Source organism: Chelonia mydas, chromosome 4 (assembly GCF_015237465.2).
Source record: "Chelonia mydas isolate rCheMyd1 chromosome 4, rCheMyd1.pri.v2, whole genome shotgun sequence".
Taxonomy (NCBI): domain Eukaryota; kingdom Metazoa; phylum Chordata; order Testudines; family Cheloniidae; genus Chelonia; species Chelonia mydas.
The window spans coordinates 107,569,604-107,857,961 of record NC_057852.1 but is presented as its reverse complement, the minus strand read 5'-3'; the positions used below and the strand labels follow the sequence as shown (position 1 = coordinate 107,857,961).

Below are 288,358 nucleotides of genomic sequence, written 5' to 3'. Positions count from 1 at the left end.
AGATAAGGGTAGCATAAAATCCCTCCTTTACATGTAAGGGGTCAAGAAGCTCAGATAACCTGGTTGGCACCTGACCAAAAGGATCAATAAGGGAAGAAGATCCTTTCAAATCTGTGGGGGGAGGTTTTGTTGTGCTTTTTTTTTGGTGTTCTCTCGGGACAAAGAGAGGGACCAGGCAGGAAAAAAAAACCTCTCCTAAAACCCTACCTGAAATAAGTATCTAGATTACAAAAATTGTAAGTAAAGCAAGGAAATGTGTTAGATTATCTTCGTTTTAGCTTGTGAATTTTCCTTGTGCTAAGAGGGAGGCTTATTTCTATTTTTTGTAATTTTGAAGTTTTGCCTAGAGGGGAATCTTCTGTGTTTTAAATCTTATTACCCTGCAAAATTACCTTCCATCCTGATTTTACAGAGGTGCTTCTTTCACTTTTTTTTTTATAATAAAGTTCTGCTTTTAAGAACCTGATTTCTAGTAGCCTAAAAACCCAAGGGTCTGGTCTGTGCTCACCTTGTTTACCTATTTGGTTGGTATATTATTCTCAAGCCTCCCCAGGAAAGGGGGGTGAAGAGCCTTGGGGGGATATTTTGGGGAAACAGAAACTCCATGTGGTCCTTTTCCTGAATCTTTGTCTAACTCACTTGTCCTTGGATGGGATTGCTGCCACCACCAAGGAAGGCTTTGTGCCCTGGGGAAGTTTTTAACCTAAGCTGGTAGAAATAAGCTTCGGGGGTCTTTCATGTGGGTCCCCACATCTGTATCCCAGAGTTCAGAGTGGGGAGGGAACACTGACAAAGGCGCATCTGAAAATCAGGCTGTATATGTTTTTTGCAGTCTTCCCCACTGTTAGCCACGGGGAGAGGGGAGGGGCTAGCCATGCGGTGCGGGGAGGCAAAATGCGACCTTGGAACGAAAGCACATGTGCTACGTATGTAATGTTAACAGCGAGGTTTACCATGAAAGAGTGTACCCGTTGTTCTATAAAATGTGTCTTTTTAAATACCACTGTCCCTTTTTTTTCTCCACTAGCTGCATGTGTTTCAAGGATCACAGGATCTTCTCCTTCCCAGAGGCTAGTGAAGATTAGAAGGCGAAAAAAATGCACTCGTGATGAAATGTTCTCTGAGCTCATGCTGTCCTCCCACACTGACAGAGCACAGACGAATGCATGGAGGCAGACAATGTCAGAGTGCAGGAAAGCACAAAATGACCAGGAGGAGAGGTGGCGGGCTGAAGAGAGTAAGTGGTGGGCTGAAGAGAGGGCTGAAGCTGAAAGGTAGTGGCAGCATGATGAGAGGAGGCAGGATTCAATGCTGAGGCTGCTGGAGAATCAAAGTAATATGCTCCAGCATATGGGTGAGCTGCAGGAAAGGCAGCAGGAGCACAGACCGCCGCTGAAGCCCCTGTGTAACCAACCGCCCTCCTCCCCAAGTTCCATAGCCTCCTCACCCCAGACGCCCAAGAACGCGGTTGGGGGGGCCTCCGGCCACCCAGCCACTCCACCCCAGAGGATTGCCCAAGCAACAGAAGACTGGCATTCAATAAGTTTTAAACTTTTAAAGTGCTGTGTGGCCTTGTCCTTCCCTCCTCCACCCTCCCTCCAGGTGCTTCTCTCCTCCACCACCCCTCCCGGGCTACCTTGACAGATATCCCCCTATTTGTGTGATGAAATAATAAAGAATGCATGAATGTGAAGCAACAATGACTTTATTGCCTCTGCAAGTGGTGATCTAAGGGAGGAGGGGAGGGTGGTTAGCTTACAGGGAAGTAGAGTGAACCAAGGAGCAGGGGGTTTCATCATAGAGAAACAAACAGAACTTTCACACCGTAGCTTGGCCAGTCATGAAACTGGTTTTCAAAGCTTCTCTGATGCGCACCGCACTCTCCTGTGCTCTTCTAACCACCCTGGTGTCTGGCTGCGCGTAACCAGAGGCCAGGCGATTTGCCTCAACATCTCCCCCTTACTCTCACAGATATTGTGGAGTGCGCAGCAAGGAGTAATAACAGTGGGAATATTGGTTTCGCTGAGGTCGAATCATAGAATATCAGGGTTGGAAGGGACCTCAGGAGGTCATCTAGTCCAACCCCCTGCTCAAAGCAGGAACAATCCTCAATTAAATCATCCCATCCAGGGCTTTGTCAAGCCTGACCTTAAAAACTTCTAACCAAGTCAGTAAACTGCACCAGCATGCTTTTAAATGTCCAAATGCACATTCTGCACTTGCTCAGTCTGTAGTTGAACAGCTCCTGACTACTGTCCAGGCTGCCTGTGTACGGCTTCATGAGCCATGGCAGTAAGGGGTAGGCTGGGTCCCCAAGGATAACTATAGGCATTTCAACATCCCCAACAGTTATTTTCTGGTCTGGGAATAAAGTCCCTTCCTGCAGCTTTTGAAACAGACCAGAGTTCCTGAAGATGCGAGCGTCATGTACCTTTCCCGGCCATCCCACATTGATGTTGGTGAAACATCCCTTGTGATCCACCAGAGCTTGCAGCACTATTGAAAAGTACCCCTTGCGATTTATGTACTCGCCGGCTTGGTGCTCCGGTGCCAAGATAGGGATATGGGTTCTGTCTATGGCCCCACCACAGTTAGGGAATCCCATTGCAGCAAAGCCATCCACTATGACCTGCACATTTCCCAGGGTCACTACCCTTGATATCAGTAGATCTTTGATTGCGTGGGCTACTTGCATCACAGCAGCCCCCACAGTAGATTTGCCCACTCCAAATTGATTCCCGACTGACCGGTAGCTGTCTGGCATTGCACGCATCCACAGGGCTATTGCTACTCGCTTGTGAACTGTGAAGGCTGCTCTCATCTTGGTATTCATGTGCTTCAGGGCAGGGGAAAGCAAGTCACAAAGTTCCATGAAAGTGCCCTGACGCATGCGAAAGTTTCACAGCCACTGGGAATCATCCCAGACCTGCAACACTATGCGGTCCCACCAGTCTGTGCTTGTTTCCCAAGCCCAGAATCGGTGTTCCACCGCATGAACCTGCCCCATTAGCACCATGATGCATGCATTGGCAGGGCCCATGCTTTCAGAGAAATCTGTGTCCATGTCCTGATCACTTACGTGACCACGCTGACGTCGCCTCCTCGCCTGGTTTCGCTTTGCCAGGTTCTGGTGCTGCATATACTGCTGGATAATGCAAGTGGTGTTTAATGTGCTCCTAATTGCCAAAGTGATCTGAGCAGGCTCCATGCTTGCCGTGATATGGCATCTGCACAAAAAAAAGGTGTGGAACGATTGTTTGCCGTTGCTCTGATGGAGGGAGGGGCGACTGACGACATGGCTTACAGGGAATTAAAATCAACAAAGGGGGTGGCTTTACATCAAGGAGAAACAAAAACAACTGTCACACAGAATGACCCCCTCAAGGATTGAACTGAAAATCCTGGGTATAGCAGGCCAATGCTCAACCCACTAAGCTATCCCTCCCTCTGGTATTTCAGGCAGGACTGAATTTCCATTAAAGTTTTCAAGGTGCCCCTGACAGACCTCACCAAAACGATTGTCGGTCATTGATTCCACGGAGGGAGGGAGGGGGGAGCAAATGAAAAGAAAACAAATCTAGTCTATTTCTTGTTTTGATCCACTCCATCGATCTTTTACATCTTTGGCTGGCAGCAGATGGTGCAATAGGACTGCTAGCCATCCTCATCGTCTGCCTGCTCGCCAGAAGAAGGTGCAATAGGACTGCCTGCAGGACTAAAGAGAATGACCTGGTCGAGTCACTCCAAATGTAGTCCCTGCGCCCATGTCTGCCCAGGCGCTCCTGACTGACCTTACCGAGGCAGCCAGGAGCACCTCAGACAGGAGGACGTTGGTTTTCAGGCCTATTGCACCATCTGCTGCCACAAGGCAATGGGTTGCTGCTGGTTTGTAGCAATGCAGTACTGCATCTGCCAGCACCCAGGAGACATACGGTGACAATCAGCTGAGCAGGCTCCATGCTTGCCGTGGTATGGCGTCTGCACAGGTAACTCAGGAAAAAAGGCGCAAAATAATTGTCTGCCATTGCTTTCACGGAGGGAGGGAACGGGGGCCTGATGACATGTACCCAGAACCACCCACGACAATGTTTTTTGCCCCATCAGGCATTGGGATCTCAACCCAGAATTCCAATGGGCGGAGGAGACTGCGGGAACTGTGGGATAGCTACCCACAGTACAACACTCCAGGAGTCGACGCTAGCCTCGGTACTGTGGAAGCACTCCGCCGAGTTAATGCACTTAATGCACTTAGAGCATTTTGTGTGGGGACACATACTATCCACTACATAAAAACAATTTCTAAAAAAAGACATCTATAAATTCAACCTAATTTCGTAGGGTAGACATACCCTAAGAAACCATTCAAAGTGAAGTAGACTGTTAACACTGTTGCAGTCATAAGATAAAAAAGAGGTTAGTGGGTTACAGATTATTAAGCCATAAAACCAGTTTCTTTATTAAGACCATGATTTTTAATGTCTAATAAAGTTATGAATTTAAGCTCCCAGACTTATCTTTTGAAGGTGTTGTGTAGGTTTCCTTTGAGGATGAGAACTGAGAGGTCAGATATGGAGTGATCATTTTGTGAAAATGTTCACCCATGCTGTTTTTGTCTTTGATCATTTTTCTGTACGGAGAGCCCAGTGATTATCTGGTTTCACCAACATAGTTATGGGGCATTTAAAGCACTGGATGAGGTTCTGATAGGCATGTGTAGGACCCAGGGATCTTGACAGGTGTATTGTCAGGGGTATTGATCATCATAGCAATGGAGATGTGTCTGGAGGTTTTGTATTTGTTATTCTGGCAGGGTCTGGTTCCAGTTTGAGTTGGTGGCTCCTGGTCTGTGGATTGCTTCTGATGATGAGCTTGATGAGATTGGAGGGTTGTTTGAAGGCCAGAAGAGGGGTTTGGGAAAGATTTATTTCAGGTATGTTCCCCACTGAGCGTAGGTTGTAATTGATTGATGAGATTCCATATGGGTTCCAGTGTGGGGTGATACGTAACAGCTAGGTGTATGCATTTGGAGTGGGGGGTAGTTTCCATATTGAAGCAGGTTCTCTTGGGGTATTTGAGTGGCCCTGCTTCTATAGAAGGAAAAAAACCCTCCCACAGCAGACCCCTAGTTGTCACGTAACATCCCTCACTTTTCAACAATGATTACTCCATATCTGAACTGGTCTTAATCAAGGCATTATATTTTTGGCTTATTACAACAATGGGTAACCCACTAACCCCACTTTTTTTGTCCGATGACTACACTTCACTTTGAATGTTCTCTTATAATATATCTTAACTCCTTATGCTTAACAATCTGTTCCACCTTGAATTTAGCTGTGACACTCTGAGTATCTTTCCCAGACCTGAAGAAGAACTCTGTGTAGCTCAGAAGCTTGTTTCTTTCACCCACAGAAGTTGGTTCTATAAAAGATATTCCCTCACCCATGTTGTTGCTGTATATGTTTGGAATTCAAACAACATAACAAAGTATTCTTTCCTACTGGGTAACAATTAATGGGGTACTGGAATTACAGAGGTGTCTAATACAAATTTAATACTCTTCTCAAGAAAACGTTAATATTTATAGGTCATTGTTTTAGCTCTCAGTTTCCCACATTTAGGCTGCATTCAATTCAAGATGTTCAGTTTATACCAATTGTTACATGTAATTGTCTTGTATATTCTTAACACTTTGCTTAGTCAATTGGTGTAATCATCCCTGTTTCAGAAGCAATAATAATGGATTTAATTTTAAATATGCTGTATTGAATATTCAGTATTTACCTCTGCAGCTTGGTAAAATAAAGTACTGTATTGGATATATTTGATTTGAGAATCTGAAAAACTGAGACTTACCTTGAATTTGACACTTAATGTGATTTTCAATAAGGTAAAAATAAAAAAAAGTATAACTTGTGATGATAAAAAGATACCTAAGGGACAAAAATATATTTTTTAAAACTATATAAATAAACCGTATCTTTAGAAGTAAATATATTCATCCACCAAATATCCCACACTAACATAAGTCTTCATTTCTTTTATATTCTTATACCAACTGAAAAGGGCTTTGAGGCTTCTTTCCTCATAAGCCTAATGGAAATATACCATCACATGACGCTTTTATGAAAGGATATTAGCATAGGACCTCAATATTATGCCATGTGTTTAAGTGCCTACTTGAAGACTGTAGGTATCTATCTTCAGGCAACATTGATTTGAAATCTCTGCCTCTCTGTTTCTCTAGCTGTAAAAATGGAATAATCTCAAGGGGTATTTTGACCATTAGCCAAATATTTTTCCAACACTGTGCAAATATTAGGTATTTTCGGAGTACAGCCTATGTATCATACTGAACTATCTAAGTAGACTATAAAAGTAGAACTAGTGTTGTTTTATATATTTGACTCAGTCATGCTCACCACAACAGCATCAGCCATTAACACAATTAGCTGGGACTCCCTCGTGATTTATATAGCAAGAACTTTTATGCTAGATGCCAAGACATTATTTATATCACAGTTGTAATAATCAAACTTCGTTTTGTAATTACACACATCAAAACCATTTACAATATTTAGGTGAGGTTTTTCAAAGACGCTTTAACTCTATTGCCACTGAGGTCAGAGGTAAAATTCCCAATAGCTTCAGTGAGAGCAAAGTTAGGCCACAGCTGAGTGCTTTTAAAATCCCCACCCTCTATATACAAATATTAAGTTAATGGCATGCTGGGGCAGCATTGTATTTTCATCAAATAATAAAAGAGTTTTAAGCCAATTAACTCTGGAAACATTAATGTGATCTGAAACTCTCACTCACATTAGTAGTCCCAACAATGAAAAGTTTCAGAGTAACAGCCGTGTTAGTCTGTATTCGCAAAAAGAAAAGGAGTACTTGTGGCACCTGAGAGACTAACCAATTTATTTGAGCATAAGCTTTCGTGAGCTACAGCTCACTTCATCGGATGCATACTGTGGAAACTGCAGAAGACATTATATACACAGAGATCATGAAACAATACCTCCTCCCACCCCACTCTCCTGCTGGTAATAGCTTATCTAAAGTGATCACTCTCCCTACAATGTGTATGATAATCAAGGTGGGCCATTTCCAGCATAAATCCAAGTTTAACCAGAACGTCTGGGGGGGGGGTGTAGGAAAAAACAAGGGGAAATAGGCTACCTTGCATAATGACTTAGCCACTCCCAGTCTCTATTTAAGCCTAAATTAATAGTATCCAATTTGCAAATGAATTCCAATTCAGCAGTTTCTCCCTGGAGTCTGGATTTGAAGTTTTTTTGTTGTAAGATAGCGACCTTCATGTCTGTGATTGCGTGACCAGAGAGATTGAAGTGTTCTCCGACTGGTTTATGAATGTTATAATTCTTGACATCTGATTTGTGTCCATTTATTCTTTTACATAGAGACTGTCCAGTTTGACCAATGTACATGGCAGAGGGGCATTGCTGGCACATGATGGCATATATCACATTGGTGGATATGCAGGTGAACGAGGCTCTGATAGTGTGGCTGATGTTATTAGGACCTGTGATGGTGTCCCCTGAATAGATATGTGGGCACAGTTGGCAACGGGCTTTGTTGCAAGGATAGGTTCCTGGGTTAGTGATTCTGTTGTGTGGTATGTGGTTGTTGGTGAGTATTTGCTTCAGGTTGGGGGGCTGTCTGTAGGCAAGGACAAATCTTGGGAGACAGGCCAGTCCTTGCCTACAGACAGCCCCTTCATTATCATACACATTGTAAAGAGAGTGGTCACTTTGGATGGGCTATTACCAGCAGGAGAGTGAGTTTTGGGGGGGGGGAGGGGTCAGAGGGTGAGAAAACCTGGATTTGTGCTGGAAATGGCCCAACTTGATTATCATACACATTGTAAGGAGAGTGATCACTTTAGATAAGCTATTACCAGCAGGAGAGTGGGGTGGGAGGAGGTATTGTTTCATGGTCTCTGTGTATATAATGTCTTCTGCAGTTTCCACAGTATGCATCCGATGAAGTGAGCTGTAGCTCACGAAAGCTTATGCTCAAATAAATTGGTTAGTCTCTAAGGTGCAACAATGAAAAGGGAATTGTTTGTGCGAGTAAGGACTACATGTGCATAAAGGTTCGTAGGATGAGGCCTCCATGACAGCAATGTATGACATTTCACATCCTTTCTGATAGCTGCTCAGCAAAAGCTGCAATTTGAATCTGTTTTTTCCCCAATTGAAATCATGATGGATTGGGAGCTGCTCTGTAATAATTTATGACTACTGTAGATTGGCCTAGTTAGTGGGATGTTTGCTGCATTAATATATTGTGTTAACTCAATAGCAGTCTTTGGAAAAGCAGGCAGGAAGGAAAAGAATGGCTCCAGATAAGCCACAAACAAACAATTAAGGATTGTTAAGAGACAATGGCAGCACTATTAGCTGTGATGATTTTGCCTCCTCTCCAGGCAAACTACCAAAAAGGGGCCACGAAGAGAGAAGAGCAAAATAATGCTGGGAGGACTAAGACAGATTCTTTCCCCAGAGAAGGGCAGTAGTTGTTCAGCGGAACCAGACACAGACACAGGCACCCAACTGGAGTGGCTGAAGAAGCTGGGCCTGTCTAGATCACCATCAGGGAATGGTAAGATAGAGATGTGTAGATTGTTTGTTGTTTTAAAGTCATTTTTCTCTAAAGGCTTTGTTCCTGCTGTTAAATAATCAACACTTTTATGTTTCAAGCGGGCTGTTTTGTCACAGAATCCCACTGGTCACAGATTCCCCAAAAGAACACAGGTGCCTGGATTCAGTCCGACCTGCAGGTTAAGAACAGCTGATACACAGGATACAGTAGCCCAGGGCTGGGTCCAAGGGTGTGAGAATAGCAGAATTCTACTCCAGGATCAGTAAAGGCACAGGGCTCTCAGAGAGAACAGAATGGGGGGAAAGGTACAGCTAGCCCAGTAGCCAATGACAGAAATTAAATATCTTATTTATTTTTCTATTTACACAGAGGTATTATCAGGGGGTCAATACAGAGGAAGGTCATTGCACAACTAATCATTAGAGATTTATTGTCTGTATTTGAACACAAATGGTCTGACTGTGTGTACAAAATCTTTGTTCTGATCCCTGAAATCCCTAAATATAAAAGCATGAAACATTTCTATACAGATATAAAATTGAATGACTCTGGTATTAAGTTATCCAAACTTATAAGCTCATGTTTTACAATTCCTCACCTCAATTACAGACAGTTTAGTTGGGTCCATAGAGTTGTACCCATGTAATAACCACCACATAGCAGGCATATTATTTTCATTTTTGAATATTTCATTCAAAAATATTACACGGTCAACTCAATGTCGTCTCTGTCCAAGCCAAGGGCCCAATCCTCTGAGGTGTCCAGTGCCTCCTGGGAGTTATTGAGCACCACCAACTCAGAGTCTCTCTTCAATCCTACTCATAAGTCTTCATGTTTCATTTTGTTTGACTCCATTCAAGCAGCCATTCTATATTCTGGACTCTCTCATGAGACTGATTGTATTCTATACACACTCTACTTTCAGTGTTGGATGGACCATTCTCTACTATGGTGCCTTCAGTAAGCTGCTAGTCAGGGACACTGCTCCCTATGAAAAAAGAAAAGGAGGACTTGTGGCACCTTAGAGGCTAACAAATTTATTTGAGCATAAGCTTGAAGTGAGGTGAAGTGAGCTGTAGCTCATGAAAGCTTATACTCAAATAAATTTGTTACTCTAAGGTGCCACAAGTCCTCCTTTTCTTTTTGCAGACACAGACTAACATGGCTGCTACTGTGAAACCTGCTCCCTATGATTGTCTGGTCGTTGGGGCTGGCAATAGCCCTATGTAAATAACTCCAACAGTATTCTGGAGTATTCTCCCAAAGTGGTGCCATAGGGTTATTCTAAGATGTAATGTTTTAGACCATTGCTATAGAATACTGCAATACTTGTTACATGGGGAATTAGCATTTTCTAGAATAGAGTCATCCACAAGAGCTGCAACCGCCAGAGTAGAGACTGGTCACATTGTTAAAATTCTCATGAGGTCAGGAGTCTGCCAGTTGTTCTTTTGTTTGGCAGTAGCCTGAGCGAGGAATTTTCTCTTTCCGCAACCCTTTTTCATGGCAAGTGGCGCTTTATGCAAATAGCCCCATGTATTTTCATGGAATCGCTGACATGAGTTAATACCACTCATTGTGATCATGGGTTGCAGAATCTGGTGCTAAAAAAGACTTCTGATTTGGTCTAGATAAAATGAGGTAAAACAGCAGCCACCAGAGTCAGTAGATATTGAACCCTGCTGTATGAAAGGCTCGTTATCTTTTGGAACTGTAACTGGGTGGCCCTCACCTCTCACAAGTGCCCCCTTCGCATCTGCATGTGCCTGCATTTTCTCTCTGCCTTTTCATGAGTCTTCAGCAATGTAGCCCTCTGGCCAAGTCACACACAGTCTGTATGTGAAACAACAAATAGATAAACCCCTTCCGGGGTACAAGTCCAAAAGGGGACCTATCCCCTCAGTTGGTCAGTGTCTTCCTGCAGCCCTCCCTGGTCTCAGTCTCAAATGTTCCTGCAGCCCCTTTTGGGCTAGCCTTCAAATAGTCCCTCAATCTTCAAACAGTCCCAGCCATTGTGGTCAGGGTCCGTGCACCCAGAGCTCCCTCCCCAGAGACTCTTCACCCCCTGGGCCTTTCTGGTCCCAGTTCTCCAGCTGGGCCACTAAACAGTTCAGTTCCCATTGTGGGGGTGTATCACAGTTTAATATTCAGGCTACTTCCCACATGGCTAAGGGGGAGTCGGGGGGGGAGAGAATCTGGGCCCACCCACGTCCCAGTCCAGAGACCCTATAGATAACAGTCATCTGCCACATCCCTTTAACTAAACTGCATCACTGCAACAATTCCCTGGACCACTTCCCCATGGCCCTAGCACATTCTTCACCCTTACCTCAGGGCCTTGTCCTGGTTGATTTCCAGCAGCCAGCCAGGAGCACCTTCTTGTCCCCCAGTCCCTGCCAGAAACTTCTTTGTCCGAGGTCCTGGAAGTCCTTCTTCCAGGCAGGAGCACCAGATTCACTCCTCTGACTCCAGGCAGCAACTGCTCTCTGATCTGCACTACAGCTCCTTTTACATGGGCCTGGTGGACCTGGATCGGCTGCTCCCTGCAGCCCTTCTCTGATTGGCTGCATCCCACACAGCCTCTCTAGGCCACTTGGAGGACTCATTTCTGGTGTTCTTTTCTGGAGTGGGGTGTGATAGGACCCTGAGGCCTCCAGCAGTGGGCCTCAAAGGGCCTGGTACACCCTGTCACAGGAACTCTAATATAGGTCATATGAATGGGGTCAGGAAATAAAGTTTCTGTTTCTTGTTAGTATTCTTATGATTCATACCCTTATTAGATAGAGAGCGCTTCTGTGGTAAAATCCTGGACATTAACTTCTACTCTTTCTATCATACAATTATAGAAATGTAAGACAGCTCTGAAAGGCTATTGACTGACATATGCTAAAGATGACTACTTCACATAAAGAATTTCACTGCGTAGGAGTCTTGTGAAAAACTAATGAACAGAACAAGTACTCATTACCAACCTTTTTCAATATTTTCTGCATTTTCCCTGAAATTATCAAACAGATGGAGACTGCAGATTTATCCACTACTTAGTGGTACATCATAATGACAGGTCTTTGAGATCAACTAAGTTGACTTCAGGAGAGGTGCGCAATAGAAAGCGATTTAGAAAGACACCAGATGGACAGGCTTCTAAATGATAAGAAACACATTCTAATACTGAGGTGCTCAGAGTCAAGGACATGAGGAAGTGACATCAGAAGACTTCCAAAATAATTGCCTCCATTTTCACATCAGTGGGCATTGGGAGAGAGTGGGGGAGATGCCCACCTTAGATACTTCTCTGGCACCTGTTACTGTAGTATCTGAGTGCCTCACAAGTTTTAATGTATTTATCCTCACAACACTCCGCAAGTAAAGAAGTTACAAATGGGGGGCTGAGGCACAGATTAAATGGCTCTCCCTTGTACGTCTGAGATAGGGCAGGGAACTGAAACCTGGTCTCTCAAGTTCCAGGCTAGTGCCCTCACCACTTGACCATCCTTCTCTAGCCCTTCAGCTATATTAGAGCTAGGCAAAACTGTTGGGGTTTGGTTTCTTGGGGTTTGAGCAGACATTTTTCTAGTTTTCATTAGCATGTCCCATCCCCAGGGGTTTTTATTGAAAGCAGAACTCACTGGAAAGTTCAATTTCACTTGATCTTGCATCAAGACCTTGAAAAAACAAATTGGCCAGATCCTGAGCTGGATTGAATAGCATATTGTCAATGACTTCCATAAGGATGCAGAAACTGTTGAAATCAGTGGAGATGTGCCATTTTATACCAACCAAAGCTTAAACCCAACCTGTTTTGCAGGATTTCAACAAAAAAAGTCATTTGTTCCAAATCCATGCCAGGCTTACTTGAAAAGGGTTGCAAACCTTTTCAACAAGCCTGGACTGAGTATTAACTGTGCAATGAAATAAAACCTCAAGAGTTTCTGGTGGGTTTGAATTTCATTCTGAACATTTTGCACAGCTCTAATGTATCTCCCTTGATAATACATGTGGTTATTCTGGAATATGCTTTTAGCGTGGTCCGTAACGATTAGGCAACAAATACCATAAGTCTGTACTTGCTGAAAAGCAGTATATTGCCCTTATAAATAAATAAATAAAGGTAAAAGCACTTCTCTGTGGACTTTTAAGGTGATTCAGAAGACTTACTGAAACTGACATCAACCACTATGTCCCTGTGGGACAATTCAAAGTCCTCTTGCATCTCCCTGGATTTTGTCTTGAGTGTTTTTCCAGTTTGTCCATTGAGAAAACTGACGACACTGTGCAATGCCAAGAGAATGCTGTCAAGCACATGTCTTGCTAAACACCAGCACAGAGCTCTTATTAGCTCTTAAACCCCTTAGGTTTGAATGATTACTTCAGAATCCCAGTGCTCACAGCAGGCTGCAGGAGAAGTAGATTGAATTCAAGCAGCAAGTGCCAACATATATGGACAATGCCATCTTTAGTGTTAAAACAAAATAAAACCAATTAGTCCATGTAGCCTAGACACATTTAGGCCAGATGAGTAGAGCTGAATGTGTACGTACTAACTAACTGAACGTCAGTTCATAGAGAAGACAAAGAAACCACAGACCACAGAAGAATGTTTTTTCTTCCATCCCTTTCCCTGTGATAGGATTAGCCACAATGGATCAGACAATTTATCTACAGAGGACAGAATCTTGCCTACACATTTCAGAGGAAGGTAAAGATCTTGGATGAGGTGGCCCGGCCCGCACCACTTCCTGCAGCCTCCATTGGCCTGGAACGGTGAACCACGGCCAGTGGGAGCTGTGATCGGCCGAACCTGCAGTTGCTGCAAGTAAACAAATGGTCCCGGCCCACCAGCGGCTTTCGCTGGTGGGCTGCATGCCAAAGGTTGCCAATCTCTGATCTACTAGATTATAAATCTCCTTTGACTAAATTCTTCGGGGAACATCTTTTTTTAATCTATGTTTGTACAGCACCTAGCACATGTCCCCTGGTTCATGAGTGGGGCTTCTCGGTGCTATCAAAATTCAAATAAATAACTCTAATGCTAAGTGAACACACTGAAATGAAGCCATCTTAAGAGTGCAGCAAATCACGCATTTGAGGTTATAGGGGGAAGTGGCCACTCCTCTCATTCTGCGCTCTTACAGAGCCAGTGAGAGTCATCCAGACAGGTCTCAACATTGCAAGTAAGGTTAGGCAACCTCATCCAAGACCATCCTGGGTGAGTACCAAGATCATATTAAACATTATGATCCAGAATCACTATCTGTCCATGACCCAACCTTTAGCATCAAGACTCCTGCATAGTCTCCCAGCTTTCCAACGACAACAGGTGTTGGAAAAAATAACAGAAACCCTGATCCCAGAATTGGTTCTCTACTGGACACCCAAATTCCCAAGTGGCAGTGATGCCCCATATCTTTAATCCTCAAGTTGACAAGCAACTAGCGAAAAGCAACTATGCTGCTTAAGTCCATGGAAAGGGAGTTCATAACTACAAAATTTGTGATAATGTGAGGTCCACTTTAACCAGTTTCATAAGGACCTACTGAAACAAATAAAGTGGAGGTCTCATTCATTTCAGTTGTCTGATCAATCTACATAACATTTACATTGAATAAAAAAACGTCCAAGTAAATGGCCAGGAGGCATAAACTCGTATTCCTAGGACTTAATATTGCCACAGACCTTGTAACAAACCCTATCACTGCCTGCTTTCTATTAAAATGGGAAAACCGCAGCAGTGGTTTTAATGAGAGTATCCATCATAAAATTTCTTTAAAAAATTCTTCTGACGGCAATAAATCCTAGACTTGCCATTAAAAAGGAAAATAAATTTAAAATCCAAAACATGAATAACTAATAAATCTGAGGCAAACTATTGAGAATATTGAGTTAATATTGAGTGCCTTAATTCATCACTGTCTCCTGGTGTTGTGGTGGTTCAACTCGTTCAGCATCTCTCAGAGATGGAGGTTGGGAAATCACAGAAGCGGAGAATATTTTTCTCCTTCTTGTCCTTGTGCATAGTTTGGCGGTAAGCAAAATACAGCCCTATCAAAGAAAACTAGTTAAGTTCTCACCCCTTATTATTGGTACTACTCTCACTCCTGCCTAACAAAAGGATTTACATTTTGTGAACTGTATGTGGAGCAAGACAGAGGCCTAGGAAGATTTTAATTTAACAAAGAATCTAATTTCAGATGGATTTTATTCCTTCTCTCACCAAGGCAGGGATTTGGGGATTTACAGTGGTTTGTTCAACAGATCCTGGTAGAGATTATAAATAAGGATGCTATAAAGAGCATTCATCTGGTGCAGACCAGTTGACTGGCAGGAGAACCAATTAACTAACACTGGAGAGAGTAGAGCTCAGCACTTCGCTGGACCTTCCACAAAGGTTACTCACATGTTATGCAAAGCATCAAAAATGTTATTTATGCAACAGTGCCACAAAGGACAAAAGAAACAAACTGTACTCTGGGAATTATTTGTACATTGGTCTTAAAGCTCACAGCTGAATTGCTTGCAATGCATCACACATGAAAGAATTTTGCATTGCAGAAAGGGAAGTGTGTACTTTGCAATATTGCCTTGGAAGCTAACTTTTCAAAGTGGACATTTGCTAAAAAAATTAAAATTGATCAAGAGGAAAGAAAGCAAATAAAAGAATGATGGCTAAAATAAAAATAAGAATGCAGGGTGGGACTTTCAAATGTGCCTACGTGAGTTAGGAACACAAGTTCCTTAGAAATCAATAGGACTCGTGCTCCTAATTCACTTGGGCACTTATGAAAATCTCATCAGAAGAATTCCACTTTTCTTTACCAACTGCAGAGAAATGTACAAATCCACAAATGTAAATGCATTAAAAAAATCATTTGATTTTACTTAGTACGAATGCTAAAAGAAAAGCAAAAACCCAACATGTTCAGGATGATGTCAAAAGCAAAAATGTGCCTAGTTATCTGGAATCAATTCAGCTTTCCACTGATGTATACAAAGAACAGAAATTTGAAACCCATTTCGGCTAATCACCATTGATGAAAAACAGTGTTTGTTTTTAACAATGATATAGTAGCATTTGTGTGGCGGACACAGCTATGTATTTGTTTTTTGCATATCAGCTGAAGCATCAGAACTGTGTATGCAGTGAACGTTCGAGCTCATTTGTTCACATGCATTAGGCAAGTCTTACTTTGTCTCACATTTTCACTGCAGTGAGATCACTCATGAAAGATATGTGTGGTTTGTGTTTCCCAGATTAACAGGATTTAGGTGGGAAGGATATGACAGATACAGAGGTGGCAGTGGGAGTGACCCATGTAGCAGATGACACAATGAAGATGACTGGATGTGGAAGCTGTGGTATGTACATGATCCTGGAGGGGGCACCTGGTAAGAGTTCTGTCTGCATGAAGTGCCGTCTGATAGAGCTGATGGAGGAAAAGATCCGAGGTTTGGAGATGCAGGTGGAAAGTCTGGTAGAGTTTAGGAAGGGGTTTGAGCAGATTATGGAGCAAAGACATGAGGTATCTGAAGGGAAAAGCTCAGACTTGCAGATGGAAGCAGGACTAGGGAATTCTGAGGGGAGACTGGGTGAGGAAAGTGGTCAGTGGAAGCATGTGACTAAAAGAACTAGGCAGAGGAAAAGACGGGCTAGTGAAGGAGAAATAGAGCTTAAGAATAGGTTTGCAGAGTTGGAAAATGAAGAAGGGGCTCAGCAGGTAGTCACTGAAGGTGACAGGGCAAGGAAGAAGAGAAGAGAGGTTAGTCCTATAGGAAAAGGGGAAGAGTTAATGGAGATTACACCAAATATGAGCCCCAGGAGGATACAGGATGGGTTAAAAAGGATTACAAGGGAGAATGGGAATGGAAAGAACTTGCAGCCAGAGGGAACAGGGGATAGACTGGAGAATAGCACCGTCACTAGGAAAAGGCAGGTCTATGTGATTGGGGACTCTTTACTGAGAAGAATAGATAGGCCTGTAACCAGAGCTGACCCAGAAAATAGGAGGGTGTGCTGTCTTCCGGGTGCTAAGATACGGGATGTAGACCTGAGGTTGAAAAGGATTCTAAAGGGAGCGGGAAAGAATCCCCTAATTATCCTTCATGTGGGAACAAATGATACGGCTAGATTCTCGCTGGAAAGTATTAAGGGAGACTATGCTAGGCTGGGGAGGACGCTTAAGGAAATTGAGGCTCAGGTGATCTTTAGTGGGATTCTGCCTGTTCCTAGAGAAGGGCAACAAAGGTGTGACAAGATTATGACTATCAATAGATGGCTTAGGCAGTGGTGCTATAAGGAGGGCTTTGGGATGTATGGCCATTGGGAGGCATTCATGGATAGAGGACAGTTCTCTCGGGATGGACTTCATCTGAGTAGGGAAGGAAATAGACTTCTAGGATGGAGGCTGGCACAACTGATTAAGAGAGCTTTAAACTAGGAATTTGGGGGAGATGGTTGGGAGATGTCCAGGTAATCTCCACGCCAGAATTCAGCATAGAGTGGAAAGAAAATGAAGTAAGAGTGGATACAGCTGTAGGTAGGAGGAAGGGCAGTGTAGATACAAGTCTAATAGGTTATACTGGTAGTAAAATAACCGTGCCTAATAGGGTACAGAATGTGAGTGAGGCTAAACAGCAAAAATTAAGATGTTTGTACACTAATGCAAGGAGCCTAGGTAACAAAATGGAGGAACTAGAGTTACTGGTGCAGGAAGTGAAACCAGATATTATAGGTATAACAGAGACCTGGTGGAATAGTAGTCATGACTGGGCTACAGGTATTGAAGGGTATGTGCTGTTTCGGAAAGACCGAAATAAAGGTAAAGGTGGTGGAGTAGCACTGTATATCAATGATGAGATAGAATGTAAAGAAATAAGAAGCGATGAAATGGATATGACTGAGTCTGTCTGGGCAAAAATTAAATTGGGGAAGAAAACTATTAGAGCCTCCCCTGGGATAGTGCTTGGGGTGTGCTATAGACCGCCGGGATCTAATTTGGATATGGATAGAGCCCTTTTTAATGTTTTTAATAAAGTAAATACTAATGGAAACTGTGTGATCATGGGAGACTTTAACTTCCCAGATATAGACTGGAGGACGAGTGCTAGTAATAATAATAGGGCTCAGATTTTCCTAGATGCGATAGCTGATGGATTCCTTCAGCAAGTAGTTGCTGAACCGACTAGAGGGGATGCCATTTTAGATTTGGTCTTGGTGAGTAATGAGGACCTCATAGAGGAAATGGTTGTAGGGGATAATCTTGGCTCAAGTGATCATGAGCTAATTCAGTTCAAACTGAATGGAAGGATTAACAAAAATAAATCTGCAACTAGGGTTTTTGATTTCAAAAGGGCTGACTTTCAAAAATTAAGGAAATTAGTTAGGGAAGTGGATTGGACTGAAGAATTTATGGGTTTAAAGGTAGAGGAGGCCTGGGATTATTTTAAATTAAAGCTGCAGAAGCTATCGGAAGCCTGCATCCCAAGAAAGGGGAAAAAATTCATAGGCAGGAGTTGTAGACCAAGCTGGATGAGCAAGCATCTTAGAGAGGTAATTAAGAAAAAGCAGAAAGCATATAGGGAGTGGAAGAAGGGAGGGATCAGTAAGGCAAGCTACCTTATTGAGGTCAGAATATGTAGGGATAAAGTGAGACAGGCTAAAAGTCAAGTAGAGTTGGACCTTGCAAAGGGAATTAAAACCAATAGTAAAAGGTTCTATAGTCATATAAATAGGAAGAAAACAAAGAAAGAAGAAGTGGGACCGCTAAAAACTGAGGATGGAGTGGAGGTCAAGGATAATCTAGGCATGGCCCAATATCTAAACAAATACTTTGCCTCAGTCTTTAATAAGACTAAAGAGGATCTTAGGGATAATGGTAGCATGATAAATGGGAATGAGGATATGGAGGTAGACATCACCATTTCTGAGGTAGAAGCGAAACTCAAACAGCTTAATGGGACTAAATCGGGGGGCCCAGATAATCTTCATCCAAGAATATTAAAGGAATTGGCACAAGAAATTGCAAGCCCATTAGCAAGAATTTTTAATGAATCTGTAAACTCAGGGGTTGTACCGTATGATTGGAGAATTGCTAACATAGTTCCTATTTTTAAGAAAGGGAAAAAACGTGATCCGGGTAACTATAGGCCTGTTAGTTTGACATCTGTAGTATGCAAGGTCTTGGAAAAAATTTTGAAGGAGAAGGTAGTTAAGGACATTGAAGTCAATGGTAAATGGGACAAAATACAACATGGTTTTACAAAAGGTAGATCGTGCCAAACCAACCTGATCTCCTTCTTTGAGAAAGTAACAGATTTTTTAGATAAAGGAAACGCAGTGGATCTAATTTACTTAGATTTTAGTAAGGCGTTTGATACGGTGCCACATGGGGAATTATTAGTTAAATTGGATAAGATGGGCATCAATAGGAAAATTGAAAGGTGGATAGGGAGTTGGTTAAAGGGGAGACTACAACGGGTCCTACTGAAAGGTGAACTGTCAAGTTGGAGGGAGGTTACCAGTGGAGTTCCTCAGGGATCGGTTTTGGGACCAATCTTATTTAATCTTTTTATTACTGACCTGGGCACAAAAAGTGGGAGTGTGCTAATAAAGTTTGCAGATGATACAAAGCTGGGAGGTATTGCTAATTTAGAGAAGGACAGGGATACCCTACAGGAGGATCTGGATGACCTTGTAAACTGGAGTAATAGGAATAGGATGAAATTTAATAGTGAGAAGTGTAAGGTCATGCATTTAGGGATTAATAACAAGAATTTTAGTTATAAGCTAGGGACGCATCAACTAGAAGTAACGGAGGAGGAAAAGGACCTTGGAGTATTGGTTGATCATAGGATGACTATGAGCCGCCAATGTGATATGGCCGTGAAAAAAGCTAATGTCGTCTTGGGATGCATCAGGAGAGGTATTTCCAGTAGGGATAAGGAGGTTTTAGTACCGTTATATAAGGCACTGGTGAGACCTCACCTGGAGTACTGTGTGCAGTTCTGGTCTCCCATGTTTAAGAAGGATGAATTCAAACTGGAACAGGTACAGAGAAGGGCTACTAGGATGATCCGAGGAATGGAAAACTTGTCTTATGAAAGGAGACTCAGGGAGCTTGGCTTGTTTAGCCTAACTAAAAGAAGGTTGAGGGGAGATATGATTGCTCTCTATAAATATATCAGAGGGATAAATATCAGAGAGGGAGAGGAATTATTTAACCTCAGTACCAATGTGGACACAAGGACAAATGGATATAAACTGGCCACTAGGAAATTTAGATTAGAAATTAGACGAAGGTTTCTAACCATCAGAGGAGTGAAGTTTTGGAATAGCCTTCCGAGGGAAGTAGTGGGGGCAAAAGATCTATCTTGCTTTAAGATTAAACTCGATAAGTTTATGGAGGAGATGGTATGATGGGATAACATGGTTTTGGTAATTAAATATTCATGGTAAATAGGCCCAATGGCCTGTGATGGGTTTTAGATGGGGTAAGATCCAAGTTACCCGGGAAAGAATTTTCTGTAGTATCTGGCTGATGAATCTTGCCCGTATGCTCAGGGTTTAGCTGATCGCCATATTTGGGGTCGGGAAGGAATTTTCCTCCAGGGCAGATTGGAAGGCCCTGGAGGTTTTTCGCCTTCCTCTGTAGCATGGGGCACGGGTCACTTGCTGGAGGATTCTCTGCTCCTTGAGGTCTTTAAACTACAATTTGAGGACTTCAATAGCACAGATATAGGTGTGAGGTTTTTTTGTAGGAGTGGTGGGTGAAATTCTGTGGCCTGCGTTGTGCAGGAGGTCAGACTAGATGATCATAATGGTCCCTTCTGACCTAAATATCTATGAATCTATGAATATGTACATTGCAAACATTGGCTGTTATGGTGCCATATTTACAGATGGCCTTACTCAAAAATAGTTCCATCAAACTCAGTGGAATCACTAGACAGAATAAAACACCAGAATCTGGTCCATTGTACAGGAAGTATATGGCAGTGTAACCGTGCCTCAGTGGGTGACAACTGAGAATGCCAAATTCAGGACAAACTGCTGAGAAATAGGGCAGGTACACCCCAAAATTGGTGGTTAATCCCCCCATAAGATATACCCAAACCAGCAACAAAAGCAAACTTCTGTTTTACCACACTGGCTAACAAGAAGTCAGAAAGGCAGTTTCCTTAGGTATTCCAGTCCTTGTATCACCATCAAAACACTAGACTTACAGATAAATGGCTCCTTAAAACCAGTTTAATCAAACAAAGGATTCTTCTGATCCAAAAGGATCAGCCACACACCCAGATCAATATATAACTCATTGTAACTGCAGTTTAACCACCAAAACTCTAAATATCAAAATTCAAATTTTGAATACCATGGGATCTGATCCAAAGCTTAATTGACCTGGTTCTGTGGATCCTGCTGACTATGCCACTGTGACCAGGATCCCAGGAAGCCGCACTGAGGCTACTCATTTAGGGTAAACTGCAAAGAATGGGGCAGGCAATTCTCAAAGCTGGTGGATATTCCAATACTTAGATTTACCAAGCCAACACAAAACAGCTTCTATAATACCTTACTGGTTACCCAGAAACCTAACAACACAGTTCCCTTAAAGCAACCCCACCTTAGGCCTCTACCCAGACACCCAAGTCAAATATGATGAGGATTACTGAAAATCTTAATCATCATATAAGAAAGTTCTATAAATCCCAAAGGATTGGACACATTACTTAAGTTAATGAATATTTCATATCTTACCCAAATACACGCTTACAGCCTATCCTCATTAACTAAACTAAAATGTATTAAAAAAGAAAAGAGAGCATATTGGTTAAAAGATCAATATACATACAGACATGAGTACAGTTCTGACATCAGATTCATAGTGAATCATGGTGAACTTTATAGTTGCAAAGAGTTGCAAAGAATTCTTTCAGAATTAGTCCATAGGTTATAGTCCAACATCCATATTCAGGGTGATCTAGATGGAAGTGGAGATCTCAGTCCTATGACTTAAGCTTCCCCTGCATGAAGCATCAAGCAGATCTGAGATGAAAGGATCAGGTCCCAAGAGTCTTTTATACAGTTTTCTAGCAGCCTCTTGACCATACAGTCCTTGGTGAACAATAGGCTTTTGATGTAACCTTCTGTTTCCCAAACATCACCAGTAATTAACTACATGGATTAACATAAGGCAGTGGTTCCCAAACTTTAACAGCCTGTGAACCCCTTTCACTAAATTGTGAAATCTTGTGAACCCCCTCCTAAAAATGAATATTTCCAGGGATTTAAGTTTACATTTCCTCCGCACTCCGCACGGCTCCTGCTGCTGGACTCCGTTGACTGCCCTGGTCTCCTGAGCTCCACTGAGCTCAGGCTGCAGGTCCCAGTGATCGCTGAGGCTCCGGCTGCCAGTCCCAACTGCCTGGCCCCACTCTTTCTGGGGTTCAGGCTGCGAGCCCCGCCCGAAGCGCTGGGGTTTGGGATGCCGGCTCCCCCGCTGATGGGGCAGGGCTCGGGCTGCCAGCCCCAACTGCCTGGCCCTGCTCTCCCTGGGGCTCAGGCTGTCTGCCCTGCAACCGGGTCCCACCTCTGCCTCCAATGCCCGGGGTCCTCTGGCCACCATTAGTGAAATTTTTCTGGAGAACCCCCTGTAACATTCTGCGAACCCCAGTTTGGGAACCACTGACATAAGGTAATTTATCCATTAAACAGTTTATCACAAACTTTAGAGAGACATATAGACAATGACATTATGGCATCCGAGATTCATCTAAATGTTTATATTACAGGAACTGTCTGTTTGCATGGCTAACATCTAACAAGATATAAGTAAACACATACAATTAGTATCACCTCTAATTTTCTAACAATACAGGTTTGCATTTCAAAGTTCTAGCCTATCTAGCATGGAATGGCCCTAATTACCATTCAGATACTTTTCTAACAGGTCTCTAAAGGTTGACTCTGGGTCATTTAGCCTGCAAGCCACTTAACCCTTTCTATTGACACCTTACCTGACACACGTTGTATAAGATTCATTGCCATTATATAACAATGGTAGCATGGTCATAGTTTAATCAGATAATGTCACAAGAAGTTACAGAATCAGGAAGTCAGTAGAACCCAACTTGCTGTTGCTGCTCAGTGGGACCAGCACGTTTAATTTCTGTACAGTCCACAAAAGAAATCATATTTATTTTTACATGGGCGACCAGAGGAAGAAGTTTGTCAAGGAATGCACTGTGGTAGCTTTGTTGTTCAGGCATGTATATTTTCCAGCATTTGGATCTTTTGCAAGAGTAGCTGGAAAGTTAGAATAAATATTTAAGTGACATATTTCCTTTTCAATATGCTGGATTCTGTGGTTGCACTGAGATAAGCATACACCTGTCCCTCACTTTGAAAACATGCTTTCAGAATGATTCATTAATATTACATTATTAATAAGGAGAGGTTACTTACTTTGTACAGTAACTGGAGTTATTTGAGATGTTTGTCTCTGCGGATGTGCCACTGCAGGTGTGTGTGTGCGCGCGCCCCATGAGCCTTTGATCACAGGTTTTCAGTCATAGAGCCCATTCGGCTCACGTGTGCACTCCAGACTTCCTAGTGCCCCCACACTGAGGAGATATAGAGCTACACAGGCAAACCATACTCAGTTCCTTCTCCATTGCAAACTTCTGCGAGATGAGACTCTGAAGCAGAGGGGAAGGAGGGCAGGTAGTGGAGCACCCATAGGGACAAACATCTTAAAGTACCCCAGTTACTGTATCAGGTAATTAACCTCTTCTTCGAGTAATGTCTCTATGGGTGCTCCACTTCAGGTGATTCCTGAGCAGCACGCCTTGAAGGAGATGGGAGCTTTGGAGCCAGATCTAAGGCTGATGAAAGAATTGTGGTGCCAACAGCAGCATCTGACATGGAAACCAGAGCATAGTGTTTGAAAAAAAGTAGGAATTGAAGTCCAAGCTGAAGCGCTGCAAAATTCTGTGGTTGGTACATTTTTAAAACAGTACCAAGGAAATACACTGAGCTCTTATAGAAATCTACTTTGAGTGTCTTTGGGTGGAAATTGTGGATCCTTTGGGTGTGTCTGCAAACAAAACAGTCTGGGAAATTTCTAAGGGGTTTGGTTCTGTCCAGATAGAAGGATAACATCCTTTTAACATCCAAAGTATGGATTGCAGCTTCCTCCCTGGTCTGGTGTGCTTTTGAGAAAAAGACTGGAAGGTGGATGATCTGGTTGATGTGGGAATTGGAGAATACTTTAGGTAGAAACCTGGAATGTGGCTGCAAAGATACTTTTTCCTAAAAGGAAAATGTAAAATAGGGGGGAGGGGAGAGATCTGTCATTAACACCTCTAGCTCTCTGATTCTTTGGGCAGAGATGATGTCCTCTAAACAGACAATTTTCATAGACAAGTGTAGAAAAGAATACTTGGCTAATGGCTCAACAGGAAGCTTCATTAAAAAATGGAGGATCAAGCTCAAATCCCACACAGAGATGGGCTCTCATCTGTGATAAAAGGTTAATCAACCCCTTACTGAATCTGGAAGTTGTGGAGTGGGCAAACACTCAGAATCCCTTCATCCAAGGGACTGATAACCGAGCCCTCCTCTCTCAAGCAGAATTTTTTGCACTTTCTGTTGATGATGGTGGCAAAAAGTTTCACTTCTGAAAAACCCCAGGCTAGTAAAATATGTTTGAGAACCAGACTGTCCAGTTCTCATACAATCTTGGGAGAAGTTCCTGTTCAAATTGTCAGCTGTGGTGTTTTGAGCGCTTGGAAGGTAGGAAGCGGAGATGAGTATGTGTCTGTTCCGTAACATTATTGCTTTGGCATAAAGAGAAGGGCATCTTGCCTCCCTTGGTGATTTATATAAAACATGCAGGCTATGTTGTCTGTCATGACTGACGGATTGACCTCTGATTAAGGAAAGGAAGGGGATACAGGCATTCCCGACTGCTCTTAGTTCCAGGAGGTTAATGTGGAGAAGAAACACCTGAAAGGACGATTTGCTTTGTCCCGAGGTGTGCTTCCCATCCCATGAAGGATGCATCTGAAGTTACTGCGATGGTAGGGAAAGGCTGAGTAAAGGAAAGCCTGCACAAACTTTGGATGGGCCCTTCCACCAACTGAGGGAACCCCAGCACCCGATGAGGAACAGACACCAGTTTGTTGAAACTGTTCAGACTGTAGATTATTCTGAGCCATCCATAAAAGCAATGAAGATGCAACCCAGTGTTGTGGCACAAAATTGCAAGATGCCATATGACCTAGCAGTTGGAAACAATTTCTTGCTGTCATTTGGGGACTTATTTGAATCTTGGAAATGAGGTTTGCCAGTGCCATAAACCTGTCTGCTGGAAGGTAAGCTCTGGACGTTACTGCATCTAGAAAAGCCCCTGTAAAGTCTATCTGCTAAATTGGAGTCAAAGTGGATTTTCAGGGTTGAGTTAGAGTCCTAACCTGTGGGACAGGGACATAGCTGTCTTTACTGCAGAGAGACCCTCTTACAGTGTGTATGGTAACACCCATTGTTTCATGTTCTCTGTGTATATAAATCTCCACACTGTATTTTCCACTGAATGCTTCTGATAAAGTGAGCTGTAGCTCACGAAAGCTTATGCTCAAATAAATTTGTTAGTCTCTAAGGTGCCACAAGTCCTCCTTTTCTTTTTGCGGATACAGACTAACACGGCTGCTACTCTGAAACCTCTTATGAAGAGCTCTTGAGGAGTTAGTTGTTGAGGTAAGGGAAGACGATTACTCCCAATTGCCATAGGAGAGTAACCAACACCACCAGGAGTTAGGAAAATACCCTGGGTACAGAGGATAGAGCAAAGGGGAGCACTTGATAAGAGACATGATCCTGGCTGACTGAGAAATAAAGGAACCTATTGGGAGAGGGGTGTGTTGTGACATGTAGGTATGCTCAAAACATGATGATAGCAATGGAAATAGAATGGGCTGCAGTGTGGACTGCATCTAGGGAGGCCTGCAATGAGCTCCTTGCTAGGAACTGACTCATCACTATGATTGCCTGAAATTGTGACGTTCCAGAGGGAGATGTTTGATAAAATAATTAAATTGTATGTAATTGGTGTGATGATGCTTTGCCACCAGGACTCGATAATTTGCAATCCTAAATTGCAGCATCACGAAGGAGTAGCTCTTATGGCTAAAGAGTTTTTGGCCCCTATCTTAAAGGTGTAGCTTTTGAATGGTGTTGTCTGCCACACTTACTGATGGCCTACCCAGACAAAGAATTAGGTGCAGGGTTATAAATAAAAACTAATTTTTTTTGCTGGCGACTCCTTCACATGCATTACAGAGGCCAGAATCTGCTAAATTTAGTTGGTGTTGGTCATGCTTTGAGCAGGGGGTTGGACTAAATGACCTCCTGAGGTCTCTTCCAACCCTAATCTTCTATGATTCTATGAAATGGTCTTGGTGGGTTCATGAGAGCCTCGTACATTGGTAAGGTCACTTGACTGGATGTTGTGGGGAGAATGTCTAAAAGTTTACTCTGAGACTCTTCAACCTCCTCCCAGGGGATATGGAGTGAGTGTGCAATTAGTTTCATAAGCTCATGAAACTTTAAAATCAGTATAAGAAAGTAGGGGAGACATCACAGCCTAATTTGGAGAGGATGAGGAGATATTAGTGGTGTCGCCTCCTTACCAGCATTAGCCTCTTGCTCCTCAAAAGATTTCTCTTGGACTTAAAGTTATTAAGGAGGGAAAGATGGGGCAGAAGACTGTTTTCCACAATGTCCCCAAGTGAACACCTGGTAGTGCTAGAAAATTGTTGGTCGTAGGCAGCCCATGACTCCCAGTACGACCACTGAGGGGGACCATAAGAGGAAGTGGAGGGGGCATCCCAATACCATTCATACTAGGTCAGGTGAGAGGGAACTTGATATTGCTTCACCTTCAGAGCCTCTTTCTTGGTGTAGGTATCAGAAGAGGTGTCTCTATGATAAGCTATCCCTGCACAGAAATCTGAGAGTCTGAAGAGGTGTCTTCAGCATAGTCCGAGGGAGGAGCAGACAGTTGAGGTGATGACAGTTGTCTGCCTCATCCTGAATGTACCAGAGAACTAGGGGCTGCCAGGAAAGGATAAGGTCTCTGTGACTGAGTGGATCCTGGTACCAAGAGTCTTTTGGTTCCAATTAATAAAGATGACTCTGGCTTGTCTGAGGCAAACTAGTCTCTAGAGAATCTAAATTCCTGGAGTACAGGGTGAATTTGTGCTGAAACTCTATGAGACTATACAATGTTTGGCAGATGTACCAGGGATGCTGCTTGCTTTGGTAGTACCAGTCTAATAGTCTGTGACACCAGCTTAGGTACCAATGGTAGCTGTGACTAAAGCTCTGTAGATGATGCCAACTTCTTAGTGGCAGAGTCTCTAGAATCTCTGCTAATGCAATCATGCTTTGATGGTACTGAGGACAACATTGGTATTGATGCATGCTTAATATCATGGGTCTTCAAAGAACTTGAAGGCTTTGAGAATGAACTCCTGGTATTGGGAAGCATGGAGTCTCAGCAGTATCCTTTCTGCTGTTTCCGAAACAGTTGGTTTCTGAGGTGACAGACTTTTTGGAATCAGGCTCTCTCTGAGGAGATCTGGTATGCCTCCCTTCTCTTAGAAGCCCTGTTGGTACCTTCTGTGTTTTTATCCCACAAAGATCTTGTGGACGAGCAGGGTACGGAGGTCGACAGGGCATTATGCTCACTCAGAGGCCAATGTACCAGGGGGTGGATTATCTTGTGATTTTCATCTCCAAAGCTGCCAAACTATTTACAATTTACAGTGAGCTGGTGTACAAACTATACAAGGGACCAGTTTGTACATTAACATCTACCATGATTTCAGAATTATGCTTACCAAGGACTAAAGCGTCAGAAAAAGTTGCTGAGTGTACATCAGAGTTTGCCACCACCCATCTCCCTGATTAGCTTGTCGCATACTATGGTCAACTTCAGACTTGCTCCCCAATGTGTGGCGATGCAAACTGATTCTTGAAAGTGTTCTCTGGAAATATCACAAAATATTCACAGACCATGAGTATGAGCAAACACACCATGTTTTTCAATATCATGCAATGAGATCATCAGGGTGGGAGCATAAGGGGTAAGACTGAGAAGCCTGATGGCTTTGGGAGCACAGTAAAAACACTGGAACAGCACTTCCGTTTAAAGATTAACTATGACTGGCATCAAGAGTACCCGACTATTGAGTCCATTCAGTCACTTTTCATATGCTTCTCGAGAATGCCGATAGTGGGTCTGAGTTACCCTAACTCATTTACCTTTCTGTTCAATGATCAGGACACAGAATACAAACTCAGGACCAAACACTCCTCACCTTAATCAAGAAATGTGACTTTAATGAATCTAGCCATTCGAGAGTAAGACAAGCAAGATTAGGCCTTCTGTGTCAGTATATTTTCACATAGTCTTTTGTCATTTACTTAGTTAGCATTCTATAACTCAGCTCTTCAACCATTCCCCAAATTCCTCATTCACTCTTGTAATGCTCCTAATTTAATAGCTTATAATGAACTAATACAAATCTCCCTTTTAGAAGGGTTGACCAGGGAACACAAACATATTTCAGAGGGTCTATTCAGATTTCTAAAACACCTGAAATCTTTCCAATATCTTCTGCTTTCTGATTCAGAGAGATGTTTAGCTTTCTCCAGTTGCAGGCTTATGAGTTGTACAGCTGGGAACACTAGTCAGATGGAAAAATGGGAGGGGCAAAATTCCAGAGTGATTAAAAATGTAAAGACTGGCTTACATTGTATTCTTGTTGACTCATGTATTTTCATGTGTTTGGCTGAAGCATCATAGAGAAGGAGGCTCAAAACTTAGATGCATTAAAAACGAGAGTATCTATTATTCAGCTGTTACCTCAGTGCAGCTTTGCAAGAGACCCAGTGTGAAATCCTGGCCCCATTGAAGTCAGTGAGAGTTTTATCATTGGCTATAGGCTTGAGCTGGAGGCTGGTGGGAAAAAAAATCAAAGTAACTAAACAAAGTAAAAAACTTGGGAACAAGAGTATCCAATTATTTTACTAGAACAGGATTTATTTTTATCTATTGTTTCCTCCTTATACTCTACACAGGCTGCAATAATTAGAAAAACAGTTGTTACTCACTCCAGTGTCCTTAACACAAAATGGAAAAGAACACATTTATAAACAGCCATCAATGCGGTATCATCTCTCTCAAAATTGGCCTTTTGTTTTATTGTCTCCCAGCACCGTGTGACATAGCTTTACTGCAAATTGCAGCAGGGGAGATTGAAGTTAGACAGTAGGAAAAACTTCCTGTCAGGGTAGTTAAGCAATGGAACAAATTATCTAAGAAGGCTGTGCAATTGCTATCATTGGAGATTTTTAAGATCAGGTTAGGCAAACAGCTGTCAGGGTTGGTGTAAATAATATTTAGACCTACCTCAGTGCAGGAGACTGGTCTAGATGGCCTATTAAGGTCCTTTTTTCAGTCCTTCATTGCTTTGATTCTAAGTCTGCTGATCCACCAGTACAAAGATCACACATAGGAGCTCAGGAGAGGTGGACAGATGACCACACTGGCATGGAGGGAACCATAGGTTCTGGAGAACCCACAGGGGAAAGTGGTGGGTGCTGAGCACCCACTGGCAGTTCCCCTAATGTCTCCCCTCCACCCACCACTGGGAGAGAGGGGGAAGAAGCGAGGACAAAGCACTCTCAGGGGAGGGGGCGGAACTGGGCAGGACAAGGGTGGGGCCTTGGGGCAAGGGGTGAAGTGGGGGCAGGGTCTGGGCCAGAACTGGGGGTCGAGCACCCCGCAGCACATTGAAAAGTCGACACCTGTGGAGGGAACTCTCTAATATTGAGGGACAACTGGAATATATTGACCCACTCTTGTAATTTGTCTTAGTAGTTATTTTGTTATAAAAAAAGCACTGAATTTAATGGAGAGTTCTGTTTAAAAACTAGTGACATAATATGGCTCATGGAGAGTGGAAAGCCTGATTCTATTATCCTCAGCATTCTCCAGTAACTTACTTTATTCTTCCAGGGTAGTATATGTAGAACCTTGTTGCCCCTGACTACTCTTTAGTTTCTCAAACCACTTTCCCTTTTTGGAGATCACAGATATTCTGCATAGGTCCATTTTTTTGTGCGCTTAGTTGGTATGGCAGCCAAACCCAATAGATGCCTGTGCATAAAATTGCTATATTTCTCTGCACACATGCCATTGGTGCATATGGCCCGAAAGGAAAAACAGAAGACCTAAGGTCGCATGGATCCTGGATTATGCTATGGCTCAAATCCACAAAAGTATTTAGGCTCCACCACAAAAATCAGTGTACTCTAGGAGCCTACATGCCTTTGTTGATGTGGACCCATTTCTATATATATGCCATTATTATAAAAGCCATATCAGTGATTTGGTTTTCATTCTTCTTGTTCACATTTCCTCAGATAATAAATTACACAGGCAGAATTGCGTTCTGATTCTTTTCCCCACCTTTACTGACTGAAGTCTCAAGAACTCTACACAAGCATCTCTCTTTAATTCCTCTATGTTTGGAGCTGACAGGTGTTTTAACGGAGAAGCCTCTCTTGAACACCAACATCTAAAAAGACTTTTAGAACATGTGTTGTGGCTTGCCATAGCAGTGCCTGATGTATAACTATTTAACCTGAAAATTTTAATTGTGTATGGTATTGGAAAGAAACAGAGGGAACTAGGAGGCAGGATTATTTTTATATTTCTTTCTTTTGGGTTTTATGTACAGTCTTTCGCTACAATGTTATTATGTGTGGGTAAAAATAACTTACAATACAAAATTATTAGGTCTGTCAAGCGATTTAAAAAATTAATCACAATTAATTGCATTTTAAACAATAACAAAATACCATTTATTTAAATATTTTTGGATGTTTTTCTACATTTTAAATATTGATTTCAATTACAACACAATACAAAGTGTACAGTGCTCACTTTATATTATTATTTATAATTATATTATTTTTATTACAAATATTTGCACTGTAAGAAACAGAAATATTTTTCGATTCACCTCAAACAAATACTGTGGTGCAATCTCTTTATTGTGAAAGTGCAACTTACAAATGTAGATTTGTAAGCAAAAGATTCATATGTTCCATCATGCTTCAACCACCATTCCAGAGGACATGCGGCCATGCCAATGATGGGTTCTGCTCAAAAATGATCCAAAACAGTGCGGACCAATATTCATTTTCATCAGCTGAGTCAGATGCCACCAGCAGAAGGTTGATTTTCTTTTTCGGTGGTTCAGGTTCTGTAGTCTCCGCACCGGAGTGTTGCTCTTTTAGGACTTCTGAAAGCATGTGCCACACCTCGTCCCTCTCAGATTTTGGAAGGCACTTCAGATTCTTAAACCTGGGGTCGAGTGCTGTAGATATCTTTAGAAATCTCACATTGGTACCTTCTTTGCATTTTGTCAAATCTGCAGTGAAAGTGTTCTTAAAACGAACAACATGTGCTGGGTCATCATCCAAGACTGCTATAACATGAAACATATGGCAGAATGCGGGTAAAACAGAGCAGGAGACATACAGTTCTCCCCCAAGAAGTTCAGTCACAAATTTAATTAATGCATTTTTTTAACAAGCAACATCAGCATGGGAGCATGTCCTCTGGAATGGTGGCTGAAGCATGAAGGGGCATACAAATGTTTAGCATATCTGGCACGTAAATACCTTGCAATGCCAGCTACAAAAGTACCATGCAACTGCCTGTTCTCACTTTCAGGTGACACTGTAAATAAGAAGAGGGCAGCATTATCTCCTGTAAATGTAAACAAACTTGTTTGTCTTACGATTGATTGAATAAAAAGTAGGACTGAATGGACTTGTAGGCTGTTAAGTTTTACATTGTTTTTGTTTTTGAATGTAGTTATGAAATGAAAAAAATCTACATTTGTAAGTTGCACTTTCCACAATGGAGAGATTGCACTACAGTACTAGTATTTTTCAATTCACCTCATACAATTTCTTTTATTTATCATTTTTACAGTGCAAATATTTGTAATAAAAAATAATATAAAGTGAGCACTGTACACTTTGTATTCTCTGTTGTAATTGAAATCAATATATTTTAAAATGTAGAAAAACATCCCAAAATATTTAATAAATTTCAGTTGGTATTCTACTGTTTAACAGTGCAATTAAAACTGTGATTAATCATGATTAATTTTTTTAGTTAATCACATGAGTTAACTGCGATTAATCGACAGCCCTAAAAATTATTTACTACCCATTCTGGGGAACAAATCATTCTTTCCATCAAATCATGAGATGAGGTCTTTTTATTATTTCTACTGTGTTAGCACCCAAGGACCCCAGTAAGGGATCCGAGCCCTACTGTACTATCAATTTCGCCCAAAGAGAGCTTCTGATATAGGAAGCTGACAGTATAAGGTTTTGATGATACACAACAGATGATAAACTGGGAGGTGGGAAAACAAAGGAACAAAATCTCAACAGCTGTGTTTGCATCAATAAGTATTACCTATGTACCAAGAACATGGCCTGATGGCAGTCTGTACACTTCACAGCAAGTGAAATCCACAGCTGTTTTGACCACTACAGGAAATCTCTAATAGCAGTGCATTCCCACAGCCCCATGCCTAAGGGCAGTCCTGGAATCTGAAATGATCCCTCAATGGGTTTTGTCATTTTTTGCATAAAGGTTCCAATTAGCCTTTTAAAATTAAACTGGACAGCGCATGTGAGTATACATTCAGATTGTAAATCCTTTGGGGGTAGGACTGTGAACTATTCTGTTTGTACAGTGCCTAGCGCAGTGGGGCCCTTGGTTGGTCCTTAGGCACTACCATAATAAACTGGACCCCCTGATTTAAAAATATCTCATTTACTGTTTAACATCCTCCAGAGATACTAGTAGGATGGAAAGAGATGTAGTCATATTATACGATAACATCTGCTTTTTCCCCAAATACAAACCAGAAATATTTACTGAACATTCTGCCTTTTCTGAATCATCATTGATAACTCTACCATTTCCATCTAGTAATGGACCAATATCATTGTCTGGATTTCTTTTGTGCCTAATATATTTTAAAAAACACCTTGGTGTCCTTAACGCCACTGGCCATAGATTCCGCTTTGTATTCCTTTGCTTTCCCTATCAATTTTCTACAGTTCCTAACTTCTGATTTACATTTATTACTATCAACTTCTCATTTTTTCCATGTTATGTATTATTTTTATTTTTCATAGCTGCCTTTACTTCCCTCTAAACCAGTCATTTTTAAAACCATTTCCCCCCTCAGTTATGGAATTGTGGCTTTGGGGGCATCTAATAATGCGTGCTGAAACAACGCACAAGCTATTCACATTTTTCTGATTAAATTCTTCCTCCCAACTGATTTGGCCCATAATTGGTTTCAGCATTCTGAAATTGGCCCTATTAAAACACCAAGTATATGTTACTGGTCTGGACTTTATTCTGCTTGCACTTTATAAATGTGATCAAGTCATGATTGCTTGTACCTAAACTACCATTAATTTTTAGTTCTTGAGAAGGGTGGACAACATGATCTAATAGTAAGACGAAATTGAAAAAATCCTGTCAGTGAAGTTACCCTACCATTCCCTCGACACTGGAGTAGGCAGGCAAGGCTCAAGTTGACAGTTGTGAGAAAGAAATGAAAAACAGTGGAAATACATGGGACTTTTAGGGAGGCCTCTTAGACAACCCTTCAAATTTCTGATAAACTGATTATGATATCGCTCACCACTGTTTAGTAGGATTCCATTATCCTCACTCTAGGGAACAGCTGCTTCTATATCCATGCAATCTCTTGGCCTTTCAGAACAGTTTAAAATTGAGATACATTCATTTTGGTAATGTCTAACTACGAAAGTTATTTGACTTGTTCTGTCTTGATGAAGTGAAACATGCTGCACTAGTTGTTTCTTTCTTTCTTTGGCTTAATGAGTGCAGCTGAAGGAACAGATTCATATGTTAGAAAAGCCTGAAAAGCACCATCTTGGGAAGCAATCAACTTGGATTTATGCTCTTAAGACAGGAAAGATACTTGACATATGTATTGACAAACTGAGCTACCAACTTGCTGAGTTAACAGCTGCTCTCTGTAAACTTTATGGGAAAAACAAAACAGAGGCCTCTCCAAGTTGAAGATAAGCCTGTATGATGACACGGAGAAAAAAAAACCCCATCAGCATTAGGATCATGTTAATTATGGTGTTCTAAGACTAGATTTTTGGGAACATTGATATGCCTTTGGATAGCTTCAGTTATTAATTGCTCTGATATTTCCAATGTGCATCTTTCTTCTTATTTCTCAGTGACAGCACTGAGGCTGCACTCTTCAGCTTCCAGACAAGAACTTCAAAACCAGGCCACTAAGGACTGAATTATCCCCAGCAAACTTTAACAATTAAAAACCAAGCATTGTCAAAATTTCTTTACAAGTCTGGATGTTCTGAGGGTACCAGAGGTCAAAGCAGCTGTATCTTTGTCATGTTAGCATCTTTCCTATCACTGAAGGACATTAGAATTTCTCCCTCTCCAGAATACAGCTAGGTTGTCCACGGCAGGATCTCACCAGGTTTCCCCTATATTTTTGATTGGGTTCAAACTCCTGCTGCCTGTTTGATGGAAACATAGTTCTTTACATCCATTCAATGATCATATAATTTACTGCTGGTGTTTCTTTTGCTTTCGTTATAGGAGAATTCTTTATGCAACAATATTACACCAAAGGTAGATATTTTGTAATAAATACTAATCTAATGATCAAGAACTTCACATAGACCTTTATTGGCAACCACAAAAAAGGCCACTGAAGCAGCATGAGTTCAATAGCTGTGATGGAGGGGACATTACAAAGGCAATAAAAGGCCGATGTGGGGGATGGAAAATAGCCTCTCCATCAAAGTTGTGGAAGCTTAGGCAGCTAATTCTGTGCAATTCCCCCACACCTCTTCAGCATGGTATGTTTCATTCATTAAAGTTCATGGCAATACAAGGAAGTGGTACACAATGCTGAAAGTCACTTGATGAAAACGATTTGCATAAAAGATCAGAAAATCTTAAGAACGACAAAACACTTTTCAAAATATGCCAAGTTCACTTTATTCTTTTTCTAGTTAAATTAGATGAATGACTGAAAACTACTGAACCACACAGTGTCAGAAATTCATTAGAAAACATATTCCAGCCACAGAGTTACCTGATTTACCCTGGTTTAGACTGCCAGATTTCTTTATCCAATCTGAAAGTAAGCATTTCCCTTCAAATTTCAAACAGAGGATAGCTCAATTTAATGGATCTTTAGGTTAAAAAGAGCCAATTAGTCAAAGGTTGGACATATTTCTTCCCAAATGCAATGTGTATCCAGCATTGTTCCCTGGTTAGCCAAAAGTCTATTTTCTGAAGGTTTTGGGTGTCTCAAACCATTCAGTTTAAAGAGAGCTCTACTGTATTATACATAGAGTCAGAACAAACACTTATGTGGAGATTTTCAGAGACAGTTAAGTATATAAAGATACAGATAGGTGCCTTGTGGGATGTTCAAAAGGTTAGGTACTATTTTTATCTTTAGATGCCTAAATACCTTTGAAAAATCTGTCTCTTAGTGACAAGACTTAGTAGTGTCTACAATGCCAAAATGTATAATATTCATATTTAAAGACTTATAAACTGATCAGTATTTTAAAATAAGTGTTAGCTAAAAATGATCATTTGATCTATATAAATGATTTAAATCCACAGAAAATGATAAGGTAGCTGTTTACTGTTTTCTATTTATTTACGTTTACCGTTTTCTATTTATTTCACATTATGTTGAACGTTAGCGATCACTCAAGGCAAGAATAGATAATAAGCTTTTGGGAATAATGTAGGAAACTGAAAAGAGTCCTGCTGTGGACTCTTGAGTCTTAGGACCAGATTCCCAGTTACACTAAGGCCCCTTTATGCTGCTCTGGTAGCGTAAGGAGATCAGGTGTAAGGTACATTTACATCCACTTTCAGGCCCCCTTGTACCACCAAAGCAGTGTAAAGAAGCCTTAGTGTGAATGAGAATCAGGCCCTTACTGTAGAGGCGACAATGATTCAAGAAGTCTTTTTGAGTTCTAAGTGTTCATGTATATTACTTACACAAAAAGAAAAGGAGGACTTGTGGCACCTTAGAGACTAACCAATTTATCTGAGCATAAGCTTTCGTGAGCTACAGTGAGCTGTAGCTCACGAAAGCTTATGCTCAAATAAATTGGTTAGTCTCTAAGGCTGTAGCTCACGAAAGCTTATGCTCAGATAAATTGGTTAGTCTCTAAGGCTGTAGCTCACGAAAGCTTATGCTCAAATAAATTGGTTAGTCTCTAAGGTGCCACAAGTCCTCCTGTTCTTTTTGCGGATACAGACTAACACGGCTGCTACTCTGAAACCTGTCATTACTTACACATACAGTCAACTTTATTTGCATTTAGTAACCTACTACACATAAAGTCCCATTGTCTTATAGTGTGAATAAGGCTATCAAAATCTGGCCCAAAATTATGGGTTTAAGTCTTGATTTTCTTTGCTGAATTTGTTAGTGATTTTGTCCATTTTCTGCTGTCATCAAATATAGTGACTATAACACTCTCCCTTTCTCCAGTCAGACCTGGTCTCTTTGAAACTAGATAGATTTTTGCTTCCATATTGGGCAGAGATGATCTTTTAACTATTCAGTTGTGTGAGCAGTAATTTCAATGCTGTTCTAGCCCATCAGTTACACATAAAATATGATTCTACTCTAAAACTTAGAAAAGTAGCACCTTCTTACCTGCGTGGATTAAAGCATATATATATCATAATGGCTTGATCCTAATAATCATTATACATGCTCACAACATGCACTTGTGGTTTGAATTTCAGAGGAACCTGAGCATTCACCTTTCCTATTTCAGTCAATAGAAACTGCGTATGTGCCTAGCATTTCTAAATGTTGTCATTAGTGACTAAAATAACAGTAGCTATGGTGTGCTGTATGCCCGACTTGGACACTGTGCTTGCCCAATACTCCTAAATGTTGCCAGGGCCCCCAAGTCCCTACACACAGAGGCCTCTGCCCCATCAACCATGTGGTCATCAAGGAGGAGCAAAGGCGGAGCAGAGGCAAGTCTCTGGATACTGCACCCCTCAGAGCCTTGGACTCTGATCTGAATGATGAACTGCTCATTTGTGACTGTTAGAAGGAAAGACACTGGAAAGGATGCCAGAGATAGCTATACAGACCCAGAATGATTGGGGAGGATGGTAGAAGGGGGATGTAGTTATGTAATACACACACAAATAATAGTATTACAGAGACAAGCTGTAAAGCAATGGAGATAAGGCAAGAGCACTAAAGGTGCAACTGGTCTTGGGGGAGAAGAAAAAGAAAATTAACTAAGGGTTTTGAGAATACGATGATTCTTATAAACAAACATTAGATAATGCTCTCGGGGGAAACAGGACAGGGTAAGTGTGGACAAGGAAAAAAAAATGTGTATGCATACACATGCATGATATATTGAGAAATGGGCAGAACACAGCTAGGTAACTATTATATATGTTTAGTGTATCCTTGGTCTTCCCTCCCTTATTTTGACTTTTGGATTGGAAACTCTTGGAGATCGGTCCTTTTTCCTTTTATGTAAAGAGCCTGGCACATTTTGAGATGCTGAAAAATAAAGAATGATTTGTGGACTAAGGACGTTTTACAGTAGGAACAAACTGGAGTGACATTTTGCAGTTCTCTGTCTGCTTCCTTCACGTTAGAGAGCTGATACAAATAGCTACCACATGAGCACTCACCTGGCAGGATGTATTGAAGTCATGGAACACATTTGTTCACTGACACATCCACCTGTAGCCATTTAAAACAATCAAATAAAACAACACAAGTCTAGTAACATCTGCCACAAAATGTTTTCTTCAGTTAAGCCAAGTTATATCAAGCTGGCCTAGAGGCCTTTGTACACAAGGTTTTAGGAAGACTTTCAGACTGTTCATTTTCACAGCTGTCTTTTTCCTGTATCTGCCTAATCAGTACAATATAACACTTCAAAGATATTCATCTACTATCTGCAAATTTCTCAGCAATGTGTCCTTACTTTAATGTCTTCATGGCTTGAGGCAAGTTCACCTTACAGTTCACCTTGTAAAGATGTTTACAACTTTATCAGGAAGGGTTAGTCTTCAGCTGTATTATTACTCTGAATAAACACTGCACTCAGATGAGCAATTCTCTGTCTTGTTCTTGCAGTTGTTGGGCCACCACCCCCTGTGTGCCTCTTTGGGAAGGACTTGGTGCTCCAGCCTCTCTGCCTCAGTTTCTCCAGTGGGGTTCCAGCCTGCTCTGGTAGCTTATGACTCAACCCTCTGGCCAAGGCATAACAGAAGTTCAACCCCTGACCTTCTGTGGAAGAAGAATCCAAAGTCGCAACCCGAAGGCAAACACAAAATAAAGGTGTTTTTATTTCTGGGATTACTTCTCAGCTCCTCTGAGGTTATTTCAGTTTTTCATTCAAAAGGTAGACATTTTCCATGGGTGTGCACGCATGAGGGGGAATTTTCCAGATAATAGGATATTCAAATATTCAAATGATCCCCACATTTTAATTTGTTTACTTCTCTCCACATTCACCTCTGTTTTCTGCAACCTCCACGTTCAAACATAAACCAAAGGCACATCTACGGCTCAGCAAATTAAAAAACCAGTATCATTAAAGAGCAACCTACAATGTTATTTGGGCTCAAATCATGTGATGCCTGTAAAAAATGACAGACTGCTTTTTTATTTAACGGACTCATTCCTGCATTGGGACTCACCCACATGGACCCCTGCAAATGTGAGGAACCCTATCAGCTTCAACTAGATTCTATAGGAGCACGGGGGTCAGTGCTAGTGGATCCCGACACGGGATATGGGCCAAGTGGATTGCCCACTCTGCCCACTGATGCCCGTGTGAAAAGATGCTTCAAGGCAGAAGTGGCTTCAGGAAGTGACAGGGTCCTAAAACGAGAGCTGCTTACAAAATAAGTAAATAAATAAAAATTGAAAACTTCAGTAAAAACAGTAACTTCTACATCTAGACACTTTTTTTTTCTCCTGGTCTGTACCTCTGATTGTTAATTGTGGCTGCTTTCTCATTGTCCCATTTTAGCAAGCAAAGTTAATCAACTCTTGAATAAAGTTTGACCAAACATTATCTACGGTTCCATCCTAATGGGATTCTGTCTCTCTCCATATGTCCCAAACAGCAGTTGAATAATTTTCTGTTTATTTTTCTGTGGTGACTCGATCCTGCCAACTCTCAACATTCTGGTAGAATTTCACACTCAACTTTTTTGTTTCTTCAGATAAAATAAATGTCTTTTTCAAAGCCTCATATTCTACTTTATAAAAGCCTTCCAGCTGCAAAAATGTTTTTGGTTTTATTCCCACACAGCATAAACTAGTGCATTCCTCAATTTCAGTATGATTTCTCACATGGACTTGGTGCCAGCCCGACTTTGTCAAATCATCAGAGCAATCTGGCCAAGGTTTAGATAATCATCAACATCATCATCTTCCTTTTGTCTTTTTGTAAGTGTATGAAGCCAGTTGAAGGAGCCCGACGGATTTAGAGTACTTTTCTGACACCAGGCTGTGATTCCATGCTGTGATTTTTTTTAATCCCAAATAAAAAATGGGCTATTGTCTTTAGTGTGGTAGCATGCATTAGCTCACTTTCAGTGATTTCTTTTCCTTCCATCACACATAGTCGTGGAAACCCAGATGCCTGGGTCATTCAAAACATGACAAAAGCTCTAAAAATACATTAGAAACAATCTTGCATTAAGAAAAAGATAGAAACAATCTGAGACACCGGGTCTTTCTCTAATTTTTTATTTTATATTTCCTTACTAGTAAGCAAGAGCATGGATAGTGTTCTCCATGACTCCAGATAGTAGTTTAGTAATAAATGTACCACTACAACAGGTGGGATGAGACTCTCTCAGAAATGTTTTAGGGCCAGATTTTATGAATAATAAATATTTTTTCTGGGATCTTATTTATTCATAGAAAATACAAATGAAGAACCTACTACATCCTTGCCAATACACGTCTTCCACAGGATGCGGGAGAGAGGAGTTATAGATGAAACATTAGTAATCTGTATATTTCTGTCATACATAGATGTTGACATGACTGCCTTCTGGTTAAAAATATCTTGATCCTGAAAGGTGCTGGGTACCTGCCACTTCCACTAAAGTGCCAACTACGAAATAAAAAGAAATAACTAACTGATAAATTTTAGCAATTATAAAGCAATTTTCATCCATACATCTCAAAACAAAGAGCAAAGGCAGAGATCATATAACAAGACAATGGCAGAGCCAGGAAGAGGAACTAGGAAGTTTTGTCTCCTAGTTTGATCTCTGTCCTATTCACTTCCTCCCATGTGGCAAGTGAGCTTCTCAGGATCAGTCCTGAGATAGGACTAACTGGAAAACTGAAATTTTCTCTGTTCAGCTGATTTTTAATGATCCATGTGCAAATGGATTAGCATCTAGATACCATGGTAACTGGCACTATAAATATGGATGTACATTTTAAAGTATCTTAAAGCACAAGCAATTTTGCTTCTTAGTGTGCCTGCTATTATTTTAATGTGGCCACACACTGTATGGAGATACCAAGAACTACTCACCATTCATTTACAGCACTACCAAGTGCACTACCTCTGAGCTCATGAGAGCATTTTATAAAGGGAAAGAAAGAACTCCTTGTGGAGACCCAGCAAATACATCAATTATAGCATGTGTGTTACATTAGTCCTCAGAAAGGATTAAAATAGCTATCACATGACAAGAATTCACAGGCATATTAAGCAAAGCTATTGAGTTACTTCTCTAAAAAAAATAAACATTGAATCTGTTTTTTAAGTATTATTGTTTATATTAAGGTAGCACACAGAGGCCTCAAAAAAAGTCAGGGCTCCATCTTACTAGACACTGTATAAACACACAGTCCCTGCTCCAAAGAACTTACAATCTAAATAGGCAAGACGGCATGAGAGAAAGGAATATTAGCATGCCCATTTTATACATGGGGAACTGAACAAGAGAGATTAAGTGATTTGTCCAAAGCCACATAGAAGACACAGTTACCTTTGCTTACCTTTGTTAATGTTACTTGTTTTAGCAATGAAATGTTAGCACTCTGTCAATCATCCTCAAGGTATCACCTCTCTTTGTATACAAAAAGCTCATATCAATATGTAACAAGGGTGTGGTTTTTTTATTACATGGTATTCTATAAATCATGCACTTGAAGTCCAGCCTCTGGAGTATGGCTAGTCATTATGACTTTCCAGACATATTACTTCAGAGTCACAGATTAAAAGCCAAACAAACATTAAATCAGGCTATGTGTCCCAGTACTATCTCAAGAGGATTTTTTGAGGGAGAGCTATTCCTGCAGTCTTCAGTACAATGGGACTATGCATTTCACTTTAAATATATTTTGAAGACCTTTACGTATATTGGGTATGGTATTCTGAAGCAGTTCATTCAAAATGTCTTTGCTTTTGACCAACAGATATGTTAAAGTAAATATACTATAAAGTAGAAATATATTAGAGTATAAATAAAAACACTTATTTATCTGGGAATGAAGATAAAGATAATACAGATCAGCCAGGTTTGTTTCCTAAACTAAACATGGTTTTATTGGGTAGTGTGTTTTATAGTAACAAACAAAAAATATATATTGGACCTAGTTTGCAACTCTGGATTTGTTTTAGCAAAAGAGATGTACATATAAAAAATAAAAGAACAAGTTAGTGCTTAATAAGATCTATTAATATGTACCTCAATACTAATCTATATATAACATTTTACAAATAAAGGGTCACCTTACTCAGTTTGAGTAGTACTTTATTCCACAAGTAGTTCCACTGAAATTTATGGGGCTATTTATGGAGTAAGGAATACCCAAAGTAAATACAGGTGCCCCAAAATAAAGATAATGCAGGTCCAGGGCCAAGTTGGTAACACCAATGAAAACAGAAGTGTCCTTAAAATACCGCTTAAGAAGAGTAAACACAAATGTGTATCGTTTTTCATTTGGTTTGTGTGTGTATAATCTGAGAACAACATGTAGTCAGAGCAAAGGATTAGGTAGGCCTGGAGGGTCTTTAGGTTCTAGTCCTAAGTGAAGCACTGAATCACTATGACACATTGTGCAATTCACTTGGCACATAATTCCTTGGGTTCAGTAATACATGGAACTTCAAAAATTTCCATTACACATCCAGAAGTTCATCCACTGCAAAGCTTAGGCCTGGAAACTGGGTCAGAAATACTTCAGGGTTTCTGATACATCCTGGTTTGGGGCCATATGGAAAATACTGTCAAAGGTGCCTCTTGAGGCAATTCCTCTTATGGTTGGAACTACAAAGCACTGAGTAGGTCTGCTGGAAAAACAACAACTTTGTTTTGGGAAAACACTGAGATTATGACATTTGTTTTTATTCCAATGCAGAATGAAAATGAAACATTTTAACTTTTTTGTTTTACAAAAAGACACGAGAGCAAGACCTACACCACAACAGCCAGGTGGTTAGCACTTACTTGGCATAGTGGAGACCCAGGTTCAAGTTCTGCTCTACCTGATTCGGAGCACAGAGTAGAACCTGGGTCTCTCATGTCCCAGGTGTGTGTCCTATTCAATGGATCATAGAATCAGTCTCTCTTGCTGGCACAGTTAATATTCAATTATTTATACAGAGTGAAACAGCACCAACAAAAGAAACAGTGCAAGACTGACTCTACAGCCCAGTGGTTAAAGGTACATAATGTAAGAATGGCCATACTGGGTCAGACCAAAGGTTCATCTAGCCCAGTATCCTGTCTTCTAACAGTGGCCAGGCCAGGTCCTGCAGAGGGAATGAACAGAACAGGTAATCATCAAGTGATCCATGCCTTGTTGCCCATTCCCAGCTTCTGGCAAAAAGAGGCTAGGGATACCATCCCTGCCCATCCTGTCTAACAGCCATTGATGGACCTATCCTCCATGAATATACCTAGTTCTTTTTAGAACCCTGTTATAGTCAAGTACATGCCTGGGACTGTGGAAGTCTCAGGTTCAAGTCCCTACTGCAAATCAGGCAGAGAGAGGACCTGAGTCTAGGTCTTCCACATCCTACGTGGAAGATGTAAAATATTCTATGCACCTGGGAGCATGTATTTTGGGCTACAATCTATGTACATGTAACCACATAGTATTTATTGCTGCCACCCAGGGTTGTAGGATCATTAGATAGAAGCTAATATGTACTGCAGCACAGTTTCGTGAGAGGATAAATACTGCTTTTCAAGTTTTAACTCAGAACATCCTTCCTTGTGTGGCTGCCTGAAACTGAAATCTTACTTGAATTCATTTAGTAATAATCCCATGGCAGTGGGAGCAAAACAGTAGGCAGGCACCACTTGCAACTCCACCATCAAATCTGAGTTCTCTCTCTCAAGAAGGAATTCAATCTGTTATGTATGCAAAATACATTATCCTCCCCACAGTTACAGCACTTTGAGTAAATGGATGAATTTTCTGATAATTTACAACTAAATGCATTAGGTTAGAAGTTAACATTTTTAGCAGCCCATGTTAGGATTTTGGGGGCGGAGGGGTCTGAAATGACCTTACTAACAGAATAACTCAGACCATTCAAATTTACCATATAGTTTTCAGACATCCAGATAAAGGAGTCCATTAGTGGGGAAGGAGGGTGAGCTACAGGATTTATGTGGACAAAGCATTTTGAAGAACTCCAGTTAGTTAATGTAAGGTAAGTAACCTTTCTTTTTTTGAGCATGCGTCCACACGGATGGCAGTGTAGGTGGCTGGCTAGCAGCTACCTCTCAAGAAGGTAAGTGATAGGAGTCCTCTCTAAATAATTGTAGGACAGTCCAGTCAATCTGGGCATCTAATATAGATGCAGCTACAATGGAGTAGTGATTGGTCAATATCTGAACAGAACTCCAAATAGCTGCTCCACAAATCTAAGAAACAAGAACTCCATTACAACAAGCTACAGCTGTCACCTGAGCCCTAACAGAATGTGCCCTAACACAAGAGGGGAGGGATAGTTTATTCAATGCATAAGATGCTTTAATATGTTAGAAACTCACTTTGAGAGCCTCTGGAACAAACAGCCCTTCCATTGGATACATTACTAAATGCTAAAAAACCAAAACCCTGGGGGGGACGGGACACAAAACCCACCATCACAGGTGATTTTCCAAACAGCTTTGTTCCAGAAAGGTAAAAGGACATAGCTCTAAGAACATTTTAGTCTCTGCAGGAGAGTCACAAAGCTTGGGAATAGACACTGGTAAGTGTATAAACTGATTTAAATGAAACAACGTGAAACGATTTTCAGTAAAAATTTCAGGTGTGGCCTAGGGTAACTGTTCTTATGGAATACTGCATATGGAAAGCCCACTCTCAAAGCCTGCGTTTCACTCATTCTGCAAGCTGAAGTCATAGCCAACTGAAAGTGCTGTCTTTGGAGAGATATAATGAACATGACAACATAGGTTCAAAGGGATGGCCCACGAATAACAGCAGCACCAGGTAGGAAAAGGCTCTTATACTAGTAGAAATATGAGCCGCTTTTATAGAAATCTGGATAGTGTGTTTGTGTGGGGTGGTGGTAGGGAACAGAATGGCCCCCACCTTGCAGATGGTATGCAGAAAGTGGCCAAATAAGCTCTAATAGAGACTCCCGAGTGTTTCAGAATTCAAGATAGATGAGATAAAAGTCTCCAAAGACTGAATGTGCCTTTGAATAGCCTAGAGTGAAAAGTGCTTCCATTTAGCTTTATATATCAGTCTTGCAAGAAGACTTTCAGCTCTGCGTCTAAACCTCTTCAACCACCACCAAACAGCTTCTGTGAACCAATCTCCATGACATCAAACCATATAAACATTAGGTTCAGATATAACACTAGGCCTTGATTCTGTTAAATGATATGCAGAACGTAAGTGGAACAGGTGACTGGACTGACACATGAGTCAGGTTAGAGAGCTGGAGTTATCACCTGGGCCTTGTCTCCTCATATCTTCCCAAGGACTTTGGGGTGGACAGGGACGCATATAGCAGCTCCTTGTCACATTGAATCAGATGCACATCTGTCAAAGGTGGCAAACAGATCTATTGCAGTGACTCCTTCTCCCCCTCCCCACATCTCCTGAACACTTGATCTAGAAGGGAACAGAAGTCAGTCACTTGTGGGTCACAGAACTCTATCTGCTAAGCTGATCTGCAAAATTGTCCCTGGGAGGACTATTAGGTTGATTTGATGAAGAATGTATCAGTCTCACAAAAGAACGGCTTCCTAACAAAGGGGGAAGATTTTGCATGTGCACACACATACACTCGTCTCTTTCCATAGTGGATTGTTACTGTTAGAATCTAGGCAATGATGCCTCAAAGGAGGGGTAGGAAAGCCTTCCAGGATAAACACACCGATCTGAGTTCTATGTTTATGTGCAACTGAGACTCTGAGACCACAGGCCCTGAAATCTGGAGGAAGTCTAACAGCACCCCAGCCCTTCTTGGATGTGTCTGATACAAAAGACTTTGATGGGGGGTGAATGAAATAAGACATCCTCACAGGTTTGAAGGTGGTCCATCCGCCAATGTAGAGATGTCAGCACCCTTAGAGAAACTTCTAGTAGTAAGTTTATGCTGTCTGGTTGGATGCTAAACAGGTCTCAGCCACCCCTGACTGATACCAGAGAAACTCTCATTTTGAAGTCCCTAGATTCCTGGCTTCCATTTTGAATAAGCAAGAGCCACTCTGCCATTGGCCGACAGCTGCAGGTCATGTAGCACTAGGAATTAGTGGGAAAAACAAATGGGGGGCAAAAAGAAGGTGGTAAACAACGATTGACTGATCCTAACACTGAGGTAAATAACAGAAACAACAGTAACATTGTCAATCGACATGTGACCGTTAAAGCAGGGTATAAAAGTCAGCAGCAGCTGACAGTTAAGAGATTGAGAAGGCAGCTGAGTAGAGAACTAATAAGGCAGAGGGAGGCGCATAAGAGGCAAGGGTGAGACGAAGGAGAAGCAGCAAGCAAGCAGAGGAAGAAGAGAAGGATGCAGCAGAGGAGTGAGAAAGAAAGGGAGAGAAAACAGAAAAAGATATTGAGCAGTCAGTTGAGTAAATTTGTCAGACAGAGTAAGTTAATTAAGTCATAGGCATAGTTTGACTTCTATATTTGCGGGGTGCGTGGCTCCAGTCAGGCCAACAGGGCCGTGGTGCATGGGGGGTAAGGGGAATGCTGTGCCTGCCCCCAAGGGTGCCATTTCAGATTTTTTGGGGGGACAACTTTAACTGTGATGCCAATGGGTACCTAGGCAACTGATTTTTGGGGGGGCAGATAACTTAGAAATTATCTGACAGGGGCATTGTATCTAATTCCTTGATCAAGAAAGAAAATTTAATATTAGACCCACTCAGCTCTAATACTACCATGTTCTGACATCTCGTGGCAAGTTACTTAAGGGGCACAGGTTAGGTTTAAAATTGTAATGTATAGTCTTACTGAGATACGCTTACTGAAGTCAGAAGTGATCATCATGATCATCTAGTCTGACCTCCTGCACTTTGAAGGCCACAGAACCTCACCCACTCACTCTTGTAATAGACCCCTAAGCTCAGGCTGAATTACTGAAGTCCTCAAATCATGGTTTAAAGACTGCAAGTTACAGAGAATTCATCATTTACACTAGTTTAAACCTGCAAGTTACCCATGTTCAATGCTGCAGAGGAACGCAACTCCCCCAACCCCCAAGGTCTCTGTCAATCTGACCTGGGAAAAAATTCCTTCCCGACCCCAAATATGGCGATCAGTTAGACCCTGAGCAAGTGGGCACAATCCACCAGGAAGATACCTGGGAAATAATTCTCTGTAGTAACTCAGAGCCCTCTCCATCTATGTCCTGTCTCCAGCCCCTGCGGATTTTTGCTATAGGCAGTAAATGATGGACCACACTACTTTGTAGGCAGTCCTGTCATACCATCCCCTCTATAAATTTATCAAGCTCAGTTTTGAAGCCAGTTAGGTTTTTTGCCCCCGCTGCTCTTCTGGGGAAGCTGCTCCAGTTCTTCACTCCTCTGATGGTTAGAAACTGTCGCCTAATTTCAAGCCTAAACTTGTTGATGGCCAGTTTATAGCCATTTGTTCTGGGGTCCACTCTGACGTGTAACTTAAATAACTCCTCTCCCTCTCTCCCTGATATTTATCTCTCTGATGTATGTATAGGAGGTAATCATATCTCCCCTCAGCCTTCTTTTGGTTAGGCTAAACAAGCCAAGCTCTTTGAGTCTCCTCTCATAAGGTAGGTTTTCCGTTCCTCAGATCATCCTAGTAGTCCTTCTCTGTACCTGTTCCAGTTTGAATTAATCTTTCTTAAATATGGGAGACCAAAATTGCACAAAATATTCCAAATATGGGAGGTATCACTAGTGCCTTGTAAAATGGTACTAACACTTCCCTACGTCTACTGGAAATACCTTGCCTGATGCACCCCAGGACCATGTTAGCCTTTTTCACGGTCACATCACATTGATAGTTCATAGACATTCCCGTGATCAACCGATACACCCAGGTTTTTCTCCTGCTCTGTCACTTCCAACTGATACGTCCCAAGCTTATAGTAAAAATTCTTGTTAGTCCCTAAATGCATGACCTTGCACTTTGCACTATTAAATGTCATTCAGTTTCTATTATTCCAGTTTACAAGGTCATCAAGATCTTCTTGTATGATATTGCAGTTGTCCTCCATATTGGTAATACCTCCCAACTTTGTGTCATCTGCAAATTTTATTAGCACACTCCCACTTTTTGTGCCAAGGTCAGTAATAAAAATGTTAAATAAGATTGGTCCCAAGACTGATGCCTGAGGAACTCCACTAGTAACTGTAGTAGAAAGAGAGCCTGAGACATAAGCCCTTGTATCAGAGGCCTGGTCTGAGGCAGGACCTGCTCACATAACCTGGCAAGAACAGGGCTGATATTGCAGAAATACACATTCCTAAGAAGTGCTAGTTACAGAGTGCTCATGCAAACACATCCCGATATCAAGTGGTACCAGAACATCCAGATATCAAGAATGGTACAAAAATATTCCCCAAGGATAACAGTAACATACTGATCCCTCCTGAAAGATAAAGTCAGGATGACAGTACGTAATAGAGATGTTTTGATCGAACCAACACGTACAAGGAGATGGGTGATAACTAGCCATGTCAGGGGGGCAGTAATGACAGTAACTATGTCAGGGGGCAGTACTAACTTGTTTGTATTGGGGTATAAAGATGTATCTCAGAGGGAGTCTGTCAGGCCTAGGGAGGAACTGAAAGTCCTGCCAGTCACTGAGCTGGTCCATTGTTATGGGCATACATGTATTAGTGGTCTGATAGAATCTGTGGGATACTAGTACTGTGCTTCGTTGACAAGAAACCTGGCTGGGTGTCTTCATCCCTTAATGGATCTTGGGTCATTGGGTAGCGTGCTCGAGGTCTGCCATGCCAGCTATCCGCGCTAGGCTGTGGCAGCACACAGAAGTAACACACACACGCAGCCAAACATCTATCAAAATCTAACCACAGTAACCTCCCTCCAGCCTGACAGATCATCTTTCAGTATGACCTGTTACGGTCTCCACTTTAATCAGTTCCTTCTCCACCTTTCATTACTCATATTATTCCCCATCTTCTCCAGTTTAACTAGTAATTTCTCATGCGGAACTGTATCAAATGCCTTAATGACATCCAGGTAGATTAGATCTACTGCATTTCTTTTGTCTAAAAAATATCAGTTATCTTCTCAAAGAAAGATGTTAGTAACTTAGTTAGTACCTCTTGAATACAACAATTGAAATATTTATAGAAAAATGTATAATTACTTTCTATCATTTAGGCTGCTTACTTTTTGCAGTTCACCAAGCTCAGAACAGATCATTTAATTTTAGGAAACATCCTAACAGCCTTTTCTTATCTTAATCACCTGTTAATCACTCTGTTTATAAACAAAATTCTGACTCCCTGTCTCAGGGGCACAAGCTGGGAGAAATCTCCTGTCTCCGCTGCAGAACTCCTTATATTGCACACTAAGGCTGCCAAAATCCACCCAGGATTATAGTTATAGATACCATTGTATAGTGTTAGTATATATGTGCATGTGTGGGTTAATAAAAATTGTGAAAGGGATTTACATATGTAAAACCTAATGAACATCTACAAATTGCTGTCACCTACCTGTGACAGACTGGCCATCTGAAGCAGGAAGCATCCCTTAGTATAATTTCAAACTATAGGGCAATGTGGCTTGAGGTGCTCTTTAACTTGTTATAAGGGATTTGTGTTCAGATTGTTGTGTCAAGAAATTGTTCAATAAAAGGTACCTTGTTTTGAAACACTGCTTGTGTCAAACATTTATCAGAAGGCTGTATCTGTCCCCTACAAGTATTTCCTTAGCCACCCTGGACACCCACACTTAATGAGAATGGACTGGTTATAACAAGTAAACAGATTAGATATTCTGGGGGTACCCAAATTATGTTTTTGGGGTAACATGAGGATGAGGACGCAGTCTTGCACGTGGATTCTCATATGTATAACTACCATGTGACCTAGAAAGCTGAGTCAGACTCTCACCTATCTAAATAATGACTGTAGGACAGTCCTGTCAAACTGAATATCGGCCCTCAAGCCTGCCACAATGGAGTAGTGACTGATAAACATATGAACTGAACTCTAAGTAGCTGTCCTACAAATTACAAAAACAAGGAGTCCCTCTAAGTCAAGCTACAGATGTTTCCTGAGCAGTTGTAGAATGCACCCTTATCTGAGACAGAAGGGGTAGTTTGATGCATGAGACCCTAATACAGTCTGAAACCCACTTTTAGAATCTTTTTGAAGCCTGTCCCTAAGATTTATCACCAAAAGCCACAAAACCCCCAGAACAATAACATAACCGCAAAACCAAACCAAACCCCTAAACCAACAAAACCTTGGGTGATTTATGAAATGGCTTCATACTAGAAAGGTAAAAGGACATAGCTCTAAGAACAAGTGAGTGAAGCTTAGCCTCCCTTGGAGAGTCATGAGGCTTGGGAAAAAATATAAAATTGATTTATGTCAAAATCCAAAACCACTTTCATTAAAAATTTTACGTGTGGTCCAAGAGTAACTGTCCTTGTGGACTAGTGCATGAGGGCTGCGCTATCAAGGTCTGAATATCACTTGCTCTACAATCCAAGGAAATGCTTTTTTAACAGAGAGGTGATTGAATAAGTATAACTTCATAGATTTAAAAGGAGGATTCACCAAAGAGAGAACTACCACATTCAAGTCCCAGGTAGGAAAGGGCTCCTTAGCCAATGGAAATGCATGAGCCAGTTTTCAGAAATCTAGATACAGTGGGATGGGTGAGGGCATGGTCTTCAATTGACAATATGCAGATACTATCTAGAACTGATTGAAAGTCCTGAGTGTTCAAAGGCAATAAATAGTCCAAGATAATTGGAACAGAAGATTCCAATGCCTGAAGGTGCCTTTGAATGGGTCACAAAAAAATTGCTTCCGCTTGACTTTATGTGTCAGTCTTGTACAAGCTGTTGTAATTTGAATGAAAACCTCTTGTCAACATAACTAACTAGCCACCTCATCTGTAGATGTAAATACACCAGGCCTGGATGCAATACTAGGCCTTGGTTCTGAGAAATGTCTGGAAGTGGAAGAGATGGTCAGGCTGATGTGTGCATGAGGCTGGAATACAAAAATTGACATGTCCAGGCTGGTACCATCATCATCATCTGGTCCTCGTTCTGACATCTAAGAACTCGGGGAATTAGTGGAATGGGCAGGAGGGAAGCATATAGCAGATCCTTTCCCCACCAGATGAGAAAAACATCCGTAAGACAGTGTGACCTCACTTCTCCTCTGAAGCAAACCACGGGACACAGTGTTCACATTGGCAGCGAACAGGTCCATGGCAGGGACCTCTTATTTTAGAAATATCTTATCTAGCCTGAGTTCTTCATGAGTGAAGCCCTTTCTGATAAGCTGATCTTTCAAGATATTCTAGGAACCCAGCAAGTGAAAGACTAGGAAGTTGATTTGATAAACGAAGCACCTGTCCTATAGATATATTGCTTCCTGACATAAAGGGAAAGATCTCTCTCCCTCGTCTGTGTATAGAGTGCATTGTTGTAGTATTGGGAGGAAATGCCCAGGAGAGGGAGTAGAAACAACCTGGAGGTGTGACATGCAGCAGACTCTGCCTAGGACCACAGGCCCTGAATGTGAAGATTGTCTAAATGGACATCCTAGCTTGGTTTGGATTCATCAGCCACAAAACTTTTTAAATCATAGAATCACAGAATATTAGGATTGGAAGAGACCTTAGGAGGTCATCTAGTCCAATCCCCTGCTCAAAGCAGGACCAACACCCACTAAACCATCCCAGCCAAGGCTCTGCGAAGCCGGGCCTTAAAAACCTCTAAGGATGGAGATTCCACCACCTCCCTATGTAAGCCATTCCAGTGCTTCAACACCCTCCTAGTGAATAGGGTGGCAAGTGAAACAATACCTTGGCAGATGTTTCAAGGGTGTGTACACCAAACCAGGGAAGTCAGTACTTTGAAAGGAACTTCTACAGGTAGGTCCATGCTGTGTAAACTGATCTCAACCATTCCTGAATAGGACAAAAACATGTAAGTACAACCTGTCATGTGACCCAGCAAGCTGAGGCAGATTTTCCACAGAGGTTCTTCATTCTGAAAGATCTCAAATGTGATGATTCACCATACAAAGCCTTCCTTGAGGAAGATACGCTCTTGTTGACCGAGAGTCCAACATCACTCCTATAAGCTCTATCAGTAATGTAGAGGTGAGAGTGTATTTGTTGCAACTGATTCTGAGGCTTAGCCAGGAAAACTGCTGGAGAATTATGTGAACGTCTTTGAAGACCTGCTGTGATAAGTGACCTTGAATCAACCAATCATGAATTTAAAGTTAAGTATATATGTGTAGTCCTTGTATCCTCAGGTTAGCTGTTACCACAAATAAGCATTTAGTAAATACTTGTGACGCCATGGACGCACCAAATGGTAGGACTGAGTTGGTAATGAAGGCATTGACAATAAAACATAGGTGCTTCCTGTAACCTGGATGGATTGACACATGGTAGTAAGCATTCTGCAAGTAGAGAGCTATGAAACAATCCATGGTATCTAAAGGGACTTTTGCATAAACAACTAATTTCAGTTTCAATGCTCTTTATCTCATTTTGATTCTTTTCCTTTTGTGTGTTTCAATCAATACATTTCTAACCTTTGGCATTAATTTTATAGTGTGTTTGCCATGCTACTACATAGGTTAAGGTCTCTCTATACCAGCCCCAGACCTTGCTTAACACTGCTCAATATTGGACAATGACTAAGTTATGTTAATACTGTGAACCAATACATTCCATCTAAATCCATACAACAGTGGTGTTGACAAAGACAATCCAGTGCATGATGATAATGATCCAGATTTCTCAGCAGAAAAAAGCTTCCTATCAAGATGCGGTCTGTGACGCAGACAGTATCAAGGTCACTGGTAGTGATGTAATCACCAATGGCCAAGGAGTAACCATGCGGTACTGTACCAGGGGAATGTGACTCTGCAGCCTCTGAAGACTCTTCATGCTGGTCAGGTTTCAGAGGAACAGGCTTGGACAAGTCAGAAGAGTAGACTTCTTGTCTGGTACTGAGGACGGTGACCAATTCTGAGCCCCATCTGAAGGTCTCTGCTGCTTCCAACCTTGCACAATAAGTGTCAATTACTAACCCAAAGAGATCTGAAGTGAAGGCTTGCAACATTTCTCAGATGCATGTCTTGGTGTCAGAAGACCACAGAGCTCCCAGAGTAGCATCTCCTGTAGCTAGAGTACTGAAAGGAGATAGGCTTTGAGGCGGCAGCAGTAGATTGTTTTGAAGGAGTCAGAGATGCTTTTTCATTGATCTTGCCATTAAAAAAAACATTTTTCCAATGGATGTCACAAAGTTTTTACATGTACATAGAAAAGAATACACACATTGAATATTTGACTGGGATGAGATTCCCCTAGACAAGAGCTATTTAGTATGCCCCCTATTTACATGCAGAGCTGTCTCAAAGGCATGGCAGGTTTTAAAGTCCATCAGACTTGCACCTCAGAACCAAGCCAACCTTTTTTTGTTACTAAGTCTATATTCCTATTTCTATTTTTTCCCCAGTGGGCTTAAAGAGAAACCTAACTAAGAAATAATAAGAAAACTAACTCGAAAAACCCAAACCTCATCTAAGCATCTATGGGGATGCAGAAGTACATTGTGTAACTCCATCTCGTTGCCACAGACAGTAAGAAGGAACTGCTTGGCAACTGGGGCTGCTCTGCATTTTATATCCTTGTGGGAGGGAAGGAATGCAAGGTCATTCAGGGCGCATGTGCGGGTCCAACAGATACAGAAGGGAGGAAGTTGGGTGTGCACAAGGGAATTACTCCTGGGGGAATTCTGTGCCCTCATGGGGGCGCAGAATTCATACCTTCTGCAGACTTCTTGGCACCCTCACAGAAAAATGGGGGAGCAAAGAAATCTGTGGGGAACACATGCCCCTTCCCCAGCAGCTCAGGCATGTCTGCTGGGAGCAGCGGGCAGCAGAGAGCAGATCACCGAGGGGGGCAGGAAGGACGTTGGGCATACGTGGAGAGATGTTAAGGGGGTGGGGCTGAATGCCTGCCTGTGTGCGAACAAGTGAGAAAGACTCACTTTGTCCCTCTCCCAGCATTGCTGTTGCTGCATCCCAGGCTTGGAAGCATAGGGGTGTGTGAAGCAGGCTCTGTCCCTGAGGCAGAGCAGAAATGTAACAACTGAGGCAGGCTGCTAATGCTCTCATTGTTACTTAATTGTTCCCATTCTTAGTCAATTAAGGCTCCTTTACCTTGCCAGAGAGGTGTAAAGGAGCCTTCTTGTAAATGACAGTAATGGAATCCTCAGCCAGGAAGGTCTATGTGCTTTCTCGCTTTTTTTCCTATGCCAGAGAGGCATAATGGAGTTAGATTATAGCTCAGGATCTATTTTACTTACCCATTAAAAAAATGCAGGACAATGATTAGCAAAACTGTATGACTTTCATGTGTGAAAGTCTGAGCCATTTAAAACATTCTACTTTACAGAACACCAAAATAAAAGTACTGTAATTTAAATGAAAATCCAGGATTATAACTGGAATGCAGGGTATTGGTTACCAAGTATTTGTAACTTAACTTTCACGTGTTTAGGAAATGCTGAACAGTTATTGTGATATTTTTTTCAGTATGGTAGTTTAAATAAATTACCAAAATAAGTGAAACTGGTATGATTATATTGCATTATTTTGACAAATAAAACATGCAGAATTTTGGATTTTTTGGTGCAGAATTCCCCCAGGAGTAGGGAATGTTGTATGCAAAGGAATGTAGGGGGTGCAAAAAGCAGGAGAAAGCTGGAGTTTACACTCTTGCTGCCTTGCATTGCTCTGGTGAAACAAAGCAGCTGTAAATCCCGCTGAATTGACCATTATGCTTTGGATGGTGTGTGCTGCTCAGGAGTCGGGTGGCCATCACAGTATACCAGTGAATCTGGCTATAAAAAGTTAAAATAAAAATAAAACAAGGTTTATATTTCTAATAACTCAAAAATATTAAATATCACATAGTAACATTTTCTTTCCATTTCTTATTTAGTGTTCATGTATCCATTTTGCAATTTAAAAAAACCCCCAAAACCTATAGGAATTCTAAGACAAAAACTACATTAAGAATGAGTTACGGCTGAAGTACACGTCATAAAATACATTACAAAGATGTTATAATTATTATGGCCAAGTCAATTGTTATAACCCACACAATTCAGAGTTTAAGTTACTTAAAAGAAATCCTAACACACTGAAGTTTGAGAATGCACAGTTAGGGAGCCCACATAATTTTAATGCTGCCTTGTAGTGATAGTGTAGTGGGGTAAAAAACAAAACAGACCAACCTAATCTGGGACCACAATCACTAAAATCATGGTTCAGAATTATAATAATGGGTTATCATCTGGGGTCACTACAGTGCAAACTTAATATTGTTTGGAGGCACTAGCCATGCACTTCTATATGTAACAGGTTTAGAGTTCTTTTAAGATTAACTCCAACTCTGAATTTCCTGGGTTGAAAATTCTTGCTTTTGGGATAATTTTAATATTTCCAAAATATATTTTACACTAAATTACTAACATATACTCTCAACTATAATTCCATCTTAATATTGCTATTGTCTCAGGATATTAATGGAGATGCATACAGGATATTAATGGAGAAACGTGTATAATACCTTAGAAATTTCAGACCAATTAATTTGTCACTCCTCCAGATACAACTTTGAAATGTTAAAAATAAATAAATAAATCAAGGGATTCTGACAAGTTATGAATTGCAGTTCACCACTCAGGGAGCATATTTACATTGCAACTTGAAAGGAGTAGTTATGACACTATATGACTGAGGGCTTGTCTACACTACCAAGTTTTGTTGACAAAACTTATGTCGACACTCAAAAGTCGACAAAACAAAAGTTGCCAAAGGGTGTTCACACTTGCTCCCTCTGTCAACAGATCATGTCCATATTGGGGACACCATCATCGACAGGGTGAGCAATGTACCGTGGGTATGTATCCCACAGTGCAATGTTGTGGGAAGGAAGAGCTGATCGCTGTGCATCTTGGGATTCTCTCTGAGTTCTCCCACAGCCCCTTCAGCTGCCGAGATCAGCATCATGAGGAGCTTTGGGAGCTCTTGGGGTTGAGGAATGGCAAAACAGCACAGCAGTCTGTTCCCCTCCCCATGCAGCAGCCGTCTGCCTGCTGCTGTGTTCCTAATGCAGGGCAGAACAGGAGCATTCCAATGATTTGCTCTTTGTTCCCCGAACGGTGCAGCACAGCTACTTCATGGAGCTTTGAAAGGGGAGGAGTGCATGCCTGCAGGGCAGCAGAGATCAAACCACTGAACAGAGCAATCAGGGCAGGCATTGTGGGATACTGGCGGAAACCAGTTCTGTCGACAAAACAATCAGCAGTGTCTACACTGGTGCTTTGTCAACAGTAAAGTGAGGGGAAAAGACGGGGTGGAAGTTTCTTTTCGCCAAAACTGGGCGTTTTTCGCGACAAAAGTCCCATTGTAGTATATACGTTCATGCTGTTTTGTCACCAAAAGGCAGTTTTTGGCGACAAAACTTGCCAGTGTAGAAAAGCCCTAAGTGTACCAGGCCCTTTGTGTTTCCCTGCTGGAGGCCCCACGGTCCTACTACACCCTGCCCCCGGAAAGGAGCTGTGAAGGTGGGTCCTCCAGGCCTGCCGAGAAAGGCTGCACTGAAGCAACAAAGCAGGCTTAGATAAAAGTAGATGCAAGGCTTTAGCAGGTCAGTTCCTGGATTGGACCAGAGGAGCACGGAAGGGTGCTCCTCTCTGGCCAAAGGAGCTCAAGGGACAACCAGAGTTTAGTTGGGAGAGCAAGAACACGAGATCTTTAACCTTAAGTTAAGGGATTAAGATAAAGGGGGCAGGTGGGAAGAGGCCCAGTAACAAATGAATTCAAGTGAGTGGCTGCTATTTACAGGGTCCTGGGGTTGGAATGCATAGTAGCAAGCGAGCCCGGGCTCCCCCACTGGTCAAAGGTGAAGTAGTGTAAATCCCGAGAGCGGACAGGCTTGTTTGGAAGCCTGAGTGAAGGGTTGAATTTAAATGGCCCACAGCAGGACCAAAGACCCTAGTGAGGGCAGAGAGACTTCATTTATTGGCTTCTTTACTACCTCAGAAGGGGTTCTTTTGGACTTTGTGACTTGGCCGGAGTGCTGAAGACCCGCCAAGAGAGGCTGACAACAGTCAGGTGGCACCAGAAGCAGGAAGAGGCCTGCAGTACCGCATGCAGCAGCAGAAGGTGCTCAAGAGGTGAGTGCTTTCCCCAATTATATGCTAGTACTGTACAACATCCAAAAAAAATCTGCTAACGTACGAATACAAAAAGCTTTAGATACTGGATCAACAACCAACAAGTAATAAATCACAAATGACACTTTGCATATACAGCTACAAAATCTTCAAAGCAGCAAAGGAATAAGCTTCACAGACTGAAACATTATACTGTCTTCCAGTCCCCACAAACTACCAAAATATACAATGATTGCTGAGATATAATCAATATAAACAGAGTGAAATACAGGAAACTAAATATATACCTATTAGTTCTAAAACTAACACTAATTAACACTATCTGGCCTCTCTTTCATATTCCACTTTGCACCATATTCTGAAAAATATGCAGTTTAACTTTTTAAAATTAACTGTGCATCATTGTGGTGATTCAAATATTTTTGAAATTGCTGCCCAGATGAGTATAATTGAATTAAAAATGGCATTTTCATCCAGCTGTCATTTCTCCCCACTTTGTTCTTAGTTCCTGTCAATCTGATGACACTATAAAGGCCACTTCATGGTTTACTAACTTTCATGTAAGTTAGTAATGTCAAATAAAGAAGAAGCAACTATTTTGTTACACAGCTGCTTCTTAATATTAAATTAAAATGCTCTGAAAGGAAACTAGTGACTGGAGATTTCAGTGACATCAACTAAATTGCAGGGGACTACCAGTCAACATTTGAGGGACAGGTGAACTCAAAGGCCCTGATTCTGCTCTCCCACTGGTGTAAAAATCAAAATTGGAGCATCTAAGTGGTAACTGTTTACTGAGATATTGCTATCACTCTTTCACAAGATGGCAATAGAATGTGTTTTCAACAGGAGATGCTGAGCTCTTTTGAAATCTAGCCCTAGTCGTGGGTGATGAGCACTCCTGGTTCAGATTATAGAAATGATAACATCTAGAATTACTACAATTTACAAATGAACATAATAGCTTGAGGAGATGGAAGGCCAATGAATTAGGGACTGTGCTATGTACAGATATCAGCTGGCCAATATCAGCTAGAAACATTAAGGAAACATATAATTATACATTTACTACATAATTCACTTTTACTACATGAAAACATGACTAATTTATATATCACTTACAAAAGTGAGCTTGGAATTTCAACAGAATTGTCTTTAAGTCACAAATCTTTTATTTTTAAAAATTTCGTTTCTCTCTTTCATTCAAACTTCAGGATTAATGCAACCAGCTGCATTACATGTGAAATATCGGCACTTTTAGAAACCATTTTTTTTGTTTTGGTTTTTTTTAAGCAACTAAAAGCTGTGGTAAAATTCCCAGACATTGAAATTAAGTAGTAAATCCAAAAAGACACACTATATCTAGTAATCTTGACAAAACAAATTTGCACATTACATAATGCTTGCTGGGAAAATAGTCTTTAATACACATTTTAATACACACTTGAAATGTGCTGTGGACACAACTGGGGGGCTATCTGTAAGAATTTCTTAAAAAGTTCTGGTCTGCTTCTCAACACTGGACCTGATGCTTAAAAAAAAAAAATATTCACAAAAGAGAAAAAGTTTCTCTGTAAAAAACACCAAAGATACTCCCAAAATGTATAAAACACTTTGCACGGCAGATTCTCTTTTCTCCTCCTTGCATGAAGTACCAATTGTTTGTAAACAGTTTTTAAAAGCGTTAATAGCTTTAGGGAATGTGTGAATCACAGTTCACATGAATTTCTCTCATGAAGTAGTACAATATTGCTACACAGTAGTTTCATGTTTCCATAACCCAGTCCTAATATTGCCAGTGCTATCTGCAGTGAGCAAGGGTCCATCCTGTCCACTGCCTTTAAGTTGTCCATTCTGAATGGCTAAATTTAAGCCATATGATTTTTGCTGGCTTTCAAGTTCAACTACTATTGGTTTCCTCAGAACATCCTTTTTGTTGTTTGTAGCAATGGGTTTTTCACTATTTTTATTGCTTTTTGGAAGCGTACTGCAAGCATCGCTGCTATCTTGTTGCGACTGGTTATACTGGCGTTCTCTGTATGCTAAATAGGCTCTTCGACTCCTTGAATGTCCTTCACTGTTGCTTTGTCGATTTTTAGATAAGCCATTTTGTACACTTCCTTCCACACTGGTGGGGACATCGTATGCATACTCCCTCAATACTGTAAGCCTACTTGCGCGATGTCCCTTACTTCTGTTTTTATGATGCCGGCTTTGGTGTCCATTTGTTCGAAACTGAATCTCTAATGGAGCCACATGCATTTTGATGTCATTGTCTACTGAATGCTCAGTCAGACTGTTATCAAGCTGAGGACCTGTGTTCAGTGGTAAAGAATTAGGATGGCATTGAGCTGCTGCAGCCTGTATGTTGGTTAGTTTACAACCTTGAGAAGAATTTTTTAGGCTTGATGCACTCTTATTAGTGCACGAAGATTCCGCACTGCTGTTGGTACACTTAGGAGTCTCTCCATTAGTCCCACTGGAATTGGAGGGCTGAACATTAACTTGCACTGAGTATGTGCTCCTTCCAGGACAGCAGGCTGTTATCCAAGCATGCCTGACATCTTCCCTATTAACACAATGATGCATCATAAGAAAGGCACTAAGGCTTAAACATGTGATCCCAAAAAAGCAACTAACAATCAAGTCCATGGGATAATACAGAGAAACTGCCAAGGCCCCGAAAATCCACAAAGCAACATACAAAAACAAAGCGAGGCTTGCTCCCAGAAGCTGAGCTTGAAAACTGTGCTCATTCTCCAAAGCTGATGTGGAAACCAGTGAGACTGACACTGAATCCTGATGATTCAGGTCCCCATGTTCACTGGTTGCTAAACGCTGCTGTTCCTCAGCTGGCTCTTTAAGTTCAAATTTGCGTTCAGGGTGTCGTTTCAATTGTATAAAGATGCTGAGAAAATACATGCAGTTTATGAAAATTATGAAGCTAGCTGGTCCATAAAAGGCTCCTAAGCTAGGTTCCCATGTCATCCAGCAACTGGAAAAAAACACAAAAAAAGATAGCACATCAAGACAGATGACCTCTCAGAAGTCACAATATTTAAGTATCATTTTGAACTGTTGAAATAAGTCTTGGCTATGTGGCATATCTTCCAAAAAATGACAACCAAAAATCATAACAATTTATTATAAAGCTGTCAAATATCCAATACTCACTATGGTGCATTAGGCCTGCTGCCGTAGTTCCTGATGTTAGCTGCTGCTGTTATCCCACAAACTATGATAGGGATTCCTCCGCCAATAAGGTAGAATCTAAAAATAGGGCAAAGTTATTAATGGTTCTTCCAACAGTTTAAAGAGACTTTATTTAGCCACCATGAGCTAAAAAGGCCCTTAAGAAAAGGCTAATCATAGAATCATAGATTTTAAGGTCAGAAGGGACCATTATGACTGTCTAGTCTGACCTCCTGCACAATGCAGGCCACAGAATCTCACCCACCCACTCCTGTAACAAACCTCTAACCTATGTCTGAGCTATTGAAGTCCTCAAATTGTGGTTTAAAGACTTCAAGATCCACAGAATCTTCCAGCAAGTGACCCATGCCCCACGCTGCAGAGAAAGGCAAAAAACCCACAGGGCCTCTGCCAATCTGCCTTGGAGGAAAATTCCTTCCTGACCCCAAATATGGCTATCAGCTAAACCCTGAGCATGTGGGCAAGACTCACCAGCCAGACACCCAGGAAAGAATTCTCTGTAGTAACTCAGATCCCACCCCATCTGACATCCCATCACAGGCCATTGGGCTTATCTACCGCTAACAGTCAAAGATCAATTAATTGCCAAAATTAGGCTATTCCATCATACCATCCCCTCCATAAACTTATCAAGCTTAGTCTTGAAGCTAGATATGTCTTTTATCCCACTGCTCCGCTTGGAAGTCTGTTCCAGAACATCACTCCTCTCATGGTTAGAAACCTTCACCTAATTTCAAGGCTAAACTTCCTGATGGCCAGTTTATATCCATTTGTTCTTGTGTCCACATAGGTACCGAGCTTAAATAATTTCTTCTCCCTCCGTGGTATTTATCCATCTGATATTTATAGAGAGCAATCATATCTCCTCTCAGCCTTCTTTTGGTTAGGCTAAACAAGCCAAGCTCCTTGAGTCTCCTTTCATAAGACAGGTTTTCCATTCCTTGGATCATCCTAGTAGCCCTTCTCTGTACCTGTTCCAGTTTGAATTCATCTTTCTTAAACATGGGAGACCAGAACTACGCACAATATTCCAGATGAGGTCTCCCCAGTGCCTTGTATAACGGTACTAAACACCTCCTTATCTCTACTGGAAATACCTCGCCTGATACATCCCAAGACTGCATTAGATTTTTTCACAGCCCTATCACATTGGTGGCTCCTGGTCATCCTGTGATCAACCAATATTCCGAGGTCCTTCGCCTCCTCTGTTACTTCCAAGTGATGCGTCCCCAATTTATAACAAAAATTTTTGTTATTAATCCCTAAATACATGACCTTGCACTTTTCACTATTAAATTTTATCTTATTGCTATTACTCCATTTTACAAGGTTATCCAGATCTTCCTGTATGATATCCCAGTCCTTCTCTGTATTGGCAATACCTCCCAGCTTTGTGTCATCCGCAAACTTTATTAGCATATTCCCGCTTTTTGTGCCAAGGTCAGTAATAAAAAGATTAAGTAAGATTGGTCCCAAAACCGATCCCTGAGGAACTCCACTAGTAACCTCCTTCCAGCCTGACAGTTCACCTTTCAGTGTGACCCATTGTAATCTCCCCTTTAACCAGTTTCTTATTCACCTTTCAATTTTCATATTGATCCCCATCTTTTCCAATTTAGCTAATAATTTCCCATGTGGAACTGTATCAAATGCCTTACTGAAATAGAGGTAAATTAGATTCATTGCATTTCCTTTGTCTAAAAAATCTGTTACTTTCTCAAAGAAGGAGACCAGGTTGGTTTGACACGATCTACCTTTTGTAAAACCATGTTGTATTTTGTCCCAATTACCATTGGCCTCAATGTCCTTAGCTACTTTCTCCTTCAAGATTTTTTCCAAGACCTTGCATGCTACAGATGTCAAACTAGCAGGCCTGTTGTTACTCGGATCACTTCCCCTCCTCCCGCCTTTCTTAAAAATAGGAACTATGTTAGCAATCCTCCAGGCATATGGTACAACCCCTGAGGTTACAGATTCATTAAAAATTTTTGCTAATGGACTTGCAATTTCATGTGCCAGTTCCTTTAATATTCTTGGATGAAGATTATCTGGGCCCCCCCGATTTAGTCCCATTAAACTGTTCAAGTTTGGCTTCTACCTCGGATGTGGTAATATCTACCTCCACATCCTCATTCCCATTTGTCGTCCTACCATTATCCCTAAACTCCTCATTAAAGACTGAGGCAAAGTATTTCTTTAGATATTGACCATGCCTAGATTATCCTTAACCTCCACTCCATTCTCAGTGTTTAGCGGTCCCACTTCTTCTTTCTTTGTTTTCTTCTTATTTATATGGCTATAGAACCTTTTACTATTGGTTTTAATTCCCTTCGCAAGGTCCAACTCTACATGGCTTTTGGCCTTTCTCACTTTATCCCTACATGTTCTGACCTCAATAAGGTAGCTTTCCTTGCTAATCCCTCCCATCTTCCACTCCTTGTAGGCTTTCTGCTTTTTCTTAATCACCTCTCTAATATCCAGGTATCATCCACCTGAAAACCAGATACATTCCCAGGGTTTTGGAAACTTTAGATGGTGCTTTACTGAGAAAAGTAAGGTCAGTCACAGGTAGCTAGCTGGCAGATTGGGGCTTTGGTGAAATCATTACCCTCAATCTCAAGGTTTCCCTCGTGATATAACCTGCCTTCACCTGCTAACAATTGATGGCTTCTCCCTCAGACTGGGAAGAGAAAGGGTAAGTCATGTCAGTGAGTCAGGCCCAGGAGGAGTTGTCAAAGAAGTCAGCAGCAGAGTGCAGAGAGCCAAGGCAGTAAGCTATCAACCTGGGGAAGGTTGTTAATCTTTCATCCTTTTGCTTAGGTGCTGTGTTAAGTTTGTTACTGGCAGATCACCCATATCGGACAAGGAAAGAGATATTATTGTATATGAATTCTCAAGCATTTGCAGTTTTGGAGAAGTCCTGTTCTTCAGAAAAGGAGGAGGATCTCAGACACAGCAGCAGCTTGTTTCACAAAACAAAATTTTGGTGAAAGTGTTCAGGGAGCTCTGGGGACAGCACGCATGTATGTGTGCGCAGGGGGGACTTGGAGGAGCTCTCTGGGAAGGAGGAAGGAGTTGGAGGGGCTCAAAGAAGCAGGATGGAACAGAGGATGGGGGGGGGAACTAGGGCAGCTGACAAGAGAACAGGCATAGACAAAAAGAAAAGGAGGACTTGTGGCACCTTAGAGACTAACCAATTTATTTGAGCATGAGCTTTCGTGAGCTACAGCTCACTTCATCGGAGTAGCTCACGAAAGCTCATGCTCAAATAAATTGGTTAGTCTCTAAGGTGCCACAAGTCCTCCTTTTCTTTTTGCGAATATAGACTAACACGGCTGTTACTCTGAAACCAGGCATAGACAAGGGGCTCATAGCCTATATTAACACCAACTCTTAAGCAACAAAGGGCAACTCTGTTGCTAAGTGTAATCCACTGGCTCCCTGTTTGAATTTGGCCCAAAGCAAAGTCCTGTTTCTACATTACATGACCGTAAATGGATTGGTGTTCCTTGTTATTTCAGTGACTGCCTCATCACCTGTAGCCCTCTAAGGCAGATGCATGACAAAATGGGTCTTACTGACTGACTTCCTGGGGATAGAGCGTCCATAACAGTGGGTCATCGACTAGCTTGCCAGAGGACATCAGAACGAACCCAACTCTGAGTATATTCAGCTCAAAAAGTGAACTGAGTATATTCACCTCTTCCAACACACCCTAAAACACCACCATAGTAAGAATCTCACAGGGACACAGAGTAAAAGGAAGGAGGAGTCATCAGAGGATAATAAAAAAAAAGATAGAAAGGAGGGGAGGAGGTGATAAAAGGGAAAAAGCGTGAAAATTCCTGAGCCAGGAGACCAATTAGATCAAATGAGGATATTCTGAGTGCTAAGTAAGTTGATAAGCACAGCTTTTAGATATTATGGTGCCAATCTTTAAAAAAGGGAAGAAGGAGGATCCTGGGAACTACAGGCCAGTCAGCCTCACCTCAGTCCCTGGAAAAATCATGGAGCAGGTCCTCAAAGAATCAATCCTGAAGCACTTGCATGAGAGGAAAGTGATCAGGAACAGCCAGCATGGATTCACCAAGGGAAGGTCATGCCTGACTAATCTAATCGCCTTTTATGATGAGATTACTGGTTCTGTGGATGAAGGGAAAGCAGTGGATGTATTGTTTCTTGACTTTAGCAAAGCTTTTGACACGGTCTCCCACAGTATTCTTGTCAGTAAGTTAAGGAAGTATAGGCTGGATGAATGCACTATAAGGTGGGTAGAAAGTTGGCTAGATTGTCGGGCTCAACGGGTAGTGATCAATGGCTCCATGTCTAGTTGGCAGCCGGTGTCAAGTGGAGTGCCCCAGGGGTCGGTCCTGGGGCCGGTTTTGTTCAATATCTTCATAAATGATCTGGAGGATGGTGTGGATTGCACTCTCAGCAAATTTGCGGATGATACTAAACTGGGAGGAGTGGTAGATATGCTGGAGGGGAGGGATAGGATACAGAAGGACCTAGACAAATTGGAGGATTGGGCCAAAAGAAATCTGATGAGGTTCAATAAGGATAAGTGCAGGGTCCTGCACTTAGGACGGAAGAATCCAATGCACAGCTACAGACTAGGGACCGAATGGCTAGGCAGCAGTTCTGCGGAAAAGGACCTAGGGGTGACAGTGGACGACAAGCTGGATATGAGTCAGCAGTGTGCCCTTGTTGCCAAAAAGGCCAATGGCATTTTGGGATGTATAAGTAGGGGCATAGCGAGCAGATCGAGGGATGTGATCGTTCCCCTCTATTCGACATTGGTGAGGCCTCATCTGGAGTACTGTGTCCAGTTTTGGGCCCCACACTACAAGAAGGATGTGGATAAATTGGAGAGAGTCCAGCGAAGGGCAACAAAAATGATTAGGGGTCTAGAACACATGACTTATGAGGAGAGGCTGAGGGAGCTGGGATTGTTTAGTCTACAGAAGAGAAGAATGAGGGGGGATTTGATAGCTGCTTTCAACTACCTGAAAGGGGGTTCCAAAGAGGATGGCTCTAGACTGTTCTCAATGGTAGCAGATGACAGAACGAGGAGTAATGGTCTCAAGTTGCAGTGGGGGAGGTTTAGATTGGATATTAGGAAAAACTTTTTCACTAAGAGGGTGGTGAAACACTGGAATGCGTTACCTAGGGAGGTGGTAGAATCTCCTTCCTTAGAGGTTTTTAAGGTCAGGCTTGACAAAGCCCTGGCTGGGATGATTTAACTGGGACTTGGTCCTGCTTCGAGCAGGGGGTTGGACTAGATGACCTTCTGAGGTCCCTTCCAACCCTGATAGTCTATGATTCTATGATTCTATTCTAGAGGCTTCACAAACATTAGCTAATTGCTCCTCACAACGTTCCTGGTAGTTCGGTATTATTCCCAATTTATAGACAGGGAAACTGAAAAGACATTATGGCTAAAATTATCAAAATTAGCTCCTTAAGTTTGTTTTTCAGGATGTAAATTAGCAACCTGATTTTCAAAGGTGCTGAATGCCTCCTCTGACTGAAGTCAACAGAAGTTTAGGGTGCTCAGCATTTCTAAAAATCAGGCCACTTATTTAGTTGCCTAAGTATGGATTTAAGTACCTAACTTCAGATATCCAAACACTAGTCTTTAAGTGATGAGGACTCTTGGTGGTATGGACAGAGAGGTTAAGTCACCTCCTGTCATACTAAGCCAGCAGCAGCAGAGGAAGGATTATATTTGAGACTGACTCCCAATCCCATGCCACACTAGTTGCACCTTAAATATGTTTAAAAAAAAAATTGGAAAAGGCAGCATAGTTCCTAACCTGAAGAGCCTGCAATCTAAAATAGAAAGATGGTGTGATATGGAAAAGGAACAAACAAGAAGTAAGGTGGACAGATGGTTATTGGTACATACAGTATCACATAAATGTAGGGCTGAAAGGAAACTCAAGAGGTCATCTAGTCCAGCCCCCCTGATCTGAGGCAGGACCAAGTAAATCTAGACCATCCCTGACAGGTGTTTGTCTTACCTGTTCTTAAAAACCTCCAATGATGGGGATTCCACAACCTCCTTTGGAAGCTTATTCCAGTGCTCAGCTATCCTTATAGTTAGAAAGTTTTCCCTAACAGCTAACCTAGAGCTCTCTTGCTGAAGATCAAACCGATTTACTTCTTGTCCTACCTTTGTGGACATGAAGAACAACTGAGCACCGTCCTCTTTATAACAGCTTTTAACATGACCCACCACCCCCTCTTTTCTCAAGACGTAACATGCCCCATTTTTAACCTTTCAACATATATCATATTTTCTAAACCTTTAATCATTTGTGTAGCTTTCCTCTGGACTCTCTCCAATTCGTCCTCATCTTCTTAAAGTGTGGTACCCAGAACTTAACACAGTACTCCAGATGAGGCCTCATTAGGCAATTAGTTCCTGTGTCTTGTATACTGCTCTCGTGTTAATATACCTCAGAATATAAGCTTTTCTTCACAACTTCACCAATTGCTGACTCACATTCAAGCTGTGATCCACTACAACCCCGAGATCCTTTTCAGCAGTACTAATGCCTAGCCAGTTATTCTGCATTTTGTAATGTGTATTTGATTTTATCTTGTGCTATTCTTTTGCACTCATCTTTAGCAATTTGTTCATGTTTCCACTTTTTATAGCTTTGATTTTCAGGTAATTAAAGAATTCCTGATGCAGCCATATTGGCCTCTTACTATTCTTCCTATCTTTCCCTCACATCAGGATAGTTTGCTGTTGTACCTTTAATAACGTCTCTAAGAAACTACCAGCTCTCCTTTTTCTCTTATATTTTCTTCTCATGGGATTTGACCTACCAGTTCTCTGAATCCATTTAAGTTGGCTTTTTTTCAATACCATTGTCATTTTGCTACTCTCACTCATTTCCTTCCTTTCCTAAGAATCATGAAGTCTATCATGATCAGTCTATCTATTCATGATCACTTTTTTCGAGTCACTACCAATTCCTCCGTTAGTCTTGATAATGCAATTTTAACCATGAGACCTTCTTTGCTTTCCATTGTGATAACCATAAAATATAAGCTCCACTTTCTGTTGGAGGAATAAATTTATTTTTAAACTCTTTTGCCATTCTTGTACTAAAGACTGACAATCTCCATAACAACTGTAATTGCACTTTTTCCGAAAAAAATTAGTAATATAATAATCTGTATGAAATTATTTGGTATTAGGGTGCATAACAGATAGAAATAAATGAAAGGTAAAGTAGTTTTTGAGGTCCTGCAACAGATGAAGAGAGGGATGGAAACAAGCACAAACGGGAGAAAAAATGGAAGACAGATACAGACAAGATGAAACAACAAATTCCTCCAAGCCTATGCTAGAGCTGTATCATACAGGCCAAGAGAACCTACCTTTCTATCAGCCTCCACAGAAGCTTTCAAATCGCACCCCAAGGAGTAAACTGAATGAATCCTGAAGGTATGTCTAAACTGGAGCTAGGTGAGAATTCCAGTTCAGGTAGACAGACATACCCACACTAGCTCTAATCAAGCTAGCATGCACGTATAGCAGTGGTTGCATGAGCAGTAGGATGGACTGGCCATGCAGCATACAATTCTACGTGAAACCCTAGGTACAACCTTGGACAGCTAGTCCCTCCTATCACTTGTGCCACCAATGTTACACTTTCCATTTTTAACTATAACAGGACCGCTTGGAAATAGTGACCATAATATAACAACATTTAACATTCCTGTGGTGGGAAGAACACCTCAACAGCCCAACACTGTGGCATTTAATTTCAGAAAGGGGAACTATGCAAAAATGAGGAGATTAGTTAAACAGAAATTAAAAGGTTCAGTGACTAGAGTGAAATCCCTGCAAGTTGCATGAACACTTTTCAAAGACACCATAATAGAGGCTCAACTTAAATGTATACCCCAAATTAAAAAAACAGTGAAAGAACTAAAAAAGAGCCACCGTGACTTAACAACCATGTAAAAGAAGCAGTGAGAGATAAAAAAGCATCTTTTAAAAAGTGGAAGTCAAATCCTAGTGAGGTAAATAGAAAGGAGCATAAACACTGCCAAATTAAATGTAATAAGAAAAGCCAAAAAGGAGTTTGAAGAACAACTAGCCAAAAACTCAAAAGGTAATAACAAAATGTTTTTTAGTACATCAGAAGCAGGAAGTCTGCTAAACAACCAGTGGGGCCCCTGGATGATCGAGATACAAAAGGAGCACTTAAAGACGAGAAATTAAATGAATTCTTTGCTTCAGTCTTCACAGCTAAGGATGTTAGGGAGATTCCCAAACTTGAGCCGTCTTTTGTAGGTGACAAATCTAAGGAATTGTCACAGATTGAAGTGTCACAAGAGGTGGTTTTGGAATTAATTGAGAAACTTAACAGTAACAAGTCACCGGGACCAGATGGCATTCACCCAAGAGTTCTGAAAGAACTCAAATGTGAAATTGCGGAACTATTAACTATGGTTTGTAACCTGTCCTTTAAATCAGCTACTGTATCCAATGACTGGAAGATAGCTAATGTAACACCAATATTTAAGAAGGGCTCTAGAGGTGATCCTCGCAATTACAGACCGGTAAGTCTAACGTCAGTACCGGGCAAATTAGATGAAACAATAGTAAAGAATAAAATTGTCAGACACATAGAAGAACATAAATTGTTGCGCAAAAGTCAACATGGTTTCTGTAAAGGGAGATCACGTCTTACTAATCTATTAGAGTTCTTTGAGGGGGTCAAACAAACATGTGGACAAGGGGGATCCAGTGGACATAGTGTACTTAGATTTCCAGAAAGCCTTTGACAAGGTCCCTCACCAAAAGCTCTTACGTAAATTAAGTTGTCATGGGATAAGAGGGAAGATCCTTTCATGGATTGAGAACTGGTTAAAAGACACAGAACAAAGGGTAGGAATAAATGGCAAATTTTCAGAATGGAGAGGGGTAACTAGTGGTTTTCCCCAAGGGTCAGTTCAAGCATCAATTCTATTCAACTTATTCATAAATGATCTGGAGAAAGGGATAAACAGTGAGGTGGCAAAGTTTGCAGATGATACTAAACTGCTCAAGATAGTTAAGACCAAAGCAAACTGTGAAGAACTTCAAAAAGATCTCACAAAATTAAGTGACTGGGCAACAAAATGGCAAATGAAATTTAATGTAGATAAATGTAAAGTGATGCACACTGGAAAAAAATAACCCCTACTATACATACAATATGATGGGGGCTAATTTAGCTACAACTAATCAGGAGAAAGATCTTGGAGTCATCGTGGATAGTTCTCTGAAGACGTCCACGCAATGTGTAGAGACAGTCCAAAAAGCAAACGGGATGTTAGGAATCATTAAAAAAGGGACAGAAAATAAGATGGAGAATATCTTATTGCCCTTATGTAAATCCATGGTATGCCCACATCTCGAATACTGCATACAGATGTGGTCCCCTCATCTCAAAAAAGATATACTGGCATTGGAAAAGGTTCAGAAAAGGGCAACTAAAATGATTAAGGGTTTGGAACAGGTCCATATGAGGAGAGATTAAAGAGGCTAGGACTTTTCAGCTTGGAAAAGAGGAGACTAAGGGAGAATATGATAGAGGTATATAAAATCATGAGTGGTGTCGAGAAAGTGTATAAGGAAAAGTTATTTACTTGTTCCCATAATATAAGAACTAGGGGCCACCAAATTAAATTAATGGGCAGCAGGTTTAAAACAAACAAAAGGAAGTTCTTCTTCACTCAGCGCACAGTCAACCTGTGGAACTCCTTGCCTGAGGAGGTTGTGAAGGCTAGAACTACAACAGGGTTTAAAAGAGAACTAGATAAATTCATGGAGGGAAGTCCATTAATGGCTATTAGCCAGGACGGGTAAGGAATGCTGTCCCTAGCTTCTGTTTGTCAGAGGGTGGAGACGGATGGCAGGAGAGAGATCACTTGATCATTATCTGTTAGGTTCACTCCCTCTGGGGCACCTGGCATTGGCCACTGTCGGTAGACAGGATACTGGGCTGGACAGAACTTTGGTCTGACTCAGTTTGGCCATTCTTATGTTAACAAGCTGGTTCAATCAGAGCTAGTACAGGTATGTCTATCTGAGCTGGAAATTACACTTTTCAGCTCCTGCATAGACATACGCTGACTCTCTACAGATTGCTTCAGAACCAACGGCTGCGAAAAACTCTCTCTGTACTCTGCTGATGGGAACACACATTTGGAAAGTCTTCCCAAGCAACCTATATCCAACCTGCCTGCACCCACCAACCAATAGACTGTCTCCCAAAGTTCAGTATATTCACGCATCAAGATGTTCTGGACATCCTAAAGAAATCGTGACCCAAGCCCTGTGAATCCAACTCTTGCTTTTCCTGGCTTCTGAAAGAGACATGAACTGGTATCACTCCTGACCAAAGTAGCTAACAACTCATTCAGGGAAGGAATCTTTCCTTCCTCCTTCAAACACACAACAGTCTGACCAACACTGGAAAAAATCTACCCACCCTGGATACATTGACTCTAGCCAACTAGCACCCTGTGTCAAATGACCTATTCCTGAATAGTCTCAGAGAAGCTAGCCCAAGGCCAACCACAAGCTCATCTAACTGAAGTGAATATCCTAGATCTGATGCTATCTGGATTCAGGCCAGCGCATGGGATGGAAACAACTTTAGTGGCATTGATGGATGATCTCCTGTCAGTCCATTGTTTAGACTTGATCCTGAATTCTTCACTAACACTATGCTCTCACCTAGCAGCACCCAAGATTAATGCTTTCTACCAAATCTGGTTGGTGACTGTCTCATCCTCATGGACGGTGACCTGGACTCAGTTATGCATACCTTTATCACCTCTTGGCTAGATCACAGTAATGCAGTAAACATGGGCATGAGCCTTCAGGCCTTAGGAAACACCAACTGATACAGAACTCTGAAGCACATCTCCCCAGCAAGATAGGCTACCACGACTATACCAAACCTGCCCTCCACTTTCTACACTGGCTTTCCACAGAACGTCAAATCAAGTTCAGGATCTCAGTCCTTGTCTTCAAAGTGTTCAATGGTCTGGGCCAGGATATCTGAAACATCACCTAAAGCTCCAGAATGGAGACCATGATTGACAATTTTGCTCCTCAGGTACAATCTAACTCTCCACAATAAGAGTAAAAGTTCGCCTGTGTGGGACACAAAACTTTCTCAGAGGCCAACCCGAGACCGTGGAATGAAATCCCCCAGGAATTAAGGACCACCACAAACCTCCACTTTCTGGTCTACATTCAACATGCATTTCTTTGGTCTTGCCTTCTCAAATACAGAATCATAGAAGATTAGGGTTGGAAGAGACCTCAGGAGGTCATCTAGTACACCCCCTGCTCAAAGCAGGACCAACCCCAACTAAATCATCCCAGCCAGGGCTTTGTCAAGCCAGGCCTTAAAAACCTCTAAGGGTGGAGATTCCACCACCTCCCTAGGTAACCCATTCCTGTGCTTCACCACACTCCTAGTGAAATAGTTTTTCCTAATATCCAACCTAGACCTCACCCACTGCAACTTGAGACCCTTGTTCCTTGTTCTGTCATCTGCCACCACTGAGAACAGCCTAGCTTCATCCTCTTTGGAACCCCTCTTCATGTAGTTGATAGCTGCTATCAAATCCACCCTCAGTCTTCCCTTCTGCAGACTAAATAAGCCCAGTTCCCTCAGCCTCTCCTCATAAATCACCTGTCCCAGCCTCCTAATCATTTTCATTGCCCTCCGCTGGACTCTCTCCAATTGGTCCACATCCTTTCTGTATGGGGGGCCCAAAACTGGATGCAATACTCCAGATGTGGCCTCACCAGTGCCGAATAGAGGGGGATAATCACTTCCCTCAATCTGCTGGCAATGCTCATACTAATGCAACCCAATATGCTGTTAACCTTCTTGGCAACAAGGGCACACTGCTGACTCATATCCAGCTTCTCCTCCACTGTAATCCCCAGGTCCTTTTCTGCAAGAACTGCTGCTTAGCCAGTTAGTCCCCAGCCTGTGGCAGTACATGGGATTCTTCTGTCCTGTGTGCAGGACTCTGTACTTGTCCTTGTTGAACCTCATCAGATTTATTTTGGCCTAATCCTCCAATTTGTCTAGGTCACTCTGGACCCTATCACTACCCTCCAGCATATTTACCTCTCCCCCCAGCTTAGTGTCATTCACAAACTTGCTGAGGGTGCAATCCATCCCATCATCCAGATCATTAATGAAGAAGATGTTGAACTAAACCCGCCCGAGGACTGACCCCTGGGGCACTCTGCTTGATACCCGCTGCCAACCAGACACTGAGCCATTGATCACTACCTGTTGAACCGGACTATCTAGCCAGCTTTCTATCCATCTTATGGTCCATTCATCCAATCCACACTACTTTAACTTGCTGGCAAGAATACTGTGGGAGACCGTATCAAAAGGTTTGCTAAAGTCAAGGTATATCACATCCACCACTTTCCCCATATCCACAGAGCCAATTATCTCATCATAGAAGGCAATCAGGTTGGTCAGGCATGACTTGCCCTTGGTGAATCCATGTTGACAGTTCCTGATCACCTTCGTCTCCTCCAAGTGCTTCAAAATGGATTCCTTGAGGTCCTGCTCCATGATTTTTTCAGGGACTGAGGTGATGCTGACCAGTCTGTCATTCCTCGGATTCTCCTCTTTCCCTTTTTTAAAGATGGGCACTATTATTTGCCTTTTTCCAATCGTCCGGGACATCCCCTGATCGCCACGAGTTTTCAAAGATAATGGCCAATGGCTCTGCAATCACATCAGCCAACTCCCTCAGCACAGTCGGGTGCATTGCATCCAGCCCCATAGACTTGTGCATATCCAGCTTTTCTAAATAGTCCTTAACTTGTTCTTTCACCACTGAGGGCTGCTCACCTCCTCCCCATTCTGTGCTGCTCAGTGCCTCATTCTGGGAGCTGATCTTGTCTGTGAAGACCGAGGCAAAAAAAGCATTGAGTACTTCAGCTTTTTCCACATCATCTGTCACTAGGTTTCCTCCTCCATTCAGTAAGGGTCCCACACTTTCCCTGACCACCTTCTTGTTGCTAATATACCTGTAGAAACCCTTCTTGTTACCCTTCACATTCCTTGCTAGCTGCAACTCCAATTGTGCTTTGGCCTTCCTGATTACACCCCTGCATGCTCAAGCAATATTTTTATACTCCTCCCTAGTTATCTGTCCAAGTTTCCACTTCTTGTAAGCTTCTTTTTTGTGTTTAAGCTCACCGAAGAATTCTCTGTTAAGCCAAGCTGGGCACCTGCCATATTTACTATTCTTTCTGCACATCAAGATGGCTTGTTTGTGCTCGCTCAATAAGGTTTCTTTAAAATACAGCCAGCTCTTCTGGACTCCTTTCCCCCTCATATCAGCCTCCCAGGGGATCCTGCCCATCAATTCCCTGAGGGAGTCAAAGTGTGATTTTTTGAAGTCCAGGGACCATATTCTGCTGCTCTCCTTTCTTCCTTTTGTCAGGATCCTGACCAGAACCATCTCATGGTCACTGCTGCCCAGGTTGCCACCCACTTCTACTTCCCCCACCAATTCCTCCCTGTTTGTGAGCAGAAGTGTGTGTGTGTATATTTAAAAAGCTTCCAAAAAGAGATACTCTACTGTACACACATCTTCCCTTGGTGAGAGGATGAGTGAAGAAACATGACAGATGTTAGTCACATTGCTTAATGATGTACTGGAAGGTGCTCACATACTATAATGATGAGCATGGTATAAAAACCTATTTAGAATAGTTTTATTTATTTATTTAAGGAAAATTTGCTTAAAAGTTACTCAAGGAAAGCAAAACAAACACTTGCTAACTCTTGCATTAGTTATTTAGTAATTACCTCCTACTTTCTCTGATTAAATGGATAAACTAGGTATTTCTGCCCTCAACTGTTAAACATAATATAATTCAATTTTATCCAATGTTCTCAGTAAGAAAAGCACTTTCATATTAGCTGCTGATTTATTAAATTTCTGAAATAAGTGTTCCATTTGGCTTTAAATGGAAACAAAGCCAATCAACTTCTGCCACCTTGTGGAGAATTCTGGGTTAGCAAGGTTTAATTAATATTGATATGAGTTCAGCACAGCTCTGGAATAAAACTTTTTAATGCTAGACTAAAATCATAATTTTCAAGTAAAGAAAACACTACAATTTACTTGAAGAAAAAATAATTATATTTCAGTAATTTTAGAAGACATGAAGAAAATCCTAACTGAAATGCATTTTTGTAATTTTCTTATTTACCAAGTACTAGTAGCATGTCTAACACATTTTTCTTCTCTAATCACAGAGAATTTGCTGAACAGTTTCGTCTTGAATTGAAGCAATTTTTTTTTTTGAAGTTCCAGTGTTTAAAACACAGGACTAGGAGTCAGGAGATGTATGGTGAGATTTTCAAATTAAATGGGAACAGTGTGAGACCAAAGCTGAGCACTTTTGATAATTCCACCCCAAAATCCCAATCCAAAAATTCTGCTACTGCTATCACGTAGGATCTTGGGTAAAAAATTTCATGACTCTGTGCCTCAGTTTCTTAATCTGAGAAACAGGAATACCACCCTCCTCTAATAAGAATGATCCTCTTCCTCAATTTCATGATTGTTTTGGGGCCTATGTTAATAATCTGGAAACAGCTTTGAAAGCCTTGCAACAAAGGTATTGTAAGAGTGCCAAATATTATAGCACTGTGTTACTGGATGTTTCCCATGATAGTATTTCCCACTTCATTCAAAGCACCCAAAATTATGTTTAGTTCAGAAATTCAAACTGAAAGACATACAATAAAGCAGACATTAAACAAAACGGTGCTCTCACCTGAGCATTGGTCTAGGTGGAGGAGGTGGCTCATCAGGATCTTGACACCTCTTCGCTTTTTTAGTAACTTGTTTGTAGATGTTACGAGATGTCACTCCCAGCCACAGTAGTGTGGCAAGAGTAGAATAATGCAGAATTATCCCAACCTTGAAAATAAAGGTTAAAAACACAAGCTTTACTAGTTCAGACAAAAGAATCTTTTTATAATTATTTATACAACACCTAATGCACCTGAATTTTTTTTAAAAGTTCAGCTCTTCTACAGAATATTTTTGTTTTATTTTGGCTTAGTTTTAAATGACAAACCACCTAAAATGATGGTTTCTTACAAGAATAGATTAGGCATTTAAAAATAAACTGAAAAACAGGTACAACATTCACAAATGTAATAACATTTATTATAAATCAAATATATTTATAACTTATGTAACACATACGTTTTAAAAAATGTCAATATAATGTTACGGCTAGACATTTAAATACAAAAAAGTGATGGAACAGCAAAAGTAAGGTTCTTATGGTAACTATCTTGTACACGCTGCATGTGGTGGGCCAGAAAGTGGTTGGCTAACAAGATAACCCACTGACTTTAATGTAAGGCAACCAGGAGCCACAGTACATATATTTGGATACAAATTTAACAGTCTTAGTCATTCAAATTAATAGATTCATGGAATTAGTATGGATTATTATTAGGAAAACAGTAGCTTAATTCAGACTTTTTGTGATTACATATGTAACGTTAAAGGTGCATTGACTGTTTACTTTTCTAAAATTAAATTTTCTTGGGTGGTGTTTAAGAAAAAACTGCCTGTGCCCACTGAAACTTTGAATTTCACACTTTTATTGAAATGAATGGAGTGAAGGGGAGCAGAGTTCACACATCACTTTAGTGACAGCAACAAAAAAGGTAGAAATGACATGTATTGTTTCCTGGAAGACGAGTGCGAGTGTGTGCATGCACCTACACTGCACCTTTTTTTGTGTACATGTAGTTCTCCTAGCACAGGTATAAATAGCAGTGCAGACAGTGAGGCATGGCTTAGCTGAGTAAAGACACACATAGGATGTGGGTGTGAACCTGAGTATATACCCTACATGGCTCTCTACTTGTCTAGGATGTGCCTCCTCCTCCTACAGTGCTCTTTTTAAAAAAAAAACAAAAACAAAAAAACAGGAGTAGCGTCACACTGCCTCCCTACCGCTGGAGCCTTTACCTATCACAGGAAAAGACTCTGGAAGTAGGGAGGCAGTGGGAAAAGGCTTCAGCAGTTCCCTGCTGCTAGAGGCCTTCCCCTTCCAGAGAGAGAGAGAGAAATTCTAGCAGCAGGGCAAAGCTCCGGCAGTGGAACAGCAGCAGGAAAAGGCTGAGGATTTTTGTTATTGAACGTATGCTGCCCTTTTGAATGGTCAGCCTTATATATAGGAAATTAAAAGGAAAATGAATGTGTTGTGAAAAGTAAGTATTTTCTTTAGCCACTCCAGGAGTCACCCTAATATTCAGAGTGAGTTTTAAACTGGATGTAAGAAACAGAAATGATAAAAATTCAAGAAACATTTCACTGACATTGATACAAGATGGCACCTGCTATTACAGCTGAAACCCTGAAACTGGCTTAGACATGACTTTCTGAGCTCAAACATCAGCCTCAGTAGAGCTACAAACACTGAAACCCTATATAAAACGAACACTCTGAAATTACAGAAGATCACGGAACAGATGAAACTGGTGGCTTTTATTTATAAAAACCACTGGTCTTTGAAGTGGAAACAAATCCTAAAAAGGGAAGGAATGAGAAGTCACTTTCTCATTCTGAGTAGAATAATAGAACTGTAGGGCTGGAAGGAACCTGAAGAGATCATGTAGTAGGAAAAAGTAAATAGTCTATTACTTTTTTCCCCCATATGGCATACAAAACCATGCACAGTTCTTGAAACAACCGAATTTAGAATTGATAGCCTTTAGAAATAAAACCACTACATAAAGGAACTTGAGATACTACCTCCAAAACTCTAAAAAAACAAACATGTATTCTCTTTCCCAACACCCAGTCCTATTAATCTTCCAGTTTTCAGATTAGCTCCAATTCCTTCCCTCATGAGTGGATGAAGATATATGAAACCTCTATCTGAAGCCAAGATTTACTGCTGTTTTGCAAATCATACAGAGGAGTGATGAAGCTGGTAACTTGTTTCCTCAAATGGAATCAGGTACGATTGTTAAAAAATCCATGCTCTGTTTACATAGCAAATTTAAATAATTTCCATATAGTGTTGCTAAGCAAATTTTGGCTTTGCCTTATCTTTCTCTGAAGAAATTAGGGTAAAATAATTGAGAGAATATTTGCTAAAATATGACCATAATTCAATATTTTAAAAATAGCCATGGGTCATGTATGTATATTTGATTACGATTTCTTACATTTCTAATCTTACTTCTGTGTTTACTTACTGCTTGGCAGATGCTGGTGCTTTTGGTCTGAGTTATACCTCCAATAAACATCACGCATGTCAGGAAAATATGGAAGCTCAGGTTAACTAACATATGCCAGCTTTTAACGCTGATCCTGATCACACTGTTAAATAAAAATATGTTAGTCTATATAACATATAATTACATGCTTCTCTTTCAGAAACACAGTTTTGGCTCCTGAGTACCTAATCCTTTTTGAACATGAGACTTAGGCATTGCTGTGCTCAGCGCTGCAACGCTTAAATACCTTTAAAAACTGGTCCTTAATTCTAAAGAGGGGTTTCTTACTTCATGTACAAGGAGGAAAGAAATGTAGGCATACATAGTATTAAGGCTTAGTTGTCAAATCCAATTCCATTTAATCATGGATATTTGCACCAACAATTTGTTTGCAGAAGCAAAATATTCTGATACAATTCTGTGATACAAAATGTACCAGTCAAAAAGGAGGTCTGACTGAACATTTGGGCTTTACTATATAAAACACTATTTGTGATAAGGTATGTATGAGAGGCATGTATGAGACTTTTCTGTAGGATTTCTAAACCTAAAGGATAATACGTGACAACATTCTGAAGTGTGTACGAGTCTGAAGCTGGCCTTTTAAAACTTAGATTTTGACAGGGCTCTGTACCATATATGCCTAAGATAATAATTCATTTATGTACATTTATGTACATTTATGCTTCACAGAATTCAATTGTTTTTTATACTGATGTTTATTTTTAAGCATTTTTTCAATCTTCTTCGATTTTCACATTCACATTGGGGAAATTATGGTGGTTGTCAGACTATTATTCAGTGACAAGAGACGTTGAGATTCAATTAGTTAAAGCTTTATAACCATTAAAACAAATTGTCAACAGCACATGTCAAAAAATACAGAGTAAATATTTAAAGACAGCCTTAAATCAAATTCTGAACTTCTCAAGCAGTATTTTTCTTACTTTGCCTATATGTAAATTTGATCATCATTAATGGAAATATTTTTTGTTCATTTGAATGTGTACGATAAAACTGACATTTACTGGGGAAAAAAAACTGAATCCTTCCAAGCCTCTTTATATTAATGTTTGCTTGATTTCATCCAGTAAGTCTAAGTGTAAGTGTAACTTGGGATCTGCATTAGATAAATCTCCATTCTTTTTATTTCTTACCTATGGTGGTATATATAGCTGACTATGATCATCAAGAGGCACATTAGCAGAACTATAGAAGTAGCATAAATAACTGGATGCAAGAGAGCAGCTGGCTGGGTATACAATTCACCTCCTGCCAAATCCTGACAGAAAAAAAAAAGAAGAAGTGGCATTAGTCAGCTTTTTTCTCCCACTTTGGTGATGGGCAAAATAAGTAACTGGGACTTTCATTTAAAAATCTAAAAGAACATACAGGGAATATATTTCAAGTCATACAGTAAACACATAGTCAAGTTTGCAAGTCACAGTAGTTCAGTGTGAATGAAATCATAAAAGCTTTAACACAACATTTTAACTTCATGTATTCAAGTTTAATTAAGTAAGCAATTTACAATGGAGCTATTAGGAATTTACCTACTTTATTGTTAAAATACATTCAACCAGGGCTGCCTCTAGGATTTTTGCCGCCCCAAGCAAAAAATTTTTTGGCTGCCCCAGCTTTTTTTTCATGGCTCGCCCCACTCTGCACCAACTCCACCCCTTTCCCAAATCCCCAGCCCTGCCTCCTCCCCTGGGCATGCCACATTTCCCCCCGGCATTGCTTCCTGCAGCTTCCCCCCTGCAACTCCCCGCCCTAGCTCACTTCCGCTCCGCCTGCTCCCCTGAACACACTGTCGCTCCACTTCTCCCCCTCCCTCTCAGGCAAGGGAGAGGCAGCGCGTTCAGGGGAGCAGGCGGAGCAGAGGTGAGTGGGGGGGAGCGCAGGAAGTAACGGGGGGGGAGGGAGATAGAGGAACTGCTCCCCGCCCCAGCTCGCCTCCGCTCCACCACCGCTGCCTCCCCGAGCGCGCTGCTGCTCGGCTTCTCCTCCCTCCCAGGCTTGCCTCCCAGCGCCGGAATGCCGCCCCTAGAAATGTGCCACCCCAAGCACCTGCTTGTTTTGCTGGTGCCTAGAGCTGGCCCTGCATTCAACACACATAGTACTTATATCTGTTTGGTTAGCACAAGCAGTAAAAAAGTCATTTGAATTACTATTACATTTCTGTAACTGATATTAATACTATACATATATTTTTTGTAAAATGGCTAAGATTACTAAAAACAACTCTTCAAGGTACAGATATGGAGACCTGAAATTTAAGTATGATAATATTCCAAAAACCCACTAAATTGTTGTATATATGTCCTTTTTTTTAGTACTGATAGTGACAAAATGGCTAGATGAGTTTGTATATGTATAATAATAAATAATAAAAGTTACATTAAAAGGATGTTGAGATTGCACAGATAAGCATTCAAAACTTTTCAGGAACCGTTAGAATTAAAGTTGCTTATTGTGAGAAATAATGTATATGAGAATACAGATCTAGTATAAACTTAAAGGTAAACTACACTAAAGGGTAGTTGTGCACTTTTACCCAGTTAAGGCTCAATGGTCAGTTCCCCAATTCTCTTGTTGCTGTCAACAGCTGTCCAGACATATCTAAATTTATAATAAAGAAATGCTGAGGAATGCGTGATGAAATGGTTGTTTCCATTAGACAATTTTTTAATGGACCTTTTTGAGGCCTTCTTTGGGATGCTGTTACCACGTGTCACTGAACTAGGGCAACTCCCTCAAAGCTGGCTTCATGTTTTTCATTTTTGATATTTCGGGATTCACACAGAATATGGTTGCAAAATGGCTATTTTAAGGAAACTGCTGTCTTATGTGTGACGTTCCCAAACTCACATTTGACCAAAACTTGCCACTTCGATGTGAAGGGACCATGTTTTAGGGCTTCAAGCGTATTTCACACCTGAGGCCCAGAGACCTCGTGGAAGGTACTGTATGGGGAAGCAAGCTAGAACCACAATGATATACAGCAGGGGTCTGCAACCTTTCAGAAGTGGTGTGAAGAGTCTTCATTTATTCACTCTAATTTAAGGTTTTGCGTGCCAGTAATACAGTTTAACGTTTTTAGAAGGTCTCTTTCTATAAGTCTATAATATATAACTAAACTACTGTTGTATGTAAAGTAAATAATGTTTTAAAAAGCTTCATTTAAAATTAAATTAAAATCCAGAGCTCCCCGGACCAGTGGCCAGGACCCGGGCAGTGAGAGTGCCACTGAAAATCAGCTCGCGTGCTGCCTTTGGCACGCATGCCATAGGTTGCCTACCCCTGATATACAGCAAGGTAAATGCAAAAGGACTCGTAGTCTTTCAGACCAGTAAGACACCTGATCAGAGACTGACATTCTTAGCTCCCTGGAAGTCAAAACCATGGCTACACCAGCCTGACCAGTCTCCCAGTACCCAAAGACCCTGGAAACATGAAGTACCATGACAGCTACTTCATTGCCTGATCCCCTTGACTGCATTTACAACTTCTATGTCATATGACAGGTTTCAGAGTAGCAGCTGTGTTAGTCTATATCCACAAAAAGAACAGGAGTACTTGTGGCACCTTAGAGGCTAACAAATTTATTTGAGCATAAGCTTTCGTGGACTACAGCCCACTTCATCAGATGCACAGAATGGAACATATAGTACAAAGATATACATACATACACAGAACACGAAAAGGTGGAAGTTGCCACACCAACTCTAAGAGGCTAATTAATTAAGATGAGCTATTATCAGCAGGAGAAAAAAAAAACTTTTGTAGTGATAATCAAGATGGCCCATTTCAGACAGTCGACAAGAACGTGTGAGGATACTTAACATGGGGAAATGGATTCAATTTGTATAATGACCCAGCCACTCCCAGTCTCTGTTCAAGCCCAAGATAATGGTATCTAGTTTGCAAATTAACTCCAGTTCAGCAGTTTCTCATTGGAGTCTGATGTTGATGCTTTTCTGTTGCAAAACTGCTACCTTTAAGTCTGTTACGGAGTGACCAGAGAAGTTGAAGTGTTCTCCGACTGGTTTTTGAATGTTATGATTCCTGATGTCAAATTTGTGTCCATTTATTCTTTTGTGTAGAGACTGTCCAGTCTGGCAATGTACATGGCAGAGGGGCACTGCTGGCAAATGATGGCATGTATCACATTGGTAGATGTGCAGGTGAATGAGCCCCTGATGGCATGGCTGATGTGAGTAGGTGTTATAATGGTGTCACTTGAATAGATATGTGGACAAAGTTGGCATTGGACTTTGTTGCAAGGATAGGTTCCTGGGTTAGTGTTTTTGGTGTGTGGTTGCTGGTGAGTATTTGCTTCAGGTTGGGGGGCTGTCTGTATGTGAGGACTGGTCTGTCTCCCAAGATCTGTGAGAGTGACGGATCGTCTTTCAGGATAGGTTGTAGATCTTTGATGATGCACTGGAGAGGTTTTAGTTGGGGTTTTAGGTGATGGCTAGTGGTGTTCTGTTATTTTCTTTGTTGGGCCTGTCCTGTAGTAGGTGACTTCTGGGTACTCTTCTGGCTCTGTCAATCTGTTTTTTCACTTCAGCAGGTGGGTACTGTAGTTTTAAGAATGCTTGACAGAGATCTTGATGTCATATGAGTTTCACAGCCATGAGAGCGGAAGGGTTCTAACTCCTTTTTTCTCTTTTTTTCCCTCTTTTTATTTTGTCGTTTTGTATTTATTAGTTGGGAGATGGCCCAGCCTTTTTATTATTTTAGGGTGCGAATGTGTGGCTGAGTGCATACATGTATTATTGCATGCAAAGATCTCATGAGGAAGCACCAGAAAGAACAGTCCCCAAATTTAAATAGCCCTAAAACGCTGTGTTGTAAAATCTTTGAATATAGTGTTGCGTGAAAATGTCCAGAGAAGGCAAGCTGTTCGCTATAATTTGAGTGAGAGCTGCTAAACATCCACTTTTCAGAGTATTTTGTTAAAGTCTGTATTTGTGGGTTTGTTTTTGTTTTTTGGGGTGGGGAGAATAGATTAGCCATTATAAATGAGAGAAAGATACTTACCTTATGTAACTGGAGGTTCGAGATGTGTGGTCCCCTATCTGTATTCCAGTGTTGGTATGCAAGCATGCCATTTGCCCAGAGCTGGAGAGTTCTGAGAGCAGTATCCGTTGGTCCACACATGGGCCCTGGCTCACCTCATGCCACTGACTGAGGAGATAGAAGGCTGGGTGGACCAACCTCCTCTCCAGTTCCTTCTTTATCTCAAATCAGAGAAGATCAAAAGCAGAGGGGAAGGAAAGTGGGTAGGGGAATACAGATAAGGACTCCACATCTCAAAGAGCCTCCAGTTACTATAAGGTAAGTAACTTTCTCTTCTTCTTTGAGTGCTGGTTCCTATGTCTACTATACTGGGGGTGACTGACAAGCAGTACTCAAAAAGGAGGAGGGTGAGAGATTGTAGATGGCAGAGCCGAATGAAGGACTGACATTCCAAAATATGCATTAGCCAAGGAGTCCTGTACCAAGGCATAGTGTCTCGCAAATGTGTAGATGGAAATCTCAAGCAGAGGCACCTGTGACTCTGGCAGACCAGGTGTCAGCTCATGTCAAGCCTCTTAGGCCTCAAATTAGCACTGACAAACTCATAGCTGGAAAACAGTCTATCTCAGCTCTGTGTTAGCACTGTTAAAATAGGTGTTAGGTTTATAAGAATATGTTTAAACTTTATGAAATGCTTTAAGTTGCCATGTGCATTAGTCTCACTTATGGTAGCTGCACCCATGTTATAAGGTAATATTTCAGTGTTTGCTCTGTAACTAAAAGTATTTGCTCTGAAACTGTAAATCAGGGGTTCTCAAACTGGGTGTCGGGACCCTTCATGGGGTCACGAGGTGATTACATGGGGGGTCGCGAGCTGTCAACCCCCACCCCAAACCCCGCTCTGCCTCCAGCATTTATAATAGTGTTAAATATATTAAAAAGTGTTTTTAATTTATAAGGGGGGGTCGCCTCAGAGGCTTTCTATGTGAAAGGGATCACCAGTAAAAAAGTTTCAGAGCCACTGCTATAAACCATTTGTCAGGAGACAAGCACTACCAAATATGAAATACCAGTTTTACCACAGGAGGTGTTATCTCTTGCCCAACAAAGAAGACCCACAGAGAAACAAACCATTGTGGAATATCAGAGAACAAAAGACAGACTTTCTTGAATACTTCCTGCCACACCCATGAGGAGATGTGCATATTGACTCACCCATCAGCTTGAACTCTGGTGGAAGGGAATAAAAATCCCTGACAAGAAGAAACTATATCTTTATACTGTTTGGACTCTGAAGGGCAAGGATTACTAAGCCTAAACAAGAGATACCCCGTGTTTGGCCTGGGTTAGCCCCGAAGGACATATACAGCTTGCTTATTATAGAAGTTGCTATTACCTTTTGAAATTTAAGACTGTCACTCATTTGTGGGTTTATGTTTATCTGATTTAAACTTGTAAACAACCCATTTCTTCTTCATAGTTAAGAAATCTTTAGTTAATGATAGGATTGTCTACAAGTGTTATCTTTGGTGTAAAATCTACAATGCAATTGACCTGGGGTAAGTGACTGGTCTTTTGGGACTGGGATTGGGATTAATCTGAATATTATTGTGATTATTGGTGTAAAGGACCATCTATCACAAAGGCAAGCTTGCCTAGGTGACAAACAGACTCGAGTACCCAAGGGGACTGCCTGTGACTCCATGGTTAGCCTGTTATAGTGCCTGAGGAGTTTACACTTGATACTTGGTTGGTGAAATCTAAGTATAGAATTCACAACCCGTTTGGGGTTTGTGCTCTGCTTCTGAACAATCTGGCCCAAGTTGGTACTCATGCTTGAGTCACTCCAGACAGCTTGACAGCACCTCTTGAAGCAATGCCATAGATGTTGCTGGCATTTTTGAGGAATGAGCTCTTACCTCAGGAGGAGGGAGGAAAGATTAGACAGCTGATAGCAAAACAAAAAACAGTCCAAGATCTATTTTGAGATTCTTTGAGAGGATATAGCCGGACCCCAGACCCTTTCCATTAAGGCAACAAATAGTCTAGAAGGCTTCATAGCTAGTTTTGTTCTCTGCAGGTAAATGGTTCAGGCTCGCTGAACGTTGAGGGAATGGAATGTCCTTTCTTCTGACCACGAGCGTGGTTTTAGTAAGTGGATAGACTGGTTCAGGTGAAATTCAAGACAACTTTGGGGTGAATTTAGGATGTAAACATAATGAAACTTTGTCCTTATGGAATGTAGTGTAAGGAGGATCTGTCATCAGCTCTCCAAGCTGACCAACCCTCTCGGCTGAGATGATGGCTACGAGGAATGCAACCTTCATGGATAGGAGAGACATGGAGTGAGAAGTTAATGGTTCAAAAGGAGGCATACTGAGTACTTAGATAATAAAGTTCAAGTCCCATTGAGGAGTAGGCTTTAAAAACAAACATGGAAAAGGTTCTGATTAGGCTTTTTCAGAATCTGCTAATCACTGTGTGCATGAAGATCAAGTAGCCCTGTGAAGGGGGATGGCATGCAGTGACTGCTGCCAAATGGACCCGTAAGGAGCTGATGGATGAATCTGCTGTCTTTAAGGAAAGAATACAGTATGAGAGAAATATCTGCAACTTCTGAAGGTATATGTCTATGATGCGCTTAGATGGCTAGGAATCATTTTCTAGTAGAATTCTTCCTACTATTAGAAAGGATGTTCTATATAGCTTCAGAACACGGTTGTTCTAAGGAGAATGCCAATCCTAAACCAAGGCTCTGAGATGAAGTGGATGTGGGACGTAGGAATGCTTGACCTTGCTGGTCTCCTGAGTGAAGAGATTGGGAAATGTTTGAATAATGATCAGTGCCTGAGATGACAAGTGTAGGAGGTTCGGGAACCAAAACTGTATGGGTCAGTAAGGGGTAATGAGAATGACTTGTGCCCTGTCCTTCTGAATCTTGCACAGGAGTGATCATGGAGGGAAGGCACAGTTTAGATGATCTGACCTTGGAGGGAGTAAAGCATCACCCTGTGAGTGGTGACTTAGGGTTCCTCTGGAAAAGTATATGTTGCATTTCCTGTTTGTTTGGAAGGCAGACAGATCCCTGGTAGGAGTCCCACATAGAGCAAAAATATTGTTCACCAGAGTCATGTAGCTCCCACTTGTAATCGACAGCAAAGTGTCTCCTGAGAGTCCACTATCACATTCTGGTTTCCTGGGAGGTAGACTGCCAACAGCATAATGGGATTACTAATGCACTAGTTCCACAATCTGCTTCTGCACACAGGGGGATGGATCTCGCTCCTGTTTGTTGATGTAAAAGACGGTTGTGATGTTATCTAATGTTATGAGGGCATGGTGACTTTGAATGATCAGGAGACAGGCTTTGCAAGCCCTTCAAACTGCTCGCAGCTCTAGAACACTGATGTACTTCCTGGACTCTCGAGAAGTCCAGGTGCATTGTGCTATATGGCTGTCCATGTGGGCTCCCCAACCTAAAATGGATATGTCAGTAATGGTCGGCCTGTCCAGTGCAGAGGCAAGGAAGGGAACACTGACACATACCTGGCAGGGATTTTTCCAACATAACAGGGACAATATTGCTTTTGTGCAAACAGTCACTATGGTGCTCATGAACTGTCAGTCTGCTGAGTACACAGTTTGGTGCCACGCTTGTGGACAATGAAGGTGGAGTCTTACAAATGGCATGACAAGTGCATGAAGCCATATGGCCTAGGAAAGAGAGATAGATACTGACAGACACTCAGGAGTTGCTTATGATGTGGTCTATGATATCGCTCATAGCTTGAAACCTCTCCCTTGGCAGGTAAGCCCTTGGTGTGATTGAATTTAATGATGCCCCAATGAAGTCTAAAGTCTGCGGCGAGGAAAGATTTTTCAGCGTTTACACTGACCCCCAAAAAAGAGAGGAGTTGCAGCAGTGTTGAAGTCAATGCATGGGCCTCCTGGAGTGACCTGGTGACAAGCAGCCAAATAGTCAAGGTAGAGGAAGACCATGAAACCACAGCATCTGATATCGGCTGCTACTACAGAGAAAACCTTGGTAAAGACTGTGGGGGCAGTAGCAATGCTGAAAGGGAGTACACTGTATTGAAAGTGGAGCCCACCATGAACATGAGAAAGCATCTATGAGAGGGGTGGATGTCCATGTGAAAGTAGGCGTCCTTCATGGAGTGAGCTGTAAACCACATGTCCTTTTCCAGGGGATGGAATTATAGATGACAACATGGCCACACAAAACTTGAGTTTGCAAATAAAGCAATTGAGATGGCAGAGATCAAAAATGGCTCTCCAAATGCCCTTCTTTTTGGGTACTAGGAAGTATGTTGAGTAAAAAACACTCCCTTGATATTGAAGAGGAACCCACTCTATCACTACTCACTGTAAGAGAGATTCCACTTCTTGTTTGAGAATGTTCTCATGAGAATGGTCCCCAAGAGGAGGTGGGGAAGAGGGTTTTGGAGGGACGCAGGGATGTAAACTATTGTATAGCTAGAATGAATGATGTTCATCACCCATTTTTGTCCATTGTAATTGCACTCCAGATACTGAGAAAGTGTGCTAGACTAGTGATTCTCAATCGGTGGTACGTGTACCCTTGGAGGTACATGGAGATCTTCTAGGGAGTATATCAATTCATCTAGATATTTGCTTAGTTTTAGAACAGGTTACATTACAAAAAAAGCACTAGCGAAGTCAGTAAAAACTAAGATTTCACAGACAAAATGAGAAAGCAAGCAATTTTTCAGTAATAGTGTGCTGTGACACACTTGTATTTTTATATCTGATTCTGTAAGCAAGTAGTTTTTAAGTGAGGTGAAACTTGGGGGGGGTACGTAAGACAAATCTGACTTCTGAAAGGGGTACAGTAGTCTGGAAAGGTTGAGAACCCATTGATTCAATCCATTATCACTGTTAACTCATTGACCTGACCTTAATATAATTATATTAATTAACAGTTTAGTGGCATTTGTAGTAGATTTGTGTTAGCAATATGCTGTCTTGATTTGATCTTTATTAACTTAAATACATTTATAAAACAGATACTGGATCATATAGTTTTCAATAAATAACTTGGGACATGCCCACCAGAGATTCCCAGTGGTTATCAGCTGACCCACCTAGGAACCTGATCCACTCCCTCTAAATGAACCCTCTGGTTCATGCATTATGCAATCTTAATTTGGTCCTTCTGTGCATATGCACTATGACAGTCTTTCCAACCATTAAATAGAAAGTTTGGGGCAGAGCCATGAATAGGATTCAACTTTCCTGGGACTGAATCCAACACCCTATTCACAGGAGATATTCTCTCCCCTCTTGTAATCCTCTGCCTCTTCCACTGTCCACCCGTCCAGTAATTGAGGCAGGGATCCTATAGTATAAATAGTTTATGATCATGTAATTAAAGACTATCATACACTCAAAGGGACATAATTAAGGTTGTTTGAGCTATGTTAATTCTGGCATTTTCTAATTTTGAATTGCTTGAATTTGCAACCAAAATGTTATTTTAATATGGCATTACATATAAAGTACTTTTTAAATAAAAAAAAAATAGTAGAAATTCCATCAGATGGAATGAGACCACTTGGAAAAACTCAAGATAATATAGCTGAAGAAAATATGAGCGAAATGGGAGGTACAAATCTGGGAAGCAACAACACTAAGAGTCTTGCCAGAAAAAAATAAGACAGGAATTTTCAGTGCAATAAGGCACCAAAAAAACAAACAAAATCAACCAACCAAACAACAAAAAACATCCATTTTTTAATTTAGCATCTGGAATGAACACATTATTAGAAAGACAGTGACATGTTAGGGGAACTCAGAGGAGGAGAACAACATTTATCAGAGGCAGCAAGAATGGTCTTCTGAGGAAATATTCTAAGTATGCATATTGCAACAGGATACAAGCATGATCCAGAACCCACTGAAGTCAATGTAAAGATTCCCATTGACTTCAATGGGGTGTGGATCAGACCTTAAGAAAGAATCTTTGCTGGAATTCCATAGCATCTCAGGATCTTCCAGATGGCTTCTCTGGAAGCTGCTATCAAATGCTTTTGTAAAATCAAGGACGTAAAAACCATCTTCTGCTAGTATTTAAAACCTTTTTCTGTAAGTCTTCTCAAGGTGTAAATCTGGTCTGAACACTACCTACAAGATCAAAATCTAGTCTGTTTTTTCCGGAGTACTTCACTAATAGCTGTTTTCATCCTACTCAAAATAATAATGCAAAACACTTTTCCAGCTACAAATAGAAGCGTCACCCCAATGTACACAAATTAGCACAAATTAGCTGGTCATCCTTTTTAGGGATTTCTACAGATGACACGTTCTCCAGTCTTTAGGACAGCTCTCTTTTTCCCAAACATTCTGTACAACTTGCACATAATAATTTACCATCACTGCCTCTCCAGCTTTTAACATTTCAGCATCTATCTTATCATACCCTGGTGTCTTATCCCTTACCACTCTTCAGTTACTTCCTCAAACGCAATTACTTCTAGTGATATAGGTAAGTCTGCTATTTCTTCAGATCCCTCAATGTGTTAAAGATTACCAGGCTGTACTCAAGCAGCTAGAATGTCCCATCCAATGGGCTTTCTGTCCTTCCTCTCTGGTTAAAATTGTAACATTTTGGGCCTTCACAATGCCACAACAGTTTAGGAGTTGTGATGACAGTTGTCTGGAGACTAGAAAAAGCTTTTAAGAATCTCTTCTCTTGTATCAGAGTAGCAGCCGTGTTAGTCTGTATTCGCAGAAAGAAAAGGAGTACTAGTGGCACCTTAGAGACTAACCAATTTATTTGAGCATAAGCTTTTGTGAGCTACAGCTCACTTCATCGGATGCATTCAGTGGAAAATACAGTGAGGAGATTTATATACACACAGAACGTGAAAAAATGGGTGTTATCATACACACTGTAAGGAGAGTGATCACTTAAGATGAGCTATTACCAGCAGGAGACCGGGGGGGAGAAAACCTTTTGTAGTGATAATCAAGGTGGGCCATTTCCAGCAGTTAACAGGAATGTCCGAGGAGCAGTGGGGGGTGGGGGAAATAAACATGGGGAACTACAATACCCATCTGCTGAAGTGAAGAAACAAACTGACAGAGCCAGAAGAGTACCCAGAAGTCACCTACTACAGGACAGGCCCAATAAAGATAATAACAGAACGCCACTAGCCAACACCTTCAGCCCCCAACTAAAACCTCTCCAAAGCATCATCAAGGATCTACAACCTGTCCTGAAGGACGACCCATCACTCCCACAAATCTTGGGAGACAGGCCAGTCCTTGCCTACAGACAGCCCCCCAAACTGAAGCAAATACTCACCAGCAACCACACACCACACAACAGAACAACTAACCCAGGAACCTATCCTTGCAACGAAGCCCATTGCGAACTGTGCCCACATATCTATTCAGGGGACACCATCACAGGGCCTAATCACATCAGCCACACGATCAGAGGCTCGTTCACCTGCACATCTACCAATGTGATACATGCCATCATGTGCCAGCAATGCCCCTCTGCCATGTACATTGGTCAAACTGGACAGTCTCTACGTAAAAGAATAAATGGACACAAATCAGATGTCAAGAATTATAACATTCATAAACCAGTCGGAGAACACTTCAATCTCTCTGGTCACTCGATTTCAGACCTAAAGGTTGCAATATTAGAACAAAAAGATTTCAAAAACAGACTCCAACAAGAGACTGCTGAATTGGAATTAATTTGCAAACTGGATATAATTAACTTAGGCTTGAACAGAGACTGGGAGTGGATGTGTCATTACACAAAGTAAAACTATTTCCCCATGTTTATTTCCCCCACCCCTCACTGCTCCTCAGACGTTCCTGTTAACTGCTGGAAATGGCCCGCCTTGATTATCACTACAAAAGGTTTTCTCTCCCCCGCTCTCCTGCTGGTAATAGCTCATCTTAAGTGATCACTCTCCTTACAGTGTGTATGATAACACCCATTTTTTCATGTTCTGCATGTATATAAATCTCCTCATTTTCCACAGAATGCATCCGATGAAGTGAGCTGTAGCTCACAAAAGCTTATGCTCAAATAAATTGGTTAGTCTCTAAGGTGTCACTAGTACTCCTTTTCTTTCTTCTCTTGTATGGCTCTTTGGCTTCTATTGCTTTATTTTCCATCCATTCTCTCACTTCTTCTGGCTGATTTTTTAGCTTCCGTCTTTGTCCGCATATACTTGTTGCAGAATAGCTCTTTTGCTGCTGTCTCATTCTTACTGAATTCTCTTAATTATTTCCTCTCTTCAACAAGCCTCCGTGTATTTGGTTGGAGCCATTCTTTTCTTAGATCTTCTTACCTCTACTGTGATCCTGGTAGCATTCACAATTACTTCTTTGAAAAATTGTCACTGTTCTTCTATGACCATCCATGTTTTTAGCTATTCAGATCTATTGCTAAGCTGCAGCTTGAAATGTGTCTTCACTTCTGGATCCACTAACTTTCTCGTATCGTACATATCCTCTACCTCACACGGTGTTAAATTCTTTAGTTTTGATTGTTCCAATAAAAAGAACTCAGCACTCGTGTACACCCTGGCACCCAACATTTATCTCCAGTGCATATTAATGGCAATATGATCAAGCTGTTTCTGGGTGAAGCCATAATTTGATCTCCATGTCAGTTTGTCTCTTTCCTCACATGGAAACAGTGTATCCCCAATACAAAGACCGTTTAGGCTGCAGAGCAGAACAAAACATTCTCCATTGTCAATCTGCCCTGGGATGCCATGTCTGCCCATAATGCGCTCATATCCAATATTATTGCCATCAACCTGTGCATTTAGCTCTCCCATGAGGTTAACAACGTCATAAGTATGCATCCGATGAAGTGAGCTGTAGCTCACGAAAGCTCATGCTCAAATAAATTGGTTAGTCTCTAAGGTGCCACAAGTACTCCTTTTCTTTTTACGAATACAGACTAACACGGTTGTTACTCTGAAACCTCATAAGTGTTGATCTTGCCAAGGATGCTCTGCAAGCTTACATAGAAACAGCCTGATCCGTTCATCGGTATAATTTGTTGGTGCATAACATAACCTCTGACTTTTTGCATGGTTCATCAAAGCATGCAGTCAATATTCTAGAGTTACAGATTCCCATTCTTCAGTACTTTAGCAGCTTCCTTGATTTGTAATAAGGCTGTGCCTTCCTGGTGTGTCATCTTCTCTTCCAGATTATAAAACCATCATACCTTCCTCTGATAATTTGCCTCATCTAGTCCATCTCATCTCACTCTGTCCAAGTACACTTAGGCCAAAGATTTACATTTCTGTTATAATCTTTATCAGCCTCCCTGTGCTCCAAAGTATTCTAATATTCCAGAATCCAACTCTTGTCTTAAACTTAGCTGTAAAAATACCTCATTTCAGACTAAGAACTTCATTGCAACTTTGATTCTCCATCATTACAGCATAGGCAGGATTTACTGCTTGGCCAGTACTATCTTGTCTTAAGTCCAACAGACCGTGATTCTCGGCAGTTTTGTTTCTATTGGCAAATCTGTGACAGACTCTTCTTGTTTCTGGACATGTACAACTAGAATTAACTAGATGAAACTGAAGGGTACTTGTAACCGGCCAGTGGTTATGGGCTCCTCCCACTGCAAGCACTTCATAGCCCACAGAACTCACCAAGCCACATGAAGCTTCCTGTACTATTAGTTCAGATTAATGAATTGATTGAACATTTGTTCGACACATTACTTCTATAAAAATCATACTTATGCTCCAGCTCATTAAACAGCTAGAACTGGGTATGCACTATGTCTCTCCTCATAATTAGTGTAGATGTAGAGAAGATATAGTGTAATGTTCTGAAATACATACAGAGAGGTAGATTACAGGAGAAAATAGAAATAATATTTCCCTATACATCTCTAGCACAGTGGTCTCACCACATCCCATAATCTTGCACGTAGAAATGCAAAGTACTGGGATTCAGATAACGGCACAAATATTACTTGCGTGCCTTACAGTCTTCACAACTAAAAAGTAGTTAAACAAAAAACATTAATTGAAAAACAGAAAGTAAACTGTCTACAATTTCTAAAGGTTGTAAAATGGAGCAATTGTATCAAAAGGTTAAGCGAGATTCATGTCTGCTTGGGGAAGGTAACTGCTCAAATGGTGTGGCAGTTCTGAAAAACTATCATAAGTTCTCATGCTTATCTAAATCAAATCTTTTGATATTTGTCCAATGTTAAAGCCTTAAATAACGGCACTGTAATAAACAATTAATTTAAGAGAAAAAAACTACACAATCACCCTTCCTATAAGGGAAAGTTAGAGCTGAAGGAGAAGTCTCTGAATAAGCAAGTTCATTAATGAGAAACACCACTTTCTTCCAGCTCTGCTGTCAAAATACAAAATTACAACAAAGCTCACTGTAATTTTTCTTCATTAAGTTGTGTTCAGGCACTGAGGCTCAAATCCTTAAGTGTCATTTTCTAGCTTTGTCACCTTAAACCAAAATATTTTTTTTCCTGTGGAAACTTAAATTTGTGTATGCAACTCATAGCAACAATGTTCCATGTAATCTTTACGTGCAAATACAGAAATCTAGTAAGATTAATGGTCTATGCAAACATATAGATTGTGCATCTCCTTAATTTTCTTTCCTCCAGGTGGCAGAATTATATTTAACTTCAAGTAAAATCCCTCCTTGAACGTAAGTTGAACAAGCATAGATAACATATTTCAGGTTTTAAAAAGTCTATTACATTTTAGATGATTAAATGTAAAAAAGATAAAAGAATAGAGTATCCAATTCTAGGATTGTAATGATGAAAGTACCTTCAACTGTTCAAAAATAGCAACTTTTCATTTAAGAGATCTTCCATTTAAAAGGCTTCATACACTATGGCATCATGCCAAATCTTACAAAGTCTCCCCCTTTAAAAAACTGCTTTTTGGTATTCTACCATTTAATCTTCTCTTTTATTAATCTTTTTTTTTTTTAAGTTTAACAGTTTGTTCTGCTAAATAATAATAAAAAGCCACCACATTTTTCATGCATTACTTATCCTAAATTATTCTTTTTCCTTCAAAACATGATTTGGAGAGAATGTTTGACTTATTTTTAAGACCATATGTAGCTTCTCAAATGTAATAAATACTGATAATATTACTTCTATGAAATTTAATTTTGCAAGTATAACTTCTAAATGTTATTTATTATTAGCATTTCACCTGATTTCCTCTTATACTGATGTTCTCAATATTATATCCCAATCTATACTTTCGTTTGTTAGAGGTCTGCTCTTATAACTCTGTGACAGGAACCATCAGAGCAGCACAAGAAAGCAGACAAGCAGAGTCCTTGTCACTTTACCTGTCAGAAACAAAATGTTTCTTTGCCTTTTCCCCAAACACCGATATCTTGGGAGACGTTCATTTAGGAAGAATACCAACTGTTTGCTAAGTTAGGGAGAAGGGGTCTTCTGGGAACAAGCAGTGACAAAAAGTTAACCTACGATGAGGAAAGAACTTCCCTCAATTCACTATTTCATTCCTGCCACTGTATTTCAGAACTGGTGTAATTTTACTGAGCTCAATACGTGGGAGACATTCAAATCAAAATACTTGTAGGAATGTCTTTAACAAATACTGTACGTTGACTTGTGTAGTAACTAAACACCATAATCTTTTTTCTTATATTCATATATTCATCCACTTTTCTAGGAAGTATGATCATGAATAGGCATTTTATACCAATATTCATTCAGTGGCTCTAAGCCAGGGTGTGGAAATGGACAAAAACCTCATATCCATAGACACTAAAACTAACCTGACACGTTCTATTGTTGCCTAGAAGTTATTCCTATTATTTTCTCTGCTGCCTACTATTCTTCATTTGAGGCGGTCATTGTTAGACTTGGAATCTAAAGTTCACAAAAGCAGACTGACAATTATTAGATCATTAGAATAGATTTATATATCATAGTACCATACTGAAAGGTTTCATAAGAAAAACCTATTGTGTCTTTAAAATATTCTGCAGTAAAATTTACAGTGTTGCCAGTCTACCATTTTCAACCATACTTTATGCCAACATCTAAACCAATACAAACAAGTGAAAATTGTTCTGAAGTTGGTTTGTGTGAGGATACCCCCCACTCCCACAATATTTTATTATACTAAACACAAAACATTTACCCTCTATATTTTTCCTGAACATTTTTTATTTCTGATTAAATTAAAAAACCTTAATAAATACCATACCATCAAGACTGCATAGTTACTGAGGGAGTAGCACTGAATGGTGGTAATGTTTTCATCTGAAGAGATAATGTGACATCCATCAGACTTCCATCCTCCCTGTCCATTGAGCAGATCGAAGTCCCATTGTGCCGCAACAGCATCTGCTCCATGAGCAATACGTCGCAGTGTCACGTTAATAGCAATGTGGTGATTGGCTAGGCTTAAACCATCTATTTGGAAAAAAAATATGGAATTGATTTTATATAAAAATGTTTAAATGTTTAATTTTCAACACACACTGTAAATATTAATGCCGGATAATATCTGATTCTTAGAGGTGTGCTAATTGAAACATTAGTACACCTCTTGAATATAATGTCAAGGATCAGGTTTCTAAAGCTTTGGCATTCTTCTAAGGTCATACAAATGTAATAATAACCAAAAACAAACCTATCTTGGTGAGAATAACTGGTGTTACTACTGTACGTCGTTTCCCATCATCTGCCAGATTTGTTGAATTTCCTGTTGCTGGGAAAAGTTTTCCGTTGCGAAATGCAATAAGTTGAAGCTTGTAGATGGACTCATTTGTTGGCCTAATTTCTCTTTTCTGCTTTTGTGTAAAAAGGGAGGGTGGCAGCTGAATAGAAGCCTCTACAATTGTGTTCTATAAACAAACAGATTTTAAGAAGTATTAATCTCTGACCAAAAAAGGGATTTTTTGGTCTTATTTAGAAGCTCCTCCAGTTCATCAGTGTTGGGCTTTCTTCCTTTCAACAGGTTTCAGAGTAGCAGCCATGTTAGTCTGTATCCGTAAAAAGAAAAGGAGTACTTGTGGCACCTTAGAGACTAACTGTTAGTCTCTAAGGTGCCACAAGTACTCCTTTTCCTTTCAACAGTGTCTGAAGGAAACAAAGTTTATACAGAGCTCAGGACTGTAGTGCTTCCAATAATCCACCAAAACATGCTTTAACTAAAAACCTTAAAACACCCTTTAACATAGAATTATTTGTTAATCATTGCCAGAAGCTGGGAATGAGCGACAGGGAATGGATCACTTGAGGATTACCTGTTCTGTTCATTCCCTCTGGGGCACCTGGCTTTGGCCACTGTCGGAAGACAGGATACTGGGCTAGATGGACCTTTCGTCTGACCCAGTATGGCCGTTCTTACGTTCTTAAGATGGTGGGAGATTTAGTACATAGTTACCTTTCTGGTAGCCAGTAAAGCTCAAATTGTTAATAACAAGTTCCTACAGTCATAGTCTCTCTACATGGTGGGGTAGGTCTGTTCGACCCAGGCCCCCGCCCCCACTCCACCCCTTCCCTCAAACCCCTGCCCCTTCCCCACCCAGTTCTGTCCCCTCCCCCAAGTATACCTTGTCCCTTCTCCTCTGCCCCCCCTCCTCCCCCCCGTGCCTCCTGCAAAGCTGAACCACGGCTGGTGGGAGGAACCGGGAGGGAGGTGGAGGAGTTGATCAGCAGGGCCACTGGTGGGCGAGGCACTGAGGGGAGGGGTCGGGAGCTTGGCTGCCGGTGGGTGCTAAGCACTCACAAATTTTTTTTCTTTGGGTGCTCTGCCCTGGAGCACCCACAGAGTCAGTGCCTATGCCTAATGTTTTGGGAGATCTCTTGGGAGCTAGACATGACAGGCAAGGCCAAATGCCAGACATGCACACAGGCAGATGTAAAGGTAAATGCTGTAATTGTTTCACTTGGAGTGGTATTATCAGTGCTTGAATTACAGGAGGGACTTAAGGGGGCCAGGCCCCCCTTACTACTTTTAGGAGCTACCCCACTTCTGACTTATTCAAAGGCACCAGAGGGGCATGTTTTGGCCCCCTTACTTCTTCTCTGTATGGCCAGCAGCAGGGCCAGGAGCTTCAGAGAGAGCAGCATCAACAAGTGCCAAAAACCTATGGTGGGGAGACACAGAGAGGGAAGGGTCTGCAAAGGGAGTAGAAAGCTGCTGGACCAATCAGCAGCCCTGGCACCACCACTGCAGGGGCAAGGGGTTCCATGACCAGAGGAAGCAGGTCCCACTGAGCATGCTTGGCATTTATTGGTGGATACCAGGCTCCAATGCCTCCGTTGGAGAAGCCCCTTCATCCCATCAGCAAGAGAGAGGTGCTGTCCAGTGCCCTAGCCAGCTGCTCAGCAGAGATTGGTTCATGCCTGCCATGCCTGGTCCCGACCACTCCACTTCCAGAGATGGGCGGGGTAGGGGGGAGGACCTGGGGACCTACAAGAGGGGAATGAGGACAGAGAACAGAACTGTCATGGAAGGAGGACCTGAGGGGATGAGGGGAGCAAAAATCCAGCCCTTACCCCTTCCAGGAATTCCACACCGGGGAGAGGGCTCTGTGGGGTGAGGGAGAGTCAGAGTGGATGTAGGGCAAGATGGTGTGCAAGTGCAGGACTAGGGGAGGCAGGATGGTGTCAGGTGCAGCTGGAGGCAGGACTAGAGCAGGGAAGATGGAGTTGTTTGTTGAGTGCAGAAGACTGGGGGGAGGCAGGGGCAAAAGGCAGACAGGTGTAAGTGATAGTGGGGTAGAAGAAGTGCTGTGATGGGTGCAACAGGGGGAGCCTGGGAGGGGGAAAAGGCAGATGCAGAAGATGGTGGGGTAACAGGTAAGGGAAATCAGGGAGTTTGGGGCAGGGCAGGAGGGATAGGTAGGGAGAGTTAGGGGTCGGAGCAGAAGGCAGGATTTAATTGGTAAGGGAGGAGGAGGCAGTTGGGGTAGGGAAAGAGGCAGGGCAGAAGTGGCGGTGGGAGGCTAGGGCAGAGGGGAGAAGACTCAGCTTGGCAGAGCAGAGAATAGAACAGAATAGACGCACAAGGGCCAGCCAGAGGACTACCTGGCACCGTGCTCCATATTGCCTGCAGGACTGCTCATATTCATTAAGGGGTCCTCCTACTTTTTTCCCCCATAATTCAAGCACTGGGCATTATCTACAATTTTGTACACAAGTTATTGGTACAGTACATATCTGCAGTGAAGCTCCAATATATGAAGCAATAATGGCAAATTGATAAGCTACACTGGCAGTTAATCACAAATGGATTTTCCATGGAGTCAGAGTTAAGTACTTCCCCCTATATACAGGCAAATGAATCTGTCAGACTTGTTTTCTAGTTTGTACTCCTTCACACTGTCAGTATTTATCTAGATATGTATATGTCCTCAATCACCATGAGACACACTTGTTTAGACGTGTGTCAAAGTAAAAAATTTGAGTTAAGTCAACGTATCTTACTTTTTTTAACTTGAAAGTTAAGTGTAACATGCAGACAGCATACCAAAATAAATGTACTGAACATTAAAAAGAGGTCAGGAGGTAATTCACTTTCCATGCTGCTGAAATACTGTGTGTGTCTAATGCCTTGTCTACACTTCACAGTTCTGTCGGCAAAAGAGACATGAGGCGTTGCAAACCCTTCTCAAAGCACCCTGCAGCCAGCTGCATAATGGGATAGTTACCCACAGTGCACTGCTCTCTGTGTTGATACAAGAGCTTTCAGTGTGGATGCACTCTGCCGACACAAAGAACATAGTGTGGACATGCAACAGCGTAACTTTTGTCAACAAAACTCTGTAGTGTAGATATAGCCTAAGAGTATGGTGTTGGTGGTGTTTTTTTTAATGTAGACACCGGTCCATTAAGAATTGTTTTGAGTAATTTAGCCAAAAGCAACACAAAACCAACTTCTTTATTCCTCTCATAGCTTCTCTACTCTTGTTCTTAAATAACTGTTCTGTATTACAATGCAGTAAGAATATTTTAACATTGGAAACTTAATTTAAGCCACTTTCCAACTAATTAATCTCTAAGTCTTATAAGCCAATACAGAAACAATGAGCATCAGACCTTTAGTGCCAAACTTGACAGTGTATTTGAAACATTGCACTTAAAGCTTAATTGCTTATCTAGGTTTCCATCTGGATCTCTTCTCCCATAGTCAGAAAGTCCTGTACGGTCTGATGCAGCCACTTTCTGAAATACAGTGCATGTCATCCCAGTGAAGCCAGTTGCCTTTATTACATAAGCCTCCAGAGCAATATTTGGAGAGTACTGTGACAAGAAAAATCATATAGACAATAAATAACTTTATACCACATAAAAACAATCTTCAAAGGATTCTTCACATTAATTTTATACAAAGACCAGAAAAGCATTCTGTATAACTGTCAGATTAATTTGGTCGGAATATTTTTTTTTCCTTTTAGGAATCTCAAATATTCTAGACCTCGAAGCACAAATCAGACAATGTCAAAATCTATTAACTATGAAAAAAAATTCACTTTTCAAAATAAACCAGAAATGTTTATTTTAAATTAATGGAACTTTATGCTTACTGTTGAGTAAACTTGAGCCCCATTTGCTAGTCGATACATAGCAATTCTCTGTAAACATTGTACAATTCTAGTGCAAGCTTTGGCCTCTCTCTGTGACATCCACAAAACACGTTCATCAGCTAGCATAATGTTACTTGCAATGTCCACCATCACATCACCAAGCTAGTATGGGACAGAAATAAGAAAACACCATGTCAGCTTCGGTCATTCATCTTTTGGCACATCAATAAGAAACATAAGATTATTTTCAAGCCAGAATTATTGGAAACCTAATACCACTGTCAGCATCTTAAAAAAAACCCAAAAAACCAGTTGTTCCCACATCAACCATTATTTGTCAGGTATGTTACGGGAGTGGCTTTTAAGAGTCAGATATTTACCTCACTGTAGTATTACTGTTAAGACAATATATTTTGTTTTCCCCTTCTGTCAGTTAAATTTACTATACTCCAAAAGCAAAAGAGCACGAGACATTTAAGAGGGCTACCATCAACTTCAACGTTAATCTATTCAATATTTAAAAGTAATTTTTGGTGGTATTTCTGATAACCAGACACTGTCAATTCTGGAAATTTAAGTTTTTCTTTTTTTCCCTCTTTTGCCACAACCTTCCTCTCTCCTCTACCCCCGGCCCTGGAAATTTCCTAAGTTAGACCCCAAGCCTGCAAACATTTATGCACATTCTTAACTGTGAGCACTGCCAAGTGCTCTATGAAGTGAAGGACATCTGTAAGATTTTACAGGATCAGTGCCTCATACAGAGGAAACAGTGACACAGACTATATATGAATGCTGTCAGATGAACAAAACAAAAAAACCTGACCTCATTCAGTTACTGTAATCTGGGGTGTTACTTTTTAACAATAGCAGGTAAGAAGACAGCAGTGAGATTTTTAAGCTTTTCAAACAAGAAAGTCCATACCTGGAAGTGAAGATTTGCCACATCTTTTCCACTGCTCTGCTAGGGACTGATCCTGCAAGGTGCTGAGCACCCTCAACTGTCAGTGAAGTCAACAGAGAGAGGGCGGCACTCAATACTTTGCAGGATCAGGCCCTTATTTAATAAATATTTCTGAAATAAATCAAAACTAAGGCAAATGGATAAAACGCTTATTAATTTAATTACAAAACATACAACTTCTTATAAGTTGGTTAAACTGATAATTTATTGTAAAAGTCAACAAGAAATTCCTAAAATTATAGGAATCAAACTTAATTGATTCTCTCTGCATAAATCATGAACTTATTATCAAGTCACACTCGCCCACTCTTTCGTCAATGTCATCAAGAATTTTCTTAAAATGTTTCTAAGCCGTGATGATATCTTATAGTTTTTTTCATTTTCTAATGTGGAATAGTCTGACACAGACCCCCCCAACCCCTGAATGTTTGTTTTTTTCTAGTGGACACCTGACACTGAGGAAGCTATTAAGGTTACAATTCATGTATTCTACATCTTTCAGACTATTCAAACTGCACAATGAAAAGCCACTTGAAAACATATTTCATATATTTACCAGCTCTAAATTTTAATTAATTCCAGGAAAGCAATGTGTAGTGATTAATTTAAAACTTTATTTTTATTTAGACTAAAGGAAGATTATTAAATGTATTGGCTATTCATGCTAGAGAATGGGCTAACACTTGCAACTTTCCAACATACCAACAAATCAAACAGGTTTCACTAAATATGGTTAAAAAAACAAAAAGAACAATACATCATCTACAGAGAAACTGAGGAACTTCAGCTACTATTAAAAACACTATGTATGAATTTAACATTGGACAGTTTTATCACTTTTATTACCTTCAAGTAGTGGCAGAGTGACAACAGATTGACAAATCATTGCTGAGAAAACAATACCCTTATAATATATTAAATCATGCAGCAATCCATATTTTAGATTAGGTACTAAAAACAATCATTTAATAAATTATTTTTTTAATTATTTCACAAACATATAGAAACATTAAATTTAGGACAAATTAACTGAGCTATGTATTTAAAAGGGAACTGTAATGTGAAAATCCTCCAAAGAGTTTTATTGTGAATTTTTATACTACATTATTTCTTTGTGTTTGCATGGGGTGGGCATGTTTTTTTGGCCAAGTTCCAAATTATTGCACTATGATCTCCAACTTTCCAATATGCACTGAATAGTGAGATCAAAACCACTGTTCAGCAGTGAAAAGGAGTTTCTATCCACTCCCCCTCAACAATAAACACTCTCTAAGATATTATTTTAATGTCTGATATCCCATAAGATATAAGATGACTGAAAAACCTTAGAGATACACCTCAATATTGAATAAAGCCAGGCTATCATGGGGGGAAAAAGATAAGTCTTGTTTTATTCATTACTGAGAGGATCTCTGAGGTTTTCATTATTCAACTTTTTATATAAAATCATTCTAATGAAAACCTGGGTGACCCACTCTATACTAAATAAAACCAGACGTACTGTACCTATCTCCCTGCTCCTTTGCTGACCAGAGACATTACAGGTCCAGTGAATGCTGGAGGATCTCAGCATGAATACAAAGTCTTTGACCATGGGTCAGCAACTTCAGGAACCTACTAAACAAAGAAAAAAATGGAATAGAACCTGAAATTTGAGCTCCTCAACCTAAGGTTTAGAAGGCTTTATTATTTAAAACAGGTATTTTTAATAAGGCAAATATTTCATCCAGTTATCTTGAAAATGGTATCAAATATTAGAGGTACCTCTTTGTACTTTTCAGCAAATCTTCCAAATTTTTCTATCATTTCAGCCACAAAAATAACATCCATCTTATCAGAAAAATTTGCTGCTTCAACAGTGTAAGCCAAAAGCTGTCTTGCTGTTGCAACTGCATTAGTAAGGTTGAGTGGCATCTATATAAAGAACAAATATGAGCACCAAAAAAAGGAACATTTAAATCCAAATACAATTTAGGAGAATGCCTAAGTGTTTCAAATTTGAGACTATTGTAAAACAAAAACAAAACCTTAATTTTTTAAATAAAGTACAATTAATAAATTTCTCTTCCTTTGCACATCTATTTCCTGTGTATATAGACAAAATTGTTTTCCAAAATTCCTAGAGCATGAAAAGTATGTTTCATAGCTAGACAAGCTAAGAGAAAGCTACACACACCACAGCCACAATATCTATTGACATATTTAAAGTAGAAAATGTACTTGAAATTAATGAGAGGCTCTCCCTAAAATATAAGAAAAGTTCAGTGTCCCACTCCTGCAACAAAAACCAGGCAGGCAGACTCCTGCATCCTCCCAGAGTCCTATGGACTTCCTGTGGCACTGCACAGGGTCTCACCTGCATGGTTCTCTTTGCAGCATTGGTGCCTGCACCAGTAGATTTGGAAGCATGGTTTTAGAAAACAATGATTGATATCCCTAGCGTATATTAGTTCAGCAGCCATAATGCATCATTAACAAAAATCAAGTTTCAGAGTTCAAATATTGCATATAATCTCTCTGCACTTTTCTTTTTTTAAACCAGTGAATTCATTTTTACATTAAAAGGTCACATTCATGATATGCAAGTCACAATACAATGTATATCCATCTGTCTGGATTAAGCAATATTTCCGTAATTTTTTCTTAAGGTAATGAAGAATTCCCTTTAACACAAAATTAACCATAGCAGTCACATCTGAACGTTCCATTTTATTCAGGGTTTCCTTCCATTTCGGATACAGACCAATATTTGATTTAAACTACCAGGTATTAAAAAGATAATATATCTAGTCTCTAAATAAAGACAAAAACAGTCTAGCAAAACAAATCTTTGGGCCTGGATTTACCATGTCAGGGGGCCCCCCAACCAACTGATTTCTGTGGGTGGTGTTGGGAAAGGCCAAACCTGAGTTCCTGCAATGCCACTCAGATTTGGTTTGGCTGTCCATCCATCATGATGGCAGGGGGTAAAGGAGGAATGATGACGGGGCCAAATTTGAGTGGTTTTGCAACCTGGCATTTTGGATGGCCAAAATCAGAAGGAGCTGCCCTACCACGGGGTGGGAGTGGAGTGAAGATGCTGGTGAGTGGCCAGGATGTTGGGAGGCACTCGGGGCTGTAGTGAGTGGGATATATGTCAGGTCTCCTGGGATGTGTCTGGGGAACCTCAGTGTAAGTGGGAGCAGGTGGAGGATTGCTGGGATACATGTGGGATGAGAGGCATTTGTTTCTGAATAGTGAATGTCTGGAGAGAGGGTGCTTTGCTAAGTGGCCCCTCTTAATGCTGTGCAGGGTGGACAGCAGTTGCAGAAGAATTAGACTGGTGTCACAGTGATGCACAGGTGTGCCCCATTCTCCCCTCTGTCATGGTGGGGGCAGCCGGGCCAAATTTGAGTGAAGGTGTGGGGGAGGCCCAATTTCCATAGTGCACAGGGCCCCAGAACTATTTAATCTAGCACTGAAAATTTTTGGGAGATCCAAATGTTTTCTGTGCAAAAAATTACTAAAGTTTTGCTGACCTACCTAAAATTTTGTTACACAGAAAAAGATGATAATTTTCAGATTACTTCTTCTAAAGGAATAATTAAATCACAGAGCTCAATATTAAGGTAACATTTTTGAACATTCCTTACAATTTTGACAGAGCAGAGAAATAATTATACATTTAAATATGGAAAAATTAGACCAGTAATCCTGCTTCTCTTAAAATATTCCTGACTGGATTTTCACCTTGGGTTTCAGTTTTCTAACATGAGACTCACAGAACTCTCCCTAACTATGAAAAAAATATTGCCCCCCAAAGAGCAGTAGCAGTAGGATGGAATATAAGTGAAGCTCCCTAATCACAGACATGTTCCACCCACTTAATTTAGTTGCTGTCCTGGGAACTTCTAGTCAATTCCTTCTTGACCTATGTTTGCCAAAAAATAAAAGGGTCAACTTGTTAGGTCCATTATTTTATTATTTGTTTCTATAATGGCAGCTCCCTAAAGACCCATCTACCAGAACTGGTGCCCCAGTATTCTAGGCATTGTAAAAACACAGTCTGAGACAGTCTAAACCCTTACAGCTTACAATCTAAACAGGTAACACAAAGAGTGAGAGAAAGGAGCGTTATCATCCCATGTTACAGATGGGGAATGAAGGCATACAGCTATTAAGTCATTTTTTCCAAAGTTATACACCGAAAGTCTGAGGTAGAACAAGGACTTGAACCCAGATGTCCTGAATTCCAGGTGGTGTTTTGGTGCTAGTTTTCTAATACCATGTCGTATTGGCAACACCATTGAATTATGGTTACTGATTCTGCACGTGTATCACATAGTAATATTTGTAGAAGATTACGGTTAAGGCTCTCTCTCCTTGCTGTTTGCTTTTAATGGTTAATGGAAATTTATTCAGAATTTTCAGGAAAATGTTTCATTTATAAACACCCACATAAGAGACCCATGGCTGACTGCAACTCCCAGGTAAATTCAGTAATTTATTTGGATGAGGTTTCAATTATGAGTGATTCTGGGTTTGAGAAACATGCAAAGAAATGAACCTTGTAGGTTTATTTACTTGTTAAAAGTAAATGCACATTTAGACTTGAGAGGATCCAGTGCTATGTGCGTGTAATTCTTTCATCCAGCATTAATTTGCAAGTTGTTTCAAAATTAAAGTTTCCTTCTATATTTTTAGGAAGGCTTTTTCTTCTTTTCTTTTTCACTTTTTGTTCATTTTCTTTAATGGAATATTTCTGGGACAAAGAATAAACAGGATTAAGTGAAATAAGATTTAAGGCTGACCACATCCTGGATCATTTTCATATTACTTAACGTTCAATTTCCACTGGACTACTGAAACTTAAGTCTATACTTATGTCAGATTTCCAGCTTTTCCATCTGTAAATGTTCATAATTCACCAAAAGGAGTATTAGTCCATTTCAATATTCTATGCAGTGATGTTTTGAAATTCTTTTCAAGTATTAGGCATAATCTGTTACAACATTCTTACAAAACATTGGTGAGTGAGAGTGGGCATAAAGAGAACCATATTAGGCCCTGATTAGAGGTTGCAAATTCCTGATTGCTGTAGCTACTCACCACTGTTTTTCAAACCCAGAGCCCCAGTTTTTGGGTGAATGATTGTCATTTAACTAATGTGAGTGACACTTCACAAACATTTATGGTTCATCATGCAGAGCACCTACAATTACATTTACAATGGTGTTAGTTAACTCAAAGTAATTGTCAAATCAACTCAAATAGCAAAGAACAAAGCACTACAATCTAGACAGGGCCTGAAAGGGTCTCAAAACACAAAAACTTTAGGGTAAAAAAAAGTATGGTATATTTTTAAGTATGATTAATATCTCTATTTTTAAAGTGTGTATCTGCATTTGTAAATAAATATTAATGATTTACAGAATCAATAAACTGTGTCTATAACAAAGTGATGTTCCAAGAGTCTGTGTGATTAAATTGGAGACAAGAACAGCTCAGAATTCAGTAAGTCTGACCCAGTGCTATACTAGACAGCTAGAGTAACCTTTTACATTTTGGGGAGAGTGTTTGAGGTTGAGACGGGGTGGACTAGGCCCAGAGGCCTCAGGTTCCTTCAACACCCATCCCAGGAAAGGAGCAGTAGAGAGGTCCTCCAAGTGGGCTAGAGTGGCTGCAGGGGAGGCAGCCAATAAGAGAGGCTGCAGGGAGCAGCCAATCAGGACTCAGCAGGCCCCTATAAAAGGAGGTGCAGGGCCAGCATGAGTTCAGTCTGCTGGTAGGTACTGGGGGAGCAAGAGATAGGTACTGGGGGAGCAAGAGATGCTCCTTGGCTGGCTGCAGGGGCTGAAAGGGATGGACAGATCAGTTGCTGGAAGGGACTGGGGAAGCCCAAGAATAGCTCCTGGCTGGCTGTCTGGACTAGTTATTGGCAGGGACCGGGGGAGCGAGGAAGGAGCTTCTGGCTTGTTGCTGGGACTCAACTAAAATGGGCTATGGGAAGTGGGCCAGGGAAATGTAGAGTAGCCGTTAGTAAAGGGACATAGTGCAAGGCTGCTATACTTAAAGGGTCCCTAGGTTGGGATGCGGCGCAGTGTGTGGGACCAGTTCCCCCCCCACCAGCCACTGGGAGGAAGTGGCTATGCCCCTAAGAAAGAGAATTAGAACTTTGGCACCCCAGAGAAGGGGGCTGCACTGAGACTGACTCAGTGGGGAGCTGTGGTCAGCGAACTGCGGGCTCAGCAAGAAGGCTGGTGTCACTGAGGACTCTAGGAGAGGTAATGAATCCTTAGGTAAGATGCCCTCAGGCTGCTGCTCAAGTCTCGAGTAGGAGCCTTGCAACCTACCCAGACCAAGCCAGGGTACCGTGACAGGCACTGTTGGACTAGTTAAAAACTGAACCCAGGGAGGGCTGCAGAGGAGGACACACCAACCAAGGGTACCAGGATAGGCCCTTTCGAACTGGGTAAAGACTGAGCCCAGGGAGGGCTGCAGGACATTGGGGACATTTTGGATTATGTACCCCGGAAGAAGTTTGTTTAATTTGACATATGGATTGTCCATAACTCAGATGGAGGACTGAGTCACCGAAGGCCCGCCTGAGGAGTGCAGCAGCCGACAGGGGGCAATTAGTGCAGGAATTTGAGGAAAAAACTGCAGCATGCACACACTTGATGACCAGGGGCGCCCGTGAGAGGTGAGTGCACCCCATTACAGAGGTTGTCAGAATTCTCCAATTCACTAAAATATCTGATGGCCTCTGAAAGGAAAGCTAAACCAAATTCTTGTGTAATCCCGCAGGTTCCAGTGTTAGGTTCTGAGCTGTGAAATGCTAATAAAGAGACATGATCAGATAACAAATGGTGTATACATTGATCCAGTGAACACTAGATACTTTGTAACGAAGGCTAAGACTTTGTCATGCATATTTTTAATAAAAGTCATGGACAGGTCATGAGCTTCCGTGAATTTTTTCTTTATTGCCCATGACCTGTCCATCAGTGACTTTTACTAAAAATACGCATGACAAAATGGGGAGCTGCAGGCTCCCCACGCCACCCGGGGTGGCAGGCTCTGAGTTGGAGGGTCCCCCCACCACCGCTGCGGCTGGGACTGCGGGGCGGCCCCGCTGCGGCTGGGCACTCAGGCTCCTGCAGTTCCCAGACACCAAGGGTGGTGGGGCCCTACAACTCCCAGGCGCCGGAGGCTCAAGTCACGGATTCTGTGACTTCCGTGACAAAGTCGTAGCTCTATTGCAGTGGAGAGGCAAATTTTCGAAATCTTATTTTCATTGAAGATCTTGATTTAAGTTATTTTAAAATAGTTTCACAAAAGATAGAGAAGTACAAATTACCTGATTAAACATATACAGGACTCGAGTAACATCATTTGCATATTGGCACCGAGAATAGTCCTCTTCTGCCCAGAATCCTCCTCTGTCACATCTGCGCCAAGCTCTTCTCTCATCCTGAGAGTTGCCAGGATATATCCCACTGCCAGCAGAGTAACGAGTACACAGTAGGTATGCAGTAATGCCTGCCAATGTTCTAGGCCACCTACAGAGTTGAAGGCAAAAGATTAAACAAATTTACATGACAAGTGTAAAAAACTGAGTAAATAAAAAGAATTAAACACTATGGCACCAAATAAAAGACACTTCAGAACAAAATATCTGCCAACTATTTAAAAGGCCACATTGGCGAGCCTTCAGTATTTTCAGGCAATTTGTATCTGGATTTATTAACAAAAATGAGTTCTAATGTCAGTATTCTATTGTTTCTATTCTTTCATCAGTCTGCACACTGGAGAGAAAGAAAAGTTATATAAAAACTCATTAGAAAAGATTGCAATTTTGTTCCAAATGGGAATTTACTCAATTTTTGTGGCAAGATTTCCAGATTAAGTGTTCTATAATTGGATGTTACATTCACTATGAGATGCTCTGCAGCTTTTCTACTTGCTCTGCTCACATGTGTCAGTGTAACTTTCAGATTTACTCCATCTGTCTGCAGATTCTCAGCTGCAGATATCAACAGAAGACAGTTCAAAGTGAGCAGAAAGCAACTGGACCAGCATCATATCTACAACACAATTTTGATATTCTCTTATCACACCAATTTCTGCTGTCATAGTGAATAGAAATTAATTTTCATGTGAGGACAACCTCTCATCTACATTGACAAGGAAAAGGAAGAAAAAAGGTTTCCTTGGAAGGAAACTGATGTTCTACACCCATATTTGGTTTGTGACCATGCACCCCCCAAACAAAATTCTGTATCTCTAACCTTTACTTTCTTTTTTAAAGCATAAAACCAATCAGATAATACAGAAAAAATGAAATGGCAACATTTTATTGAGCTGATTATTCACTCAGCATGTCAAAAAAGGAGTCCAAATGATGTATTAAAACACACAGTTAAGCTGTCAGGCTAATTAACATATTTCCATCAATACTAACAATGGAAGATTTAAAAACCATGAAAAATATCTGGCATGTCAAATACTTCAAGGCCATCAACCCAACTCATAAACTTAATTAAAATGTGGTCCCCTTCTTGAGAATGAGCAATTTAAGTTTCTCTTGCCACCTACACTTTTCTACCTACTAAGGCCTGGTCTACACTATGAGTTTGTCGGATTTAGCAGCATTAAATCCGAATTAACCCTGCACCCATCCACACAACGAAGCCATTTTTTTGACATAAAGGGCTCTTAAAACCGATTTCTGTACTCCTCCCCAATGAGGGGATTAGCGCTGAAATCGACATCGCCGTTTCGAATTAGGGTTAGTGTGGATGCAATTCGAAGGTATTGGCCTCCGGGAGCTATCCCACAGTGCACTATTGTGACCGCTCTGAACAGCACTCTGAACTCAGATGCACTGGCCAGGTGTACAGGAAAAGCCCCGGGAACTTTTGAATCTCATTTCCTGTTTGGCCAGGCGAGCTCATCAGCACAGGTGACCATGCAGTCCCAGAATCGAAAAAGAGCTCCAGCATGGACCGAACGGGAGGTACTGGATCTGATAGCACGGATTCCTCTCCCCATACAGCGATCAGAACTACGTTCCAAAAGACGAAATGCCAAAACATTTCAAAAAATCTCAGAGGCCATGAGGGACAGAGGCTACATCAGGGACGCAACACAGTGCCGTGTGAAACTTAAGGAGCTCAGACAAGCGTACCAGAAAACCAAAGAATGAAACGGACGCTCTGGGACAGAGCCCCAGACATGGCGCTTCTGCGCTGAGCTGCATGCAATTCTAGGGGGGGGGCCACCACCACTACCCCACCCCTGTCCGTGGACTCAGAGGATGGGATACTCTCCGCCATGGCTGAAGATTTTGCACATGGGGAAGTTGAGGAGGACGACGAGCTTGGGGAGAGCACACAGCACACCGTTTTCCCCAACAGTCAGGATCTTTTTATCACCCTTACTGAAATACCCTCCCAACCCAATTAAGCCGGAGAAGGGACCTCTGGTGAGTGTACCCTTTTATATATAATACATGTTATAAAAGCAAGCGTTTTTTAATGATTAAGTAGCCCTGAGGACTTGGGATGCATTCGTGGCCAGTACTGCTATTGGAAAAGTCTGTTAACGTGTCTGGGGATGGAGCGGAAATCTTCCAGGGACATCTCCATGAAGCTCTCTTGGAGGTACTCTAAAAGCCTTTACAGAAGGTTTCTGGGGAGAGCAGCCTTATTCCGTCCTCCATGGTAGGACACTTTACCACGCCATGCTAATAGCAAGTAATCTGGTATCATTGCATGACAAAGACTGGCAGCAGATGGTCCCGGTGTTTGTTGGCATTCAAGCAACATCTGTTCTTTATCTCTCCGTGTTATCCTTAGGAGAGTGATATTGTTCATGGTAACCTGGTTGAAATAGGGGAATTTCATTAAGGGGACATTCAGAGGTGCCCGTTCCTACTGGGCTGTTTGCCTGTGGCTGAAAAGAAATCCTCCCCACAGTTAGCCACGCGGTGGGGGAGGGAGGGCCACTGGCGCTGAGCTGCTCGCGTTTGGCTAGCAGGGATCTTCCCTGATACCAGCCACGCGGTGGGGGGAGGGCAAAAGTGATCATCCCAGAGAACTGGATGGGGGGAGGGGGTTAGTTTGGTTTCTGCTGCTGCACGTTAACAGGAAAACTGCAGCAGTAAATGGGCTTTGCTTGGTATGGGAAAGGAGGGGGCTGCTGTTATGAAGGTTGCAGAAGCTGAAAGACTATGGCTTACCATGGCCCCCTGCAAGCCGAATTCTGTTGCCCTGCCCTGCGTGTGTGATCTCTAACACCAAAGCCACAGGCACTCAATATAAGATGCAAAATGCGACCTTGTACCAAAATCTCATGTGCTATGTAATGTGAATAGTGTTGTTCACCGTGAAAGAGTACAGCCATTGTTCTGTAAAATGTATCTTTTTAAATACTTCATTCCCTTTTTTTCCTCCAGCAGCTGCAAATGTTTCAAGCCTCCTTCCTCCATCCCAGAGGCTATCTCAGATAAGGCGGCGAAAAAAAACACACGTGCAATGACATGTTCTCTGACCTCATGCAGTCGTCCAGCACTGACAGAGCTGTGTGGAGGGACACAATAGCAGAGTACAGGACGGTGGCCGATGAACGTGAGGAGAGGTGGCAGCAGGAAGATCAGAGGAGGCATGAGGAAATGCTGGGGATATTGCGGGATCAAATGGACATGCTCCGGCATCTGGAGGAGGTTCATGAACGGCAGCAGGATCACAGACTGCCGCTGCAGCCCCTGCTTAACCGCCCTCCCTCCTCTCCAAGTTCCACAGCCTCCCCACCCAGACGCCCAAGAATATGGGGTGGGAGACTCTGGGCACCCAACCACTCCACCCCAGTGGACAGCCCAAGCAACAGAAGGCTGTCATTCAACAAGTTTTAAAGTGGCCTTTTGCTTCCCTCCTACCCTCCTCCCGCACCCCACCTGGGCTACCTTGTGAGCTATCTCCCTATTTTTATAATCAATTAATAAAGAATACGTTTTTTAAACGATAGTGACTTTATTTCCTTTGCAAGCAAGCTGTGATTGAAGGTGGGAGGGTGGGTGGCTTACAGGGAATTAGAGTCAACCAACGGGGCGGGTTTTCATCAAGGAGAAACAAAACAGAAGTGTCACACAGTACCCTGGCCAGTCATGAAACTGGTTTTCAAAGCTTCTCTGATGCGCACCGCTTCCTGCTGTGCTCTTCTAACCGCCCTAGTGTCTGGCTGTGCGTATTCAGTGGCCAGGCAATTGCATCAACCTCCCACCCCGCCATAAACATCTCCTCCTTACTCTCACAAAGATTGTGGAGCACACAACAAGCAGCAATAACAATGGGAATGTTGGTTTCGCTGAGGTCTGACATCACAAACCTTTCCCGGCCATCCCATGTTGATGTTGGCGAAACGTCCCTTGTGATCCACCAGTGCTTGCAGAACCATTGAAAAGTACCCCTTGCGGTTTATGTACTGGCTGTCCTGGTGCTCCGGTCCCAAGATAGGGATATGCGTTCCGTCTATAGCCTCACCACAGCTAGGGAATCCCATTGCAGCAAAGCCATCTAGTATGACCTGCACATTTCCCAGAGTCACTACCTTTGATAGCAGCAGCTCAGGGATTGTGCTAGCTACTTGCATCACAGCAACCCCCACAGTAGATTTGCCCACTCCAAATTGATTCCCGACTGACCGGTAGCTGTCTGGCGTTGCAAGCTTCCACAGGGCTATTGTCGCTTGCTTGTGAACTGTGAGGGCTGCTCTCACCTTTGTATTCTTGCACTTCAGGGCAGGGGAAAGCAAGTCACAAAGTTCCATGAAAGTGCCCTTACGCATACAAAAGTTTTGGAGCCACTGGGAATTCATCCCAGACCTGCAACACTATGCAGTCCCACCAGTCTGTGCTTGTTTCCCGGGCCCAGAATCAGCGTTCAATGGCATGAGCCTGCCCCATTAACACCATGATCTCCAAATTGCGGGGGAAAGCGGTTTTAGAGAAAAGTGTGTTCAGGGCCTCATCACCGCGCTGCCGTTGCCTCCTCGCCTGGTTTTTCAGGTGCTGGTTCTGCATACACTGCACGATAATGCGCAAGGTGTTTACAATGGTCATAACTGCTGGGCTGAGCTGAACGGGCTCCATGCTTGCTGTGCTATGGCATCTGCTCCTGCTCGGGCAATCCAGGGAAAAGGGGGAGAAACGATTGTTTGCCATTGCTCTGGCGGAGGGAGGGGTGACTGACAACATGGCTTACGGGGTTGGCTTACAGGGAATTAAAATCAACAAAAGGGGTGGCTTTGCAAGAAACAAAATGGCCCCCTCAAGGATAGAACTCAAAACTGGGTTTAGCAGGCTGTTGATTTCACGGAGGGAGGGAGGAGAAAATGAATACAAAACAAATCTGGTCTATTTCTTGTTTTGATCCACTTCCTCTATCTTTATACGTCTTGCTGGCAGCAGACTGTGCAGTACGACCGCTAGCCATCGTCATCACCTGAGCGCTCGGCAGAAGACGGTGCAGTATGACTGCTGGCCATCGTCTTCTGCTGGCTGCAGATTAAAAGACAGTGCACTGCCGGTAGGACTGAATCGCCATGAGACGAAACTTAAAAGGGAAATGACCTGGCTGAGTCACTCCCATGTTTGCCCAGGCGCCCCTGACCTCATCGAGGTCGGTTAAAAGAGCACCCTGGACTACGCTGATGACGGCTACCAATCATACTGCACTGTCTGCTGCCAAAAGGCAATAAACTGTTGCTGTGCAGCAATGCAGTACTGCGTCTGCCAGCACCCAGGAGACGTACAGTGACAGTGAGCTGAGCGGGCTCCATGCTTGCCGTGGTATGGCGTCTGCACAGGTAAGAAAAGAGGTGCAAAACGATTGTCTGCCCTTGCTTTCACAGAGGGAGGGAGGGAAGGCGGGCCTGATAATATGTACCCAGAACCACCCGTGACAATGTTTTAGCCCCATCAGGCACTGGGATTTCTGCCCAGAATTCAAATGGGTGGCGGAGACTGCAGGAACTCCGGAAGTCGACCGTTGCCTCGGTACTGTGGACACACTCCACCGACTACATACACTTAGAACATTTGTGTGGACACACACACAATCGACTGTATAAAAACGCTTTCTACAAAACCAACTTCTATAAATTCGACCTAATTTCGTAGCGTAGACAAGGCCTAAGCAATTAGGAATTAGCAGATTGATAAACAGGGAACATTTTCGTTTTCAAACAGTTTGAAAGCCAGCCATTTTCCCCTAAAGCAGGTAAAAAAAATTTAGACCTGAACTTAATAGTTCAGTAAATGATTACATATTTAATTACAACTATGTCTAGTTTAAAATCATCTCAAAATATGTCTAAATTTCAAAGGTACATTTCTGTGTCTGAAGAAGGGATAGAATGAACACACTAGAGGAGGTTCCACAAAAAGAAGAGGAGGTGGAATTTGAGGATCATTACAGCTGTAGTTTTCATTTTCACTGATAACACAGAGTAACATTAGCTTCTGTTGCACATTGAAGGTCTTCTGTATCATCAAATTCCTACTTCTCTTCAAAGGTCACCTTCCAGGCTCTTCAGTGGTGGGTAAGAAGATTTAAGAGCTGAAAAAAAAGTGTCTACCCTCACACATTTTGAAGAAGATATAGCAGGTTTAGGTGGAAACCTCTGACTGGAGCAATCCATAAATGGATGGGGATTTGATAGTTGGTATCTCAGGGCCACATTGGCTATAGTATCATAAAAGAATCCCAAAGCGAGCAAGTCGTCCAAAGGGGAAGACTGTATCAATTGTCAGAGTACATCAAAATAGGAGAGGGAGCTCTTCAATTTCAGTGGCAGTCAGAGGTCTCAACATTATGTGGTAATGAAGTGTTGTGTCATTTTATGGTGACATGATGCAGTGTGGGAAAGAGAACAAGACGATATTTGTATATTGGGGTCATTGCTACAGTAGCCGAGAGCCAACAGGGAGAAGAAAAGAAATTTATCTTAAAGAAATTCATGCCCCTAACAGCAGGCCTGTAACCAGCCACATAAATGTGTGCATCCATCAACATTCACGCAGTGTGTGGAGCTGTTTAGAGTTGTTTATCATTCCCACCTCCATTTCTATAAATGCCACCATTTAGACTTAATCAGGATGGAAAACATGTATTGATGTCAAAACAAATCACTTTAATGGTTCTCCAAGCGCAGGGTGAACTTCCCTACGGGGCAAGGAGGAACATTCAAGGGGGCGGGGAGGAAGTACCAAACTTCCAGTCCCGCTTGCCCCCCACCTAGCTCCGTCTCCAACCCCACTTTAGCCTCATTCCTTCTTTGTCTCCAGCCCAGCTCCACTCTGTCCCCTGCTCCAGCCCCAGCCCAGCTCTGCCCTCATTCCCTCTCCACTCACAGACCAGCTCTACCTCTAGCCCGAGCTCTGACCCCATCCCCAGGTTCCGCCCCCAGCTCTGCCTTCAGCCCAAGCTCTGCTGCTAAGGAAGCCTTAGCTATGCAGTAATGGAGTGGGGATGGGGGTATGGACAGATTCTGCTACTGGTTAGACTGCAAAAAGTTGGAGCAACACTGCTTTAAAGAGATTGAGTAATGGGTAAATGATCTTTCCCAGCACAGTTTTAAAATCCTGGATGTACTTGCCCACATTCGGGAAAATGTTATGACATTCCAAAAAAGATATTTTATGCAAGAAGTGCATATTATTTCTCCTTTCCTTCTGTAGATGAGTGGAAGCCAACAAGGAGACAAACATCTTTCTTTAGACAGGGCAGATTCCTATCTGGGACATCTGTACTTCTTCCATCAGGTGGACCTAATGGGCAAGGAGGCTAGGAACTCCAGGAGTTCCTTAGCCAAGCACTAAGATCCTCCTTATGCTCTCTATTTCAGAATCTACTGTCTAGTAAATCTGTATCAAACTAGGTAAGGAGAAGGGGGAACTCCTCTAAAACCTTTTAGCAGAGCAAACCTTTACTTGGAGTGTAACCCCAGAATTTGACAGTATTGCAGTCCAGCCATTTGTGTGCGTCCAGCCATTGCTATCTGAAAATCAAATACCACATAACTAGGAATAATCTTAGGTCCTGAAAGGCAAGGTTAAACAGCTGCATGTTTTCAGTTCTGCTAAACAGAATGGGAGGATGGGACATAGTTAAAGGACCATAAGAATGGAAGGAATGTTTGGATAGTCAACCTTCGTTAAGTGCCCCTAACATATACGTTTTATTGTTATGAATAGAAATGCTTGAATGATAAGAGATAATGAGTAGAGTGCTGAAATTAGGAGAATTGGTGACCCACCAGAGGTTACTATGGTGACCCATTAGAAGTCACTATGAGTTGTGTGTTCTGTTAGCTATAAAAGATTAGGCAAAAGGATACGCTTTGGAGCTGTCTGAGGAAGCTTTTCTTTGGGCAAGGATCTGGCACCTAAACTCCCCAGCAGCTGAACGGAAGGAGGGCTCACGGAAGGGTGGTTGCTGATTCCTCGAAGCCATCTCAGACTTTGGGTAAATATAAATGTCTGGAATGCTCTGAACCTACTGTGAAAGCATATATGTATGTGTGTGCTTGAGACTTAATAAAAAAGTAGTTTTAAATAAAAGCACTGGTTTGTACTTCCATTTATCAGATGGAAGAGCTGTGTCCCCATTAATTTATTCCTGACATCGGCTTGAGAGAAACAGTTAAATTACCACTGCTTTGGGTTCTGAGAACCTTGGGTAACAGAAAAGTGGTCCAGTTGTGTGTGTGTGAACTGGAAGCCTCACAAGAGGGAGAATAGGATCTCCCAGCCGTCTTAGATCTACACTTGCAGTTTGAGTTATATGAGAGCCAACAGACTGAGCTTGATTCTCTCGCTGATGAAACCAAGGCAGAACATGCAGGACCTCTGATCTGAACCTCTTTTGTGGAAAATGTGCTACTAGTCATGGAGGACTCGCCTGCAGCAAAGCCAGCAAGGCCATTAAGTGGAAACGACGGTTTTAGTGCACCTTTAATTTTCTAGTGACCCTTAAGGCGTATCTTTCTCTACTTATCCAATAGCTAATAAGCATATTTGAACAACCACACTGTTTGTTTTTAAAAAGATTCCAAAAAAATCATTTATTGCTAAAAAGAGATGACCGTGTAAAGGTCAAAATTATGATTTTAAAAAAAATGAACTGTCACGAAATAGAATTTAAAATAGGAAAAGCAGATTCTGTTTTATGAGCTTGTGTCTTCTTTCCCCCAAAATGAAATTAAAATATTTACAAATGTAAACTACAATCCTCACACAGAACCCAATGTAAACAACTCAAAATTTGTTTAATAATAATAAATTCTGATTTAATGATCTAACATTTAGGTACTTTTTAAAAAAGTTATATTTAGGTTACCATCTTATAAATCCAGTGGGTCAGTCATTCTTCAGATTTATTATCTTTGGCAGGTAATAATTTTCAAACCAAGTTATCTTTTATATTCAAGATATATGAATGCTGTCAGCTTAAAACTATTTTAAACATAAACAGCTGAAGGATTTATTGAAACAAAAAAGCTAGTATATATTTTGATATACATATGATTTACATTTAATAGTCATGAGTAATAACTTAATTCAAGGTTTCAGAGTAGCAGCTGTGTTAGTCTGTATCCGCAAAAAAACTTCAAAAACAGACTCCAACGAGAGACTGCTGAATTGGAATTAATTTGAAAACTGGATACAATTAACTTAGGCTTGAATAAAGACTGGGAGTGGATGGGTCATTACACAAAGTAAAACTATTTCCCCATGTTTATTACCCCCCCACACACACTGCTCCTCAGATGTTCTTGTCAACTGCTGGAAATGGCCTACCTTGATTATCACTACAAAAGGTTTCCCCTGCTCTCCTGTTCGTAATAGCTCACCTTACCTGATCACTCTCGTTACAGTGTGTACGGTAACACCCATTGTTTCATGTTCTCTATGTATATAACTCTCCCCACCGTATTTTCCACCGAATGCATCCGATGAAGTGAGCTGCAGCTCACGAAAGTTTATGCTCAAATAAATTTGTTAGTCTCTAAGGTGCCACAAGTACTCCTTAATTTAATTCAAGGTTATTTGAATAAGACATATTAAACAACACCTACTCATGTAAAAGTTGTATTTATGAAAACAATGTTGAACTGGTCTTTATAAATTCACACATCAACCAAACTACCACTAAATGAACCAAATATAAATATTTCTCTACCCTATCCCGCATATGCTATTTTTTGACTGGGCAAGAGCTGCATTTCAGGTCTACTACTTCAGTGTTGAAACAAATTCTAAGCAGAAACAACCAGCCACTTCCAACAGTACCCTATCCATCTAAACTAAAAACTATAAAAGTAAATTCACCTAGGAACATTTACAGCCATCTGCTCACAATAATTTCCTCTTTGAGTCAAAGCCTGATTTCCATATAGTCTCAAAGGTAAAAAATTCCTCTTTATTATTACTGTTTCAGTACTACAAATGGAAGTCTGCTATAGTAAGCCCAGCTATAGTGAACCCCCTGAGAGAAAGAGAATTTTCTGAAACCTTATTTCCTTCCAGTGAATTCCAGAGGGGCAAAATCCTATTACAGTGAACAATCACCAAGCAGCACAGGTTAATTTAATGGAGTACACTTTAAAATAAGCCTTTACCATCTGTTTCTACCTCTAATGGCAAATCAGAAAAGAAAAATTCACAATTGTATCATAAAAAAAACATAAGTGATTTAAATGACTGTGTATGTTTTTTAATGAACACAGCTTGCATCTGTTCAATTTTCTTCACCTTTCAGACTCAAGACAGGAAGTAAACTCCTATTCCCCAATACAATACATTTCCCCTAACAAATAGCAATCACTCTAAGAGGAAGATTTTTACTGTGTTCCTTTATTTTCACATTACACCATTATAATTGAATTAATCAGTAATTCCATTATGGAGCTTGACCCTACAAAGTATCCTTTAGACCAATACTTATGTCTCAAACCGAATTTTAGCTCAGTGAAAGTACTTTTAGACATTAAAAAAATGCATTAGAAGTTTTGGTTTGAGAAATACAAATAATTCCCTTTCCCCTAGTCAAAACATAAGCTAGTTTAAAAAAAAAAATCTTAAAATTGTCTGGTATGTAGTCTTTTATATGTATCTCTACTTTCTCATTTTTTTTAATTGACAAATACAACAAAAGAGTTTCCTATATGCTTGCATGACTGTAGCTATTTTGGGAGTCAGTGTAAACCCTTAACTAGCAAACATTAACAATGAAATAAACAGGCTTATTGACTGAGTCTTGCAGGACTTCAGCACAGAACAGGGAGGCAAAGTAAGATTGAGTGACTCAACTGAAGGGAGTAGTGTGGAAGAAGAGGGGCCAAGGAATATTAAAGTAAAGTAACAGTCCCCTCCCTCAAATATAAAAGTTAAAAAAGCTCCCAGATCTTAAATTTCATTATGTATTTCATCAAGAAGGATGAAGACAAGGGAAAGAGGATGTCAGGCGAAAGTGAGCTAATGGCAGAGCAACATGCAACAAAAAGGGTGTGATGCACCCAAACAATCCTGCAAAAAATGTGAGAAAGGGGAAGTTACTTACTTGTAACTTTGAGATGTGTGATCCCTATCTGTATTCCAAAGAGAGTTATGAGCATGCACCTGGAGCTTTTCAAAGTAGTAGCGTCCCTCAGTCTGTGCATGCGCTCTTGCATTGCCTCATGGTTTCATCCCAGGCGATAAAGGATGGGGCAGATTGACATCATCTTCAGTTCCTTCTCCACCACAGATCTATCAGCAGAGGGGAAGGAGAGTGGGATTGGAATACAGATAGGGACCACACATCTTGAAGAACCTCCAGTTACAGGTAACCTCCCCTTTTCCTTTGAGTGATGGTCCCTCTTGTATTACACCAAGTGTGATTAACAAGCAGTATCCTAGTGGAGTGCAGCAGTAGTTGATGCTCACGCTCGCGTGGAATGGGACGATCTCAATAACTGATAGAGCGTAATGCACCCTAAAACCCGCTTTGAGATTCTCTGTGTGGAGATGGCCTGCCCTTTAATTCTCTCTGTTATGGCAAGAAATATTCTAGGAGACTTCCAGAAAGGCTTTGTCCTTTGTAGGTAAAAGCCCAGAGTCCTACGGACATCAAGGGTATGAAGCCACCATTCCTCATTTGAGGCATGTGGTTTGGGAAAGAAGGTTGGCAAATGTATGGGTTGGTTGAAGTGGAAGTGGGAAACCACTTTTGGCAGAAGTTTGGGTTGCAAGTGCAGCGAAACTTTGTCCTTATGAAACATGGTGAAAAGGGGGTTTGCTATCATGGTTCCTAGTTTGCCAATCCTTCTTGCAGAGGTGAAAGCAACCAGGAAAGCAACCTTCATGGGAAAAAAAGAGAGGGGGGCAGGAGGCCAGGGGTTCAAAGGGAGAGTTCATTAATGATGTAAGCACTAGGATGAGGTCCCACTGAGAAATGACAGGCTGAATGGGTCGGTATTTACGTACAAGGCCCTTTCAGAATCGGGTAGTCAAAAGGTGGGTAAAAACTGAATGTCCCTCCACCAGAGGATGGAAAATGCTAAAAGCCACTGCATGAACCCTGATGGAGCTGACAGCGAGTCCCAAGGCCTTCAGATACAGGAAATAGTTTAAGAGCATCAGGATGCCAACAGCTTTGAGGGCAAGATTGTTCCGTGAAATGCACCCATTTAGCTTGGTAGGATCATCTCGTGGAGTCCTTCCTGCTACTGAAGAGGACATCTTGTACTACCGATGAACATTCTCGTGCTAGCACAAGTGTCCATCCAAAAACCAAGCTGTCAGATAAAGTGTCCATGGAGCTGTGTGTCTGAGTCTACCATTGTGTTGTGTGAGCAGTTCCGGAAATGTCGGGAGTGGAAGTGGAGGATGTTTCGACATGCAGAGGAAACCAGAACTGGTGAGGCCAGAATGGAGTGGAGTGATCAGGATAACCACTACCCTCTCCTAGAGTTTGTGAAGGACGCCTGGTAAAAGTGGTAGGGGAGGGAAGGCATAGTTGATCTGGTCCAACCAATCAACAAGGGTGTCGCTCTGCAAGTGGGCATCGAGTCCTCCCCTTGAGCAGTACTGAATGCACTTGGTGTTGGTGTGAGATGCAAAGAGATCCCTGACAGGAGCTTCCCACTGACCAAAAATGTCCACCATTACCATGCCGTACAATTCACATTCATGGTCAATTGCAAAGTTCCTGCGGAGATCAGCAGCAATCATGTTCTGGGTCCCTGGTAGGTAGGCCAGCCACCAACAAGAAGCTACTGTGGGCAATGCACCATTTCCAGAGGCACACTGCTTCCAAGCACAGCACAGGAACCTTGTGCCTTCTTGCTCAGTTACATAGTAAATCGTAGTTGTCAGACATGACGAGAACATGATGAGAATGGATGGATGGTAAAATATATGGCATGCCTTGCATACCGCCCAAAGTTCCAGGATCTTGATATGCATCCTGCCTTCTCCAGTGATCCAAGTTCTTTGTAGCATGTGTGATACAGCATGGCCAGAGGGCAGCAGGAGAGTGTTAGAAGGGACCCTTATTCCCTGTAGAGGGAAGAAAGTTTGCTATAGATTAATTAAAGCACCTGAAGCCAATTAGAGCACCTGATAAAACCCCCCTGCTTCAGTCAGACAGGAGAAGGAGCTGAAGAAGAGAGCAGTTTGGAGGGAAGCAGAGGAGAGTTTGGAGAAGTGCTGCGGTGGGCTAAGACCAAGACCCTAGGTAAAGGGACACCTGGTTTGTGCAGAGGGAGGGCAGGAAGCCCCACAAGCTGAAGGGCAGGAGAGAGAAGTAGCCCAGGGGAAGGAACCGCGAGTTCAAGCGGTTTACCACTATCCTTAGGGCCTCTGGGCTGGGACCCGGAGCAGAGGGCGGGCCTGAGTCCCTCCCTCCTCCATTCCCCTCCTCTAGGACACTAGTGGGGCAGTTAATACCGTAGTTCATGGGCGAGAAACGGTGCCCTGAACCCTCCCCAAGAAGAGAAAGCGCGAGACCCCTCAAAGTAGTGCCGGCAATTTGTCACACATGCAACCTCCCATGTGGGCTCCCCAGCTGTCGAGCAATGCATCTGTTATGATTGTCACACTCAGTGAGGACTGGAGGAAGGGCTGACTGCATCAAACTTGGAGAGGGACTGTCCACCATCAGAAGAAGGAGAGGACTTCTGGTGGGATGGTGAGAACGGTGTCCATGGGTTGGTGCATGGAGGAGTAGACTGTCCTGTACCTCCTCCAATGGGATCTGAAGAGCATTAGTTATTCTCCTGAGCAGCTCCTGAAATTGACGGTAGTCATCTGGGGGAGAGGAGGGCATCGATGACACAGCTGCATCTGGGGACAACAAGGGGACTCTCTCCAGATCCACTGGTACTGTAGGAGCTGGGCTGACTGGTGTATTGTCCAGCCCTGGTTCTGGACGTCTGCTCGATGAAGGACGGGGCAGTGAGACAGTGGATTCCTTCCAGGTTGAGTGAGATGGTTCTGAAGGCGAATATTAGGGCCACAACTCCAATCTGGCCAACGTGGTTGATCCTGCAGTTGTTGCGGCAACACTCCCATCCCGAGACACGGGGGGGAAGGAGAGTTGGCGGGAAACTGCTGAAACGGCATCACAAAGTCCTTAATCCTATAAAAATGACTATGAACACTAAAATTACTACAAAATCAGTAAAATCCTAACTAACTATGTATAAGAATAAAAATAGTTTTCCTAGAAAGTTTCGAAAGTGCGTCACCAACAATGAGAGAAAAGCAGAAACTCCGGCTCTGATCTTGCGGTGGTGAGAAGGAACTCAAGACGTGGTCAGTGTAACCCGCCCTTTAGCACCTTGGGCGAAACCATGAGGCAATGCAAGGGTGCATGCATGGAACATCAGACACTACTACTTTGAAAAGCTCCAGCTCTGGGTGCACGTGCATAAGCCTCAATGGAATATAATAGGGACCATCACTTGAAGGAGAACCTGAGAAGACCCTTTTTACAAGCTTACACAGGGGTAGTTGCAGCATCACCAGAGGGCAAGTGTATTAGAGTAAGCCTTTCAACTACAAAATAATTTAATTTTAAAAAGGGAAGGTTGAGATTTAAAATCAATCCAAAAGATAGAAAGTCACAGATACATTAGACATCATGGGTGAAATCTGGTTCCACTGAAGTCATGGCAAAACTCCCACTGTCTTCAACAGAATCCAAGATTTCATCCCAAAATGGATTAATGAGGCTAACTAAAAGTATTTCCTCATGCCTATGTATTGGCGGTTTGATTTCTATTAGCATTCACATCACACTCTCCATCAGTAGCCAGTCCCAAGCCGGGGAAGCTAATGATCCAACCAGCGGATCAAATTTGGTGATGAATCCTGGTGAAAAATGTAAGGTCTTTTAGATCAGAGGTTCTCTAACTGGGAGGTGTGCCCTCAGGGATGCTGAATATATTTGGGGGGGGGGGGGAACAAAAAAACCTTACTGTGCACATTTTACTCACAGCAACGAATAACCAGCAAAGCAGATTCCTCCAGGCATATCAGGTCCTCAGATGGTGCATTTGACTCTAGATGGCGCCAAGCATTTTGATGGATTTCTGTTAAGCTTGCATAGCATTATACAAAATCATTGCCATCTATACGTTAATCAGTTTGCTACAATGTGGTGTGCACATTTAATACAAGATAGAAGGGGATTGATAGCTGTCTCAAGCATCCAACCCAGGATGGAATTGCTCTCCTCCAAAAAGCACTATTACACTAGTAACAACAGAGTGATGCACGTAAGCAGTATCTCACTTAAAATTTACAGAACTGTATAACTGAATGGCACTGTTTGAGTCAATGCTTTACTGTTTTTAATATTTAAGGATTGCACTGGCAGAGTGCAATATTTATTTTCCTTTCATCTGTATACATACTTGTGTGGTGGGAGCATAAACTAACACAGACACAAAGAAGGGGGACATGATCAAATAAGTTTGAGAACCACAGTTTTTGATTGCCTATAAAGAAGTTAGATACCAGCTACAAAGAGCTCCAACTTAGGGATGGGGGGTGGAATGATAGGAGAGGGGTTTACAAAAGAAAAATACCAGGAAGTACCTTTTAAGCCAGCACAAGTAAATGAATCATAAGAAAAATGGCTATAAATGTAAGAAAACTAGCACCAATAGAAGACACACATGCTAACAACATTTTGTTTCTCACTGGGAACTACTGCAGTAAGGTGCAAAAGAGAAGTTAGAAAAAGAATTACCTTACATATAGGGAATCTAATTGTGATAGCTGGCACCTCCAGAAGTAATGGGTTAGAGTGACCAGCAGCAAAAAGATCATAAAAGGGAAAACAGGTGAAAAGATAAATAAAGAATAAAAACAAGATAGACTGCGATAACCAACACAATGGAAAACTAGAGCAGCCACGGGCAGTACAAACTATTATAAAAAGGAGATGGCACTCATTACAATTATTGTACTATTTAAAAGGACGAGATATTTCATAGTACTGTTGTAGTGATTTCATATATGGGAGACAATGAAAAACTGGGAAGTAGAATACTAATATTGAAGAAAAACCCTGTATTAGCCTGTGTTCCAACTTTAAGTTACAAGCCACTTCAAAAACTCTGTTCATTAGAACAGCTATATTTACATATTTAGAATATCATACTTTACTGTCAATTTCTTTTCTAAAGGATTCGTGCAATATGGGTTAAAAGGCATTTCTTTCAGCCATATTCTAATTTACTATAATTAGAAATGTGAGAACTCATTACATCTTATGCAAGAGTACACACCACTAAGGTGCCTTTCAGCATAACCTCCTAATTGAAAAGCAGAATCAAACAGACAACACTTCTTCATGAAACAAATTTGCTGTCACCAACCTGAAATCTCCTTTATTGTTGACAACCCTCTCTGGAAGGCAATACTGTGCAGAGCTCTCTAACACCACAATGTCTACAGTTCTTGTATTATTCCCACGTCTGGTTTGCACATGACAACCCCAGTTGCCGGTGGATCCAGCTTGAATATTTGAGATAGTCAAGATGCTATTAAGACAAAAAAAATTATTGAACTTCAGCAAAATGTATGAAAAGCATTTATTAAAGGATGAATAGTGCTCAGAAAGACCATAAAAGCAGCTCAGTAACATGTCTGTGAATGGCCTTACAAAAACTGGGAACCAACTATCCATGAGCCCAAGAACTAGTAATTAACTGTGGCAGAGATCTAGTAGGTCATGTAATCCATCACCCTACAAAAGCAGATCTGTTTGCTATAGTTACAGACAGGCAAAACTGATTTTTAAGTTAGTTGGAAGCCATAAAAAAATTCAAAATGAAAATTTTGGCTTGAGTCAATCTGCATAGAAAAATTGCAAAAACATTTTAGTGAGTTGAAAATATCTGTTTTGGGTCTAACAAATTGACTGAGGAGGTGGGGAGGTGGTAGTCTCACAAAAGACTGTTACTTACCTGTATAACTGTTGTTCCTCAAGATGGGGGTGCAGATGTGTTTTCCACTCAGATATGTGTTCACTCAGTGCACCAAAGCCAGAGAACTTTGCCTAATGTTACTTATGGGGTAGTGCTCACTATTTAAGAGCAGAGCTACCCTGCCCCCACACCCCCACCAGTTCCTTTGTACCGAATGTCAAGAATAGAGACTCTGATGCAGAAGATAGAAGGTGGGTCATGGAATACACATCTGCACTCACATCTTGAAGAAGAACAGTTACAATACAGTACGTAAGCATCTTTTCTTCAAGGGTTTGCAGAAGTATATTCCACACAGGTGACTCACAAGCAGCACTCCTAAGAGCTGGGAATCAAAGTCTACTTAAAAATGACTGCAGGACCGCCTTCTCAAACTTTGCATCTGACCTAGACACAGCAGAAATTGCATAGTGACTGGTAAAAAGTACGTAGAGAGACCAGGTAGCAGCCCTGCAAATGTCCAAAACTGAAATATCACTGAGGAATGCTATCAACGTTGCTCAGGCCCTAATCGAATGTGCCCACAATCTCTGTGGAGGCATGATCTGAGCTACTCCATATGCTGATGTAACACAGGAAGTTTACTAGGAGTCCCTCTGAGACCTTTTCCACTCTGCTTATCCAGAACACTTCATCCAGTTCTCTGGGATCCAAAAAATACAATTCAACTCCAGATTTTGTCACCCGGGTTCCTTTATTTGGCATACAGCAAAGCTATGCTTAGTTGATCAGACTCAAGTATATGGGGTGGGTTGTGGGCATACTAAACACCAAAAGTTACACAAAAAACCTCTTCCTTTATATACATCTACACATTATATTGCATCAGACATTTTGGGATTGGTTTGGTTACTCTGAAGGAACCAATTCCTGTGTAGCATGCCCTGTTCATACATTGTTCACGGTCAACCTACAATTTACCTCATCTCTACATTCCTAACTTATCTTGCCCATTGTTAATAAATGGTTCCATGGGTGTTCTCTCAGCCCTTAAATAGCCAGGGGAAGGGCTGGAGGCACAGAGCATGAGCACTGCTCTGAGGGATACTCCTAGGCAGAGTTCTCTGGCTTTGATGCCCTAGGTATGCGCATATCTGAGTGGAATATACATCAGCAACTCAAAGAAAAAAAATTAAGCCCAGTGGTTAGGGCACTCACCTGAGTTGTTGGAGACCCAGGTTCAATTCCCCCCATCCCATGAGCGTAGAAGGGATTTCAACTTGCATTTCCCTTACTACAGAAGAGAGTGCCATAGGCACTAGTATATGGGATATTCTGGTGTGGGTCTCAATCTCTCCTATTGAAGCTGTTCCAATTTGTATAATTAAATAGTCATTGGAGCAGAGACTTGAACTTCAGTGCCCTACTTCTTACAAGAGTGCCCTAACCACCAGGTTATATAGGATCATTCACATTCTCTCTGGCCCAATGATTATTCACTGTCATAATGACTATGAATTGCCATTATGTAATACTGTCTGACAGGGGTCATTTCTTCCAAACCCTCACTGTTGCAGTTTATATATTCACATCAATAAGAACTGAGAAGAGGCTATTTGCCACCAACCACTTCACTAAGCAATATGAACCGGGGAGAGGGGGTTTCGACTACCACTCTACGCAGATGTTTTTCACAAGGAATTTACCTTGCAATCAACGAGCAATTATGAATTATGTTCTTTTCAACAAAAATACCCTGAGATTCATCAGTTTCAACAATCTTCCCATCCTGATACCACAACACTTGCATGTCTTGATCAATATATGAAGCCATGCATTGGAAGGGCAGACTGTCTCCTTCAAAGACAACCTGACGATGAGATGGAGTCATGTAGAAAGATGGTAATTCAAGAGGAGGTTCTAGAATCCAAGAGACCAAAAAAAAAAAAAATATCAACAAAACTTCAAATTTAAAAATATAGTTAGATACTATGCTTTATAGATCCACTCTGAAAAAAAACCCTTAATTTTAATATTCATCAAAATAAGAAATTTTTTTTCTTTGGAATATAGTTTGATATAATCAGATCTCTGTCTTAGCTGGCTTTTTTAAAAAAAAGAGCTGGGAAGGATTTAAATAAACAGTATTTCATAACGACTCACATCTTCAATTGACCTCCAATGGGCTAATTGTATCTTTCAAAAACTGTATTCAGTCAGTTTAATGAATTACAGAAGCTGTTTGCCAACCTAGTTCCAGAAAAAAAAAGAAGCAATACAAATAAAACAAATCTGTGCATTTATATATTTCTTTTACAAATATTAAGCAACCTTCAAAATTTCAAGTGATATATGTTAATATGTTTAAGATTTACAGATAGGTAAATTTAGGCAATTTTCTCATGATCTCAGAGTGAACTACTCTTACAGCTACAAACAGAAACCCACACTCCCAGTCCCATGCTGCATGAACTTTACAATCACCTATTGATATGAAAGTAGTATACTTTGTTTATACTGAGAGCTTAATATTCTTGATAACTCCCAGTTTTGACAACAGAATGAGAAGTAATCCTCATAATAGGACATTTGTACACAGTTCTCAACGTATCATTCAGAGAAGTTAGTCCTGAATTAGGATAGTGAACTGTACAAAAGCAGGTGGGATTTACCACAATTTTAATACTTAAAGAGAGCATAAAGAACATGATTTATGTAGCCCTCTAAAGACTCACAGAACCACTGGACCTATCTAGGTTAGGAAAATAGGTAGTGTTGGAAAACATGCCACCTAAATGTGTCTTTTAAACTTGACTTTACAACTAGCGTAGACACAATCCAAAACCTTTAAAGTGTCTTAGCTGGTCAGCTTTGAGTGGGCCTACATAGCTATGTTAGGAGAATGCAAGGGTCTTTTCTGAGCCTGATGGGCAATACTTCTAGGGGTTTCAGTGACCCATCCACTTGATTCTTCTTGTTCTTCCTCTTTAAGGATCATCTTGGGGAAGACCTAGGAATGCTAACAAACTCCTCAGTATTCTTTGAAAAAAACTGCTAAAGAAAGTTTCTCCTGAGTTTCACTCTCTGTGCATCTAGCTTTGAACCAGACAACTGGCCCAGCAAAGCAACAGGTTCCTTCTGATTCTCTTCTCTTGGATTTTACCGTTTCATTTCAGGACACCTCAAATTTCTTATTTGGCTCTTTTATGGATTGACTGGTCTCCAAGAAAGATAAGGAGGGAGGGAGGTGAATAGGACAATCTCTTTCTCCTTTTAACTATTAGGGCTTTAGACTTGGAGGGTTTTACATAACTCAGATCTAAGCAGTCTGACAGAAAAACGTGAGAAATGGAGGACAAACCCACCAGTTCTCTATTTTTCATGTAAGAAGTCAAGTTTAACTGCTGTTTTTGAGAGGACTGCTGCTCCAAGGGTAAGATCAGGGGCCTAGACAACAACTCTCCCTCTGATACCAGAAGCAGCAAGGCAGTCTGAAGACTACTGTCAATCTGTGGACGAGCTTAGTAGAAGGAATCACTATAAACACTACATAGAAGTACCAAATTGAAGGAAAGCAGAAAAAATAAAGGATTAGCTACTCACACTAAATAAACCCAGTATGCATTAATTATTAAGTGTCATTTATCTAGAATTCTTACCACATGTTAGAAGCTCCTGCTTAACTGATGTTACTAGTTGTGCTTGCAATGACTTGGGGTAAGCACATTTAGTTTCACGTACTGTTATATTTCTTTCCTTTAACCACTGATGCAGCCACAAAATGTTACAGTCACATAGAAGATAATCAGTCTGAAATTCTCTGTAACATGCAAAAGACAGATAATCACAATAATAAATGTAATATTCAGTTTTTTATGTTTACCCTCCTGTTAGTTTTAGAATGCCTATCACAATTTACTACAAATTTCCTACAGAATCACAGAAATGTAGAACTGGAAGGGACCTCACGTAGTCATCTAATCCCCTCCCCTTCATGCTGAGGCAGGATTAAGTATGCCTAGACTACGAAAGTGAAAAAGTGTCAATAATAGCAAAAGTTAAGAATATTGCACTATACTGTACTGTGTGTTTAAAAAACAGTTTCTAGATTATTATTCAGCAGCGATTTAAATTAAAGTCATTTATTTGTGCTGTAGTTCATCAAATGTGAGGATTTCATGCCATGAACTGGATCCATGCCAATACTGCCTGCGCACAAACTCTTAACTAGAAGAGTTTTCCTGCTTTTCTTCCTCCTGTGGTTCCTGTTCTGAAACTAAGGAGGACACTGAGCAGGATCTGGGTTTGTACTTCCTTCTCTTAAATCTGCTCCTCCCTAAAGAATTGGCATCAGGAGACTCTGAAGAGACAAGAGGAAGGACTCCTGTGCCTGCACACAAGTTTAGCCTTCTGGCATACCACAGGCTTTTTTAGGGATGCACTTTTTCTTTTTCCCCCTCCTGTGAGGACCTGGGAAAAGGAAGGTGTCCCATTACCATGGAGACTAGTCCCTGTATGTCCTTCCCATTTTCCTTTTCTTGTTTGTCTGAATGAATGCCCATCAGATTCTGAGAGTGAATGGGACAATTCTGCTGGGAGAGCTCTGGGGATCTGCTAACTGATGGACAGCAATCTTTCTTATGCCCAGAATTGAATGCTTTTCCTGCATCTCCTGAGAGGGAAGCTTTACTGAATCTATAGAGAGGTGGCCAACCCTGGAGAAAAATTACTATTGCAGATCTGGGTCAGCCAAATCCTGAGATTTACCAGATCTCTTCTGACCTCAGCGCTCTATTGAGGCTGGCAGTAACTCAAAACCTGCTGGAGGAATCACACTCCTGCCCTAGAAGGGCAAGGAATACCCTGGAGCTATCCTGGGGTCCTGTGCTTCTACTGGTCTGGGTCTAGATATGCCACTCCTGGCTTGAGAGAGGGACTCCATGAAGGACCCTGCCCGAGCTGGCTTCGCTGAGATATGCATGGCTCCTAACCGACAGAAGACACAGTAATCCCCACACAGGCATTCCACAAGTGCGGTAGAGAAAACAACACGTCTGTGCTTTCCCCTTCTTCTTGCCCTTCTCCGTGCTGCACTCTGTGATGGTGGGGGGGGGAGGGGTGAAGATCAGGAGGGGTGCCTCAGCAGTAGAAAAGAACTACACACTTACATCCCCAGGACCAGAAACAGCTACAGAATGCAAATTTATGCCCAAAATACTTTTTATTTATATATAGATATAAAAATTATATATATATATATATATATATATATATATAAAAAATAAATGAATTATTTTGGCCATATATTTACATTCTGTAGCTGTGTTTCTGGTCATGGGGATATAAGTGTGTAACACACACACTCAAAAACAAAAGATCTCACAGAAGGTCTGAAGCTATGAAAGCAATGAACAACTGTCAGATATAGCTGACCATGCCCTCCCCTGTCAGGGACTGATGGGTTTGGTTCTGCCTAAGTAGTTGCACACTGCTTGAGCCGAAGCCAGAGCCAGGTTTAACGGATCTATGGACCTTGAAGACAAAAAAAATTTGTAATAACTTCTTTGGCAGAGGGAGTACAGTAACTTTGGTGCTTACATGAGCAAATTCATGGGCACAATAACAGTTTATTTGAATAATACTCTCCACTTGACTGAGGTTTATTTATTTATTTATTTAGTAGAGAAGCAAGAGTAAAAAAAAAAAAAAATCTATAATGGTATAAGGTTAAGATACAGATTAAAAACAAGTTCTATGCAGTGGTCACTCAAATGTGTTGCCTGTTTCTCTCATTACAGGTTATACTACACTCACTAATACCGTGTGTGTTTTTTTCCCATTAAATGAAACCCCAGTAACTTCGCTATGATTAAAATAGGCCTTTTCCACATCATTTCTGATTTTCATTGATTCATAAAATCCTCTCATTGTATGTATAATATAACACGTCCTGGTACAAAGACATCCAAATCCCCATTAAAAAGTCTGCTATAGTCAGGAAACAATAATTTATATATCTAAATATTGTCTAAAAAAAAAAGGGCCCCTCAGTCTGAACTGATTTGTTTTTCATCTTTGTTAAAAATCTCTACTTCATGTGTATTTTATTATTTCACAGCAACAGCGAACAGTGCCCAAAAGATTTATGCAAGCCAAAGCACAAACACTTAACACTGAAACAATATACATTCTTAACTGGGGAGTTCTGATACAAGCCTTTTGGTCTTTATTAACAGGAATTCCTAAAGACACATTTTAAATACTAACATTGATATCCAGGATGTTGTAGCACGCTCATTAAGTTCTTAAACAGACTCATGTTCTTCAGGACAGGGACCATTTTTATTAGTACAGTGCTGAGAGTATTAGAGCTCAAGAAATAAACCACGAATAACAATCAGACTTGAGAGGAGGCATTATCTGCCTTGGAATAAGGAGAGAGTTCACTTTATGACCAGTGCCAGCAGCTAGAGAATCTGTAAGACTCCTGATATGGCAGCCCAACCTACATAGCTGTCATAGAATATACAAACTTTTAACAGTCAGGTTGTCATGAAGTAATTCATCCACTTTCTACATACACAGTATCACAATAAAGGAACTAAGGGCTGCAGAGGAGCAAAGAGAAAAACAGAATGAGATTGAGACACGAATTTTTATATCCAACAGTCACACTTTTTGTTCTTGGAGAACTGTAAACTTTTGGAGAGTACCTTTCTTCATTTGCAAAAAGAACAGGAGTACCTGTGGCACCTTAAGGACTAACAAATTTAAATAATAAATAATAAATTTGTTAGTCTCTAAGGTGCCACAGGTACTCCTGTTCTTTTTGGGGATACAGACTAACACGGCTGCTACTCTGAAACCTTTCTTCATTTGTAAAATAAGACAAAAAGGCCAAAACTTTATTTAATACAAAATAATAATTGGCATCTGTAGGGTGGGATTTTCAAAAGTACTCAGTGATGGCCTAACTCTGATCCTACTGACTTCAAAACAGAGATGAGTTAGACAAAGATTGAGTACTTTTGAAAATTACATCCAGAGTACTTTTCATCTTCAAACTATGACTAACCCTTGTACCATTTTCTCGTGCAAAATTCTGCACCCATGTCAATCCAAGCCTACTCAGAAATATACTGTTATAATATGTTTAAAAAACAAAACAAAATCTAAATTGCCAATGTCTAATTGGGATAGCATTGAATATGTAGATCTGTCAGAATCAAAAATATTGTTTGCTTTAATTTAGTTGCTTTGCACTCAAAAAAATGTCTACTGAAGCTCACCATGTTTACCCTTTTAAACTGGTTTTTAAAATCGCTGAAAAACTTATCTAAGATCATACAAATTAAAACCAAAATTAATATATACTTACAAAGACTTTAGTGAGTTAAGATGATCAAGGGTTCCTTGTGTTAGTGCAGAAAACAAATTCCCTGAAAGATTTCTAGGACATAAAATGGCAATAATTAAATTGTTTTATACTTAAGCAATATATTTGACACTAAGTTATCTAATTAAACACAAATTTCCTCTTTCAAAATGTATTTTTATTTTTTAAAAGTAACTTATGAAATACAGTCATCAAAAGAGGACATGGGAGCAGTCTTTAAAACATTAGACATCACAATGTAAGCCTGATGGCTCAGCTAGAGAACCCTAACACCAAAGATATTCCCCCATTCCTCTCTTTTATTTGAAAATATTATGAATTTGAGAATAAACTATTCAACTCAAATATCTCATTTTTGTTTAAAATGACACTTATGTTGAAATATACACCAAAAAAAAAGCATATTTAAATTTTATTTCAAAGTTGGAAAATAATCAGTGTTACCAGAAAGGTAGTGCAAGAAAACAACCTGCTTAGATATACCATTTACCAAAAAAAAAAAAAAAAAAAAAAAGAGAGAGAAAAAAAAGGGGGGGAGTGTCACATCATAGATTTTCTCTTATGTGGCTCATCTGGAAGTGCTGCAGAGACATCAAGCAACACATGGGGCAAAGGGAGTGTTCTGTGTCTGTGGAATACAACCTTTTTTGCCAACTAAAAAAACCCCAAACCTTCTATGTGTCCAAAGGACATCTCATCAAGTTCTCTACAAGGAGGATAGTCACCTTGATGCTCTGGCATAAAGGACAAAAGTTAAAAGATAATGTAATGCTGAAATAGTCTTCTAGGGAAAATATGTATTACAGACAAGTACCCCTTTTTCTTCTTTCCTATATTTTCCAAGAATGCAAAACTAGGGGAGGTAACAGCAGACAGGGCATGGGACTGGTTCTATTCTTTATTCTCCCATTGACGAGCCGACTGTAGGCAACGCAATGTAACCATTATGGCCTTGATCTAGTGAAGCATTTAAGCTTGTGCTCAACTTTAAGCATTAGTAGTCCCACTGAAATAAAAAAGGTTGAATTAAATGAGAACTATAAATTCTCTCTCAAACATGTACAAAAGAATTATACTTACAATCTAACAAGATTTATGAGTCCTCTAAATATATCTGCATTCAGGCAGCCTATTTTGTTGTTACTTAAATCTCTACAAGGAGAAAAAGCAAAACAAATATTAATTGCTTCATTTCATCATACAATATATATATACACACACTACAAAAAAAGTACTTTAACTGGTTTACCTGAATAATGGGTCATGCTAAACACAGTCTTCATGAACAGAAAACAGAAGATGTTGGCCTATTCGACTACGTGCTGAACTCTTTCAAAATGATTTTGTTACTTAGGCCAGGTCAGCACAGGAAAGGCTTGCTGTCATAACTATACCAGCATACACTCGTAGCATAGACACAGCTTATACCAATAAGAAGGTGCTTTTGCCAGTATAGTTTATACAAGATCCCAGAGCAAAATATGTGACATTGTGAAAAGCAATTTTATGTGGTAATAAAATTTTGTCCACACTAAGGCTTTTGCCAGTACAGAAATGTCAAAAATATCACACCCGTAACCAACACTATTATACCAGCAAGTTTCTAGTGTAGATTATTCAAATTGCAAAATGGTCCCACTAAAGAAAATTCAGCCCTCTAGGCCCAAATTTGCATTGGAATATTTGTACATGTAAATACTACTTAATGTAAGGAACACAGATTTGGTCCCTCAACTGCTTATTTTTTAAGTCTTCAAAAGATGATTACCCAATTTAATTTCCCTTTAGGCATAACAGATTTTTTTTTTCAATGACAGATAAACTGCTCGAATCCATGTGAGGACTTTCACCATCGAAAGTCATAGGAAGGCACATGCATTTTACAATCACTATAGTTTTGAGGAGTTCAAAAATTAATTACTATCAACCAGTTTCTTTCAAGATCCTCCAAATTTTATGGAGTTGGAAGAGGCCTTTTGGCTCTTAGCATGTTATCTATCTATCATAAGGTTTTATGGTGGCACCCATCACTGAAGTATCACAACACCTTCCATATAAAATCAATTAGCAACATCAAGTCCCTAATGAACCTCATGGATCCTCTGGCTCTTCCCTGTTTTGGAGTATAAAAGGTTACGTTTTTGATTGGTTGATTGATTTGTTTGCATTTTTACGTAGGAGGCAGGGCAAACAGATGAGCTTTTAGTACTGTGGGTATTCTTTTTTAATTGGTGGAAACACTTTGCCAAAAAAGAAGGTTTTACATCATTTCCTAAAGATGATCTCTAGATTTTAAAAAAATTAAATGCTTAATTGGCTCATCTAACAGCTCGTTTCTTTGGTACCTCTAACCTGCTCATGTGCAATAGTGGGAGTAGACAGCATAATACTACAATGGCGCCAAATCATTCATCTCTAACAGAACTCTGAGAGTGGTGACTGGTAACTGCTCCTCTTCCCTAAAGGTCCTCACCCGTGGAGTGCTGTGAACAGTTATAAAACTGTTAACAGTATGCTGATGATTCAGTTGTATGTCTTGTTCTCCATTAATGCAACCACCACCACTAAGGGCTAGTCTACACTGACAATGTTAAAGCGTTGCTGTGGCAGTACCTTAACGTGGCTTGTGTAGTTGCAGCAGAGCACTGGGAGAGAGGTCTCCCAGCACTCCAGAAGAACCACCTCCACAAGGAGCCAGTTAAGCATGGCTCCCAGCGCTGGTGCACTGTCTACACTGGTGCTTTACAGAGCTGAAACTTGCTGCGCTCAGGGGGGTGTTTTTTCACACCCTTAAGCGAGAAAGTTGCAGTGCTTTAAAGTGCCAGTGTAGACAAGGCCTGAGTTGTCCAAATACTGTGAAGACATCAGGTCCTGGAAGAAAAGCAGCTGGCTGAAATTCAGCTCAGGCAAGACTGAAATAATGCTGTCTGGAAGGGAGAAATGTTTGGAAGAGCTTGTTAGAAGTGGTGTGAAGCCTCTGGGTCCTGTCTGAGTCCTCATAAGGCTTGGATGTTCATGTAACATCTAAAAATACTATTTTTACCTCCATTGTGCAATGAGCACCTTCCCACAGTGTTCTTCTCCAGATTGGATTAGTGGGAGATGCTGTATTTGAAGCTTAATGTGAAAACAATGCACGGGCTGCTGCTGATTGAAAACCTCTATGGTTTGGGCTGCTGTGAACTCATCAAGCCCATCAGCTGTTGCCAGTTTAAGACCTTGGTACTATCTTCAAAACAACAAATGGACCAAGCCACAGCTATATTAAATCTATTAACCACTGAGACGGTTGTGCTGCTCTGGGCAGGTGTGGATTGCAAAGACCATAATGAAACACCTGAGAACTAGAGAGAGAGCATGTTTGCGGGGCTCTGACTATGGAATGAATATCCAGAGGAGTTCAGGCAAATCTAGAGATCATCTTTAGGAAATGCTTAACTGGCTCCTTGTGGAGGTGGTTCTTCTGGAGTGCTGGGAGACCTCTCTCCCAGTGCTCTGCTGCAACTACACAAGCGGGGCTCTGACTATGGAATGAATATCCAGAGGAGTTCAGAGTCCAGAGGTGTGGATTGCAAAGACCATAATGAAACACCTGAGAACTAGAGAGAGAGCATGTTTGCGGGGCTCTGACTATGGAATGAATATCCAGAGGAGTTCAGGCAAATCTAGAGATCATCTTTAGGAAATGCTTAACTGGCTCCTTGTGGAGGTGGTTCTTCTGGAGTGCTGGGAGACCTCTCTCCCAGTGCTCTGCTGCAACTACACAAGCGGGGCTCTGACTATGGAATGAATATCCAGAGGAGTTCAGGCAAATCTAGAGATCATCTTTAGGAAATGCTTAACTGGCTCCTTGTGGAGGTGGTTCTTCTGGAGTGCTGGGAGACCTCTCTCCCAGTGCTCTGCTGCAACTACACAAGCCACGTTAAGGTACTGCCACAGCAACGCTTTAACATTGTCAGTGTAGACTAGCCCTTAGTGGTGGTGGTTGCATTAATGGAGAACAAGACATACAACTGAATCATCAGCATACTGTTAACAGTTTTATAACTGTTCACAGCACTCCACGGGTGAGGACCTTTAGGGAAGAGGAGCAGTTACCAGTCACCACTCTCAGAGTTCTGTTAGAGATGAATGATTTGGCGCCATTGTAGTATTATGCTGTCTACTCCCACTATTGCACATGAGCAGGTTAGAGGTACCAAAGAAACGAGCTGTTAGATGAGCCAATTAAGCATTTAATTTTTTTAAAATCTAGAGATCATCTTTAGGAAATGATGTAAAACCTTCTTTTTTGGCAAAGTGTTTCCACCAATTAAAAAAGAATACCCACAGTACTAAAAGCTCATCTGTTTGCCCTGCCTCCTACGTAAAAATGCAAACAAATCAATCAACCAATCAAAAACGTAACCTTTTATACTCCAAAACAGGGAAGAGCCAGAGGATCCATGAGGTTCATTAGGGACTTGATGTTGCTAATTGATTTTATATGGAAGGTGTTGTGATACTTCAGTGATGGGTGCCACCATAAAACCTTATGATAGATAGATAACATGCTAAGAGCCAAAAGGCCTCTTCCAACTCCATAAAATTTGGAGGATCTTGAAAGAAACTGGTTGATAGTAATTAATTTTTGAACTCCTCAAAACTATAGTGATTGTAAAATGCATGTGCCTTCCTATGACTTTCGATGGTGAAAGTCCTCACATGGATTCGAGCAGTTTATCTGTCATTGAAAAAAAAAATCTTAAATTTTAAGCACATGCTTAAGTACTTTTCTGAGCTGAGATCTGACTGACTGATTTATATAGTGCCTATAACATGAGCTAATTAGGAGCTACTAAGATATTTCTAGAGCATTGGTCACCACAGTATATGAATACTAAACATCGCTAAAAATTCTATAACTTAAAAGCTGCCCCACAGATTTTTGAAAATCTTTCAGAGAAAGGAATAAAAACGGATGGTTCTCATGCTGGGATCTTGTTTTCCAAGTTTCAGCCTGGGGCAAGTTTTTATAGCCCAGACCGAAATCCAAGAAATATGTATAATAGGAGAGTTGGCACAACCTTAATAAAGTGGCATTAACAGCACTGTAACTTTCACTAAGATATTAATAACTAGGGACTTGGTATTCTTCTATGACCTTTTAAAGGAAGTCACTGTGAAGTAGTTCTCTGTACTTCAGAGGGTTATTCCTGATGACATCAAAGCTTTAGATGAATATGAAGCCACTTGTGGCTCAAGACATAATACACAGGAAGAATGATAGCGCAATTACTGACAGAAAATATCCAATAAATCTGGTTATGAAAGATTGGCAAGCCACATGTAGCTCTCCAAAGCATGGTTCCACTCAGAAAAGCAGCTCTGAAAATGGCAACAAAGTTTCATGTGTGGTCTTTCAATGATTTCTACATTAAATGTGCTCAATTACAGGAGATGGTGATTGTGTTTGCTTTTAAACTGCCAACCCCTCAAACTTAATCTGGAATCTGAAAAAAATCATAAAACTAAATAAGATACTTACAGTCTTTTTAGAGATGGAAGCCCCATAAAAGCACCTGGATCTATAATATTAATAAGATTGTTCTTAAGGTCCCTGTTAAAAAAATGTGTAAAAGAGAAAGGTCAAATATTAAAATTTATGATAGAGAAACTGACTTTCTATATATAGAACTTAACACTTTTAAATTGCAAATGAGCCTCCTTCTGACTTGTCAGAAAGCACAGAATACATACTTATTTTTCTAACATTTTTCAAATTTTACTCATTATCTTTGATATTTTCCACAATAAGGGATATAAACATTTCTTATTTTCATTTAAATATGCTATCAACTGTATCTCTTACCATATTGTAAGGGTGGGAATCTGTCAAAGATGTAATAAATTGCATCATGCTCATTAGACTACATGGAGCAGTATGCAATGCAATTTTTCTTTTCTGCTGAGTTTTACTGCTCTGTGTTGATGAACCGTTGAGCAAAGAAAGTGAGACAACATCCTGTGCCCACTGAATTCAATGTTTAAGCTCCCACTGACTTCAATGGTGTAGGATCAGGGACTTGGATCAGCACACCAGCTGGAGTTACGATGGCTGTAGACAATGGATCATGTGATTTGTCCTGATTTGGGGACAACTTATACCTTCAAGTCAGTGGCACTGCTATGGGTACCTGCATGGTCCCACAGTATGCCAACATTTTTATGGCTGACTTAGAACAACGCTTCCTCAGCTCTCATCCCCTAGCTCCCCTACTCTACTTGCGCTACACTGATGACATCTTCATCATATGGCCCCATGGAAAAGAAGCCCTTGAAGAATTCCACCATGATTTCAATTATTTCCATCCCACCATCAACCTCAGCCTGGACCAGTCCACACAAGAGATCTACTTCCTGGACACTACAGTGCAAATAAGTGATGGTCACATAAACACCACCCTATACCGGAAACCTACTGACCGACATACTTACCGACATGCCTCCAGCTTTCATCCAGGACACATCACACGATCCACTGTCTACAGCCAAGCCCTAAGATACAACCGAATTTGCTCCAATCCCTCAGAGACAAACATGTACAAGATCTTTATCAAGCATTTTTAAAACTACAATACACCTGGGGAAGTGAGGAAACAGACTGACAGAGTGAGACAGGTACCCAGAAGTCACCTACTACAGGACAGGCCCAACAAGGAAAATAACAGAACACCACTGGCCATCACGTACAGCCCCCAGCTGAAACCTCTCCAGCACATCATTGACTATTTACAACATATCCTGGAAAACAATCCCTCACTCTCACAGACCTTGGGAGGCAGGCCAGTCCTCGCTTGTAGACAGCCCCCCAACCTGAAGCAAATACTCAACAGCAACCACACACCACCCCACAGAAACACCATCCCAGGAACCAATCCCTGTAACAAACCCCGTTGCCTACTCTGTCTCCATATCTACTCTAGCGGCACCATCAGAGGACCCAACCACATGAGCCACATCATCCGGGACTCATTCACCTGCACATCTACTAATGTGATATATGCCATGTACCAGCAATGCCCCTCTGCCATGTACATTGGCCAAACCAGACAGTCTCTACGTAAAAGAATAAATGGACACAATCAGACATCAGGAATGATAACATACAAAAGCCAGTAGGAGAACACTTCAATCTCCTTGGACATTCTATAACAGACTTAAAAATAGCTATACTTCAACAAAAAACTTCAGAAACAGACTTCAAAGAGAAACTGCAGAACTAAAATTCATTAGCAAGTTAACACCACTAATTTGGGCTTGAATAAGGACTGAGAGTGGCTGGCTCACTACAAAAGCAACTTTCCCTCTCTTGGTATAGACACCTCAGCAGTTATTGGGAGTGGACCACATCCAACCTGATTGAACTGGCCCTGTCAACATGGGTTCTCCACTTGTAAGGTAATTTCCTTCTCTTCATGTGCAGCATATTTATGCCTGCATCTCTAATTTTCACTCCATGTATCTGAAGAAGTGGGTTTTTTACCCACGAAAGCTTATGTCCAAATAAATCTGTTAGTCTTTTAGGTGCCAACGGACTCCTCGTTATTTTATGAACTCTAAGTTTGATTTGTACTTTTGGTTCTTACCTTGATACACATCACAGTTTAATTTGAGACAGAAATAATCTGTCTGGCCAGTATTTATATAGTTTTAGAACAAACAACCATAGCAGATGAACTCTAAAAACATGTTCCCAACTCCTTATTCAGTCAAACTCTTGGGTGCTTACCAATTTAATCTCAAACGTCTCTTATGTTATTTCTCTGGGGTAAAATTCTGGCAACACTAACATCAATTGGAGTTTTCTCATTGACTCCGGGTGTGTGTGTGTGTGTCAGGATTTCATCCTTGAAGTCTAAATACATATCTGTATTTATTTTGATTAGTCACGGATTTGATGCATTTATTTCTAAATGTTTGCTCATCACACGAGGGCCACCAAACGGCTGCTGCAATCCAAAAAAATTATAAACCTGGGGAGAGGGGGAAATCTAAACTCCCCAGTTAAAGGTAAAGGTGGGGATGGGGAGAATAGAAATATCTTCTGAATCTACTACATTGGTGAATATTCTGCCACCATATAAAGGTGCACATCACTCAAACAAGGGGATAAAGTCTCTACTGTCACACATGTATGCCTACATCAAGTGTAAATTTCACTCCTAAAGGATTCTCTGGTATTTGGAGGGGACCTTTTTAGGCAAGGAGAGCTTTGGTGCTGTGAATCTAAGGTCTCATGGAAGTGCTCCTTCTCATCTCACTTATTTGGACTATCTTTTCCAGTGCAATGACTTGGAGTCCATCTTCTCTCTGAACAATGGTGGGAAGAGACAATAACCCAGGTGTCTGGAGGACTATACAGCCAGCTTCCCTCAAGGGTGCTGCTGACTTAGCTACTGATGCTATGACAGATACGAGAAGACTACACTCCCTCTTCCCATCACCCACATCTTTAGCATGGAGAACAGGAGACATTTATTCTTTGGATTATTTCTTATTTATTTGAAAACCACCTCTACATTGCTCTAGGTACATTCACAAATGCACAATACACAAATAACTAAAACTGTAGATATGGACCATATTACCTTTTCTTCACTGTCCTGTATCCACATAAACTGAAACTCTCCCCCATGGAAAAACCTATGAAAACAAATCTTGGCAACATGCTCTGGCAGTCTATTAATCCAGGTTATTACAGACTATCGTGGGGGAAGTGAATTCCAGAATCAAGGACTCCTAAGATACTTCCTGCAGCCCTTTCTTGTTTAAGCCCGGGAAGTGAGGGTTACTCACCCTGTGCAGTAACTGAGGTTCTTTGAGATGTGTTCCCCTCTAAAGGTGCTCCACTTTAGGTGTGCTTGTGTCTGTGTCTAGGATTGAAGCTCTTCGGTAGCAGTGCCTGTTGAACCATACTTGCACTCCTCCCCATCTCGCCTTGCGAGCAGCGGGCATACAGCGCTTAGCAGTCCAACTGCCCGCACACAGTTCCTTCTCTACCGCAGAGTCCATGTTTGAACTCCTAAACACAGGGGAGGAGGGCTGGTAGTGGAACACCTACAGGGGGACACATCTTGAAGAACTTCAATTACTACACAGGGTGAATAACCTTCCCTTCTTCTAGTAGTCTTCCTATGGGTGCTCCAATTTAGGTGACTGTAGAGCAGTGCCCTTAGTTAGTAGGCTGGGGCTTTGGAGTTGGATTTGTTGAAGAGGATAGGACAGTCTGTCCTAGTACAGTATCTGATGCCAAGTCCTGGGTGATGCTTAATGATGTATGAATGTGTCCGTTGACATCCATGTAGCTGTTTTACAAACGTCCATAACTGGCACACTTTTCAGGAAGGCTATCTAAGTGGAAAGCAATTGAGTAGAATGAGTTTGAGCTCCTAGCGGTGGTTGTAGGTTATGTTGCCCATAGCAAAGATGAATGCATTCTGAAATCCATATTGAGAGTATTTGCTTAGATATGGCAGATCCTCTTGATCCTTCTGTAAAAGACAGGCATAATCATGGTGATTTTCTGAACAGTTTAGTTCTGTCGAGATAAAAGGCAAGCTCCCTTCTAACATCTAAGATGTGCAAAGTGGCTTCTTGCTTTTTTTCCATGTGGTTTATGGAAGAAGGATTGACGGTGACTATGTTAGTTCAGATAAAACAATGACGATACTTTGGGTCGCCACTTCGGGTGTGATCATAACGTGACCTTATCCTGGAAGAAAACTGTGTACGGGGGTTCGCCATGAGAGCCGTATTTCCCCTAAGCATCGAGCATATGTGATGGCTATGAGAAAGGGTGTCTTCATGGATACGTGTATGTAGTAACAGGTCGCCATGGATTCAAATGGGGAGCTGGTGAGGCAGTATAAGACTAGGCTGAGATCCCAATGTGGGATGGGATCTCAGACTTCTGGGCATAGGTTTTGAAGGCCCTTGAGGAATCTTTGTATCATCAAATGGGTAAATACCAAATGATCATCAGTCTTATGATTAAATGCCATAATGGCAGCAAGATGTACTCTAATGGAGCTTGTGGATTGTCTTGACTTTTTGAGCTCTAGGATGTAATCCAGTATGAGTGGTAAAAGAGAGCTCAGCGCTGAGACATGTTTGTTGTCGCACCAAGCCTGGAACCTTTTCCATTTGTGATGGTAAATCTAGCACGTGGTGAAGTATCTGCTATTTAAAAGGATCTCCTTTACCTCTGCAGAACAGGTCACCTTATGAGCCTAGAACCATGCCTTCAGACAGAGACGCTCCAGATTCGGAGGGTGAATTTGGTGTGCGTTCTAAGAGAGGAGGCGTGGAGCCAGTTGAAGGGTTATCAGTGGACAAACCACCATGCTCAATAGGTAAGGATACCACATTTTCGGGGCCATGTTGAGGCTATTAGGATTACTCTGGCTCCTTCTACCTTACCTTGTCTAGCACCTTGAATAGTAAGGGAAAAGGTGGAAAAGCATAGAGGAGAGGTGCATTCCATTTGATAAGGAAGGCATCTCCCAGAGATTGGTGACCCAAGCTCATAGTGGGCATTTGGTGTTTTCTGGTATGGCGAATAGATCTATGTTCAGGAATTCCCACCAGTTGAAGATTGCTAGTAGGGTTGTTGTATCTATCTTCCATTCATTATCTTGTGAGAATTTCCTGCTTAAAAAGAGTCCATTGGGGTGTTTTGGTGACCCGGTATGCATGTAGCCAAAATACTGATGCCATGCTGGATGCACCAGTTCCACAATTTTTAGCACTTCAGTGCACAGGGATTGACACTTCTCTCCCTCGTCTGTTGATATCCTTATGTTTTTGTTCTTGAGTATTGGTAGAAGCGTAGGCATGCTTTGTGAACTGCATGTTGACTCTGATGGGGACTGCTTGCCCTGTACCGTGTGGTTCTGTAAGTGTGCTCCCCAGCTGAGTAGGGAGATGTCAGCTATCTGTATCAGAGATGGTGATAGCTGGAGGAACAATACAGACATCGTGGGGTTTTGTCCATCAGTCTAACAAGTCCCTGACTTTCAGTGGTATCGACAGAGATTTGTTGAGGCTGTGTCTGTGTGGCACAAACTGTTTGGAGCCAGTCCCGGAGGCAGCATATATGTAATCTGGCATGTTTTACCATGAATGCAGGCCGCCATATGACGGACCAACTGTAAATAAATTCTGACCAAGACCTGTGGACTGATTCGAACGCGGGTAATTAGACTATCGTGGCAAATCTGTGGGTTGGTAGGAAGCCTTTGGTCTCTAATGCTCCAATAAATTCCAGTTGTTGTACCATTGTCTATGTTGATTTTAGCGTGTTTATTTTGAGGCCTAGTTTTGAAAAGAGGTCCTTCATCTTTCATATGGCTATAAGTGCATCGGCTCGAGAAGGAGCTTTGATCAGACTATCGTCTAGCTTTGGGTGCTCTGGAAAGGGTAATACCCTGTAAAGATAATGCTCCAACCCCAAGACAAATCTGAGGCATCTCCCATGAGAAGAGTGTATGGTAATGTGGAAATATGCATCTTGGAGATCGAGGGCAGAGAACCAGCCCCCGCTATTCCAGTGCTGGGATTATTGTTGATAACATGACCATCTTGAACCGTTGTAGTTTCACAAACTTGTTGAGGTTTCTCAAATCTAGGATCAGCCTCTAACCACTGTTTTTCTCATGGATTATGAAGCAGTTGGAATAAAATCCTTTCCCTCTGTGTTGGAATGGGACTGGTTCTACGGCACCCAATTGTAGGAGGTGATTTATTTCACCTCGCAGAAGGTGCTCATGAGAAGGATCCTTGAAGAGGGACGGGAGAGGGGGTGGGCAGCTGGGAGGGAGAGAAATGGAATCAAGTACCTCATTGCTGGTGATTCCCAGTACCCACTTGTTGGAGGTGATCTTCCATCACATTGGGTGGAACGGGATCAAATGGTTGCCAAACTGAAGAAGTATTTTTGATGGTTGCACCACATGGTCCAGGGGAGGCATCTCGAGGCTTCAACCACATTCTCAAAACATGTTTTGAGGTAGGTGGGCGGGGCACAGACAACTGTGTTGAGGTCTGTCTACGCATGGGAGGAGGCCTCTGTTGTCCGCATTGCATTGCGTTTTGTGGTGTCATTATGGAAGGAAAGATGGAGGTCAAGATCTCAGGGTAGGTTGGTACCTACCCCATCTTCTCTTCAGTGTTGGTGTATAGAAGCTGACTGATGTAATGTCCCTCCTGAATCCTTTAATGAATGGAGGGGTTCATCAGTTTGCTCAGGAAACAGTTTGGAGCCTTCAAATGGAAGCTCTTCCAGGTGGGCTGGACTTCTTTCAGAAATCCCAAGAGGTGTAGCCAGGAAGCCAGTCTCAAGAACAAATCGTATCAAACCAACCTGATAGCTTTCTTTGACAGGGTAAAAAGCTTTGTGGATGGGGGGAAGCGGTTGACGTAGTATATCTGCACTTTGGTAAAGCTTTTGATACTGTCTCACATGACCTTCTCATAAACAAACTAGGGAAATGCAACCTAGATGGAGCTACTATAAGGTGGGTGCAAAACTGGTTGAAAAACGGTTCCCAGAGAGTAGTTATCAGTGGTTCACAGTCATGCTGGCAGGGCATGAAGAGTGGAGTCTTGCAGGGATTAGTTCTGGATCCGGTTAGGTTCAATATCTTCATCAATGATTTAGATAATGGCATATAGAGAGAATACTTATAAAGTTTGCGGGCGATACCAAACTGGGAGGGGTTGCAAGTGCTTTGGAGGCTAGGATTAAAATTAAAAATGATCTGGATAAGCTGGAGAAATGGTCTGAAGTAAACAGGATGAAATTCAATAAGGACAAGTGCAAAGTACTCCATTTAGGAAGGAACAATCAGTTGCACACATACAAAATGGGAAATGACTGCCTAGGAAGGAGTACTGTGGAAAAGGATCTGGGGATGATAGTGGACCATAAGCTAAATATGAGTCAACAGTGTAACACTGTTGCAAAAAAAGCAAACATCATCCTGGGATGTATTAGCAGGAGCGTTGTAAGCAAGACAGGAGAAGTAATTCTTCCGCTCTACTCTGCACTATTAGGTCTCAACTGGAGTTCTGGGCGCCACATTTCAGGAACGATGTGGACAAATTGGAGAAAGTCCAGAGAAGAGCAACAAAAATTATTAAAGATCTAGAAAATATGACCTATGAGGGAAGACTGAAAAAATTGTTTAGTCTGGAAAAGAGAAGACTGAGAGGGGACATTATAACAGTTTTCAAGTACACGAAAGGTTGTTACAAGGAGGAGAGAGAAAAATTGCTGTTCTTAACCTCTGAGGATAGGACAAGAAACAATGGTCTTAAATTGCAGCAAGGGAGGTTTAGGTTGGACATTAGGAAAAAATTCCTGTCAGGGTAGTTGAGGGAGGTTGAGGAATCTCCATCATTGGAGATTTTTAAGAGCAGGTTAGACAAATACCTGCCAGGAATGGTCTAGATAATACTTAGTCCTGCCATGAGTGCTTGGGACTGGACTAGATGACCTCTTGAGGTCCCTTCCAGTCCTATGATTCTATGACTATCAATGTTGCTATGGACCAGGCTGCTATGTCAGCAGCATCTATGGAGGCTTGCAACGCTGTTTGTGCCAATAATTGGCCTTCAGCTACAAGTGCCTGGAATTGTTGTTCTTTAGTCTTCCAGGATGTGTTCAATAAATCCATTTAGTTTGGAACAGTTTATGCCGTTGTACCTTGACAAAAGTGTCTCGTAGTTGGCAATTCTATAATGGAGGTTAGCTGACAAGTACACCTTATGTCCAAAGAGATCTAGCCTCTTCCAATACTTATACTGTCCTGGAGCGATGCTGTCTTCCCTTCTCATATACTGCATAACCACGAGGGAATTCGGAGTCAGGTGTGAGAATAAAAAGTCCATATCTTTTGTAGTGACATAGTATTTCTTGTCAGCTCACTTACATATAGAAGGTATCGAGGCTGGGGTCTGCCAGACTACCTTGGCTGGGCCCAATAAGTAAGGCTGCAATTCTGTCACAGAAGTTACAGATTCTGTGACTTTCCACAATCTTCGTGACTTCCGCAGCTGCAGCGACCCCAGGTGCCAGCCACACCAATCACTGCTCGGGCGGCCCAGGCACCTGGCCCCACAAGGAGCGCCCAAGCAGTGGCTGGTACAGCACCAGCCGCTGCTATAGTGGCCCCAGTGACAGCCGCACCAATCACTGATTGGGCAGCCCAGGCAGCTGGCCCCACAGGGAGCACCCAAGCAGTAGCCGGTACAGCTGGCCCTGGAGAGCTCCAAGCAGTGGCCGGTGCAGCTGGCCCTTGGGGCGGCCCAAACAACAGTGGTCCCGGGGGTGGTCATGGGACCACCCGAGCAGCAGCAGTTCCAGGGGAGGTTGGAGCAGCAACCCTGAGAAGCGCCCAAGCATAGGTCACTGGGGCGGTCGCAGGGATTGCTGGAGCACCAGCCCTGGAGGCTGTCATGAGCACAGTTCCCGGGGGCCTCCAGAGCAGAGGGGCCCCAGGAGCAGAGATTTAGTCACTAGTATTTATAGTAAAAGTCATGGACAGGCCATGGGCCGTTAATTTTTGGTTTTTGCCTATGACCTGTCCGTGACTTTTACTAAAAATAACCCATTACTAAATCTTAGCCTTACTAATAAGGCCTCATTGACCGGGAGTGCGATTTTAGAGGATATGGAGGTCTGCACTATGTCCAGCAGATTGTGTTGTGGTTCCCACACTTCCCTCAGCAGGATCTGAAGAAAGACTGCTATCCTTCAAAATGTGTCTCAAAACTGTTTAAAGCCATCAGCAGATGTGGGGAGTTGTGGCATGATCGCCTCATCTGGTAAGGACGAGGAGATCTTGGCTGGTGGTGTGACCTGCTTCTCCAGTCCCTCCTCATGCTCCTCGAAAGATTCTACCTGAGTTTTGGGAGGCCTGAATACAGAGAAGATCGCAGTGTCTGTGTTGGTTCCTCTGATTAATGGGCAGTTTGGGAAACTATTGCCTGCACACAGCTCAAGGATCCCAATAGCGCTAGTGTGGGGGCAAGACATATGAGGTGGCATCCACGGATGCTTGTATCAAGGTCCTGGGTCAGTTCTGGTCTCCTGGTACCGAGGATGTGTGTATTCGCGTTGTGTAGCCCCCAGATATTAGAGAGTGGTGCACAGTGTAACTGCATAAGGCTCTTCATCCGCCTTTCTAGAAAAGGGGGGCAGTTCTAGATGGTGATGGGGAGTGGTGGGATATCAGTTGCATCTCTAGGGGGAGGTGTATACCCACTGGGAGGTCGGTACAGAGGGGAGGCGACTCCAGGGCTTCAGAGACAAGCATGTCTTTCTGAACTCCTGTGGTACCAGCATCAACATCATCAGTACTGTGGGCTGTACTTGCATCAGTTCCGTGAAAGGTTTAGAAATTGGTGCATCAGTTCCGCGAAAGGTCTAGCACGGGTGCAGATGTTGTCAGTCTGACGGTGCCAAGCTCAGTCTGCATTCTCCTGAATGGCAGTAGACGGTGCCGAAGGCTTCATCAGTGCTGAAGCACTTGGTGCCGTATGGTTAGTTGGAGGCTTTGGGCCTCTTTGCCAGTACTGTGTGACGCTACCGTCTTACGTGCTCCTGCTTACTTAGGGTCCTTGGAATTATTAGTAGTGCCAGTACTGGAGGTCCCTGGATAAGCTATGGAACTAAGTCTAGTTGCGGAAGATGTCGAGGCTACCAACTTTGTGGGGGACTCTTTTCTCCGGGATGGCTCCTTGATAGGCCAGCTCAGGGTCCGTTTCTTGCCATCTTTATGAGAGTCCAGCTTTTCTCTTTTCAGTGTGTGAGTGCAGGGTGGCAAATGGTGACAAAAGTGACCACTGCCCAGGACAGGCATTCTCCATCATTAAAAGTTTTAACTTCAGGTCATGGTTCTTTGGGGTCCACACTTTAAAGTTGGGCAATCGGTGCATTTCTGTGATATGTGCCCCTCCCCCATGCAAAGAATGTGCCATGAGTGCCCATCACTTATGAAGAGGCACCTCTTAAACCCGGGGGATCCAGGCATAACCTCTATAGGTAAGTTCTCCCTGCACGGGAAGAATGTAGAAAAAAATACTATTCTAACTTAAGGAGTAACAGGGAGGAGAGAAAAAAAATATTTTTTTTACCTCAGGAGGGAAGGGAAGAAAATAAAGAAATAAAAGTGACTATTATCTATACATTCTCAACAGAAACACTGACAGGTTTCAGAGTAACAGCCGTGTTAGTCTGTATTCGCAAAAAGAAAAGGAGTACTTGTGGCACCTTAGAGACTAACCAATTTATTTGGAGCATAAGCTTTCGTGAGCTACAGCTCACTTCATCGGATGCATACCGTGGAAAGTGTAGAAGATCTTTTTATACACACAAAGCATGAAAAAATGGGTGTTTACCACTACAAAAGGTTTTCTCTCCCCCCATCCCACTCTCCTGCTGGTAATAGCTTATCTAAAGTGATCACTCTCCTTACAATGAGTATGATCACTTTAGATACACTATTACCAGCAGGAGAGTGGGGTGGGGGGTGAGAAAACCTTTTGTAGTGGTAAACACCCATTTTTTCATGCTTTGTGTGTATAAAAAGATCTTCTACACTTTCCACGGTATGCATCCGATGAAGTGAGCTGTAGCTCACGAAAGCTTATGCTCAAATAAATTGGTTAGTCTCTAAGGTAACAGAAACACTAACACTACTAAAGGCATTAAAGACTTTTCTATAAAGGGCTGTGCTATAAATTCTGTCCTGGACTAAGGGCTGTTGAGAAGGAACAGAGGGCAGTTGGACTTCACAGCGCTATATAGCTGCCACTCACAGCGCAAAATGGGGAGGAGTGCATATGCAGCCCAATAGGCACTACTACTAAAGATCTCCAATCCTAAATGCAGGGACGCAAGCACACCTGAAGTGGAGTGCCCATAGGGATATTACTTGAAAAATAACTGCTAGTTCAAGAACCTCACCAGATCTCAACTGCTACAGAACCATATGAAAAGAGAGAGGTAGATGTTTAGAGTTTTATCACTTAAAACTTATCCATACATGATGGTGGCAAGGAACAAGAACTTTAAGTTTAAAAATTCTGGAAGCCAGTGGATATGGGACTTGGGGTTGGAAGAGAAAATGAGCTGGTTTTACTTATAAATAACCATAAATAATGTGCCAAACTTAAAACTATCTTCTCAAAGAAAGTGCCAAAAGCTCTTAAAAATAAACATAACACTTGCCAGACCCTTCACAGAAGCTAGACAAAACATTCACGCCTAGACTCGGGAAAGCATTTAAGCATTTCCTCAAGTATCCACTTAAGAACAAGCTTAACTTTAAATATTTGCTTAAATGTGATTGACTTAGAGACTAAAAATACCTACAATTACTAGAGCTTAAATAATTTAAAAAACTACTTCACTTATTTTTCATATTTATGCTACTTGGTTTTGCATTACACACAGTTTAGGCAACAGACTAGTCTAACTTTAGTTTATACTCAGCTTTACTTTGTGATTCTGATGCAATTACAATGCTAAAATGTTTAGGCTGCAAACACTGCAGAGGAATGCTTAAATCCCCCTGAAAAATCAGAACACCTTCAGATTTTTAAATTCATGCATATTGACTAGAATTCCGTTGATTAGGTATATACTTAAAAAAAGCAAAACCTTAACTTTGGATTTAAACTACATGAGTGTCTTAAAATAAACAATTTAAAACCTCTTCTGCATCAACATAGCAGTTAATTATGTCTCACTAAAAAAAATTACTCATAAATTAGCTGTCAGTACTAAGTTAATTTTGTGCTCTTGAAAAGTGAGAAATACAGAAGTTATCTTTGGCAGCTCTTCAGCATTCTTGAAAGATACTGAATGTATCCACAGTTGGTGAAACTGTCACTGCCTCCAGGTTCAAGAGCAGGTTCTAAATAAAGATATAACAGTGGCGAGCAAATGGAGAAACCACATTAGAACCATTCTCAGGATAAAGAGTCTTGTCGGAAGGTGTTGCTTTTTTCCCCATTAGCCATTCTGTTGATACATGCATTTACAATCTTAGCAACAACAAACAAGGCAACTTATCACCACTTCATAAATATTTCTCTTGAACAAAGTTCAGCCAGCATGATGAAGTTATCTTTATATAAACTGTTTACTAATCTAAGTACATTTTGAAATAAATCCAAACACTCCTGTAGCAATCTATTAAAAACAGTTCATATGATAAAGCAATATTGCCAGTACCTCAGCTTTGGTCCATCAACTTACCTGGTCTCCCTGTCACAACAGGGAGATTGTTTTTGGCTCACAGTCCTTCTCTTAGCGGTCTTGTGGGAGTGGCTCATCTCTCTGGGCTCACCTCCCTAAGACGTAAAAAGTTGCAGTGAGAGTTCCCACCCTGATTCTGGGGGTTGAAGGGCCGACTCCATGGGCAGGAGTTTGACCCTTAACTCTCTGTCTTTCCTGGACCTGGGCTTCAATTGTTGGCATAAGCCACATTTTGTAGAATGTGCTTTTCCCCCAGCACCGAACGCACTGCGAGTATCTGTCAGTTGCTGGGTTAGATTCCTTGCAATTGAGGCACTTTTTGAACACTGGGGAGCCAGGCATGCCCTTGAGCAAAGGGGTTGTCGTCCCCCCACCTTCCAAGGTTGGCGGGAGGAAAATACTTTCTTTTTCGGTTTAGTTGCTTTTCTTTTTTAAGGCACTGCCAAATAAAATGTAAACAAAGTAACAAAAGAAAAAGGCTTAAGTGGAAGCTAAAATTAGCAAATCTAAAGGGAGTTAATGATCTGTGAACGGAAATCTTTAGCTCAGTCTCTAGCCCTGGGCGGTTGAGAAGGAACTGAGGAGGATTGCCTGCACACGCTGGCTGCTCCTACTGGCAGGTGAGGAGAAGCGCAGGCAAGGGTGGGATGGACTGCTAACAGAGTTCTCACATCTGCAGCGCAGGGGCGCAGACACACCTACAATATAGCATCCATAGGGTCAATACTCAAAGAAGAAACAATGTTATAAAGGAAAAAGCATTTAAAATGTAACCTACAAAGAACTGATAGACATCCATTGGAATTATGTCTGTTGTGAATGGACTTGAGATAGGAAATGACAATCACACTAGAAACTGAATCATAGTGATGTGAAGTGCTGGTATTAGTCAGGGAACCTGGTGGAAATCAAGTGCTGTGGAAGTTGGTCCACCACCACCTTAAAGCTATGTATACACTAGAGAGCTTGCAGCGGCACAGCTGTATTGATGCAGCTGCGCTGCTGTCAGACCTTTTATGTAGCCACTCTATGCCGATGGGAGAGAACTCTTCCGTTGACATAGCACTGTGCACACTGCCAGTTATGTGGGCAAAAGTCATGTCACTCAGGGACGTGATTTTTTCACTCCTCCAAGCAATGTAAGTTTTGCTGACATGAGTGGTAGTGTAAACATGGTCAAAGAAACCTTGTCCAGGAATGGAAAATTTGAGGGAGGACTTTACTTAGCAAGACTGGCAGCATCTAACAGCAGTTCCTTGAATACAGACTATTGCATGCTTGAAGGAAATAGAGTGGTTGTCTCGTGAGAGGCTAAAGCTGGGGGTCAAATAAAAAGAAATGACTTTACAGTGGTCAGCCTTCAGTTTTCCCTAAGATACAGATACAGTAACCTCAGTATTTCTAGCATACACTACAATTAATGGACAAAAAAAATTTAGAATTTTGCAAAACAAAGTCATTTAGCTATTTAAAAACAATGACTGAAGCCATCACTGACTCTAGTGACCTTGTCAGCAGAAAAGAGCAGAACAGGAGGAGAAGTCTTTGAAGCAGACAGCACCTGGGCAAACAGCCAGGTACGATTAGTCAGCTCGCAACCCTGGACACCTCTGCAGAGAGAGATTTAGCAATGCTAAAGTCAAAATGGCTCTCTTGGCCTTTCACAATACCACTGTATAGTCTTTCTTGAACTCCTTGTACCTGAAGCAATCAAGTGTGACTTAGGTCACTTGCTTTCCGGTCTCCTACTCCTTACCCCTATACTTCATCTGACAAAATTCATTAGTGAATCAAGTTATTCCATGGGTGAGATTGCAATCAAAGTATCTTGAAAAATCTAATCCAAGAAACAACAAGAATAACTAAAGGTAGGTTCAGACTGAATCACATAGAACACTTCTGTGGATATGCACTTCAGAGAAACCATGATAAAGGAAGAGAAGCCTCTTTGCCTCTTTCAGTCACAGTATATGATTTCAAGAAGTTATTTTATGGTCAAAACTATTCCAGTTCAGAGCATGTTGTCTGCCAGCACACTCCAGGCTAGTCTCTATTTATGGTTCATCTATTGCAGGCCATCTACATATTAAAGTGACCTATAAGTATATTGGAAACAGAGAGGTTATTTAGGAGTCACCATATCAACAACAGACAAATACAGTAGAACCCCGTTTATTTGACTCTGCATTAACACGGAAAGCCAGATAACCAGACAACCACCGCACACAGGTCCAGAAGTGGGAGATCTCTTTGGTGGCCACAAGATGGTGCTGCAGCATTGTACTTTCCCATTCTCCAGTTTATCCAGATTTTTGATTATCTGATCTGGTCCCAGTCCCAGTTAGATCAAATAAACAGGGTTCTGGTGTATTAACTATTAACCCACTGATGTACTGCATTCTCCCTGAAAAAGGTCAAACTCAGGAGTCAAATAATCTGAGGGTATGTCTACATCGCACACTCCTTACGACGTTGTGTAGAGTACATACATTATGTGCCTCCCTAGCACAGGTATAAACCTTACAGAAACAATTGATACACCAGGAAATGCACACATGACAGAATACTTACAAGAAGTAACATAAAAGCTATAATAAGCTGTGAAAAAAAATTCAAATGTTTAGTACACAGCTTGGTCACAGACAATGCTGCAAATTTATCTAAAATGAGAAGAAATTTAGAAGAGAGTGAAGAGAGTCCCAAGGTAACAACATACGGTTGCAGTGCTCATTTGATGCACCTCCTAGCCAAAGACTTCAGTGTTCCAGAAATAAAGGCTAATATTGGAATTGCAAAACAGTTCCGTAACGACAAGTTTGCAGCAGCTGTTCTGAAAAAAGTGGGAGGAACCAAGCTAACTCTCCCACATGAGTGCGATGGATCTCAGTAGTGGACTGTTTTGAGCACTATATCAAGGACTGGCCTAATCTGATGACAGTTTGTGAACAAAATTGTGAAAAAATAGATGGCACTGTCACAGCCAAAGTTCTCAACATTGGGCTTAAGAGAAATGTTGAACACATGCTGATTAGCCTGAAGCCTATATCTGTAGCCTTGAACAAAATGCAGGGAAATAGCTGTTTTATTGCAGATGCTCTTGAAATTTGGAAGGAACTCAGTGAGCTCCTAAAAAGAGAAATATGCAGTGACAGAGTTAAATTACAAGCATTAAAAAAACAAATGGGACAAGCACTAAGCTCATTTTCTTGCAAATATTCTCAATACTCGGTACCAGGGCCAAACCTTAACTGCTGAAGAAGAGGAGTTGGCTATGACATGGACATTCAGCAATCATGCCTCCATAATGTCAACTATAATAAACTTCAGAGCTAAGGGTGAACCATTCAAGAAATATATGTTTACTGATGATAATTTAAAGAAAGTCACGCCAGTGAACTTGTGGAAGTCACTTAAGCACTTAAATTTATTTGAGCATTAAGTGCTTAATTGTTAGTCTCTAAGGTGTCACAAGTACTCCTTTTCTTTTTGTGAATACAGACTAACACAGCCGCTACTCTGAAACTTAAGCACTTGGATTCAGAGATTGTTGAAGTGATAATCTCACTTTTAACAGCAGTAACTGCTTCCGTCGGTGTAGAAAGAATATTTTCTTCCTTTGGATAAATTCATTCCAAATTGAGAAATCATTTGGGACCTGAAAAATGCAGGAAAGCTTGCTTTTCTTTTCCAGATTATGAACGAACAGGAAAGTGAAGGTGAAGACGACTGAGTTAGCTGCAGAGGCCAATATTTTAAGTTTCTCATGTTGACCTGCCTGCCATAGTCAATTTAATTTTTGTTTTTTTCTTTTAAATATTTCATTTAACTATTTTAGTTAAAAACAATTTTAACAAAAACAAATGATTTTAAAAAATGTGAATGTTTCACTAAATTCAAAAATTCTAATGCTTGTTTTGTTAAAATATTACATATTTGCTGTTGAAGAAAAAAAATCCAGAATACATAACGTTGTTTTAAATGTCTCTCTGGTGATGTTCTCCTCCTAATACAGCATGGCAAGAAAATCCTCCATATATTAATGATTAACTTGTTGAATTGGAGAAAGTTCACCTCCCCATGACTTCATAAATATCTGCTTCAGTTAACTTTGGTAAATGAAACAACCAAACAATCATTCATTTTCTGATATAGCTGTAAAACTAATCTGAAAAGTTTTAAAAATAAATCACTTTAAAAATGTACGTGTACCTTCTAAAAATGAAACCTAGATCTATCTCTGAGTTGTGAAGAATACATATTAAGGTTATAACAACCAACAAGAATGCACTTTTATGTAGAAATTCACGATTAAATCCAGTCTTCCTGTCTAGTGATTTAAATCACAATTTAAATCAAATCCACCCTGGTCTTTATTTATCCTTAAATGGAGAAGGAGATGTGTGCCTTTAAGCCCCATGGGCTACAGCAGGGGTGGGCAAAGTTTTTGGCCCAAGGGCCACATCGGGGTGAGAAACTGTATGGAGGGCTGGATAGGGAATGCTGTGCCCCCCAAACAGCCTGGCTCCCTGTCAAGGTTCCTTCCGCACTCTGAACTCTATGGTACAGATGTGGGGACCTGCATGAAAACCCCCTAAGTTTAGGTTAAAACTTCCCCAAGGTACAAACTATTTTACCTTTTGCCCTTGGACTTTATCGCTGCCACCACCAAGCATCTAACAAATATATATATCAGGGAAAGAGCCTGCTTGGAAACGTCTTTCCCCATAAAATCCTCCCAAACCCTACACCCCCTTTCCTGGGGAAGGTTTGATAAAAATCCTCACCAATTTGCATAGGTGAACACAGACCCAAACCCTTGGATCTTAAGAACAATGAAAAAACAATCAGGTTCTTAAAAGAAGAATTTTAATAGAAGTAAAAGTAAAAAGAATCACCTCTGTAAAATCAGGATGGTAAATACCTTACAGGGTAATCAGATTCAAAACATAGAGAATCCCTCTAGGCAAAACCTTAAGTTACAAAAAGACACAAAAACAAGAATATACATTCCATTCAGCACAGCTTATTTTATCAACCATTTAAACAAAACAGAATCTAACACATATCTAGCTAGATTACTTACTAAGTTCTAAGATTCCATTCCTTTTCTGTTCCTGGGAAAAGCATCACACAGACAGAGAGAGCCTTTGTTTCCCCCCCCTCCAGCTTTGAAAGTTTCTTGTCTCCTCATTGGTCATTTTGGTCAGGTGCCAGCGAGGTTATCCTAGCTTCTTAACCCTTTACAGGTGAAAGGGTTTTTCCTCTGGCCAGGAGGGATTTTAAAGGTGTTTACCCTTCCCTTTATATTTGTGACACCCCTGCCCCCCTCAGAATCCCCAACTTGCTCCTTGTCCCCTGACCGCCCCCTCCCAGCACCCCCCGCCGCTAACCGCCCCCCGGGACCCCACCCCCATCTAACTCCTCCCACTCCCTGTCCGCTGACTACCCCGACCCCTATCCACACCCCTACCCACTGACAGGCCCCCCGTGTCTCCCACACCTATCCAATGAATCAAATAATCTGCTGGGTTTTTTTGTAATAAAGATGAGGCACTGTCATAGACTGAAGTATCAAGAGATGATTCTGGAACAAACTGATAAATTAATATAAAAATGCAATACAGCTTGGCTGATTTCCCTCCCCCCAAGTTTTGTAAGAGTAATTCACCCCCAAACTGGGAACCTGTAGTCCACATTTCAACCAAGATAAAATCGTTATAGCCAAATTACAAGCCTCCAAAATGTAGTTTGCGCAGTTTATAGTAGAACGGCTGACCCATCCTTTACTATCGTGGTACTAGTGAGCACAGCAATATAGCGAAATAGCACATACCCTTTCTTACCCAGAAGGTGAAAAAGAGCTAATGTCTTAGGAGTCAATAGAAAAGATAATGGTGAAATGCTACCATTACAGTTTTCCAGATCTATGGCTAAAGGAGGACGGGGTCTCTAATCTGAAATGTGGAAGAAAAATTCACAAGGAAATTGAAGATCAAATCATGAAAATACAGAACTTTACAAAAATGCATCCAATTATTTTATGTCAGTATTACTTTTACTCTAATAAAGTGCGTGTGTAGCCAATAGAAGGGAAAACATCCACAGCAGCTTCTCCTCAAACACATTATTTCTATCAGAATGCATGAACATACAGTGCTGTACAATATATGAATATGAGCCAGATAAATAACTGCCTTGCCCTAAACTTTAATAGTGGAATAAACTACAATCACAGAATGATGTATGGTCACAGCTAGAACGGTCCACAGAAACAGAAATATTCTGTTTCACATAAATATTTTACTGCCAAAAAAAAACTTTGTTAATGCAGAGTTAAGGTTGCATGGTAACGTTTTACACCATTCCAGAACATGGAAGATGACTAAACTTAAACCTCTAAAAACAAGAAATTCAGAGTTAAGGTGTAACTTCCCACACAAACTTTCTCTGCCCTGTTTCATCCCTGCTCCCTTTCAGGAAGATCGTAGTACTTCACCCTTTTCTCAGCGTCCGTCAACCATGAGCAAGTACTCCCCAGATCAACAATGATGAACAGAAAAACAGAGAGAAAATGTCAGGTTTGGTTAGGCAGGGGTAAGGTACTGTTATAATGCCAGCTCCTATCACCATCCCCAGAGAGTCAGAGAGCAGCTTTAAGTACAAAGGTGCAAATTACAAATTTAAACTTGCTAAACAAAATTGTTTTCATTTCATTTATATGGCTGTAACTTCTGTATTGAGTTCATATCACAGATTGCAGGAATATACAACAGGTTTCTGGTGCGATGATCCAAAAAATAAGCATTTTTAGACAGAAATATTTCCAGAGGTTACTCTGGATTCATATAGCTGGGGGTTAATGAAAAGTGTATAATATATTAATGAGCTTTATTGTAAAGGAAAGATTAAGTCTTGATAAACTAATACGTGAATAAATGATTATTTAACAAACACATTTCATCTTTTGGGAATGTTGCTAACAAAACAAAAATCAATCACCAAAAAAACTCCACTACACACACAATTACCAGCCCCAGGAAGAGGATAAGAGAAAGAACAAGCCACATATGATATATGTTAATTATGACACTTAATCAATGAGTGGAAGGTACTCAGATACTACGGTGATGAGTGTCGTATGAAAACCTACATACAGAAGAAGTGTGATCTTTTTTCCCCTTTCTACAAACTGACAAGTTGCCATAACATAGCAATTCTGTTTCTGTACTCATCACTTCATCATTATTATAATGTATGTTAGGGTAGCACTCAAAGGCTGCAATCAGGACCCAGAGCTGTACTACCAAGTATTGTACAAATTCCATGGGGAAGACCAACTTGCCTGCAGGCTCTTGAAGGCAGAGACTAAGAAAATATTTAACAAGTGAGCGTAACAAATAATAGGAGGGACGTGAGAAGGAGTATGAGCTAACAGTAATATGACTACACATAATCTACCAAATTCATACTTGGTTATTTCAAATCTTTTAAAAATATTTAATAACTTACTGCCTATTTCTAGTTTAACTCTTTTCCTGCTTCTGCATTTTTTATAACCACTGCCTATTTCTATTTTGTATACAAGTATTTTTTTAATTCATTTTAATACAACACTCTTCATTTAAGCTAACAGGCATCGGCACTAGTGTTCTGGCAGACAAAATATCTGGGGAGAAATCCCAGCCCCATTGAAATCAATGGGAGTTCTGCCACTGACTTCAGTGGAACCAAGCTTTCACCTTGCTTCCGGATCTTTTAGCCAAGTACTCAAGTACTTGTTCTGTTTCATTACAGTTAGGCAGTTACAGATGCTTTGTCCTTTGAAGTAAACCTTCACTTTTCCAGATATTCTTTTGTTCTCTGCTCTCTCCTCCCCAAAGGCAACACTACGAGTCTCTATTTGGACATTCTTGTCTACAGCGAAGTTATATGCATCAGCTGCCAATACATTTTCAACTACATTCCTTTTTTTTTTTTTTTTGGTATTGATAAGCTACCACTTACTGCCCAGTTAATAGAACGGCTTCTCTGGTACATTTCTAAAATTTAATCTAGGGAAATTTTGCAAAAGTGTCCACGGTCCTGTGGTATTACAAACGTAGGGAGTCCTAATGTAGATAGTGTTTAAAACATTGGCAGCTGATGACCTGTTAATCAAACAGTGAGCAGAGTTATAGGATATGATGCTTACAACACTATCAGCAGCCATTGGCCTGTCTACATCAGAGCTCCTAATATTGCTCTTGCCATTGGACCTGAACCAGAGTTAGCATGGCTGGAATTTTTTTTTCTTTTGAAAGATTTCTCTAGCTTACACAAGGCTCTAGGCAACTCCATAGACTATTTTTGATAAACTACACTTCCCACAATTCTTGGTTTCTGGGCATGCTTACTCATATCTCATCAACTAGCAAGCTATAAAGAATGTTAAACTCATGTGCTTGCTGTGAGTGATACCACAAGTTTAATCTTCCATCTGCTCACTCACTAATATTTTCATTGTCTGTATTTTTAAAGTTTGGAGGATGAACTGGATATTTTAAAGTTGACTTGAAACTAAAATAACTTTGATGCTAGGATAAGGAGGTGGGACCGGCTACTTTCCTAATCAGTCAGCACAGCTTAGAGATCCATACACTTCCAACATTTCTTCCATTGCTCTTCATCAAAAAATATTCAGCCAACCCGGAACATCCACCAACTACACTTTCTGTGTTGAATTCATCAACATCAGCATCATCCATAAAAGAAAAAGGAAACATTGTCCTGAAACAGGAGCTGAAGTGCTTCCTCTTAACCTGTAGGTGACACAGCAACATCTAGATCAGTGGTGGGCAATCTGTGGCCCGTCAGGGTAATCCACTGGCGGGCCACGAGACAGTTCGTTTACATTGACCATCCACAGGAAGGGCTGGCCACAGTTCCCAGCGACCGCAGTTCGCCGTTCCCAGTCAATGGGAGCTGCGGGAAGTGGTGGCCAGCACGTCCATGTGGCCCGCGCCGCTTCCCACAGCTCCTGTTGGCTGGGAACGGCAAACCGTGGCCACCGGGAGCTGCAGGCAGCCGTGCCTGAGTACGGTCAATCTAAACAAACTGTCTCGTGGCCTGCCAGTGGATTACCCTGGTGGGCTGCAGGTTGCCCACCACTGATCTAGAAGGAAGAAAGGCAATGGGAATCAGAGAAGAGGGGACCCAAAGGAGAGCGGGAGGAGGAAGAAAAAGAGGCACAACCACTTTGGGTGCTACATCCTGATTTTCTTTCCATGAAGTTGAATTTGTAAGGCAATGAACCCTCACAAAGTACATGCTGCTACTAAACCTATAGGGGAGAGGGAAATTTCAAGCTGAAGAGAAGTGTACACTCCCCTTCAAAAAGAACTTGATTTCTCCTCCCATTTTATGTTCTGAAGTGCCCAAAAAAGTACATGCACACATTATTCTTAGACTGCCCTTAGCCATACTTGCCTTTTTGCCCTTTCAGATGAGGACTGCCAGCAAGAGGAACGGTAAGGCAATCTCAGTGTCACATCACTGCAATCTAAGGTTAAGTCTACAGTACGAAATTATTTCAAAATTATTCTATTCGAATTTTCGGAAGTGATTTTATACATTCTGTCTTCTGCGTCCCCACTAAAGCGTGTGAATTCGGTGGAATGCGTCCACAGTACCAAGGCTAGCATCAAATTTCAGAGCGGTGCACCATAAGTAGCTATCCCACAGTTCCCACAGTCCCCGCTGCCCATTGGAATTCTGGGTTAAGTTCCCAGTGTATGATGGGGCAAAAACATTCTTGCGGGTGTTTCTAGGTGTGTCTTGTCAGTCGCTCCTCCCTTCGTGAAAGCTACGGTAGACAATCATTTCACGCCTTTTTGGTGTGCAGGTGCCATACTGATTTCAGCAGACTGTGCACCGCTGCTCTCCTGCTACTATGAATCCACCTCGCATTTCCTCTCGTCTTCCTATGTAATCCCTAGTATCTACTCCTTCTCTTCCTCATCGAACGCTTCCGCTGCCAACTCTGCTCAGCCATCGTGAACCAAGCAGCACAGCTTCCGCCGCCAACTCTGTCTCCTGCTCTTGCCGCGCTACCGAGCTTCTCTGTGTTGTCCATCCTAGGCTCCTGCCTCCGTGAAAGCTACAGAAGACAACCATTTCCTGCCTTTTTTCGGCTATCGTAAAACGAACAGTACCTCTTCCGCTGCCACTCTACTCTCCTACGTTTCACGCCCCTTTTCCAGGATTACCCGTGCAGGCGTCATAGCCATGGAGCCCTCTCAGATCTCCACTGCAGTTTTGACCATTGTAAATACCTCGCGCATTATCCAGCCGTATGTGCAGTACCTGCAAAACCGGACGAGGAAGCGACGATAGCGTGATTACTATACGGATGAGGACATGGACACAGACGTTCCTAGAAGTACGGCATGTGGTGACTGGGAGATCATGGTGGTGTTGGGCCAGGTTCATGCTGTGGAATGCCGATTCTGGGCCCAGGAAACAAGCACAGACTTGGGACCGCATAGTGTTGCGGGTATGGGATGATTCCCAGTGGCTGCAAAACTTTCGTATGCGTAGAGCCACTTTCATGGAACTTTGTGACTTGCTTTCCCCTGCCCTGAAGTGCAAAGACACCAAAATGAGAGCAGCCCTCACAGTTGAGAAGTGAGTGGCCATAGCCCTGTGGAAGCTTGCAACGCCCGACAGCTACCAGTCAGTCGGGAATCAGTTTGGAGCTGGCAAATCTACTATGGGGGCAGCTGTACTGCAAACAGCCAACACAATCATTGACCAGCTGCTATCAAGGGTAGTGACTTTGGGAAATGTGCAGACCATTGTGGATGCCTTTAATGTGCTGGGGTGTCCTAACTGCGGCAGGGCGACAGACGAACGCATATCCCTATCTTGGTCCTGGAACACAGGGGCGGCCAGTACATAAACCGCAAGGGGTACTTTTCCATGGTGCTGCAAGCACTGGTGTATCACAAGGGACATTTCACCAACATCAACGTGGGATGGCCGGGAAAGGTGCATGATGCTTGCATCTTCAGGAACTCTGGTCTGTTTGAACAGCTGCAGGAAGGGACTTACTTCCCAGATCAGAAAATTACTGTTGGGGATGTTGAAATGCCTATAGTTATACTCAGGAACCCAGCCTACTCCTTAATGCCCTGGCTCATGAAGCCGTACACAGGCACCCTGGACAGTAGTCAGGAGTTGTTCAACTATAGGCTGAGCAAGCGCAGAATGGTGGTAGAATTTGCATTTTGGACATTTAAAAGCACGCTGGCGCAGTTTACTGACTGTTAGACCTCAGCGAAACTAATATTTGCATTGTTATTACTGCTTGCTGTGTGCTCCACAATATCTGGGAGAGTAAGGGGGAGACGTTTATGGCGGGGTGGGAGGTTGAAGCAACTCGCCTCGTGGCCACTTTCGCACAGCCAGACAACAGGGAGATTAGAAGAGCACAGCAGGGTGCGCTGCACATCAGAGAAGGTTTGAAAGCCAGTTTCATGACTGGCCAGGGTACGGTGTGACAGTTGTGTTTGTTTCTCTTAAAGTTACCCACCCCCTATACATATGAAAGGAAATAAAGCACAATTGTTTAAAATACATTCTTTGTTTGTTGCACAAAACATTGAGAAAAATCAGAAGCTAGACAGGGGGCGGGGGGTATTGGGTTAGAGGAGGAGGTTATTGGGTATTGGGGTGGAGGAGGAGGGAAGGACAAGTCCAGAAACCAAACCAAAATTTCGGATATGCCAGCTTTCTGCTGCTTGTGCAATCCTCTGGGGTTGACTGTGTGGGTTCCCGTAGCCTCCCCACCTCTCCATGTTCTTGGGCATCTGGGTGAGGAGGCTATGGAACTCGGGGAGGAGGGAGGGCAGTTATACAGGGGCTTCAGCGGCAGTCTGTGGTCTTGCTGCCTTTCCCGCATTAGGTCCACCATAGAGCAGAGCATGTGAGTTTGCTCCCCATGAGCTTGACCATAGCATCCTGCCTGCTCTTATCGCGCACACATCCCTCCTCTCTTTGCATTCATGTAACGCTTTATGCGACTCTGCAATTGTTGGCCTCCACGCATTCAGCTGGGCCCTGTCAGTGCGGGAGGACTGCATGAGCTTGACAAACATATCGTCCTGAGTTCGTTTTTTCCGCCTTCTAATCTGAACCAACCTCTGGGATGGAGTAGATAGGGGCTGCGTTGAAACATTTGTACCTGCGGGAGAAGAAAAAGTGAGGTTAGTATATTAAAAGATACACGTTAGAGAACAAAGGGGACACTGTTTCTCAGTGAAACAGGCAATTCATAGTACACAGCCCAGGTTCTTTCTGTACAAGGTCACATTTTGCCCCTTTTACTGGAGTGCCTGCCACTTTGGTGTGAGTAAGCAATCACATGCAGCTGGGCAACAGAATTCAGCTTGCAGACAGCCATGGTAAGCCCTACGGGCATGCGGCGTTCTCCTTCTTCCGCATTCATTTCAATGCTTTCCAACTGCTGGGCCTCCTTTCCCATAGCAAGCAATGCCTGGTGAGTTTGCCATATTAAAGGAGGCCCTGTGGGCTCTCTGGGATGATCACTTCACACAACACCCTCCCCCCACCCCGCGTGGCTCCAATGAGGCTCTGAGCAGGGATGAGCCCTTTAAACCAAACGTGAACAGCCCAGCGCAGCTGGATTCCCGCCCCCCCCCGCATCGCGTGGCTCCCATCAAGCTCTCACTCACCAGAAGTGCCTTCTCCAGGGTCATGGTCCGGGAGCATGCCTTGGGAGTGGGGGGAAGCTATTGGCTCCAGCGTTAAGAATAGTTCCTGGCTAGGGGGGAAAACGGATTCCCCACTTGCCACCTGTGCACTGTCCTCCTCCTCTTCTTCGTCCTCCAAAAACTCATCCTCCTAGCCCCGTGCTACTCCCCCTTGCAGGTGTCCACGGACAGTGGTGGGGTAAATGGTGGCGTCACCCCCCATAACTGCATGCAGCTCACGGCAGAAGCGGCATGTATGAGGCTGTGACCCAGAGTGCCCATTCGCCTCGCTGGATTTTTGGTACGCTTGCCTGAGCTGCTTAATTTTTGTACGACAGTGCTCTGTGTCCCTGGAGTAGCCTCTTTTCGTCATGGCCCTGGAGACTTTAGTGTACGTATTTGCGTGGTTTTTTTGGAACGTAGTTCTGCCACAACAGATTCGTCTCCCCAACATGCGATGAGATCCAGTACCTCCCATTCGGACCATGCTGAAGCTCGTCTGCGAATCTGGGACTGCGTGGTCGCCTGTGATAGTGGACTGTGCTGATGGTGACCAAACAGGAAATGAAATTCAAAAGTTCCCAGGGCTTTTACTGCCTACCTGGCTAGTGCATTGGGGTTGACAGTGTTGTCCAGAGCGGTCACAAGGGAGCATTCTGGGATAGCTCCCGGAGGCCAATAACGTTGAATTCCGTCCACAGTACTTGTAACCCGGAACTGCGATCTCGATCTTAGCGCTACTCCACTTGCCGAGGTGGAGTACAGAAATCGGATTAAAGAGCCCTTTAAATCGAAAAAACTGGTTTGGTTGTGTGGACAGAATCAGTTTTATTTCGAAGTAACTCGGCTACTTCCGCGTACTGTAGACCAGGCCTAAATAATTTCCCAGAGAGTTTGTCCCAGCACCACTCAGAATGAAATTATAGCTAGTAGTCAGTCTCTATAAAGTACATGCTGCGGTACTGTAGAGATCATTTTTTGCACTTTCTTATTGTTCCCCCTCCCCCAACAAAATCTCAGAAAATGGCTTTTGCAAAACTCCCTCTGTAGTAACTGTTACTGTAGTTTAACCTTCATAGAGAAAAAGACTATTAAGTACATTGATCGCTCAGTTATCAAATAATTCCTATGCTGAAGCAGACATGGCTACATACTTCCCACTACAAAAGATCCTCTTTAAAGGAGACATATCGTTTTGTACATTTATTTGATACTTAAAATATGCAAACAAAAGATTTAGTGGTGAATAATAATTATTTTCTTAAATAAGTACTTACAATCTTTCAAGAAAACTTAATCCAGAAAAGGAACCATTCTTCAACTCTGATATTTTATTGTTGCTCAGAATCCTGCATACAGAATCAAAAACAAAAGATGTCAGAAGAACAAAACCTAACGACATTTGCTGAATTTTATTCTTTGTTCTAAGTACTATGAAAATAATTATTTCTTTTAAAAAGATTGTCTTTTCATCAAGATACAGAAAGAAACTTATTGTATAATACCTTTACAGCAAGTATGAAATATATTATAATAGTACCCATAAGCCCCAAGAAACAGGGGGCTCCCCCAGTGCTAGGTACTCTGACGTGAAGCACTTACAAGTTGAGAAGAGTGAAATATGAAGTATTGGGGAAGAGCACACTATCAAAGATTGTAAACATGGACATGTTAAGCCCTTCTGATAGTAGGCTGTATGATTAAGAATTTATAAAGTATGTCTTCCTGTGAACGGCTATGAAATAGGGGAGCATTTGCTCAACAAATATATGATTAATAGTAAGACACTTCAGTGTCTGTGGTCTCTGATGAGACTAAAGTGTTTCTTGTGGATGGATAAGGTTGTTACAGAGCTTAGTTTGTCTGGGTATCACTATAGGACAGAGATACGTCATTTGAGTATTGCTAAGACAGAAAATTCCAATATTAACGCACACCCACAAACTGGTGTCAGAACTATATAGTAAACTTTACTGGGTTATTACATTTCTCTTTTAAAATGGAAATGTATTTTCCTTGGGCTAGTACCTCGCAACCTTAATTGTTAGCTAACTACATTTTTCATGTGGCTATATAAATGCAGTCAGGCCTTAGATATCACATTAATAAGTGTTTATACATATACTCACAACCCATACACAACTGACAAAAATAAAGGGGGGGGGGGAACTGGTCCCACCATTGCTGACTATACTTGTACACCAAAACAGAGATTTGCTAGATGGTTACATTTCTACTCCATTCCCCCCCCCCCCCCATGTTATAGGACAATAAGATGTTAGACAATGAGCTCTTGTGCTTACTTTTCAGAAGGAAATTTAGAATAATATTTTTACATTTGTTCAATATCTGAAATTGGACAAGTGTTTTATTACCCTATGGGGAAAACACATTTTATATATTCCACGTAAAGCATTCCCTTCAATTCAAGAATCTCTTTCCTCAAAAGGAATAATAAACAAGTTCTCTGTCTGAATTATTTTCCACAGGAGTTTTAGTGTTTAAAGCCAGGGATAGGCAACCTATGGCACACGTGCCGAAGGCGGCACGTGAGCTGATTTTCAGTGGCAATTGACAGCCTGCTGGGTGGCTGCTGCACAGGGAACTAACGGGAGCGGGGAGCTGATAGGGCGGCTGCCAGTCCACCCTGGTTCCAAGCCCCCACCAGCTAGCTGCAACGGGCTGCTCTTCCTGCCAGCAGTGGACAAAGCAGGCGGCTGCCAAACGGCATTATAAGGGAGCATTGCGCAACTTTAAACGAGCATGTTCCTAATTGATCAGCAATGTAACCACGAAACAATATTAACCGGGACGACTTTAAGTGAGGAGTTACCGTACTGCAGCGGGGGAGAAATAGCTCAGTGGTTTGAGCATTGGCCTGCTAAACGCAGGGTTGTAAATTCAATCCTTGAGGGGGCCATTTAGGGATCTGGGGCAAAAATTGGGGATTGTGGTCCTGCTTTGAGCAGGGGGTTGGACTAGATGACCTCCTGAGGTCCCTTCCAACCCTGATATTCTATTCTATGATTATACCCAGTAGGGAAAGCCATTGAAACCAACATTGGGAAGGAGGGTTAAGGAAGTGCCTTTTAAAGTACATTACTGCATGCACCTGCAAACATTTTACTTTATGAAGGTATTTTAGACTGAGAATAAAAAGGGCACTTTTCTATATCTGTATTAACAATTTTATTTTATATTAAATATATACAGATCTGATATTCTATATAATGTTTTCAATATAGATTTAGAAATATCTTAACAAGTAATAATTTACAGCATGCCTATATGGGTAGAAACACATCTTGCTTGTCAGTGTGAAAGGCCAATCGTAGTATTAGCTATCGAACTACAAGTGTTAGGAAGTCATTTTAACTTAATTTGTAGTTCTGCAACAAAATTCTTGTTTTTCCAAATAAATGGTTTTCAAAACAGTTCTTGCAGTTCTTGAGTATTTGTAATTTATCAGAATCATGATTATGCCTGATATGTATATTTTCTTTTCCTAGTTTAATTTTAAACATGTTTATCTTTAACCTACAATATTTACTTTCAAAATTTAAGTTATTTCCACAAATTTTGACGTAAAGCAAGCTTAAATAATGTTAGTAAATATTTCTGCCAGGTCAAACTGGAAGTCTCATCAATACAGAGATTGAAAAATCCACTCAACCACAGCAAGTGGATGAGTGCCATCTCATCCTTCAAAAGAATCTAAGCTTTAGTTAAATAATTTCTACCTCTTGTGGTTGCAAAGCTAACTTTCCAAAGGTGAACAGAATGTAAAGTAATGCAGGTCTATCTTCCAAAGTCTGCAGAGCTTCAACAGTACTTCTCAGAACTATCCCAACTGAAGCAGAGTGAAAACTGACCAGTCTTGTCCAGTTTCACTGCTGCTCTTTAGAACACTGGGCTTGTAGCAAAACTGGGAAAAAAAAAAAATCAGATCAGTTTCACTTTGATGCTGGTTGGAACAGATCTGACTGACACTGGAGGCAAGATCTGGACCTATTCACTGGGAAGAGGATCCAAAAATGCAGACTAGGGGAGGAGTAAAGTAGCATAAAACTTCTACTGCAGCAGCTAGAAAGCTGAAACAGAGAGTGACTGAAGGGCCCCCAATCACATAGCAGCAACCAAGATGACTGAAAGGTAGCATAGCAGAAAACGCCATCCCTTGCAATTTGGCAGGATGAAGCAGAGTGAAGAAATGTTATCAGTCCAATAGCTGGGAAAGAGGATTTGAGGTGCAGAAGCAAAGAGAGATGCACCAAACACCAATTGGCTTTTGCATATCAAACAGCAAATGTGTATATGACTCTAGGGACATGGAAGGGTAAGAAAACTACCACTTGAGCATGTTTTTTAATCCAGATCTTTGAGATTAAATTTTGGTGCTGCCAGAAGCTAGGCTAAAGCCCACTTCGGGATTTTAACTGTACAATGGCACAGAAAGATCCAAGCCTACCTAAACTACAAAAAATAAACAAGAGATTTTGTTTTACGGGAGAACAAAATCTTCTGGCCTCGTTTTTCTGTAACTGAGCAAGTTGGAAATACTAGTACGGATATTTGACCAACATGCTATTATGAACACAGGACACTCAAGCAAAGTGAGCAAGTTATTACAGAGCAGATTAACGTCTTGATGTTTAGTTTTCAAAGTTCCTAGCTGGGAAACCAGCTGAAATGAAGCTGAGGAGGAGAACTTTACATTGGAATTGGCTACCACCTAAGACTGTTAGATGAGAAAAAAGCAAGGAATGTTCTGATGCTCTGTATCAACGTTGCCAAATTATGGGGAAAAAATTAACATGCATGAGTGTGGTTTTATCAAAGTGGAGCATAGAACGCAACTCATGTTTTGAGCTCCTATGTATAAATAGTCTTATCTGAAAACACAATATAAAAATAATTCCCCTTAAGAAATAATTGCCACTTACCTATATGTCAGACTAAAATAATCACACATGCAGAGGTTGTTTTTCCTAAAACCTGTATGCTAAAGCAAGGCTCTGAAACTGATATTTTCAGAAAGTCAGTAGACATATGAAGGACAAAACCAAAGGTAGGTGCTCTACTCTTATTGAAAATCTATACATAATACACTGACTTTCACGGACTGTAGGGCACCTACTTAAAAAACTTCCCCCTTGACCTCATATTCATCTTATATGTTTGAAATAGATAGTAAGCTCCTTAAGGCAGAGACCTTGTCTTTGTTTTCTGTAAGAACTGTCACAGATACTTATGGCATGCTATAACAATGTTATAAAAAAAAAAAATCAGTCCATCTAACAAGTACTTACAACAACTTCAGAAAACTATTGAATTTGGACCTTTAATTTAGTAACTCCTCAAAATGCCATGTATGAAGCAGTATTACATTTACAAGAGGTTCCAATGTACATACTGAGAGCCTTTCATTGCATTTATAAAAGTGGTGGCCCAGGGTTTCATCTTGCCTATCCAAAAATATTCAGAGCAAGTACCCTCTGGTACTCTAATTCTGTCTTGACTAGAATGTGCACAAATCAGGACAATGAAGGGTCTGGGAGTGGAAAATTCATCAACTTTAATCAGATGAGTTAATAGCCAACACAGCTGGAAGACAGACAAGCACCAACAAAAAAAGGCCAACCAAACATAGGTTTTTAATCAAAAGTAAACAAACGGAAAAATATTCAAGTCAAGACTAGCAAAAACAAAAAAACATTATGATTTGGCTCAGTGGTGAAAAAAACATTTGTACATAATTTGTAACTTTCAGATTATCATCTCAAACCTTAGTGAATTAATTTGTCTCTCTTCCAGAAAGACGAGCCACTCAACATAGAGCAGAAGACACCATGAAACTACTTACTAGAGTTTGAATTAAACTAAATAAAAATTACAAATCCTTTTGTTCGCTGACATTACCTATGAAACAAGGTAGAAATGTAGAAGCACCTGAATACCTGTTACAGGATAAGCGTCTCTCTGGAGTGTGATGAATGAATTACAATCAATCTGATTTAGTATTTTCTCTGCACGGTCTGTTAGTTGCTCAGCCATAAAGGTTTTAGTACAATCAAAAAGCTAAAGCATTTCATCAGACTTAAAAATGTAATCTTAAAAAATGCAGTTTACAACTTGGTATTAATATATTCAGTCCATACATTATTTGAAGCGTTTAGAGATGTGGCATAAGATGACAGAATACCATAAAGACTTCAGCTCAAAGTAAACGGAAGTTATATTTGCTTTTAGAATTCAGAACTATAAATGCACAATGAAATGTATCATTTGGACAACTATTTGTGATCAATAATTCTGCTAAATTATTAACTTAAAATATTAATGCTTTTAGAATAAAAGTAATGTTTAAAATATGCTAACTCACAAAATTATTTTTAGAAATATTATTGGTAAAGTGGGCATCAGCTCTCTTTATGTACCAAATCTCATTTGTCCTTCTTTTAAGCACAGTTCTATTCTAAAAAGTGACTATAAAAATCAACATTTTGTATTGTATGTGGATGTCAAGGATTTCCATAACACATTTACTCAGTTTACAAAAAAAAAAAAAAAAAAAAAGCATAAGCACCAGGCTTGCAAACTCAGCCAGGCTTTGTTCTTTCTTTTTAATGTGCCTTGTCACTAATAATAAAGTATCTGCCCACATTTATAACTGGGTAACTCCACTGGGCCTGCAATTACAACTTGGACAACAATAAATTTTCAACAGAATTAGCAAGAACAGAATCCAACTCATTCTCCCATCCTTGTGCTAACTTGGTAGTACTAGCAAGAGTAGAAGAGGCTGTTTCCACAATGCAAGATAAAAGTGGTACAACTATCATTTTTTTCATGACAAAGCAATAAAAATTAAACTATTTTTCGCTTTAGGAAACCACAATAAAATGTCTGGCACCAGAAAAAAAAAGTTATTCATACTGTACAACTAATCTTAGCCATACAAGTATGTTTTAAATAATTAATATAATTAATAATATAATTAAATAATTAAGTAACAAAAATAGGAATTTAAAGTTAAATTTTAACTCTGCTAATATAACTCTTATAGTACAAGTGAGATACACAAGTATCTTAAAAGCCTACATAAAAATAAACACCTCAATACTGCTGCAAAAAGTTTCTGAACACATTCGTTTAAAAAACATGCAAATAATTGAGGTTATTGAGCTCAATAATGAATGATCCACTAAAACAACTCAAGCCAGGAAGGTATACTCTGGGGGCTAGGAAGTCTGCTACCAGCAAAAAAAAAATCACAGTAAAATCACTATTTGATCTGTACAACCAAGAAAAATGTTTTCTGCTGAAAACAGTAAACATGCAAAAAGACAAATACTCTTTCTAAAGCTTATTTTGGAAAAGTTGTGATTTACACAAGGATATAAACCCAATATTTTCAGACTCCTAGCATTTTGTCTTGTAATGAATTACTGTCAAAGGCAAAAAAGAGTAAACTAGTTACTGTGCAGAACATGTATAGTACTTGGTTAACCGTGGACCTTTTTTCATATGAAAGAAAACCACCACAAGAGCTGTTATTACTGAATCTTTGCAACAACTCTCCAAAGGTAGGCGGTATTTTTTTCCTATCTTTTTTACAAATGGGGAAAATGAGAAGTGGCCTTCTCTATACTGGAAGTTTGCAGCAGATAAACTGAATTGATTTTGAAATCCATCTAGTTAAAAAAAGTCCAAACTCTTCATGTACACAAATTTAAGCAGCCCCAAACCTTGCTGATACTGATTTAGCTTGAATTAAACAAAATCAATAATACATACAAAAAAACTACCTTAAAAGAACATCATTCATGTTGCAAAGTAAAGTATTCAGAAGTTAAGAAATACCAGAATCAAGGTTTTCTGTGCAACTTTAAATTAGGTCCCCTTGTGTACATGCATTATGATAATCTTTATTTACATGATCACATATCTTTTTCCACAGGCCGCCTGATTTAGTCAGTGTACAGGATTGACACTTAATGAGCAACTATTCAATATTTTGTTTTCTCCTCGCTGTTCAGTATGTGTCCCCATGCCTTATTTACTACACACTATTCAAACCACCCTCTGAAGAATGAATTAATTTACTATATGATCTCAAAACCCCACAAGGAAAGTACAGACATACTACAAATGTGTGAAGTAAGAACAGTGGAGATACACAAGCTAATTTATTTTTTTGTTTTTGTTACTCCTTAAAACTAGAGCTTGGAGTTCAGGAGACTATTACATCAAACTATTTAGTCAGACGACCAAAGTACAATATGAAAAAGCCTTTTCTGTGGTTAATATTATTAAATCACCTCATAACAAACTAAGGGTCTGATCCTGTAAATCCTCACTCATCCAGGTAGAACCCTTGACTTCAGTGGAACTAAATTAAATCCTGATTAAGGAATATTAAAGCGTGTAAAGGTTTGCAGGATCTTAAGGTTTGCACACCTTAATCAGTAAAACATATTGTTATGCTCATTTTAAGTTTAAAGTTAAATATTTATTTCTTCAGTTGTTTGTGAAACAAAATTCCTGTGCCAAAAACAGACCACTGGTCTACCTAGTTCAGTATCTTGTCTTCGGCAATGACCCTATCCCCATTTTTTCAGAAAAATGCAAAAAAGCACCCTGTTTGCTGTTAAATACCATTTTATGGGTAGGGTAGAAAATGCTCCTCTCTGATCCCAGTTGCCCAAAATCCTACTTATGCCTTGAAGTAGTAGTACTGATATGCACTGTAACTTTTTAATCCACACCTAGTTTCGCTGCTTTCTTCATGTAAGTACCTAATACATTAAAAAAACAACAACAGTAAAGTTCTTTTTCATTGTTTGCCATACTCTTTAAATGTTAAAAGATTAAAAAGATTAACTCAGGTCATGTCTTCACAAGCAAAAAAAAAAGTGTGTTTTTTTTTTTAGCACCAGATAACTAACGTGCATTAGCTATCCCCACTGTAAAGTCCTATCAGAGACAAGCACTGTAGTTTTTATGGAAATTAGCTAGGTGAAGTCAACCACAGGTGGGGATATAGCATTAACCTTGTCTAACTAGCTCACAGTAAAATCTACAAGTGGTCTGATACCATTAGGATTTTACAATGGGATAGCTAATATACTTTAGTCATTCTGTGGTAAAAATAGCGCACGCACACACACACACACACACACAGCCCCTACCCCTACCTTTTTTGGCGCAGTGAAAACAAAACAGCAGATTTGATCTAGCCCATTTGATGCATTTGAGTGGCCCACCTGACAAATTTAGATCTTACAGAATCTAAGCTTTCATTATATTAAAAAAGTCTAGCCCTTGTGACTGCAAAGATAACCTTTCAAATGTGAACAAAGGGCAGACAGCCTGAAAAGAGAGGTATGAACTTCTCTGTCCTTTATTAATGGGGCATGAAATCTAGTTACACTTTTAAAATGTTGGCTTTAACTATTTAATTGCTTATTTTAGTGTATGGAATGGCGGCGTAGTACAAATTGGGAATTACTATAGGGAAGCAATTACACAGGGAGAATAGACAGTACAATGAAAGAGAAGCAAAGCTTTGTTATTTAACAAAGCATAGAAATTCAAGAACAAGTACAAGTATTTGAAACAATTACATACAAAATAAAATCATAACACGCATTCTAGATCTTATACTTAATTAACAAAATACTCTCATGTCTTCTAGAGTATCGCTCACCCAAAATCCTTGCAGCACTTTACAGCCAGGTTGCCTGTGACCTTCATTTCATGAGACAAGCATACTGTCAGTTTGCCTCCTTGGTGAAGGATCCCATGTGTTTCTTTGCACCCCAGCATATACCATAACAATCCTTTGTCTCTATTCATAGAGGAGGACATCTCCCTTCCCCCGTCTGTTTCCTCTCCTGCAGATTTCATTCCGCTCCTACCTCCCTATACAAATACGGAGACATTGTGGGGCATATGATACACAGTACACAAATTACCAGACAGGGAGATAAGCATCTGTTACATCCTGAGTGAAAGAAATATTTCCAAGGTATGTCATCTCCCGGTGACCTGTCTTAACTCCAAGACCTCAAGAACCTAATTTTCAGTATAGAAACATACCGGTAACTCCTTAAATGTAAGAACATAAGAATGGCCATACTGGGTCAGACCAAAGGTCCATCCAGCCCAGTATCCTGTCTACCGACAGTGGCCAATGCCAGGTGCCCCTGAGGGAGTCAACCCAACAGGTAATGATCAAAGTGATCTCTCTCCTGCCATCCATCTCCACCCTCTGACAAACAGAGGCTAGGGACACCATTCCTCACCCATCCTGGCTAATAGCCATTAATGGACTTAACCTCCATGAATTTATCCAGTTCTCTTTTAAACCCTGTTATAGTCCTAGCCTTCACAACCTCCTCAGGCAAGGAGTTCCACAGGTTGACTGTGTGCTGAGTGAATAACAACTTCCTTTTATTTGTTTTAAACCTACAGCCCATTAATTTCATTTGGTGGCCCCTAGTTCTTATATATGGGAACAAGTAAACAACACTTCCTTATTCACTTTCTCCACACCACTCATGATTTTATATACCTCTATCATATTCCCCTTTAGTCTCCTCTTTTCCAAGCTGCGAAGTCCTAGCCTCTTTAATCTCTCCTCATATGGGACCTGTTCCAAACCCCTAATCATTTTAGTTGCCCTTTCCTGAACCTTTTCTAATGCCAATATATCTTTTTTGAGTTGAGGGGACCACATCTGTCCCCATATTCATCCAAATATAATCCATACCCACATTTTGCAATACTTACAACGTCCAGTGGGCTACTGGTTCTTGGTAAAGACTTCACATGACAGCCTTCAGTGAACGATTAGGCACATATCTGACCCAGGGGATCTCTGTGAAAACCTATGCACTCACTGTGCCCTCTGCCAGTTGGCACCAAGGGTTCCAACAGGTTCCTTAGTGGAACAAAGGCAGTATATATACACCTAAATTTTACACACTGTTTCAGACAAGTATAAAAGTTTGACATTTTTGTTGTAAGTGAAAATATTTTTCAGCATTGACTCCCCTCCTCAATTTTTAATTAAGCTGAAATCAACATGGCTCATTTGTTTAAAATCCTTGCCCTATATATAATAGAATATGTAGTTGTGTCTATGAAGTACAAACCATATGTTCAAGTAACTTCACTACTGATAACAAAGAAAACTTTAAAGTTCTACTGAAAATAAATTTTAAAAGGTTATAATAACCACAAGAATTCAGCCATCAATTACATAGATAGTTAAGAAGCTGAAGAAAGACAATATTGTATGTACTGATTTAACTGCAATTTTTTTTTGAGAGCACGCGCAAACACACAAAAACTAAAAGAATACTAAGTTTGCAAAGTTAAGCATTCCAAGTAAGAAATGCCAGAATTAAGACTGCCTGTGCAAACTTAATTTTGGCCCCTTGTGTATATGCGTTCTGACACAGTGTCTTCAGAACTACGGGGAGTCACATAAATGAGCCCATCTAATCAAAATGCCCAAACTTCACTTTAGAAAGCAATAGTGGTGAATAGTTCTTAGGCCCTTTGAATTTTTATGAAGTTTTGGTATATTTTTTTCCAATACATTTTCCATAGGAAAGTTCTGCAATTTAATTCTGGTTTAAATTTTTCCTTGGCAGTCATCCACCCATTGTTGATATTCATCTCTTCAACAAAATTGTGCACCTGCACAAAATGTCAAAGAGTATCTCCTGAGTATATCCTGCAAGATACATAGTTTAGTAGGGAAAACATTTATTTCAGGTAACTTTTGCCAGTTAACTATTATAGGTGAAAAGTCATGCATAAACAACTGCAAATGGAGGAACTTTGTCGCATCTCCTCTTGCATAAGAGGAAAGGTTTTTGATAAGGGTGAGATTTGTTCCTTTTTCTCATTATCTTATTTTAGTATGGAATTGTCATAAAAATAAAGGGAAGGGTAACAACCTTTAAGTATGCAGTCAAATCCCTCCTGGCCAGAGGTACAGAATCACTTACCTGTAAGGGGTTAATCAGTTCAATTAACCTAGTTGGCACCTGACCAGAAGGACCAATAGGGAATGAAGATACTTTCAAATCTGGGGGGGGATAGGCCTCCAAGTGGCCCCTCCCTGAATGTTTGTTTAAATTAATTGGTGGTGGCAGCAATACCGTCCAAGGACAAGGGAAGGAATTTGTGCCTTGGGAAAGTTTTTAATCTAAGCTGGTGGAATATAAGATTAGGGGTCTTTCATGCGGGTCCGCACATCTCTACTCCAGATTTCAGAGTGGGGAGGGAACCCTGACAGGAATAGTGTACCATATTGTAGTACCCACTTCTTATATGTAGTTCGCAATTCCTTACTCACAGGCCAACATTATTTTAAAATATTTCAATGCAAGATTAAATTTGTAGAAATGTCATCACATTTATGTGATAAGTAATTAGAAATCTATATTTTTATTTATTAATTAAATCAAGTAAGGAACTGGGGGTGGACTTCACATGATGAAATAAGTCTCAGGTCACGCAAAGCGACATCTCCACAACCGTTAGCCTGTTTTTAAGGATCTGGGATATGCCACTCATGACTCAAAGATTTGTTCCTACATAATATGCTGCCACATGCCACTCACACTTTGTATTTAGAGTTTGAATAAGGAGCTGGGTTTTGACTGACTGTGTGATAAAATGAGTCTTGGGTCAACACAGCGGTTATGACTCCATGAGCATCAGACTGTTCTGAAGGAAACAGAAAATGCCACTTTGCCACCCGGTTTGTTCTTGACCAAAATGCCACATCCCTACCCCCTTCCATATGGTACACAGAATATGAATAAGGAAATGGGTTTTGACTAGCTATATGTGAAAAAAATAAGTCTTGGTCACCTCAAGTGACAAATCCCTGTGACCATCAGACTGTTCTGAAGGGAGGGGGACATGCTACTTGCTAACCCAAAGTGGGTGGGGATGCACTAGATGGCAGCATATTGCTCAAAAACAAAGCTTCGGGTCTGCAAGTGGCACATCCCAGCTCCTTCAGAACATCAGGCTTAGCAAGCAATCAGATGATGCCCCAAGGGGAGAAGAGTATTAAAAATCAAATCTAAAACATGGAATTATAACCATTTGCTCTATTTATAAAGCTCAAGAGCCCTATCTTATGATAAAAATTACCTTTTACTTTGGAAATAGGAGGAACTCATATTACAGAGATGGGAGGGCCACTCAAATGTTCAGATGGATCGATTAGTTAGGTGTCTGCCAACTGTTCAATGGATCAGATATAGTTAGCATGATTATATTTAGGAGTTAGACAAAATTACAGTTGTGATATTAAAAGCAATGAAGTCTCTATTTGTGCATGTGTAACTTTGTGAAAATTCAAACAAGATTTCTGTGCTTCAGGCTCTAACATTTGCACATGTACATATCAGTACTCAAAAGTTCACACCCAAATATTTAAATATGCAAAGTTGTGAGCAGACCAGTGAAGAAACTTTCTGAAAATATGGTTCTTTTTTTAAAGGAATTACATGCACATCTCTTTGTTTAGATCCTTTCTGGTAAACTTACTAACGTAAAACCAATGAAGTCTAGTCTGCAGGTGGACAAACAATACCATGGGAGTTTCACAGACTCATCTTAATTAGGCTGTGAAATTAACTCCCTGTTAACTAGATATACATTAATATCCCACAAACTAAGCTAAACTCATTTGAGTTTTGAATTTAAGGAACTCTAAAACATACAAGCCAAGCCAATCATGGGATCAGTCTTCAGATATATTATTGAGCTCCAGTGTACTGACTACTATTTAAACATAAAAGTAATGGTCCCTGCCCCCCTCATATCTTACAGTCTAAACCCCAACCCTTTTTCTGATTATAATGTGGGACTTCAATGGGGCTTTGGGTCCAGGAAGTCAATTACAGGACCAGGGCTTAACTCAAACACTACTTCTTTATTATAGGTGGAGTAGACTTCCTTAACTATGGGGAAAACCACCATTTTCCATCATAAGACCACGTATTCAGTTACTTAACTTCCAAACTAACTGGTCTGACTGAAGTTTTCTATGCCAGGCTGATTTTTTATGTTTAAGGTAGAATTATGCAGCAGTTTCTGAGAACATTCTGAGGAAAACCCATTATTTTGCCTTTGTTAAAGTCTTATAAATATTTCACTGAAAGGCCCCCATGCTTGAGCTTGACTTGATATCTGACAGAGGTCAGGGGGATGGAGATGCTAATTGCCCTTGTTTCAAGGATGTGCCTTTTACCATCCCAGTTAAAAAAATCATCCAGATTGGACCAACCTATAAGTCTTTGAAAATCAGAAGTCACACATGTTCAGTGGAGGTTTGTGAGAGGCTAGAAGCATTATCCAAATATTCCATCTACACTGTGCATGTTTCATCCCTGTAACTGTTCCTCTCAACAGCCACTGTGGCATGGGGCACCAGAAATGAGAGCCCAGAGACTGCTTCTCCTGTGCTCCTACTGCATTTTTCGCCTCCCCAAATGCTGGTGCTCAGGCAGCATGGAGGAAGAGGGAGATAAGAGGCAGAAGAGAAGACATGAGCAGGAACTGGTAACAGAAGGGAGGGTCAGGAGCATGAGTTTATAACCACTCAAGCTGAACCCTCTCCAGAACCTGGAATTGAACCCAGTATTCCTGAGCCTCAACATTCCTCTACTGTCATCAGTAGGACCAGCCAGGAAAACCACTGGCAAAGCATGCCTAATCCCTCTCTAGTAGCTAGTCCACACAGGGTATGCCTACATAGCAATTTAAGCCTGTCTGAGCCTGGGCTCCAGCCAAACCCCCTTTGCTTCCACACAGAAAATGTGTTTTTTCAGAGTAACAGCCGTGTTAGTCTGTATTCGCAAAAAGAAAAGGAGTACTTGTGGCACCTTAGAGACTAACCAATTTATTTGAGCATGAGCTTTCGTGAGCTACAGCTCACTTCATCGGATGCATACTGTGGAAGCTGCAGAAGACATTATATACACACACAGAGACCATGAAACAATACCTCCTCCCACCCCACTCTCCTGCTGCTAATAGCTTATCTAAAGTGATCATCAAGTTGGGCCATTTCCAGCACAAATCCAGGTTTTCTCACCCTCCGCCCCCCCACATACAAACTCACTCTCCTGCTGGTAATAGCCCATCCAAAGTGACCACTCTCTTCACAATGTGTATGATAATCAAGGTGGGCCATTTCCTGCCCAAATCCAGGTTCTCTCACCCCCTCACCCCCCTCCAAAAACCACACACACAAACTCACTCTCCTGCTGGTAATAGCCTATCCAAAGTGACCACTCTCCTTACAACGTGCATGAAAATCAAGGTGGGACATTTCCAGCACAAATACAGGTTTTCTCACCCCCCGCCCTTTTTTCCCAAAAAACACACACACACAAACTCACTCTCCTGCTGGTAATAGCCTATCCAAAGTAACCACTCTCCCTATAATGTGCATGATAATCAAGGTGGGCCATTTCCAGCACAAATCCAGGTTCTCTCACCCACCACCCCCCCAACACACACAGAAACTCACTCTCCTGCTGGCAATAGCTCATCCAAACTGACCACTCTCCCCACAAAGTGCATGACAATCAAGGTGGGCCATTTCCAGCATGAGTCCCAGGACCCTGCAGGGTCCGAGCCCATGTTAATCTGGGACCTAGCGTCTGAGCCCTATTGCTTTCCTGTGTGCATGCAGCCCCAGGTTGACTCAGGTCCCAGAAGTCCTCCAGATTTATCCCAGAGTTCCTGCTCCCAGAGGAGCAGCACTGCAGGCAGACAGCACAGTGGACAGAAGTGCCATTACTGCCTGGTCAAGTGGGCTCCCTGTTCCTGTTGCTTTCACGGCTATGGCTCCTCCTCACTGCTGAGTGAAGCTTGCCCAGAGCATAGGGTGGATATAAATCAATGATTTTTTGAAAAAAAATCAAAAATCGGATTTTATTTAAATCAGATTTTTTTGATAAAATGCTTTTTGAGGGAAGAAACCTATCTAAGGATAGTTGTAATTAAGATACATTATAGCTCAAAGATATCTCATCATGGAATAGGGATTATAAATTCTAATTCTATAGTGTGAGACTATATATATATATATATATATATATATATATATATATCTCTGTAAAACTAATCTGAAAAGTTTTCAAAATAAATCACTTTAAAATGTATGTGTACCTTCTAAAAATGAAACCTACATCTATCTCTGAGTTGTGAAGAATATGTATTAAGGTTATAACAATCAACAAGAATGCACATTTATGTAGAAATCTATGATTAACTCAAGTCTTCCTGACTAGAATCAATTTGATTTAAATCAAATCCACCCTGCTAGAGCATGGAGTAAAGTTGCCAAGTGGGAGGTGGCTCCCAGCCACCGGGATGTTGGGGGTCATCCCTCCACCAGCTGGGCTGAGCTGGGAGCTCTGCCACTCCCCCTACCTGCAGGGCAGCTGCTTGGTCCTCGCTCCACTCTCTGGCCCCTGCTACCAGGCACCCTCTGCCATTCCTGGGGCTATGTGTGCAGGGATGCCCAGGCAGAGTGGACTGTCAGGGTGGTGAGCAGGAGCCATCCCCAAATCTTCCCTGCAGCCTCCTGCGGCAGTGCCTCTGGCTCCTCCTTGCTGTGGCGAAGTTTTGGTGCTGGCTCCCACTCGCTACCCTGATGATGCACGGAACCCCTGTGCACACAGCCCCAGGGAGGCCCTGGGAGTAAGGGCCAGAGAGCAGAGCAGGGTGGATTTTATTTAAATCAAATTGATATAAATCACTAGTCAGGAAGACTGGATTTAATCATGGATTTCTACACAAAAGTGCATTCTTGGTGGTTGTTATAACATTAATACATATTCTTCACAACTCAGAGATAGATGTAGGTTTCATTTTTAGAAGATACACATTATACATTTTTAAAGGGATCTATTTTGAAAACTTTTCAGATTAGTTTTACAGCTATATCACAAAATGAATGATTGGTTATTTCATTTACCGAAGGTAACTGAAGCAGATATTTATTAAGTCATTGGGAGGTGAACTATCATTAATATTTGGAGGATTTTCTTGCCGTGCTGTATTAGGAGGACAAAACCACCAGACAAATATTTAAATTGTTTTATTTAACAAAAACAACAACGTTATGTATTCTGGATTTTTTTCTTCAACAGGAAACATAGTATTTTAACAAAACAAGCATCTGAATTTTTGAATTTAGTGAAACATTCACGTTTTTTAAAATCATTTGTTTTTGTTAAAATTGTTTTTAACTAATAGTTGAATTAAATATTTAAAACAAAAAACCAAAATTAAATTGACAAGGTCAGCCAGGTCAACATGAGAAACTTAAAATATTGGCTTCTGCAGCTAACAAGTCGTCTTCACCTTCATTTTCCAGTTTGTTCATAATCTGGAAAAGAAAAGCAAGCTTTCCTGCTTTTTCAGGTCCCAAACGATTTCTCAATTTGGAATGAACTTATCCAAAGGAAGAAAATATTCTTTCTACACCGGCAGAAGCAGTTACTGCTGCTAAAAGAGAGATTATCATTTCAACAGTCTCTGAATCCAAATGCTTAAGTGACTTCCATGAGTTCACTGGTGTGACTCTCTTTAAAACATCATCAGCAAACATATATTTCTTGAATGGTTCACCCTTAGCTCTGAAGTTTATTATAGTTGGCATTATGGAGGCATGATCGCTGGATGTCCATGTCATAGCCAACTCCTCTTCTTCAGTAGTTAAGGTTTGACCCTGGTACCGAGTATTGAGAATCTTTGCAAGAAAATGAGCTTAGTGCTTGTCCCATTTGTTTCTTTAATGCTTGTAATTTAACTCTGTCACTGCATATTTCTCTTTTAGGAGCTCAGAGTTCCTTCCAAATTTCAACAGTGTCCGCAATAAAACAGTTATTTCCCTGCATTTTGTTCAAGGCTACAGATATAGGCTTCAGGCTAATCAGCATGTGTTCAACATTTCTCTTAAGCCCAATGTTGAGAACTTTGGCTGTGACAGTGCCATCTATTTTTTCACAATTTTGTTCACAAACTGTCATCAGATCAGGCCAGTCCTTGATACTGTGCTCAAAACAGTCCACTACGGAGTTCCATCGCACTCATGTGGGAGAGTTAGCTTGGTTCCTCACACTTTTTTCAGAGCAGCTGTTGCAAAGTGGCTGCTACGGAAGTCAACTGTGTGTGTTTAGTGGCTGTGTAGACATATCCATAGACATTAAAGCTCAGGGTTCCTTGACACAGGTCAGTTGATGCAAGTCCCACTAACCCTAGGCTTACATTGCTCTGTAATCACAGCGATAGAGAACAAACCAGCCTTCTACTGCTACAAGTTATTAGCTCAAGCAGTCAAGCACCATACTGTGGATTTAAAGGTTCCAACTGTGCTAATGATGAGATGGAATTTATTTTTTCAATCTTAATAAAAGTTTAGGAAGTTGCATAAAAAAATCCTTCACTGAAAGAACGTTAAGGGTGCAAAGTCAAGCATGGGAAACCTTAATTCTGGTATTTCTTAACTTTTGAGTACTAGTGGACTTTGCAAGAGTAATGTTCTTGTTCTTTTAATGTAGCCCTCTGTTTATATTTACATGCAAACAATATACATAAATTTAATTTCAATTTTCACTAAAAGCAGATTGAAATGGCTGCATTTTACACACACACAAAGACTTCAGTTCTAATTTACGTGCAAGTCAACAACATTACCTATAGTGCAACAAGTCTTCATAATACAGAAAACTGAAAAAAAATCAAAGACATTTAACTGCCCTTTGGAAATTGACGAGGTAGCATGTATAAATTCATACACAATTTTGCCAACCTGCATCAAATACATCAAGTTTATAAATAAAGGATTGGAGGCAGGTAGGAGAGGGTTGACAAACGTGAACTACAATCATTCAAGCCCCTGGGCATCTCAAAGGAGTTTACCTATTTCAGAAGAGATCTTAATATTCTCCTGAACAATTCATCTGTTCCAAGGAGTAAGTTCAGTCAGGTAATTCAAGTTCCAGTGCTGACATGAGGTAAAAGAACCCCACAGCTCACAGTCTAACAGCTATGAATTTACTTCAGTGCTGATGAAGAGAAATTCTGTCAGCAGATACGTATTTTTACAATATACATGGGACTTAAAACTGCAAATTTTATTTAAAGCCTGTTTTCAATATGACCCTAACATTACTGATTATCATCTTTTGTACCAAAACTAAGGCCCAACCATGAGATCAGCTCACTGAACGATCAGTGCCTCAATTTGTATCATACCTTGACTGTGTAAACAATTCCATTTCAAGTCTATACAATTTGTCTTTTTGTTTTTTTATAGAAGCGGTCTCTCTGGTATATCTAGATCAGTGTTTTTCAAACCATGGGTCGCGGCCCGTAAGGCACTGGGTTGCCTTCCTCCGGTCAGCACCACCAACCGGGACATTAAAAGTCCCATCGGCAGTGCTGCCCAGCTAAGGCAGGCTAGTGCCTACTTTTTCTGACACTGTGCTGCGCCCTGGAAGCAGCCAGCAGCGGGTCCAGCTTCTAGGCAGGGGGACAAGTGGCTCCGCGCGCTGCCCCACCCTGAGCACCAGCTCCACACCCCCATTGGCCAGAAACTATTGAATTGGAGCTGGGGGGGGAGGGAAGGGGGACCTGTGGGCAAGAGTCACGCAAAGCTGCTTGCGCGCCTCCGCCTAGGAGCCGGATCTGTTGCTGGCCGCTTCCAGGGTGCAGCGTGATCTGCAGCACCAGGACAGGCGGGAAGCCTGCCTCTGCACCCTGGCTGCACCGCTGACCGGAAGCCGCCGGAGGTAAGTCCGTGCCCCAACCCGCATGCCCCAATCCCGTGCGCCAGCCCAGAGCCTTCCCAAACCTGGAACCCCTTCCTGTACCCCAAACCCCTTATCCCTGGCCCCACCCCAGGGCCTGCACCCCCAGCCCAAAGCCCTGACCACCTCCTGCACCCCACCCCTTGCCCCAGCCCTGAGTCCCCTCCCACAACCTGAACCCCTCATTTCCGGCCCCACCCTGCAGCCCTCACCCCTGCACCCCAACCCTCTGCCCCAGCCCTGAGCCCGCCCGCCCTCCAAACCCCTCAACCTCAGCTCCGTTGGGTCACAGGAATCAACAATTTTCTTCAACTGGGTCCCCAGAAAAAAAGTTTGAAAACCACTGATCTAGATTACAATTTGTGTAATTTGAGTTAACTGGTAACCAACTGAAGTTAACCAGCACCTTTGTAAATGCTAATCCAGACACTCAACTCAAGTTACAATATGGCCATAAACTAGTCTAGACATACCCTTTCTTCTCTCCTGGACTTTTTCTGTTTCAGATTATCTTTTTAAGGGGGAAATGCAAAATTGAAAAAAAGAGAAAACAGGTTTGTTTTACAGGACATCAGTTTAAAACATCTAGTTAGGCAGTTAGAAAGAACAGGAGTACTTGTGGCACCTTAGAGGCTGGAGCATAAGCTTTATTAGAGCATAAGCTTTCATGGGCTACAGCCCACTTCATCGGATGCACAGAATGGAACATATAGTAAGAAGTTACATATATACATACAGAGAAGTTGGAAGTTGCCATACAAACTGTGAGAGGCTAATTAGTTAAGATGAGCTATTATCAGCAGGAGAAAAAAAAAAACTTAGACAGTTGTCTTTCTAGACTCCAACTAAAAAATTAAACTCAAATTAATATTCCTGAAACATTATGAAGAATGACTGTACAATTGTTTATTACCCTTTGGAATTGTCACAGGAGAAAGAAAGGATTTCAGTGCACCTGATTAGTTGAATGAATTTGCCAACACTGCCAACATCTGCAACAGCTACTACCAAACTAAGGAGAAGGAAGAAATATGAAAGAGCCTGATCAATAGCCACAAATGGACTTCATCTAAAGGTTCTTGGATTTTTCCTTCCTTCTTTCTCCCCTCCATTTTTTGCCTGCCTTGTACCCAAATCAACTGTAGTAAATGGTTTCAAGAGAAATGTTTATTAATTGAATTGTGACAAGTTACACACTATGGGCTGCACTGAAGTCAATGGAAGTTTTGCCATTAACTTCAATGAGGTCAGGGTTTCATTCAGTGCTTTTAATCTCCCTTAGTGAGTCCTTCCCCATCCCTGACAAAAACAAAAAACAAAACAGCAACTTAGCATTACCGTAAAAAGAATTTAGAGTAAAATAAAAGCTACTATGCAGCTTTTTTCATCTAGTTAAAATGAAGCCCATCTACATCAGAGTGACCAATTTTCAATCATTTATCTCTCTGGCAATCCCCTAATCCAGGGGTTTTCAACCTTTTTCTTTTTGAGCCCCCCCACAACATGTTATAAAAATTCCCCGGCCCACCTGTGCCACAACAACTGTTTTTCTCCATATTCAGTAGATTAAAAGCCAGGGTTGGCATTCGGGGATAGCAAGCAGGGCAATGGCTTGGGGCCTGACACCACAGGTGGCTCTGCTAAGTTAAATTGCTCAGGCTTTGATTTCAACCCTGAGTGGCTGGGCTCGGGCTTCAGCTTTCTTCCCTGGGCCCCAGTGAGTCTAACAGGCACCCCTGCTCTCTGGTTTGTTTTGGCAGACCCCCTGAAACCTGCTTGCGGGTCCCCAGGGGGCTCTACACCTGCCCTTGAGCCCCCAGGCCAGTTTTTGTGTTTTTAAAACCCTTTAACTTTTTTTAAAAAATCCTTCGTCCTCTCTTGTCATGTGAAAGACCAACACAAACAGCAAGGAAAAGCAATTGACTATACAGAGAAAACGGTGAAACTGCTAAAAAAACACAAACAGTTCTCAAATGCACAAAGCACAGAAACTGAAAAGAAAGAACGAAATAAAACTTCTCTAATCTGTTAGTGATCTTACTTCTCTTCAAAACAAGTATAAAATTTCAAAGGTAACTATTATTTTTAAATGTACTGTTTCCCCCTTTAAGTTAATCTTGAAAACAGCAAGGAAGAGGTTATTTACTCTAATTTACCATTGCTTTTTATGACAAAAAGTTAAATTATATAACACCTGCAAACACACTTTCACAGGTTTTGCTGAGCTGACATGCTTCTTATTCTAAGCCCATTTGGACGTGATGCCTTAGCCCTGTTGCATGATAACTGAAGATACGAATTATAAACCCAGTAAATTCTGAACATATGTAAGAGAGCGGGAAACAAATAAAACAAAAACAGCTGATCTTATGGTTCTTACCCAACCCATAACAAAGAAAAATATATGGGGTGCACTCCACCTTTTCTCTTATTTTTGGCCTTTATGTTTCTACAAAGAAAGATTTTTTTTTCTGCTGTATTTTATTTTGAAGATATCAGGAATGTAAAGTTATATTTTCTGGTTCTGCTGTAGAACTTGAAGATTTTTAAGGATGTGGTATATAATGAATTGTATAGAGAAGGTAGAATTACTATAAATATTTGATCTTTCTCATAACAGGAGTAAGGGAAAATTCAGTGAAACTGAAAAGCAGCAAGTGTAACACACGGTTAGCCTGTGGAATGCCATACATCATGGAGGCAAAGAGCTTAACATGATTCAAAGAAGGATTGGCTATACAGATAAGAACAGAGATAGAATAGCAAAGATTTAAAAAAAACAAGCAAAATTAATAAATCAAGGGTCTGGAAGAGATAAATCCACATGCTTCAAGACATAAACCAGCTCCTAACTAGTGGGGTTGGGAAGAAACTTTCTTTGTGGGTAGGTCACTCCATAACTCTCTACTTGAGTACTTTCCTCTGATAGTGGCTAAAACAGAATACTGAACTAGATGGACCACTGATCGAGACCATTCTGGCAAATTCTATGTTCTTAAAATATTGCTTCCTCTCTCACTGGCTTGGTGCATCTGATGTCATAATCCTACTAGGTTCCCTGTCATAATCCTGCTTTTCCTGGAATAGACTTGAATTTCTAATAAAAAAATGTACAGGCCTTTTCGGGCCTTATATTAAACATGATTAGGCTTGGAAGTGTTAGATTTTATCAGTAAATGATGGTGAACACCAGTTTCATCATATGCACCCAATCTGATGAAAAAATATTTCCATCAATAATAAAAATTTACAGATAGGCAAAGTAAAAAAAGGTTCCTTGAGAACTTATTTGATGTGGTCATTAACACTCCCATAATTTCCTGCTACTGTGAAAATTTAAATTGATACAAATAAAAGTATATTTTAAACATTTATATTACCCATCAAAATAATAAAAAAATAAAAACTGATTTCTGACAAGCCTATACATAATAAAGAAGTGAAAAAGGACACAAACCTTCCTCCTCCCTTTTTGTAAGTCTCTCATAAGTAGAATTAAAGTTTACAGAATAATACAACAAAGTTTCTCTTTCATCTAGATTCCTGTTGGATTTTTTCAGTACAAAGAATTAATGAGCAGTTTTGTCCCAAATCACAAGGAGGAACCTTTCATTAAGTTTTCCCCTATCAACCCAGACGATGAACTATTAAGTGATATGTTAGTTTTAAAATATGCTACTTGCCAGCAAAATATGTTCAAATCCTAAGCAATTACTAATCCAACCTGATAACGTTGCAGGTGACAGTTCTATGGTACAATTTCCAGCATCCATGGTCCTTAAAAATGTACTTCAGAAGCCTTCAGTACCTTTATTATCTAAAACATTCTTCATGTATGCCATTGGTAAACTCAATAAAGGAACAGACCTCTCAAAAAATATGGGGGGTCATAAATGACAACACAAGGTTCTAAATCTTTCAAAAAGTATATTCCATAACAGAATATGGTGTCAACTGTCTTATAGAAAATGTGTTGAATTCAAAAACAAGTCAAAGATTTTTAAATATTTATCTTTTCCAGCTTCAGAGCACTGTTATACATTAGTCCTCACAACATATTTGTGTAGTAGATATTATCTTAATTTTAGAAATAGACGAGCTATGGAAAGCCAAGTTTTTTCCTTACACTGTATCTATTTAAAGATATGTGATAAAAATGCAATCTACAAAGACTAGCGTATACATGAAATAGAGGGAAAATATGATGAGAGAGAAAAAGCAACTTTCAACAGGAATTATAAACCTCAATCCAACTAAAAACAAAAGTAATTTACAAAGTTTTCTATTTACATACATTGACTAATGAAGAAATTCTGCACGACAAAATAAATCAAGTAATTCTTCTCAACTGTGTGTGTGTGTATGTAGTGTGTCAGTTCGACGATGACATTATCATGCTCTCTTCTTTTTCTCTCTTCTGAACTACTTAAGACCCTAAAACTGTGATAGTAGTAAACCGTACTTGAAAATGTACCTGACATCTAGTTGCCAGAGGTAGATATGAAAGAAATAAACATGTCCACCCTCAAGACCTGGAGTAGCACCTTGGCGAGAAGCCCAACCCCTTCTCAATGCAAGCAGATGGATCTGAGGATCTCTGCCATGGTGCTGTACCTGGATCCTGTTTCGGAACTATTTTTCACATCTGTCTCTGGTTAGTAGGTGCTAGATGAACATGTAGCTCCAGTAGCCTCTAGCTGCTGGAAAGGAGAAGGACTGTTTTGTTTCTTCTCTCCCTCCCACCCCAGAGCTTCTTGGTGGTTTCCAATACTTTACACCTCCCCATCCTCCTATTTTGTTTGTTTGTTTCCTTCCTTCCCCCTTTTCCCATAGTTGTAGTTCATGCCTCTGCTGCTGATAGCTTTCCAGAAGCAGTAACACTGTGACATTGACAGCATACTTAAAAATATCACTGCTGTCCATGTCCTTCTGAATAACAGAGGTGAAACTGACCAGATTCCTGTTAGTTTCATGCTGCTACTACTGGGCAAAGCTATAACTGTTGGTACTGAAGTGGTCTATCTGCATTCAGAGGAAAATATATCATTACATTCATTTTTTTAAATTAAAAGTTAAATTCTGCAGAAACTGATGGCTTAGGACTCCATGTTTGCCAGGAAAGATTTCCACTTGCTATCGGAGAGTGGATTTTTCAAAGTTCTAACAGAAGATGTAACTATATCAATTTCCAACTATATTTTCATGGACTTCTTGATATCACATCCATTTTGAGCTCACTCACATAATGCAACATGATGCTTGCATCCCTTTTGCTACAGTAAATCTGACTTGCCTTGGAATGAGAACATTTCCCTATTCTCCAAGGGCTATACTTCAAACCCAAGAACCATCTACGCCCTAATGCTACAGACACTTATAAATGTGAGTTGTCCACCTGACTTCAGTGGGACTAGTTCACATGCATAGAGCATATGTAAATATATGCTGGGCCTTACATTCTAATAATTCCAAAACCATGTTATTCTATCCAAGCTACAACAGCTGCGGATTCATTGCTTCCAGACAACAGTATCTGGTGTAGATGGATTTTATACAATATCAAACTAAGACCTCAAGAAAATCAGAAATAAAAATGGCTCTCTCTTTTTTTTTTTCTTTTTTAAACTGGCTTAATATTAGGCCATCCATTTTCATTTAATTTCTGCTATTAAAAAATGTAAGCATGTAGTGCCATCTACTTGTTAAACTTCTAGCAGACTTGTTTATATTTAGGATAAATCTGAAGTTGTGGGCCTTCAAGTTTTGATTTTGTTTTTTGTTCAAAGTTGAATAAAATACTTAGCACTCAGTGCTTTTTCTCCAACAATCTCAAATATAATAACTGACATTTTTAGGCTATGCTTTTTCTTTGGTTGTAAGTCTCGGGTAAATTAAAAAATCAAGCCAAGTATGAAAAGAAAACACACTAATAGTATTAAACATGTTTTCTTTAGCATGCACACCACAACTTAAAAAAAACATGTTCAATGACTCGATACTAGCAGTAATCTTTAAACTAACACCTAAATCAAATATCAAATTCTTGTTCTAGAAAAAAAGACAAAACAAAGAAATTTTTTTCCGGACACTAAACTCTAGCACTGAAAACATTAGGAAGTCTTTTCCATACATCTTCCACAACAGAAACAAGTTCTCAACTAGAACTACCGGAATGGGGATTAATAAGTACCCAAGCGTGGGTTCACCCTTTTTCCAGGAAGTCTTCCCAGCATATTTGTCTAGTTAGTAGCTGGCCCTTTAAATTTGTGAGGGCGGGACACCCAACTGCAGCCCAGCCCTAAGTGCTAGTTCACATCCAGTTGCTCTAGTCTAGACTGTCTCCACACTCCCTCCTAGCTGGTGAGTAACCTTAGCCTCTGTTTTCCTTTTGATTTATTCCTGAGATGATGATACATCCCGAGAGAGATGCTCTACTCTTGTAAACTGCACAACCTACATTAGCTCTAGGTTTCTCTTTTCCTTAAGAGCCACCACCAGCGCCAGGAAACTAAACAAGAGCATAAATATTAGAAATAAAACTAGATAATAAACAGCCTGGAGGGATCACAAAACAAAAGGTGCCCCTCTGCACCACCTCCCAAGTGGGCGTGTTTTCCTGACCGCAGTCACCATCAGCTACATGCTCGGTGGGGCTGGGGGCAATGGCTGGGCAGGAGTAGACTCGCCTTTGGTCGCTTCTCCCCGCACACGTTGCGCTAAGGCCGGTGGCAGGCGCTTAACGCGGTACTTGGCAGGGCAGCCCCCTGTCCCAGCGCAGCCCTGAAGACGGGGGGGCCGCGTCCCGCAGGCAGGAACTGCCTGGAGCGGGGTGCGCCTACCCGGAGGGGACCCGTCCCGTCCCCCCTCGTACTTACAGGGTGACCGTCCTGTTGGGCAGCGCGTCGGGCGGCAGGACTCGGGCGAGCTCCAGGCTGCTGCAGACCACCTTCCCCTCGGCCGGGGACCTGCCGGGGCTCCTGGGGCGGCCGTCCTGTTTGCAGCCCGGGGGCAGCGAGGCGCCGCCGCCGAGCAAGAGCAGCGCGGGCAGCAGCCAGGACGAGGGGCAGCGGCCCGGGCGCGGCATGGCGGGGAGCGCAGCGCCCGTTCGGGGGGACTCCGAAGGCGCCGCGGGAGGAGGAGGAGTCTCCGGGCCGGGAGTCGCTGTTCCCCGCGGCCTAGAGCAGCCGTGAGCGCCCCGGGGGCGGGGCCGGCGGCGGCGTTTGTGTTGCTAGCGCCGCCGCCATGTGGTGCTGGAAGGCGGCGGGCTGGAGCCGCGGCCGCCGCTTCTCCCCTCGCTTTACGGGGCGTCGAGTAGCTCCCACCGCGCCCGCTCCAGGGCCCGAGCCGGGAATGACAGCGCCGCCCTCAGCCGACGCCGCGGCAGCCCAACGGTCCAGCAGCGCTGCTCCTCGGGGGGGAGGGTCTCGCGCTCGCGGCCAACACGCAGGCGCCTGGTAGTTGCTGCGCAGGCGCGCTTGCTCGTCGGAAGCCCCGAGCGCTCCCTGTGTTGGGAGCCGCGGGCGAGGGGCCGTGGCGCTGCAGCGCTGGCGGGGTGGCCAGGGTAGGGGCTGTGGGGACGCTGGCAGCTGGGGGCGCCCGCGTTGCCCCGGCGGATCTGTAGTTCGGAGCGGCACCCAGGGCATCATGCCTACGTCTTCCTGGTATATGCTGCCTCCCTGCCCTTGCTGACCAGCGCAGCTCCTCAGGGCCCTCTGCGGGGGAGCGCTATTGCCCGAGAGCAGAGGGAGCGGGACCTGCCGGAGCTCAACTGCTCGCAGTGTGGGGCAGAGTTAAGGGGGGAGGAAATCGCAACGTTGTGACTCCCAATCCTGTGTTCCAACGCAAAAACTTTCCTTCCTCCCCAGGCCTGGCATCACCCCCTGCACTTGTCAGTTCCTTACTGCTTTAGATTAAGATGAACTGTCTCTGGGGTCCTAAAGTAACCTTGAACAATTAAACCCTTCCACGTGCTCAGGGCAGTGAGAGAGAATCAGCTCACTTCTCTTTTCAGGGGGATTGCAGAGATTGGTTTTCATTCTCAGCCCTATCTGTGCTTCCAGCAGTGTAGCTGCACCATGGTTTGTACAAGCGCTAACCCTGTCGGCCTAGGTACTCCACCTCCCTGAGAGGTGGTAAGTATGTCAATGGGAGAAACCTTCCTGTCAACATAGCACAGTGTACATCCGCAGTGTACACCTGCATCATTCTGGGCAGGCCTACACTTAAAATGCTACAACGTTGAAGCTCCACCGATTTGGACGCTTCAGTGAAGACACTACTACACCGACAGGGAGAGTAGTTAAACCACCTCTGTGAGAAGCCATAGCTTTGTTAGCTGGAGAAGCCCTCTCATCAACATAGCACTGTCTACAACCGGGTTAAGATCAGTATAACTATGTCTCTCAGGTGTGTGGATTTTTCACATCTCTGAACAACGTGGTTATACCCATGTAAGTTTATGGTGTAGACCTGGCTTCAGGGGTCCAAACCCCAGATCAACGCAGTTATACCAACATATTATTTGTAGTGTAGACCAGGGCTGTGTATGTCATTCTGTTGGTTTCTCTTTGCTCCAGACCTTTCATCTGCTTAGCTTGATTTGTGTCATTGGGCCATTGTCAGGGTTCCCTCCCCACTCTGAACTCTGGGGCACAGATGTGGGGGCCCACGTGAAAGACCCCCTGAGCTTATTTCTACCAGTTTAGGTTAAAACTTCCCCAAGGCACAAATCCTTTTCTTGTCCTTGGACGGTATTGCTGCCTCCACCAAGTGATTTAGACCAGAATTCAGGAAAAGGGCCACTTGGAGTCCCTATTTCCCCAAAATATTCCTCCAAGCTCCTTCACCCCCTTTCCTAGGGAGGCTTGAGAATAATATCCTAACCAATTGGTACAACGTGAGCACAGACCAAACCCCTGGGTTTTTAGGACACTGAAAATCAATCAGTTTCTTAAAAGAAGAACTTTATTTTTTAAAAAAAGTAAAAGAATCACACCTGCAAAATCAGGATGGAAGGTAACTTGACAGGGTAAATTAAAAGATTTAAAACACAGAGGATTCCCCTCTAGGCTCAGCTTCAAAGTTAAAAAAAACAGGAATAAAACTCCCTCTTAGCATAGAGAAAATTCACAAGCTAAACCAAAAGATCATCTAACGCATTTCCTTGCCTTTACTTACAATTTCTGTAATTTTAGATGTATCTTTTCAGGAGATCGTTTGCCTGCTTGGTCTCTCTGTCCAGAGAGAGAACAACCAAAGAGAGCACAAACAAAACCTCTCACCCACAGATTTGAAAGTATCTTCTTTCCTTATTGGTCCTTTTGGTCAGGTGCCAGCCAGGTTATCTGAGTTTCTTCACCCCTTGCAGGTAAAGTGATTCTGTACCTCTGGCGAGGAAGGATTTTATGTTACTGCATACATAAAGCTGGTTACCCTTCCCTTTATATTTATGACAGCCATATTGTGCAATCAAATTTTAAGCAGGTCCCCTCACTGAAATCACTAATGAGTCCAATGATGGTGTGATCAGGACCTGTTCTTCCTCTTACCTACTCTTTCAGCTGCTTCCTTTTTTTACCACACTGCCTTTCCACACTTCCATCACTTAGAATCATAGAATATCAGGGTTGGAAGGGACCTCAGGAGGTCATCTAGTCCTACCCCCTGCTCAAAGCAGGACCAATCCCCAATTAAATCATCCCAGCCAGGGCTTTGTCAAGCCTGACCTTAAAAACTTCTAAGGAAGGAGATTCTACCACCTCCCTAGGTAACGCATTCCAGTGTTTCACCACCCTCCTAGTGAAAAAGTTTTTCCTAATATCCAACCTAAACCTCCCCCACTGCAACTTGAGACCATTACTCCTTGTCCTGTCCTCTTCTACCACTGAGAATAGTCTAGAACCATCCTCTCTGGAACCACCTCTCACGTAGTTGAAAGCAGCTATCAAATCCCCCCTCATTCTTCTCTTCTGCAGACTAAACAATCCCAGTTCCCTCAGCCTCTCCTCATAAGTCATGTGTTCCAGACCCCTAATCATTTTTGTTGCCCTTCGCTGGACTCTCTCCAATTTATCCACATCCTTCTTGTAGTGTGGGACCCAAAACTGGACACAGTACTCCAGATGAGGCCTCACCAATGTCGAATAGAGGGGAACGATCACGTCCCTCGATCTGCTCGCTATGCCCCTACTTATACATCCCAAAATGCCATTGGCCTTCTTGGCAACAAGGGCACACTGCTGACTCATATCCAGCTTCTCGTCCACTGTCACCCCTAGATCCTTTTCCGCAAAACTGCTGCCTAGCCATTCGGTCCCTAGTCTGTAGCTGTGCATTGGGTTCTTCCGTCCTAAGTGCAGGACCCTGCACTTATCCTTATTGAACCTCATCAGATTTCTTTTGGCCCAATCCTCCAATTTGTCTAGGTCCCTCTGTATCCTATCCCTGCCCTCCAGCGTATCTACCACTCCTCCCAGTTTAGTATCATCCGCAAATTTGCTGAGAGTGCAATCCACACCATCCTCCAGATCATTTATGAAGATATTGAACAAAACCGGCCCCAGGACCGACCCCTGGGGCACTCCACTTGACACCGGCTGCCAACTAGACATGGAGCCATTGATCACTACCCGTTGAGCCCGACAATCTAGCCAACTTTCTACCCACCTTATAGTGCATTCATCCAGCCCTTACTTCTTTAACTTGCTGACAAGAATACTGTGGGAGACCGTGTCAAAAGCTTTGCTAAAGTCAAGAAACAATACATCCACTGCTTTCCCTTCATCCACAGAACCAGTAATCTCATCATAGAAGGCGATTAGATTAGTCAGGCATGACCTACCCTTGGTGAATCCATGCTGACTGTTCCTGATCACTTTCCTCTCATGTAAGTGCTTCAGGATTGATTCCTTGAGGACCTGCTCCATGATTTTTCCGGGGACTGAGGTGAGGCTGACTGGCCTGTAGTTCCCAGGATCCTCCTTCTTCCCTTTTTTAAAGATTGGCATTACATTAGCCTTTTTCCAGTCATCTGGGACTTCCCCCGTTCGCCACGAGTTTTCAAAGATAATGGCCAATGGCTCTGAAATCACATCCGCCAATTCCTTTAGCACTCTCGGACGCAACTCGTCCGGCCCCATGGACTTGTGCACGTCCAGCTTTTCTAAATAGTCCCTAACCACTTCTTTCTCCACAGAGGGCTGGCCATCTACTCCCCATGATGTGATGCCCAGCGCAGCAGTCTGGGAGCTGTCCTTGTTAGTGAAGACAGAGGCAAAAAAAGCATTGAGCACATTAGCTTTTTCCACATCCTCTGTCACTAGGTTGCCTCCCTCATTCAGTAAGGAGCCCACACTTTCCTTGGCTTTCTTCTTGTTGCCAACATACCTGAAGAAACCCTTCTTGTTACTCTTGACATCTCTTGCTAGCTGCAGCTCCAGGTGCGATTTGGCCCTCCTGATTTCATTCCTACATGCCCGAGCATTATTTTTATACTCTTCCCTGGTCATATGTCCAACCTTCCACTTCTTGTAAGCTTCTTTTTTATGTTTAAGATCCGCTAGGATTTCACCGTTAAGCCAAGCTGGTCGCCTGCCATATTTACTATTCTTTCGACTCATCGGGATGGTTTGTCCCTGTAACCTCAACAGGGATTCCTTGAAATACAGCCAGCTCTCCTGGACTCCTTTCCCCTTCATGTTAGTCCCCCAGGGGATCCTACCCATCCGTTCCCTGAGGGAGTCGAAGTCTGCTTTCCTGAAGTCCAGGGTCCGTATCCTGCTGCTTCCCTTTCTTCCCTGTGTCAGGATCCTGAACTCAACCAACTCATGGTCACTGCCTCCCAGATTCCTGTCCACTTTTGCTTCCCCCACTAATTCTTCCCTGTTTGTGAGCAGCAGGTCAAGAAAAGCTCCCCCCCCCGGCAGTTGGCTCATCTAGCACTTGCACCAGGAAATCCTCTCATCCACTTCCTCTCATGCTGGTACTGATCTTCCATCCTCTCTTGTTGAAGGGGCATCATCCACAACACTGTGCTTGTTGTTTGAATGGCAGGAGAGACAAAGTGTATTATCTATGTTAGATACTTATGTAGTCTCTATTACCATAGTAACTGATTACCTGAGAAGCCTCAATGTATTTATGCTCACAACATCCTTGTGAAGCACTATTATCCCTAATCTACAGATAGGAGAATTGAGGCACAGAGAGTCAATATTGCTAACCCCAGGCATTAAAAAAAAAAGGATCCAAAAAATCAGTGGGCTTTCAAAAAATGCATTTTTGTTTCTTGTTATGTCTTCTGGCTTCTGGGCCTTTTGGGTGTACTCAGGTTATGTTTTAAAATTTTTCTATGCAACCATGAGAACTAGAAATGTACTTTCATTCTAAATGAAAATTGAGATTTTCACCTAATCACTTTCCTTCAGCAGCTGGTACTTTAAGAAAAACATCAACTACCAGGGCACTTTTAAAAAATGATGAGAGTTGGCAACACTTATTTGTGCACCACCCCCCCACACCCCAAGTGTGACAGGTGTTTACATAACAAATACAAAGATATCGTCCATAACCAAGAGGTCTTATGGAGCAGCTGCTATTCTTAAGAGTGCTGGATGCGGCTGGAGAGTTCAAAATCTCCTGTTGCACACAGCAATGCAGAGCTGTGAATGCTGACAAGAACAAAAAGAGCTGCAGGCTCTGCTTTGTGTTCTATTGGGTGGATGTAAAGTTAAAGTAAAATAAAACAAAAAGATTCTTTAATAAAAGCTTTCTTTGAATTAATAAAGAAACAGAGTTTGCAGACTAATTTTAGATATGACTCAGTGTACAAGAGTAACAAACAGTAGATGTGGATTCGGGCAAGGTAGGATAAATAAGATTATAATTATTCAGTTATGGTATGTACCCAGTGTACACATATATGTAAGCACACTATTACATTCCCCCTCAGTTAACAGTACTGTATCTTACTGTTAAAATTGGAACCTATCAGATATTTTGTATTACTCTTAACTTCTCTTTCTACTCTTCTTATTTGTTCTATACTCTTTCTTTGAATGCTCTTATTCATGCAAATGGGTTCAACTACTGTCCCTTGCAAATTTACCTTTTCATTCCCCTCTGGGATACTAGTTTAGGAAAGCACTTAAGCACATGTTTAAGTCCCATGGAAGTTAATGTTACTTAAGTACTTACTTAAGAATATGCTTAAGTGCTTTCCTGAACCATAGTGTGTATAGGTATGTCTGACAGTAAACTTAATATGGCCCAAACTGAACTCCTTATTTTTCCTTCCACATAATCCCCACTTCCCTCATTCTTTGTCACTGTTAGCAAATCACCATTATCCTTGTCACTCAGGCCTCTATCCTAATGAGTCATCTATGACTCCTAGTCTCTCTAGGTTGCAGACCGTTGTATCTAGTTTGTCCTTTTTTCACTCTTATTTTAAATGGCTATTGGCAATTTTTCTTAATTATTTTTGCACCATTCTTTCAACTCTTCTAAATATTAAATTCTTGTCTCCAAGATATCAAGAAGGCAGCAGACCCTATTTGAAATAAATAGTTTCAGTGTTTAAACAAAAGAGAGGTCTGGCAACGCTTCACATCCTTCATATGTCCTCACCATAGAGAGAGATAAACAAATGCTCACTTATCATCACTGGTGATTTCTGTCTGTTTTGCATTCTCACTGATTCTTTACTTTGCTGACTCCTCTCCTTTTCTTTCATCAGCTCAGGGTCTCACATCCCTGTACATTTTTCCTGAGCTTCTGTCCCCTTCTCCTTAATGATTGTTCTCTGCTTCTCTCCTCAAGGGAGTCCCTGTGCTGTCACTACCCTCAATTTTTCTCCTTTTTACTCTTGACTGCCATAGAATCTTCCATCTACAGCATTCCACCCCCTCTATTAATGGAACATCACCCACTATGTTTCTGCTTACTACAGCAGTTGCTGTTAAAAAGTAAGCATATAGCAATAGCTAAAACTCAGCAATACTATAGCTATTTGTTATTAGTTCAGGGAAATAACTGTCAACTGGTGGCACATCCTAACCTTTTAATGGCAATCACTATGTCTGAATAGGAGTGGAGAGGAAAAAGTCACTTAGATATAGCAACCAAAGCCCTGAAGCTTCTTCTTACATTAGTATAGGGTTGCAGCACTCCACCCCCAACTCTGTAGTTGTTCCTATCTAAGGAACAGATTCAAACTCTGCAACTGCTTTTTTCCAAATGCAGGTTCCTTTCAGCAGTGGACATCTCAAATCCTCCAGCTGTCCCTTAGACCCAGAGAGACAAGATTGGGCGAGGGATAGCTCAGTGGTTTGAGCATTGGCCTCCTAAACCCAGGGTTGTGAGTTCAATTCTTGAGGGGGCCATTTAGGGATTTGGGGATTGGTCCTGCTTTGAGCAGGAGGTTGGATTAGATGACCTCCTGAGGTCCCTTCCAACCCTGATATTCCATGAGTATCTTTGATTATTGAACCAATTTCTCTTGATGAAAGAGACAAGTTTTTGAGCTGCACAGAGCTCTTCTTCGCGTTCAACAGAAGTTAGTAGTCCAATAAAAGTTATTACCTCAACCACTTATCTCTATAATATCCTAGAACCAACACAGCTGCCAACCTTAGACCCAGAGCCATTTTCCCTGGTCCCACATCTGTCCCACTCAAGAGGCAAAGAGCTCCTGGAATGCCAGCTGCATCACTAGATGAAGTATTGCTTTGACTGTCAGTTGTAAATCCACATTAAATATTGTAGAAAAAATGTTTCAGCTAATTTCTTGTTCTTTATCAACCTGTATCTGTATCTGTGTCAAAATACAGGTAGATAAAACAAGTGTTATGCAGAACAGTTCTGCAGAACTGAGGCTATTGTGCATGGACATATCCTTATCCTGCAATCCTTATCCTGGATTCTCAGTGGTTAGTGATTCAGTTTTGTAAAACATTTTGAGTTTTCTTAAGGAAAACATTTTGGAAATCTTTTAAAGGAAAGTGATGATGTCAGTCACACACTTAGAATTCTCAGGTTTTGGTTATTATCAATAAAAACTCACTGAAGCAAGAATTGGAAATAGAAATTTTATAAATTGAAAATTGAAAATCTCGCAAAGCACAATTCTTATGGAAGAGCTGGGTTCTGAAGATTTCCATGTTTGCCAGATGTCCATCAGCATGAGTATGGGGCTACAGCAGAAAAAGCTGTATACATATACATGCAGAGAGTCCATCCTCCCAGTGGGGATTCTAGATCAACATTTTAGCTGGGACACTGCAATTTGCCTTAGTTTGCATGTACTCATTGTTTATGACACTTTTAAAAGTTCCCCTCAGTAAAGAATCCCCTCATCCACTGGCTGCCAAAACTGTGATAGCTTCTTCTAGCATGGGGGACAGGCTGGGATGGACCCATCACCTGAGGGTGAGATGCGCCAGCAGGGAGGGATAAGGTAAGGAGCAGGCTGGCAGTGGCACCTGAGGGGGGGTGATATGGGGGTTCTCTCAAGCATTGAAGCTTCTAGGAGAGGTTGGGAGAAGGGGTTCATGGGCCAAGGGCATCAGGCTACTGGTGGTGGGGGGGCACCTGAGAGAGGAAGAGAAGGATCAGGCCAGTGGGGCAGGTGGTGGCATGGCACTATGTCTCCCCCCCTCCTCCCCCACCCACACACTTTAGATATGTTCTGCAGCCCAATAAAAAGTCAGTTCACAAAACTGAAATTTTTTCACCTAAAAGATCACAAAACTCTAATTTACCTAATGCACGTCTACACATTCAGATGGACTCCACCCCAGATCCCTGCCAAATAGATGGGCTTTGGAATATGACCTAAATGTCGTCAAAATCAGGTTATTTCAGACTAATCGCTCCCAATCTGCCAAAGATGTCCTCCTGCTGCTTTTGAAACCTGTCCTTGAATTTGCTTAAAACAGTCTGGGGCAGTGCAGTTGCTGCCCAAACTGACCGTTAATCTTAAAGAATTATTCCATTATCTTAACAGTTGTGAATGGGGTATAGAACTGGGCTGAAGATAAACTTACTTTACTTTAATTATATATTTTCATTTTTCTGAGTGGTGGGTTGAGTACTCAGATGCTCCAAAACTAGAATTTAGTGGTTGCTGGGACAAAGGATCTTCCACAAAAGGGGGTCACGTGGACCTTAAAAATACCTATGAATGCCAGGATTGTGCATCCCAAAGATTGCAGGCTGCATACCTCTCATATCCTTCATTTAGAGGGACATCATTTATTTTACTCCCAAAGTTAACTATGTTTGACAATTTTGAAATCCTCCCACTTTTATTATTTAAAATTATTGACCTCAAAAATAAAGAATCATGAAACTGAGGGTTTAGAAAGTCTTATTTACACTAAAGGAATACTTTCACATTCATAATTTTGACTCATTTTGGGTCTTTTCCTCTCATTGCACTCCATAATTGAGATTTGGCAAGCTGAGAAACATGCAAGGCTATGGAGGAGGGGGCTGGAGAGCTGAGCCTGAAGAAAATGGTTGCATTACATATATAAAAGTTGACTACACTGACAGAATCCAGTTATTTATCCTAAAAGTCATAATTAGCCTACAACAAACCATAAAAATGATAAAAATAAGAGAATCCTACCCTATCTCTGCCTTAGTTTTAAAATAAATTTATTTAGAAAGATAGATACTCAAAAATACTATAATTTGAAATTGCATAAACTGTTATCTCTACAAAATGCAAAATAATACATCCAACATGAAAAGAGCTGGAGATGTCCTTTATAGAATCTTACATTTACATTCACTCAGCTAAAATATGATGTAATATGCATTATAATAAAGTGTTTTACATATTACAACTGTCATTTTGAGGTGTTTTGGAAACAATTGTTCCATTTAACAATAAAAGCAGTACATGGTCTGTACACTTATCACACATCTGCTCAAATAAATTTGTTAGTCTCTAAGGTGCCACAAGTACTCCTTTTCTTTTTGCGGATACAGACTAATACGGCTGTTACTCTGAAACCTATCAAACACTGTTTGTAAACTAATAAACAGTTGATGAAAGTGGAAACAAAGTATTTATTCGTTCTACCCAAAGTTACCTTTAGCTAAATACTTTAGACACTAATGCAAGCAATAGCCACAATATGTACAATTGTTTATAAAAAAGAAAAAGTGTAATTGAAGAAAACAAAGGCTAACTACTTTATTATTAACACATCAATGCTTATAATTGAAAAGAAAGGAAGGAAATGGTATTCATAGATGGTGGTGATTAGATTTTGTGGGATGGGAATTTGCATTGTTATGTGAAAAGTTCATTTGAAAGAAAAGGTGTCTAATACTTAACAATTCAAATGGTTCAGAAGTTAACTTTCTCAACGTTCTTCTTTGAAGAATGCTTCTCATTCCCTAATCCTGTCACCTTAGATTTTACAGGTTTTCAGAGTAGCAGCCATGTTAGTCTGTATCTGCAAAAAGAAAAGGAGGACTTGTGGCATCTTAGAGACTAACAAATTTATTTGAGCATAAGCTTTCGTGAGCTACATCCGAATGCATCCGATGAAGTGAGCTGTAGCTCACGAAAGCTTATGCTCAAATAAATTTGATAGTCTCTAAGGTGCCACAAGTCCTCCTTTAGGTTTTACAGACCATTACCTCTAGAAAAGTCCAAATTTTACTGCTGAATAATGACCCCCAAAACTAGAGATTTCTTTTTTTTTTTTTTCATTCTCTCTGGCTCAAACAGAAAATTCTGAATGAACAGATTTTTGGTTTAGATTTTTCATGTATTCATTAAAGAATGTGAAAATGGAACATTTGGCTAGCAATGGCAAGAGGCAACTTACACCCAGAGTGTAGGCGGACAACAGCTATGCCCAGACACATGCTATTGGAGCTCATCCTCAAGAGTAGGCAGAGAGAGAAAGCTGAGAAGAAAAACCCTGTGCTCTGACAGTAGGCAGAGAAAGGCAGACAGAGTAACAGCCAACAGGCCTTGGGCAGGGGGAAGTAGACAAGTGATGAGGGATTTATGAGGACATCAGATGTGGGGAGAAGAAGAGAAACGCTTGGAGAAAGGGAGGGACGGGGGAGAGAGACTGAGGGGTAAGAAAAATGGAGTTAAACACAGTAATAGAAATGCACAATGTTTATTTATCAGGTAAATGTTTATTAGGTAAATTTCACTTGCCATAAAGGAGAGTCGAAGAGAGAATTTTGTCGTAAACTAGTGAAAATCAGTTGTCTGTCAACAACTTGGGCAGTTCTTATTTTAGTCCATTTTAAGTGCTTATTTTAGTGTGGATATTTCCTATCTGGATGGGATCTGAACTGTGGCAAAAACTGGTGAATTTCGCAATGTATGTCTGTCATTTCTGGACTCTTGTAGGACAGTGGTTGCCAAACCATGGTCAATCCCCACCACTGTCATCTGTTGACCATTAATAGTCTACCTAGAATTGGCTGGTCACATGGTGCTGGCTCTGTTCCCTTATTATAACTGCTAAACTGCATTAACAGATGCAAAAAATACACTGAATACTTCCCTAATTATTTTCCATGCAGTGTTATTGATTTTCCAATGGGAGGTTGTCTGTTCATGAATATGAGGGGAGGTAGTCCAGGAGACTGGCTCTGTAAGCTATGGTCAACACTATGGCAAAAATGTAAGCTTTGTTCTAAAAACTTCTGGAAAGGAAGAGCTTATGCCAGCTTCATAATAGACAGCATTTAAATTGGCATTACAAGTCTGTCTTTCTCAAAAAAAAAAAAAACCCAACTAAAATAGCACATTTTAAAATCAGAATTATCAATATTGTGTCTTCTGCACTGTGGAAGATTATTCTAACTGATATAAAGTCATTTTTGTTGGAACTTCTGCATGCGTGCTGTGCAGTAGCCAATGAGACCTTTTTGCAATATTGGGCTCCTAGATAATTCACTTTTCCTCTTTTTCCAAGAAAGTAGGATTATAGGACACTGGCATGCATGATAAACACGTGTTCTACTTTTTGTCTTTTGTTCCCAGAAACCCCTTTCAATTAAAAGTCCCAAGTATTTAATTTGGACTTCATAAAACAGTTAATGCATATTAAATAAATAAAAACTACACATTAAAGGATATTTGCAGAGTATTAAAAACTGTACAATAGGTCCATATCAATTTCACAGTTACAAATCTATTACATAGTTTTTAGTCCTTGGTGAATGTTTAATAATCAGTATTCAAATAACATAGATTAACTGTCCTATTAAATCTAAATTAATTGTGGTTTTGGGAACATTAATTTAAAAGGTTACCTATTTTCCCTGCAGATCTGATCTTTCTGTATCACATTTTTTCATTAAAATTAGTATTAAAGACTTTGTGTAAATTTGTTTCATGTTTCATTTAGAATATAGTTACCAGGCACTCTGAATACCTGTGAAATCACATTCTCCCAAGCTTCACTGCTAATAGAGATATTAAGATTCTCTCCTATTGTCTTCTAGTGTAATTAGCATTACCTGGTGGTAATAAAGACTTCACACATTTGTTTAAAAAAAGGTAATCCCTGTTGATTCAGGAACTGACATTCAGCAGTTCATCAGGACCAGTGAGTGAAGATCTACCTCTGGGGTATGCACATTTTGAATTTACAAAATGGCTAATTTTCAGCAAAAGATCAAAAATTGGTAATGTAGTGAATATATTAATTTTAGTTTTGCTGAAAGAATTAGCATCACCACAAAACAGCTCTACCAAAGTATCCCTTGCAGTTCTTTGCCTAATAAGCAGCATTTGAAACTCTAGGATAATGCTGATTACGTTATTTTGACTCAATTACACTTGCTAAAGACTACACATTAATGTCAGTGATAACTGTCACAGCAGTTCTTTTGAACTGTGAAGCGAGTTGTTTCTTTTGCGGCAAGAAGCGAGATTCATAGAGTTTAAGACCTGAGGTGACTGTTACATCTAGTCTGACCTCAAGCATAACACAGGCCATTACAGTTCATCCAGTTACCCTTGTATTGAGTCCAATAACTTGTTGGACTAACTAAAGCATGGATATCTTCCAGAAAGACACCCAGATTTGATTTGAAGACATCAACTCATGGAGAATCCTCCACCTTCTTTGGTAGTTTGTTCTAATAGTCAAGCATCCTCACTATTAAATTGTGTCTACATTGAATTTGTCTGGCTTCAGCTTCCAGCCATTGGTTCTTGCTATGCTTTTCTCCACTAAATTAAAGAGCTCCTCACACCTTCTTGTCTAGATGGGCCATCTTGATTATCACTACAAAAGTTTTTTTCTCCTACTGATAATAGCTCATCTTAACTAATTAGCCTCTCACAGTTTGTATGGCAACTTCCAACTTATCTGTGTATATATATATATATATATATATATATATCTTCTTACTATATGTTCCATTCTATGCATCCAGTGAAGTGGGCTGTAGCCCACGAAAGCTTATGCTCTAATATATTTCAGAGTAGCAGCCGTGTTAGTCTGTATTCACAAAAAGAAAAGGAGTACTTGTGGCACCTTAGAGACTAACAAATTTATACATTTGTTAGTCTCTAAGGTGCCACAAGTACTCCTTTTCTTTTTGTGAATACAGACTAACACGGCTGCTACTCTGAAATATATTAGAGCATAAGCTTTATACATTTATACATAATTTATATATACATTTATACATAATAATTTATACATAAATTTATACATTTGTTAGTCTCTAAGGTGCCACAAGTACTCCTGTTCTTTTTGCGGATACAGACTAACACGGCTGCTACTCTGAAACCTTACTATCCAGTATTTTCTCTTTGTGAATGTACTTATACACTATAGCAAACTCATCTCTCAATCTTTGGCCGTGTCTACACTTGGAGCTGATGGTGTTATTCCCAGCTCAAGGAGACATATTCATGCTAGAGCTTATTGAGCTAGCATGCTAAAAACAGAGTGTAGCCATGGCAGAGTGACCTGCAGGATGGGCTAACTGCTTTGAGTATCCAAGACCCTAGGCATGTACTTGAGGAAGCTAGTTCATCCCACAGTTCCTGCTGCTACAGCTAAACACTCTATCTGTAGCATATTAACTTGATGAGAGCTAGTGCGAGTCCATCTCCTCAAGCTGGAGATCATCCCCTCACCCCACAGCTCCGGAGACAGATATACCCTTTTTAATAAGCTACACAGTTTGAGCTCTTTTGGTCTCTTACTGAAAGGCACTTTCTCCAGCCCTTGAATCATTTTTGTGGCTCTTTTTGTGGTCTCGCCAAGCTTTCAGTATCCCTTAACAATATGGTAACTAGAAGTGGATGCAGTATTTCAATATCAGTATCACAAATCAGCCACCTACAGAGGTAAAATTATCTCCCTGCTCCTACTTGCTATTTCCCTGCTTATACAACAAAGGATCATATTAGCCCTTTTTGTCACAGCATTGTACTGGGAGTTGATGTTGACTTGCTTGCTCTACTATGACCCGGAATCCTTTTCAGGATCACTGCTTTCCAGGATATAGTTCCCCTCTCAGAGGTGAAAGTAAGCTGGTCCAGTCTGGTCCAGTGTACCGGCAAGAGCCAGTGTGCCGTGCTGGACCAGAGCAGCTTCCCCAGTCTGGTGCTTTAAAGAGCCCTGAGCTCTCCGCAGCGGCTGGAGCCCCAGGCCCTTTAAAGCGCCCCCTGAGCCCCGCTGCCATAGCCCCGGGGTAGCGGCGATAGGGGTCCGGCGGTGATTTAAAGGGTCCGGAGCTCCGCTGTGCCCTGGGGCTCCCAGCTGCCTCTGCAGCTGGTAGCTCTGGGGGTGATTTAAAGGCCCCGGACCCACAGCCACAGCCCCGGATTTAAAAGGCCCAGGTATTTAAAGGCCCCGCCTCTTCCGGTTGAGGCCACACCTTTTCCGGTCGAGGCCATGCCCCCCTGCTCAGGACTCCGGAGTACCAGTAAGTCCTTTAAGTTACTTTCACCCCTGCCCATTCTGTAAGTATGGCCAGCATTGATTGTTCCTAAACGTATAACTTTGCATTTGTTTGTAGTAAAAATGCATTTTGTTTGAATGAGTCCAGTATAAAAAGTGCTGGGTAATAACATAAGACTTGCTTTTGCTCTTTATTAAAAGAACAATGTACAGAAATGTCTCAGTTACAGCTAGCATTAAACCATGTGCATACAGACTGCCCTCCTGGTGCCTCATCCAAACTCTTCCCTCCTGTAATTTATGTTCCTCTCTCTAAGTGCCGTGTAGATTGCTACACAAGTGATCCTGATCACTTTGTATGACTGCTTTGTCTTCACCATTTTTTACCATTCCACTAATTTTTGTGTCATCTGCAAATTTTGTCCACAGCAATTTCATATATTCTTCCAGATCATTGATGAAAATGTTGAATTGTGTTGGGCAGGGGCCAAGTGCCAATCCCTGCAAAATCCTACAAGAAACACGCCATACAGTGACAGTTCCCCGTTGATTTCTACTATTTGAGATCTGTCAGTCAGCCAGTTCTTAATCCGTTTAACTTGTACTGTATTGATACTCTATAATGCTAATTTTTTAATCAGAATGTCTTGAGGTTCTAAATTAAATGCCTTGTAAAAGTCTAAGTATATTTCCTTTTCACAATTGCCTTTATCAACCAAAATTGTAATCTCAAACAATGAATTCAGGTTTACTTGACAAGATGTATTTTCCATAAATCCATGTTAATTTGTATTAATTATATTCCTATCCTTTAATTCTTGATAAACTGAATTCTATATCAGATTTTCCATTGTTTTGTCGAGGATTGATGTCAGTCCACCTAGCTTATATTAGTTACTTGAGTCATCCCATTTGCCCTTCCTGATTATTGGCATAACATTGGCGTTCTTCCAGTCTTCTAGAATTTCCTCATTTTGCTAAGATTTATTAAAAATTAACATCAGCAGACCAGATATCCCCTTTTAAGACACTTGGTCCTCCTGATTTAAAAATGTTTATTCCTAGTAGATGATGTCTAACATCCTTCTTATTTACTAATGGTTTGGAAAGTACGCCACATCCTCGTGTGATAGAAGTACATCATCCTGCTTCTTTCCAGGTCCAAAACAGAAATATTTATTGAACACGTCTGCCTTTTCTGCATCATTAGTAATTTTACCATCTCCATCTAGTAATGGACCTGTATTGCTAGAATTTCTTTTGTTGCTAACATACTTTAAAAATCTCCTTCTTATAGTCCTTAGCTCTGCTAGCCATGGATTTTTCCCTGGTGAGTTTAGTTTCCCTTATCAATTTTCTGCACTTCATAAATTTATGTTGGGTGTAAAGCCCCAAATTCTTTTAGAACTTTATACCAATTACTGGAATGGAGAGGACCTGGTATAGTGTTGGAGTCAGTCCTTCTGAAGAACCATTTGGACCCATTTCTGTGAAGTAGTAAAGTTGGTAAGAGTTGAGAGCACTCTACACCTGGCAGGATCAGCCCTAAAGTACTCTCTAAACTAGAAAAATAGGCAGTGTTCAATGTTAGCTAACATATTTTAATTGCTTAAACCGTCGGGTCAACCTCAGACTTGCAGAAGATGTTAAACCTTATCTACGCTAATGTTTTAAAACCTGTTAGTTAAAATATGCTAGCTAACACTTGTTAAACAATAACTATTTTCCTAGTCTAGACGAATTCTAAGTCATCTTTTCTTCTGTTGCTCATCTGATGCTAGTTACTACATCCTCTCTGGCTCCATTCCTCACTATAGTGTTATATTGCTGCTCTTCACCCCCCCAAGCCACAGTGTGATCTAAGCTGTTTTTAATGCAGCTCTTTCCCTTCCTTCCTCTACTTCCCCACCCCATCTTCACTCCTTTCTCCATTAAAATTAACTGTCGATCAAAATCTGATTTTGCTAGCAAAATACTATTACTAGCATTTACTGCTATTAAAAATCTAACTGCACTGCTTTGCCTTTGACAGCCAAGGGGAAATTGGAATTATGTACCCATTTAAAAGTAGAGGAAAAATGCGGGAGGTAGAGGGAGAGAGACAAATTATAGGCCACTAAATTTAACTTCAATACCTGATAAATTACTAAAACAATTAGTAAAGCAGCTGCAATCAGTGTGTAAACAGCTAGAAGAAAATACAGCAATAAATAAATTGTTAACATGTTTGTAAAAAACACAAATCAAGTGAAACCAAAGTAATTGGTTTCTTTGATGCAATAATGAGCTTAGTGTGTAAAGTAAAAGTAGTAGACGTAGACTATCCTGACATTAGTAAAACGCTAATATTGGTTCCACATGACATTCTCAGAAGGAAACTAAATAAATGTGGATTAGATGGAACCATTGTAAAATGAATACACAGGTAAAATAAATCAAACCTTGAGAATGATTATGAATTGTTCAGCTGCTAGTTCAGAGGAGGTCAAAAGCATTTTAGATGATCAAACACCATACAAAACTCAATTTAGTCCAGGAGTAATTTTTACAGCATTTAATATAAGAAACACCTAAATAAAGAAACTCAGCAGACCAGCAAAAATTGACAGCCATTTTGGCTCTAAGCCATCACTAGAGTTTTTGCTACTCTACTGCATTTCTTTATTTAGGTATTTGATTTATTAAATGTTATAAAACATAACCTAAAATAAGCTTTGATTAGTATATGATAATCTAAAATGTCTTTCAACTGCTGACTTTGATTTTTATTTATTTGCATCCACTTATATAAAAAAATAATTTTGCTTGAGTTAAGGTTCGTGACTTTTTGTTGTGACTAGGTAGGGACAAGGTGTCTCGTGGAATCAGATTCATTGGGATCACTTGTTATATTTTCATTAATAGGTTAGCAGAAGGAATATTATTTATTTGTATTACTATAGCACTTAGTCATGAACCAGGACTCCATTGTGCTAGGAGCTATAAAATCACAGAACACGATTACTTTCCCTGCCCCAAAGAGCTTAATAGATAATAGAGATAATAGATGAGTACAGACAGATGGGGAAGTACAAGTAAACAATGAGACAATATGGGTCAGCATTCTCGGCAATGATCTCAGTGTACCAGCCGCCTAACTATTGTCAAGTTTTTTTGTAGACATCATGGAAAAGGGCAGTTTTGAGTAGGATAGTGAATTAATTTTGCAAATGTTTACAAGGAGCTCCTCTCATGTGTGAGGGGCAGAATTGGAGAAAGCACCAAGGTGGAGAAAAGAACACTAGTCCAATCTGAGGATTATAAGAAAATATTATAAAGATTAGAATTAAATATTGTATGGGGAGCATAAAAATTGGAGAAAGAAGTTTAAATCCATAGGAGAGTGAATGAACAAATGTGACTAACAAAGTGGCTTACAGAAGAGTAATCAAATACCTTCCATGCTAAACATTTGCAGGCACAGGAGCTAATAATATAATTAGGCTTGAAAGGATTCGATTTTTTATCAGTCAATGTCAGTAAAAGTGGATTTCATCGTACACACACAAACAGTAGGAAAAAAAATTCCATCAATAATAAAAATGTACCGATAGGCAAAATAGGAAAAATGTTGCTTGAGAAATATTAGGGGTTGATTTAATTATATTTATTGTGTATATTTTGATGTGCGATGTTGACAATTTGTTTCCTGGTTATAAAGCTTTAACTTATTGGGCGTCAGCTCCAAAGTTTGTCTCTCTCACCAACAGAAGTTGGTCCAATAAAATATATTACCTCCCCCACCTTGTCTCTCAGAGGGAAGAATGACACCCACTATACTGCTAACAGTATTTCCTGCAGTATTCTGGGATTCCCCTACAGATTTCCTGTCCCGTTACTGACCTTGCCTAATTTTTCTTAGCTTGAGGTGATTTGGTTACAGGCAACTTTTTAAGCTTCATGCTTGAAGGCTTAAGCCAATGTCCAACTATTGGCTTTTAGGATGAGACCTAAAGTAGGGGCAGATTATCCAAGATCTGCATACTACAGTGTTCTTATCTTTCCTCTGAGCATCTGCTACTGGCCGCTGTCAGAGACAGAATACTGGATTAGATGGATGTTGAGTCTGATCCAGTCTGGTAATTCCCATATTCGTTACTGATCACAAGTGTTCATTACAATAAAAATTAGTGGGGAAAATCTTAAAGATCTTTAAGGTCTGATTTGCTTGGATGATTTTCTAAAGCGTTATCCTAACTTTGCAAAGCTCTCCACAAAGTTTCCAGCAGCCATCCAAAAATCCACACTATTAAAAAAGCAATTGGGAAGCACTACTAAGTGGTGACCATATGCCTGGCATTGTGCAAGGCACAAATGTAAAGAAAGTGCCCACTTCAAGGTGCTCACAATCTTTTTTTTTTTAAAAAAAAGCTCAATTCAACCAAAACTGCCTCCATTTCCCACGTAACCATCCTCGTCTGAGCCAGGATATTTTAGTCAATTTTTTTTGGCTGTCATCACTCAGACAGCCGTTTAGTTTTAACATTTGGAGCATCACATTTGTCTGAAAACGTATCTGTGTTTAATCTACCACAGATTGAATTCATGTTGTTCTATACAGTTGAACTACCAAATCCTTTGTGGCATGGGAGCTGCGTAACTGAGATAAAAATCCTTTGTGTTATCCTACCAGTTGATATAACCTGGGACACTTGAGGTGACAGTGCTTAGGCTATGTATACACTACAGCTTAGGTCAGTATGGTCCCTGAGCAACATAAATGACACCGACCTAACCGCAGTGTGGACAGTGCTCTGTCAGCAGGAGAGCTTCTCCAGCCAACATAGCTACCACTGTTCACTGTGGCTGGAGTAATTAAGAGCTCTGTTCTGTTGCCTTAGAGCATCTGCACTAACAGCAGCTGTGCCATTGTAAACTCTGTAGTGTACGCATAGGCCTAGATCTGTTTGGCTAGGGACAGAAGCTTCTCAGTGAAAGGCTCTCATTTCTGGCATTTTCTCCCCCAGTTGTCTGACATAGCCAATATAACTTGACCTTCAGAGCATGCTGTAAGGCCCTTCAGCTTCCCAGGCTTTCTCTGGTGGGGTTGATTAGTATTTCAGGGAATAACTTTGGCATCATAAACCAAGTCCGCTGTTAATGACACTATTGTTACTAATGATACTATTGTTTATTTATTAACCTCACCTACTTTATATAACGTACCTCTTGAACACAAATGTGAAAAACGGAATGCTTATTTTAGTGTCTTGAGAAGATGCAAGGCTGAAGAACTCCTTGCTTCTCTAAATGCAAATGCTATTAAAATCACGTTTTCAGCAATTAAAGAGCATTAGGTAGAGTCTCAGTTAAGATATATTTACCTCTAAAAATGTATTCATCACTCTCTTCAAAAGTAAAGCCCTAGAGCAAAATGCATGTAGTTGCCAGCAGCTTTAGTTAAAGCTAAAATTAGCCATGCTGATTAAATGGATTTTGCATAACCTTAACCATTAATCCTTCACATTGGTCTTTTGCTTTGAAAAATCTTGAAGCACCAATAACCTAAAGGTGGCTTACTGAGTCACTTTTTAATGCTATTTAGTTAAGATTTAAACCTTTATATAGTAGTTAATATTGACACCTTCTTTTAACAACAGCCAACCACTTCTTACATGTGCTTGACTGACAAAACAGACCTATTAATTTCAAGAAAAGACTAGCAGCACATGCAGAGCAGATAACTTTAATTTAAAGAGTAAAAAGCATACTAATGAGAAGAAATTAGAGGCCACAATAATGTATTCTTCCATTTTTGCCTTTCTCAATGTACAGCATTCCCTTAAAACTTGCAAATAATATTTCCTTTCATGCTAAGTTTTCATTTGTTTTCATTTGGTGAACATAATCCTTATTTTCTAATAGCTAGATTGTCTCCTTATCTGTCTTGGCCCAGCAGGGGAGAAAACCCCATCTGCAGACTTTCCTGGAACTGGAACTTGAGGCTAGGTCTGTTGTGGAGCATAGCTTCTGCTATCCAGGTACTCCCCATGAGCAAGCAGGCAGTGGGGAGGATGTTGAGCTTTAGATCTCCCTCCATCTTCCAGCCAGACATCAGAGGGGAATTAAGTCACTCCCATTAAGGCCTGCAGTAACTTTATCTCATCTTAAGCCAGAGCAGGAGAGGAATTGTACCTCTGAAGGACATCAGAGGGAACAATCATAAGGGGGTAGCCGTGTTAGACTGGATCTGTAAAAGCGGCAAAGAGTCCTGTGGCACCTTATAGACTAACAGACATATTGGAGCATAAGCTTTCGTGGTTGAATACCCACTTCGTCGGATGCCCCTTGGGGTGGTGCAACTTGCGCATCTGCTCCTTGCTCAAGCTATGCCTAATAGAACAGTCTAGCTCTATCTGAGCTCCACAGCTCTCTTGGTAAGGGAGCATTATCAGTAATGGCATCACATGTCAAAGAACAGCTGCACATGTCAAGGAACAACTGTCACAGACAGCCTCACTTGGGAGTTTCCATATTCCTGATAGTTATTTTTTCATCCTTGGAATAACTGCAAGTGAGGCTGCGAGACTAACTGATTCTTCTTCTCCTTAGACACCTTAAGAAATGTCTAAAAGTGAGCTATTGCAGTGCGGTAATGATTATAGATCCCAAGTTGGTTTTGCCAGTCAGGCAACTTGAAGAAGTCAATTAGCAAGCAAATTATTAATTAATTGAGCACTTGATGTTCTTAGTTTTTTATATCAATTAGGTTTTTCTCCTCCATGTTCAAGCATTACTTCATTAATTTTTTAAAATATCACTTAATCAGCAATGAACTCAAATCAGCTGACAGTTGCATTTTGTTTATATATTTAATTAATCAATAGAACCAGATGAAAACCTCCAGCATCATTTATCATGTTATGTTTTGCTGAGTAACTGGCCAGTAAAATTGTTTTCTTGGAAACTAATGATTCAGTGGTTCAAGGGTCAATTCAATAAGAAACTGAAGTTAGCTGAAATAGAGGATTTTCTAACTTTTTTCCCTCTTCTTTTCAGTGTGTGGCCTTGTGGATGATTCATGGTCATATCACTGGCCATCATAATACTTTTCCTTTTTCATCAATGTCAGTCCACTCCTTCGTAGATCACCTTTATCCTGGTAATTCTTCTGCTTAGTGGATCTACCAACAATGATAGTACAGCTGGCCTGCACAGTAACCTCTAAAATTAAGGATACCTAAATATTTCCATCCCATCCTTTTTCAATTGCTTATAACTGTATCAGACTTTCAGCTTCTAAGGAGCATGCTCCAATGGATAGGGCACTAGACTTGGACTCAGCAAATCAGGGTTTTGCTCCCAAGGTCAGCTGCTGATCTTCTGTGTGACCTTTGACAAATCACTTCACCTTTGTGTGGGGAATCTGTCCCTCTGTGCTATGCCCATTTGGAGGGTGGGCAGGGCTTCTGCTAGTATAGCTCCAATGAAGGGACTGTGTTGGGCAGTAGCTGATACTGAGGCACAGAGCCTGTGTGTGGATGGTTCAGCTTCCATTGGATCCTGGAGATGCAAGCTGATCTTGGGGAATCTGAGGGCAACACTCCCTGCTTGTTGCAGTGTTTTCTTCCCCTCTGGTCCCCTCCTGGGCTTTTCTACAGGACAACTTAATCTGGACCCTCATTCTTATTTAATGCAAAACACATAATAACCTAAGATACCATTAATATGCTGTTACATGTTTAAAAAAATTCTGTATTAAGGGGGAAATAAACAAATGGCTAGAAAATTAATGGCCATAAAGTATTCAATGAAAATATCAAAATCTTGCCAGAAACAAAGGAAGTTGGAATAACATTAACCAGACCTTCTCATGAAATGTATTCCCAACCTGCTTGACTGTACTGATATTCATAACTTTCCTAGGAGAACAATAGTTTTGTTTTATTTAAATCCTCTCCTTATATAGACATTTACGAAGGTATGCTGAATGCAGTAATCCAGCAATATAACAATCACAGGCTTTATAAGCAATATCACATGATGGAGCATGCTGAAAGACACACGTATCTTCAGTCTGTTCTAGGCATTACGCCAAGACTGAGTGCTGTAACTACTAGAGAAACATAGATCTCTTAGAGTGTGCACACACATCCTGAAGCCTTCAAAAAAACCTTTTGAAATAATCTGCATTATATGAAGCTGCCTTGAATTGTTAGTAGACTATGTCCTGAGAATGTGTGTTAAAAAAAAAGTTTAGGAAAACTTGTACGCCAGCTATCCTGGCAGTATAACCATGCTAAATCAAACCATTTCAAAAATTATTTTTTAAAACATCAGCTTCAATTGTGCAGAGGGGAACAAGTTAATAAAATTCAGGTGTTTTAACATGCTCGGACTCTGCTTCACTCAATGCTTCATTTTGCTCTTACATGGGGCCTGAGTCAATTTCCATTTAAAAACCAATGGAAAAGCTACTGTTGACTTCACTGAGGGGGGTTTGGTCAGATTCCTATCCCATCCTTATTCCAGACTGGAACATGTTCATTCTATTTGCATGAAGTTTATTATTAAGGAAGCTGATGCCCTTTCTGGAAATGTGACAGTTATATAGAAGAATAGGAACCATATGTGCTTAAAAAAGAGATTAGCAAATACAGGAGGAGGTGGTTTAAAAGAGCAACATGACTGTAGTTTTCTTATATACACGATAGAAAATTTTGATGAGATTCAGTGCAGATAGTAAAGATTCTTCAGGGCCAGACAAAGAAGCATTTACACAAGAGGTCATCACAGATCTGACTGCCCTGATGGTATTCTTCAGTCCACATATTCAAAGAATGAAGTCTTCTTGAACAACTTCTTTAGTGTAATAGACATAAACATGTTTTTCTGTTGCCATGTTGGCAGGGGTGAAAGTGGGCCATTACGGGCCAGTATGGCATACTGGATAGAAGCCGGTACTGGCCTGTATGCAGCCAACGTTAAAGTGCTTTAACATCGCTGCCCCTTTTGCCCCCCACATCGGCAGCCCTGCTACTAGGGACCCTACTGGCAGGTCTGCTGACAGGGTGGGGTGGAGGGGGACTAAAGGGGCAGTGACGTTAAAGTGCTGCCGTGGTAAAGGACCCACCTTAAAGCATTTTTATTTGGGGTGGGGAGGGGGCAAGTTTCAGCTAAAATGTTCAGCCATTTCTGAAAGGAAGGATAGGGAAAAAATACAGTTGTTTTGCCCATGTTAAAATCAAAGTGCTACAAACATTTTGCTGAGGAGCTTTAGTGCCTCCATGATTATGAGCAGAGACTTGAAATTTGGTCCCTGGCCATCCTGATATCAGAAGTATCTTTTGCCATCCCTGTGAAAATTCACCCAAATTTGGTGAAAATATAACCCTTTGAAAAATCGCAGTTGACACATGTTCAGTTAATGCTAGAGTTTAGCAACTAAATTCTCCAAAGATCCAGTCTGCACTGAGCATGCTCCATCCCTTCACAGCTGCTGTGTGTCAACTGGATTGTTCATGAACTATCCCCATAGAGAGATTGCTCCATCCCCAGATGCAGGGGGTAAGCAGGACTTTTCCTGTGACTACCCCTCTTGCTGGTGCTCAATCAGCATGTAGGAGAAGGAGGAAGCAGCCTGAGTGGAAGTGGGAAGTGTGGGGCTGGGACAGGGAAGAGATGTAAGATAGGGGCACCAGGAGCAGGAGCTTTGGAGAGAGAGAGAGAGAGCTTAGGGCCTGGAGCTAGGAAGGTGGTGTGAAGGATAGGAGTAGAGGCAGGAAAAAAAGAATGGGAGCCAGGGGGACTGTTTGTCTTTGTTTAGACTGCTCACAGGAGTGGGCTCCATACAGCGGTAGTTTTATTGACAAGGTTTTCAAATACACACTCTGCTCTCAACAACCCAGCCTAGCTCAACACATACACATGCATGCTTGTGCAAGCAGACCCAGTATACAAGAGTCCCTTCCTGTGCCTCTTGAAGGGACAATTCACCAGTTAGCTAGCAGTGCATGAATACATTAATTTCCCGTGTCAACAAAAGAAGTCTGGGGATGCCATTATTAATGCTCCTGCTTAATAATGGTATTAGGATAGGTCATAGTTCTCCCACTCTTTGGTTTTAAATCTTCTCATATGTCTGGAGTGAGTGTTGCTTCCTGTATTTGTAGGCACAGCCATAGTGCTATCTGGTAATTGTGCTTGCATTGGTTGTAACTACGTCGTCTCTTCTCTGTGCCTGGTGGGCAGTTCTAAGGGCTTGTTTGTATTGCAGTTAGTATTCTTTTCACCTGCCATTTCAGCATCAGGGGCTGTGTTTTCTCATCAGGTGTGGTTGCACTAATAGGAACACACCACAGGGTCTGCGATTTCTCCTAAACCGACTGTCCATTCTTGGTTTGTATTACGTATGACCTGGGTTGTTCCACCAATTCAATTACTGTGGCAGTGTCACTGACCCCTTGAACTTTGCATGTTATGCAGTTAGGTTTTTGTCATGCTCCTCTCTGGTACTGCCATAGACCAGAATGTCATCAATGATGATTTCAACCCCTTTCTGACCCTCTAGTGTTTTATGCACCTTTTCCTGGAATATCTTTTATGTAGATGATATACCAAAGGGCATTATTTTGAAGCTCCATCTTCTGAATGGAGTGTTGAAAGTAGGTAACTTGCTACTCTCTTCATCCAGTCTGATCTGCCAGTATCCGGACTGAACATCTAGTACACTTCATACAATGGATGTAGATAGCTTGTGAGTGATGTCACCTAGGGCAGGTAATGCTTTCTTGCGGTCTTAAGGGTCTATGCATATCTGGATCACACGACTCCAGTGTTTTTCCTTTCTTCTGCAATCATCGAGATAACCCATTCAGATGGTCTGTCCACCTTTTCAGTTATACCTGATTGTTTCATATGCTGGAGTTCCTTATCCACTTTGGGCCTCATTGTTAACGGCAGTCGTCATGATGTGTATACTACCGGCTCTGCATTTGTTGACAGCTTGATTTTGCGATATCCCAGTAGACATCCCATGCCTTCAAACAAAGCAGGAAATCTTTTCTTAATTTCCTCTGCTGTGAAAGCTCCTTTTATGGATTCTACTGCCCTGAGGATTTTTATTGAGTTTATTGATTTTAAAGCTGTCAGTCCCAGCACTGGTTTTGCTGGTGTGTTTATGACACAGAAATTTAGATTTTAACTATTTTCCTTATACCTGCATTTAACATTGCCTTTCCCCAGAATATGGAGTGGATGCTCTGTATATCCTGATAGTCTTGATGACACAGGATATTAGTGTCCTGGTATGGGCTAGATTTTTCTGATATTCTATATCAGGGATGCAGTTTACTTGTGCCCTGGTGTTAATTTTCAAATGTAATAGGTATTTTTTCTGGATCCATTAAGATAGTTACACATGCTTCATCAGTGTCCTCTTCCTTATTTGTATTGGAGCCAAAAATAACGTTGTCTTTGTTATGAAACTCGTCTCCATGGAGCTGTTCTTCAATTGCATGAATTGTGTGCCCCATGTTTTTCTGTTGGCCTGACCAGCATGCTCATGCAAAATGATTTGCTTTGTGGCACTTCACGTATGTTTTTTCCTACTTTTGGATATTCCTCTTGCTTTGCATGCTGCAGTCCACATCGCTTGTGAAGCTGCTGTGCTGTGCTTTTGCTACATGCTTCTCTTTTCATGCTGTGTGAGACTGGACTATCATGATCAATGGAAGTGTTTTCAGAGCATAGGCTCCGACTGTGTGGTGCTCCAGGGCTGGAGCACACCTGGGGAAAAAATAGTGGGTGCTCAGCACCCAGCAGCTATTGATCAACTATTCGGTGGGCCCCACCGATCAGCTGTTCAGCGGTGGGAGGAGGCGCTCGGGGGAGAGGGTGGAGCGTGGGCAGGAAGAGGCAGAGCGAGGGCAGGGCACTGGTGGGAGACGGCAGAGGAGGGGCGGAGCATTCACCCAGAAAAATGAAAGTTGGCACCTGTGAGTCAGGGGGCCCATGTTCCCTCGAAGGACTGTTATTGATGAGAACACAGGGAACACGGGGAGTTAGGCTGGAAGCCATGCAGCCATATGGACAGAGCAATGTACAGGGTTTAATAGAGTCCCACCTGTTCAGCTTAACTGCATTCAGCTTCACTCTTTGCTACCAAAACATGGTAGCAGCAGCCGAGCTGTGTATTCTCTGCAGTGCCGTCGCTGGCAGCGTGAGCCATAGAACTCGGTCTGAAGCCCCCTGGAGCTCTGGATTTTGCAGACACAAACCTAGCCTGATGGACCAGGTGAGAGGAGTTTGAGCTGTACATGGACCTGGCTATTCAGGAGGAAAATAGCAGGAAAGCAAAACCTTTAACTTTATTGGGGAACAAAGCAGAGAGAGCTGCACCACCGTGAAGCTCACCACTGCCTGAAACCTCACAGCAGTCCTAGGAGTGGGTAAATGAGAAGTAGCCCATGCTTGGACAACATTGCAGGGAATGTGGCATGTTCAACCATTTTAGTCATGCGTGCAAGAGGAGAAGTAGATCTCAGAAAGATTCAGTCAGACTTATACAAGAGGGGAATGGCACATCAGATAGTGAAGACCACATTATGACTCCTCTTGGGTCAGAGAATCTAAGAGATCATTACAGAGCATAGAGACAGAGAGCCATCAAGAGGCCAACCCCATAGGGAGAGAGGAGATTCCACAGAGAGATGGTTTCCTGGAGTCAGAGACAGGGGACAGGGAGACAGAGATACGACATTCACAATGTGGTTACCTGTTGAGGAGACCAAACTAACTCAAAGACTACGTAACCTAACCAGCTGAGTTTGTGGTAAAGACGTGATTCCAACGTAGCTGTGTGCTAGCAATAGGGCTATCACCTTTGAAATGCAAAAAACCTGCCCCCCCACCCCCACACAAGGCAAGCCCGTTGCATTCCCACCTCCAACCACAAGGCAACTCCGCAACCCATCACTTATCTAGAGACATAAAACAAACAGACATTTGTTATCAATGATGTTATCAGCACATTTTACCAGCCAATCTTTAGTCTGTTTCGTTTAGCCAATTGTTATTGAATGTGCAGTTTCTGATGCGAGCTTTTTGGGCGGGGTGGGTGTAGTAGGATCACTTGCACCATCCCCTGATCTTCCATTATTAAATACACATGCCTCACACATTTACTCACTCTTGTGTGACTCAGATCCTCTCTCTCACATGCACACACTTGGGTATTGATGGGCAGAGAGCTCATCAGCCAGGGATCTTAACTCTGGTTTGGGGTGGCAGGGAGGGATCAATAAGGCCTCCCTGCTCCTCCAGGCCTTTAGTAAATTGATGTGCTATGTACATGTCTCATGGCGCCGGCCTGGTAGCTGGACCTCATAATCGACTGGCCCGATCTGCTGCGTGACTTCAAAGGGGCCCTGCCACTTAGCCAAGGGTTTGGATTCTGTTGAGGGCAGCAGGATTAGGACCCGGTCTACATGTTCAAAGCTCTGTAGCCTGGCTCCCTTGTTATACTGTTGTGCCTGTATCTGCTGCGCCTGCCTCAGGTTTTCTCTGGCGAAGGTCTCTAGCATCTGAAGCCTCTCTCGTAGCTATAGCACATGCTGGATAGCCACCTTCGCCTGTGTCTCTTGCCCTTCCCAGCCTTCCTTCAGAAGTTTCAAGGATGCCATGGGGTTCTCTTCCATGCAGGAATTCGAAGGGGAAGAACCCCGTTGACGCTTGGGGTACCTCCCATCTGGCAAACAATGAGGTTGGGAGTAGCATATCCCAATGCACAGGTCCTCTTCCACAAATTTGCGTAGCAGGTTCTTCAAGGTCTTGTTAAAACATTCCACCAATCCATCTGTCTGGGGATGGTATAGGGAAGTTCTGAGGGCTCATATAGCTAAGAGATGGCAGAGGTCAGCCATCAAGCGGGAGGTCACATTTGTCCCCTGGTCCATTAAGATTTCACAGGGTCTCCCCACCAGGATGAAGACCTTGATGAATTTGGCGGCTATCTCGGGGCAGTGGCAGTCTGTATTGAGACTGCTTCTGGGTACCTGGTCGCATAATCCACAATCACAAGGATATACTGGTGGCCGGAGGCACTCTTTTTTAGTGGCCCACCAAGTCAGTCCTATTTGCTCAAAGGGGACCCCGACCATGGGGAGGAGGATGAGGGATGCTTTTGGCACTTCTTTTGGGCCCGTGTGTTGGCACTCTGGGCATGAGGCACAAATAATTCTTCACCTCCTGGTGGATACCCAGCCAGAAGAACTGCCGGGCCACCTTTTGGAGGGTCTTTTCTCTTCTGAGGTGCCCTGCCCAGGACACCAAATGAACAAGGTATAAAAGGCCCTGGCCAACTTCCAAGGAACCAGCAGCTGACAGAGTAATTCTCTAGTCTGTGCCTCTTCCACCAGCCGATAGAGGCAGTCTTGCCATATTTCAAACAGTGGGCCTTGGGGAAATGTCCTCTCCCTCCCCTTGATATCTAGCGGTGGCCTGCTCTCAGGCATGACTAAGCGTAGGGTCCTCTCTTTGTTTCTGGATAAAGTCACCATTGCGTTTGAGCTCCAGCTGCGCATCACTGATGGAGGAATCCATTTGGGTAGGTGAGGGAACCGGAGTCTCAGCAGACTCCGAGGGCCTTCCCCCCAGGTCATCATCCCAGTCCCTCCTGAGTAGCCCCTTTTTTGTTGGCCCTTTTCCCTCTCCTGTCGGAGGGTACTGAGCAGACTCTTGCAGTAGTTCTAGGAACCACTGCCCCCAGTTCCGCCCCAGAATCACTGGATAGGCCAGCCTGGGTGTCACACTGACCGAGAGGTCTGCACTACAATGGTATATCCAGGCAGTAGGATAAGAATGTAGGTCTCCATGGACCCATTGTACATGGATGGGGGTTGCATCTGGCTCGAGAGCTGGTACCAGGTCGCCTCAGATGATAGTTTGGCTACAGCCAGAGTCAATCAGCACTGTTGTAGGAATCCCTTCTATGAGCACCAGGACCCTGAGCTTCCCTAGACCCCTCTTCCGAGCCTGGGGACAGGCTACACAGACCTGCCTGTAATTGCAGTCCCTACAGAGGCAACCATGTCAAAAATGCCCCTCTTGAACACATTCATAACAGAGGTCCCTTGCCCCTCCAGGCGGCAAGTCTGTTCTGGTCAGGTCAGCTCTGTTGTAGTTCTTCCAGTGGGGCCTGGTGGGGTTTCCCCCTGTGTTCCTCAGGATTGCGGAGTTGGGGTTCCACCGTTTCAGCCTCCAAGTAATCCTCCATCAGTCCCACCATTTCTGTAAGCATCATGGGGCAGTGTCTATGCACCCACTCCTTACCCCCGGCCAGGAGGAATTGGATGAACTGGTACAGAATTGCCGCTTCCACCACTTGAGTGCCAAACTGCTTGTCTGGCTCCAGCCATTGCCAAGCATAGTCCTGGAGATGTTGAGCCACCGCTTGTGATCTAGCCGCTAAAAGGGACCCTTCACGAAGGAAGTGCTGGCAGTACATCTCGGGGCTGATATCGGTCTGGTCTAGTATGGCCACCTTCACTTTCATAGTCCAGGGCATCCTGGTGGTCAAGGTAGTGGTAAGCCACCTGCGCTGGCCTCATTAAGTAAGGGGCTAAGAGGGTGGCTCAGTGTCCTGCGGAGACTGTGGTGGCCACTCTCTCAAAAGTCATGAGAAAGGCCTCGGGATTGTCCCCGGGCCCCATCGTCGAGAGCTGTAGTGGGAGGCCCAGTGGTAGAGATCCTGGGTCAGGGTCTGCTAAAGGGGTGACTAAAGGCCTGCCTGGCCGTAGTAACACCACCATTTGTTGGACCAGCCTTTCCTGTTGGGCTTGATGCTGGATGACCAACTCCCGCATCATCTGCTGTTGTTGGCTAGTAACCTGCTGCAACAGCTACAAGTGTTGCTGTTGGTGCTGTCCTGCTTGTTGCTGGCGTTCCAGAAGCCATTTCAAGACCTTGTCTGATTCCATGCTGGCGTCCACTAATTTCTGGTCGCTAAAGCACTGTGGTAGTGGAGTGAGGATGAGACCGAGGATGATCAGGAAATGATCCCGAAGATTTTGGACGTTCACCCAGTAGTAGTGTTCTCACATCTTCATGGCAGTGCCTCTTTCTGGGTGTTTGTCGGTTACTAGTCAAGAGCAAGTCAAAAGGGTGGCTGCAGCATCTATTACTAGGTGTAGTCACCAGCACAAATTGCAAAAATAGCAATTGAGGGAGAGAGAGAGAGAGAAAGGGAAAGAGAGAGAGAGAGAGAGAGAGAGAAATGGATGCAAAGAAAAGCCCAGTTTAACTATAAACTCCACTTTTCATTCCATTATATGTTTATAAATGTCTTTAGTACTTTATCAGAAGAGGAGAAATGTGTATGATTTCATCTTTACTATGCAACCATTCAATTTTCTCTGAACTGAACTAAAACATGAGGAAAGATCTAAAGAGCTGAAATTGAATGAGATATTGTATTCATCCAAGTGACTTTTTTGTTAAGTAGACAACCTCTGTGATGATAAAAAGGTCAGTGCTACACCATTATACATACCATATCCTTTCATCTTTTTTCATTTATGTGTTTAAATCAAGCAAGAGACAGCCCATGTCAAAGACTGGATGTATTGAATTTTTTTCTTTTGATTCTATTTGTTTAGCTTCAGGGTCAGGTATGTGTTTTGTGATATTTCCAGAACACCATCATCATCCCCAGACATCACTGCATGTCTGTAGTAGCGCTTGGAACAACAACAAAAATATATAGCATAAGTTATTTGAAAAATAACCTGTATTTATTGGATTCCAAATAGGTATTTAGATTACTTTGTCAAATTAAAGTACTGCTGTGCTACTTATCTCACATTCCAGGTGCTTGCGATAGTGTTTGCTAATATTTTGCAGGATAAAAATGAAGAGTACAATAAACAAGTATTTCTTGCAAAAGCAAAAAAAAATATTTACAATATAATGGCATAGCACAAATCTTTGGAAAAGTAATATCAACTACTCTGTCTCACAGAGTGCTGCTGCTTAATAGTTGGTAGCATCATCTTGCTGATATATGGAAGTGAATTTTATGTAAATACAGTACATAAATCTACTTATATAATGGGATTGCTTAAATCTGACTGGTTTTTCAAGTATGTTCTCTGAAGTGATAGTCAGCGTCATGAGTCATTGTCAGTGTAATTAGAAATAACATTTATATGAGAAAAGAAAACAAAAGATACAGGTTCACTGCTATGAAAGCAAGTGTCACTGTTTATATCTACTTCTGAAAACAAATGTAGTGACTTTGCCATAAATGTAAAAAATGCTGGGCTCATGCTTATTGGTTATAGTCAGAGTTGGCTCATTGCTGAATCAATCTGAGCAGGTTCCTTTGACTAATATAGCTAAATATGTATGACTTGCAATTGAAAAATATACATGTGAAAGCATAGAAATGAAATTATTGAAAATAGAAGGGAAGATCAGTTTTGTCCTAGGCTGCTAAACTTTGGCGAGGGAAGCTAACATTTCAATAGTGCTCATTGCATATCTCTAGTTTGGGGAATAATTTTATATTAATTTAACATTTATTTTGCTTTTATATTGCAGCAGTTCCTAGCCAGCTGAGATTGGGGTGCCATTCTGTTAGCTCAGGAATCGGCAACCTTCGGCACGCAGCCCATCAGGGTGATCTGCTGACGGGCCACGAGACATTTTGTTTACGTTGACCGTCTGCAGGCACGGCCCCCCACAGCTCCCAGTGGCTGTGGTTTGCCATTCCCAGCCAATGGGAGCTGCAGGAAGTGGCCGCCAGCACATCTCTGCGGCCCATGCCTCTTCCTGCAGCTCCCATTGGCTGGGAACACTGAACCACGGCCACTGGGAGCTCCTGGGGACCATGCCTGCAGACGGTCAACGTAAAACAAAATGTCTCGTGGCCCGCCAGTGGATTACGCTGCTGGGCTGTGTGCTGAAGGTTGCCAACCCCTGTGCTACGTCCTGTAAGACAGTTCCTGGTTTGAAGAGTTTACAATGTAAAAAGATAAGGCAGACAAAGACTGGGAGGAGGAACAGAGGCACAGAGTTCATACAGCAAGTCAGTGGCAGAGCTGGGAAAGGAGCCTAGATTTCCTGAGTCTCAGTCCAGTGTCCCATTCACTAGAGCATATTACCTTCTCATTCAAGTGATCTGCTTAAATCAATATCTGTATACTCTAAATCTACCAAGGGAATGTGAGGGCACCACATAGAACTAAAACAGAACAAGGTTTCATAGGAGGAAAAAACTTGCCCCAAACACAAGCTACTACTTACCTGTCAACAGAAGGGAAGCTACCCTTCCAAAATGACCAGCATGTTAAATAGTGACAGATACTAACTCACATTCCAACAAGTATGTCAAAGTAAAACACTTCAGCCTTTTTCTCAGTCACCAGACCTAAATATTTTTTAAAATGTTTTTATCATAAAACAGAAACAAAGCATCCTACATATTTATACGTTTGACATGTAGGATCAAATTTTCAATAAAGCCCAAACCTGGCCTCCAGTTCTGTGCAGATATTTGAGCCTATGCTCAGAAGTGATGGACTCTATCACTTGCATGGATAGGAGACAGCTTTCTGAACTGTAAATGTGATGGTGCTCAAAAATGAGAATGCAAATTACAAATCATAAACAATTTGTATGTGTGGTATGCCTGCATATCAATGGAGGTCAGGTTTTGAAAATTTGGACCGTATGTCAAATACATAGACATTTTTGATGTTTAATTCCTCATTCTTTCCAAGCAAAGAATTAATATCACAACCTACGTGATAAATCAAAATCACTGACCTTGATTTTCAAAAGTGCTAAGCACCCAACAGATCCCGACTGGTGAAAATCCTAGGAGAGGGAAGAATGAGCTACGGGTGCTTTTAGGCACTGTCCAGTATTAATTGTAAAAACATACTATATTCACATCTTTTTTCCTCTTCCAAAAAGGAAAGAGGATTCAATCAAATCCACTTAAGGCTTTTAGGTTTCCTTGTACACTTACACATGGAAATATGCTGGGTGTAACAGTTTCTAACAAAAAGAACGAGGAGTACTTGTGGAACCATAGAGACTAACAAATTTATTTGGGCATAAGCTTTCATGGGCTAAAACCCACTTCATCAGATGCATGCAGTGGAAAATACAATAGGAGGATATATATATACACACACACAGAGAACATGAAAAAATTGGGGTTGCCATACCAACTCTAATGAGACTAATCAACTAAGGTGGGCTATTATCGGCAGGAGAAAAAAAACTTTTGTAATGATAATCAGGATGGCCCATTTCAAACAGTTGACAAGAAGGTGTGAGTAACAGTAGGGGTAAAATTAGCATGGGGAAATAGTTTGTAGTTTGTGTCAATATTCATCCACTCCCAGTCTTTATTCAAGCTTAAGTTAATTGTGTTCAGTTTGCAAATTAATTCCAGTTCTGCAGTTTCTCTTTGGAGTCTGGTTTTGAAGTTTTTTTGTTGAAGAATTGCCACTTTTAGGTCTGTAATCGAGTGTCCAGGGAGGTTGAAGTGTTCTCCAACTGGTTTTTGAATGTTATAATTCTTGATGTCTGATTTGTGTCCATTTATTCTTTTGAGTAGAGACTGTCGGGTTTGGCCAATGTATATGGCAGAGGGGCATTGCTGGCACATGATGGTATATATCACATTGGTAGAAGTGCAGGTGAATGAGCCCCTGGTGGTGTGACTGATTTGATTAGGTCCTATGATGGTGTCCCTTGAATAGATATGTGGACAGAGTTGGCAACGGGCTTTGTTGCAAGGATAGGTTCCTGGGTTAGTGTTTTTGTTGTGCTGTATGGTGTGTGGTTGCTGGTGAGTATTTGCTTCAGGTCGGGGGGCTTTCTGTAAGCGAGGACTGGTCTGTCTCCCAAGATCTGTGAGAGTGAGGGATCATCCTTCAGGATAGGTTGTAGATCCTTGATGATGCGTTGGAGAGGTTTTAGTTGGGGGCTGAAGGTGACGGCTCATGGTATTCTGTTACTTTCTTTGTTGGGCCTGTCCTGTAGTAGGTGACTTCTGGGTACTCTTCTGGCTCTGTCAATCCGTTTCTTCACTTCAGCAGGTGGATATTGTAGTTTTAAGAATGCTTGATAGAGATCTTGTAGGTGTTTGTCTCTGTCTGAGGGATTGGAGCAAGTGCAGTTGTATCGTAGAGCTTGGCTGTAGACAATGGATCGTGTGATGTGGTCTGGATGAAAGCTGGAGGCATGTAGGTAAGTATAGCAGTCAGTAGGTTTCCGGTATAGGCTGGTGTTTATGTGACCATCGCTTATTAGCACTGTAGTGTCCAGGAAGTGGATCTCTTGTGTGGACTGGTCCAGGCTGAGGTTGATGGTGGGATGGAAATTGTTGAAATCATGATGGAATTCCTCAAGGGCTTCTTTTCCATGGGTCCAGATGATGAAGATGTCATCAATGTAGCGCAAGTAGCGTAGGGGCATTAGGGGATGAGAGGTGAGGAAGCGTTGTTCTAAATCAGCCATAAAAATGTTTGCATACTGTGGGGCCATGCGCGTACCCATAGCAGTGCCGCTGACTTGAAGGTATATAGTTATGGGTAAGGACAAAGTCACAAAGTTCAGCCACCAGGTTGGTAGCTGGTTACTGCAGCAAAATTGATTAAATACAGCAAATATTTTCCTTTAAAAGTTATATCAAGCTAGTTTGCCCATGCACTTCTACCAACTGCTTGTGAATGCTTGGAAAATCTAGGCAGCTATCTCATCCAGCTTTAGCAAATAGGTGTTGGCCCAGAAAACAGTGTTTTTTGTTTTTGTTGTTTTTTTTTTTTCAGAAGAGGACCCTTCCCCTGGCCATTAAGTATTCTGGGTTGTTTTGCATTGATTCTCAAATCCATCAGCTGTGCTGTACATTGTTGACACTTTTAACATGACAATTTATTGTTGTTTTTGTGCTTGATCACTTAGAAGGCGAACAATCCAGAAATGCTAGAAAACAGGACAATCTGAAGCAGTATATAAAAAAAGCATGGGTCTCCACATGCAAGGTTTGATCTATGCATATGCAAGAGTCTGGACCAATACCCAGTCCGACCTACTAGTGGAATATTATTGTGGCAGTAGCAACAACCAGCTTTTGAATGGCCAGTTCCATTTTAAACTTCATACAGAGGAAGGTAGCCCAAACATTAATGGCACAGGACCACTCATTTGGCAGTATCAGTCCAAGAACTACCATGGCTTGTGAAGGCTCACTACTAACATGGAATGCCACTTTGTGGCTCCTACATTTAGCATTTGAAAGTCCATGCTAGAACATAAGTACAGTTTGTCTAGTGGTACTGAAAATTGTACTGCACGTTGTGATCATGGGTGCTGACTCTACGAGTGCTCCGGGGCCGGAGCACCCAGGGGGAAAAAAGGGTGGGTGCTGTGCACCCACCAGCAGCCCCTTCTATCAACTCCCCCCAGTCCCCTAGTGCATCCTGCCTGCCTGTGGGCCCAGCTGATCAGCGCCTCCCCCTTCCTCCCAGTGCCTCCTGGCTGCCACAATCAGCTGTTTCGTGGCATGCAGGAGGCTCTGGGGTATAAGGGGGAAGGAGTGAGGGCATGGCACACTCGGGGAAGGGAGCAGAATGGAGCAGGAAGATGTGGGTCAGGAATGGAGTGGGGTCGGGAAGAGGCAGGGCAGGGGGGAAGAGGCGGGTGAGGGTGGGGCTTTGGGGGAAGGGGTGGATGGGGGCAGGGTCCTGGGGCAGAGCCGGGGATCGAGCACCCCCCAGCACATTGGAAAGTCAGCGCCTGTGGTTGTCATTACCATTAGGAAAACCTTCTTCAGCTTTCCCTATCACCCCACCACCTTCATGATCCTCTCCTTCATTGGCAGGTGGTCTTGCAGCTATGTCTCCCAGCTTTCTGAAGTACTTTCTGCCAGCTAAACATGCTTCACTCTTTTAACTTTTCTTCATAAACAGATTCCTCCAGCTGCATAACAATTTGTTGCTGTTCTCTGGATATCCTCCTGGTAGTCTGTTTTTCTGGTTATAAACTGCCCAGAGCTAAATTCAGTATTCCACATGCGGTGGCACAGAGCTGCATTAAGATGGGCATGTGACATGACTCTGATTAGTCAGCCTAAAGTTTCACTGACCTTTTTGCTGCCATATTGGATTGCAAATTCGTGTCTAATTTCTCAATATTTTTATCTCTATATCTCTTTTGGCATTATTGTTCTCCAGATTTCTACCTCTCTAAATATTTTTCAGTTTTTTTACTCAGATATCATTTTGCCATTTTCCAAGTTGAATCTCATTGTTACATTCCGTCCATGTTTCTAATCTAACTCTGCCCCTTTGTATTTTCTCCATCTTCAGTTGTGTGCTCAGCTCCTCCCATTTTAATATATCTGCAGATTTCATTAATGTACCATTTACTCCCTCTTCTAGCTCATTATTGAAGCTATTAAACAGGATTAGAAGTAATTCCAATCTGCATACTGCACTGAACAACTCCTCTCAAAGTTATTGTTTATCATTACTCTTCACCGCAGTCCACATGACTTATCTTCAAACCAATTTGAATTAAGTTTTGAGAACAGGATTTTCAAACACTATTGTGACACTGATGCCAGGTTTTGCCTAGGCTGCAGACATTAGCTAAGAACTAACAAACTCATAGCTGAAGACCAGACCAGCTCATCTGTATTTTATTTTTGCTTAAAGTAGGTATTAGTCATATAAGAATGTATTTAGTGCTTAGACTCTAGGAACTGCTTGTAAATTGCTGCATGCATTAAACTCACTTGTAATGTCAGTATTTCATGCAATAAAAAATATATAAGTTTTGCTTTATAACTTTGAAAATGTTTGCTCTGAACTTGTGACCCCAGGCACTGGAATTGTCCCCCTGCCCATTCACAAGGATTATCAAAATCAAAAGGGGCCATCAAGAACATCGCAATACAAAGGATTGATTAATGGCCCTATCGCACGTTGGAAATGTTACATGCAAGGAAGCTCATCCTGTGAATTTAAAAGCTTAATGAAGGAAATAAAACAAAGACACAGGAAAACTTTCTATCTCTCTTTGCTGTTTTGAACTCTGATAGGACTAGAGACTCTAAACTGAGGCAGAGATCCCCAGGAGTTAAGCCTGGGTCTGCCCTGAAAGACAACTTTGAATTGACCGATCATTACAACTCTAAAACAAAACAAAACAAAACAGGAGTACTTGTGGCACCTTAGAGACTAACAAATTTATTAGAGCATAAGCTTTCGTGGGCTACAGCCCACTTCATCGGATGCATTGAATGGAACATATAGTAAGACGATTATATATATACACATACAGAGAAGGTGGAATTTGCCATACAAACTGTAAAAGGCTAATTAATTAAGATGAGCTATTATCAGCAGGAGAAAAAAAACTTTTGTAGTGATAATCAAGATGGCCCATTTAGACAGTTGACAAGAAGGTGTGAGGATACTTAACATGTGGAAATAGATTCAATATGTGTAATGACCCAGCCACTCTGTCACTCTTAGGATTTAGGTAATAACTTATTTGTGTGTATATGTTTGCTTGCTGTAACCTGTAAATAACTTTTTCTTTTTACTAGTTAATACACCTTTCAATGTTTTATTACAGAATTGGCTACAGGTGTTATCTTTGGTGTAAGATCAAGGGTACCGATTTATCTGGGGTAAGTGACTAGTGTCTTGGGACTGGAAACAACCTGAATATTGTGTGATTTTTGGTGTAAGTGACCATTTATTACTAAGTCCAGTTTGTCTGGGTAGCAAGATAGACTGGGGAGCCTAAGGGGACTGTCTGAGACTCCATGGTAAGACAAAAAGAAAAGGAGTACTTGTGGCACCTTAGAGACTAACCAATTTATTTGAGCATAAGCTTTCGTGAGCTACAGCTCACTTCATCGGATGCATACTGTGGAAAGTATAGAAGATCTTTTATACACACAAAGCATGAAAAAATGGGTTTTTACCACTACAAAAGGTTTTCTCTCCCCCCACCCAACTCTCCTGCTGGTAATAGCTTATCTAAAGTGATCATTGTAAGGAGAGTGACCCATTTTTTCATGCTTTGTGTGTATAAAAGATCTTCTATACTTTCCACAGTATGCATCCGATGAAGTGAGCTGTAGCTCACGAAAGCTTATGCTCAAATAAATTGGTTAGTCTCTAAGGTGCCACAAGTACTCCTTTTCTTTTTGCGAATACAGACTAACACGGCTGTTACTCTGAAACATGGTAAGACAGGTATAATGATCCAGGAGTGCACATCTGTTACTGGTTTGGTGAAATCTAATTATAGAACACATCACCAGTTTGGGGTGTCTGTCCTGTTTTTGACAGTCTGCCCTGAGGCTGGCACTCGCAGTCGTGGGCCTCTACAGACTGCGTGACAACTATATCATAAGATTTACTAAAATTCGGATACATGACAGTTTAGTTCCTGCTTGCCATTCATTAATTTATGCAAAAACCAATTGTTTGTCTGGAAGTCCTGAAGTTATTTAGTACCTTTATTTTCTCAATATCTGTTCCATTGTTTTACCTGGGACAGTAATTCAACTTGAATGGCAATTTCCACTTTTCAGACAAGCCTCAGGATCTGTGAATGTGCATATTTAGCAGTTTCAGTAATACAGTCTTGCTTCATAAGCAACTCTGGGTCTGTTCTGTCTTTGGACTGGAGAGTTGAGGAGAAGAAACTTGCATTTCCATACCACCATACTGAAGTGTCTGTCGAATTGTGTCATGATGAGAATTAATTTTTTTAAATAACAATAATCTGGGATTAGAAAAGGCAGATCCAGTCAGGGATAGTTCATTTTAAGGATACATCTTTGTTTATAATAACCAGTTCAGCCCAACCGTACAGACAAAATACCAAAGCAAAACTCTGCTGCCTTCATGACAGAGCTTGTGTACATTTACACAGCTTCAGCTGCACCTATGCAGGTGCACCACTGTAGCACTTGAATGAAGACTCGACCTATGCCAAAGGGAGGACTTCTCCCATTGGCGTAGGTACTCCACCCCCCTGACAGGCGGTAGCTATGTTGACAGGAGAAGCCCTCCTGCTGACATAGCACTACCTACACTGGGATTTAGGCCCGTATAACTCAGAGGTGGGGAAACTACGGCCCATGGGCCACTTCCGGCTCATGGGGCCATCCTGCCCAGCTCCTGAGCGCCTGGCCTGGGAGGCTGTCCCCCCTCCCCTGCAGCCAGACTGCCGCGCGGTGCAATATTCTGGACAGCGGGGCTGCAGAGCCCGGCCTGACCCACTGCTCTGTGCTGCGCTGCGCGGCACGGCTGCCTGTCCTGGTGCAGCCACGCCGCCAGCCACTGGTGCTCCAAGCAGCGTGGTAAGGGGGCAGGGTGTGGGGGTTGGATAGAGGACAGGGGAGTTCAGGGGGTGGTCAGGGGTGTGGATAGGGGTCAGGGTGGTCAGAGGGCGGGGAATGGGGGTTGAATGGGGGAAGGGCTTCTGGGGGGGCTGTTACGAAGGAGAGGAGAGGTTGGATGGGGCGGTGGGGGGCGGTCAGGGGACAGGGAGCGTGGATGGGGTAGGAGTCCCGGGGGGGGCCTCAGAGGGCAAGAAGCTGGGGGGTCGTATAGGGGGCCAGGGCTGGGCCATGCCTGGCTGTTTGGGGAGGCACAGCCTCCCCTAACCGGCCCTCCATACAATTTCAGAAACCAGATGCGGCCCTCAGGGCAAAAAGTTTGCCTGCCCCTGGTATAGCTGCATTGCTGAGAGCTGTATATTTTCCACACCGCTGAGCAAAATAGTTATACGGACATAAATTGCAAGTGTAGGCCAAGCCCCAGTGAGATACATACTTACTTGATTGGGTTGGTGACTAGCCCTTGAACTAATTGCTTTCAGGCCTAACTGACTCAGTAAAAAAAATCCCTATCTGGGTACATCAAAGTAAGGAGCAGCTCAGTCTTGTTCTGGGAAAGCCTTGTTCAAGTCCATCCAGCTGAGCTGTGGTCTGTCCCACTGCAGGTTTAAAAAGAAAAATGAGTCTGGTCTGGAACCAATGTGAATTCGGGTCTGGATTTGAATAATTAAATTCAGCTCTGGATTTGTATGAGGCTGCAGACAAAACACTGGAATATTGGATTTCGCATTGGATTGGGTTTGCTAGAGTGGGGAAAGAAAAAGCTGGGAGTGAGGCTGGAACAGTTTGCTACTAAATAGCACGGGGGCAAGAAGAGACTGTCTCCAAGCCCTGCATCTTTCTGTCTCTGCCTACTTTTCTGACCTAGTCGGTTATCTCATCACCCCACACCCGCTCTGATTGAATAATGATGGCAGCTTTAGTCCACTTCTACCACAACTGTGTCCAGGCCCCTTTTCACCTAGGATATTCTCCTTGAACTGGTTCCCCATATCACTGCCCTCTGTGGGTTCAGATCCTTCCTTAAGACCCACCTCTTTCACAACACCTACAAGAGTCAACAGTGATTCTTTCTTAAATAACCTATTTTGTATGTTTTACAGAGCTGCACATTCTTACTCCAGTGACAACTGTCTGCCACTCCCATTGTTTAATTCACCACGTATTATGTCACATATGAAATTGAACTGTGTGTTCTACTGAGCAGGGACTTTGTGCAATTTACAATCTTTGTGAAGCACCTAGTGTAATGTTGACTGTTGTAAAATTATACATAGTTATTCTGATTCATGCACACCCATTAATCAAGATTTAGTATGTCCCAGGGTGAGTTTCATAGTTAACACATAATGCTCACCTTCTTGGATATTGAAAGGTGCTATTTGGTATTAACTGCTGTGAACTTAAATTAACACTTTAACAATTTTATCGGTACATATCTAAGAAGGCTGCTTCCATGGGAAGAGTTGCTAATACATCACATCGTTCCCCCCCCCATTTATAAAAAATGTGTAAAGGAGAATTGATGTTTGACACTACCATACATCAGCACATGCTTTTGGACCATGTTTGTATGAACTGCCTCATTCCCCTTTAGTTCCTCCATGATTTGAGGACTTCAGTAGCTCAGACATAGGTGAGAGGTTTATTGCAGGAGTGGGTGGGTGAGATTCGGTGACCTGCATTGTGGAGGAGGTCAGACTAGATGATCATAATGGTCCCTTCTGACCTTAATATCTATGAATCTATGAAGGGCTATTACCTCTAAGGAGCGAGCAAAACTTTGAGAGATATTTGAGGAAATGCACTCCTGTTGTGAAACAATTTATTTTATATTGCATCAGCACAGTCTGGCTCTACAATGTGCACCTTTGGAATTAATGCAACTGTTCTACAACTTTAAACTGACCTTTTTTCTGATAAAAGTTGCTTGTTTCATTAAAAAAAAACGACAACAAAAAACTAGTTTTGGTAAGAGATTGTACATAACTGCATACATGATTTTCAGGCAATGTCAATTTTTTATCTGACTTACAAGGCCATATAAATTATTATTAATGTGCATGATGCATTGCAGTGGTAGGTGTGTTTGTAACAGATCTCCACCTGGAAAGGTTTATAAATCAAGGGTACAAGCAAAGGCAAAGAATGCAGCACAAGACAGAAATACAAAGAGTTGGGTGTCATGGCTAGCATCTGAATTTCTCAGGAGGCGTATGTAGCCCATTGGTCCAATAAACGGGGATACTGACCTTAGCATAAATCAATATGTGTTTACTGTAATCCAGAGAGGGAAAACAGCTCTTGCAGTGTCTGAAAAAGAAGTTGCAATAGTGCCATCTAGCGTGCCATGTTTGAAGTTTCACACATATCAGTTAGCTAGGGCCTTTATAGTTTTGAGTGTCTGTTTACAAAGGGCCTCCTCAGACTCTCCTTGACCAGGTGCAGTGAATACCTAACCATAGATAAGTAGAGGAAACATGCAGCAGTCACAAGCTTGAATGTTACAATCCCACACACTGGGGGCAAGGCCCTTACTACGTGCTGTAATGTGACAAAACCAGACCAGATCTGGGCCATGTACGGAGTGGGGACGTGGGGGAGGGGGACTCAGTGCCAGAAAAAGAGTGGGGTCCAGGTTTGAGTGACTTACAGGAAAGTGGGAGGAGCTTCTGTCTGGGTAGCTCAGCACCTTATTCAGAGTAAGTAGCTCTAGGTATGGGTAATCTAGCAGCTTACATGGGCAGGGAAGGACAGAGGCCTGATCTGGACAGCCCAGTACCTTGCACAGGAAGGAGCTACTTGTACACAAGGCCCTTGTAGCTTGCTGCACTGCTGCCCCTCCCCGTTTCGTGTGCGTGGGAGGCTGAGCTAAGCCTCTGTGTTCAGATCATGAGACATGTAAGATATGGTTGCAACAATTTGTCCTTCAGAGAGTGAAGCTGCTCAGGGTTTATTTTTCTGTGTTTGTGTTTGATACAGAATCTGCTTATCGCAAGTGGAAGAGCAGTCCATCCAGGAAGCACGGTGTCAGCCCCACAGGAGGCCCAGATCCACCAGCCACATGGCTTCAGCTACTACTGCCTCCTTTGCTCCTGCCCCTCGTGGCTGGCACCCAGAAGACATTTCTTTCCCCAGTGGATTTGCTTGGGGTGCTGCTACAGCAGCTTATCAAGTTGAAGGTATCAGATTTCCACATGCCAAAGGAAGGGAGGAGGGTGTTAAATAGTTTTGAAGCAAAGATGGGACCCAAGTCATGAAGTCTGGATCCAAAAGTCTCCAATAACGAGAGGACAGGTGGAGGGGATGGGATTCCATGTTCCGTTTTGGCCCATTGCATAGTTTTTAACTCTTTTGCAGCTCCACGTGACATTTCTCACTTAACTGCTCCTTGCCCTGAACAGTTGGGGTGGGAAAACCTATCCCCAGATCCCAGAAACAAGACCAGATGGCAGGTGGGGAAGGTAAATATGCATCCCTCCTCCTAGTGATCAAGGTGGGAGAAGGAAGCAGGAGCAGGTTACATTCCCACTAGGCCTTCACTCTCGCCTTTCTGTTGGGGTAGACATGAGCAGATTGCTTGGCTTGCAAGGGCCTCCTCATGCCCAAAGAAGTGAGAACAGGTGTTCATGTAAGTTACAATCATAATTAATTCCCCAGAAGCAGGTGTTGGTGGGAGAGGCACAAGTAAGAACCCATCTCCTGGAAGTATGAAGGACAGCAGACTGGGAGGTCAGTGCTAGGCCTTTGGGATCCCCTTCCACAGTGGGCAGGATTTTCCTGTGCTCAGAAGAAGCCCTGCCTACATTTTCTTGGACTTCCATGATAGGGAAACTCACCCACTGGTGCCGAACTTCTTCTGTGACCTGCCTTTAGAAAGCAGAGCTCAGCCATCTTCCATTTGTGAGCATGTGCTTCACATAAACATCCATAGTACCTGTTCAGAGGACTGAAGGACAGTGATCCTCTCTGGTGAATCCCCATGAACAGATGGAGGGTAGCTCACTTACCATTCCAGAGATTGTGAGAGGGGATGGGATAAGGCTCCCAGACCTCCCACATGTGTGTGGGGGTAGCTAGGGCTTGAGAGACCAGAAGGGTAGGGACACCAGACCCAAAGCAGTTGTTGGCTTATGGATGAGGGGGCAATGTAAAGTGGAAGCAAGTATTTGTTGGCTGGCACTATGGGGAAGTTGGGGGCACATGGAATCAGGTGTTAGTGAGAATGATGTGGACAGAGGAGGCTAGGGGAGCAGGTTTGGAGTATATGAGGTGGGTGTTGGAGGCTGTGGGGTTTGGAGGGAGACAGGATCCCTGTAGGAGAGGTAGGTGGAAGGAGAAAGTAGAAAGCAGGTTGATGAGAAGATGGCAACACTTCAGGGATTTGGAGGAGCCTCAAGCAAGTGGTCTGACTGGGGCAACTGGAAGAAAGGTCGCAGGGGAACCCTTGAAGACCAGAGAGTGATAATCAAAGCTTGGAGTAATGGAGGGAAGGAGATTGGGGCACTATGACCTCTTCACTCTCTAAAACCGAAGAAATACAATATCAGGTTTAAAACGCCATCCTTGGGGCTTAATTCTAAATCCTTTTCATATCCCTCAAGAGGGGCAAGTCTCACTGAGTCTACCTCTTCTGCCAGCATGGGTCCCCTTTAACTTGTCTTGCTGAGCTAGGCTCTTAAAACTCCTCTAACACACACACAGGCAGGACCACACCCAGCTGAAGATCAGCTCTGGGAAGACTCAGCTTAAGGACTTGCTCCAGCACTCAGATATCCACCTCCCTTGGAGTGCAGATCCAAAGATATATTATGAAATTCGCCCCCTCCCTCAATGTGGAGGGAGGTGTACACACTTCTTGCCCCCCCAGTTAGAAGTTACAGAAACTGGGTTTAATACTAAACAAAACAAATGTTACTAACTATAAAAGGCAGAGTTTAAGTGGTAAAAGGGGTAACAAACAGAACAAAGCAGATTACTAAGCAAATGAAATCAAACATGCAAACTAAGCTAATTTCACTAAAGAAATTGGTTATAAATAGTATTTCTCACCCTAGATATTGTTGCAGGCAGTTTGCAAAGTTTCTGTGGTTCAGAGTTCCAGTTATATTCCGTTTCAGACTGGACCCCTGTCTCATCTGGCACCCCTCCTTGCCTTCCCCTTTGCAGTCTTTCTTCTTGGGCAGACAGACCATGGAGAGGAGGAGTCCTGTTTGCCTTCCTCTCCACCCTGAAATAGGATTTACATAAGGCGGGAATCCTTTGTTTCCCAAACTTGACCCCCCCTTCCTCTACAGTGGAAAGTTACAAGAAGTCCCAGATAACCTTTTAGTATCAGGTGACATGACCACCTGACTCTGTAGGGCCCATGTAGCCATTCTTCACAGGCTGACCCACCTGTTCACAGGAAGACTAAGCTCTTTTACAGTCCATTGTCCTTGTTGATGGGCCATCCAGCTTGTCTAGCTTTTCCATTTTTGTACCTGAAGTGTTAGCAGTGGGCATCACCCAGAGTAGCATATTGAAATACAGATACATAGTCTATATTCCTAACTTCAGATACAGAAATAATACAGGCATACAAATTGGATAATCGCATCGAGTAAAATTATAATCTTTCCAATGATCTCTCACAGGAGCCATCTTGCATGAAGTATATCTATCTGTTATGTCATATTCATATCATAGGCATATTTTCATAAAGAATATGGAATGACACGTCACACATGAAATTTAGTCAGTTCACACTCATCAACAACATGCGCCATAGACTAATGAAGGCCACATTGACAAAGTGGGTCATTGCACATACCCCAGGTGTAGATGTTGGCTGCGAATATTCCTTCACCAGTTCAGAACCTGTCCTGTGGCAGGTCAAATCCCAGTTGTCGAATGGTCAGATCAGCAACAAGGAAACCATTCCAAACTTCTTCAGCTGACCACTCAATGCGCCATAGGGTTGCTGTTGACAGATTCTGATCTGGCAGTCGAGACAACAATGGACACCTCAACTTAAGTTGGCCTCTGGGGTGACTAAAAATGTCTGTGTACAGTTGGAGCCCTGGGTTGGCACGTAGCTTCTCCACCAGTCTGGCTATAGACTCTCTGCGATGAACGTGTGGAGGGGCTATATGGCTCAGAACTGGGAGCCATGGAATACGAGTGGGGTGCACAGTGCCTGTGATGGTACGCATGGTCGAGTTCAATTTGACATTAACCAATTTAGTGTGAGGCCAACAACACTACACAGTATTCTGCTGAGAAATAGCACAGTGCCAGAGCCGATGTGTGAAGAGTCTGTGTGCCTGTGTCCCATGTCAAACTGGCTAATTTGCTGATTCGATTATTCTCAGTCCTGATTTTGGCAGCAGTATTTTTTAGATGGTCATGAAAAGTCAAAATGCAGTCCAATGTGACACCAAGATAGACAGGTTTTGCCTCATGTTTCAGTTGTTTGCCCTTAAGAAAGATGTCTAACTCACCATTAGTGCTTGCATTGTGGAGTTGGAAGATGCTCAAAACTGTCATGGTCGTACTTGGTTGGAGGCACCAACTGCTCCAGTAGGCTGCCATCTTGGCTAGGTCGGTGTTCAAGATGTTCTCCAATTTGGTGAAGGAGAATGACTGGGTCGCACAGTAGATGTCATCTGCAAAGATAAACTCGTATGACTGAGTCAGTGGCAGGTCATTTGTGTACAGACTGAAAAGGGTGGGTTCAAGCACAAAGCATCGGGGTAAACCACTGGATTATCTTCTCCATGCATTTGTTCCGTCTCCCATATGTCCCAGAAAATGACCGTCATGAAGTAGAAGTTCAACAATGTCCACCACCCATTCTGGAAGAACTCTTAATAGTTTTACCAGAAGTCCAGTGTGACATACTGTATCGTAGACCGCTGTCAGGTCCAAGAAAACAGCTCCTGTCTTCAAGTTCTGTTGAAACCCATTTTCTGTATATGTAGCGAGGCCCAGGATTTGGTCACATATGCTTTGACTCTTCTGGAAGCCAGCTTGGTTGAAGCTGAGAGTTATCTCCACCTCTGGAGACATACGCTGGAGGACAAGCTGCTGCAGGACTTTAAAGATGACAGATAGCAGAAAGATTGGTTGGTAGCTTGCCGCATTGTGTGGATCCTTTTCGGGTTTTAGAAAAGTGATCACTTTGGACATCCTCCAGATCCAGGCTGGCTGCCCATGACCCAGTCTTGACAATGAGCAACTTTAATGTTCCCATTAAATTATAAAAAAATCTATAATGTGAAAATATTCAGCTAGACACTATTGGAAATACCCTATCCCCACAAAACCGAGGAGGTCCATAGAGGTTAACTCACTCTTCAAAGCCTAGGAGCTATACAGCTTTTACCTGACAAGGCAGTGTGACTGAGTCGAGAGTTGTTGTGGAGCCCAACTCAACTGTTGCACATATCACAAGTTGCACAGTGAATGAGGCAAGGTCTCAGAGTGTACTTTATTTTTCACTATCAGCTATGTATTTATGCACAGTTCAGCCTACTTCACTCAATATATTTCAAAGTGCTAAAAAAATCACACCAATTGTACTCTGCATGCTCAAAGTGCAGCTTTCAAAGCTGCATGACTCAGTCAAATCAAAATCAATTTTCACCAGAACACTCCAAAGCACTTCTCCTTACTGAGGGCCATTTCTATGCTAAATTTCAACTCTGTACTAGAGCTCTTTAAAAAAAGAGAAAAAGAAAAATTGCAAGAATTTTTAATAATGGTAAAAACATATTTTCTTCACTCACTCTGTATGAGCAAGCTGAGCTATACTAAGCAAATATTCACCTTTGGCTGGAGACCAAGTCTAGAAAACTTCAACCCAAAAGGTGAGGGTTTTGGAAAGGTACAACTGAGTGCAAAGAGATTAGTTTGGAAAAGCACATAAAACCTTAAAAATAGTGGGCACTGCTATTCCTGCTGTAACTTAATTTTTAAAGGAGAACTACTCCAATGCATTCCATTTTAATAATTGTAAAGACTGAGGTTTGTGCATTGAAATATAAATGGTCTATAATCATTATTTTAAATATCTGAGGGCATATTAATATAGTCTAGAGTGATTTGGCCAATCAACTGTGTGTACAATAGCTGAAATGTATGACCAGATCCTGACCTTTGCTCTTCCTCAGTCCTGAAGCTGGTCTGGAGGCCAGTTTAGCTCCAATGTATCTTATAGCGGCCTCAAACAGCTACTTTGCATCAGCCACTCTGGGGTGCTAACACTGCTGAGAACCACCAAGGTGCTTCTGTCCTATCCCATCCAATCCCTGGCACTCTCCCCACTTGCTGAGTAGACTGGATAAAGAAGATGGAAGAGTTTGTGCCAGTTGGGGATTCCTACATGCCTGGGGAATTCTTAGCTGCCCAAGAAGAGCACTGCAAGGGGCCATGTTATGACCCAGAACTGGGCATCTTGTATCTAGTTTTGGGCAAACAGAATCTGCCTTTTAAATACTCTAAAACCCTTAGATAATACAAAATAATTACTCTTTACTTTACTTGGAGTGTTTTCCTGGGAGAATAATTTGAATCTTTACTTAAAATGCAACTACTAAAGTCAAATACTACCCGTGGAAAACTTTCAGCAATGTATATATCTGAGAATACTGCAGCACTGTGTTGTGGGAAAACTTGAACCTTAAGGGACACTCAGAGTTGTTAGATCTAAAAATGGACCTAGTTTGAAGGCTGTCCCAGAGAAGAGCTCAATTTACTGAATAACCTTAGGTAGCTGTATTGGTGCTTGTGTACTGTTACAAAATTCTGTAAAGAATATGAAATATGACAATGATCTTTCAGAAACTAGGCTATCGAAATGATATTACAGATTCTAGTAACGCTTTAAATTAAGTGTCTGCAATATGCTTAACCTTGCATTAAACTTAAATTTAACAAGACAGATGTGCATTAAGTACTGAATATACTTTAGGGAGCAATCTCACATTGGCAGGGGATGGACTGGATGACCTCCTAATAGGGCTCTTCCATCTCTAATTTCTATGATACTAATTGATTATTAAAACACTTTTACTGAGGATTGATATGTAGCTATTATATAGGTATTAATCTTACAGCCAACTGATATTTAATTTATACATGATTTTAACCTACAATGTCATTTTAGTTTTTAGACAGTAACCCAGGAAACATGCATTAACTGGAGCTTTGAAAAATTTTGCTTGTAAAGGAAGCTGGAGAATTTTTGCATATTCTGAGTTTTGCGATTTAACTTTACTTTGCAGGGATGGGGATTTCTAGGGCTTTTCACATTAAACATTTGCACATATTACAACATGGTTTTGCAAAGACTGCAATGATTGTCATAAAGAAATCTGCATTTACTCAGTTTATACACTGTGGTATCTCAGATCTCAATACTAAATACTAAATACTCAGGGCTAAATACTGAATTTTTAATGGTGATTTCTCTACCTCAGTTTTCAAAAACACTACAAAATATCCCAGCATAATCAGAATGCAGAAAATGGTGCAGACATTGTGACCATGTAGTGTAAAATTTCATTTAGTGGAAATCTTTGCAGTTTTTCCATGAACGTTTGTCTAAGCAAAAGGCAGAAGTTTCACAGAGCTTTGTTATTAATTCATGTTATACATGCCTAGGGCCATGGCTCATAATGGCATTCCTTTCTTCTTAACAGACTGTCAGGACTTTCAAAGGACATCCAGAAAGCCATAAGTGCCTATTTGTTGGATGTATTTTTCATATCCTAAAGGCTTTCTTTGATATGGACAGATCTTTTACGTTCATGGGTGGAAGTTGCATTAGCAAATACTTTTTGTTAATATCTCAGAAGATTCACAAGCATCTGATCTTTGGCTAACAATAATATGCAGTGTGTCAGAACCTCTGTAAGTGCTGTTTGAAACAGATTTTTCAAATAGTGAGCAGTGACAAAACCATGAATAAATGCAGAACTTAATACAAATGTTCTATAGCTTGAAAAAAAACTATTCATTTTAAGTGAAAGAACTGGAGAAAGCCCTGTTTGATTTGCTTACAAGGTACTGAGATTCTTATGTCCACTTTATGTGATAAATATTTACATTCAACATATGTCTTTTGATGTCAAAAGTCTAATGATTCAGTTTTGTTTTTTAATCAGGAGGCTGGAATGCAGATGGAAAGGGCCCTAATGTTTGGGACACATTCACCCATCAGGGAGGAGATCGAGTTTTCAAGAACCAGACTGGTGATGTAGCTTGTGGCAGCTACACTCTGTGGGAGGAAGATTTGAAATGTATCAAACAGCTTGGATTGACTCATTATCGCTTTTCTCTTTCCTGGTCACGTCTGTTACCTGATGGGACGACAGGTTTCATCAACCAGAAAGGCAATTGTTTCTTAAAAATAGAAGGTTGCAGCTTTAATTCAAGGTTATTGCTGCAGTCTGGCATAATTAATCCAGTATGCTATTCTGCAGTGTAGCTTTGAAATTGCAAGTTTTTTTCAGAGTAATTATGGGATGATTTTTTATAGGTTTGCAACAACTTCCTAATTAATACTCTAGATCCCCTTGGATGTCGTGATCTTTTGGGATGGGATGAGTATTATGTTCCCTACCAGGTATTTTTTGCCTGTTCTAAATTTTTTAAAAGGTGATGATAAATTGTTCTATTTCATGGGATTGTGTAAAGTTACAATGAACCTCTGCAGAACTTGCGAAGCAAATAAGAGGAAAGCATATAAACAAATCAATCAATCAATCCCATATTTGACAGTATTGGCAAATGCATGTGGATAGTGTATCAGCATAATCTATTGACATTCTGAATTGCACACTGAATAGCATACATTGTCTAAGTGGGACAGACTTTTCTGCAGGTACTCAAGCAATATACTCCTTGGCTGGCCAATGAGAGGGGATCTCACAGTTCATTTTTATTATTTGTTTTCCACTAGTGGCTGTAGGTTCATTCCAGACTGGGTAGGCATTGTGCTAGGTGCTGTACAAACACACACAAGAAAAAAAAAAAAAGAGACTACAAAGAGCTCCAAGGAGACTACATAGTGTAAGATGGCAAGACAGGAATAGGGTGGGAGAAAAGAGCTGCCATGTATGCAAAGAATTGACGGTTGGCAAATATGTTGGTTCCACATTTGTTCTGCTTTTTCACTTCAGAGAGAATCGGCAAGAGGAAAGGGTCTTGGCTGAGTTAATAAGCAAAGGAAGGGAAAGGCTATATTGAGTGCAGAGGAAAGGGAAACAGGGTGAGGAGGATTGGAGGAGAATGTGAAGACTAGGGGGAGTGAAACTGCATCAGGAGCAGAGTAAGAGGAGGGGTCTGAACAAACAGCCATCAGCAGAAGGAAAATGTCCCTAACAAAACAAAAAGGAAATAGAATTGGATGGTAGCTGTGTCTGAAGAGTTCCTCACCCTTTCCTTGTTGCTACCTGGACTACTCCTTCTGGGGAGATGTCAATCTTTATGCTCTTGGGGCAGTCTTCACCCTGGGTGTTCTTTCCTCCCCCCATTCAAGAAAGGGAAGGGCTGGAAAGAGAATGAGGGGGAAGATGTATTAGCAAATTCTCCACTCCAGGGCTGTGCAGATCCATACACACAGAACCAATAAAGTTGTGCTAAGAGTGTTCAGGTTTCAGAATTTGGGTTGCCCGTGCAGACCTCTATTCACCTCCTGCATTCTGCAGATCACAGCTTCTGCCATAAGGAGATGGTGGATATGCAGGAGCCATGAGAGTGGGTTGATCCATAGACAGCAGACCATCCAGCCATATCCTTCTGAACAGCATGGGTGCAGGAGTGACTCCAGCCTTCCGAGGAGAGACCACATCTTTGAGGTGTTCTAATAAGGACCAATTTGGCAGCAGGAGGTGGGGAGGAAAATGCACTTCATGTCACCAGCTGAATGGGAAAGGGATGGGAAGATTCCATCGCACCACCACCAGAATTTCTAAGCATGATGGCTAGGCCCCGGGGCAGGATTTGCCCTTTAGTTTGGATGCTTTTTGTGGCGTATGGAAATTAAATTTGGCTGAGTATCCTTAGTTTTATTTCTGAGGAACACAGTTTCCTTCAGGTAGCACCACAGGTGCTATTCATATGCCACAGAGCTGCCTGTTGAACAGGCTTTGTTATTGAGAAGTGAGGGTGGGAGATAGTGAACAGCCATAGAGTTGGTAAGAAAAAAAGCTAACAACATTTTGACCAAACTCAACTAACATTTTTGAAAATGTTCACTTGATCCCTCTTTTAAACAGCTGCCTGATTAATTTTATGAACTTTACATTTAGCGAAAGGGCATTGGAAGGGCGTTTCATTAGGCAGGAGCTCACTTGTCCTGTGCAGTGATCTGTTGAAGCAATTGTAGCTGCATATCATGGAAAGGCCACTATCTTCTGTATAAACATTTCTACAAAGAATTAAGAAGAATTAGAAACCTTAAAGCAATGTCCTTTCAAATAAAAACCATTCACGTGAACTGATTCACTAGCAATTTCACACCTAAAACACGGGACATTTGGAAAAAGCTTTAACATTTGTTTTCCAGGTGTAAGGGGGTTTTCTTCTAAAGGAGCAATGTTGTAGGGGTTTTACTCCTATAAAATGTCAAGTTTAAACCTACTGTGAGTTTATTTTTTGTTTTTTATGTAGTGGCTAGTTTTTGTTATGTTTTCAATTCTCTATGCCCTGTGTCCCCCAAGGAGGGTTGTGTATTAGCTGCAGAATGGCAGATTGCAGTGAGGAGGGAGCCAGAACTTGCAGACAGCGTGTGTGATTTATTGGACCCAGCACATAATTCTCTTCTCTGCCTGACTTCAACATTAGGGTAGGACCAGGAGAGAGGGAGGCGGAAAAGAAGAGAGAAATGGGTCCTGTATCCCTGGCAGAATGAGTACCACCCCCAACCTCAAAATCACATGGCAATCCACACTGACTCACTCTGACTCCCCTCCGGGCTTTACTCTATCCCTTTCCCATCCAGCTGTGATATGAAGTGCATTTTCCTCTCCACCTCCTACTGCCAATTGGGCCTTACTAGAACACCCCAGCAGGATGGTCTCCCCTCGGAACACAGACACACACATTGCCAGAACTCTATATGCTGCCCTTCTTTGCTCTTTTAACTGATCCATAGCGGTACCAACGTAAAAATGGCATCATCCCAGTTTTAGCATTATCAGGTCACCAGATGATGCTGATGATTTCCAGTGATATATCTGCATTTCTCTTTCCAGATCACACAAGATTATAAGCCTTTTTCGATAATTAATTGAAATCTGGAAAATGGATATTTGATCGCTTTTAAATTTCCCAAATTCTACTGAGTAATCTGTAACATTACACAGGCCACCTCTTATCAGCATTGTCAAGGTTCCTTCCGCACTCTGAACTCTAGGGTACAGATGTGGGGACCTGCATGAAAACCTCCTAAACTTATTTTTACCAGCTTAGGTTAAACTTCCCCAAGGTACAAACTATTTTACCTTTTGCCCTTGGACTTTATCGCTGCCACCACCAAATGTCTAAGAGATATATAAGAGGGAAAGAGCCCGTTTGGAAACATCTTTCCCCCCCAAAATCCTTCCAAACCCTACACCCCCTTTCCTGGGGAAGGTTTGATAAAAATCCTCACCAATTTGCATAGGTGAACACAGACCCAAACCCTTGGATCTTAAGAACAATGAAAAAGCAACCAGATTCTTAAAAGAAGAATTTTAATAGAAGAAAAAGTAAAAGAATCACCTCTGTAAAATCAGGATGGTAAATACCTTACAGGGTAATCAGATTCAAAACATAGAGAATCCCTCTAGGCAAAACCTTAAGTTGCAAAAAGACCCAAAAACAGGAATCTACATTCCATTCAGCACAGCTATTTTATCAGCCATTTAAACAAAACAGAATCTAACGCATATCTAGCTAGATTACTTACTAAGTTCTAAGACTCCATTCCTTTTCTGTTCCCGGCAAAACCATCACACAGACAGAGAGAGAAAGGCTTTGTTTCTCCCTCCCCCCCAGCTTTTGAAAGTATCTTGTCTCCTCATTGGTCATTTTGGTCAGGTGCCAGCTAGGTTATCCTAGCTTCTTAACCCTTTACAGGTGAAAGGGTTTTTCCTCTGGCCAGGAGGGATTTTAAAGGTGTTTACCCTTCCTTTTATATTTAAGACAAGTGTCTAGGGAGTTTTCCTGCCCGTGTTAAAAAAGAGGATGCTGAACCAGCAAAGGGCCCTTCTGTTTTGCCAGCTAAGGGCTAGATGGAGAAAACTCTTACTGCCACCAGAAAGAGTTACCCACATGAATAGCCACGTTGAAGGCATGGGAGCCCCTATCCACCAAGGGGAGTAAAGGATTCACAATCTGGCCCTAATTGATTGTAAATTTGAACTTTGAAATTAATTTTTCAAGAATTAAAGGAACATTTTGATGAATTCTGCCCCCAGACATACACATGCATCTCCCCATATTCTTGTGGGGTTGCAGTTAGAGAGGAAAAACAAACTGCCTGCCAGGCTTATTGTAAACAAGCCCATCAAATCTTGCTGTGATAGTGGATGTGTAGGCACTGGTCTGCTTGCAAGAAGATGCACACTAAGTCTGAGGTTCTCAGTTTGTTGCTGCATCAGATGTTGGATTAAAAAACAGTATGAGTAGAATCCTTGAGAAAAGACCAACCATATGGTACAACTGTGAAAGCAAGCTAATTTTAAGGCCTAACATTGACAATTACAATGTAGACCAGGGCATCTGGGTCTGCATTTTTTTTTAACGTTAGTACACACTGAATCCAAAAACCAGTGCAAATAATTAGTTAGTATAGGACTAACACATTCACTCACTAATACAGGTGGCTTGTTTGTGATTCATTAACATATTTTGTTACTATATTAAAAACAAAACAAAAAACTCTATGAAGTCTCCAAATCATATACTCAGCTAATATATGCAACCTTATTGTTGTCCGCTCCTTTCTTCCATTGTGTTCAAGTCTTCAAACTGTCAAGTCTTGTCCCAGGGCCTAAGTCCCATTTTCAAAAGAGATTTAGGAGCTTATGTCTTAATGACTCACAAGTGCATAAATCACTTTTGAAAATGGGGCCTGGGTTCCTAAGTCACTAAGGCAATTTTCAAAAGTGAATCCAAGTCTCTGAGGCAAGCTCTACCTTTTGTCTGTATGGCACCTGCATAAGGCACCCTCTGTCCTGTCTGGACCCTTTGAATTTAACTGTACTATAAATAATAATTCAAAGTTAATATTATTAGTAGAAATGCAATTGGAAAAATCCAAAGTCAGATGGTTTTTGTGAAGGAGCAAGCTAACTGTTAGCCCACGTCTGAAAAAGTAACACCATATTTTACATATGATGCAAGACCCATCATTCTAAGGAGGCTTGAAAAAAATCTATTTACTTTTATTTATATTTAAACAAAACTAAAAAAATGCCCATACAAAAGCACCAAGTGCCCAGGCAGCAACTTTAATTTACAATGACCACCCAGCTGCATAAAAATAATCATACAGGAGACATGTTAACTTAGCCAGCTGATAAAGCCCAGTAACTGAATATCCCCATTCGTTCTCCAGGAATATCCTCTCAAGCTTTGCCCCCCAAAGCCTATCAAATAAATGGCTTTTGTTGCTTTCCCAGGTGATCGAGTTCAGGCTATTTCAGACCAAAGTGGTGGGGGAAAGATTCAGAGTGCCAGGATCCTCATGGCGAATGACCAACTGTCTGTCCCCTCTCTTTTATAACCAGAGGGATCTAGCTTGAGTGTCTCTGCTGTCTGCAACTGTGGCAGTGTCACAAGCAGGGAGTTAGTCTCTCGGGTGGGCTTGTCCCAAGACACTTAAGTATTGTAGCTCAAGACCAACACCATCTAGAGACCAATAGCAACCAATGAAGAGCCCCAAATGTCAGATAGACCTGACAAGATGCCCAAGCTAGAGAGGGAACTGCTGCATGCTGCCCCAGCTTCAGCCACCAGATACTTCTAAATTGTAGAATTCATGGCAATTAGTTAATCTGGAGTTGAGAAAGTCAGGGATAGCAATAGCAAGGCCCACATCCAAAAGGAAATGGCTCACCCTACTGACCAGGTGCAAATCAAAAAAGGCCAACCGGTTACAACGTGCCTTGATCTTGGTGAATATTGCACTCTTTGCTTTTTAGTGTCTGTGTAGTTCTCCAGGAGAAAAATCCCTCCATTAGACCTAGCTTTGGTATTGATCAAACTATACAATGAGGGTACAGTTTTCAAAAGAGCTCAGCTCCTACATTTAGGGCCAGATTCTTGAGAGCTTAGCTCCCATTTGGCCACTACATGAAGAGACCAAATTTTCAAAAGTGTTAAGTATCCAGCAACTCCCACTGTTCTCAGTAGAAGCTCCTGTGCACCGATTACTTCTGAAAATGCAGTCCCTTTTGGTGCCTAAATAGCAGCTGCTGGGTGAAGACAGCTTCTGAAAATCTTTCCCTCCTGGTTTAAAATAGATTTAGCATACACCTGTGAGATGATACGCAATACTGAGGAGACAGAGAAAAATAACGCTGTGGTAATATTATTTGTAAGTGAGGTTTCTGCATTTTTAAGGTAATAAAATATGAAGCCAACCTTTTTTCTTTCAACTTTTTCAGGAGTTGATTACTATGACAAGATCATTGATGACCTGTTGGCAAATGGCATTGTGCCCATGGTGACATTATATCACTTTGATTTACCTCAACATTTAGAAGATCAAGGTGGCTGGAGCTCTGATGCAATCACTGAGGTCTTTGACAGCTATGCACAGTTTTGCTTCAGAACATTTGGAGACCGAGTGAAACTGTGGGTCACTATTAATGAGCCTTATGTTGTGGCTAAAGATGGCTATGAAAAAGGCATTGTGGCTCCAGGAATAATGGAACCTGGTATTGGAGCGTATCGGACAGCTCATAACATGATAAAGGCTCATGCTAAAGCCTGGCACAGTTATGATTTGTTATTTAGAAAAAAGCAACATGGGCTTGTGTCTATAGCTCTAAACTCAGATTGGGCAGAACCTTTAGATCCAACTTGTCTTGCAGATCAAGAAGCTACTAAAAGGTATATGGCGTTTTGCTTAGACTGGTTTGCTGAACCCATATTTATTAGTGGTGACTATCCGGCCATCATGAAATCCCAGATCTCTGTAATGAGTACAAAGCAAGGCTACCTATCATCAAGGCTTCCAGAATTTACTGAGGAAGAAAAGATGACGATCAAGGGAACTGCTGACTTTTTTGCCGTAAATTATTATACTACTCGCAAAGTAAAGCACCAAAAAAATACACACAGTGAACCAAGTGTTTCTGGGGACAGAGAAGCTGAACAAATAACGGACCATTCCTGGCCTTTTGCTGCTGGCAGCTCATGGCTGGCTGTAGTTCCCTGGGGTTTACGTAGGCTACTGAAATATATCAAGGTATGGTGTGACACTCACTTGATCATCCAGATTTTTAGTTAGCTAACCACCACTGAGGAAAAGGATTTGTGCAGTGCAATATGGGTGACTCAGTTATTGGGAGGCACCCACATGCTGTAGCAAAAGGCACGGTGCAAGAGTGTAAACAAGTTGACTTGGGATTCTTTGTTTCATTTTTGCATCATAACTACTGAGAGAGGTGAAGACTTTGCGGTTTTTTTGTTGCTATTACTTGACAACTCATACTGAGCAGGAGTTACAATTTGAAATGATATGTGAGTGTTTGATCATCTGTTGAACTTCAGAAATGATCTTTTGGATGCTAGCAGTCAGGTTTTCCTGGCATGCAAACCATTGCTGACAGTGGGACATGCTGTGACTGCTAGTACCAAAGGGTTAAGGAGCGGTGACAAAACGCAGATGCTATGCAGGAAAGATATTTTTGTATTCTTATTAAAATAAGTCATTTCACTGTCTTCATGGATGTTTGCACAGTTTTGCTTTTCCACTGTTAGTCATGAAAGGTCAGCACATGGAAAATTACAAGTTAATAGGGTCAGTGCAATTTGATGAAAACGAGTTAGGGGTTGTAGCTTAAAGAAGATAGAAGCGAATGCTGTGATTTTATGGGTTTTCTTACATCTGTTCTGAATAAAACTTCTGCTCTCTTGTTCTAGGATACATATAATAATCCTATAATTTACATCACTGAGAATGGGTTTTCCCAGAGTGACCCTGCTCCACTTGATGACACTCAGCGCTGGAAGTATTTCAGGCTGACATTACAAGAAATTTTAAAAGGTACATTTTTAAATGATGAAAGATCAATTGTGCAAACTTAATATAATTTTCCTATGTGCCTATTTGCATTCAGCAATGGCCATTGATTCCTGAAGCTAAAACTTGTGTAAATCAGAGTAAAGTAATGTGATTAGAAAAAAATGTTTGGCAGAGAGGAAGGAAGAATATTTAGCAGAAAGGTAGATTTAATCCTACTTCATAATCTTGGAATGGAATCAAATGGAAACGTTCAGCACTGGGTATTTTGGATTTGTACTCTTTTGCTATCTTCATAAAGCAAAATTTTTTTATGGCCTGCCTGGTTTAAAAAAAAAAAAAAAAAAAAAAAAAAAGCACTTTCAAAACTGCACATTTTAGGGCCAGCTTTGCTCAATATCCATAGCACCCACAACTGGGGGCCAGATCTTTAAAACTGCTCAGCAGCCAGCAGCTCTCATTGCAAAGAATGGGAATTGCTGCACACTGGATACTTTTGAAAATCTGGCCCTTAGATCTAATATATATTCTTTGTTATAGAATATGATCCTGTTGCATATAGCTTAAGGAAGACTGCATGCAATTAGCTCCGTGCAGTGTTTGGAATGTTCACACAGTGAAATTCACTCCAGTGCAGAACTAATGCATCATATCAGCTCCACTTCAGCCCTTAGGAGGGGATTTTCAAAAATGCTCAATATTGGCATAGCTCTGCTGGTATAGAAGTCAATGGATGCTTCACCACTGGCTTCGATAGGAGCAGAATTAGGCCTATGGTGAGGTCTTTTGAAAAATCACACCTCTACCTTCCTTGAGCAGGCTCTATACACCAGGGTGACTCATAGGGAGTAGAGCTTCCCAAGACATATCAAGTTAGAATTGCATTTGAAAATGCTAAATTCCTTCACATGACTGCTCTTCTCCCGAGCATGTTTGTCATAAGTGATCACAAGCATGAACAAAATATTATTTAATGTTAGTAATTTTGCAGCAGTTCCTTCCTCTTCATTTTACTTGCCTTTTGTCTTGCCATTTTTACAGTCTCTTCCTTGAACCAGCTCTCAGTGAAACATTAACTTAAGAAATTGTACTATTATTCTCCTCCCCACTCCAAATCCCAATTTGGTGTGACCACGCTGACTCAGCAGGACAGGGCTTGGCTTCTGCCGAGACTTCTGGAGAGGTTGTAAAGAGATACACTGTAAGCTGTTTGGGATAGGGATGGTATTTCACTGTGGGCCCAATCCAGCAAAGCACTTCGGCCCAGATCCCCAGATGTATGTAGGCACCTTACTCCCATTGAAATCACTGGAAGTTAGACACCTAAATACGTTGAGGATTTGGGTCTAAGCACGTGTGTAGTCCAACTGAAATGAATGGGACTACTCTTAAGAGCATAAGAACAGCCATATTAGGTCAGACCAAAGGTCCATCTAGCCCAGTATCCTGTCTTCCGACAGTGGCCAATGCCAAGGGCCCCAGAGGGAATCAGCGAAACAGGTAATCATCAAGCGATCTATCACCTGTTGCCCACTCCCAGCTTCTGGCAAACAGAGGCTAGGGACACCATCCCAGCCCATCCTGGTTAATAGCTATTGACGGACCTATCCTGCATGATTTTATCTAGTTCTTTTGTTTGAACCCAGTTGTAGTTTTGGTGTAGTGGGGTGGTTACCTGCTCCGGCCCTGACAGGGCTGAGGCCAGCCCGGGGAGAGGGCTGGGGATGTGGGGAAAAGCCCAGCCGGATTAAGGGAGCTGCCGCAGCTGTGGCCAGCTTAATCAGGCCCAGCTCGCCCCTATAAGAGGCTGTGAGCCAGGAGCCCAGTCACTCCTCCCTCTACTGGGAAAAGGGCACCCCACCCCACCCAGATTGGGGACAGGGCTGGGGAAGGGCCAGAGGAGCTGGGAGTTCCTCCCTGGAAAGCCTTAGGCTACAGGCTGAATAGGTGCAAGGTTGCAGAGGGGCAGCCCACGGGTAGGCGGAGGCAGCAGGTCCAAAACCCCCTTGCCGGTGATGAGTGGCGTATACACTGCAGTCTGCCCCTGATATAAGGAGCTAAGTGGGGACTGGCAGTAGCCCAAACTGAGGTGAGGTGCGGTTAGGGGGTGAGGGTTCCCATGGGTGGGGAGACCTAGAACCTGAGAGTGTGGGGGTTCTGCCAGGGGGGCAGCACCCCAAAGAAAGGGGCACTGGGCCCTGGGAGGGACACAGGAGGGCTGGCAGTAAGGTGGATCACCGGCCTGCAGAGGGTGCTCTGGGGCTGGATGAGCTAATTCCCAATGACTACCAGCAGGAGGTGCCGCAGGGGTGAGTCCAAACCTTTACACTTGGCCTTCACAACATCCTCTGGCAAGGAGTTCCACATGTTGACTGTGTGTTGTATGGAAAAAATACTTCCTTTTGTTTGTTTTAAACCTGCTGCCTATTCGTTTCATTTCGTGATCCCTAGTTCTTGTGTTATGAGAAGGAGTAAACACTTTATTTACTTTCTCCCACGAGTCATGATTTTATAGACCTCTAGCATATCCCCCCTTAGTTGTCTCTTTTCCAAACTGAAAAGTCCCAGTCTTATTATTCTCTCCTCATATGGCAGCCATTGCATATCCCTAATCATTTTTGTTGCCCTTTTCTGAACCTTTTCCAATTCAAATATATCTTTTTTGAGATGGGGTGACCACATCTGCATGCAGTATTCAAGATGTGGGCGTACCATGGATTTATATAGAGGCAATATGATATTTATCTTATTACCTATCCCTTTCTTAATGATTCCCAACATTCTGTTCACGTTTTTGACTACCGCTGCACATTGAGTGGATTTTTCCAGAGAACTATCCACAAGGACTCCAAGATCTTTCTTAAGTGGTAACAGCCAATTTAGATCCCATCATTTTATATGTATAGTTGGGATTATGTTTTCCAGTGTGCATTACTTTGCATACATCAACATTGAATTTCATCTGCCATTTTGTTGCCCAATCACCCAGTTTTGAGAGATCCTTTTGTAGCTCTTTGCAGTCTGCCTGCAACTTAACTATCTTGAGTAGTTTTGTATTATCTGCAAATTTTGCCACCTCACTGTTTACCCCTTGTTGCAGATCATTTATGAATGTTAAATGAGACTGGTCCCAGAACAGACCCCTGGGGGACACCACTATTTACCTCTCTCCATTCTGAAAACTGACTATTTATTCCGAGCCTTTGTTTCCTATCTTTTAACCAGTTACCAGTCTGTGAGAGCACCTTCCCTCTTATCCCATGACTGCTTATTTTGCTTAAGAGCTTTTGGTGAGAGACCTTGTCAAAGGCTTTCTAAAAATCTACTTACACTAAATCCACTGGATCCCCCTTGGTCCACATGCTTGTTGACCCCCTCAAAGAATTCTAGTAAATTGGTTAGGCATTATTTCCCTTTTAGAAAAACCATGTTGGCTATTCCCCAACAAATTATGTTCATCTATGTGTCTGACAATTTTGTTCTTTACTATAGTTTCAACCAGTTTGGCTGGTACTGAAGTCAGGCTTACCGGCCTGCAAATGCTGGGGTCAACTCTGGAGCCGTTTATAAAAATTGGTGTCACATTAGCTATCTTCGAGTCATTTGATACAGAAGCTGATTTAAATGATAGGTTACTGACTATAGTTAGTCCTGCAATTTCACATTGGAGTTCCTTCAGAACTCTTGGGCGAATACCATCGGGTCCTGGTGACTTATTACTGTTTCGTTTATCAATTTGTTCCAAAACCTCCTCTAACGACTCCTCAGATTTGGCTCAGGTTTGGGAACCTCCCTCACATCCTCAACCATGAAGACTGATGCAAATAATTCATTTAGTTTCTCTGCAATGACCTTATCATCCTTGAGTGCTCCTTTAGCATCTCGATCGTCCAGTGGCCCCACTGGTTTAGCAGGCTTCCTGCTTCTGTTGTGTTTTTTTTAAAAAAAATCCTATTACTTTGAGTCTTTGGCTAGCTGTACTTCAAAAAAAATTTTTGCCTCCTGATTATATTTTTTACACTTCATTTGCCAGAGTTTGTTCCTTTCTATTTTCCTCAGTAGGATTTAAATTCCACTTTTTAAAAGATGCCTTTTTGCCTCTCACTACTTCTTTTACTTTGTTTAGCCACAGTGGCTTTTTTTATTTTCTTACTATATTTTTTTAATTTGGGGTATACATTTAAGTTGAGCCTCTATTTTGGTGTCTTTTAAAAGTTTCTATGCAACTTGCAGGGATTTTACTTTTGGTGCTGTACCTTTTAATTTCTGTTTAACTAACCACCTCATTTTTGTATAGTTCCCCTTTCTGAAATTAAATGCTACAGTGCTGGGCTGCTTTGGTGTTTTCCCCGCCACAGGGATGTTAAATTTAATTATATTGTGGTGACTATTACCAAGCAGTGCAGCTATATTCACCTCATGAACCTGATCCAGTGATCCACTTAGGACTAAATCAAAAATTGCCTCTCCTCTTGTGGGTTCCAGGACTAGCTGCTCCAAGAAGCAGTCATCTAAGGAGTCAAGAAACTTTATCTCTGCATCCCGTCCTGAGGTGATATGTACCCAGTCAATATGGGGATAGTTGAAAATCCCTCATTATTATTTGTTGAGTTTTTTATTTTAATAGCCTCTCTAATCTCCCGGAGCATTTCACAGTCACTATCACCATCCTGGTCAGGTGGCCGGTAATATATTCCCACTGCTATATTATTATTAAATCATGGAATTACTATCTATAGTACTATCCACAGAGATTCTATGGTACAATTTGCTTCATTTACGATTTTTACTTCATTTGATTCTATGCTTTCTTTCACATATAGTGCCATTCCCCCACCAGCATGACCTGTTCTGTCCTTCAGATATATTTTGTATCCTGGTGTTACTGTGTCCCATTGATTATTCTCATTCCACCAAGTTTCTGTGATGCCTATTATATCAATATTCTCATTTAATATGAGGCACTGTAGTTCACCCATCTTATTATTTAGACTTCTAGCATTGGTATATAAGCACTTTAAAAACTTGTCACTTTTTAGCTGTCTCCTATTACATGATGTAATTGAATAAGACTTTTTTCATTTGACTGTTTATCAGATCCTACCTGTATTTTATCTTCCATACTCTCCTCCTTACTAGGATATAGAGACTTTCCATGAGTAGATCCTTCCCTAAGGGATGTCTCTGTCCAAACCACATGCTCCTCCGCACCTGTCTGCTTTCCCCCAGCCCTTAGTTTAAAAACTGCTCTACAACCTTTTTAATGTTAAGTGCCAGCTATCTGGTTCCATTTTGGTTTAGGTGGAGCCCATCCTTCCTGTATAGGCTCCCCTTTCCCCAAAGAGACCCTGCAGTTCTGCCTGCCTAACTGGCCCTGCGTGTGGAACTGGAAGCATTTCAGAGAATGCCACCATGGAGGTCCTGAACTTCAATCTCTTACCTAGTAGCCTAAATTTGGCCTCCGGGAGCTCTCTCCTATCTTTCCCTATGTCATTGGTACCTGCATGTACCACAACCACTGGCTCGTCCCCAGCACTACACATGAACCTATCTAGATGTCTCAAGAGATCTGCAACCTTTGCACCAGGCAGGCAAGTCTCCATGCGGTTCTCCCAATCATTGCAAACCCAGCTATCTGTTTCTAATCAGCTCACCCATTACTAATACCTGTCTCTTCCTAATAACTGGTGTTCCCTACCCTGGAGAGGTCTCCTCAGTGTGAGAGGATACCACAACATCATCTGGAAGGAGGGTCCCAACTATGGGATCATTTCCCTTTGCTCCAGTTGGATGTTTTCTTTCTCTGAGGCTTTCATCCTCCTCAACAGCACAGAGGCTGTCAGACTGGGGGTGGAACCATTCTACTATGTCCCAGAAAGTCTCATCTCTGTACCTCTGTGGCTCCCTTAGCTCCTCCAGCTGAGCCAGCCTGGTCTCTAAAGCTTGTATACAGTCTCTGAGGGCCAGGAGCTCCTTGCACCGAATGCACAGATGTTGCTGGACTTCTGCCTGCATTCTCTTTTTACTCCTGCAGCTAATTCCTTTGCTGTTTTGTTTTTAATCAGAGGGTGGTTTTTGGCTTAAGTTTAAAGAAGTTTAAGGAATGTTAAGTGTATCTAGCCTTCAACTCCCTCGCAAAACTCCCCTGCTAGCTGCTCCTGTTTGCTAGCTCTTCTGGTCGCTTAGGAGTGGGCTTTTTAAAGCCTTGGTCTTCCTGAGTAGCCCCACCTTCTGGTTAAGGGTTGATGGGTGCTTAAGGATTAAAGCCTTATTAAGAAGCTGTCAGCTCTCGGCCTTCCCTAGCAGACTGCTAGGCTCAGCACGCTGTCCCCCAAACAGACCAAATGGTATATTTCAGTCCAGCAGTAAGCACACCACAACAAGGGTGTGCACGCGCATGCATACACCCCCCCCCAAACTTACCCCAAGGGTCACATAACCGCTCCTCCTTCACCTGGAGAAGTCCCTCACAAAACTCCACTCTTAGCTGCTCCTGTTCACTAGCTCCTCCTATATGCTTAAAGTTATTGTGGTGGGGTTTTGTAGCCAAGGGCAGCAATACTGCCTAGTGGTGATACTCCAGGCTATGTCACCCAGTAGCGAGAGTCAGTGGCCACCTTGCCTAGTGGCTAGCATCAGTAGCAGTCTTGTCCAAAGGTTAGAGTCTGTGGCCATTTTGCCTAGTGTCTAGAATCCGTGGCAAGATCACTCCACAACGAGAGTCTGACCATCTTACCTAGCAGCAGGATCAGTGGCAAAATCACCCAAAGGCAAAAGTCTGTGGGTGCCTCGCCTAGCACCGAGAGTCAGTGGGAATGTCACTCCACAGTGACAGTCTGTGGCTGCGTTGCCACTGATCCTAGCCAGTAGGCAGTCCCCCAATGGTCAGAGTCTGTGACTGGGGTTGAGGAACCCAGGCCCACCCTGCTCCACTGGGTTCCAAACCAGAGCCCTTCAAAATAATGGTTCCAATACATGGCCTAGGGGCAGATGCCCTTACACCGGTTCCCTGGGTCACTTCCTACCCCTGCTTCTGTTCCTCCATCTGTGCCACGCCTCTGTCTTCGTGTCCCCCTTGGAGTCCTCTTGGGTCATTCTCCAGAGTGTCTTCCCCTTTTGGCAGTGGCTTGTCATCCTTGGCCATTGCAGTTGAAAGGCCTGCGGTGGTTTGACTACGTGGTGCAGTCCCAGCCACTTGGAGCCCTGGCAGCTTCTCTACAGGAGACTGCAGCACCCAACTCTTCTCCTGCTTGATCCATCCAGACTGAGCTGAGTTGCTCCCTTTTGAATTCTCCGTCCACAGGGAGCATGCCCTGCAGGAACAAGGTGGCGTGGCTTCCTGCATCTAGAGCAACTCCTTAAGCCTCACCTCACCAGTGTGGGGTTGGTATACCCATCACAGTTTATGCATATGTGTAAGGGCTGTGCTAAATCAATGCCTGTTTGTGCAGTGCCAAGCATGATGTATCCTGTTTTGTTTGAGGCCTCTGTATAGTACAACAATATAAATGTTAAATTCAATAGAGCCCCTATTTTACAAATTAATTGGATTGAGGAGTTCATAAAATTGAAAAGTTCATACAACTGAACATCTTGGAATTACACTAGTGAGATTGCATTTGCCAAATGGTGCACTGCATTGCTCCTTGTCCTTCAAACCACTGCAAGGTGATGTCCAATGCACTGAAGGCATTGGAATGTGAAGGGATGTTGATTTGTTCTCCAACATCATTTTTCTTATGTGATTTTTTTTTTTTTTTTAATTCCCATCAGGAAAAAATTGATTTAAATGGGAATTAGGCACCTAAGTACTCTGCAAATCTCACTAGGCACCTATCTGCTTCTCTAGACCCAACATATGTTTTAAAGTCTGTCCCTTAGAAGCCTAAGTCTCATTCAAAGTCAGTGGGATTTAGGGTCATCAGTGCCTAAGTCAAATTTTGAAAATGAGACTGAGGCTATTAAGTCAGAGGTATTTTTGAAAACTTTACCCAGATAGACTAAAGAGTAGACAACAAAAGGACTGATATGCTCAAAGTCCAACATTTAGGTGCCATTGAGATCCTTAAAATGTCCACTTAACTGCCACCTAACTCAGACACCTAAAAATCCTAAGGTGCCTAAAAGTCAGCTGGTAAAGTCTCTTGGGACTTATGAATCTGCCAGTGAGCATGTGCACAGCTAACTCAGGCACCCCTGCACCTAGACCCATACGCAAGCCTCAATGGGTATGACTGATTAGACTTCCCCCCCCGCCCCACTTCTGAGGTGCCACCTGATGTACTGGAGTTTCACTGTGTCCCTTCTGCTCCATCAGCCTGGATTCCCTCTCCCTGTTTTGCTGAATTAGGCTCTCCAGCCTCTTGCAGCACACACGCAGGTAGGGCCACACCCAGCTGCAGAGAGACTGAAGTCAGCTCTGTGTGAGAGGATTCACCCAGCACTCATGTGCACAGCCCATTTGGGAAATAAACCCCAAATAATACTATCTTGCACTGTATAGAAAGATCTGCACAATGCAAGCTCATAAAAACACCTCGCTGTACTCCTGCAGCACTGACAACGCCTCCCCACTTTTGACTGGTGTTAATTCTCTACAGATTTCAAGGCTTTCCAGAGTCAATCCATCTTGGCATTCAGCCATCAAATCAGTGAGTGAGTGTGCCTCAGTTTCCCCTTCCACACAACCGATCATGTTTACTCCGGCCTCCCTACTGTGATAGTCTTTGAGCTGGTTCATGTGTACCAGTTGGGAAACAGTATCATCATGGAGCTTTTTAACCTGATGTGTCCTCATTGGCCACTTCTACCATCTCAAAGGGCCCCTCCCAAGAGTTTTGCATTTTGAACATTTTTGTGGGGCTGAGTACCATCACCAAATCTTCTATGTCAAAAGTGCATTTACAAGATTTTATCATACCATGCCTTTTGTTTGGCCTGACTGTCTTGGAGTTTTGTTTTGGACAATTTCCATCATGTCCTTTAACTCCTTTCTAAACCTCTGAACATACTCAGTTACTAGTTCTTCCCTCACCTCATGGCACCCTTTCCATGAGTCTTTAATGAGATCAAGGGGTCCCCTTACTTTTCTCCCATATAAAAAGTCAAATGGAGAAAACCTTGTGGACTCTTGGGGTACCTCCCTGTAAGCATACAGTAGAAAGGGCAATAACTTGTCCCAACTTTGGCCCCTTTTCTTGGTGTACATTCCCAGCATGGATTTCAGGGTCCCATTAAACTTTCCACCCACCCATTGGCCCAGGGATGATAGGGGGCAGTCTTAAGTTATTTCATCCCACACACTTTCCATAGCTCGTTGAATAACTGTGACATAAAGTTTGTCTCCCAATCGGACAAAATCTTCTTTGGGAAACCCACTCAGCTGGAGATAGTGAGCAGGGCTCTTGCCTCTGTCTCAGTTGCTGTATTGGACAAAGTGGCTGCCTCAGGGTACCACTAAGATATATTTGTTCTCCCTCCGAGTGGGTCATGGCATTGGACCCACAATGTCCATTGCCACCCTCAGGAATGCCTCCTGTATGACATTTAAGTGACACTGTGGAGCTTTCTGGGGTCCTACAGGTTTTTTCCTCTTGACACACCACACAAGACCTGCAATAATCTCTCGCATCATTCTGTATTCCTGGCCAGTAGAAATTCCTCCTTAGCCTGTAATAAGTTCTCTGTACCCCCAAGTGACCAGCAAAGGGACCATTGTGCGTTACCAGCATTAATTCCCCCTGGAGCTGGCTGGATACAACCAACTACTTACAAGGTTGCCTGGGGCCTCTGTTTCTTCCCACAGGAGCCTCTCTATACAGTTTCCCATCCTCTTCAAACAAAAAAACTTCCCCTATTCCCTTCCTAGAGTTCCCTCTAGGATACACTTCCTTATGCCCTGTAGAGAGGGGTCTGCCTTTTGCTTAGCTGCATATTCCTGACATCTAATACTTGGGATAAAATCTTCAGCCACTGACCACATCTCTCCTCCTCCCAGCCTTGGGGACCTGTTGCTTTCAGTTGGGCAGAGGCCTGACTCCACCTTTCCCACACCTGAAAGCACGCTGCCACCTTTCACTGCAGTGCCAATGGAACCCTCACCAACCTCCTCTGTGGATTCTCAGGTTCCAACACCCTTCCCCAGACTCCTCTCTGAGAAACACACCTCCATGCTCTCTAGAGCAGGACCTATCACTGGTTCAGCTGCATCAAACCTGCAGCTACCAACTGGAACAGCCCTCTCACTGGCAGGCAATACACTCTCCTCCCCATTTGGGGACCCTACACAACACTCCTCCATGCTGGAAGTTACCACACCAACTGTCCTGGCCTTGTGGAAAAAATAATTTCCTACCAACACGTCCACTGGGATGTCCTCTAGCATCCCCACAAATAAATTGCCTTCCCACTCCACACAAACCTTTGCTAGTGGTGTGGGGAACCTTTCCTGCCCCACCCCCTTAATGCTGGTCATTTGTCCAGGTAAAATACTAGCCTCTGGACCACACTTGGTCGAACCAGAAAAAGCTATGCCCCAGTATCTCTCTACTCCATGTCCTCAGTCCTGACAACCTTAGTGTGTTCCTTGTCCAGTTCACCAGGCCCTGTGTCCACCAGGTATGATAAGTTGTGGGGTTACTCTCCGGTGCCTTGGGGCTGAGGACAGCCAAGTCAACAAGGGAGGCTTATTCTCCTTCAATTTGGGGCAGTTATATTTCAGGTGCTTTGTAGAATTACAGTGGAAGCACCTTCTAGAGTCACCTGGTTTTTAAGGGTGGTTTGGGAGGTAGGATTCTGGGTGGGTGAATGCCCTCCTGACCACCCTCCCTCTTCCCAGGGATAAAGCAGTGACCTTGCTTCCCATTAAACTTAAACTCCTCTGCCTGTGACTTATTACTAATAGGTGCTATTTTACATAATAATTAGACATATTCAGGAACTGTTCCTGAGCAACCAAATCACACATTCCTTCAAAGCTTGAAATACCTTTCCCCCTCACCCACTTATCTCTCATTTGGTTCACATAAACCACATTACTTAATCCAGCCCCTCTCAAGGCTTCTAATTTTTACTCTATACATTTCAGGTGTAATCTAAAACTGTTTCAAAACCAATTCCTTAATTTACCATAAGTGGAACCATCACCCATTGGCATCTTATTGAATATGTCCAGAGCTCTCCCAGTCAACTTTGCAACCAAAGTGGTCATCTTCTGATCCTCAGGAATCACATGGAGCATACACAGCCTCTCAAAGGTGATTGAAATATTTAGCAATGTCACCAGACTCATTGTATGCTGGACACAACTGCTTCCACTTGTGGATTTTTGGAGAAGTGGAGCCCCTTGGTGGGGGGTTCTGTCTCTTCCACTCCATTACGGCCAGTTCATGCTTCTGAGCTTCCCTTTCCTTATCAGCTTCTAGCTGTCTCAGTTCCATGGCTCTCTGATGGGCTGCTTTTTTGCTCATCAGTTTCCATCTGTTTTAATTCCACCTGTCTGTGGTGTTCTTTCTTCCTCTCCTCTGCCTGGAACTCTGCAGAGTTCCAGCTTTGCAACCGTTTCACTATTTTCACTCATCTTGCTGCTTTTCTACCTCTACTTCCTTGACTCTAAATAAGCAAACAGAAAATAACAAACCAGTAACTGCTTTGTCTGTTTTCCAGCCAACACACTTGAAACTCAGTTAAAATCACCACCAGTGTCTCATAACAATAAGCTTGCACATTACCCTGCTTGACTACGCCATTGTGATAGGTTAGACCCTCCTCGCCGTTCTGAGATGCCACCTGATGTACTGGGGTTTCACTGAGCCCCTCCTGCTCCACCAGCCTGGATTCCCTCTCCCTGTTTTGCTGAATTAGGCTCTTCAGCCTCTTGCAGCACACATGCAGGTAGGGCCACGCCCAGCTGCAGACGCAGACTGAAGTCTGTGAGAGATTCACCCAGCACTCACGTGGGGAAATAAACCCAAAATAATACTGTCTTGCATTGTATAGAAAGATCTACACAGCACAGGCTCATAAAAATTTGCCCTCTCCCTCAATGTGAAGAGAGAGATGCACAACTTCTTGCCCCCAAGTTAGAAATTGCACAAACTGGGTTTAATAATAAACAAAACAAAAAAGGCAGATTTTAAGTGATTATAAGGGATAACAAACGAACAAACCATATTACTGAACAAATAAAACAAAATACGCATACTAAATTCAAGATCTCAGAGAGGCTGGTTTCAAGAAGTAATTTCTCACCCTAAATGTTGTTTTAGGCAAGTTGCAGAGTTTCTGTAGCTTAGAGTTCCAATTATTTCTTCTTACAGACTGGACCTCTGTCTCAGTCTGAACTCATACGTGCCTTTCCCCTCAGGTTAGTTCCTTTGTCACGTCAGGTATTGTCAGCACTTTCTTCTTGGGTAGGCAATGAAGGAGAGTCTAGATTAACCCCCTCCCCAGCCTTAAAAAGGATTTACCTAAGGCGGGAAACCTTTGTTTGATCCCCATCCCCTACAGAGGAAAAGTACCAACAGTGTCCTAGGTGGTATTTTGTATCAGGTGATCTTATCACCTGACCTTGCAGTGTCGAAGCAACTATGAAACCACGTTTATTTGCCATGACCACAGGAAGGAAGCCAGGCAGATGGGAGATCCACATCTTCAAGGACACATTGTCTTTTTCTAATGGCCTATTAAGTCTGATTGCTTACTGTCTGGTGGGCGTTTCCCCAAGTACATACACAGTTGTAATTGTTACATCATCAATATTCCTAACTTCAGGTACAGAAATGATATATGCATACAAATTGGATAATTACATTAATCAAACCATAACCTTTCCAATGATATCTTTCATGAGCCATCTTGCATAAAGTATATCTTAGTTATGCCATATTCATATCATAACCATAATTCTATGAAGAATATGGGGTGTAATGTCACAGTGGGATCCTCAAACTGGGCGTTCCCCTGCCTATCTCACCTGTGTGGCCCATCCATCCAAATCAGAGGATGTATAAACTGAGGAGGAGATGGCGCTGCTTGCTGCACCCCTTTATAACCTTAAGCCCAATGGTGAGAGTAACCACACAAGATGTAGGATACCTGAGTTCAATTGCTCCTTCTGCCTGAGATGGAAAGGGATTGGCCCACCTGCCTGGAGAGTGTGCTAACCACTGGCATATAGACTACTCAGTTAGGGGTTGCTTTCAGTCTCAACTGTTGCATAAATCATTAGTCACTGGATCAGAGTGAAAGAGAATGATATGCTATCCCAATTGTCAGGGCACTCAGTGGGGCAGTGGACAGACTCGTTATTCCAGTTCTCCTGCATCAGTGAATGAAGGCAGCTGAAGCCATTCAGAGTAGCAAACAAGGGAATTTGGATCTGGAAGGAGTGAGTGAGAGAAAGGAGAGATTCAGAAGTGGCTATAGAGACAAATTATTATGTATTTGGAAAAATCAATGTTTTGAACCAATTGGTTGTTTGTTTGATAAATTGCTACCTAGATTTCATACTAGTTACTTTTTGTGATTTTTCGTGATATCCTATTTCACTGCTTGCTTTAATGAGACTTATTGTCATTCCAAAGGTCTCAAGATGATGTAAATGCAAGTGTACATAGAGAATATTACAATGTCAAAATGAAGCAAAGTCATTGCATTTCTATACATATGCTGTTATAGTGTCAAGATAAAATGAAAAGAAACCACATTGATCAATAAAGCAAAGTATCAGAAGTGATTGGATAAAATGCAAACAATGCATTATCTCTTATGAAGTTTTACTAATATTAAATGAAAATAACTGTAATATGGTGTTATGGCTGAGAATTTGAACTCCCAAATGTCAAGGCATGTAAAGCCATGATTTCCACAATATTTGTAACTCAGCCACATTGCATGTATCTGTTTATATCTATGCCTTAACATATAGATACAATATTACCTACTTCATAATTTCTGTAGGAGTCATGCCTTTACATATTTTGGTTGCTCTGTTCAAATTCTCAACCATAACGTTACTTTAGTTTATTTGCAGTGAAGTTGCTCCTTGTTGAAAGATTTTTCCACAATTTTATATAATAATAAATAGCAATCTTAATTTGTAGATTTCAAAGTACTTTACAGAGCCAGGTGAGTATTTCAATCTCAGTTTTATAACTGAAGAAACACAGGCAGTGAAAGTGCAAAGTAACTTTCCGTAGATCAAGGAGCAGATCAGTGGTAGAATTGGAAACAAAATTTTGGTTTCCTGATTCTGATCTAGTGCCCTAACCACTGACCTATATGGTGTGTGTGTGTGTGTGTGTGTGTGTGTGTATGTATATATAAACTGAGATATAGATATTTATACACACAACATGCATTTTAAAATAAACACTTGTTTGTTTCAGAGTGTGGAGGTCCAGATATACATACTGTATAAGAATGTCTTCATCTTACTGTATTAAGAACATTGAGTGGAAAAATCACATACTGCACCAGCATAATAGTTGAAAATTAAATATAAATTTTTTTATTTAAACATGTCAAAAGCACTTATCCTCCTGTGAAGCAAGGTGGATGTTTAAACAGCATATTTTGGGGAATTATTAGGTCTCTTCGACTAGAATAATTTGCCTATGGAAGGGTAGAAGAATCCCCATTTCTGAGTTTTTGAAAATAAACCTGGCAAAGGTATTAGAATATATATTGTAGGGTGCAATTCATCACAGGTGAGGGGATAAACAAGATATTATAAATCTTATCTTGAAGTTTGTATGATTATATAATTCTGTGCACAGAACAATTTGAAAAATTTGAGTTGGAAAAATACCTTTTTTTACTCCTTCATGCTGGGATAATCAAAAACTAGACAAATGGAGTTTTGCAAAGAATATCTTTGGGAAGAAGAAATAAAAATAAAAGAGTTTCCATCTAAAGGGTAATTAAATTCTTCATATCTATAAATGCTTGAAAAGAAGGCTTACTTCTGCATACAATTTCCCTACAACAGTGTTACAATTAAATATGGTTTCTACTGATTATCCCCTGCTGGGAGGAATTTTTTGTTGTTGCACTACTTTATTTTGTAAAAGTGAAGCCTTTAAAGATCATTTTTACGGTAATTTTATAGTCTACTCACAGTTTATGCATCCCTGGCTGTTAGTCAGCACATACACACAATGTGAAATTGGTTGGGAGCACCACAGAACCACTGAATACTCTTTTAAAGAAAAAAATTGGGTGGAAAAAATTATGGGAGAGAAATAAAATAAAGCTGGGGCAGAAGAGCTTAATAACTGGCATGAGAGGCATTTTCTGGTGTAGTGCTCAAGGGGTTAAAGTGACATGTAAATTATGCCGCTGTATGTTACTCTAGGTCACATCCAGAAAAAAGAAGGAACTGAGATGGCTGTTAAAAGCAAGAATCAGGGTCAAACATTCATCTTACAATCTTTAATGGAAAGAATGCATGGAAATTTCCCCACCCAGTTGGTATTTGTTTCAGTCATTAGAAATAAGCCTCTAACTCTGGCATGTGATGTAGATGGCACACTTTGGACTGCCTTCCCAATGCCAACAGTTCTGCATAATGAAAAACCTGAAAATTAAATAAGTTTGTAAATCATAAATCTCTCCCTTCAATAAAGCATTATTTGCACTGCTACAGTTCTAGGTCTTGCCAGGTTTACTGGGGTTTGGGTGACATTAGGCACAAAATGATTCAATCAAGGAACAAAGTTTGGAAATTAGTGTTTAGAGGTGTTTTGGGGGTGCTTTGATTAAGCAACAACAAAAAAGTCTTCAATTAAAAAAAGAAGGGGGTCAATTATAGTCCTTATAAGGCTTACTTGTTTGAATTCTTTAAAAATATAATCAAAGGATCAAGATATAGAAGTGTAATAACATACAGTACTTTGTATACTCAATTTATTACTAAGAAACTTCACAAGGGATGTTATGAAAAGCTTAAATATATGCAGAGAGAGTCTACACTTATAGAGATGTAAATTTTACCTATTCTATATGAGGAATCCCAGTAAATAGCAGGGCTGCTTGAAAAAAAGTAGAGCCAGTGCCTTCAATGAAGCCCTAGTCTAGTGTAACATAATACCACCTAAATGGACTAATACAGCCAAATTAATAAGAATCCTTGTTGTACAGCAGCTGATGCTTCCAAGCGGCCTTCAAGATTATCCCCATGCACAGTGTATTGCAGAAACCAGTCTAAAGATTACCATGGAATGAATAACCATAGCAAAGTCCAGAGCCAGAGATCTATCCCAAGTGTCTTATTTATGTACAGAAAAGGGGGAAAGTGCTTTTGGCTTCTGATGCCACTTGAGACTTTAGTAGCAGGAATTCAGAAGCACTTACACGCTGTAGCCCTCTTCTGATTGCAATGTTGTACTGTACAGCCCTATGTATCTTGGGTCATGGGTTTCAGAATGACTGCCTTTTTCAGATGTACTGCCCCAGCAGTTTAGCGCTGAAGTAAACCGTCCCCAGATTCTACATTCTGCCTTTGTCTCAACTTCTGTGGGTTTTGGAGGAGGCCCCTTGACTCTGGATTGTTTGCCTCTCTGGATCACAGAGCCAGAGTTTGGTCTTAGGGCATGGTACAAAGCCAATCTATTTCCACGGACTTTTGCCAAGGGGTGAGAGGATTGGGTTAAATACTGCATGTGCATCCTGAGGCTTTTAAGATTCGGTTTATTTTATAAAACAATATAAAATAAGCTTATAAAATCCACCCTTCATTTTTATCCCTTTGGCTACAATGGAACCTTTCATACTTCTTTTTGCTTATATTTTTTCGCCTGCTACTGTCAACCAACCTGGCCAAGACTGGTGATTTGGCAAGTTCCACAAGCCAGGCCACACTTACCAGCAGGCCCATTCTGGTTTCCCTCATCAACTTTAATTGTCCATGTTTTACAGTGTGCTGATATTCAGGAGAGTCCAGATGGGCAAACAGGGGACCCCTTGGACAACCAGGAAGGGTCACAATCTAGATAAACTCTAAGGCTGTTTGGGTGCAATATTACAATTATATCTCATCCACTCCACCCTCCCCTTACAATTTTTGCAAATGTCCCCAACCAGGCAGGCTTCCTCATAGGGTCCTGACCTGAGACTGCCTCTGTCTACCCCCATTTACAAGTGTTGGCTACTGTGACCACTCGCACATTATGAAAGCGTAATATTGAGAGAGAGCATTGAAGCACCCATTGGAATTCTAGGCCCTGCTTCTCCAGAATAACAGTAGCACACGGTCTCACCTCCCTTCCCCTCTGACACCCATTATAATGTATGCAGTCAGTGATAGGTTTTTAAATGATGTAAACACATATTGCCTTGAGATTATAACAGCTTTATTTTTTAGCACTGACATTTTAAAAGGGATTATCACATTCCACAAACTTTGAAAACTAGAACCCTAATATTATAAGACCCAAGATTGAGGCTTTGATCATTTTCCTTGGGAAACTATTCCACGCTAATACGTATCACTGCAAGAAAGGTATCCTGTTATTCAGTGTAATTTTCCCTTTCCTTTATTTCATCCTATTATTCTTACTTCTACTCCAATGTACCACACTAAATAATGTCTCTCCCTCTTTTGTGTTTACACCCTTCAACTATTTGTAGACTGTTTCCTCTCCTTCAGCCTTAGTCATCACTTCGCTAAGCTGTACATATTTGTCTCTTTTAAGCTTTCCTCATAAGTCATTCTTACCAGCCCAGATCATTTTTGTTTTTCTCTGAGCTCCATCCAATTTCTCAATGTCTTTCTGGAAATATCATGCCCAGAACAGAAGACAATGTTTGCATCAGAGCTGCATAGAGAGTGACTGTTGCCTCATTGCTCTGACAGGTGATGTATTTGTTTATGCAGTCTGATTTTGCAAGCTCATATCTAATTTATTGTTCACTATTAAATTCAACATTGTAAATTTAAATGCAGAACCTTTAATGCCTACCCAACCCACCCCTCCTCCATATATTGTGCTAAACATCCTCTCATGTCCTCATGCACATAAGGACAAGCCACAGTCCTCATTCACACCCATTACCACACCAGCCTTAATGCTGCCCTCCTTCTCTTGTCCACGCTACACATGGGCAGAAGAACCCCACTTGTTCTACATAACAGCTTGATACATATATGGCCAGCACCTCCCTCTGTGTGTGGGCAACAGAGCCTCACAACAGCAGTCTTCCAGTGTAAGCAGGAGAACCACCTAGATTTTCCATACAGGCCACAAACCTACTTGCTCTGGCCTGGAGACCCTACCCCTGCTCACACTCCTGATAGTGAATCAATCCTGAGCCTCGTAGACTTTAAGGTCAGAAGGGACCATTATGATCATCTAGTCTGACCTCCTGCACAATGCAGGCCACAGAACTCACCCACCCACTCCTGCAATAAACCTCTCACCTATGTCTGAGCTATTGAAGTCCTCAAATCATGGTTTAAAGACTTCAAGGATACATCAGGGTAGGATCGGAGGAGATTTATATTGTTTTCCAAAATATCTTTGTCATGCCTGTATGCAAGAAGTAGTGAAGTTAGGTATGGCAATGAGGTGGAAGAGTAGAAGCAATGAGTTTCTCTTGAGTGTATATAAAGGGTGAATTGGATTACGTGAAGAAGCATAGAGTTGTCAGTGAAACTTTTAATTGACCATTACATGACTGTGAGAATTGCACCATGTCAGCTTAACTTTGTGTTAACACAATTTTTTCTTTTCTGTGGGAATTTATATGAAGATAAAAAAAATAATCAAACTGTGATCAAAGACAGAAATATGTCTGCAGGTCTTCACAAGCATTCACTTCCCTTCAAACTCTGCGTCTATCACCAGAGCTCACTTGTGCTTTTCATTTATTCTGCATCTTCGCCTTCTCTCAATTCTTATGGGTGTATAATATACATTATATATACTGTACAAGAACTGTAAACTGGAGATGGCAGTCTTCTGCTACATCCATTCCATATTCAGTTTTTGTCGTGGAAAGTCCACTTTAATTCTTTCAGCCCTAATCTACTCATTTTAAATCAGCTAAGCATGTGCACCTGTGAAGGTTGTAGTTGGAAAGAAAGCTTAAAATGATATGAAAAATGTCTTTACTTAAACAAAAAGCTTTTCCAGAACCTTAGTTTTATTAATAAACATGATGTTTATAAATTACTGTGTATATATATAAAGAACCCATCTAGCATAACATCAGTTCTATATGCAACAAAGGTTTTAGCAACAAAGGCAAGTCTTGTTCTAATGCCAGAGAGACATCCCTCTTAGTCAGGGATAGATAGGAGATATGAATATGCTGCATGGTTGCTGTTTTTTCAGAAGTCTTCAGTATATCTACAATCTATAGGCTGTGAAAAGAAAGCACTGTGTTTTAGCTGCCCTGCCTGTAATAACCTTAGCCCTACTCCAGAGGTGACCTCTCTTTCCCTCCTGGGGTGAGAAGTAGTTGACTATGAGTACTGAACAGAGATTGCTAGTCTTGCAGAATTCTACTAATTGTGAGAGATTTTGCAGGAGCAGACTCCAAACACCCCAGCTGGGCTGTATGAAGTCTGTGGGAGTAAAAGCCCTATTAACAAGTATAGCTGTTTTGTTCAACTAGTAATTTGTTTAACAGGTTTCCACTGCAACTGCTAAATGATTTCACTTTAAAGGATGCTGTGAAAGTTAATTAAAAACATTCATTAGGGTTTTAATAATTCCTTAGAGGCTTGCAACTCAAATCTGTTTTCATACCAAAAATGATTTTCCTCTTGCCTTCCTGCACTCCCTGGCTTATGGGATGTTATTGTAGGGTGACTAATGAGTGCTTCTGGAGTGCTAGCAAAGTTTTCACCTCTTCCTTTTAGAAACAGAGCTTTAATATATTTGATTGGCTGTGGAGGAAATAATTGTTCTAAAATCAAATTGATGCATGTAAAATAGATCTGTTATAAGGGGACAAAAAGATAATGTCAAGTTCTGAGTGTTATTTGTGACAGTGTCCCGTTTTCATATTACAGTGGGAAAAGATGTATGCCCTTAAACATTCAGTATAACCATTCAGTATAACCATTGAGATGTTACGTTCTCTACTTTTATCTTTTCAGAAATGCAAAGGAGGTATTCCATATTGTGCTTTTGCTAAATTTATCTGAAAATCTAGACACAGGGAATGTAGTAAAATGAGAAACTGAGTGTCACTGAAACCTTTTCCCCAAAAGAACCCAATCATTTATCTACTCAGTTCAGACATATTTTATTAGCATGTTGTTTGCATAATGTTGGTAGCATTGCAGGATTTTTTAAGTAATTGGGGGAGTTCTTTCCTCAGTTACACCAGTACAACTCTCTTGACTCCTCTGGAATTGTAAAGTGTAGTGGGTTGGCAGTCATCCCTCCCGGTCCCACAGGCTCAGACGGATGCCACTCCACCGCATCCGGCACAGTGGTCAAAAGTCAATTAGCAAATCACCAATCTATAGCCTTTGCCCTTTGGGCGGGGTCTAGCAACAATCAGTCTTTAGCCTAGTCTCCTGGCTAGGATGGACAGCACATACAGTTCGTTGCTCTGGCCCTCTGGGCGGGGCGGAGCAAGGAGCAGGATTTAGCCTGGCCTCCAGGCTAGGGCAGATAACAAATGCAGTCAGGCTCAGCCTTCTGGGCAGGGCAGCAGAATAGCAGTCTTTAGACCAGCTCCCTGGCTGGACAGACAGCAGACAAACACAGGCTGTTTGGCCTATGGTGGGTAGGCTGCCACCTCAGGGGTGGGGTTGGCAGCAGGGAGTAAAGGGACTTGGGCTCACCCTACTCCACCTTATCCCAGCCCAGGACTCTAACAGTGGTGGAGGGTTCTGCTACTGAATTAGCAGGGATCCCACTGAAACATGCTGACTCGCGCTCTGCCAGCAAAACTAAAGCCTGGTTTCCCTGGACTACTTCCTACCACAGTCCGCAGATAGGGCTTCGTAGTTCAAGGGTCCTCTGTCTCCTTGGGGTACTCGGCAGCTGGCAGTCCCGGCAGCTTCTCAGGGAACTCACTGGACAGCAGTCATGGCAGCTGCTCCATGGGCGGGGGTTGTTGCAATTCGGTCCCTGCTCCGGGGGCCAGCAGCAAGGCGGGGGGGGAGCTCTGTTTTTCCCCCTGGTTCTCGCCCCACTGAGTTGGAGACGTCACCTCTTTTACTTCCTGTTCCACCTCTCCGCTTCCGGTGCGTGGGGTGGACCCAGCCTGGCTCTGGTGTACCCGAGGTAGGTGGTTTCTTGCCACCCAATCCAGTACTTCTTCAGGTTTGCAATCAGCCTAGCAGCTCGCAGGTCCCAAAGAGTGGCTGCCACTTCTTTCAGATGGTCTTCTCAGTGGTGGCTGTACACCACTACATCATCTAAATAGGCCACAGCTATGGGGGTTCAGAAGGCAGTCCATCAGCTGCTGGAACATCATGGGGGGCTCCATGAAGGTTGAAAGGCATCTGGGTGAATTAATATACCACAGTTGGGGTGGCAAATGCATTCTTCTCTGTGGAGCAAGGGGAATCTGCCAGTAGCCCTTTGTGAGATCAAGAGTCGCGATGTACTGGGCCTCACCAAGCCAGTTGAGGAGTTCATTGATTAAGGGCATCGGGTAGGCATCAAACTTTGAGATCAAATTCACCCTCTGGAAGTCAATGCAGAATCAGAGGGTCCCACTGGGCTTCGGGACCAGCATGATGGGACTGTGCGACTCGCTCAAACCTCTAAATGACCCCTAGCTATACCATTGCCTAGACCTCCTTCTCCACAGCCTCCTGCATCCATCATAGGAGAGGTTGCGTGGTTTCCCGGACCACCTCTCCTGGGCTTGTCAGGACAGTGTGTTGGATGAGGGTAGTTTGGCCTGGTATGGCAGTAAAGATCTTGGGAAAGGCCTTTCACAGATTCCAGGCTTGTTTTTGCTGTTCCATTGTGAGGGCGTCCCCCTAATTGTGGTTCTTCAGGATCAGTTGTCTCCGGGACCTGCGGACCCAGATCCAGTTTGGGGTCGGGGGGGGGAAGAAATGAAGTAATCAGCAGCCTTTCTCGCTCGCACCATGGCTTCAGGAGGTTCACCTGAAAGATCTATCTTTTCTTCTGTCAGTCCAGTTGTCTAACCTCATATGTAATTGGGCCCACTTGCCGAATTGCCTCATAGGGGCCTTGCCATCAGGCCAGGAGTTTTGACTCCTCCAAGGGAAGCAGGAGGAGTACCCGGTTGCCAGGCTCGAAGGTGCAAATCCGGGCTCCCTGGTTGTAGGTCTGCTTTTGTGCTGCCTGGGCAGCTCACAGATTCTCCTGTGCCAGATCCCCAGCTCAGTTCAGGCACCCCTCTAATTGGAGGACATACTGAAAGAGCTCCTGGACCGCTGACAGGGCGTGTTCCCAGGCTTCCCTCATTAGGTCTAACAGCCCTCAGGGTTGGCAACCATACAGCAGATCAAAGGGAGAGAACTTCATGAAGGACTGGGGTACCTCCCTAATGGCCAACAGTATGGGCAGGGATCAGCTGGTCCCACTGGCAGAGCTCCTGTGGGGGAAACATAAGGAGCATCTCCTTTAGCATCCTGTTGAAGCATTTGACCAGCCCATCTGTTTATGGGGGGGCCATCGCTCCTCCAGGGCTGTGGCTGGGCAGGGGGCCAGCGACAAGGCAGAGGCATCCTGGTTCTCTCGCTCAACAGAGCTAGAGGCTCCGCCTCTTAGACTTCCTGTTCTGCCTCTCTGCATCCAGCATGAGTGGGTGGGCCCGGCCTGGGTCCGCCCAAAGGGGGCAGAAAATGATCCCTCCCTCAGGCTCAGAGGCAGGCCACACGGCCTCACTACATACAGGTATAATGGGGGCAGAACTTGGCTCTTTAACTTTTTTCAGACTGGGTTCACTGATTTTGAAGCCACTTGAATGATAACGTTAGGAAAAAGTTGTGGCCTGCGGATCTCTGACATGACACGTGAAAATCTGGCCCTATTGAAGTAATGGGTATTTTGCCATTACCTTCAGTATGACCAGAACTTAACTCCAGGTGAATATAAAATCTATTCAATAGTTATGCTATATTTTCCATCTGTGCCTCACAAATGGAAATAAATATCTTTTGATTCTCAGTAAGTGTCCAGCATTTTGAACTTTCCTACATACTTGCCTCTGGCGGTATTTATTGTTTCCTTCAAGGGGCAGACAAACCTATTTCAAATGTTTAGATGTTCGTTAGCGTTACAATCATCATTCTATTGGGGCTATTTTTGCCTGTGACGCCCTTTTGCTGGCAAGCCAGGTTTAACTTTCAACCAATGTTTCCTGAATGTAAATTTCTTCTTGGATCTTTTCTCTGTACTTTTTAGTTCACTTTATTGAATGCATAAGTGTCAGCCATGATTACTGCTGATCTAACTCTATTGTTCAAGTTAAAAGTTTTCCCAGGCATAGATTGGCTTAATTTTATAACTCTGGCTAGGTATGTTGAGGTATAATCACGTACATGAGCATTAAATTAATGTTTCTCATTCTCTTGCTTAACAAACATCTATTTAAATCAATATATATCATTTGCCTGTACACTTGATTTCTACTTTTCCATTGCTGCATGACTGAATTATTTTTCTGGCCAGTGAGAGAGATTTTGTATACAATAATGTTCTAGTCCCCAAAGTTTTGAAGGAGAAACATATTTCATAGTTTCCACTTTGCATTCTACAAGGAATTTTATTTTCCAAACAAGTTCTGATTGCAGATTAAAGAATACTGCAAACCTGAAAGTATTCTCATTGGTTTATGCATGTGCAACTTCTCCAATTAAATCTTCAATGCAGAGTGATCCTGATTAGGCATCATGTAGTGTTGTTCAGGTGTTAGTAATAGCACCTTAAAAAGCTGTGAGTAGCTGTGAAGGCACTCTAAATTAGGGCTACCTTAAGTTGCTGTATATAAAAAAAGGCATTAAAAATCCATCAAATGTCACAGGAAGCACACATCCAAACTTGTCCTTTTTGGGAGCGTTTCAGCAGCCAGCCTATTCCCTTTCCTTTCCCCCACCAGTTAACCCTCAGTACTGGAGGTGTATTTCTGCTCATCGTCTCTGACATTGAATGTTGCCTAGTTGGAGCTTGAGGTCACAGTCCTTACAGCAAGTGACTGCATGAATTTCTTGCCAGTCATCGGTTCTGGGTCTTCGCTATTCTGGCAGCACATGAGAATGCCTGGAGCACTTTCACTGATTGCCAGTTAAGCCCCTAAACTGATAAAAGCTGGAGAATTCAAATAAACAGGTTTATTGCATTGCATCCACTGTTGTCCCCTGCTCTTTCTCTTATTAATATGCTGAGTAGTTCATTGAAACTGGCTGCTTCCATACTCACAGATCTTTTGCTTGTCTTTCTGTAGACATTAGATGCTATAAAGTTGTCAGTCTCAGAATAACACTTTAAAAATGCTTTTCTTCAGGTATTCCCTGGTACTTCTCATTAACCCCGTTGATTGATGCTTATGTGTTTAACTTCACTGTACCTCCTGTAACAGGAAACAGGAGGCAGAGGAAAATGTAAAATGTTTGTCAATAATGGCATTTGAAATCTACTTTGAACAACCAGCCGCAGATTTTAAGTGCTTCAATTCTGTGGGACAGGGAGAGTTGGTGTATCAGGGAACTGGTAAATTGATATGGGCCCAGATCCACAAATATCATGGCTACATCAGTTTATATTAAGAAGTCTTTCTTTGTAATCATAAGGGCCAAAAGCCTTATTTTTTTAAATAATCGGTTTCGTTCTGCAGAATCTGAATCTGTTTTGGAGAACTAGCTAAAGACATCAAGTGAACTGGAACTAGCCTGCAGACTGGGAGTTTGACATCCAGGTTAAGATTGTTAGTGATGTCATTCTTACAGGAGAAGAATCAGTGATTAGCACAGAATGCAGCATGCAAAAAGAAATCCTATAGCACATTCACGAAGACACGAACTAAGCAAAACCAAAGCCCAATAAATCCTTTACTAGCCTGGTATGAACACACACATTTCTGATATTGTTTTGAAGTATTAATTGTGTCAAATGTATTATCACATTGGCTCAAAGAATAGTTATATACTGAACAAGTACAACCACATTATTTTTTCAGATATGGTCCCCAAAAGACCTTAGCAAAATATATAAACAAAACTCACTGACTTGATGGGAGCCGATGGAGGGATTTGAGGAATGTGGTTTATTATATAGTTGGAGCAGAAACAATGGTTAGATTGAAAAAGGAGTGGAGGATGAAGGAGATTGAAGAGAGGAGTTTACAGTGGTTCAGGTGAGAGGGAGAGAACTAAGAGGTAAAGCAAAGTTTAAGCAGTGCGGAGGGAGAGGAAGGGAAAGAGGCTAGAAGTGTTGTAGAGAAAGAAGTGATAAGATTTGGTGAGACCCTGGAAGTGAAGAGAAAAGCATGAGGAGAAGGCAAATTACCCCAAGGTTGCAAGCTTCAGTTACTTGGAGGGTAGTTGTCAATAATAGGTAAAGCTGGAAGCAGAGACTACATATTCATTTTTAGCCATATAACACTGCAGGAAGTGGTGGGAAGTCCAGGAGAAGATATCACAGAGACATGTGATATAAGCCTGGACAAATGTCAGGGGTGGAGAAATAGATTTAAGAGTCATTAGCCTGTGGAGATAAGAGAGACTGTGGGAACAGACAAGGGCACCCAAGGGATGACTGTAGAGAGGAATGATGACAGAGCATGGGAAATGTCAGCAGAGACAGGAAGGGAAGGAGAGGATCCATTAATAGTAATACGGAAGGAATTGTCAGCTAGGTAAAGAAGCAAGTAGTCAGTGTCGCAGAAATCCAAAGATGAGAGGCTCTTGTGGAGAGGTAGGTGGCTTATGGTGTCAAAGGTAGCAGAGCTATCAAGAAAAAATGAGTACAGAGAAGTGACCCTACAAGGAATAGACAGTTAATGTGAAAAATGACAAGACAAATTAGATACTTGGCAGTACACCTAAAGGATCTCCTTCAGCTATTGTGGCCACCCACATTGGCAGAGTAATTAGCACAACTTCCAGTTATGGTGATTAATGGTATAATGGGGGCAGAGAGATCTATGTCTATTTATATCGTGCCTGACATCATAATATCTAGACAGCACAGCAAAGATTAAAAGAGGCAGTTGCTATCCAGTCGTGGTCTGTTCTCTCCTAACGTGCTTAGATGTGTCCAGTGTAAAAAGATATCCAAGGTGAGCAAAAGCTTGTCAGCCCTGTCAAAACTGGAAAAGGCCTTTGTAAAGAGACATGTCTTGTCCTGTGCTCTAAAGGTGGCGAGAGACGAATTAATCATAATTGTTAGAAGTATGAGGTATTTGTATTTTGAAACTGCAGCGAAAATACCCTTTATTGAACTTTGGGAGGAACTATCATTTACCAAAAAAAACGAAGTCTTTTATGGTCTGTGCAGTATAGAGAGAGTGCACAGTTTAACTAGGAATGTTGGGAAATCGTGCTCAAGGCTTAGAAATAATGAGCTCCTAATGTGTTTTCTAATCAAAGTATCGGCATGAAATTCACTATTTGGAGAACGTCCTATTATCAAGGCAGCAGTGTATCAAAAGTTCACCATGGATATTATTTTTGTCTCTCATCTTTTTATTTGACGTGTCTTCTCCTCCCCCTCCCTTTTAATAGTTTTAAGTCAAAAGCACTAGAAACACAAGAAGAGTGGTGCTTTCCCATTTGTTCCAGCTTCCTTGGACCAACAGCCATCCCTGTCAGTCTGAGTTATCTTTGTGTGCAATGCTGTTTTGAGCAGAGATTTCATACACAAGTTCCCCCCAACTCCCCATCCAAGATTTAGGTACCTCATAAATCAAATTGACAAGTCACGTGATGATGTTTCGTTCCCTAATTTGTCTACTGGATGCAGAAAGACATATACAGTAGGTTCCTCAGTGGTTTATTTCCTAACAATAGCACAGCATTGTGTAGTTCAGAGACTATGTCCGACTCCTTTTGGACTGTACCTAAGCAATTCTATACCTAAATATTTTTCTGTGACAAAAAGCAGAGGCATGTCCCCACCTGAATATTCATGGCTGCTGTGGAACTACTGGCAACTTAAAAGAGAACTTTTTCCTGTCCTTCCCTTTGCTTTACAGGAGAAACAGCATTTATTGTTGATACACTGATTTTCTGTTACATTTTGTTCAAAAATTATGCAAATGTATAATTAGTGACACACACAATTATGGTTCCAGGAATACAGAAGAAAGAAGCAGATTAGCTTTGTTTTATCTTCCCAGTTAAACCAATCAAAGGAATCCAGGTTTTCGTATACTTAATTTTTGCTCTTTTTGATTATCCAAGTTATATGTGCATTATCAATTTTCATGCAATTGCACTTCATATTTTATTCAAGGAAACCACCAGCTAGTCAGACAAATTATCACTTGATTATTTTTTCAACCTTTTTCTCTCTCGTATGTCCCTGCATCATGTACAACTGCAGCAGAGGTCAGTCAAACAATAAATGGTAACATTAGCTTTAGTTCAGGAAATATGTATGTTGCATATGGAAGAATTTGGGATTTAAAATATTGTTTCAAAAGTAAATTTTGCACATTATTTTCCTGCTATTGTATGTTATGTGATCACGTCTGTGTGCAAGTGGGCAACTGTACTCGACATGGCACATATACTGTATGGAATTAGAGAACACTTTTAAACCCAGTCTCTAAATCAATGAGTCACTTCTGAGGGGTTGGAGGTCTTAGCTCTGAAAAGAGGAAAGAGCATGGCGTATGTTCTAGGTTTCAGGATTTTGTTTTATAAGGAATTGTTTGAAGAATATTTTCACTTTCTTAGCCTTTCTATTTTAAGAAATTAAGACCTTTTAAATAGTGAAGGTCTACACTAGGTATTGTCTTGTATTCACCTGTGAGCTAGCTTGGTAGAATGCAGCCAAAGAAGCTCCTATTGTCTTGTTATAGAGAGTTCCACGTAAAGTCAACTATCCTTTTTGTAGTTTAGTGAGTTGTAGTGGCTATGAAGGTGAGACTGACAGCACTGTATAGGACCAAACACTGAACAGTAAAACACTGTCATATCCAGCTCTGCTAATGCTTCTCTTTACCTTACTGCCTGGGTGCTCCAGAAAAGTAAAAGCAGACCAGTTCTCTGAGCTACTACCCTGGCAAAGAATATATCTTTTCATGGGCTGTCAGTATTGATATTTACATTGTTTTTGCCATAGCAGGTACTGTTAAAAGTGGAATATAAAAAAATCAGTTAATCACAAGCTATATATGTGCTACATTTGTAAGGTTACATTTGTTGTGTTAATTTCAGCCATCTCTCTTGATGATGTCCACCTTAAAGGATATTTTGTGTGGTCCCTCCTTGACAACTTTGAATGGACTTGTGGATACAGCTGTCGATTTGGACTTTTCCATGTTGACTTTGAAAACCCAGCTCTCCCTCGTGTTCCTTACCGATCAGCAGTAGAATATGCCAAAGTTATCTCCAACAATGGACTAACAAAATCAACTGAAGAGCTGTGATGATCTGCCTTTTGGTTTCTAAGAGCTGTCTCCTTCCTAAGAAGCCATATGTGGTAAAATAAAAAATATATATTTTAGAAAATGATGACTAGTCTGTGTTTTTATATAATAATTAAACTGACAGGTTCAGTTAGGAATACATGATTTTCCTTGTTGTGTAAGGAGGGAGGAAGTAAAATAACTGGCAAGTTACTTTGTAGTGGATTTGGCAACTGTGATTTAAACTGTATGTTTAAAGGAACACTGTCAACTTGAAATCTAATTATTTTAAATGTGAGCTACTACTAGTTTCAACTGCCTGTGACTTTCCTGCCAGCTCTTGTAATTTTACAGCCACCTTCTCCTGTGTTCATATTCTTTTCTTTCTCCTGAGGCTGCATGAAAGCCCCAAACAAGCAGAAGAAAAGGATTATAGTGAAAACGATTATACAGAAAGTGTTGACAAATGAAGAAAGCAAATCAACACAAATATAGGATTTAACACACACACACACACACACACATTCCTTCTAATTCTTTCAGTTTGAGTAATGTTATAAATATAATTACTGTCCCCACGCTCTCCAAAGGAGAAGGGGAAGCAGTGTGGGAATTGCACCCCGGAAGGACCTCTCTGAAGCGCAGTGCCTCCAGGGGTGGCACAGGTTCTGGAGCAAGCCTTGTGCAGGGCTGTGCCAAAAGGCACAGTTTGGGCCAGTGTAGATAAAAAGTTGTCAGAAATGTGAATCTTGAACTTGATGGGATCTCTTTAAAATGTATTCACATGGCTTTGAAAATTTTGTCAGTATACTCTTGCTGTAACAAAGCTCACATCAGAGCCAAAGAAAAAAGCCCTGTTATAGCAAGGGGTTCAGTGTACAATACCAAACAGCCTTCCGCCTCTAACAACGGGGAGAAAAAAGTTGAAATCACTCTTTATAAAAAGGAACCATTTGCAATAGGAAAAGTAACATGAAAAACTGTAAACCTTTCCTAGAAACGAAACACACAGCTCTGATGCTTAGATTAAAAACAAGTTGTTTTGCTCTTACATGTGATGTGTACAATGTGCAGCTGTTCACAAAAGACCAGAAGACTTAATATATAAACAAATAAGATTGCTGGCTTTGTTCCTTTTTTATTATAAAAGCCACATCTACTTTACCTGCTCCACTGTTATAACAATGTGCTCTGGTAGGATTAAGACTTTATTTTTCTCTCTTTGGCAATTTGTGTTGTGTGTGCAGAGAGGAGAGTGAAAGAGAGAAACTAATAACCCTTTGCTGTTACTCTGTGTAGTGTCTTTCATCCCAGGATCTCTAAGTGCTTTTCAAAGGATGGGTACAGTAGGTATTATTATTGTTATTAAGTTTCCCATTTTTACAGCTGGGGAAATAAATTAATGAAGAATAAGAATTTTATATTCAGCTCTTATGTTGAAGTTAAATCTTACACATGCTTTCTTTTCTATAGGTGTCGTATACCTCCTCTGAGGTTGTCCAGCTTATCTGGATCTAACAGGCAAAGTTCATAATAAACTTTAAGTTGCAATAACATTTGAATATGTGCTTAAAATCTATTTCTGTAAAAATTAACCTCCTGGCCCTTGACTTTAGCGATGGAAGACTTGATCTCACCCACTGCAGTGTGAGGTTTGTTGGCGGCAGCAGCAGCTTTCAGAGCAAAGCTGGGATCGCAGTTATGCTCCATTGCTGTGATTTTTCTCTCCTCACCGTGGAGTCAGCTTCTTTTGTTCTTCTTTTTCTCTTCTCTCCTTTTGTGCATGACTGCTTTGTTCTAACTTGCATCAGTTTTAAGGAGCATTTTCTTCACTTTCGTGTTTGCATTAGGCATTTTTTTCTTTAATTTTCCAGTACTGCTAACACCAATGTAATTCCACCAATGGTGGCAATATTGAGAACCTTAGTGTAGACAAGGCAACACTGGCTGCCAGCATTTTTACTGCAACATAGCATAGACTGAGATGAAATCCTTGTCTATACTCCCAGTATTACCATCATTGGCTGCTAGATTGGTCCCATAGGGCCACTAGCATCCAGCACAAGATAGAGATTCTCCCCTGAGTTATCCTGTGTGCACTTCAGATTCAGCCAAGGAGATGGGTCATAAACTTTTGTGGCTAATGTCTGTTGCTTATCAGTGTTATTTACAGCACAGGCATGTTTGAAACAAAGCAGGCCAGGGGAGAGTCCCGAGGAATCCTTTCAACCAGACTTCCTGTAGTTTTTTATTGAAATAAAAGCCAACTATAGAGAGTATGATCTAACATCACTCTCAAGCATATTGTGTAAGAAGGACTGTGTGCATCTCTTGATATTCATGCAAGGTGAAGATAGGGCTTTAAGGCCCATCATAACAACAACCTAAATAATAGAAAGTGTAATTGAATTAGCATTTTTGTTAGTAACTAATCACTTCTGCACCATGCTTGACAGTTCCACTTTTGAACTGCATAAACAATGAAATGTCAGTGAGATTCTAACCAATCCAGTTTTTATATTTGCACGTAGTGTGCAGGCTGTTTGATTCAGTGGTTTTGGATCTAGAGCCCTGAGCAGATCTATTGAATGCTTCAAGTCTCTCTTAATTTGGGTTTCCTGCTTTTGCGAAATGAGATCATTGGCTTCCCATAGCAGGAGATCCTACTGCTAATCCATACAGTCAGGGACAGCGTTACTTTCTATTGTAAGAGAGCCCTACTTGGATTTCTGATATGTTAGACCTTTACAACTGTGCTCATGGTTTACCTGCCTAATGAACATCATAAATAGGAATTCTATAGCGGCATTACACAGTCTTTCTGGGATTGACCAACTCCACCTCACTGAGATAATTTTCCTTCACTTCTTGTTGACTCATACATCTGAAACGATTACTTTCCATCCTCCCATTATTATAGCTGTCTAAGCATGTGCATACGTACACTATAATAGCTGGCACTGTCTAGTGCTCTGTTTGCATAGGAAGCAAAGTATGACACATTTTATTCCCAGTCTTTTTAAAAAGCGAAAAAAATTCCTATCAGTGGTCCTGATCCTGGAATATGCCACACACCTCATAGAATATGATGTATACCCTCAAATCCCGCTGACAGTATGTTGCAAAATTGAGTCCCGTATCATCAGGAAAGTGCTGATGAATTAGGGCTCTCTTGTTTGCATAGATTATAGTGTGATCACTAAGGGAGCTCAGCCCTGCTGTTAAATCAAAGTCTCCTTGAGCCTATGTTACATTTCTGGATGTCTTTCATGTTCACTTGAAGATACCCTAAGTGACTTGGGATAGAGGGTTGAACAGCCCTAATGTTAAACTGGATTTACGTTAAAAAAAAAAAAAAGGTAAAATAGGAATGATTTAATTTTTATTTAATATTTTGTACTTTGTCAATTGTTAATATCTAATTGCACAAAAAAAGTTCTTAAACTACATTTACTCAAAACTAATGTATATGGTTCATTTTATTTGTGTTTCTTATGTAGTCTTTATCTTATTTGTGTTTCTTACCCATTCTTCCTTGTTACGTTTTATAGTGTATCTTATTTACAATTTACCTTCTCCTCCTATAGTACTATAGAATATAGGGGTATTTTCTTGATTTTAATTAGGACATTAGTGGAATATTATTTTATTCTATAGGGCAGATTTATAAGTTTTACAACAATACAAATGGGCAATGCATTTTTTGTCTGCAAAAGAAATGAATAGTTTTCACTGTAAATAATATATTCCATCACATTTGGTCTACTAGGTGAAATAAATATTCTGAGTGCTGACATGCAGGCTTACTGAAAGTGCAGTGACCATCTGCATCTCTCTGTTGGGCTTTAAAGGCCAGTTCTCCCTTCCAAAGATTTATAATACAAAGGGCAATTCACTAATTAGTACTGTAAATTAGTGTTGCCATGAGGTTAAAATAAAAAAAAAAAACCAACCCTAACAGCCCCTGCAGTATTTCAATTAATGTTATTTTTAATTGCTTGTATTAGCATTTGAGAACAAGATTGATTAGCTTTTGACCGCCAAAAAAACCAGAACTTGAAGAAGTTAAATACTGAAATGGAAGTTGTTAATTATACTTAAATATCCATAGATACTGTACATAGAAATCTGGAAGGTCATCAGAATGCTGGAGAGGGTGTGTTTTATTTCTATTTTATTTAAATGAAAACGTACATGTTTGGATAGAGCCACATTTATTTCTCATGTTCTCTTAATTGATCACAGAAATTAACATCCCCCAAATCACTCTAAAAACAAAACAGCTTTACTATTGCATCTGTTTATTGAAAGTAATTTTAGAAGTTGCTGAACTTTAAAGTGATTAGTTAATTCTCAATTTGTGATTAAAGCTGCCAACATGACAACTCCTATTAAAGCTGTCATGAGTTATCCTTTTTAAGGCCCCAATTCAGTAAATGGTCCCTATTCAGCAAAAAGAAAAGGAGTACTTGTGGCACCTTAGAGACTAACCAGTTTAGTCTCTAAGGTGCCACAAGTACTCCTTTTCTTTTTACGAATACAGACTAACACGGCTGTTACTCTGAAACCTATTCAGCAAGACGTTTAAGCACCTGTTTAGTCCCATCAAAGCCAATGGGGCAGATCCTCAACTGGGGTAATTTGTTAGACCTCCATTGACTTCAACTGAGTGATCACCATTTGCACCAGCTGAGGATCTGCCCCATTAATGGGCTTTACCACATGCTTTGCAGAACTGGAGTCTAAATCCTTATACATGAGAGGCCTGGTTGTTTAATGGGAGCTGAAAATGCCTAGCACCCTTACATTACCTTCCCGTAAATGAAGGATATGAATCTTGCCATGGTAACAAAGACTGAAGTGTTAATTGACAATGTTGCTATGTCTTCTCTGTCCCCATCCTGACCTACTTGCTTGTGTCATCCTGTCACATCTTGTCTTTAGACTGTGTCTACACTTCAGGCTGGAGTGTATGCAGCTTGAGGAGACATACTTGTGCTGCTCTAATTGAGCTAGTGAGCTAAAAATAGATCTCCAGCAACTCCTGAAGTGGTGCAATATTGTAAGCGGGTGCAAGGCAATCTCTTATGCCCCTGCCGCTTCCCATCATGGTAGCAGTGCAGGAGGAAAGCAGAGCTTTCCACACTTTCTTAGTGGTTTCTAACTTTTTGCAGTTGAAATAAAAGGGAGAGAAAGGGGCGAAAACTCTGAAAATCCAAACACCCAAAATGAAAAACAAGTCTTTCATTTCCCAAAAACTGAAAGGAGGAAACAGCGTTTTAAGTCAAAATGAAAGAAAAATGGTTTTGTTTTGAAATTTCAATTCAGGCTAAAGATTTTGTTGTCTCAAATTTTCCAACTGGAAAAAAAAATTACACTAAAATCAACATTTTTCTCAAAAATATTTTGATATTGAGAAACTCACATTTTCCAAGAGTAAATATTTTCATGCCAAAAATGTTGACCAGCTCTGTTAAAACTGAAGGGGATTTTTTGTCAATTTAATAGAGGATCAGGGTGTTTTTTGTTTTCTTTTTTAATAGTAGAGGCAATATTTTAGATTTAATTTGATTAAGCAATGAGACTATGGTAAGTGAAGTGACTGAGGATCATGTGAGAAACAGTGATCACAAATAGACAAGGTTGCAAGAGTCAGTCATTAACTTTTTATGTATATAAATCTTCAGTTAATACACTAAAAAAATCCCCAACATAGTGACCAGCACGGAATTTGTTTGATAATTCTTAAAAGCTGTTGTTGAATTTCTAGATGCAGTGCACAAGCCAAATAGGATGCTCTATGTCATTTGTAGAGAAGCAGATGATTAGTAGAGAAGTCCTTGGGTTCTCTTCCATTAGCTGACCATAATACTTTAAAACTATTATTTAGTTAGGCCACAGATAACCACTGTGAACTAAACAGTTATGATTCCCACTTTAAAATGGAATAACCAAGGCAGAGAGAGAGAGTTTTAGGTAACTTTTCTCACACAGTAAGTGCTTGTTGGGGATTTGATAGGCAGATGCCTAATCTACAGTATCACTGAGGGAAATCCCTTAACATCTGTTTCTCATTTTATCCATTTGTATATTGGGGAGTAATATCTACCTATCTACGTATGTGAACGTTTCATTTCCTGTATATGTTTGGATTTCACCTGCTATATAAGGGTCATTCCTTCCCTCTCTCTCTACTAAGTCATGTACCCTCTCTTCATCCTCATCTGTAAAAATGGGGCTAAAATTACTTACTTCATAAGGACAACCCTGAGGATTAATTAGTAAGGTGCTTTGTAAATGTAACATGCTACATTATGGAAAGAAAATCTTACCACTATGAAAGTTGTAACTAACTTTCCTTTCAGTGTAGTTTTGATATGCCCACACCAGCAAACAGACATCAATTCACCCAGAATGGCGAATAAGAATGTATCACCCTCTGGTTGCTGACACCAGGGTAATCATCCTATTATGACAAATGACTGTTCTACTTAACCTCAAGTTCTAGTGGTTTGTAACTGAGAAAGAGTAACAAACACTAGGAGAGGAACAGGCAAATGGGTAGATGAGGATTACACAGCTATCCTTAAAAAGAAAAGGAGTACTTGTGGCACCTTAGAGACTAACAAATTTATTTGAGCATAAGCTTTCGTGAGCTACAGCTCACTTCACTGGATGCATTCAGTGGAAAATACAGTGGGGAGATTTATATACACAGAGAACATGAAACAATGGGTGTTACCATACACACGGTAATGAGACTGATCAGGCAAGGTGAGCTATTACCAGCAGGAGAGCGGGCGGGGGGACCTTTTGTAGTGATAATCAAGGTGGTCCATTTCCAGCAGTTGACAAGAACGTCTGAGGAACAGGGAAGGGGGAGTGGGGGAATAAACATGGGGAAATAGTTTTACTTTGTGTAATGACCCATCCACTCCCAGTCTTTATTCAAGCCTAAGTTAATTGTATCCAGTTTGCAAATTAATTCCAATTCAGCAGTCTCCCCTTGGAATCTGTTTTTGAAGTTTTTTTGTTGAAGAATTGCCACTTTTAGGTCTGTAATCGAGTGACCAAAGAGATTGAAGTGTTCTCCGACTGGTTTTTGAATGTTATAATTCTTGACATCTGATTTGTGTCCATTTATTCTTTTACGTAGAGTCTGTCCAGTTTGGCCAATGTACATGGCAGACGGGCATTGCTGGCACATGATGGCATGTATCACATTGGTAGATGTGCAGGTGAATGAGCCCCTGATAGTGTGGCTGATGTGATTAGGTCCTGTGATGGTGTCCCCTGAATAGATATGTGGACACAGTTGGCAACGGGCTTTGTTGCAAGGATAGGTTCCTGGGTTAGTGGTTCTGTTGTTTGGTGTGTGGTTGCTGGTGAGTATTTGCTTCAGGTTGGGGGGCTGTCTGTAAGCAAGGACTGGTCTGTCTCCCAAGATCTGTGAGAGTGATGGGTCGTCCTTCAGGATAGGTTGTAGATCCTTGATGGTGCGTTGGAGAGGTTTTAGTTGGGGGCTGAAGGTGATGGCTAGTGGCGTTCTGTTATTTTCTTTGTTGGGCCTGTCCTGTAGTAGGTAACTTCTGGGTACTCTTCTGGCTCTGTCAATCTGTTTCTTCACTTCAGCAGGTGGGTATTGTAGTTGTAAGAACGCTTGATAGAGATCTTGTAGGTGTTTGTCTCTGTCTGAGGGGTTGGAGCAAATGCGGTTGTATCGTAGAGCTTGGCTGTAGGCAATGGATCATGTGGTGTGGTCTGGATGAAAGCTGGAGGCATGTAGGTAGGCATAGCGGTCAGTAGGTTTCCGGTATAGGGTGGTGTTTATATGACCATCGTTTATTAGCACTGTAGTGTCCAGGAAGTGGATCTCTTGTGTGGACTGGTCCAGGCTGAGGTTGATGGTGGGATGGAAATTGTTGAAATCATGGTGGAATTCCTCAAGGGCTTCTTTTCCATGGGTCCAGATGATGAAGATGTCATCAATGTAGCACAACTTCAGAAACAGACTTCAACGAGAGACTGCTGCATTGGAATTAATTTGCAAACTGGATACAATTAACTTAGGCTTGAACAAAGACTGGGAGTGGATGGGTCATTACACAAAGTAAAACTATTTCCTCATGTTTATTCCCCCCCCCCCACCCCGCTGTTCCTCAGACATTCTTGTCAACTGCTGGAAATGGCCCACCTTGATTACCACTACAAAAGATTCCCCCCCCCCGCCCTCACCCCGCTCTCCTGCTGGTAATAGCTCACCTTGCCTGATCAGTCTCATTACCGTGTGTATGGTAACACCCATTGTTTCATGTTCTCTGTGTATATAAATCTCCCCACTGTATTTTCCACTGAATGCGTCCAATGAGGTGAGCTGTAGCTCACAAAAGCTTATGCTCAAATAAATTTGTTAGTCTCTAAGGTGCCATAAGTCCTCCTTTTCTTTTTGCGGATACAGACTAACACGGCTGCTACTCTTTGACTCAAGCTATCCTTGACTCTTTAAAGCACTGTGAGACCCTTGGGTGGAAGGTGATACAGAAGTACAAATTGTTATTACTTCTGTCAGAGGTGAAATAAGAATCAGACTTTTCCTGTAGCAGAATTTTGCTAATGTCTTTAACCACCATTGTTTAAACAGCACAGCATTTCTCTGCTGAGAAGTCATTCCTTCCTGATTTTGCCTTGCCAATGGGAAGGAAACTTCTGTAAAGAATGACCTTCTCACAACATGTACTGTATACATATAGAGACAGACCTGAGGAACCAATATGCTGAATATTACTGTTAGCAGTGTTATGATTTAGGAGCTGCCACTCTGGGAATCCAACCTCAAGCCTTTTCATGCAGTTGGCTTTACATGCCTTTGTATATTAAGCCAGAGTATCATTCAGAACTGAAAACATTTTATTTACCACTATAGCCGCAATAAACGAGACTGTGATGGGAATTCTACATTATGTTTTCAGTTTTCTTGTAAATGTGCTTTTATTCATAAAATATAATATAAAGTTCTTATTTCTTTAATGGACTGTGAATGGATTTGCTTGCACTGTAGAAGCAGTGAGAGGGTGGCTTTGACTAAGAATGACATCTTTCTTGCAATTTGATTTTTTACAGCAGAATGGGTCATGGAAAACCTTGCAAATCCTATATATTCTGATAAACCATTCTACTATAATACTGCCTGATACCAGTCTTCACCTTATTGACTCTAAATTACATTTAATCCTGTTAGGATCACCTTTATTGAAAGACAAAGACCACTTTGTGATGACACTGGAAAAGGGCTCCACAGCTGAGAGAACAGACTGGCAGAATGTGAATCCTTTTGAAACATTCTGACACAGTGCCTTTACAACATTGTCATGCTGTGTGGGGCCTCAGCTGACAGTATAGGGGAGATCAGTACAAGTCATTCTTTTTGCACAGGAAGTACATTCTGTATCACACAGGATAATACATGATGAGCCCAGTGAGCTGTAAGCCATAGGCCATTCTGTTGGAGATGGTGAAATTTGATTAACGGGGATACCTTTCAGGGGGGAAAAATGCCGTTGCTGTGCACATATTAAAATAACATGGCTGCAGGGAAAATACCTATATAGAAGACGTTTGGGATAGAATGCGTAATAATAGCCTTGTCACATTAGGATCTAGGGTACCAAAGATACAGGAGCCTTTTATTACAGTTTACAGGGCCTTCTTTACTAAACTTTTTTATTAGCAATAAATTCTGGTTTGGATACTAATTTGATGCATTTGAAAACTATGCCAAACCGCACTTTTGTTATTGTCGTGAAAATATGGGGAATAAGGTCTACATATCACTGGCTGTGGCAAGTTGACACCTAACAAGATTTATACTATTTGAAAATCCTATTCAATGGATTGCATAGGTAAGTTCACTACAGTTTACTTGGAACATTGCTGCTACAAATAATGTTAATTTCTTTGTTTTGATATGACATACAAAATTTATTTAATCCGGTATCTCATTTTTCAATATATTCATGAAAAGTGTTGAATGGGGGGGGGTGAGTCTGCCAGTACAAATGGTGTTCATTTTCAATATGACAGCGTTCACAAGTCCCAAGAAACAAAACAGTTGAATAGATAATGTCACATATCATAGCATTATTCGGATGGTGTGATCTTATTGATTGGACAGCAGTTGCAAATTTAAAGCTTATGCTACATTTCACTAATAATTTGACAATGAAGAGCATGAGCAACGGTCTGTCAAATGTGTGAAAATTGTGCCGTGCAAGTAAATAAAGGCCCGGTTCATAATTCTGTGAACGGATGATGGTAACATTTATTCTGGAATTAAGCAATAATGGAATACAGGCTATGCTTTGCGCTCTAACCTAATATTGGGTTACAATACAAGAGCATTACTAGTATTAGGAAAAGGCTAAAATGTTTAGCTTCCCATCCCTCCATTGTAAGGAGATGACTTCTAAGAAAGATAGACAGAGAGATGAGTATTGAAACAGTGGTCTGAAATCTCAGTAGTTACCAACTATTTAGACAGCAGGCGTTTTATGCTGTTACATAACAGTGAGTAATATTCGAAGATTTTCTTAGTAAAGAGATACAATGTAATTTGTTTTGTGCTGTTACACATTATAGGCTTGAGTGAAAGACCAAATAATTCTACTCCGATTTTAAACGGCACCCCTCACTCTGCTATGTGAGTTCCTAGCAATGGTGCATTAAGCAAGATGACTAGAATGTGTTACAGGTGGTTCCTTCTCCATTCCTCTTCCTAAGGGGGAAAAATGTGTATTGGTTTTTAGTTTATGTGCTTGGAACTTTAATTTGTGAGGGCAGGGCCAAGGAGATGCACCTTGGCCTTGGATCAGAAAGCAGTGCTCATCATACGGAAAAACTTATTCTTATTTATTCGAGTAGTGCCTAGAGGTCCCAGATGAAGCTGGGGCCCCATTAAGCTAGGTGCTATGCAAACATAGTTATAGACATTCCCTACCTTAAGGAAATTCCAATTTAAATTGACAAGACAAAGCATGGGAGGGGAGAAATAAAGTGACTTTCCTGAGGTCACGTCGCAGGTCATGGCAGAGACTATGAACCCAGATCTGCCAAGGCCCAGACTGCTGTCCTACCCACTGGACCGGTAGGTTGTTTATTTTTCTTTTTAAATTACTTGTTTTTCCTAACTTCTGATACATCCTCAGTAGAACTGGTTGAAAAAGGGGGAGTCAGTGGAGGCAGAGGGGAATTCACAAATGTTTAAGCATTTTTTCCTTGAGGGTTTGTAACTTTTGATTTTGAAATGCCATTGAATAGCAGCATTCTATTCAGTGCTTAGTTTTCTATCTGTTAGCCTAAAAATGTCCACTTGAGAGTCAAGTTTTCATTTTATTTATACATGATTCTGGACTCTTACCTCTGATTTCCTTATTTTCTATTCACTTTTAAAATATTGGAAAGAAACTACCATCCCTGATTATAAACAGGTTTTTTTTTCAAGGCCAGTTCAGGAAAACATCACGACCCACCTTAGACTTACAGGGCCTGAATCTGTTCTCAGTCAAGCTGATATGAATCAGGAGTAACTCTGTTGAAGTCAGTGGAGTCAAACTAGTGTAAGA

The 288,358-nt window shown here is 41.6% G+C and overlaps 2 protein-coding genes across 13 annotated transcripts; one reads left to right on the top strand and one right to left on the bottom strand.

Moving 5' to 3' along the window:
* Window positions 1-58,161: 58,161 nt before the first annotated feature.
* ADGRA3 (adhesion G protein-coupled receptor A3) lies at window positions 58,162-190,127 on the bottom strand. 8 transcript variants are annotated; one of them, XM_007058106.4, is made up of 19 exons: window positions 189,550-190,127; window positions 164,087-164,158; window positions 137,281-137,352; window positions 132,834-132,905; window positions 131,736-131,807; window positions 128,017-128,177; window positions 126,064-126,277; window positions 123,806-123,970; window positions 107,235-107,436; window positions 101,660-101,809; window positions 98,935-99,096; window positions 98,447-98,650; window positions 95,031-95,244; window positions 94,602-94,810; window positions 78,459-78,583; window positions 77,281-77,404; window positions 74,829-74,974; window positions 59,933-60,028; window positions 58,162-59,753 (listed from the first exon to the last, which is right to left on the bottom strand). In XM_007058106.4, exons 1-19 carry the CDS (start codon window positions 189,756-189,758, stop codon window positions 58,511-58,513), a joined length of 3,912 nt encoding a protein of 1,303 aa, XP_007058168.2. In that variant the 5' UTR covers window positions 189,759-190,127; the 3' UTR covers window positions 58,162-58,510. The 8 variants fall into 8 exon arrangements, with proteins under 8 accessions (XP_007058168.2, XP_043400511.1, XP_037753914.1 ...); XM_043544576.1 differs by lacking the exons at window positions 164,087-164,158; window positions 189,550-190,127 and adding exons at window positions 149,844-149,846; window positions 153,402-153,412; XM_037897986.2 differs by lacking the exon at window positions 98,447-98,650 and having other exon boundaries at window positions 189,550-190,101.
* On the top strand, window positions 188,968-277,655 carry LOC102947298 (cytosolic beta-glucosidase). Of its 5 annotated transcripts, XM_027820577.3 has the most exons (7): window positions 188,968-189,034; window positions 228,220-228,274; window positions 232,985-233,184; window positions 240,151-240,378; window positions 246,643-247,448; window positions 248,126-248,249; window positions 276,550-277,655. In XM_027820577.3, the coding sequence occupies exons 3-7, from the start codon at window positions 233,067-233,069 to the stop codon at window positions 276,759-276,761; spliced, it is 1,488 nt and encodes a 495-aa protein (XP_027676378.2). In that variant the 5' UTR covers window positions 188,968-189,034; window positions 228,220-228,274; window positions 232,985-233,066; the 3' UTR covers window positions 276,762-277,655. The 5 variants fall into 5 exon arrangements, with proteins under 5 accessions (XP_027676378.2, XP_043400515.1, XP_043400516.1 ...); XM_043544580.1 differs by lacking the exon at window positions 240,151-240,378; XM_007058111.4 differs by lacking the exon at window positions 228,220-228,274 and having other exon boundaries at window positions 188,979-189,034.
* The last annotated feature ends 10,703 nt before the right edge of the window (window positions 277,656-288,358 follow it).

What these genes read in the sequence shown, in the direction of transcription:
- LOC102947298 (XM_027820577.3), top strand. Translation starts at nt 233,067, where the DNA reads ATGGCTTCAGCTACTACTGCCTCCTTTGCTCCTGCCCCTCGTGGCTGG. An exon ending in AGCAGCTTATCAAGTTGAAG is followed by an intron (nt 233,185 to 240,150) that starts GTATCAGATTTC and finishes TTTTTTAATCAG; the next exon opens with GAGGCTGGAATGCAGATGGA. An exon ending in ATTACAAGAAATTTTAAAAG is followed by an intron (nt 248,250 to 276,549) that starts GTACATTTTTAA and finishes TGTTAATTTCAG; the next exon opens with CCATCTCTCTTGATGATGTC.
- ADGRA3 (XM_007058106.4), bottom strand. Translation starts at nt 189,758, where the DNA reads ATGCCGCGCCCGGGCCGCTGCCCCTCGTCCTGGCTGCTGCCCGCGCTG. An exon ending in TTGCTGAAAAGTACAAAGAG is followed by an intron (nt 99,097 to 101,659) that starts GTACCTCTAATA and finishes GTCCCATACTAG; the next exon opens with CTTGGTGATGTGATGGTGGA. An exon ending in AGCAGGCCTAATGCACCATA is followed by an intron (nt 59,754 to 59,932) that starts GTGAGTATTGGA and finishes GTTTTTTTCCAG; the next exon opens with TTGCTGGATGACATGGGAAC.